Source organism: Paramormyrops kingsleyae, chromosome 24 (assembly GCF_048594095.1).
Source record: "Paramormyrops kingsleyae isolate MSU_618 chromosome 24, PKINGS_0.4, whole genome shotgun sequence".
Lineage (NCBI taxonomy): Eukaryota > Metazoa > Chordata > Actinopteri > Osteoglossiformes > Mormyridae > Paramormyrops > Paramormyrops kingsleyae.
Genome location: NC_132820.1, coordinates 3460582 through 3748939, shown reverse-complemented (window position 1 = coordinate 3748939; position 288358 = coordinate 3460582). Strand labels below are relative to the sequence as shown.

Genomic DNA, 288358 nt, shown 5'->3' with positions numbered 1-288358 from the left:
TTGTCCAGTATAGGGTTAAAGAAAACATTATTGTTATATATTTTGATTTGTTTTTAATGTTACCAATGAATCAGAAGAATTTTGTTCTGAATGGTTTTACTTAATGTTGTTTGTGGCGAGCCAGAAAAAGGGAAAATGTAAAATAATGGCAAAAAAAATGTAATTCATTTGTATGTTATATAAAATGAATCCATATATCTCCCAAATCACATGTAGCAGACAGGGTTACAGGACAGTTGGGGGTCTGTCCCAGGCAACACAAAGCACAAAACCTCAGTATAACCAGTATGGGATGCCAGTCCATCATCACGCACACACACAATGGGCAATTAAGAGATAAATCACTAAACTGTGGGGAAAACATCCATACAACAGTGGGAAGACATACATGCACTGAGGACAGAAAGGAGCAAGGGTTCAAACCAGGACAGGAGGCACCAGCTCACCCACTGAGTCACCAGTACAGCTGGCCAGCAACTGACAATGTAAATATATCTGTTTACTCTTTTTACACTTTTCCAACTGGTAAATCAGCTTCGCTTTACCTAAAGCCAACATGAAAAGCACAGAGGAGGTTTGCTCCATGTAAAGCATATTAAGCAGTAAATATTTTCTATTTGCTATTACATAATGAAATAAAACACATATGTTTTTTTCCCAGCACATTGTAAATGTTTAAATTTTTCCGTTCGGCTGCGGAGATTAAACAGACTGTTCGTGTGCGAAGGCTATTCTGCAAACTCAAATTGGACTTCAGTCAGATTTTCCTGTCCACAGTCTGGGCCTGAGGCTTTGCTTTCACACAGAAAGCGCCTCTTTCACACTATAAAGGGAAGCCAGTGCCTTACCAGTAACCTCTTGGATGAGTGAACACACCAGCGAGGCAGATCTAAACACAACAAGCTGAAAAAATAATCTCTTCAAATGAGAGCTTTGAATAGACAAAACATAAACAAACATGCATGTCACATGACTTAAAGCAGGGGTGGCCAATCTTACCCAGAAAGGGCCGGTGTGTGTGCGGGTTTTCGCTGCAACTCCCTAATTAGATTAGTAATTAGAGGACTGATTGGCTGAAGAGTCCTCACACCTGGATTTGAACAGCTGAACTAAAGGTTATTCCAGAAACCTGTAAATGGCCCTTTGTGGGTAAGATTGCCCACCCCTGTCTTAAAAGATGATGTGAAGTTTTATAAAATATGAGCATTAATGAACTTAAACTTCACAAACATGTTAAATGAGACAGTGCAGTCCTATCTGAATCCAGAAAACACATCTATTTTCTATAACCAGTTGTCCTATCGAGGGTCACCAGAGCCTATAGACACAAGGCAGGGAAGAACTCAGGATGGAACACTAATCACAGGGCACACTCACACATAATTCACACCGACGGGTGAATCAGTCACTCCAGTTAACCACAGCATGTTTTTGGGCTGTGGGGGATACTGGGTAACTGGAGGAAACCCCATGACAGCACAGGGAGAATATACAAACTCCACACAGACGGAGCCATGATGGAGACTGGGCACTGGTCCCAAAGTGGACACTGGAACACTGGTCCCAGACGTAGACACAGGAACACTGGTCCCAAAAGTGGACACTGGAACACTGGTCCCAAAAGTGTACACTGGAACACTGGTCCCAGAGGTGGACACTGGAACACTGGTCCCAGACGTAGACACAGGAACACTGGTCCCAAAAGTGGACACTGGAACACTGGTCCCAGAGGTGGACAGTGGAACACTGGTCCCAGACGTAGACACAGGAACACTGGTCCCAAAAGTGGACACTGGAACACTGGTCCCAGAGGTGGACACTGGAACACTGGTCCCGGACGTAGACACTGGAACACTGGTCCCAGAGGTGGACACTGGAACACTGGTCCCAAAAGTGGACACTGGAACACTGGTCCCAGAGGTGGACAGAGGAACACTGGTCCCAAAAGTGGACACTGGAACACTGGTCCCAAAAGTGGACACTGGAACACTGGTCCCAAAAGTGGACACTGGAACACTGGCCCCAGAGGTGGACAGAGGAACACTGGTCCCAGACGTAGCCACTGGAACACTGGTCCCAAAGGTGGACACTGGAACACTGGTCCCAGACGTAGACACAGGAACACTGGTCCCAGACGTAGACACGGGAACACTGGCCCCAAAGGTGGACGCAGGAACACTGGTACACAGCAAAAAATGCATTAACCATGAAAATGAACCTCAATTTCTGTTTAGTCAATTAGTCATTAGTGAATTAGTCATCCCTCTCTGCGGTCACCAACTCAAAATTGAATTTGCTTTTAAGATTATGCATTGACCTCTGAAGCCAAACCAGGAACAGATTGCTATGGGCTACAGAAACCCATCGATAACTTAATTTCAAGGTTATATTTACGTATACACACTCGCTGACCTCAGTTTTACATTCATTTCTAATCATCAGAATTTCTTCTGGGTTCCATTTCTGAGGCACAAACTTAAAACTTTAGTAACAGAACAAACACAATAGGGCTTAAATAACTGAAAGGTGCCTACATATTTATTTTTATTCACAATTAAATATGTTAAGCATAGTTTTCTGCCCTCATCTGTCTGCAAATAAAAACAACACAATGATTTTGAGGCTTGGAACACAAAGGGATACGTATTTTCAAAACAGCTGAAAAAAACAATGAAATGAAAAGTCTCACACACACACACATTCAAATTCTTAGAAGCATTTTGTACAATCTTCAGTTATTTTGGTTTAAGCACGAGAAAAGGCAAATTATTAAATTCCTATAATGGGCTCTAAAGGACGGCTTGCTTTGACGTGGGAGAACCTTACAAACAGATGGTGGAACCAGCCAGGTTCCATCTGCCAGCTCCGGTACGAGTGACACACTTCATGATGTGGCTGATTGAATAATGTTGCTCGTGTTTCCCTCCAAATCCAGGCCGAATGTTGCCCCCCCCCCCATTAGCTCCCCTACTGCCCATCATTCTGGTGTCGCTTCTGATGCCTTCCAGATCATTTGGGCAGTTCACCGTCAGCGAGTTTAGGCCACGGTAAAAACAAGAGACACCCCGCGAGTCGCATGCGTCACAGTCTGAAGAAATGCTTCCACGAGTGGATACAGGGGAGGCAATTTTAGCGTTTAGCCACTAGCAGGTTATGTTCTAAGTTGGTCTGCGAGTCGCTCGTAGGTGGCGTCTGCTTACAGGAATCTCTGATAAAAGCTTTAAAAAGGCATCTAGCAAGTGGAGGCGTCAGTCTTCATTTAGACCAAGCTGGAAGAAAAGAGAGGGGCTCTGATATGAATTGGAGCCAATTTTTATCTATAATATTCATTTACATCCTTATGAGTATCGTTATTAAGCATCAGAAGGTTACCAGTTCGAGTCCAGCGTTGGCGGAATTGTCTGTGAGAATTGACCCCCAGACCCACGGGCACCACTTGAGGGGGCTGCCCTTCGCTGCCAAGCTCGCTCTCACCCACATGTGTGTCATGGAGAGCAAGATGGGGTAGAAGAGGATTCCCCCACAAGGGACCAATAATGGCCATTACTCACATGGGTAGCCGAGTGGTTAAGTCGACTTGGAATCCATTGTTGTCACCCTGCCTAGGTCCGGTTTTTTTGTTATCATTTAAAGTATGTTAGGATGTTAAGGTATACTTAACTTCATTTGACTAACATGGTAGTGGAAATGTTTATTTACGTCTACAGCATGTGCTAAGTTTTAAGGTGCAAATACGCATCCTTGATTTCTATCAGGGGAAACAAATATATTAAGTTACTCTAACAAGTTCCTTAACCTTTCTCTGACAGAGCATTGCATACTACTGTATACTGTGTCACTTTCATTTGAGTTCTAGAGAACAATATAGTATTCACATACAAAATCCTGCCCAGTAAGGGTTTATATATACATACACAGATTTTTAAAAATGTGTTATTCAGGCACCTTATAAAATTTGGAGATATATTTGTAAGATAAATGTAATCTGTTTATCTCATTACACCAAAGGAACTGTAGTATAGTGACTCTAATTTGACAATATTTTATTACGCACCCCTAATAATAGGGCCATTAAAAATGATAAAGATTATAATACATGTATTGAAATAAAACCACAACAGCAACATCATCAACAACAACAATAAACTTATTGCAGACCAACTGACGTGAAAAATTATACTAAATGAAAAATCCTCCGGAGGAGGGTTAGCATATAGCTAACGCTCGCCTTGTCGTGCTAAAGCGACGATAGCATCAGTCCAGTGATGCTGAATAAATGGATTTTTACATTGTACCATGGAAAACCACTGAGCATCGAAGTGAAGAGACACCATAGCCGTAGGGCACAATTTTTTATATGCAATTGGCGGAAAACGGCGTGTTTTTCTTCGGGCTAATTAGATGGGGCTGATTTTATAGCTATTGTAGCAAAGTGAAACCATTTTGAACAAATCAGTTCTGGTCATCTAATGAACTATGCAAGGCTATACACTCAAAGTCTTTTTTGGCAGCTTTTAACACATTTGGGTCGATGCGGACCACAAGCCCTACATGACCTTCTCATGGTGGAATGAGTTTGGCTTAAGTAGATTGATCGCCTCCCGTAGCCTAAAGGCATGTTGGTGAGTAAACTGGTATCTCCATACTGCTGTTAGTGTGTGACTGGTGTATGATGCTGGTATCTCCATACTGCTGTTAGTGTGTGACTGGTGTATGATGCTGGTATCTCCATACTGCTGTTAGTGTGTGACTGGTGTATGATGCTGGTATCTCCATACTGCTGTTAGTGTGTGACTGGTGTATGATGCTGGTATCCCATACTGCTGTTAGTGTGTGACTGGTGTATGATGCTGGTATCCCATACTGCTGTTAGTGTGTGACTGGTGTATGATGCTGGTATCCCATACTGCTGTTAGTGTGTGACTGGTGTATGATGCTGGTATCTCCATACTGCTGTTAGTGTGTGACTGGTGTATGATGCTGGTATCCCATACTGCTGTTAGTGTGTGACTGGTGTATGATGCTGGTATCTCCATACTGCTGTTAGTGTGTGACTGGTGTATGATGCTGGTATCTCCATACTGCTGTTAGTGTGTGACTGGTGTATGATGCTGGTATCCCATACTGCTGTTAGTGTGTGACTGGTGTATGATGCTGGTATCTGCATACTGCTGTTAGTGTGTGACTGGTGTATGATGCTGGTATCCCATACTGCTGTTAGTGTGTGACTGGTGTATGATGCTGGTATCCCATACTGCTGTTAGTGTGTGACTGGTGTATGATGCTGGTATCCCATACTGCTGTTAGTGTGTGACTGGTGTATGATGCTGGTATCTCCATACTGCTGTTAGTGTGTGACTGGTGTATGATGCTGGTATCTCCATACTGCTGTTAGTGTGTGACTGGTGTATGATGCTGGTATCTCCATACTGCTGTTAGTGTGTGACTGGTGTATGATGCTGGTATCTCCATACTGCTGTTAGTGTGTGACTGGTGTATGATGCTGGTATCTCCATACTGCTGTTAGTGTGTGACTGGTGTATGATGCTGGTATCGCCATACTGCTGTTAGTGTGTGACTGGTGTATGATGCTGGTATCTCCATACTGCTGTTAGTGTGTGACTGGTGTATGATGCTGGTATCCCATACTGCTGTTAGTGTGTGACTGGTGTATGATGCTGGTATCCTGTCCAGGGTGGAGCCCCACCCTCTGGCTGTGCTTCAGGGGGTAAATTCAATGCTGGCTGAACCCCTGAACTGACTACGTGCTTTCAGAAAATGGCGGGATGGACAGATTTATGATAAGGGTGCAGGACAGATTTTGGTGTTGGGGGGCATCTTTTTGGAGGCGGGGGCTGGCTGTAAATGATGTTAATTAAATAGTAAGGGGTATACAACACCCCTACCCCCCTGGTTTCTGTGCCCCTGGTATACTGTATACTGTATATGTATATTTGTCTGGGGGGGGCTGGTCCATGGCTGAACCAGACCCACCCAGGTAGACAACTGCCCCCCCATTGAGATTAATGAAATAATACAATTTTTAATTTTCACCAATTACTCTGAATGTGAATTCTTTTGTCCTGTGAAATATAAGAATTACATAATAATAATAATAATAATAATAATATGAGACCTTCCTCTCTAATGTTTCTTGACTGACGTTGCGTTAACTCGCGCCTATAAATCTGTGTTTTGTTTCGTGCTGCTCAGCACCATAATGTAAATATCTAAGTATGTTTACAAAATCATATAATGCGATAATGAGCTTAATCCAGGTTCCCCTATCGGCCACTTTCTGTTTCCGCCAGTGTTTACTTACAGAAGAGCATTCAGGGGGAAAAAAGTGACCTGGCTTGAAAAAATACAGATTTAACAAGAAATAACAGCAGTGAAAAAAGACAGAATATTGGAGCCTTGCGATTAGTACGAGGCATTGAGTGACTGCTGGTATATTGAATTAGACAGGCTGTCACATTACCTAGTGGGCTGCCAATACTTTCTCTGCCCCGCAGAGCAAAGGAATTGTGTAGAGAAGTGTGTTTTATTTGGTAAATAGATGCTTCCAATCTCACGGTGCTGTTCGTTCACTGCAGGTCTTTCTTAACCCGTCCGCGGAATCAAACACGGCGTCACTCCTGCATTCACAGTTTTGTTTAAGTTTAACATGTCATCCGATCATGCCGTCTGCCGTAATTGAAGTAGGCACATGGAAAATATATGGATAAATAATGAATCGAGTCTGGTAAACAAATGGAAAATGAAGAAAATATTATGGCATATACAAAAAGCTACACAACGCGCCTGTCTCACGGTAGTGTGATCGTTTTAAAAATAGGACAGCCATTTAAATTACCAGAGTGCAAGAGAATGAATCCGACCCTTTCATAAATATGACTGTGCTGGTGATGGATTCCTTAGTAAGTTTTTATATCTACAAAGTCATATATTGCAGCTCAATCCGAAGTGACTTGCTAGCAATTCCATAACACTCCTGCATTCATATTAAAAAATAAAAACACAGACTCAATATGTGTGTTTTTTAACATACTGAAATTTAATTTGAGAACTATAGCAAGCTATCCTGTTGTAATCGGGAAATTTGATATACTTTGCTCCGGAAATGTCTTCCCTCCTTGTAGTATGTGTGTGTCTCTTCACTTCACGCCATCGACCATGATGGCAAACAGCTGTGCCAGCTCTGGTTAAACGGCTCGCGATGTCCGCGGGGGGGTGATGCTTTAATGATTTTTCCATTATGCAGATAATCAGTCTTCCTTCTCCCCCACATACAAATCTCCTGCCCGACGCAGAGCCTGTTTCCATACCCACTAACCCCTGCGCTGATATTCTCCATCCCCTCCCTCATAAGCTGGTCATCTGCTTCACCTCCCTCTACATTTCACCCTTCGCCTCATTAGTACTCCGCCTGGCAGCCTCCTCTCCCGTTCCCGACCTCACCGCGCCCCGGTCGGCCCCCACGCACCGCGCTACATCAACAACGGCTCTCCGCAACAAACGTCAAGATGATGTGATTCTTCCTCCCTGCCTCTCTGACCATCACTTCATCCCACTTTATCGCCAACGCTCATCACGGCTCTGTTGCTCGATTCTGGCCGCAACCTCACATCTGTCACACTGTCTATTTCTCTCTCGAAAACTTTGTTCTTTACAACCCCAGCCATCCTATCAGGGGCATAACTTTGGGTTCACTATTGGGGGGGGGCGGGTTGAGGTTTCCACCCATTTAAGGGGGTTCAGCGGGTTGCATTGGCTGGGGTCACAATCCCACCATCCAACCATCATTTATGCCCATGTATCCTTTTATACTCTTCTATTCTCTTTCCTTGGTCATTCATTGGCTACAGTTTCTTTTCAATACAAATCATACATCAATCCATCCATCCATCTATTCATCCATCCAAATCCAGAGTTGGGTAATTCAAGTCCAGACAGTAAAAGTCCAGACCAAGATTTTGTTTCAACCATGTAGTTGAGCATAGAGAGTCACAGTCACGGAGTACTCAACTGTTTGGGCGAAACAAAAATCCCAGTCTGGACTTTTAATCTCTGGGCCTGAATTACCCAACTCTATCCGAATCACACACTATGGACAATCCAGAGACACCAGTTCAGCTGAATATCTTTTTGGACTGTGACAGGAAATCAGCAGCTCAACCGCAGAGAGGACAGAAATCATGCAGTAAAAGTGAGAATCTACCCTCCATGACAGTGCTGAATCACACATCCTCCCCACCTTCCTAATGCCCAGCATTTATCTACGGAGGCTATGCATCTATTTCCTATAACGACGGTGGAGACCCAATCCGGACCGGCCTCCAGCTGTATTCCCTTGTACCTGTCAGCGGACTCTGACATTATCAACCTTGAGATGTTCGTAATGACATTTACCAAGCTGGGGTGCAGACTGGGTCTCGCACTACGCCGATCTGGTGTTAATTAATACCCCTCAGACAGGTGCTAGCTGGTGACCTGCGGTCTTGGTGACATCAGGGCTGTCTTCATTTCCTCCCTGCCGCCCTCCTTCTTCTCCATGCCCCTCGTCGTTCTCATCCCCACTGTCACTCTGCTGCTGTGATGACTCTCCACCCCTTCCTGTGCCGCGTCACGCCTTCCTGTCACATCCGCACGTTCGACTGAGCGACGCCTTCAGCTCAGGCCGTCCAGTCAGGACGGACACACTTCCCAGCAAGCAGCGCAGCGCAGGCAGGCCGTCTCGGCCCGTTAAAGACCTCAGCGCGTCTCTGCATGAGAGTGTCCGCCTTCCACACCACGCGGCGTTTTTCTACTCACGCGCTGTAGGTTGCCATTACACTATGTCCAAAGGATTCGCACTCACTGCGGGACACAGTGAGCCAAGCTGTTTGCTCGTACAACAGTCAAATATCACCTAGACTTCCACATCTTCATTAGTACTGTTGGACCTTACTGCATATTATGTATAATTATATAAGCTCTGCATGTTCTGTGCTTTATACACACATACGCATTGTGAGCTGGTGTGGAACGCCGGCTGGTTTTTGGCTCCTATTGTACATGCATATGGCTTTTTGCCACAGAACAGCGAGCCACCATTCAGCACCATGGAGATGCAGAAGACTGCACCTGCATCTCATCTGGTGATTACAGTCTACTGCCACGTTCGATGCACAGACTGGGCCGCGGGCCCACTGTGGAAGCTTCTAACCTCTGGGCAATCTTCCCTCCTCGGTCTTTACAGAGGAAAATCCAAACTTTGGCATCCTTGTTGAAAACCGCCTTCCACCTTCATTCAGGGAGCACAGGGTCCAATTCCTCAACCGCTGGGGGTGTCTGACACAGCGCCAGCCCCCCTCCCCCCCCAACATGGATGGACTGTATACTAGATAAAGTCTCCAGCACATTCCCCTTTAAAAGATGCAATGTAAATTTAAATATAAATGAAAAATACCGTTTACCACCTATACACACACACAGAAACGCAGTACACACACACACAGAAACACACATGATTGTATTCATATCTTTGTGGGGACCGTCCATTCATTTCCGTGGGCAGAACCCTAATGACGACCATAACCCCTACCCAGCCCTAACCTTAACCATTAGTTTTTTGATTGCAGTGACGGATTTTTATTAATTAAATTGAGTGTCTCTGACTGGGGGACCGGAAAAATGCTCCCCGCAACGACATTTGGTCCCCCCCCCCCCACACACACACACACACACGCACATATAACTGTTAGTGGAAAAAAAATTACAACTGCGTTACAAACTTCACATTTCTGAAAGAATTTTGATCCGCTGTGTTCAATCAAAGAAGATGTCAGTGGATCTGTGCAAACAAAACACCATAACAGCAGCAGGGGCAGGTAACCATAGCAACAGGCATTCGGCAGGAAGGCCTGCAGCTCGACATTAGGCCTGTGACGATATATAAACGCTATAGCAACAGAAATGCGTGTTTAACAAAGGATTCTGTTTCAGCTAATGCAAGCTTCATTTTTTTAATGTGATAAATATCTAAAAACCACCGAATGGTGTATTGCAAAATTTGTATTTGTTACCATCTGTCAGCCACTCATCTAAAATACATTTTTGTCTCCCATAAAATTAAGCTACAGCCACAAATGTGTTAGATGGTGGCCCAACTGGGTCAAACTGCACAAGCCAACAGTACATGCAATTCAGATTTCTTATGTTGAACTATAGCCAGGATCCACTGTACTTCACTAATATATATATAACAGAATTATTACTACAGACGCATTGAATTAAATTCAATAATTCAATTAGTGAACGGGTTTAAACCACATGAAGTATCAACAGATTGTATTTATAGTGGATTGAAACGTGATGAAAAACACAGAAGTGAAACAAGTGAAATGAAGGCTGTAATTTTGGCTTTATGTTGTCATGACAAATCGTTTCTGCATATCCAGAAACATTACGGCGAACGGTCACAGGATCCGACGGCGATATTTATCTGCTCCTAGTGCGGCCATGCAGTGATTATTTAAAAGCAAACAGGCCACTTCATCGCACTCCTGTCTATGCGAAATGCAGAATAACAGACCGCGTTAAGCAAAGCAGACGAGTGGGGTTAATAATAATAAAAAAAGATGTTCCCATGGAGGAAAATTGCGTTGGTGAATTTCTGTCCCGGAGGGGAGGATTGGCGACGGCAGTCAATGAAGGCAGCTTGCGGGATGACTCAAACGTGTGAGGGAGGTGTGCAAAAATACCCGTAAGCCGAGGAAAATGGATTCCCTTTTGGCTCAACAATGGTTTATGTAAGCAGACAGACAATAAATGGTGGGCAGAACTAACAGGGTAAGAAACTCTAACCCCTCAATGACAAAAAAAAAAACAATCCCCCCCCCACTTAACACCAAAATAATTCAGGAGCAGAGTGAATAAAAGTGGTGTACAGTCGCACGCGAGTCACCTCACCATACAGATTCTTTGAACCGAAATTTTAAGTAAAATTTTATTTACATAAAGTATCCTTTATTTTTTTTAGTTAAACAGGGCATTTGGCAGAGATTACCATGCATTGTTTCATAATTGTTCATTAACATTGACGGTGATCCTTATTCTTCACGATGTCATAAAACGACGCATCATAAACAGCTAATAATAATAATAGTCATTGCTATAACACCTACACCAGCTGTTATAACCTTTTTAACAATCGTGACATTTACGAAGGACCTCACCAGATATTCCTGCAAATTCCCACCAAAATGAGCATGCAATCGCATAATGCACAGCGTATATGCATTTGGCCGGAATATTTCACTTGTTGACTGCTTGTAAATTCCATGCAATGCTGTGAATTATTAATGCCCACAAAAGCAAATTTGGCAGCCATTTGTAACTGTTTGAAGCAACCTGTCCCCAAACCTCCAGATCTCTGCACTCATTAAGCTCTACCTTTGATCCTCTCCACCTTGCTTCGCTGGACCGGAGCTCGAACGCTCCGTGAAAAGCCCCCCCTCGGCGATACAGCGCAGCCCCCCGAGCCTGCGGCGCTTCAGCACGCTAAAGAAGCACGTGTGCACATGCTCGCTGCATGACCCCTGCCACCGTCCCTGGAGATCGAACCGAACCCAGAGAACTTTTCCGAATAATTACAGAACGACGTTCTCTTATGTGCCAAGCGAATGGGTGTTTTTTTTTTCTTTTTTTTACCCAGTACTTAAACAGCATTATTTTTCAGAAAAGACGGCAATGTTGCTGCCACTCAAAGGGGAGGATCATAACCCGGTTCAGCCCAATATAATTCTCACAGCACGGTGAGCTTCTGCTGCTTCACACTTTGAAATAATGGTCATTGTTTTATTGTTGTTTTATATGGATTTAAAGACAGTAGGGTAACACTTTACCCAAATACTAACTCAGTTACTACAGAAGTACAAATTATGAACAAATCATGGACATATGAGATCAGCAGTTCACAAAGGTTAACAGATATAGTAACAGATACTGTAACTGCTTGATAGAACATGCATCACAATTCATTAATGATGAATCAACATGAGATCAGTATGTAACTTAATCTCATTATACATGTGTATAATGACAACAAAAGGCATTCATTCATTCATTCATTCAACTAAGACTTAGTTATATACATAAGAGCGTAATACTTATACTATATCATTTGTTTTCCGTCGAGTAAAGTATTTAATTAGTTTTTTTTTTTCAAGTGTTTGGTGGCTTGAATAGCACAATATGGAAACTGGGTGGATGGATGACTGTTTGCATGGTGGCTTAAAACACATTTTTTATCCGGAAATCTGTAATTTTAACTACCCATTGGAGTGGAAAGATTGGAAAAAATGAACTGTTCGTGGGGTAATGACGGTCTGATTATTAATTACATTTCCTCCATGCTGAAGTGTGGAGCCGATATTCCTTTAGTACGGTAAGCTTTTCCCAGCAAGCCGCAGGGAGAGACGCCACATCACTTTGGTAAAAAAAAAAAAAATCTGCTTATGGTGATATTTTCCTTCCACTCGAACTTTTCTCATTTCTTTGTATTCCCCCTAGTCTCTCAGCCCCCCAGTCTCCCAGTTTTGATCAGAGGGAAACTGGGAGGGTAGGGGGCCAATCTGAAAGAGCATTAAAGTTTACTTATTCGATAAAATAAGCGTTTTTGCCGTGGGTACCAGCTGCGTCCTGCACGGCACCCTGCGGGCGCATGATAAGACAGTGACGGATGTCAGCCGCGCACGGCAGCTCGTCCCACTCCTCGCACGCGATTAGATGAATGGCGACGTTCCGCCGGATCTGCGCTTTAAACCGAACATATAATCGCCGGTATATTAACGAGAGGTCCCGATGAGATCAGGTTACCGCCGGAAGCCCCCGGAAGGCAGAGCACGCAGACTCCGAAGGAGGTGTCACACAGTGATGCACGCGGTTACCCTGCACTCCCCGGCAGCCAGAGCCTCTGCATTTCATCCTTAAAAATGACAAATGTGATCATATCCAAGTAATAATATTAAGATACCGTATGAAAACAAACTAGAAAGGAAACGATTTATCATAATAGTTATGCAGCTTACACTATCTATCTATAAATATTGATAAGATCTGTCTGCATAAACGGCATTATATGCAATATTGAAGCATGGAGGACTGATTGCCCTTCATGCATTGCTAACTTTTTCACCTCAGGCTGGTTAACTGAGTACTATGGTTAAAAGGCTGTTTCATGGATGCAAACGGACGGTACGTCTGCGGACTTCACCCATAACCCACTGGTGGATAGAAATTGGGTTATTAGTGGGGGGGGGTGGCTTCTATGTTAGCCGGGGGTGGCTTCCATCTAAGCGGCACCCGGGGGCGGCTGTCGCGGTGCCCGTCACCCCCTCCACGCTCCTCTGTCGTTTTGACAGAAACCTCAGAGCCTCAGCCCAGTCTGCCCCAGCGCCACATTCCCCACATTGCCAAAATGGCAGCTTTTCTTTAGGTTCTATTTAAAAAAAATAAATAATAAATAAAATAATAATAAAAATCTCAGGCTGCCACCCCTCCCCCCCCGCTCCTGGTGTCAGGTGATTCCACCCTCAACCCCTGCGGTTTTCCAGCGCCAGCAGTGACAGATTAATTCAGACGCTGTTTCTGTGCTGTGCTGTGCTGTCACATTCACGGCCATATCAACCTTTTATGGGGTCAGATCACAACAGAGTTTACACTGCCGCAAGTCAAGCAAGAAATGCTAAGACCCAGGAACATCTCTGCAAGGCTGATGCCCCTCCCTGCCCCCCCCGGATGCTGTTAATGTTGCAGATCTGAATGCCAGTCTTATTAGCTTCTCTCCCTGCTCGGAGTCGCTGTGTCTCCTGCTCCAATCCCCCTTACTCCTGTACCTGGCTGTTCACTGGAAGCTCACGCCCAGCCGAACCCCTGACAGCCATATGCCTGTCATGTGCTGCTTGTTTCACTTTGGACAATAGCAGCGGCTAAATAGATTGAATGTAAATGTTAATTTGACTGAATCAGGGCCTGAGTCAAAAATTAGTCAAAGAAAATGCCCCCCGCCACACCCCCTCCAATCTTTAAGCAGCCTGCAAGCTTGTAGCTGTGATAATTATGAGCTCCTTTAATAGGAATATAGCAGGCACAAATATTTAGGAATTTTTCCCACTAACTAATGCTGCAGTGTTTCTCCAGTTTCTGATGTCATCCTTCCAATCAGAATTGCTTATTTACTCCGCTAAGGTTTTCAGTTACTGATTAAATTATTATCTCTGTAATTGAGGGGCAAAACAGATTTGTTTTTTTTTTGTTTTTTTCACCAGGCCTAGTTTTAATTAAAACATTCCAGCTCCACAGAGCCAGCGTGCCGCCTGTCATTGTGACGGCCCGCTTCCCCGGCAAATAAAATGAAGTTGTACTGACGAAGCTCATTTGATTAATTGCAACGGCGGTGGAACGTCACAACCGCTCAGAGCGTTAGCGTACGATCCGGCGATTTTTCATGAACAATACTTAGCACCTTAGAGCGTAAAATGGCTCTAAAACATAATGAGAGTGAGCTTAACAGAGATGGTGTATTTACCGAATTAGGATGATAAGATGAGTTGCTACAGTCTACCAGGAGATAATAGATGAAAATAAAATTCTTTATTTCTTTAGGGAGGGTTTGCGTGAATTAGAATGATTTTTTCCCCCTTTTTAATGATTAGGTTAAACAAGAGAAGTAAGTTGTTTTGGTTTAACATTTTCAAATGGAAATTATTCAAATTATACTGAGGAAACCCAGCTTTCTACAAAGGCTGTTTTTTTTCCTAAAATTAAATATGCTTTTTGAATATGATTACATATATGCTAAACCATCTCTTCAGGTTCTGTTTTTTCTGAAATATTGTTTATGATAAGCAAAATCTAGCAATCAAGCTCACACTAATTTTTTACAATTTTTCATAAAAAAACAAAATCAGTTATCAATTTATGTACAACAATTCAATAAAAGCGGAACATAATATCCCAGGCGCTGGAGGGAACTTCCAGGACAGGATGCCAGTCCATCACAGGGTGCATATACACATGACTATACGGTACCTGCAGTTTTTACATGCCTAAGTGTTTGTCTTTGCGCTACGGGAGGATCTTACATGGTATGGGGGAGGATGAGGACTCTGCACACGCCACTGTAGTGGATGTGCGATTCAAACTGTCGGTCCTGTAGGTGTGAGACAACTATGCTCCCCACTGAGCCACTGTACTGCCCTGCAGACAACTTCACTGGGGAATCAAAAAACCCAGAATATGTGAGAGCGACGGGTCTGATTCTTGTCTTTTCGGCTCTTGCGTGTGACGCTGGACTGGTAGAAGTTGCAGGTATCACATTGCGGGATGTTTTTACTGACAGCCCACGCCAGGCTGTCTGGTCGCGGTGAGGAGAACCTGCTTAGAACCTGGATGTTTCCTCAGATCCTGGTGGCAGTGGAGACGAAGCTGCTTAGCTCAGACATCCGCGTCCGAAAGTGCCGAGATGGATCCTGCAGGCCGGGGAGCCAGTTAATCTTAACACTGGTGACCAAACGGTGACATCACTGTACGGTTTTCTCGACAAAAAAAAAAATGATTGGTCGCATGTATGATGGTGCTTAATTTGGCGTGGAGTCCTGGAGTCATTGTGCCAGATGATATTAAGCTGACGCTTATAAACCCCTTCGGTCGTCAAACCGGGCAAAAGCGGAGCTGACAGGAAGGACTATGCATGCTGGGAGGTCTAACCCAGAGTGTGGGAAGCATATTTATGGAAAGGTCCGGTAAACTCCACTGCCGACATCATACAGTCTTTCACAGGGCTGTGCTAAGTGTGTGTGTGTATGTGTGTGTGTTTATATTACATTGTGGGGTCTAGAAAAACCTGTTATTTTGATGTTGTGGGGACCATTTTTCAGGTCCCCACAAAGATCTGTAAATGCAATCAAAAAACTAAAAATGGCAAAATATTTTTAATAATTACAAACCTGTGTGTGTGTCTGTGTGTGTGTAGTAGGCTTACAGCATGGTCAATAGGGAAATCAACAAAACACACACACTTACTGAAACAAGTCACCAACAAAAACAAATCAAATAAATTATAGGTTATAACTTTCATCGTTCTGTCATCATTCGTTTTTTTCTTGCGCCTCCTATTCCAGGCCATTGGTTTCCCGCCGAACCTGAAGTGGTCACATATGGTTTATCATCCTTGATGTCTTGCTCAAGCCTCATTGACGCGTCATCATGAATTCCGGGCCTATTATGGGATTGCAGTGCCAATTACAACACAGCTTTTATTTCACCCTATAATTGAACTTGTCCAGGCTAATTACTGCTGGTGATTACCACGGTGACATATAGGGGGGGTAATTATCTAAATCAAGAAGAGTGATGGACGGCAGCCAGCTTGACACTTAATTCCAGTCCCAGACCAGTTAATATGCATATTACGGATCTTAAATAGGAAAAGCTGATTGGATCTGACATTGGAAAGAATACAGTGAATTCAGGTGGCAGTTTTTTTTTTCAAACAAATTATAACAAATGAACAATGTATTATACTTTTATGATATAAATTGTTTAGCATGTACCATTCATATGTAATGGCGTTTGTTGGGTAAGTGCAGGGAGGGAGCCAAGAGATGGTATAGATGGGAGGGAGATGGTACAGATGGGAGGGAGATGGTACAGATGGGAGGGAGATGGTATAGATGGGAGGGAGATGGTACAGATCATTGAAGTGACACTTCACTGACATATCTATTCTCTCGCAGTGTGGCGAAGGCAGGCTTTAGGGGACAGAGGACGCATCGAAAGCTCACCCTTTAAAAGCTCTCTCTCTCTCTCTCTTTTTGGTGTCTCCACACCGTGAGCTCAGCTACCATCAGCCCAGCGATGCAGAGCATCTAACCACAAGGGCCTTGTTTCTTTCCCTCTCTGAACTGTATATTTATGTGTATCAGCTGACAAATGTCACATGAAATTTTAATTTCCCACTTGCGACGCTGCGAAGTCATTTAATATCTAAGAGGGCACTGGTGGAAATATGTTAATCACAAATATTTCATATTCATGTAGGTTCGCCCGTCGGCTCTGCCCCGCGCCCATCTGTGCGCCTCCCTTAAGCTACGACACCCGTTCATCTCCTTTATTTCGCCGATGGTCCGTCCTTTATGATAACTCAAAAATCCCAGTGAATTAAGCCTCCCTCACACATGGGCCGTATCTCACTCTCAAACTCACACAGCTCTGCCCAAACTCACACTGCATTTATGGGGCACGGCCCTGCTTTCGTCACTGCGATACAAAACATATCTTAGGGATGCAGGAGCACTGCATGAAGGACCCAGTGTATTGCATCTCTTAATGAGGTACTTAAAATTAATTGCTCCTGTAAAATATCAGCTGTATAAATTGGTAAACAGTCGCATTTTACATCAGACAGGTAGTTAGATGTATGACATCATTCAGCAAACGCGACCACAGCTCCATGTACATGTCAGTTTGTTGCCATGATGAAGATATAAAATATAAATGGCACTAAACATAACAAAAAATTAACCTAAATGTTTGACGCGTTTAAACCCCAGACAACAGCACCATGCAGTGTGCTGCGTTTATATGACATTACTCCCATCCTCATCTTTCATACAACAAACAGGATACATTGAAGCTTGGTTCACATTTTCTTCGTTATTTTCTGTACAGCAGGACAAGCGCCGCGCATCATAAATCGAGTGCGGAGAGCGACGGGTTCGGCGGGGATGAGAGTCAGTGCCATCCCAGCCCCGGTCTGCGGGCCTCACAACCCATGGAGAGGAATAAGAGAGGCGACACACGACAGCAAGCGGGCGGAAGACAGCAAAACAAAAGAAATTAGGGAGCGACAAGTCAATAACACGAACTGGGGGGTGAGCTGGGGGGGCATTTTCCATTCTGAGAAAACAGTGATGTCACCCCCACTCTCTCTCACTCTGTTTACATGTATATACATAATAGATAGATAGATAGATAGATAGATAGATAGATAGATAGATAGATAGATAGATAGATCCATATGACTTATATTATTATTCGACTAGATAATGCTCGCGATTGTAAAGGACAAAACAACAACAAATTCATCACTATATCAAACCTGGCGCCGCAGATTCTACCCCGAGTTCTTGCTGAATGTGTTTGTATCTACTTTATATGTTAATGATCAGTCCTTTACTTGCTTGGAATGCTGCAGAAGCCGAACGCCGTCAACCTGAGGTCCGCTAGTCGCAATTCTCGTAACGGCATTATCTGTCGTAACGGCATTATCTGTCGTAACGGTATTATCCGTACTTGCTCCGGGTGCCCCCCCCCCCCTAAGCAATCACGCTGGTGCCATGGAAAAGTCATCAGCCAGCCCTCACAGGTGTTTCGCTTTAGCGTTCCGCTCGACGTCGGGATGATGCTGCAGTGTAAGGGATGGAATCTGGTTCATTAACTTGCAGCGGACGGACGGACGGAAACACCTGGGCCCAAGAGATACCTAAATACCCCATGGACTTCCAAAGGCTCTTTGGTGCGGAAGCACAAATCTGGAATAATTAACTGTATTAGTCATTCCACAGCCAGGGATTGTAAAGTGTTTCTGGGGTATTTGCAGGTAATAATCGGAACGCCCGCGTCCCCTGCAGGGGATGAGCATTTGGAAGATGGATGGATGAGCAACCTGCCAGATCATTTTTACCAGCCAGTAAAGTCCAGGTTTTCTGTGTCAACGTGGCTCCTCGTGGGCACGTGTAATAGGACAAATGTTCTCCATCTCGATTGTAAACAAGGTTTTGCTGGTGCGTCAGTTGTGACAGATTTCCGTAAGCCATGCTTTGGTCATACTCAAAGATTTTGATGGTTAAATAAAACCCTACAAGCCTCACAGATGGGTACCAACCAAAATGTATATGCGCTCCGTTGCGTGGAAAGCATTAGAATATTTCATTAAGAAATGCAAACAGGGCGTGGTTTGATGAGTGATCATCTCAGGCTCACGCCAGAGACCCAGGGATTGCATGAAACATCCCTCCCAGTGACAATCTGAGCCGCCTTATTACTCGTCCGTGGGGTTAATCGGACCACAGACACAGATGAGGATCTGTGTCTCCGGCTGCCAGCCGTCGCTGGGCTGACGGGCTTGTGAGCTGGAACAGGAGCGGCAGGGGAGCTGGAGGAACAGCCTTCCCAACTCAGATGAGCCGCTCCGGGGGCTAGTGAAGCAGATCAAAGTCTGCAGAAGCGGGAACCCGTTCAAAAACGTCAGATACGGGAAGCACAGTACCGGCAGAAAGACCCATCAAGCCTTTCATCCCCCCCCCCCCCCCAAGGCACCCAATCATGAAATCTAAGTCAGAGTTTCACAATTGCTGGGTCGCGACCCAAGAGTGTGTTGCAGGTCCATGTTCACGGTCCCCGTGGTTTAAAAACTACTTATAACCTCCCTCAAGTGAACAACTCTGACTGTCACCAATCATCCCCCATCAATGACTTTTTGGCGACATGATATAATGACCCAGGTAACCAGTTGAGAACCCATCCATCCATCCATCATTTTTTGTAACCACTTGTCCTATTCAGGGTGGCGGGGGGTCCGGAGCCTCTCCCAGACGCTACAGGCACAAGGCAGGGAAAAACCCAGGATGGGGCGCCAACCCATCACAGGGCACCAGTTCAGAACCATTGATCTACAGGGTATCCACACATTGCTGGTATAAACTGTAATAAGGATATCCATCTTCCTGGCCATCCAGGAGAAGACTACAGCACACTCATCCAAGGAAATATTGGGTATGAGACTGGGGAGCACCCAGGGCGGGATGACAGTCCATCGCAGGGCTCAAACTCATTATGGGCAATTTAGTAATAACAGCTTTCCTGTCTGTGGGATGAAGTCCCAAGTAGCCAGAGAAACCTACGCAACGAGGAACCTGCAAGCTCCGCAGACACAGAGCCAGAGGCTGGAATCAAACTCACTTGACGCGGGAGTCCTATTGCGGCCCGCTGAGTTGCCGTTCCCCTCCAGGGGTCCAGCAGACGTAGATAAAACAGTGAAACATTGTGTGAGGACAGGTCACAACAAGCACATTAATCAGCCCCTATCTCTAGGCCTGCCGGGGTGAATCCCCCAGACCGCCGTGCTGCTCCTTTCATTTATCGTGCAGAGTCTCCACGATAGAGTCCAGAGGCGTTCAAAGCCTGTCGTCACCTACGCAAACAGCAGTTACTCTCCAGGCAGAAAAATCTCTCGGCGCCCGGTTGTCGGCAGTTTATATTCCGGCTAATCAATCGACATGAGTCATCCGGTAAGTAGCAGCAGCCTCTGGCAGATGAAGCTTTGCGCTTCACGCGAAGTCGCCTGTCTGGGACGTAGGCTTCCGGCAAATAACCACTGGCCTTTTCGTTTAATTAAGTGATGCCGTATGATAAACAGAAAATTACAATCAAGGGCTACTGAAAATCCCCCCTGCGTTTATTTGGTTTGGAGTATCTATGCCCCTTAATATTCTCTATTCCACTATTTACCCAGTAGAGGTTGGCTGCTGTGGTTTTGTGGGGACATCAGCTGTCCACCCCCTGAGAGATTTGGGGCGTGTGTGGGGCAAACCTTCGGAAAGCAACGAAAGATCTAGCAGAGGAGGCAGAGGAGAGTAGCTTCTGGCTGTGGCTGAAGAGGAGGGACACACACTGGGGCACCACCTACCTCAAGGGCAGGCCGCAGGGGGGCGATTGGGAGACGTCCCTGTCGCTGCCCCGCCACCAGGAGACGTTCCGGGTTCAAAGGGGCGAAACGTCACAAAATGGTGGTACCCGGCTGATGACCCTGCAGCAACCCTGTAAGCACTGAAGGATGTGCGTCAGGCAGCAAGGCCTTAGCCTGTGTCGCCTATGGCTTACTCACTGGGGGCTTTGGGTGGGGATGCTGTAAAGCGCTTTGGGACGATGTAATGTTGTGATAATGCGCTATACAAAAATAAATTTGTTGTTGTTGTTGTTGTATATTCCAGCTTAAGTTAAAAATTAGCTTCTTTTTTTTATTAAAAAAAAATAGCTTTAAAACAATTTCTTGACGTGTTTGGAAAAGAATCTTGCACTGATAGCCCAGAATATTTGTAGGGAATTTCTTTTCATTTACTTAAAAAGAATGTGCTGGAGGTACAGTATTCCTGGTGGGTCTGTCATATTTGAGTTCTTCAAATTACTGTTTTTTTTTTCTTGAGATGTGTCCTTAAATACATGAATAGCTTTATAATGTGAGATGTCAAAAAAAATTCTTCTCTTGACTCCAGGGCAAAACCTTCCTGCGAGAAATGGAGATGAAAAACCAACTCGCATTATCCAAAGGGAACCTCGTGTGTTTCCTAATGGCCTTTCAAGCTGTGGGCTCCCATCACGCTGTTACTGTCGTACTTGTGACCGTGATCAGACGGGAGAATGTGCTTCATAAATCCTGAAAAACTTCTGGAAATCGACATTTAACCCTTTGCATGTAAGACAAACCTACTAGACTTCAGAAAGACTATTAGAGTCATTTCGACTTGTTTTGTCTATTTTAAATTAGTCCGGGCCATTTATACAAGCACACCACTATAGTCTTCACTGTGACTATTAACATTCGTGCTGTTGCTGCACTTCCTCAGTCTTTCTGTTCACATATATGTAGCCACTCGGGCGGCCAATCAGAGGAAAGGGGCGGGGTCATTCATTAGAAGGTAAACACCCGACTAAGATGCTACAGCCTTACGACCAACATAAGACTGGGAAAAGCAGACCAGGCTACTCCACATGAGTTTTGTTTCAACATTTGAGTGCCAGTTACAGGAAGTAAAGACACAAGTGTCTGCCCTTTTCAAAAGGGTGACTAAGTCATGTGCCTTGAACTTTGAAAATGCACCTGCCTCATTCTCCGGGACTGCAAGGTTCCGCCATCAGCTGGTACACTGTGAAAGCCGGGAAAGCACAGATGCAAAATGTCATCATTCGCAGCCCTGTGTGCGTGATACAGGCAGCTCCGCTACGACGGGGCCTAACTGAGCAGACAAAGGCAGTGACATTTAATTCAGGGGCGGGCTCCGATAATGTAGGAGAATTAAACCCCATCCAACCGCCTCAAGAGTACCAAGTCATTTTCAGACGCTACTTATCAGAATTATTAGACTTTTACATTTTTTTTAACCAACTTCTTCAATGCTAATGTGATATAAACGTTTCCTACATTTTAAAATAACTTTTGCCATTTCTGTTTAGTCGTTTTCTCAGTTAATCCATCATTAATGAATCATGACACATGTTTCATCGAGCATATTTGTTACATCTGTTATTTCTGTAAACCTTGGTAAACTACTGGTATAACTATTGAAAGAACAAGTAATGAATAAAGTGAAATATTGATCTCATGTTTGTTCTTCATTAATGAATCGTGATGCATCTTTTATCTCAAGTAGCGCCCACATTTGTTCATGATTTATTCATAATGTATACTTCAGTAGTAATTGAGTTTTTACTATGTATTTGTGCCTGGTCAAGTAAAGTGCTACCGTTTTCTCCTTTTCATATAATTATCCCCAAGCTGATCGTAAAAGACCTTAACGTGACAAATAAACAGGCCACTTCTGTCAGGTGGGTGAATCAGGTCCTTATAACGGTGCATTATTTCTGATGGCAGCAAGTGTTTTAGTTCCCAGGCATGCTGGGTAATGGCGGCTGCAGAAAGTGGGTCACGGTGCTCATTTGGCAGCCTCCCCCAGGGGACGTCTAGGGGTCGTTATTTAACTCCCCCCCTTTTTACACTTTGAAGAATAAGAGTAAATAGTAATGATGGTCGAAATAAGGGTTCATGAACCATTTGCTGTATTTTCTGACTCCACTAGATGGTGCTCTGTTCAAAAAAAGGACTCAAACATGCCCCATTAAATTAACCAACAGCACCATCTTGTGGAGTTAGAGGATACAGTAAATGGTTCATGAACCATCGTTTTGATCATCACTAGTAAAGAGCTTGATTCAGACACACTCAACATCATCAAGATTAAATGAATCACGGTGTGCGTGAGTGTGACAGCACACTAGCCTGTCACTAGCCCTATGAACTGTCATCCGTGCTGTGCCACCTGCAGTTGACCTCGACAGTGAGCTGTTGTCTCCTGAAAACAATTATGCTTGTTTAATGGTGAAGTGACAGTCACCTGTTTCAATTGTCCTTTTAGCATTAGCACAGCGACGTCATAATGGATCGCCACACAATCTTGTCGAGTACTTTGGGGTGACTCTGTTACGAAAGGCGCTACATTAAAATAAATTGAATTGCATTCAATTACACAAGTACTACTAACATCTCATCCAGGGTGTAGTTCTGCTTAGTGGGCTGTGCTGCCTGGGATTGGCTGCAACCCCCCCCCCCCCATTCCCCCAACCCTGACCCCAGATGGATGGATGGATTATTTGCCAATTTCCCAAATATATTTCAAGGGCAGCCGGGTCCTCCCTCACTGAGAGAATTAGCCGTACGTCACGGCAAACAACTAGAAATGGCACCAGAGGGGAGGGGTGGAGGGACGTCTTCCTTGACACAGCGAGTCATCACTCCCCAGCAAATGCTGCAGTTACAAGGTTGCTCCCAATATTCCAGCTGATATTTATGGATATTATCGCTTTGTGTGGAGCCATTCGTCTCACTGCTCACCCCCATGAGGGCCAGACCTCTGCACAGGCTCCGAATGGGGGGATCGAGGGGTCGGGAAGGGCTGGAATAAGGCCGATTCGCTACGCCACCGGTTTCAGCAGCCGGACACATCACACAAGTTAAGATCTTTCTTACACAAGCCAGTCGCAGAAGATTACTTCTCTCTCTCTCTGATTCCAGACTGGTATAGACCACCTGCCATTCACCAAGGTGAAATTCATATAGAAATATTGTGAAAATGCAACAAAAACTACGTACAGACCGTTCTCAACTGACATGTGAGGATTTGTGAAATGGATTATTTAAGTTGGGTTTTACATAAGTCGGATTCATCTTCCCCTTCAATAAACACTTTATGCAAAAAAACACCTAAGCCAAAAATATACTACTAATACTAATACGTACTAAAAACCTTGTTGCCTTGTTGTGTTAGTGCTTCTGTAACCTCTATGTATCTCGGACGTTTTTTGCATAAGTCGAGAGCTGCCTGTATGTATGTAAGTAACTTATGCATTGTAAGTAGAGTCCTGCCATGTAGTTAATAGCGTATGAGTCCCCAACCGTAAATGCATTATTAGTCCATACAGGGTGCACTCACGCACTCACAGGGGTGTTGCTAGAGATTTTGGGCCCCCAACTCGTATTATACTCCAAATCATCCTAATCCCCCTCCACCTCCCCCCCCCTCCCATCTTATGGTACCCCTGCGCACACACACACACACACACACACACACACACATGCATGCACACACAATCAGGGGAAAATTAGTGACCCCAGCTCATTTTACCACATGCGTTTCAGCTTACACATTCCAAGTATACAGATATCTGAAGGTTCATTGTAAAATTCTGGGAGGTGTCAGGTAGGAGCTTAACCCCTGAGCCACGGACTCCACATACCACTTAATATGATTTCATACAGCAGCGCTATGCATATTTCTAAGAACGCAGTGCAGCGGCAGGAGGGCTGAATCTGAACCGGTCTCAGATGAATTCAGGCCCGGCGAGTCACAGTCAGAAATGCTCAATCTGGGTGCCGCGCGAGACTCTGAGGCCAGGCAGTGCGAGGCGTCTATGCGAGACTCAGAGGCCAGGCAGTGCGAGGCGTCTATGCGAGACTCCGAGGCCAGGCAGTGCGAGGCGTCTATGCGAGACTCCGAGGCCAGGCAGTGCGAGGCGTCTATGCGAGACTCCGAGGCCAGGCAGTGCGAGGCGTCTATGCGAGACTCCGAGGCCAGGCAGTGCGAGGCGTCTATGCGAGACTCCGAGGCCAGGCAGTGCGAGGCGTCTATGCGAGACTCCGAGGCCAGGCAGTGCGAGGCGTCTATGCGAGACTCCGAGGCCAGGCAGTGCGAGGCGTCTGTGCGAGACTCCGAGGCCAGGCAGTGCGAGGCGTCTGTGCGAGACTCCGAGGCCAGGCAGTGCGAGGCGTCTATGCGAGACTCCGAGGTCAGGCAGTGCGAGGCGTCTATGCGAGACTCCGAGGCCAGGCAGTGCGAGGCGTCTGTGCGAGACTCCGAGGCCAGGCAGTGCGAGGCGTCTGTGCGAGACTCAGAGGCCAGGCAGTGCGAGGCGTCTATGCGAGACTCCGAGGCCAGGCAGTGCGAGGCGTCTATGCGAGACTCCGAGGCCAGGCAGTGCGAGGCGTCTATGCGCCGCACACAGGAAGTATGGACGGCTGAGCCGAGAGTTCATGACCCACAATTTATCTCGACTGGGCAGAAACACCCACAGGGATGGGGGGGGTAATCAGGCAGACAGCCAAATTTGACCCTATGGGGAAGGAAGAGACAAGAAATGAGACAGTTGAAGCCACCTGCAAGGGGAGCTGCTCAGTGGACCATCAGCAACAGGTAATAATGAACTGCACACCATGTAAACGAGTCCCCTGAGATGGGACACTGTGCATTTGGTGATCCTCCTATGGAACAAACATGGCGCAATATTCAACTTTCAAATCAAACTTTATTTGTAGAGCACATTTCTAGACATAAAGGTGATGCCAAAGTGCTTTACGGGAAAAAGAAAAGAGAGGAAAACACATGGAAACCAAAACAGATGGAGTATAAGATTACTTTGCAAAAAGCTACAGAGAGCAAGTAGGTTTTTAGCTTGGTGGAGGCAGTCCTGGCATGCAGTGGTACAGTGGCTTGTTCCATAGCCCTGGAGCTACTGGGATGGTGTGATCCCCTCTCATCTTACGCCCAGAGAAACTACAAGATTCTGGTCAGACGATCCAAGAGAGCATGATGGTGAATAGACACGACGAAGGTCTGTAAGGTATGATGGAGGCAGGAGCAACACGGTGAATGTGCTTCTGTGTGCCGCCCCAGCGCTGAAGCCAGACTGTCAGAACATTCCGGAAGGGAAAGACAGATTTCCCAATGAGCCGGGAAGTGTGTGTAGATATGATGGTGTCATGTGGAGAAAGCTGGGTATCTGTCTTGGTGGGAGTCCTTCCGATGGATGGATGGATGGCTGGATGGATATGGCAAAAATTAACCCAAATGTTTAACGTGTTTAAACCCCAGACAATAGCACCATGCAGTGTGCTGCGTTTATATGACATTACTCCCATCCTCATCTTTCATACATCAAACAGGATTTTCTGTACAGCAGGACAAGCGCCGCGCATCATAAATCAGACCATAAATCGAGTGCGGAGAGCGACGGGTTCGGCGGGGATGAGTGTCAGTGCCATCCCAGCCCCGGTCTGCGGGCCTCACAACCCATGGAGAGGAATAAGAGAGGCGACACACGACAGCAAGCGGGCGGAAGACAGCAAAACAAAAGGAATAAGGGAGCGACAAGTCAATAACACGAACTGGGGGGTGAGCTGGGGGGGCATTTTCCATTCTGAGAAAACAGTGATGTCACCCCCACTCTCTCTCACTCTGTTGACATGTAGATAGATAGATAGATAGATAGATAGATAGATAGATAGATAGATAGATAGATAGATAGATAGATAGATAGATAGATAGATAGATAGATAGATAGATAGATAGATAGATAGATAGATAGATAGATAGATAGATAGATAGATAGATAGATAAACAGTAGCAATGCAAAGAATGTCAGAGAAACTCTTGCATGGAAGTAACAGCTGAGAAATGAATAGGATTGGACAGTCCTTAGGTTACCTTCAACCCATTAAATTTAGGGACAATGGTATTCAGATTCAGGAGGCGGATGTGGAAGCCAGACCCTGTTTCTGAGGGAATGTAAAATATTTTGCATTTTGCAGGGTTAGCTTGGGAAAAAGGCTTTTTGGGAAATAATTAAACTCACCACATGCTTGGAAATGTCAGATAAAATAAAAAATGATAAATAAATTTCACGCAGCAATGGTTCACAATGTCCCCATTTAAACGCTCGTCTCTCAGTTATTTTTTTATTTATTTTTTGGTAGTTTCACTCGATTACGGAGAAAGTTAAGTGCTCACAGCATAACACTCTTCATGACCTTTCTTGTTACGCCGAGCTCATTTGCATGCTGCAACACATCATTTGTAAATTTTCAGGTCTGTTTGTAATTGCCTTGAAATTTGCTATTTATATGATTGCAGTACTAGTGAATGTCAGTTCAAGTAAATAGCACGTAAAATTTCACATCAAATGTCTGATTGCAAATTACAATGTATGTATGTAGACAGTAAACTGGCATTTATTTTAATACGCCGATAAGACAAGAGAATGTAACTCAATATTAAATTGTGCACGACGAATAGTACCGCTTAATTTGTACTGAAGGATGGAAAAAGCACATGTTCACTCATTTTCTGGACACTCAATTTGAATTTTAATTGAGTTTGTTTCCCCGGCACAACGATTCCTAAACTGTGTCATTTCAGAGATGGTTCCTGCTTGAAGCGTATTTGGGAAACCAGGAGAGTTCCAGATTAACAGTTATTTCTGAGCTGCAGAATAGGTAAGTTGGTAACCAAACAAACATCTACTTGTTTGTTTGTTTGTTTGTTTTCCTATATGTTCTTAAAGGGCTTCTTTGATACGTGGAAGATATGAACCTTTTTCTCAAAATGGTTACACCCAAATGAACCACAAGTTCTGTTTAAACCCTGGAAGTAAATCTGGAAATAAAAAAGCACTTGTCTTTAATTATACTGATTCTGAAGCTACATATGTCATATATTTCTGATTACCCTAGACTAAAACGATTATGGTACCTACGTTTCACTTTTGGCTGTTTTCACACATGCACTGTTTGGCCCAGTTAAATCGGACTCCGATTAGCTTTCCCCCTTAGCGTGATTCCTTTATGGCTGGCGTGAACATGCCGGACCGAAACAGCCACTGAGACCCGTGAGAGGAGCCGACCTCATTTTGGTCCCAAATGAACTCTAGAGCGGTTCGTTTGTAGCGGGAACGCGATCTGACCTCGATCAGACCTACCTAGCAGGTGCACTCCACCAGTTTGCGCTAATCGTCTCCCGTCGCCATGACTACAACTATGAACAAATGTTCCGTCTTTGCCGTTACTCCATGTTAAATTGCATAGAAATATGCAACAGTCCAGAACACAGGACCTTCTTCTTTATTAACTTTCACAAATGTTCTCATGTGATTTGCAGTGGCGCGTTGATAATTCGCTTGGATTTTTCTTCATGTGGAAGCAAACCAAACTGAGGGAAAACGCCACAAGTTTACAAAGTCATCAACTGATTCTGACCAAAGAAACTGAACTACAGGTGTGAAAAATGCCCTCAGTCTCAGAGATTATGAGGTAACCAGTAGGCCACACCACTAAAGAATCACCAACCCAATCCGGCCCGTTAAAATGTCTCCGTAAACACATGGCCACAGATTCCAGGGGGCAGAAGTAGTACCTATAGCTGGGGGGGGGGGTGATTATCTGATTACCTTATCCACAAAGGGCCAGTGCAGGTTTTTGGGGTGACCTTTAGGTCAGCTGTTCAAACCCAGGTGTGAGGACTCTTCAGCCAATCAGTCCTCTAATTAGTAATATAATTAAGGAGTTGCAGGGAAAACTCACATACCCGTCTGGATAACATTGTCCCCCCCCGACAGAGAGGAACCCCCAGTACCCGTTTATGTATTTTTAACCCTTCTAGGAAACACACCATATAGCTTCTGACAACCCACCAATGAAATCTGCTGTGATGAATACCATTCCATTGATGTTGAGGGTGAGGAAAGTTAGATGTAGAAGCAAAACAGGAGAGACACAGGGGATCCATCTTCCCCCGCTGGTACCCCTCACCAGTTTGGTTTCAGCTTCCTGTTTAATGACTATCCAGCGTGTTACAAATTACATTAAAGCACATCAAGTCTGCATGGACCGGATTTTGTGCCGACTCCCGTATTCCGGAAAATGTTGCATCTGAAGGAATATAAGATGTGGAATCTTTAGGTTTCAGTCATAAGCACATATTTTTAACGTGAATAATTTCTAAGCATGCTGCATTAAAGCCATTTAAGTCCACTGCCACTGCTCTTTATACTGAACTGGTTGGTTGAAACAAAATCCTGGTGTGGAGTTTTACTTTCTGGACCTGGACTTTCCACCTGTGGGTACCTCTGGAATAGCTCTGCTGACCTAATACCACTCCATGCTCCCTGAATGCTCTAGATGTTGCACCTTCTACTGATGTGATCAGTTGCCTTATTAGCCTCTTGCATTGTTTGGCAGATGTTGTGTAGCTCCTACTCCAGTCCTGCTCACTCCTGTACCTGGTTGTTCACTGGAAGCTCAGCCTAGCTGTACTTATGCCTAGTCGACTCCTTTTTAGCCGTACATGTGTTTTGTGCGTAAATAAAATTAAATAAATGTGAATGTAACCCCCCCTCCCCCCGGATGCTGCAGAGGAGGCCTGTCCAGCTGTGACCGTCACCCCCATTGCTCCTCGAAAGCCTCCTCCCGCCCGGGGCCACTCGTGACACCCCTCCTCCTCGGAGGGACTCTCCTTACCCATGTCTGTCCCATTTTATGCCACAAGCTGCACTTCTCCCCTTCGTTAAACCCCAACAAATCAGCCCCCTGGGGTGAATCCAGGATTTGTTGAGGTGGGCGGGGACAACAAAGGGGCCAACCTTATTACCCAATGATATGCTTTGATTCGGTGAGTGAAAGGGGAGGGGGAATTCCAGTGGCCAATCAGCTTCCATCTGGGGCCCCTGTGGCCCCGCCCATGCATCCACCCCTGACAGCGCCTAAGGGCTTCCATTCTCTCCCTACATTATTTGTTGACATTTTAAAATGTATGAAATTGTGGCCATTACCAGAAAAACTCAGACAAAAAAGAAATTATATTGCTGAAATTGCTGGTAGGCTATTGTTGAGTCGCAATTTCAAAAATGCTAATGATGCAGATAGTGACAGTGATGGTTTGGATTACGGGACGACGTGTGATTTCGAGCATTACCCTGCAGGCTGCTAAAAGCAGAATGATGCACCCCAGCTACTCAAAGAAGATGATTTACAAGGAGCAGAATGTCCTGCAGCGTTAGAAAGAATCTACGGCATTAACGACGGTTTAATGCCATTAATTTTGCTGAACCACTTTCATTCAACGACGTTACAGAAAATGTAAAAAAAAAAAAAGTGGAAATTCAAAAAAATTTAGAAATGTATTATAGCCAAACAGCCAATTTAGAAAAAAAATGCCTTCAACGACCCAGATAACGATGTCATATTCTCACATCTGATGATTGCCTCCATGCCTTCAATCCCCAGTCGCTAAGCGGCATCACGGCAGGATGTCAAACCTCCACGCTGCTCTGAAAGGAGCCTCACGCAGCCCGACTCATGGTGAGCTTTGAACCTTTTAGGGGATCCTTCTGATAATGAGATACGGCCGTATCCCACAATGCATCATCCCCTCTGGTCTTCAGATAAAGACATCTGTTACTCTCCGCGTGCCGAAGCAGTGTGATTACCCATTGAGGGGGGACACTTAGTCAGTTCCCTTTAAATCCCTGCTCTCCTTCACACCATCAGCGAGAAACTGTTGATCAAGACATCACTTACTGAGCATTTTCCCCATATCCTTTGTGCAGCCCTGACCTACTCTGCCTGCATGATCCCAGTCCTGCCTTGTGTCCTTCTCTCTCGATACCTCCTGCTGTTCTTTCCTCCTGTGTCCCATATCTGTGTAGGACAGATTACCCCGGAACCTGACCCTTCCGGCTTTGTGACCCCGACGATGAGTCGATTTCGGTTTTATCTGCCTGTTTCCAACAGTCCATGCACCACATTTGGGTTCCTGAAGTTCATATGCTACAATATCAATGGACACTACGCAGAGGAACAGACCCAATTAAATCATGGCCTTCATTGATTTGGTGGACATGACGAAGGCAACCTGCAATCCTTTTTATAGGGCTTATCTGCCATCTCAGGAGCTGAACAAGGAGAACATCTGACTGCTGTTTCAGTCGTTTTTGCTTCTTGAGGAGATGATGATCAAATATTTTGATACAATCAATTCCTAAAGGAAAACATTTTCAGTTTGGTTTTAAAGTCTGGAAGGTCTGTTTACCAAACAGAGCTACATAATGGAAGTCACACAGAACTGAGCGAGACAGGGCTGAGCCAAGGACCAAGGATCAAGTGAGCCAAGGATCAAGTGAGCCAAGGATCAAGTGTCCCCCACCACTGCCTGTTCATCACTCTGATCTTGGTGGATGACAAACCAAAGGGGGGCTTTGAATAGTGCGGAACCCTCTGTGAAAATAGACTGTTTGATGTCTCACCAATGCCAGTCTCTGACTTCAAGAAAAACTCGAGGGGCGACTCGGAATTTCTGCTCGAAAATGGGAAACTGATTATCAGAGGGAATGACGGTAGCGTGGCGACTGGACTTGGCACAGGGAGAATGTGTTTGCTGTGGTCTGTTTCCATGGTCTCCACGCCAAGATGGAACAAGCAGAGGTGTCAGAGCAAGTGAACGAGTCCCATTGGCGGCATTACAAAATACACCTGGGTTGGGATTCATTATACACATTGATTGTAGAGTTGATCTGTATGGTCAACATATCAAATACATATAGATTCAGATACAGGCATATGATCCAAGATAAGACGTCGGCTGACAGTGCTTTGGTCAGCAGCTTGTGATCTCCTGAACATTTCATGGAGCACAATATATCAAATAAGCATATCTCCTGAGCGACACAGGCAACTAAAATCTGGGCATTCAAAGAGATTTTTTTCTTTAAAAAAAGATCAGATAATATTTAAATGTGTCACGGTGCATAGACATACATAAAATCACAGGGGAACAGCTGGGTACAAATGGGCTTTGTATATATACCATGTAATGCCTCTGTTGATATGTATAAATCATAATGCCATGTATGATATATTTATTCACATTACTTTGCATTATAAATACACTGTACGGCTTTATGACATCATTTACGGTATTTTATTTAGAGGAAATGTATAGGTCTGATAGTGTTAACAAGACTACAGTATCATCATCATCAAGTTAACTATTTTCCCCGAAGTCTTTGGGACCGTGGTATCGTGGTTAGTAACCATATCTGACTGATTAGATCTTACATCTACCACATGCCACAGTGTGGTACTGCAAAGGATTCTGGGGCATTTTAGCCACCAGAGTGCAGCATATCTGACAGAATTTAGGCGGGATGAGATTTCTTCCATCCCTAAACCTTTGCAAACAACAGTATCGCCAAGCCTTGATTGCTAGACAAAATGACGGCCCAACGTGAGACTTACAGTACGAATCCTTCCTGGCTTCATCTGCAGCACAAACGACATCATTATAAAGCTCGGAACTCATGAAGGTCTTAAGGCATCTCATCTAGATTTGCTTTGCCTGTTTTCTGCACGGTCGTTGAGGTTCTAGTGCGCAGAACATTCCTGCTGGTTCTGCCGGACCTGCCACCGGACCTGAGGAAGTCACAGGAAAAATGGCAGAATCTTTAGAGCCATTGGACCTGCATTTCCGCTTTAAAGTTCTGTTAATCCCTCGCATTACAAGATGCAGCCCTTATACGTTTTATGGAAAGTACTGTAGAGGGTTTTTGCACACTAAGCAAGTATCTCCAGTTCTTTTTACACCATTTGATATTATTTATTTTTAGGCATTAGGCATCACTCAATGATCTGAATTCCGCATAGATGTGTGGTCTCCAGACCTGAAGTATCCTGCAGGAGCACATTGTCTACCGGTTTTCAAATTTCTTGTAATTTTTTCAGAAAAAATCTCCTGTTTCACATCTATGAGTGGAGCCCCAAAGGTTAACCATATGTGTGAATTCATAACAATTTTTATAAGGCACACAGCTGGAAAAGAAAAAAAAAAAAAATATATATTTTTTTTATTATATATAGATACACCAGATCCAATTAACGAATTAGACTTGTAAGATTTTCACCTTGGACCTTCACAGCCCGGCATTCATCCCCGGATTACCTGTGAGTGAGTCAGTTCTGCTCATGTTATTCCTCAGAAATTAACATGGTGCCGTGCGAGGACCAAAGTCTCACAAGAATGAGGTCACGACCTGCACACGGAACCCCAGAATGTCACGGAAGCAGAAGGTTTGCTGTGGGATCGCACCTATCAGATCACATGCCGGTGAGGAGCAAATATGCCACATAATGTCATTTGCGGACATAAAAAGGGTAGAATATAAATTTAACACAGAACCACAGCATCAGGCGAATTGTGCAGGAAGACAATAATAATAATAACACATTGTTGATCCCTTGTGGGGAAATTCTCTTCTCGCCTACCTCTTCCTGGCTCTCTGTGACAAACAGACATAGAGACGAGAGCAAGCTTGGCAGTGAAGGGCAACCACATGCAGTCGGGCCCATAGCGCTGAGGGTTAAAGGTCTTGGTTAAGGGCCCACAGACATGTGACTATTCTGTAGAGGCTGGGGCTAGAACCAGTAACCTTCTGATCACAAGTACAGCGACCCAGCCTGCTGAGCAACACACTGCTCCACAGCATCAAAATCGATTGCAACGAACGTGCAGCTACTACAGGAATATGTATAGACATCATCCATCTGTCTGTCATGCTGTTTGCAGTCCAGAGAAATAGCAAAAGAAAAGCAGCCAATCAGCATTATGACTTGATAGCTTTACTCCCTCGGAGAAACACTAAGTAACTTCATTGGGCTTTATTAAAAAGCTGAGACTCGCTGCAATGTGATCTCTAGATTCACGGGGGAGATATTAAAACAGCTCACTGCTGCAGAACAGTGCAATAAAAAAGCATATTAAAATCACACTAAAGACAATATAGCCGGGAATCACAGAGCCTCCTTCGATGCCACCTGGCTCTTGGGTAATGATGTTCATTTAAGTCTAATTCAATTGGTTATTTTGTTTGGTACTTTTTCCCGGAACAGTCTGTCCGCGTTCGTTTGTTACGGGATGTAGCGACAGTGGCGTCACCGGTCGACCAAACGAACCGATGTCACAATTCTGAAAAATGGAATCTGAGTGTGGAGGCAATTAAAAAAAAATAACTGTGTGTACCTTGGCTTTGCTTAGAGAGCACAATCCATCTCAAAGCGATCTCTGCCAAGGTATCCTGGCTAAAGAAACTGCAACACGCCGCTTTCTGATTGTGGTTCGACGCTGGTGCCATGAGCTCTTACATCTAATCAGTCAGCAGGATCTGGCCAGTCTTCTCACTCCTAGATATAACAGACTTAGGTACTGGGGAGCTGATAGAGGGATTAAAGTTATAACCAAAGTCACACAGTCGTCCCCTCGAAGAGAAACGAAAGGCAAAAGGCTGAGTTTGCATTGCACCTGCTTTCCCAAAAAACCGCATCCCACCTTCATTCAAAGACTGTAACACCATATCCAGGCTGTCCATGTTCCACTTTTCTGAAAAATGTCATTTATACCCCCATTACCTGGGGAGGGAACCTTTTGTCTAGGCCAGGGGTGCCCAACTCCAGTCCTGGGGGGCCAGAGCCCTGTGTAACTTAGTTCTTTCCCTGTTTCACCATAAATGATTCAGTTCAATAGCTGTGTGGTAATTAGCACAAGGAGTTGAATCAGGTGTGTTAAATGAGGGGAAACCCAAAAATGTGCAGGGCTCCGGCCCCCCAGGATTGGAGTTGGGCACCCCTGGTCTAGGCTGTCCAGAGGATCCATGTCATCCCAGACATTGAGCCAGGACAGGATTTGTTGAGTACCATCTGAATTAGAAGGACCTGGATTTCACTAAAACACCGAGTTCTTGCTGCGTGCCGACTGGTCAGTCTCCTATAATTATGCATGTGTCACTAATGTTAATGTGAAATGTTATGAAATTAAATGTTAATGGATCTTTCAACCAAGGACACAAACCAGTCAAAGCACAAGAAGAGCTGAACTATTTAGCCAAACACAGGAGCCTTTGGGGTTTAAGGTAGTTTGTAAAACCTGAAGCAGCTCAAAGTGTCCAGGATGACGTGGATTATCTGGTCACCCCACTTTGGCCTGACTTTTTGATTATTCCTCCTAAGGAAGCTGAGTCCCAGTAAACTCAGGCAAAACAGTAACATACAGTACGAGGGCTGAATGGAAAGGCAAGATGAAAGTCGCCATAATGGGTAGTAGCGTAGAAGCGGTGGGTTGGTGAGATTCGATCACCTGATTGCTTCTGTAGATGCTTGTGAAGAATCCTGTGACTTATTCATTCTCCAGAATTGAAAGACGACCTTTGTGGATGTCGCAATGCATTAGGCATGTAACCAATCACTTCATTCACGATTCAGTTCGATTCATGATGCTGGGTTTACGATTCGATCTTCCCATGATTTTTTTGAAAAAAAAAATGTATGAAAATTTTATTACCAAAAAAAAGCTACGTTTATTTTCCTATTGAGTGAAATAGGAATGAAGAGTTAATAATAAATAGACCTTTTCTTAATAACCATTTCGCCATTCCATTGTTTTACTTCTGCAGGTTACAGTAATTTGTTGCCGGTAAGGGGGTGGGCCAAGTTATTGCGCCTTCTGCTGTCTAAACGACGCAATTACAGCCAGAAAAAAAACGAAGCGATTAAGCAGCCTAATAATAATCTGATTTTATTTCTAAGATTTGAATTGTCATGGATTTGTACGGCGATTTATCATCACATGATAATGTTACATGCCTACTACCAAGGGCGTAACTATGGCTGGAACACTGGGGGGGCTTGAGGTCTCCACCCATTACGGGAAAAAAATATTATTGGGGGGGTTGTATTAGCTGGTTTTGATTTATCGGGGGGGCTACAATCCCCCCCATCCCCCACATAATTTACGCCCATGCCTACTACTCATCCAGTGAAGAAGTTGAGAAATAAAAATGTGGACTTCGTAACAACTTTACAAAATTGACAAAAAAAAAAGAGTATCTGGAGACCAGGTAAAAAATGGATATCTATCTCTTTCTGAAACTGCATGACCTATTCAGCGGCCCAGGGCTTATCCTGCAGGCTACAGGTGCAAGGCAAGGAACAACCCAGGATGGGGCGCCAACGCATCGCAGGGCACACCGACTCACACATGCACACCTACGGGCAATCTGGTAACTCCAAACCACCATAGCATGATTTTGCACTTTGGGAGGTACAGTAGCTGGAGCACCCAGAGGAAGCCCCCCATGATGAGACCATGCAAACTCCACCTGCTTCCAGAGATGTGAGGAAACAGCACAGGCGACTGTGCCCCCCCACAAAAGAATATAAGTAATTATTAAAATATTCTCCTCCATAAGCAACAGACATGGAGGCATTAATTTTTAATCAACCCTCGTAGACCGCTGGCACATTGTGGGCGATGAAGGGTTCAAAACGGCAAACGTAAACCACACGGAAGGTTTCTCCCACAAGCCCAGGAAATGTCACGCATCCTCTCACCCCCCCCCCCACCACCCTACAGGGAGTCCGTCCTCTTTGAATGACTCAGACTTTTGCTAGAGGCTGGTTTGCATCCAGGCCAAAGATCCTGGTTTTTGTCAGATAAGTAAATCTGTTCCCACAGTGTACATAAGGACGGCCTTGGTGTTCACGTTATCGAGAAGTTCTCTTCTGGAGTGATCAGGTTTGTGCAGAGCAGTACTGTTGCCACACACACACACACACACACACACACACACACACGACTCTCTGTTAGACGCCCACAGTTTCTTCAGTGCTGCCTTAGGGCTCTCACTGCCCGTGCTGAATAATTGCCCCTTGGTTTACGCATCCAGTTTGATGGAACAACAGGATCTTAGTAAAGTCTTTATGGTACCATATGCTGAGTTCTTAATAGCTGCCAACAAAACCTTCCAAAGGATATTTAAAGTCTTAAAAACCTTTTAATGCCCATTCCCTCCAAAACACACGTGAAAGCTCATTTTTGCCTTTTCTTAAAGGACACAGAACAGCCAGGAGTAGCTGCCTTTATTTTCAATTAATCACAATTAGTACAATTGAACCCAGGTGGAGGCTAATCAGCTTCTTACATCATCAGGAAGGCAATTGGTCATACTTGAGCTTATGAATTATTATTGAAGGCACTTATCCAATCAAGTGTTCTTTGCCTGTTGTTTCTAATTAATTGTTAAAATCTGTTGGGTTTTTAGCGTTCACGTAAATGTTGTGGAATATTGTATGTTAATACCTGAAAATGCAAGAAATATTTATGAAATTTATATACAAAATGAATGGTTTATTTGGGTTTCAGTAATGCCGCACAGATCTTATTAAATTACATTATTTTACCAGTGTAATGACTGTTCTGCGTATTTAGTTGGATTTCGCTCAAGTGACTTGACCTGTAGAGTCCTTTTCCATTAACTGTAAAGTGTTTCCTGGTTATTGGCTAGACCCCTCGTCGATATCAAGTAATTACCATAATTCACAATGAGAAATCATTTCATGTCTGATTAATGATTGGTCGTCACATGTTATGAAATACTAATGCCACTAACCTGCATAACCGTGATCAAGAAATAATGTGCCATCATGAATTATTCGTCTGAGTTAGCGTTCCAGTGGGATTCATTGCTGACAACTTGGTTTAATTTGAGTTTACAGTATATAACACCAAAGCTAAAGAAAATTCTAGCAGTCTTTATGTATGATTCATTACATGCACAATATACTGTTACAGCTCATTGCGTTCTGTGGATGTAATCACATAAGTTAGTGATTAGAATAAGCAAAAAAAAAAACAAACACACAGGTAAATAAGTTAACAATCAAGGTATCCAGACTGAGGATTTGAACATCTAACAAATGTTATTTGCAGTATAAGTGAATGGCTTTACATTTAATCCCAGTTAGCTTAGGCTATTTCTGTAAACCCCGTACATGAATTTTTGTTGTTCCTTTTAATCTTGATTTTAGTAAATGCTCGTCAGTAAACATTCACAAATACTTAAAACTTATTGTATTTCTTCTCTTTAGACTTATTAATTTTAGAACTGTTCCCAGTTGATCCAACCATGGTCACCCCAAGACTTTTCAATCAGCATCTTTCTTAAAGGCAATAAGGAATTAAATCTTACAGTTTGGACAAGCGACAGGTGTGGTTGAACAGAACAAATTTAGCTGCTGTATTCGAAATACGAAATGGATAGAAGTGATCGTGAGTGAGTACTTAAGAAAGATATATTAACATATTTCACCACTTTCCAAATGATGCATGCATGTTTCCTTGGTGATTTCAGTGTATCTCATTCACACATGAGTCCGTCACCTGTGTGATAGCTGATCCCAAACAAAACTGTGTCATAAGAAACATCGAGGAACAGAGGCCATAGCTAAAAATGACGGAACAATTGTACCTACGCTGCCAGTCAAATGTTTTCGCACACAATGACATTTTCCACATTTGCATATTACTCAGTTAATATTTACTAATAATACACTCAACATTCTTCGCTAACAAATAAATTACCATTATGATCACCATCTGAGTACCTTTATTAGCAAGAAAATGTCATATCTTTGATTTAGCAAAGTAACTTCGGCTAGCAGTTATAACAGAAGAGAAAATTCAGGCATCCTTTCTACAAGGGACATTAAATACTTCTGCTTCACGGGACAAAACAGGTAACTAGTGCGTTTAAAGATAAAGGACGGCCTAGAATCTGACTCTGCCATCACCACACAACCAGTTAATAGGATGTCAGACATGCACTGTTACACACTCTTTCCATTTTATAAAGATAACTTGTTTCATTTGACATATTTTCATTTCTTTTTCAGTCTACTTTACAATGCTTAACAACAAAGAATCTGCAGTTCATGAAATAAATTGAAAAGTGGTAAAAAAATCTGTGGTGTGGAAAACATTTGAGCGGTGGTGTATGTCCAAAGACCTACCCTCAAAAAAGACCATGAATTGACCATAAATCGCAATGATGTTTCCAATCTGCATACAGCCATGTCTCCGAACAGCCGAATAATAACTGGGAAGTCTGGCTTCAGATCCAAACAGAGCACCTTATCATCTTAATGGCTGTATCAGGATGTTAGAGCCGTGCGACTTGCCAAATACAGCTCTTTTAATGTAATTAATGTTTAACCAGCCCTAATTAGCTGAAGTAGGACTCTCTAATACAAGTCATTTAGTGGATTAATACCCCAGAAAGAGACTGTGAAATGGCACCCAACCAAGTGTTGGTCTTACTAAATCATCTCCCCAGTCCAGACTACACAGCACCAGTAATTCTGCTAATAATATTACGCTCAGCTAACCTTCAGTAACTTTGAGTCGTCTTGTTCGGAATAATCTTTCCAAGGGATCGGTGTAGCTATACGTGATGATGGTGACACTTGACGAGAACCAGACTGTAAGGCCGACTAATTAGCCAGTGTGTTTTTGTTACGCTTTAACAAAAATACCCAAGGCGTTAGCAACATGCTAACGACAGAACGGGGACACATGGGGGTGAGTCTCCGCATGCTTTATATCGCTGGCTCATGATTTAGCAAAACCATGACCATGTGGACCTCACTGGACGACTGGGCTGCTGCATTTCCAGCAGCGCAGGATTTCGTCGAACAGCTGAAGAGCAGATTTCTAAAACTCACTCGGTCCACAGGATACATTTCAGAAAATTTCTGTGGACTTAAGTGGGTTTTGGAAATTTAATGGAAGTTGGATTACATGAGGACTGAGTGAGTTTTGGACGTTGACATTTGTTCTTCGATTGTTCAATAATAACTGGCTAAAATATGTTTCTTTTCATTTAGAACATGCAATACAACTGTTCATGACCATTAGGCTTGCATGACCACTCATCTGTTACACTGATTGACAATTTTAGGGGGCCGTTATAGGCCTTTGTATTTGATTAAGTTTTAATCTCAATAGGCAAATGTGTCATAAACCAAACCCTTTCCTGAGACAGTAGCGTTTGCATCTGTTCTGAACACTTTGAAAATGTCAGGAGCCAAATTTACGACTGGAGAACAATATGTCAACAGGAAACTCGCGATCTTTACAGGTTCACATACCTATGGATGTCTGTAGAGAGAGAAGAAAAGGTTTTTACTGCAGATAAGATAGTCTTAGCGGGTTCTAGCCAAGTTCTTTCATATCCTGTGGCTGGTAAAAAATACGCAAAGCGAAGGATGTAGAATCGTATTTATTTCACCCAAAAATTGCAGGTAAACCTTTGCAACATTATCGCTTAAAACACCTGGGCTTACGAGCCTTGAAAAGCAGGGCTTGGATTATCTGCACATTTTAATGCTAAAAGCACTCAAACCCCGTAAGCACTTATTTATTTAATTTCATAGTTATTATGGTCTGGAGGAGAGGGTAAGAGATGAGTCTTTGATGTTAGTATCAAAATATACTTGGCTTATTACCTTTGAGGGGGGGGGGGGGCAGAAAATTGCAGAAATGAAGCACATTTCCCTCGTGCTCTCGCTCACAAACATGGCCGTCTTGCTCTGGCCCTCCTCGTCTCCGCGAAGCAGAAGCCGCTTTGCCCCGGGTCGTTGGTGCGGGGCAGAGTGCCGTTCGGAAGCGCAGCCGCGCCCACATGCCACGGGGGCCATGCGGCAGCTCGTCGGCGAGTTAAATCGCTCACGGGTGGAGCGTAATGGCCGATCCAGAAGGCTCCCATTTCCTCACACACCCTCAGAACCTGCAGCTGGGGTTCCGGAGAAAACCCACATCTCTCTCCCCTAAAAAGACGCAGGGGAGTATTTACCGAGCGCCTGAATCCTGATGAATAATTTCAGGTTTTCCCATCATTAAATTATTCTGTTCAACATTGACACCCTGTGGTATTTCAAAATATGGGAAGCAGTTTCCCGTCCACACTGACTCTGTGGGTTATTCCTATTAAACTCTGCGTCACGATGTTCATCATTAATACCGCTGTCATTCTGAGTTTAATTTATCCCAGGCCGGTTCTAAACATACAGCATCAAAATTACCAAGTAAATTATGAGAAACACACCTGTCTTTTTTCCTCACTCGGCAGCGACAAACTCCAAAAGACATTTATATTTATCCGAAAAGGATTCATTAATGAGACTAATTTGTTATTACTGATTTTTTTGTTTTCTCCATTTTCTCCCATGAATCATAATTTGCATAATGAAAATTATCTACCATTTTGATTCAATTTCCTACCTCATAAGCATAACTCATTTGAATAATCATATTTTACTTAAATTTTGTATTTTTTTAAGGGATTTCCGGTCCTATTTCACAGAGTATAGTTAGTTCAACTTTGGGTGTCAGTGTGTTGTGGTTAAAGCTTTGGGGATATGGCACAAGTCAGACCCGTGGTAAGAAATATATTTCACGGGGGGGGAGGGAGGGCATGCAACCCTCAGTATATACGTAGATTTTGCTGATTGGTGGGGGGGGGTCCCCATCCATGGATTTCGCTAACCAGAAGAATTTTTGAGAGGGGTGGTTCACACCTGTAATTTGACTATCCAGCTACGTTCCGGTTCCAAACCTGTGATTTTAACGTGCCGCTACAAGCTTGAGGAGAAGGCAGATTGTTCCCCACGAAGCTGCAAAGTCTCTCGTAGCAATATTTGTTTACAGCTAAATCAGTGATGTATTGTATTGACTTGTCAACTTTATTGCTTGATTATGTAACCAAAAGATAGATCAGCTTACGGATGAGTGGAAATAGCTTTCCAGTTGTGTCATCCGGGGTGCAGTAACAGGCTTCTTCACAGTTATAAATAACATCACATGACAGGATTAAATACCTTTATCCCTGCACTACACCTCTCACCATGGCTCTGACACATTTGTCTAATTGCATACAGATCCTAACAGCATTAAACTGAGAAAGGAATTTCTCCTCTGCATTTCTCACCTGCTTATCAGCTAAGTACAGTCTTATCAACTGAAAAAAGGATAGGCTTCTGCTGTATTGCTGTAGTCCATCCATCTGTGTGGAGGGGGGCTGGAGCCAATGCTGGACAAGCCGCTCGGCGACACCGGTGGCTGTTTAGGGCGCCATCTTTTGAGGAGACCCCGACTTAACCGGTCGATTTCACTCTGTCACAGACAGGGGGCGCCAGCGGTGCAGCTTGCCTAGGGCGCCACGTGGGCATTGACTGGCACCGCCCTTATACTGCATGAGCTCCCACTTTATGCTAGGGGCAAACAGGCATGTAGATAATAGGACCCCTGACAGCACTGGTCACATGTTCAGGGGCGGGACCACAGGGGCACTGGCCCCAGCGGAAAGCTGATTGGTCGCGGGAGTGCCGCCTCCCCTGTCACTCACAGATTTAAAACATATCATTGGCTAATGATATGGTTGGCCCCGTGGTAAAAAAAAATCCTAGAATCTCCCCTGCCTACATGTGCTATTAAATCATTAAAGGGTATGGACAGGTTGACAAGCACAATCTAAATGCATCATTTGCAGCAGGAGATATTTCTATATGAACAGCCCTGACGGTTGGACATTGATCCGAATCACATCCAGATGCAGACGCTGATTGGATGAGAGGGTCTGCGTGATGAACAGGTCCGAGGGACACGAGAGTTGGAGGATCCAAGGGGGGGGATTGGCACCCCCGCGATTGGCCAGGAAGGTGAATCAAGCAGCTTACAGAATAACCCATTCTGCTCTCGGACCACCTCTTTCCCAAATTTTCACAGCAAGCCAGTTTTATACCCTGTCCCGAGTCAACCACTCCCCCCCCCCTGCCCCCTATGGTGTGTCAAATGAACACGAGTGGCCAAAATTTCAGAAACACCCAGAATTTTTGGCGTTACGCTTTAAAAATTGCTACAGGTAATGATTATAAACAATCAAAGAATGTCACAGATATCATTCATTGGACGATTAAATAAGTAGCTGGATCAACAGTTGAATGAAGTTCTGCCGTCTCTAAAGATTGGAAGCGTTTCCACAGTATAAATAAATGTTAGTGGCAGGAAGGTACAAGTGGTGTCTGAAAAAGCCCCCCCCCCCCAGTTTATAAATTCATGGATAAATGTGACAAATTGAACGCGAAGCGGAACGACGGACGGTGGCGTCTCCATCATCCTGCTTCGTGTTCAGCCAATTTGTCCATCACATGATCACATGACGCCCAGCAGCAAAGCCCCAGAATGTCAATGAAGTCGCTGTTTCATTTCAATCAAGAAAATAAACTGAGAGTGACACGATCCATCCCTCTTATAACCGCTTATACAGTACTGGGTCACCGGGGGAGGTGCATATGCAGGGGCGGGGCCACAGGGGCTGAAAGCTGATTGGCCCCCGGGATGCCCCTTCACCTGTCACTCACCGATTCAAAACATATCATTGGCTAATTATAAAGGTTGCCCCAATGTATGAATTATGGCCCCTCTTTTGCCAACCCTACCTTAAAAAATATAAAAATATTAGAATTGCCACAGAGTCTCTCTCAAGCAGCTCAGAGGATATGGTCACAGGACATGTGCACTTAAACATTAATGCACATAATCATACGTTATGGGCAATTTAGAAGCACCAGTTTACCAGTTTCCATGTATTGTAGGGGTGAAATGATTACCCAGAGGAAAAATGTACATTAAGCGCAATTCTGGCCAATTTGTAACATTTTTTTAGTAGTTGAGGTGGGGGGGGAACAAGTCTGCGTATGGAAACTACATCGCAAATGACAGAACCACAATAATCAATTGTGAGTTTTCAAAAGGAGGAAACTCTTTAGGGTTTGTCAGCGAGCAAATAGCATCTCGCTGGAGTTTTAAAGCCACTTACGCAAGACGCCCACGCCGGCATCAGAGAGTTTATATAACACTCCACAGGAGAAGAGCACACCGTCTCAAGTCGTTGGGGGGGGGGGGGGGAGTCATGCGCAGACGAGCGGGCCGGCTCACACGGAAAGCCGACCTTCTCCCCGTATCAGCCAGAACCTGCAGCTCAAATGCGTCTAACCTAACGACGACTACGAGATTCAGACTCCCCCTCGCCAAAAGGGGATAGCGATTGACACAGAGGGAGATGAGATCTAAAAAAAAGTCAATGGCTCTTTCAGTTATCTGTCTCTGACCTTGCTTACTACCAACAGTCTGATGCTGGCACTGTTAGCCTGGCTACTGCCGTCACGGCGATAGAATCTTCAGCCCCGTGTCATGTGTTCCGTCAGGACATGGTTACCATGCCAACGGCTTCCTCCAGAATAGCAGCGTTCCTCCGTCTCCAAGTTTCCACGGCCCCCCGTCAGTCAGCAGTCAGAAGTCCACCCACGTGTCCGTTTAGGCTGCAAGTGAGCGGAGTGGGGGATGACTGTACACCGTTACATACGGCGACTGACGTGGGACCAGCTACACGCTTTCTCTTCTGGTCACTGTGCCATTCATTTCCTAGGTGAAATCCCACCCCCCCCCACCCCCTTCACTGTCTGCACTGCACCTCTGACAAGCACGAAGCACTTTCCCCTGCAATTCCAGCTGCAATCAAACTTCGCCCATTTATTTTGATACATTCTGTTATTTTTAATGACTTTTATAAAATAATCATATAATCCGACTATGTTTCTCCAGACAGTACGAAAGGGACCAGAAACACTACTCAGTTAATTATGGAACGTCCTGTATCCTCATTATACAGAGAGACAAGGGTGAAGTCTAGAAATGGGATGTCTGTTATACGTGTGTGGAGGTGGTGGGCGCTGGGGGGGGGGGGGCGGGGGGTTATTAGGACCCCGGCGTTTAGCACAGCTGCAAGACGCCAGACGAACACAGCTCCAAGAGGCACAAACAGAACATAAACAAATAGCATTTCCATCCATATACTAATCTTTATGCACATAGCATCTTCACATCACTGTCACATCTCCATTCTGGTTTCGTTCTTGATTCCTCACGATAGACGGGAGGTTCTGAAAGCGTCCGTTAACTCCGTGAGTTATGATGGTTACCTTTCGGTCACACCAGATGCCGCGTACAGTTTGCCGAGAGGCATTTGAACACGCAAGGAAAATTTAATGAGAACGATACGACTTTCACCACACAGCAATCTGTTGTACACGTTCAGTCTTTCAAATTTTACTCAGTTTAAAGACGTGGTTATAAAATCACGTAAAATGATTTTTATAGTCACTAAGCAGGCATTAAACGTACAGAAAAGTGTCAAATGATATGCATGGATTTTTCATGCAGCATTAAAGTTGGCTAACCCTGAGTTCTAACTTTAAACGCTGCTTTATAATGACAAATGGAATGAGGCTGAAATACTTGTGACAATAAAAGGCTGAATCCTGCTTTCTGAAAAAAAATCAAGAAACGTACAGAATGTGCAGTTACTCACATATTTCAGTGACATACACCTGAACGCACGTTCAGTCATTCGAACAAACCTGAACACGGAACCACGGACGAGCATGGATATTGATTTGGTGGATCCTGCACAAGTGAAATTCACAGGCAAACAAGTCAGGAGCAGGATCTTGAGAAGTAAAACGAGTAAAATCAGGCCTGGATGTCTCTGGATTTGGTCAACAAAACAAGCTCGTCACCTGATTTCCCCCCCACACCCGCACACACACTTACAAGGTCAAAATTGACATTTTGACAGCAGTGAGTCCTGGGGGCCTGCGGAGTCCCATTATTAGCGGCCTCGGCGGGGGCTGGTAGAACAGGCAGAGCTCTGGAAGCTCCGCCCACAGCTGCTCCTGAGCTTTGTGGTGTTACGTGAAGGACTCTGGTAGCTCAGAACCTCCGCGAGGCTCCGGGCACGATTTCTCAGCCAGATCGCAGACAGGATGTCCTAGTCTTAGTCTCTCCCTGTAAGAGTAGCGCCTCGTAAACGAGCCTTATGGACCACAGCTAGGTCCACACCCATTAGTATCTGAATCTATTGCATATATAATAATGATATTTCTTTCCATATTTCATACATATGACATTTTGACTGTTTTTACTGGAACAGCAAAGACTGTAAATGTCACCCCCATAAAAATTTATTCCGTTTTTTTTTCCCGCTAATCCCACAAGAGGCGCTTCTGAGAGTGCGAAGCCGTTTGACTCCATTCTTACTCATCGTCCACCAAACGGCCACAGAACCTCTTGGGAATGACAAATAAAACGTGGTCATCTAAAATGGTCTAAATAAAATACGTTTTTGAACGGTGATGTTCCGCCCTTCAGAGATGCTGCCGCTGAGGTTGCAGGTGACCTTCTTAGAGACGGGAACCCGGGAAAGACGGAGTGAGGCTACGTCAGCTGGTCCTGAGTATAATGTGACCAAACCCAGGAAAGACTGAAGCTCTTTGGCTGGTATTACAGGCTGAAACATCAAAGGAACAAAAGTTTATGTGCCCAAGAAGTTTAAATGTCTAAAATAATAATGACTTACCCACCCACCCACCCATCCATCCACCCACCCACCCATCTATCCACCCACCCACCCATCCATCCATCTATCCACCCACCCACCCATCCATCCATCCATCTATCCACCAACCCACCCATCCATCTATCCACCCACCCACCCATCCATCTATCCACCCACCCATCTATCCATTTTCTGTAGCCGCTTGTCATACTCAGGGTCGCTGGGGGTCCAGAGGGTACAGGTGCAAGGCAGGATGGGGTGCCAAACCATCACAGGGCACACTCACACACCATTCACTCACACTCACACACCATTCACTCACACTCACACACCATTCACTCACACACCATTCACTCACACTCACACACCATTCACTCACATACCATTCACTCACACTCACACACCATTCACTCACACCATTCACTCACACTCACACACCATTCACTCACACACCATTCACTCACACTCACACACCATTCACTCACACTCACACACCATTCACTCACACACCATTCACTCACACTCACACACCATTCACTCACACACCATTCACTCACACTCACACACCATTCACTCACACTCACACACCATTCACTCACACACCATTCACTCACACATGCACTCCAGTTAATGCCAGCAGGTTTGGGGGGGGGGGGGGAACCGGAGTACCCGGAGGAAATCCCACGATGACATGGGGAGAACGTGCAAACTCTACACACATGGAGCTATGGCAGAGACTCGAACCCTGGTCCCAGAGCAGTCAGTCACTGCGCTGCCCCATAATGGCTGGTGGTGAAAAATTATATACAACAAGAACTTATTCTTCCCAGTGTGAAAATTTAGTGATACTCACACGCGGTTCTGTAATAATTAACCACAGAATTGAATGCTGTGGTGGCTGTGATGTGACAATCATGAGACTCGTATCCTTTTTAATTATTATTGTTACATTGATTAGCTACTAAATGAAATAGTTGATTCTATTGCATTTGGTTTCCATTTTTTCCAGTGGAGCTTTTTGCCAAGACCAGTGCTGACTGTTAAGTGACTGCTGTAGAGGACAGTAAATTTTTAGTCCAAAGCAGGGAACAGGGAGACGGAAAACAAACGCAGCAGACGTGGTAACATTTGTAAGGCCCAATGAGTACATTATGTACGAAACATCTGTCCTGCAGAACCTAAAGTACACATACACTGCCCTCTTGTGTTCAGAGGTGAAAACAAAAACTTTAGAAAAATTATTTAAAAAAAAATATATATATATAACTATTTTCAAAAGAGTTATATAAAAGGTGCAAAATGCTAGTAAACAAAGCACAAAACATTTTTATTTAGAAACAAAAAGATAATAGTATGGATTTACCAAAATGACATCGTTTTCCGCTAATGATGCACATTTCATTTGACCTTTTCAGCCGCATCGTCACCTATGGAACCAACATTTCAGCATTTTAAAAGCAAAGGTTAACAACCGTTTAATTTGGAATAAAGGTCATGAACGCTGATCATACTTATTTTCCGTTTTGCTGAGAGTTGTAATCCTTATTTACACCTGCATTCCACGGGCTGAATCGATTTCCATAAAAAATACATTAAAACAAACATGTAGGACGGAATGTGTTTTTCTTTTATTAATGTTTCCCAAATGAAAAAGTATGCCATATTTTTTAAGTTAATATTTCCTTGATTTATTTACATTGCTACATTTGTAGTCATTAAATCACCCGCTTATTGCATGATGTTCTCAATAGCACCATCTAGTGACAATAGTGGACAATAGTGCCTTCGAAAGGTGTGCTTCGAGAGAACTAAATCTTGCTAACTCGTTTTAACGATTGGTTATTCACACACTTGACCGAGACAAAAAATGACCGAGAAAAATATGGATACTACACATTCTGCCTATAAGGAAGAACTTTCTTAATATTCTAGTATCTTTATGTGAGTATATCACAGCAAAAGTCGTGAGTTTCCGTAGTGTAGTGGTTATCACGTTCGCCTCACACGCGAAAGGTCCCCGGTTCGAAACCGGGCGGAAACATCGTTTATTAATATTGATTACAGCTACTGGACTTGTGCCAATGACGAAAAGTCAAAGGTCCAGATCCTGTGGCTGGCACAATAACGTTAGCGTTGTGGGCCCTTAGCTTCTCAGCTCTACGTCAATTTGGATTAGTGTCCCTGCTTAATAAATGCAAAGCTAAAAATTTTCATCCAGATCATTTTGATGCGATATGGCTACTTGCTTTGCTAATTGCGCCTAATGACGATTCTAAATGTAAGGCAGCACCCAAAATGTCTATATAGAGTTGCAGTGGAAACTCAAACTTGGAAATGATTACTTCAACTTAGTCCAGTCCTAAGATGCTCTTTACTAACGATGACCAGCTGCCTGCAATCCGAACAAGAAGCAATGTGACAGTTATGCCACAGAGCTGCTCAGGAAACTCGAGACGGACTGTGGCACAGAAGCTGACTGTGAAAGTGCTGTGCCACCTATTGGTCAATATCTAATATACAGCTTTGACTTGATTAAAATGAGGGGGGGGGGGGGTAATGAAGATTGTAATAGACTGATATGCGTACTTCTGTAACTGGGACTGAGGCTTTAGTAAAGACAGCGGAATGCCACTGTGTGGGAAGGAACATTTTTATTCAGAACTAAAAGTAGTTTCACTCTATTGAGTCCTGGCCAACTTCTCATTTTTTACATTAACAATATGTGTAGACCCTGTGTTCCGAGTAGAGAATATTGCCTCTTTCATAGTGGTTTTACTTTTCAGATAGTAGGAAGGACATCAAAAAAGAACAAAATCATGTCAAGAATTTCCACCTTGGATCAATAACTGATCTTATCAACCTGCAAGCAACCAAAAAACATTTTCAAGTCGATTTCATGATTCTCCGACACTGACACAAGCTTCAAAGTGAAGGCTTCAGCGAACACTGCCGGTCGTACGCGATACATGCCTCGGAGCCTCGACTTTGAAGGTAACATTGCTAATTTTAAGATACCGTATTTCTAATCGAGACTCTCCACAGGGATCAATAAAGCATCAATTATCATTATTAACTCCTGCTGTTTAGCGTGAGTTATATGTACCGAGGATATGGAGTAGCCTGTCTCACCTTCTGTTAAGTTCCCTTCTATCGTTTCTCGAGAGTGACACCTACTGCTGACTGCAGTGATGGACAAAATGACGCCATTTTTTAATGATCATTTTCATGTTCCATGAAAGCTACAAAAACAGACTTTAAATGCTCCCTTTTTAAAAAGACATACAGAAACCAATAGAAACAGTGCAATTATTTTGTGCAACCCTGTTATATTTAATCTGCCTTTAAGGTGCCAGGGGCATTTGAAGCCAGTTAATACCTTCCAGCGTTGTTATTGGTGTTTTAGTAGAACTTCTGAGAGAACATGTGTTCACTCTTTAAATTTTTCCTCAAAGAATTTTTGGGAAAACAAAAGACATCCAGAAAGGACCCCCCCTAACTAATGGCCACCCCCATTATAGAATTAACACTGCAGGATCCCTGTGCCTACTGAACCATCAAATTAAAAAGTTTTATCACCACAATCTGCCAAGCTAACCAGGTCGAGTATGCTGTCGTTTCTATGTAGTTAAGCACTGAGATAATGAGGAAATTCAGCAGGAAATGAAAGAGCTTTAATCAGGACAGCTGTGCCAGTATGAATTGCTGACATATTCAAGAGGGGAACTGTGCTTCGAACACCTGATAGACCAGCCAGTTGACGGTCATGCATGGAGGTGTCATGCATGGGGGGGGGGCACTGACATGCGACTACTCTGCCAAGGCCAGGACTCAAACCAGCAGCCTTCCGATCGCAGGACTAAGAGACTTAGCCACCTGCGGGATGGTGGACACTGCATCACTGCGCCCACTTGACCCTCAGTTCTTTCCAACACAACAGGCCCCAGTTTGAGAGTAAAGGGGATAATTGTAACCCTGGACTGCCGCACATTCATGACAATTTAGCAAAGATAGCTACCATTTAACCTCACGCACTTACCACTTCAGTGAATTGACCTGTTGATTTTTCTTCAGTATTTCCTTCCTTCAATCTTTATCTTCTCCTTCTCGATTTCTCTCTTTGCCCCTCTCGTGTAGCTTTCGCTCCCCACATGCAGCAATAAGCCTTGGGAGGCCATGACCCCATTGCCGGTTCACCAGTAGGCCTTCCCTGGCCCACTTTCAGTATACTGACTGCCTCATACTGGGAACACCCCATAAGACCTGCCCTTCTGGAGATGCTCTGACCCAGTTGTCTAGCCATCACAGTTTGGCCCAAGTCAAAGTCACTCGGATCCTTACACTTCCCCATTTTTCCTGCTCCCAACACATCAACTTCAAAAACTGATTGTTCTCTTGCCTAAAATACAATGGCACCCTTGACAGGTGCCACTCTAACGAGATAATCAGCGTTATCTGCTTCACCGGTCAGTGATTTTAATGTTATGGCTGATTGGTGTACTGCAAGGCACACTTCCCGAATATGTGAAGTGCCTGTTGTAGCAATTTCTCCTCACGGGAAATTTATAAACAAAATATATAAAGTAAACATTTGAATGTAAATATTTATTCCCATGAATGTGTTGCTTGTAATAGGCAGATTAGATAAGATTACTAAGGAATGAGCTTGGTTAGCCATCGTTACACTAAGGGAATGGGTTACGTCGGTCATCAATGACATACTCATCACAGCTGAAAACGAGGTGGCTGATTTGAAATCAGTTGGCCAAACACCATTTTTGACCATGTTAAGATCATGTGACATTGCTTTGATTGTTTTGATATTTTCGCTTTGTTGAAAGATCAGTCGAATTTACATTGTTTCATTCATGGTTTTGTTTGAAATCGCTTTCATAAAAATATCATCCGTTGCAAGTGCATACAAAAACAACCAGACAGTGTTTCTAAGAGTTTTGTTTGGATTAAAAGGCCAATACAGTGCCGTTAGGAGTAATGGTAAAGGTTTCTTGTATAAAACTCACAGAATGCACACCCAATCCAAATCAATATTTATATTCAACAGCTAATACAAGGAGCAGTCAAAACACACAGGAATCTTACAAGCAACCAGAATCCATTTCAAAATGCCAACGATTTAGGTAACTGCCAGAATCCATATCGATCAGAATTATTATAAGTTAATAATCAAACATCCACACAAATAATAAACCAAAAGTTTATTTCTAAGAATTTGCCAGGTCACTAGCGGAATTAAATTCCAGTGGAAGAGTAATGACTATACATTAGCAGGTGTGCATGTTATGGGTGTAATTACGCTATCAAAAGCCACTTAAAAATGCAGATAACTTTATAAAACAAACAAAAAGCTGGGTTGCCCATATCTACATGTCAAACACTCACAAAATAACTAGAAGAAAAGCTTACGATTAAATTTAATTCAATTCATTTGTTCTCGGAATCTTGCCTCAATGCCCCAGACAAGCCAGAAAGACGTACGAAAAAAAAAAAAAAAAAAAATCTAGAAACATGGGGGGGGGAAAAAAATAAGTCAAATTGTTTATTTCAAAAGTTCTGTCGTCTCTTGATTTCATCTCTCGCAGATTATCCAGGATACATGTAAAATACAACCATAGAATACATTAGATCCAAAAAAGGTACCAAAAAGTACAGTAAAAATAACACTTCCATCTCTGGAAATGTGTATGACAGAATAAACAAACAAAAATATATATATAAAACAAAGGAAAAGTGACATTTGTCTCCCCAGTTCCTCGACTGTACAAAATGGAGCACGAGTCTAATTCTGCAGACTCCCAAGGCAAGTTAGGCCCCATGTTTGCTGCTGCTGCCTTCGCCGCGGAGGGTCTTGCTCTGACTCACTTCATTCCTTAAAGGCAAAGCAAAAAAACAAAGTAAGTTCTACAGTTAGTCTTCAAAACAAGTGTCAACAAAACAGCAAAGACAGAAATGCAGAAAGACTACGTCCGAACATTCGTCTGGCAAAACCAAATCACGACAAATGAAGTACAGAGGCGGGGATTCTTAAAACAAAAATCTAGACCGAGGTCCCTATTGTGTGCTTCTTGAGGACAGCCCATCATACCTACATGAAGTTTAAGCCACCAAAAACCACGCTGAGGTCACATGGTCATTTCGCGTTACTGGTAAAGAGGTGGAAATTTCAGATCCAGAAAGTAAAAATCCAGACCATGATGTTTCAACCAGCCAGTATAAAAAGTGAGAGTACTCAGCTGGCTGGTTGAAACAAAATCTTGGTCTGGATTTTTACATTCTGGGCCTGAAATTCCCAACTCTGCCGGTAAACCACAGCGACCGATTCCTGCTTTAATCCAATCCCAAAAGATCCATTCCTCAATTACAATCCATCCCCCAAAACAAGGAGTTTGAAACCAGCCAGACGAGACGCGAGAGCTACGGGCCCGTACCTATGCCGCGCGCGATCAGTATGGCTTGTAGCTACTCTGGTGGCCTCCACGCCTCGGAGATTTTCCATAGCTTGTATTGCCCTGGTCTGGAAGGAGGAGAGATAGGCTGAGCACCACAATACTGAGGAAAGACGACTGAGCCAATCAGAGCGCTCACAGAGGTCCACACTTACTATAATCATATCCCCCTCCGTAGCCGTAGTAACCAGATGAGTAGTCGTAGTTGCCGTAAGTGCCGTAGCTTCCGTATCCCTGTTGGCCACCATATCCGTACCCCTGACCGCCATAACCTTGATTCCAGTAGCTGTTGTAGCCTTGGTTCCAGTTCTGGCCCTGACCTACAACGAGAACCCACTGAATCACCGGGCAACACAGAAACACAGTTTCGTCTCCGCCACCGAATGCTCTGCACCTCGCCCCCTACCTCGCCCCCTGCCACGTCCATAGCCACGGCCGCCGAACTGCTGCTGCTGGTAAACCTCCTTGGGTTGAGCGATTTTAATCTCACACTGAGGGAGGAGGAAGCATACAGTGAACGTTAAGGGGACATCGCAGTTTAGACATTGACAATTCCAATAACGCTCCTTAAAGCAACACTGCATGTTAATTCACCCATCACACACAGGCCCGTATCAAACACACCTTGCTTCCGCTAACATTATGGTATTTCTTTTCAAGCACTTTCTTAACAGATGCCTCTTCCTTGTACGTGATGAAGACGAATCCCCTCCTTTTATTTGTCTTTGGATCCACTGGAAGCTCTATGGTTTCAATCTGGGGGACAACACAAGAGTGAAAATCAGGAAAGCAGGAATTATATTTTTCTGAAGACATCTGGCTTGATTTAACGCAGCAGACCTCTCCGAAGGTCCCGAAGTACTCCCGGATCTTCTCCTCCGTCGTCTCTGGATTGAGACCACCAACAAATATTTTTTTAACTGGCTCTTTTTTCATCGCCATTGCTTTCTTTGGGTCAATCTGTCGCCCATCTAGTCTGTGTTCTTTCTGCTCAAGCACCTGGGGAGGAAAGGAAATGCTGGATTAACCAATTGCGGCGTTTTGAAGGCTATCATCTCTGAGACATCGCTAAGCATTACTACCCATCGCCTGTTTACAACACAATCACTCATTTATCTGACTCGTATCAAAAGCAACTTGCAATTTGTAGGTATTCCCTGGGATTTGATGTTGATACGGTGATGCTAGGTACATATTGCTGGGTTGGGAGACAATGGCTACTTTTTTATAGCAATGTCTTCTATTGTGGCACGAGAGTCTGGGAGAAACCACCTGAGCTGGAGATAACAGGTCCCGAAAGTGCTAATCCAGACCAAGATTTTGTTTTAACCAACCAGCTGAGTACTCTGTGCCTGTGACTCTTTATACTCAACTGGTTGGTTGAAACAAAATCTCGGTCTGGATTTGTACTCTCAGGACCTGAAATCCCCACCTCTGGAAATCACTCAAGGTTTACTGTTCCATGCATGCATGCCTAACTGAAGGTGCTAGGCTTGCCTTTTCCACACTCGTGGCGTCTTTGAACAGGATGAAGCCAAATCCTCGCGACCGTCCCGAGTTGGGGTCCATCTTGATCGTGCAGTCAGTCACCTCCCCGAACTTGGAGAAATAATCCTTGAGGTCTTTCTTGCTCGTGTCCCAACTAAGTCCGCCAACAAACATTTTGCTGGAAAACAAAGATGCTTTTTAGCAACCATTACAGAAGAAGCTAACTTTGGAAAGCTCTCTCAAATCACTTGAAACACCAGAGGTGGAAATTTCAGGTGACAGGCAGTAAAAATCCAGACAAAGATTTTGTTTCAACCGACCAGTTCAGTATAAAGATTCAGTCCTCAGTACTCAGCTGGTTGGCTGAAACATCATAGTCTGTATTTTTACTTTTTGTACCGGAAATTTCCACCTCTAATATGTTTCTGACTGAAATCAGGCAGGAGTCAACTATACTGCATATGAATCCCAATCAGAGTGCGGGGTTTGTAACGAACATCCGAACAAACGACAGAGCATCAATGCTGCCCTCCATCAAAGTGAGATGAAGGATGAAGCCAGGCCGCCACTGTCACCTTACTTCCGAGCCACCAGCCCCCGCATCGTGGCTCAGGAGGACCACGACAGCACCCCTAATCACTAAGCAAACCTTACAACGAATGGATAGTTTGGGTAAGAAAGCCACCCAAGACATGGACCAAGTTACTGCCCATCCCCCATAAGGCAGCATATGGCGCCAACAAAGCCGGCGGAACAAAGGGGCTTATCCCGAAAGCGTAGCATCGCTCGTCCCGCACCGGGATCCCCCGTCACCCGGCCCTCACCCCGCATCCTCCTCGCCCTTGCTGGCGTTGATCCGCCCGCCATCCTCGGCGCCATGCTGCGAGTCGCCTTCCTCCTCCTCCTCTTCCTCCTCCTCCACCGCCGCTTCCTCCTGATAGTCCGGCTGCTCGGCAGCCTCGGCCCCGTTCAGGTCGTCGCCCTCGTTGCCATTTTCCGAGGTCTCCATGAACTGCTGCTCAGTGTCGGACATCGCGGCTTATCTGCACCAGGGGAAAGCAGTTAGGTAACCGTGCAGCTTTCCCGATCTATCTGCTTTACACAGACACAGTAATTAATAAAAGCATGCGTGCATTTTGACTGATAAAACGGGACTCGTTAAACACCTAAACATCAACACCAATGGGACACAGTTACGATACAGTTCCGCGCCGCTTCTGTACACATCTGCAAACGTGTAACAACGACACACTGTTGCATTAATATTGATACAGTTAAATAGCGTTATTACATCATTCATGCGGCATAACGGGATATTTCCTTCTTACATAATTGCTTATTCGGCGAGGCCTCAGGCTTGCCATGCAAACCAGCGAGAGGCTCATAGCTAATATCTAAATACATTATCATCCATTGCACAAGGGAAAGTCAGCAACGGCGCAACATATTCAGTTGAGAGCGGACACGACAATGCCGGCATTAAAAGACCGGCTTGCGTGATCGTTTTTAATAATTTCATAGCTACTTACTGCTAAACTACACCGCGCCACAAATTTGCCTTCAAGATGGATTCTCCCTTACAATGCCAACTCGTGGCAATTTTTATAGGACCGGATAAATGACTCCCCTAATAACAGGTCGCACGATTCGTTAGACCGGTCTGTCGATCACGACCATCCTGTTTTTCTATTGGTCGGACTACATAAGCGCCTCTCAGTTCATATTACCATCGACTTCCGCTTACAGTATCTCAAAGCGGCGTGTGAGTTAGAACAGAAAGTATAATTTGACAGTATTCAAATTTAATGTTTCTAAAGGCAATAGAAGTTATACTGCAATACGTTTAGCCACATTGCCATGCAAAATTGTGTCCGACTCGTACTATTTAGCAAGCAACAAATGAGTGCAAGTTTGCAAACACAAAACTACAGGTCAGGTTCACTTTAGTGTTCGCAGTATCTGCTGCTTTCACGAGAAACAAAATGCAGATCATACCAAGCATCTCCAGCATTATAGTTCTCAGTGATGAACAGCCACTGAATTTTTGTTAGTATAGGGTACAAAATAAACGTCTGACCACGTCTGATACCGGTGTTAGAAAAACATTCATATTCCATATACGCAAAGCAATTAATGGATTGCTGGATGCGTGCCATTATAAGACAACATCTCGCCCTCGAAGCGATTAAAGAAACATCATCATTATGACCATGCTAAATGCGCATTGAATTATAAAATATGCATGGGCAGAGGGGAGAAAGTCTGTCAGTCACGGGTTAAGAAAGCAAAAGAAGTTAAACGGTGAGCAACGGATCAATGCTATATAATCCATCAAATGTTCAGCTTTCATAAGTACAGCTCCTAGAGTTCCTGGGGGTCATGCTAGTATATTTTTATTTCAGCTGTCTCCCATAATCAAGTTTCCTTATAGCAAATCCCTCTATTGAAAATGCTGAATATACATCTCCCAAAAGCAGCCGCCTTTTTAGCTATTATCTTTTGAAAGCGGATTTTGTAAGACCATATATCGAATTAAATTTACATACTGGCCGAGCACATTTTTAATGTTAGTGTGCTAAATGCGGGCTACTACCCTTCACATTAACATCAAGCAGTGTTGATGGCCAGCTAAATTTAATTACACAGAAACCTTTGACTCAGCAAAACTGCCTTCTTTGAGTTAAACTTGACATATAAATACAAAATACTGCACTCAATCTTAAAAGTTATTTGCTTACCCCATTCAAACAGGCCAGCCCGTAGATCCCTCTATATGCAGCATTCAGAGAAGGTGTCGCTCCTCTGAGACCCAGCGGTGCCCCGCACGTGTTTTAAATCAAACATCAGGAGCTCAAACGCCGACACTTCTGTTGTATCTGTTGCTGCACTGCATGTACGCTGCTCCTAGTGTACAGGACTGAATGCAATTCGCCGAACTGTGTCACAGGAAGAATAGCCAGTGCGTCCGTATATTAAATGAATATCAAAGTGCTAAGATTCAGGAATGCAGTATCTGCCTTTTGGAATCATGGGATCACATGAGCCACAGCTGAGCCTGCGCTGGAATTGCAGTACCTTCACTGCCCGCTGGATGCCAGGATGGGCAACGCAGCTCGCTGGGAGATTTGCCGGATTTAGCGCTAATGGTTTTATGTTGCTGCATCCAGAAGTCTCCTAGTCCAGCGTAATATATACAACGCTTCAGATACCATTCAATAAAAAATAGACATATTTACTCGAAAATGTCATTTAATTTCTTAAAATGTATATACATATAAATATGTTTGGGGAAAAATGGTAAATACATTATTCTACGGGTCTGACAGGATTTACTTTTAAGTGTGCATACAAATACCCCAGACAAAAACTGCAAATAACATAAAAAAAATCTGTTTAACAAATAAAATTCTTTATTTATTCCAGCTTGTTGTTTCATAGCAGATTTTGGCCCCCGAAAGCGGATGTCAGATTGGATTCCGATGGTAACTCACACTCAGTTTGTTAGTGTAGCCAGGAAACGGGGTCTGGAAAGGAGCTAAATTCAACATTTAGCTGGTTAAACAAATTACACTTTGGTAAATTGCTGTCAGCTAATATGGGTGGGTTAAACTGAGGAGGCACAGGCCCAAGGCCTGATTAAACAGTCAGTTGTTAGGTTAGATTAAACGTTTGCGAAACAGTGGCTGCTAATCCTGTAGCTATAACAGGTGGGCATAGACAGCAAAGGCATTTTTTTTTATTTAAACATTTAGCACCCAACCATACTGGACTTAACAACTAATGTACTTAAGTCTTCTACCACACTATAAATGTCTTATAAAAATAGAGCTAGCTCAACAAGTGGAGCGTTGAACTAACAACACATAATGTCATGGGAATAAGGGATAAAACAGAAGTCTAGTAAAAGTCAAGACAATGCAATGCAATGACAATACAATTCAAAATACAGAGAAATTTAGGAAGTTTAGTCACCCCAAGACACTTGGGGGGAGAGAGAGAGAGAGAACGATTGTTCTCACAAATCAATGAACAAATGTATGAAGAAATAAGAAAGCCAGCATCACCAATGTCTGATTGGTGGAAATGCTTGGCGATACTGGTGTATCTCCATATGCATGGATTATCTGAAGGAAAAAAAGGCATATTTTATATATTAATCATTATTTGTAGTATCGCACATCATGATGTATTGATGCATTCCCGACAACCTGGAACCCGGAAATTTCCAACCTCCTACTTGATGAAGTACTATAGAACAGCATCTGAACGGAATGAATTCATAATGTACATCAACGTAAGCAAATGCAAATTCCGCAAATGTTTGATGCTAACATAACGAGGCAAGACTTGCTAGCGGTAAATTAGCACTTAAATTAAATCATAATGTACACCACTGGATTTACATCACTGTCACTCTCCAAACCCAGTAACGCCTTTACTGAGCCGATCCTTCTGCAGTGGAAAACCGAAGCGAGCCGGAACCGCGCTGTAACTAGGCTTTCTTCGTGGTACGGCTTGGGTACGGCCTGGTTCCTGTATGCCGGTGGAAAAGCAACACGTGACTCTCTAACAATTGCATTGCTTAAAGTCAGAATACATGGCTGTGTCTCAGTTCCCAGCATTCCTTGCCACTGCAGTCATATGGAACCGTCAGGAGAGACGGCCCCTACTGCAGGAGACATGAACCTTTAGCTATGCAGGCTAATTTGGAGGCAGAGCTTCTAGAGAATCCTTTTCAGACGGCCACAGGGCACAATGATGGGGTTGATGCTGTTCGGGGAAAATTGCACAAAGGACACCCATTCGGAATGGCTGTCATCCTGGGGAGTCCAGCTTACCATGAAGAATTCCACCAGCCGTGCGTTTGTGTTCTCATAGCCCACACACAGCTGGATATTTTACCATAGTAAAGAAGGTTAGGTTCCTTCATCAGCGGCTCATTAGGGGGCCCAGGAACTTGAACTAGTAGGTTTAAGAGTCCATGTCATTAAGCATTGCGCCACCCACTGGCCACAGACAGATAAAACATCAGAATACATCTTAATATATCTCCCCAGTTCCCTAGTCAGACAATCAGTCACAGTTAAGACCCTTAAGGGACTAACCAGGCTTTCTAATAAATTGCATCATAGGATCGTTTATTATTGATTAGATCAGTCTGTAGGAGATCATTTTTGCAGGATGGGTAGGAGTGGGGGGGGGGGGGGTTTCATCCAGCGGACAAGCATGCGTTGCTGAATAAGTCTAAGAATAAATATTGGTTACCTGAAGAATTAATAAGGAACAATAAATTAAAGCTGTTAATCCAATACTACAAAACTGGTGAAGAGAGGAACCATCCCATTCAAATATTGAATATCTGATCTGATTATGAATGCGCAAACAATTCTTCAACAACAAAAAACAAGTGAACCAAATTTATACCAACAAACCAGACTTTGTTAATGTTGCATCCTTCCTGTCTATATGAATGGTACCTTCACAGACCACGAGACTCTGGTAACTCACCAACACAGTGTAATACAAATGGCTCCAAATCATAATTTCAGGTTTGGGAGTGTGTCACGCATTTTTATGTATGATAAATAAACCATATCTTTGAATACGCTGGGGCTCTTAGGTTTCATTTCGCATCTGGAAGGCAACGCACCCCAAGGTTATCACGATGGTGGCATGTTCCGTCAATTTTCAAATAACTGGCTGTCATGAGCACAAGGTCATAAGCACAAGTTGCATGAGAAAGCATCCCCTAGAAAGGACAGCAATGTTCGGGCGGGGCGGGGCGGGGCGGGGAGCAGCGTGTGGCTCAGTGGGCTAAGCCTGTGTTTCTGTACTCAGAAGGTTGCCAGCTCAAACCCAGCCTCAGCACATCTGTAGGTCCTTGAGCAAGGCCCTTAACCCCCGGCTCCCTGGGCACCCCAACAGGTGGCTGCCCTTTGAGGGGGGGGTCAATTATTATTATTATTAATACTCAAACACTGCTGAAGCTGTTGTGAGCTGCAAAAGTGGTAAATCATTGTTTTATGCAGTGGGGACATATCAACCCAACAATGCCCCACAGCAGACACAGACAACATGTCATCTTAAAAAAGTGATACTTTATTTTTTGAACGATTTATCTTAAAAAAAACCAACATAAAACACAAATCTGTATACAAATATAAAACAAACAAGATAAAATATAAAAAAGGAAAAATTACAGGATTTACTTGAAAGTAAATTTCCTTAAACATCCCACAAGCCAGAAATTTTTTTATCGTGATGGTTAAAATGAGGAAATGCATTCCAATCTTTAATGTAATTATATTATTATTACGATTATTTTACGAACATACTGTGAAAGACGCCTAGATGGTATATTTTATTCTGTCTCCCTCTCTCCATATTTTCCTGGCTCCTGAGTATTTGTCGGTCACGTTGTATCACAACAATGCATCTTCTCCTTCCCTGATCCTTAGCAAACACCACTGCATCCCTTGTGAAATATCACACAACAGTGTAAATGTAACTCTTGCTCTCCAGCATAGAAAATGTGCAGGTTTGGATCGTCTATTGAAACACATGCTTTTTACCTAACCGATAGTTTACCAGGGTTTGGTACGGTCATAAGGTGTATATGATACTCTCTGTATAGTGAATATATGAACTGTGCATTTACAATGTGTTTGGGGCGTCTAGATGGGTTCTAATCAGTGAATGAGGAAATAATGATTTGTTATAAAAAAAAATCACACTGCAGAAGGATGGGAACTATGTTTATATAAAAAATAAGGATTACACATCAATCCTGTTGACAGCAAATACCAGGAGCGTAGCTGAATATAAAATATAATTGAAAAAGTAATAAGATACTGCCACCAGGTGCATTTTGATAATTTTGTGAAGTAAAACACTCCCAGCCATACTGGTAGCTTGACTGCCAAAAACCACAGCAGGCCAAGGCAATCGAGATTATAAAATTACGATACATTCTACAGATACTTTTAATGACAGAGTATCTGATAACTGTTCAAACATTATTCTTTATCTTGTTAAGAAGGTTACAGCTGTTTTTACTGAAATGATGGCAAAAGCTAGATTCAGGAATAAACTGTTCATAAGCAAAATATTTGACTATGAGTAACGCAACTAAATCTGGATTGTTTACACGTATGAATGAAACTGAAAAAGGAAACCATTAGCGTAACAAATCTTCAGCAACTCCAAACTAAATATTTTGCATATGATGTTATAATAAACAAGTGATCATGCCTTTCTAGCACAATTATTTAGTAATACAATGTACAAACAAACAAAAAAAAAATACATAATTATATATGATGCCAGATATTTCACAATTGTTATCTAATTTTACAGGTGGTCAATCATTTCTTCATGTTCAGTTATAAAGAAACCTAAATATATACACGAATTCTCTTAAAAAAATAAAATTAAAATTTGACAATTTTTTTTGAAGAAATGTGGACAGCAGGTCCCTATTAAATTACCAATCTTAAGTCATTCATCGATATTCTTAACGTACTTTGTAGGTCTTGTCAAAATGGTGGGTTCTGCTAGCATGGCGGTGTAGTGAGCTGGGGTCCTGGTGACCTTCTCTCACTGCACTATCTGGCGACCAGCCAGTTACATTACAGTCACCAGCATCTTGTATGCTCTCGCTTCGGTTGCCATGGCTACATTGGAGCACCTGCGTCTCAGTCTGCTTCTATGAATCAGATTTCCATTTAATGAGGATTAACACTGGTAGATCTTTCACATCTATTACTTTCAGGCAATTTCACACTCTTCTACCAGGAAATAACATTAGGGCAGTTTATTACTATGGATCTTAGCAGCAACTTGTGTCTATTTAATTCAGTCTGAGTATGTTTACTAATACTACTAGTATACTACTTTTTCACATTTATTGTACATTTTCAGTACATTTCTCATTGTGTAGTACTTCAAAGATTTAAGCCTCTGACTTTTATTCTATAATACTACATCAAACGTCTTTTTTGACATATGACATTAAAAATTACCACTGGTAATAAGTTGAAAATAACATTCTACACATTTAATTTAAATAAAAAAAAAGACATTTTTCAGGAAAAAATTTCAATATTAAAAAAAAAAATGCATTTAGTTTACAAAGATTCATTGCCGGTATGTACAGGTGTGACTAGATGAGTGTGATTTTCCATCACTGTAAATAAACAAACAGAAGAGGTTACAGGACTGAAAAGGCTTGTGGAAACACATTTCACATAAACAAGGTTTTATTTTTATTCTGATAAATAACCATACAGTGTCCTCCAGAATCACTGACACCCTCAATTAATATCAGAAAAACATTGGATACATTTCAGAATATTTATTATTATGCCCCAAAGGTTACATTTTTCTCATATTTTGAGTGCAAGACCAAGCTGATCAACAAAGGCTTTAATACAGACTGTACTAGCATCTATTAATTCCATAAACATTTTTATTCACATATAGTTTGATATTTCAAATCTTTGACAAGTAGTGATGGCCAATTGAAGCTTCATGAACCATTTGCTGTATTTTCTGACACCACTAGATGGTGCTCTTTATTCAAAAAACGAGCACCAAATAGTGAGGTAAAAAAAATATAGAAAATGGTTCATGAAGTTTCACTACCATTAACGGCATAACCATGACGTGTCATGTAAATTAGTAAATGGACTTAATTAATAAAACACTGACCTTATGCCAGCAGCCTGGTACAGGTAGCCCGTCATGACCCTGTAATAAAAAACAACCGGCATCAAATGACAATTAATGCTCAATAGTTGTATCTGACCTTTTTAGTCATGAAGGTTACATTTACTGTGTTGATTTCTGACAACTAAATACATCACGAGCAACAATCTAGCTCTAGATCTGTAACTGGACCAATTAGTAGAGGTACGGTCGTATAGTATTATTAAAGTCTAGTACTTAATCCCATTCATTGAAGCGTTTGGTCTCTGACATCGGCCCCTACTGTGGAAAGCTAAGGGTCTACAAAGGGACGACTGACATCGAGGTCACGCACCACAGGACAGGGCTGGTCCAGACCGGGGGGTCCTTGCTCACCCTTCTGTCCCCTGGTGCCCTTCTTGCCCAAAGCTCCCCGGCCCCCCTGCCAGGAAAAACACTCATTAAGCAGAGATCCCTGCCATGGCACCCCAACGTCAGCTCAACCTCCATATCCCCTGAGCAGGCAGCAATACCCCCGAATAGGGATCAAGACAAGGCCGCTAACCGAGATATAAAGACAGTCAAAGCGACGACAGACTCACCTTCTCGCCTTTGTCACCCCTGTCACCCTTTTCTCCTATTAGGCCTGGAAACCCCTGCAGAAGGAGTCATTTGTGTAAAGGCTAGTTCATGCTGTATAGCTGCTCCTCATAACTACTACAACAGCTAATCTTCCGCTACCGTTTCGTCGATAACCTCTGCACCGTGAAAGTCGGTGCTGCCACCTAGTCAATAATCTCGCACATGATTTCCACCAGACAAAAAAATCTGGGCTACATGCGCACCGTCCACAGCGGTTTGGTGCAAATTCCTGATAACAAAATTCACATCACCCGCCCCTGTGTGCGGCTGAAAGACCAAACTAAATGATTATGGCCGGCTTGGAAGCAGAGGGAAAAAAAAAATCTGTACTCACATCAAATCCTGGCTCTCCTGGTTTTCCCTGCAAAACCAACATGTAAATAATCAAACCCATGGAGGTTTAAATAGACAGTTGAGTAACGTGGTCTTGAAGGCACGTACCTTATCTCCTTTAATACCCGGGAGTCCTATTAACCCCGCAGGCCCCGGAATACCCTGAAAACCCAAAAATAGAAGATTGTGGTGATCATTTCCATATCCGCCAGTCCAGCGTTTCTCAACCCAGTCCTCAGCGAACCCCAGCCAGTCCACGGTTTTGCTTCCTCTCAGCTCCTAGCGCACCTGTACCAGCTATTCAGTGTTCCTGATTGGCTGGGAGCTGGGAGGGAGCAAAAACGTGGACTGGCTGGGGTTCGCTGAGGACTGGGTTGAGAAACACTGCGGTAGTCATTTAAGCACTTCAGAAGGTGAGAAGTTGTGCATCTACGCTGCACAATAGAGACGATTCATTTGCGGGTGCATGGGGGGAGCTTCGACTCACCCTTATTCCTGGGGGGCCTCTATCCCCAGGGTCCCCCTTCTCTCCTCTCAGTCCCTGTCCTGGCTCCCCCTGTTTAATACCAAGAAACACCAAAAAATGCACCAAAGGTTACCTGAGTTCATCCAGAATCACTGTGGACTGTTTTTCAGATGTTGGAAGTTATTAAAGTTTGCGCAGCTCTTGACGGCAATAAAAGATCATGGACTCGTATCTCTCTCAGTCTTGGAAATGACGTTTCACTGTAAATATCACGGAAAGCCACATTGCTAGGCTTGCAAATTGTGTAATTCGCTGCTGATCAGGTCTACTTTGACGGTAGATGGTTATCAGGATTTTCTCAGAATGCCAGTCAGTAAACTCACCGTGGGACCAGGTAGGCCTGGGTATCCCTGGAACGTAAATAAATCCTTACAGTTAATTTTATTCATAGTTTAATGAATTTGCAGATTAAAGTTTAAAGGAGGAGGCCAGTTAGGATCAAACAAAGTCCCTATAAATAATTCCAATCAGCAATTAACAAAACGCAGGGGTGGACATTTCTGGTACAGAGAGTGAAAGTCCAGACCGGGATTTTGTTTCAACCACCCAGCTGAGTACTCTGTGACTGTGACTCTTTATACTCAACTGGCTGGTTGAAACAAAATCTAAAAAGTAAAAACTGGATTTTTTTTTTACCTTTGGCAATATGTGACATTTTCTGTTTTAGAACCACATTTGAAGACAAATTTAATATAGGTGACCCACCATTTTGCCTTAATTAAAGGATGATTAAAGTATGGCAGAAATGAGGGGTTTACCCACTGATATGTATACTTCATACAGCCACTTATGTGGCCCTCACCATGGGGCCTTGGGGTCCTGGAGATCCAGGTGGCCCTGGGGGGCCTGACTGAAAAATAATCTGAGCCTGAAAGGAGAGGAGAAAGTATCGATATACATATTACAAAACCCTTGACAGTCATCACAAAAAAGTTACTTCCCGATCAAATAAAGTTATCATTTATTCTGAAAAATACTGCAACGAACCAAATCGTCTTCCAAACTACGGTCTCCTTTCTGTCCTTTTTGTCCACTGGCTCCCTGATAACAGATAAGACACATTAGAGGATGGGAGGCAGGGGCCCAGCCAATCGTCAGGGAGGAGAGGCAGGTCACATGACTGCACCATGTGTAGGCACGCCTCCATTTGGCCACTTCATCAGAGGCTCAGAAACTGGGCACTTTATGCTAACAGAAATGATCAGGTTGTGTTCCCAGCTACCGTGCTTTTAAACCAAGCCACCACAGGAAGTAGGTCATGCAAGTAATCAAGGCGGCCACTGATCACACTCGGCAAATTCCTTCACCTTATCGCCATCAACCCCTGGTGGTCCAGGTAAGCCCAGATCTCCCTGTTTGAAGATAAAAAATAAACCTTCCCATGCCATCAAACTGTCACTGCTTGGCACTCGTTTAGTAATGTCTGGCAGCATTAAAGAACACTGCATTCTACAGCGTAAAATCTGAAATAAGCTAAGAATGAAAGCCAGTGACAAATTGAGGCAACCATTCAGTACCTTTGGTCCTTGTTCTCCTGGGGGCCCCGGTGGGCCTGGGGGCCCCTGAGGACAGACGGATAAACACATGAACATCAGAAAACCATTAGAGTCACTATTCATGTAATTACTCAAGTCATTTCAATTTTTTTTCCTATTGCAATTACTATTGATAACTAATTACAGGCCTCACCGTGCTAATTATAGTCGTGCCCTTGTAAGGTCTATAATTCTGCATTAGCAGCAGTAATGTCATTAGTGCCTCTTTCAGAACTTGGACCGCAAATGTTAAAATAACATGTTTTAGCTTCGCAAGACAGATCTTCCTTGAAAAACAAAAAACTTTCGTCCCGATAAAATCTTTTAATTTCAAAATAAAGGTGGAGCACAAATTAATCTGTAAGTAATTAGTGGAAGACGAAGCTTGTTTCATTTTCCAGAGAAACGAAAGTTGACTTTGGCAAAATTTCACTTTGACTAGGAACACAAGATATTTTTCTTCTGCAGACTGTAGTCCAGATACTGCTTTATATATCATGACTTCCAGCTGTTTTCCTTCTTGACAAATGCAAGGCTTTCTCACATGCAGTAAATTCAGGCAGCGACCTAGACCTCACCTGCAGGACTTTGTCCAGTTTGGCGTTAATGTCAGCCATTTCACTCTCCCCCGGCTCACCCTTCTGTCCCGGTAAACCCTAATCGGGAGAAACACCACGTTAACCTTTGTCTCGATTTCATCTGTGTAGTTAATAAGTACAGTGACAAGGTTTGTCAGCTCAAATCCTAGGAGGGGTCCAATCTTGATTAAGGTACCTTAACTGAGAACTGACCATGATGGACTTTGGCTTCGACCTTGACCACAGCTTACACCTTGCTTTTAGTAAGCAAGCCCACTGTTTCGGAAACATGCATAACATGTTAATCTGGCTTTCTGTCTTTCTTTCTTTTCCCTTTTCCCTGTTTTTGTATTATTCTGTCTTATTGATGTTGTAATGTGCCACAACACACCCATGTAAAGTGCCTGGGGGGGCTATATAAAAATAAATTGGCCCGAATTTAATATTATCAGCAAAAATATTTAGCTTTGACTAAAACATATGAAGCAGTGAGCACAAAGTTATCCAGTCATTTGTATATTTTATTTATATAGCAAACACTTTCACATGCACATGTGCTTTTAGAAAGCAGAAACAATCAACTCCTTGAGCAACTGGTGGTTAGGGGTCTTCAAAGCCCCAAAGGCAATGATGAGATGTGAACCAGCAACCTTCTGATTATGAGTACAGCACTCTAACTGGCAGAGCCACACGCCGGTTTACACACTACACGCATCCGCTGTGATATTCAGCTAACAGATGCATGACACTCGACATGGCTGACAACAATTTGCCATAATAAATAAAATTAAGCAAAACTAATTTGTTCCTTTCAATTGAACTACTTATCTCTGTCTTCTTATCTATTAGAGTAAAGCGAGCAGCTTGGTGGTATCTTGCCCCCCCGACATATCAGGAGTCCCAGATATCAGTGGAGTCTCACTCACTTTGTCTCCCCCAGGTCCTGCATGCCCAGTATCTCCTTTGTCTCCCTGAGGAAGGCGACAAGCAGAGAGATTCAGCTTCTCCCGGCGCAACCCAACCGTCTACTGAGAGCAGAGAGGGCCCTAACCAAAAGTATGGCACCAGTCTGAATCTCACGTATGGGTTCATTATTATTCACTGACATTGCATCGCACGTCTGTAGGATCCAACCCTGATCCTAATGTCCTAGATCCTTAGGAAATTCACAGCTGTTACCTTTAGTCCATCCAAGCCTTTCTCCCCCAGGTCCCCAGGAAGTCCCGGTTCTCCCTGTCAGAAAGCTTAAATAATGAGACTGATAAACCACATCATGTCGCGCATAATGATTTGTTTCCGTTAAATGCCTGAAACTAAACACACCTGTCTTATGAGACTTACATTTCAGCTGACTGTAATGATTGAAATATTAAATTATGCTTATTAATAAAGCCTTTTTTCCTAGCAGAAATCATTTTTTTGAAATTAGCTGACCTTTAACCCCGGAGGTCCTTGGGGTCCAGGCACCCCTCGCTCGCCATTCTCACCCTATGACATTCAGGTGAAGAATACCATCAGTAGAATGATTTTTCTGCAGCTTAAGGACACACTGATGTAAGAAGAGCTAAACTGGTTTAGGGAAAAACACAAGACAAGACCCTTTGAAAGTAAGACTTTCGTATACGAACAACAGTGCTGGCCTGCGGTGGTAATCATCATTTGTAGGGAACAATTCATGTATCACACAAATATCCACGTCTCCAATTACGGAGGACCTCTGTCTTCTACAGCCTCGTGAGTTAATGTGGCGTCTGGCTGAATCGATTCCCTGGAGGGCGGCCAGTTCATCGCAGAGCGAGTCCCGTCGGTTTAATGGATGCTGAAATGATCAATGTGCGTGTGACAGCAGAAGTCCCACCTGCATTCCGGGATGTCCCCTGGGTCCCTTGATGTAAACAAACACAATTAGTACAAGGTTAATTATTCACAGTTCGATACAATCAGGCAGAAAATCATGCCATCATAACAGTTTTATTGGAAATGGTCAGAAAGAACCAGTTACAGGTGCAACCCAGTACAAAGCAACATACAGAATCATCAGTAGCTAACTCTGAGTCCCACCTCAATGCCATCCTGTCCTGGTTTCCCCTGAAGTAAACATGAAAACAGGGTTAGGATTAAAACTAGGAGATATTTTCATAACGCTCACTAGGTGTCAGTATTCAACCAAATTTGCAAAATCAGGGTTCAAGATCTGGGCTGTGCTTCCATACTGGGACGAATTTATGGCTAACGAGAGTAATTTAATCAGAAGAGTCAACAATGAACAATGAACGCCCCCCTTTTAAAACTGAAAAAGGCTGCGTTTTTACCCAGCTTTGCTTGTTTTTGAAAGGTTTTGTTAGGATGTTAGTCACTGTCAAGAACCCAAAGATCATACACATATGGTAACTTCGGGGAAAACTCAGGAGGGAACAAGTAAACAGTATGTGCTGAAGTAGACGGGTCTGTGAGGAGAGTCAGGGCATCCACATGTCGCAGTGAATCCCGTCCGACTCGGGTATCTGGCAGATTGCAGATTATTGTAATATTAGACTTCAGATTACAGCAATGTTACTGCGTGCTGCATTTTACATTTATTTTTATTTATCAAATGCTTTTGTCCAAGAGACGTACAAGTAAATAGCACATTAGAACACAGTAATAATAGCAGTACCTAGTAAAATAATTTCATATAGGAAAACAGCAGAGTATGTGTTACTCATGTGTTACTCATGTGTTACTCGTCTTCACTATTATATTATACATCTAATTGTCTGTTGTCTATTCATTCTATTTATTTATTGTGTACTGTTGTGCACTTGTTGCACGCGCACAATAAAACATCTTGAATCTCTTGAGAGTTACTCTCACCAAAAACACTTTGCCTGAGTGTTTCAGTGTTTCGCAGACCACACAGGATGACGCTCTTTTCATGTTTTTGTTTAAAATGTGATTTACTCCGTTGCGGGCCTGTTATCTTCCATAAGCAAAGTGAGCCGTATTCACTGGGCCCCGTGGCAGCCAGATGGCTGCACTAAATGCCGTTATTCTTTCAGTTAAAAAGCTTCATCCGTGGCTGATCTGCACTTAAGTGCACATAAATCTCTCATATAGTTTGAAATTCATGATTTTGTTCACTGTTAAAGCTTTTCCTGAAGGCCATTCGTCAGGCGAAGAGCAGAAAGATCCCCCTTTGTTGTGTGTGGCCTACGCAGCCTGCCGTTAGCGTCAGTGTCGGGGAGCTATCGCACTGTGAGAACTGCTGCACTTTGTGCTGGAATTATGATGGTGACCTGGTCTCCTTCCTTTTACAAAAAAGAAGAAGAGAGCAAATGAATAAAGAGGTGCAAGTTTGGGGTCGTGGTCTGATAACGGTGATGGTAATGAGCTAACACACGTAATTATGTGTGTGTGTGGGTGTGCAGGTGCGTGTGTGTGTTTGGATCAGATATACATTACATTGTGGGGACCAAATGTCCCCACAATGTGATAAAAACCTATTATTTTGATGTTGTGGGGACCATATTTTCGGTACAGGTCTGTGTGTGTCTGTGTGTGTGTGAGAGAGAGAGAGAGAGAGAGAGAGAGAGCGGTCCTGTATCCGCCCTCACTGTGACCTGCATGTGTGTGACACGCGTGTGTGGCCCGCGTAATGTTTCCTTGGTCACGCTCTGGAGCTCTGTGAACCAGATTGGATACGCAGCATTTAAAGGCAGATAAACAGCCCAGTCAAAGCGCCAAGGGACACCTTATTTAGGGTAACATTGTGTATACCTGAGAATTGCTGGTGAAAAGTCTCATTTCATTCAGGTTATGGTTTATCTTTCTAATTATGTGAAGAATTAAAATCCCTGATTATGAATATTTTCAGTGCAAACAAAAGTCAAAATGCACTGTTCTCACAAAGTTTATCTCTGTAAAACACCCACACTAGGGCATTTGTTTTAAATGACCGGAATTATGAAATACAGACGCTCCCTGGGTTACGATGGGGTCACGTTCCGATAAGCAGTACACCTAACCTAATGAACGCCATGGCATAGCCTAGCCTACCTTAAACATGCGTAGACCACTACAGTCGGGCAAAATCATAAACACAAAGTCTATAAAACGTTCAAATATCTCATGCAATTTATCGAATTATCATGCCCATCATGAAGTCCGAAATATCGTAACACGGGAGCGTCTGAATGGTGGGTATAGAGGGCATCAGAACTGACGACGATACGAAATCTTGCATTGTGACACTGCAGACACAACTAGTGGAGACAAGAGGTCAAAGCTGAATGGAAAGGATGGCTAATGGATCTCGGCTTTTCTGTGGAGCGTCTTAGTTCGCTGCTGCCATGTATTTATAAACAGATGCTCTTCTTACATCATCCTTTGGAAGAAGTGATAGCGGGAGCCGGGGGGAGATGTCTTACTGGGTCTCCAGCTAGCCCTGGGGGCCCGTCCTTTCCCGGGTTTCCTGGGGGCCCTCTCAGACCGGGATATCCGGGGGGGCCTGGGGGGCCGGGGGGGCCGGCTTGTCCTTGGTCACCCTGAAGATCAGGCGGGAGGGTAGGGGAGATGAAAAGCAGTGTTGCGTTAGCGTTTAGCCAGCACCTGGTGAACAGCTCAGAGAAACTTTCAGACCGTTTGTGAAAGTCAACCTTTCTGATGACGTTACGCTGGAATTTAATTCCGATGGGTCATTTTAGTACGCTTTTTTGGGACGTTTTTAGAAAGCATTCATATATCGCTTTTAGCATGCTTGGAGGAACACGCTGTCAAGGACAAGCAGGACCTGAAGATGGTCTGCAGAATCTATTCCCATAGTGACAGGTTAGCACGTTTGACAGACCGGTGTGTTTCACTGTCCTCGGACGTGCTCGTCTGTATTTCACATCTGCTGGGAGAATTTGCACGTGTCGCTGGAACAGTTGGTATATGGAAACCGCTTTGTTTTTGTACTACAGGGACTGTCAAAAGATGTCTGCTTAGTTCTGCTTTCTCTGTGTCACACACATGTTCCTCCAGATCGATCCGAGAAACAAACACTTCAGTCAGGGGTGTGCGAGTTCCCGACATGATGCTTTTTCCATACTTTAGGTGTAAAAACATACGGACGACAATCGTATGTAAATGAGGTGTGAGAGACGGCCGGGGGATGGTGTGGCAGGTACAGGTGTGGCAGGTACATGTATAGCAGATACAGGTCTGGCAGGTAACTGGAGACAATACACTCATACTGGGGGAACCAGTTAAGCAAAAGCCGGGGGGGGGCAAAAACATAAAATTAAAAATGCGCAAAATATATATGATGAATTTTTTCAGTCGTATTCCCCAAACAAATTAAAAGTTGATAGAATCTCTGTTTATAAGCTTTAAACATTACAATTCCACACACGACTGGCTAACAATTTCCCATTTTCATTTACAATGAAGATGCTCGATATATCCGAAGGCCTCTGGCAAAGCTACCATGAGGATGTTATGAATGGTCGGCTAGTATCCAGAGGCAAAACCATGACCAGCGGAAGGATAAGATACCCCAGCTAATGGTAAACCAGAGGCATATTAAATACTGCTAATGGACAGAGGTTACTGCGCTTGTAACCGACGGAAACCCAGTGGGTAAAGGAGAGAAGAATGAGAGGAAATGAGACGTCAACGGAGACCAAGAGACGAATGGAACACTGCAGTAAATAGGTCTAATGTACCGGCGCTCAGTGCAAGACAATTCCTGTGTGAGGTCCAGGATAATGGGGAAAAAAGATACAGACCTTGATAGTGAGGATCTGATTGCTGAGTAGACCCGCAAAGGCACCGTTGGAGAAGCGTTCCTGGGGAGGGCGGGGGGGGGGGGGGGGATGGGGGGGGTGAGGAAGCAAAGAGGGCACAGAGAGGGGAAAGAACATCAGCGGTGGGGAATGCATCCAGCCACAGGTCTCTGCCTTAAAAACATTACATTCATTTATTTATTTATCAGACATTCTTCTCTATATATAGCAGAGTTAACCAAACCCTGGAGCAACTGGAGTTAAGAACGTTGCTCAAGGGCCCAATGGTGAAATCACTCTTCCAACAGTAGTACTTGAACCCATGTTCCACTCAAGCACACAGCATTCTGCCCCATTTGGCACCATAACAAACTCTATCGATGGATTTGCAACTATATCACTCATTTGTAACAATTTTTGTAACTATATCTAAACCAGGGGAGTCAAACTCCAGTCCTGGGGGGCCGGCGCCCTTCACAGTTTTTGGTTTCCCCTCATTTAACACACCTGATTCAGGTGCTTGTGCTAATTACCACACAGCTCATTTGTGGGGGATCAGGGAAAGAACTATGATTCAATGTCCAGCTGCTGTTTTTAGCAAATGCTTTTAACATGTTTTTTCCAGAAATTCCAGTTTTCCCAGTAAGCTTTTGTGTGGACTCACAATAAAGCCTTGAAACATTCCCTTTCACTGAAATGAAACCATCTATGCAGCCTTTAAATGGTTCCGACTGAGAGCCTGTGTCACTTTGGGGTTCAGCTGTGAGCTGAATGACAGGAGTGATCAAGTGCCAAAGTCAGGACCGTGACCTGCGTTCGCGGGACAGAGATGCGTCAAAGTCAGGACCGTGACCTGCGTTCGCGGGACAGAGACGTGTCAAAGTCAGGACCGTGACCTGCGTTCAAAGTATCAAAGTACGTCACATAACACTTCAGGGCTACAAAATATATTGCACAGGTGGCGTAAAATGACATCCTGATCGTGTTGTTCCGGTTTCATAATGACCTGTTGACGACTCCCACGTTGTTTAAACAGCACTGACAGATGACAAAGTGAACAGAAAGGCATAATGGCTAGAACAACTCAGTCAGCATGACACGTTCAATGAATTTCAATCTCCATCTGGAGCTTAGGAAACAAGATTCAAGATTCATAAAGGCTTTTCTCAGAGGTGGATAGTTCAGGTCCAGAAAGTAAAAATCCAGACCAAGATTTTGTTTCAACCAACCAGTTGAGTCACAGTCACAGTCACTCCGCTGGTTGATTGGTATAAATTTTTACTTTCTGGACCTGAACTGTCCACCTCTAGCTTTTCTTCTTTGTTAGACATTACTGGAAGTAGAAAACCCTTCAGTTACAGCTATTCTGTGACTTTAATGTCTGGGAAAACTAGAGAAGGACAAGCAGAGACTCACCACTGGCCAACCGTCTCCATGCTCCCCCTACAGATGAGAAAAAGGGACAGACAAAGACCTGTCAAACACAGGCTGCACAGACAAAGACCTGTCAAACACAGGCTGCACAGACAAAGACCTGTCAAACACAGGCTGCACAAACCTGGGCATTAAGCTGCATGCAGAAAAATACTGGTTAAAAATTGGTTAAAATTCCTTCAGTCTGGTCTAACTATTAGAGTACAGAGACCTACAACCTGGAACGATCTCCGACGCTTTGCAAATACTGTACCTTATCCCCTTTGAGTCCCGATGGTCCCTGGAGTAACAGGGAAAAAAGACAAAGATGCATCACCTGAGAAAAGCGTGTGTCTGATTTCCAGGTAAAACCTGGAAAACTGATAGGGCTTCGCCTTCCTGGATGCTCCCCGCTTCAGGCCAGGAGACCTTAATGTATGGTCATATAGCTAACATCCAGAACCATGGCATGTGTGAAACCAGAGTGGACGTTAACTTTTACTTGTTTTTACCCATCGATGACAGAAAAGCCCCTACGGGATTTACCATCGTATTTTATCGCAATTTAAGATGGTAATGAGAGCTGGAGGCAGGGGGTGTGTAGAGGGGCGGAGCTATAGTGGTACTGGCCCCAGCTGAAAGCTGATTGGCCCCTGGAATGCCCCTCCCCATCAATCACCAATTCAAAACATATCATTGGCTAATGGCAAGGTTGGGCCCTCTGTATGGAATGTGGCCCCTTTCCTACTTTCACAGAAGTTACGGGCGACGTGCTCATAAATGCCGACCTGGTTCACGCCCCCATGATTCCCTGCTTATTACCTTTCTTGGGCGTTAAATGAATGTGACACGGGCCCAGGTCCGTAAGCGGCAGCGGGCTGCTGAGGAATCCCACCGCGGCAAACTTACCCGACTCCCCTTAGATCCCGGAGGACCCCGAGAACAAACGAGAACCCGGTGACTCTGAGCTACCGTGTGACCGTGTGCAGATCACGCCAAAGGCGCAGGCCTCTATGCACCGTGCGTGACGGAAACTCACCGGCTGTCCATCCATGCCAACTGGTCCCTGAAACAGAAAACAACCTTCAAAATTATGCGCTTGATGTGTAGAACATCACAATGCCAATTTACAAAATACATAGGTACATAAATATGTGTTTAAAAGATAGATCTGGTTAAAAATGACCTATAACTGACTAAAATGTGTCTACCAAATTACGTACAATCAAACTCAATCGATGAATTTATTAATGTAGCAACACAAAAAAGTGGCTAATGGAGACATACACCAAGAAAACACCAACGTTAGTGTAAATCATACGTTTCTGTATTCATTTACAGTCAAAAAAATTTGCCCAATGTTTGTCTGTGCTTCTGTAAGGATTGCTTATGTCATTTAGTCAGGCTGAGAAGGTCGCTGTCCACACCAGCTCGGGTCCTGAAATCATTCTGAAAGCTTCTGTTCTCTCTGTCTCTCCACAGCTTTTAGGAAGGATGAGCACTGGGATTTATTAGTTCAGGGAAATTAGCCAAAGTATTACCATATTTCTTCACATAGATCTACAGCTTTTAAATGTACTAGACACTGGAAGTCGCAAGCCAGACATCAATATGAAGATCTCATAATTTCACAGTGCCAGGTCAAATTACTCCTGGTGAAATTATTCGAATGAGGAAATTCATGTTATATTAACAGCCCTCTGTGAAAATACCGAAAGCTTTAAATGTGGGGGGGGGGCAGGTTCTTTAGCCAAATCCCTTTAACACAACCCAGCTGTCGTTTACACTTCTCTGTAAATTTCAGCATGATTTTGACACTAAGCAGAGAACAAAAAGCCCTTTATATGACAGGCAGTGGTGTCTGGAAAGGTATTGCGCTTAAAACTGAAAAAAAACTACAACTATCTTTTCACACTATTACATTAACACTCAACAAAATGCATAAAAATTCTGTATTCAGACTCATATCTGGTATTACAGCGGTATTAGATCCAACAGCTTGTATTTGACTTCCATGGCTTATTTAAATATTCCAGCAGATAATGAGCGCGACATTGCAGGCAAACTCACGGTCTGCCGAGCAAAGCAGACTGACCCTCCGGCATCTGGGAAAGTTTAACTTCTCGCGGACAGGTGAGGAGAGAGTGAGAAGCTGGACGGGGAACGATAGCGAGGCGTAATTCTCTGAAGAACGTGATCTCCAGCCCTGGAATTATTCATACGTCTAAAGAATCACCAGCCAGATGCCACTCCTGTTTGCAGCACCTACATTATTAACAGCCAGTCTGACTGAGATTATGGGCTGGAGGATGGATGGATGGATAATTACTAACAGGCTGCACAGCAGAGAATAAGAAACAGCCTTTTGGCTAAGGTCAACAGCAGTAACTGTTTGGGGCAGCGTGTGTCTAAGGTCAACAGCAGTATCTGTTTGGGGCAGCGTGTGTCTAAGGTCAACAGCAGTAACTGTTTGGGGCAGCGTGTGTCTAAGGTCAACAGCAGTAACTGTTTGGGGCAGCGTGTGTCTAAGGTCAACAGCAGTATCTGTTTGGGGCAGCGTGTGTCTAAGGGCAACAGCACAATCTGTTTGGGGCAGCGTGTGTCTAAGGTCAACAGCAGTATCTTTTCGGGGCAGCGTGTGTCTAAGGTTAACAGCAGTATCTTTTCGGGGCAGCGTGTGTCTAAGGTTAACAGCAGTATCAGTTTTGGGCAGCGTGTGTCTAAGGGCAACAGCACTATCTGTTTGGGGCAGCGTGTGTCTAAGGGCAACAGCACTATCTGTTTGGGGCAGCGTGTGTCTAAGGGCAACAGCAGTATCTGTTCGGGGCAGCGTGTGTCTAAGGGCAACAGCACTATCTGTTTGGGGCAGCGTGTGTCTAAGGGCAACAGCACTATCTGTTTGGGGCAGCGTGTGTCTAAGGGCAACAGCACTATCTGTTTGGGGCAGCGTGTGTCTAAGGGCAACAGCACAATCTGTTTGGGGCAGCGTGTGTCTAAGGGCAACAGCACAATCTGTTTGGGGCAGCGTGTGTCTAAGGGCAACAGCAGTATCTGTTTGGGGCAGCGTGTGTCTAAGGGCAACAGCACAATCTGTTTGGGGCAGCGTATGTCTAAGGGCAATAGCACTATCTGTTTGGGGCAGTGTGTGTCTAAGGGCAACAGCAGTATCTGTTTGGGGCAGTGTGTGTCTAAGGGCAACAGCAGTATCTGTTTGGGGCAGTGTGTGTCTAAGGGCAACAGCAGTATCTGTTTGGGGCAGTGTGTGTCTAAGGGCAACAGCAGTATCTGTTTGGGGCAGTGTGTGTCTAAGGGCAACAGCAGTATCTGTTTGGGGCAGCGTGTGCCTAAGGGCAACAGTACTATCTGTTTGGGGCAGCGTGTGTCTAAGGGCAACAGCACAATCTGTTTGGGGCAGCGTGTGTCTAAGGGGAACAGCAGTATCTGTTTGGGGCAGCGTGTGTCTAAGGGCAACAGCACTATCTGTTTGGGGCAGCGTGTGTCTAAGGGCAACAGCACTATCTGTTTTGGGCAGCGTGAGTCTAAAGGCAACAGCACTATGTTTTGGGCAGCGTGAGTCTAAGGGCAATAGCACTATCTGTTTGGGGCAGCGTATGTCTAAGGGCAATAGCACTATCTGTTTGAGGCAGCGTGTGTCTAAGGGCAACAGCAGTATCTGTTTGGGGCAGCATGTGTCTAAGGGGAACAGCAGTATCTGTTTGGGGCAGCGTGTGTCTAAGGGCAACAGTAGTATCTGTTTGGGGCGTGTGTCTAAGGGCAACAGCAGTATCTGTTTGGGGCATGTGGCTCAGTGGGCTAAGCCTCTGGTTGTGTGACTGGAAGGTTATTGGTTCAAGTCCCAGCCTTGGTAGAGTAGTCACATGTCTGTGGGCCCTTGAGCAAGGCCCTTAACCCCCAGCTCCATGGGTGCTGCTGCACGTGGCTGCCCTTTGCTGCCAAGCTTATCCTCACCTACGTGTGTCTGTGTGCAACTGAGAAGCAAGATGGGGCAAAAAGAGAATTTCCCCACAGGGACCAATAAAGTATAATTATTAACTGCACTCGATTCCAAGTGTCACTAAAACAGATTTAAGCTTTTACTCATAACATCCACTAGATGCCACTGTTTAGCAGATCAGGAGGCACTGCAGTACAACATGACAAACTGACTCTTAAGACCATGTGAATTGGACATTATCAAAAACAAAATTCATCCATCCATCCATCTTCTCTGCCTGCTTGTCCTATTCACCTTGGTTTTTGGACGGTGGTGGGAAAGCCAGAGTACACAGAGGAAACTGCACAACAACATGGGAACAACATGCAAACTCCACATACATGGATCCTGCCAGATACTCGAACCCTGGATGAGAAGCAGCAATGCTAACCAGTGCACCACCATGCCACCCCCAGAAAAAGGCTAATTGTATTTGAAAGTAACCTGAATTTGCCTTATATATTTAAATGCAATATCTATTTAAACCATGACTATATAACTAAAAAAAACTGGCCAGTATTTGTATTCAGCCGAAAAGCAGGTGCCTGATCAGAACCTGGCGAGGACAGCATGACTTTCCCTGATAGAATTATCAGAGGTGCATCATGTAATACTGATAAATAGCAGAGGCGGGCTGCTGTCTTCTGGGGAAGGAGAAGCACGCACAGCCCCGGGAATCACTAATGCGCTACACGTGTGCAGAAACGCAGCAATGCAGGTATAAACATGGCTCTGCAAGGGACCCTGGGCTCAGGGAGCGTCCCGGGGGTCAGGTGTTGTGCAGGATCGGTGCACACATGCGGATCAGTTTAAGCGTCATTATACACACACGAATGCGCTCACACAGACGCAAAGGACCACGCGTTCATATCATCATGGGGACTCGCCATTAATTTCTATGGGCGTAATTCTAATCCCAAGGAGTCTTTTGCCATTTTTAGTTTTTTAATTATTCACAATGTTTTAAATAAAATTTAGTTTCCCCTTGTCTCCCCACAAGGGCAAAATATCAGGTTTATATGATATTGTGGGGACATTTGGTCATAATGTAATTGGCCCACAATGTAATATATACATGCCGAAAGACAGACAGACAGACGGAAAGACAGACAGATGAGTTTTTAAGGCTCCTTCCATTCCATATTATCACTCTGCTGTCATGACACCAATGCGTTTCAGTGATATTTGATTATTTCATTTTTGAAACACATTTATACCAAAAGCCTGAAGAACCCTGAAAATGAATTATTCTTAAGTCAGTCACGTCAGAATGTTAGAAACATCGAGAGTAGAAGACATACTTCATGGGAAAAAACTGGAAAAGCTGGAAAAGGAAAACATGAAAGAACAAACAATATATCAAGATGTATGCAAGACTGTCAGTCACATGACCAAGGAGAGAGAGAGCAGTAAACAGGAACAGGGAGTTTGAATAAATGGGATTAGTGAATGGAGAAATAACCTGTTAGCAGGGAAAGTAGACAGACTGTAGCCAGAGCACGGCAGTGAGAGACGAGAGGACAGAACGAGATTTACCGGATAGCCATCTCGTCCCGGAGCGCCCTGTTAGGGTGACAAGAGAGCACAGTGACGGCAGACGTTAAGGGCAAGGAGAACCAACTGCTCTGTATATACAGTATGTACTCAACACCGGAGCACAGCTCCTCAGGTCTGTCTCAGCCCCTATTTAAGCCCATTTTCCAGATTATAACACGGCAGAATCAGGGCTCAGTGTATCAGGCCAAGCAGAATCGCACGGCATTGTGGGAAATACGGACCCCTTTTAATATCGGTCTCTAAAGTAATAAAACCATCTTGTAAACAGCAGATTAAGTAAGAAAACTGGAGTGGAAAGGTAGTCTGATGAATTTCAATCTTCCGTAGGGACTGGTAATAAAGCACAGGTGAGGTGAATGAACGAAAAGATCACTGTGGAGGGGGGGTGTATGGCTGTGCTTAACACTCTGTGCATGTGATCAGAAGGTTGTTGGTTCAAATCATGTGGGTGATGGACCGGTTTCTCCCGAAGGCCCCTAAGACCAATTCCCCTAGGAAGTGTCTGATCCTACTTTCTCAATTGTATGTCATTCTGGATAAAACTGTTTGCTAAATAAATAAATATATAAATGAAAAATTCTCACATGAATTTCACACACCTCAGGATATGCCCAGCCCTCCCCACAAATTAAACCCCCAATGCATTATGATTTTGACATTGTCCTTCATCTTACCTGTACAATCAGCAAGTGGAACAGAACAAAACCAAGGTGAAATTAACCAGATCGGTCCTAACAAAAGTACACTGCTAGTTACATACCACCTGAAAACTTCAGGACTTACTGGAGAACCTGAAACACAAATAAAACAAACAGGAATCAAAGATTTCATAACTATTTCTAATAATTCATCTGGAAAGTAAAACAGCACTGCCCAATGATGCAAAACACAGAAGCAAATACATCTGTTCAATAAATACATCTGAGCCGAACATGTGATGTGCCAGACAGTGCTTCTGTGGCCAGAAACTGAATGTTGTTTTACATTCCATTATTAAAAAGGGAATGAAGGGTTGAGGCGTTCTGAGAAACGGCCAATGGAAGACGTTCTTTTAATGGAATCCTGATCAGCACGGCCAATAGAACAACAGGTTACATACATGGTGGTCTGTACATCTACAGCTGTTAACTGGTAAATTGTCAGTGTCACTCCGTTACACTGCTGTCAAAACAAGGCAACAGGAAAACGAGGCACTTACATCAGAACTCTCATCCATGTCTCAGTTACTCATGGTAAACAAATGTCATAAATGATCATCTTACATGCCGCCCCAGTTCACACAAATCTGACATATTGTAACACACTGGTATAAAATAAGCTTTTTCTCCCAGCGGCTGCACCATCCTGTCCACCCGAGATTCCGGAGACCTTAACTGACATCTGGTCTGGTATCGCCTGGAGCCAATCAGGCTTCAATTAAGCACGACAGTAACGGGAAAGTAACGGGGAAAGCTGATTTCTTTGTGGGAAGCCCTTTATGTCTCTAATGTTCAAAGCTCTAAGTTATGCTTTAATCAAAGTTTTTTTTTCCCGTAGTATTTTTGCACCATTTTTACTGGAAGGAAAGCGCAGGATTTTCCCACACTGAGCGTTTATCCTGGCCTGCCAGCGGTCCTGAGAGCTGTCTGTAATATATAGCATGTACGAGGCCCTCCCTGTCTTAGCCGTCCCCCCCCCCCCCCAACGAGGCGCCCCTTTCCCGGCATCTCTGCGAAGTGACCATGGGATGAGATCAGATGCTGCCCTGGGCAGCTTATAAATCCCAGGATATGACCGGATGGGGCGGCAGTTCGAGGCCCGCTCTCCTTCGCCTGCACGCACATTTAAAGAGAAGTTACTGGAGCTGACCCCCCACGCCTCCCCCAGCCCCCTGCCCTATCAGAATTAGCTGAGAGACTCGCAGACTGAATCCCACTGGGCCAGTGGGGGAGCTGTAGCCATGAACTGCGTTTTAGAGACTGCAGTATATAATGGGCCATGTAGCCTCAACTGACCCCATCTCTGCTGATGCTAAAGGGATAGAGAGGCACCGGCTTCCTCATCTTTGATTGGTCTCCCGCCACAGAAATGGGGGAGGAGCCTGCAGGTCACATGACCAAGGATATACCCAGGACATCCCACTCACGCAAGACCTGATTGGCTGTCCTCACTGACTCTCTTTCTCCAAAGTAATCTGTCGGGGGAGTATGCGTAGAAAATGAGTTAATTACTTAGCAAATATGTTCAGGTCCTTTGTATCGGAATGCTAAAAAAAAGGGGGGGGGGGGCCCAGCATGTTAGAACGTTGTGCTTGTGATCTGAGGGTTGTTGGTTCAAATCCCATGGTCGGTAGAATCATTTCACCGTTGGCTCCTTGAGCGAGACCCATAAACACCGATTGTTCCAGACACTAGCTGACCCTATTCTCTCAGTCGTGTGCCGCTTTAGATAAATGCATCTGCTATATAGATGGAAGAATAAAAGTCTGTAAACTACACAGCAAACAATAAGCCAGAATTACACAGAGACTTGCTCCTTGCCTTTGTACTTTGGACAGGTAGAAATAGGCACCATCACTCAGCTAAGGAGAGCATTTATAGTGGATGGTACAGCACATGTTTGGGCAGCAGAAACGGTGCTTACTAATAAGGTACTAATGGGTAGCATGTAGGTAAATTGGACAAGACGTGGTGAGGGAAATGCCTTTGTAATATGGGCACTGGGTCTATCTCTGCCCGAGGAGACAGACTCGGGGGGTAAATGAATCAGAATGTTGCATTTTACGGGACAGTTACTCTACTGGCGTCTAGACACTAGGAAGTGCCTCGCTACCACAAACCATGCAACGGCCCATTTCCCAGCATGCCCCGCACTCACAGTCTATCGGGCTATACACCGATAGCGTGCTTGTTGAGAAACAACGTCGGGGATTTAAAAAAAAAAAAAAAACGTGATTGTGTAACTGCATTTGGAGCGTTAGCGTGCGATATTTTGGCTCTCTCTGCCCAGACAGAAACACACAGGTCTTTATCTGGGAAACATCGACGTGTAGCATAATGCGGGGTGCCTCGTTAAAACTGAAAAAAACAGACAAAACCTAGCTACGGCGAAACCACGGTTACCAGACTGAGAGAGAGACCAGTCAGCAGATACCGCGTCCCGGCCTCCATAAACCGTCATCAAGCAGCATGACTCTGTCTCACTCCGGAGCTGCAGGGATCTATATGCGATATTTTTACGTGTTTTTCAGCCGAGGCGGATGACAAAACAGGCCAGCTGTCTGTTAATCTCTTCACGCTCTACTCATTTTTTGAAAATATAAATCGAGTGGAAAAGGGAGATTTGCCAGATGCCGTGTTTTTCCTAGAGAGTTTGTTTTCTGTTTTGTTTCATTAGTGGGCAAATAGGATCAAAAGCTCATTCTACCAAAGTTGGTGTTTTTTCTCTAGCCCATGAATTCCTCTGGAAGTTGATGTGTAAAATGGAAGTCATGGCTTTCTGAATGCTAAAGTAGTTTATGAATGGTTTATAATCAGTTTATTCATTCAGGTTGTAACATTTTGGAAATCAGTAACAGCCAATTATAAACATAGCACAGTTTTTCGTAACACATTATTTAAGGCAATGTTTTTAGTAATAAACACATTCATAACAAATAATAATGCATTCATAAAGCATTATAAAGGCATAACACATTATACCCATGTTTATTATGCATTATGAATGCTTTATGAAGCTCTCATCTATAATGCACTATAGATACCTTCATAATGCATAATAGTGGTCAGTATAAGCATTAAGGATGCTTTGTACTGCATTATGAAGGTATCTATAGTGCATTATATAGTTGAGAGAATGTATTCATAATGCATTATGAATGTGCTTATAAATTACTAAAAACATGGCCTTAAGTAAAGCATTGCCAAGTATTTTTATTACTCACTACCATTTATAAGTGGCAATAGGGACCCTTATTGTAAAATGATACCACTAAAAGTCTTAAGATTTATCTGATTATTTCCCCTCACAGTGTGATAGATTAGGTTGCCATTATGAAAACGGCATTATGTTTATTACCCAGACCCAGGTAATTCAGGTCCAGACAGTAAAAGTCCAGACCAAGGTTTTATTTCAACCAACCAGTTGAGCATAGAGACACACAGTCACAGTGTACTCAACTGGTTGGTAGAAACAAAATCCCGGTCTGGACTTTTACTCTCTGAATGACCCAACTCTGGGTAAGACTTTGAAGGTTTGTATGGGCATGTGGGAGAGATGCAGCTAACTGATCTGACTGAAGTGAGTGATACTGACAAGGGAAAGTGTCACTGAGAACTTAAGAGGAAGCTCTCACACAGTTTAATGCGGGGAGGGTATTTTGTTTACTCCTGTACTGCTTACTATTAGAAGATACACTGAGGAGACGAAGTTTTTTAGAGACTTACCGTGTTCCCCTTTCCGCCCCATCCTGCCCCGCTTTCCTGGCGGACCTGAAAGACAGTTTCGAGCAGATATTCATGCCATCTTTCATTAGACTCACCACGCAGAAGCCCGTGTGGCTTAAATCCATCCCTCTTCAAGTTTAAACGCTGCCCAACAAATACTCTCCAAACATCCACTAGCAGGTCATACGGGGAAATTGGAAATGTAACCAAAAAAGTCCCCACTGTATCCTAAATAGTTTTTTGCCAAACTGTATAAACAGGTAAATTGTAAAATCATACGCTCTTGTGGATAAAACAGCACCCTAACTGCAATACCCGGCCTCCTTTTGCCTACAGAGTTCCTACTCTGGTCCAGACATTCCTACTCTGTAGGCCAAACGAGTGTAAGTTTAATGTAATATAACACAGGATACAACAAAACAGGATGTTTTTCTTCAAGATGTACCTTGTCAAAGAGTGGGCAAACTGTTTGTCTTTTTTATGTCTCTGTAAATCACAAGGTTGTCTTGAATGTTCAAATAAAAAAGTTTTATAATCTTGTCCCTCCCTTGAATCATTTGAAAGTTTACCCAAAAGCTCACCCTGCTCTGATCAAAACTATAGAAAATGGATTCTTTTAATGTACTGTTAAGTGGTATCTTCCTTCACACTGTGATCAGAGCATTTGCACCTTAATGTCAGGGTCACTGAAACCTAATGCTGTATGCGGTATTCTGTATGCTGCATGCGGTATGCTGTATGCTGCATGCGGTATGCTGTATTCTGTATGCTGCATGCGGTATGCTGTATTCTGTATGCTGCATGCGGTATGCTGTATTCTGTATGCTGCATGCGGTATGCTGTATTCTGTATGCTGCATGCGGTATGCTGTATGCTGTATGCTGCATGCGGTATGCTGTATTCTGTATGCTGCATGCGGTATGCTGTATTCTGTATGCTGCATGCGGTATGCTGTATTCTGTATGCTGCATGCGGTATGCTGTATTCTGTATGCTGCATGCGGTATGCTGTATTCTGTATGCTGCATGCGGTATGCTGTATTCTGTATGCTGCATGCGGTATGCTGTATTCTGTATGCTGCATGCGGTATTCTGTGCACGCATGATGCAACATAAAGGCATGTTTAAGGGATTTTTCTCACCGCATCACATGTACTCATACTCGCATACGTCACGTACATAAGTGCGATTTAGAGATACCTGATGGAAGCTTTGCTGGCCGCAGGAGACCTGTGCAGACACAGGAAGAGCATGTAAACCTCGGAACCCCAAGTTTTTGTCTGGTAGGTGCATGACTGTTGCAGGAAATTGATACTTCGGAAACCTCAACGGATGTGCTTTTAGTGAGCCCTCCACGGTCTGTGCGCTTGCACACAATATTAATGCGTTTAATCGAGGCATGTTTTAAAAGGAACATGATGCATCGTGGGTATTACTGTAGGAAAGCATGATGCATCGTGGGTATTACTGTAGGAAAGCATGAAGCATCCTGCTGTATTTGACCTCTTGAGCTCGACCTCTGAGCCCCAGTAGCTGCTACATACTTCATGGTCACTTTTATTGATATTTTTCAGTGTCAGAGTTCTTCCCCACAATTCTTCTGTGGCAGATCGCAGGCCGACCTCTGACCTTTGTGACGTGTGTGAAAAGCTGCTGAGGAGCACAATGTGAGCAGGAAGGCGCGTGTTGAGTGCCATGCCTTTTTGATTAGCGCTGATGGGAATTACCGTGCGAGGCAATCCCGCCCCCTGCTGGACAGCCACCATTAAGGTGAAATGGAGATGTGGGCTGTGCATCCCGGACACGTGGAACTGCTTAAGCGCGTGCCGTGGGTTCCTCGATGGAAGCGCCCAACACTGTCTGCAGAGCAGAGTCAAAATAATGACGCCAGGCGGCCGATCATTCATCCGCTCTTAACAATCCGTGTCCTGTGTTATCGCTGACGATGCTGTCGGATGAAGGTCAGTGAGAATGTCACCCAACGAGGGCCTGAAGCACAGCCGCTCTTGATTGAGTGTAAGCAGGAGCGGGTTAATGCACAGGCTGTCCTAAGCTACAGCACAGGCTGCCTTAAGCTACAACACAGGCTGCCCTAAGCTACAGCACAGGCTGCCTTAAGCTACAACACAGGCTGCCTTAAGCTACAGCACAGGCTGCCCTAAGCTACAGCACAGGCGGCCCTAAGCTACAACACAGGCGGTCCTAAGCTACAGCACAGGCTGTCCTAAGATATAGCACAGGCGGCCCTAAGCTACAGCACAGGCGGTCCTAAGCTACAGCACAGGCGGCCCTAAGCTATAGCACAGGCTGTCCGAAGATATAGCACAGGCTGTCCTAAGATATAGCACAGGCGGCCCTAAGCTATAGCACAGGCGGCCCTAAGCTATAGCACAGGCGGCCCTAAGCTATAGCCAAAGGTCCCAGCCTTCCTGGGAACAGCTCGTTAGATGGGCGACACCCTAGTTTCCCTGATGATGTCTGCCAAGTGTCTGCAGATAAGTTAATAGGCCTCAACTGTGATCAAAATAATTTGATGACAATGACATGTGTGATGTGACCCTGTACTGCGTAACCAGCTGGAAGACATAAGGAATGAATGACCACGTCTGAGAAAAATAATATATGACAACTGCAAAACTTCAGTGTACAGCCTCTCCCCTGGTTACCATGGGGTTACGTTCCGATAAACCTACCGCAAGGTTAAAATATCGTAAGGCGAAAATGCTTTCTAATACAGTACACCTAACTTGACAACCGATATAGCCTGGCCTAGCCTACCTTGGAACACTTACAGTACATTAGCCTACAGTCGGGCAAAATCATTAGCACAAAGCCTATTTTATAATAAAGTGTTGAATATCTCATGCAGTTTAGTGAAAAACCTTTACCTACCGTAAAGCCGAAATACAGTAACATGGACCATCGTAACTCGGGGAGCGTCTGTATACATACTGTACACCAACTCTGAAAAGATTCAGTCAGTGTATATATTGTGTACACACACCCTGAAAAAAATTGTGTACATTTTGTAGGCACGTATTCTATAAGTTTTTGTTGAATATTTGAAACTGAAAGTCAACGAGGTAACAGGTAAAGTTCCAAACAAATTTGCAAGATTATTCTACTTTATACATGTGATAGTGACAGGAAACCAAATAGCCAAAAATACAACTGGGCCCAGTGTCTTTTTACGCCTTTTTTCTTACGCTTCGCAATCGGACTCGACTGGCAAGCAAAGGGTTCCTGATGGGTTCCTGATCTGCCTGGTACCGCGTGCGACTCCCAGAGAAGCGTCTGCTGCGGGTCACACTATCGTGCGATTCTCACCCAGGGTGCTGAAACGGACAGGAGTAGCGTGTCACATAAACAGAGCTCTGAGGGTGAACTCCCTCCCACAGGAAAGACGGCAACTGTGACCCCCCCCTCCCCCCCCGCCACACACACCCAGCCGTCACGCTCAGGCCTTGGAAAGAGGAAGCCCCGTCACTGTCTGCATTTCGCTCTTTGCACCCGAGCAGATCTAAACACTCAAACTGTCACGCTCAGAACACCTGGCTGCTCAGAAAATCACCATCATTAAGAAGGTCGGACTAAAATCACTGCGAGAGAAGCTGAGAAGGACCTACAGACCAGAGGAGAGCAACCAAATTCCTCTGCGGGTGTCAGCACAGCCTCTGCGGTCGTACCTGGGCGACGGCCAGTGTGAGCCTGACCTCAGCCACATCGTTAAGCTGGTTTATATATTAAGCTGTTAAACCCATTATTAAAGGCAAAGTAAGAGAATCTGAAGAGAATAAACATTAGCAACCTGACAGCTTAGTCAGATGATTCTTTGAATGTTTTAAATCGATGACAAAACTCGGGAAAGGGAATTAATTAGTAGGAGTGCCCTTTACAGGAGACTGTGGCCCTTTACAGGAAAGTGTGGCCCTTTACAGGAGACTGTGGCCCTTTACAGGAAAGTGTGGCCCTTTACAGGAGACTGTGGCCCTTTACAGGAGACTGTGGCCCTTTACAGGAAAGTGTGGCCCTTTACAGGAGACTGTGGCCCTTTACAGGAAAGTGTGGCCCTTTACAGGAAAGTGTGGCCCTTTACAGGAGACTGTGGCCCTTTACAGGAAAGTGTGGCCCTTTACAGGAGACTGTGGCCCTTTACAGGAAAGTGTGGCCCTTTACAGGAGACTGTGGCCCTTTACAGGAGACTGTGGCCCTTTACAGGAAAGTGTGGCCCTTTACAGGAGACTGTGGCCCTTTACAGGAAAGTGTGGCCCTTTACAGGAAAGTGTGGCCCTTTACAGGAGACTGTGGCCCTTTACAGGAAAGTGTGGCCCTTTACAGGAGACTGTGGCCCTTTACAGGAGACTGTGGCCCTTTACAGGAAAGTGTGGCCCTTTACAGGAGACTGTGGCCCTTTACAGGAAAGTGTGGCCCTTTACAGGAAAGTGTGGCCCTTTACAGGAGACTGTGGCCCTTTACAGGAAAGTGTGGCCCTTTACAGGAGACTGTGGCCCTTTACAGGAAAGTGTGGCCCTTTACAGGAGACTGTGGCCCTTTACAGGAAAGTGTGGCCCTTTACAGGAAAGTGTGGCCCTTTACAGGAAAGTGTGGCCCTTTACAGGAGACTGTGGCCCTTTACAGGAAAGTGTGGCCCTTTACAGGAGACTGTGGCCCTTTACAGGAGACTGTGGCCCTTTACAGGAAAGTGTGGCCCTTTACAGGAGACTGTGGCCCTTTACAGGAGACTGTGGCCCTTTACAGGAAAGTGTGGCCCTTTACAGGAGACTGTGGCCCTTTACAGGAAAGTGTGGCCCTTTACAGGAAAGTGTGGCCCTTTACAGGAGACTGTAGACCTGCAGTTTTATATCTATAATGCATTATACATGACTGCTTTAAGTAAAATGTTACCGAAAGTTTTCTGTTGGATTACATGAGGAGTGAGTGAGTTTTGGTTCCCAACACTAACATATTAGGAGGAAGCCTGACTTTAGTGGTCTCACAAAAATGACTGTAAACAAGTTGTGGAAATTTACTCTTCGAGTATAAGATGCGTCCCGATTTGCCACTGCAAGATCAGCTGAATTCAACCCGAACCCCAACGAGGACCACCTTAATGCAAGGCCATGTCGACCTTTCCATTTGTAAAAAAAAAGAAAAAAAAATACAGGCAGACATTTTGAAGAGATTTCACATGCCCTCAGGCAGAAGTTACTGCCTGCGCACACAGGACAGGAGGAAGCGGACTTGGACGAGTGTCATAAAACATTTGGAGGCAAGACACTTTGATCATTACACCAGAGGAGTATTTGGAAAATAAATCGCCCCCTTTCCTCACTCTGTACTGCTCTACCCGAGCGAGCAATCCGCTGACTAGATGATATACGAGAAAAGTGATGCAGGCCACTGCAATATTTTAAGCTTTTAAAAACTGATAAGAAAAAAATGTTGCATTTTTTCCAGAAGAACTTCCAAATACTAAGAAGGAGCAAAACACAAGCGTTGCACAACGTTCACTGACTCGGGACGACATTCAGACCAGAAAAGAATTAAAGATCTTGTAAAACTCCAAAAATATGAAAATTACAGTGGGTTTTGTTTGGCGTTGGCCACTTCCAGAGAGCCTAAATAACAGAATGTTACACCAGAGGCAAATTTAACCTCACTTGTTTTAGGAAGAGAATGTTCTGCTAAATCGTTTTTTTCTAGAACATTCACTCCTCTGAGATTTTCGCCTGTGAACCTCAATAGGGTGCGGTACCAGCGGAAGCGTTGTGAGAGGTATGTTACACTACCTGACGAGCAGAAATCAAATTCCATCCAAATCTCATGGCAGGCATGAACAGCATGCAAGCCATACGTTTCTAATTTACGATGTCTTAAGCAACTATAGTAGTCCGGGGGGGGGGGTACGATACAAAGCAGGGGTTAATCAGACATGCATGCAATCATACACTATGGGAAATTTAGACACCAACAGATTAATCTGCCCCGTCAAACCGGGACAGAAGACCTGCATAACGTGAAGAGAACAAGCAAACTCTGCGGATATGAGCAGATCGACCGCAGGACTCGGAACACCTAAACAAACATGCGGCCCTCTAAACCATAATGGCATCAAACAGCCAAGCAACCTGTCCACTTATTCTTAGAATATACACAGCAGCAGCTATGCAGACGTGGCTGCGTGTGTCAGAGCGTATACTGGAAAGGAGAGGCTGTCCGTACTGCTAATACCTTCCAAGCATTATCGCTCTCTGAGGGAACATCATACTTAAGGTGAAATGACACTGTAAATCTTAATGTGAGCCTTTGGTTCTGCTTGGCCATGATGCAGCTTGCATCTGGCCTATGGACGAGCAGAATCTCCCTTAGATCTATTTCAGCGGCTTGTGGACATGAAGCCTCAACATCGGAGGCGCTAATCTGGAACCATTACATTTCTATGGGTTAGCGTGCTTAGCGCAGTGTTGATGTCATCTTAATAAGCTGTTCCCTTCTTGACACTGGAAATCATTTTCCAGAGCATCTACACCACATTTCCCAAGCATTTCCTGTGACTATATATTTCATCAAATAAATATTCCATTAGAGTGCCATTACAGCTCTCTATATTACCATCTTCAGTGCAAGTTCCATACCCTTGTGTTATTGTCGATATACATGCAAGAGAAATATGCTTCAGGTTTATATGGTTTGGAAAATAACCTGTTTCTGTGTTTGGGAAGCTGTATTTGCATAACAACCACCAATGTAAGTCAATGTAAGTTTATTTTTCACATTAATATTACCCAAGTCTTGAACTCCACTTCCTCTCTTTGTAATTTTTTTTGACAATTATACATTTTCTTGTTGTGTGTGAATCTGAATCCTGAGCCTTTATTTCACGTTCAAACTAAGCATCAGAGTTACAATAATTTATTTTTATTCACTAAAAAGAAAAAAACTGACCTATTAACTGATAGCAGTGAAAACCTCTAATAAGCTCATTTAGATATTTGGAGATTCATCTATTCATATTAAAATCTAAGGGAAGAAAAGCCCGTCATTCTGTAAAAAGACTGTGTAGATATGATTCTCATTAACCTGAGCTTAGCAAAAGCGCCATTCAGTGAGATTCACAGATACAAACCCATATATCAACAGCGCCTGTGGCACAGTGACACTCCGCAGTGCGACTCCGCAGTGACACTCCGCAGTGAGACTCCGCAGTGAGTCACAGGTCTCAGCTTTTGAGTAACTTTCTACATATGAACTTCTATCCCTCTTCTGCATATTTTTATGAAGTGAACCTTTACCACGTCATACCCTTTTGATAGCCATGATTACCCTACCGAGCAGAGAGGAAAGTGGCAGGGTCTGTATTCACCGGCAGCCACTGAGCAGCCTAATCATGTGAAAACTGCCCGTCAAGCCGCACAATGAATATTTATTGCTTTGCTCCAGTAATGACATCCACATGGATACAAACCTTTAATAGCAGTTGGAAGAACAGCTCGCCGCTAGTACCTCTGTACGTGTACAAGGAGTTGCACTTAGTGAACCAGCGCTATAAAGAATCAGCTGAAAGTTGGGCAACTTCCAACTGCAATTAAAGTTGCAATGTCGCAATTAAAATGTAGACTGATGCTGGGGGAGGGGGGGATTTGGGGGTGTTAATTCTGTATTGTTGCTAGGACTGTAGTCCTGTCACCCCAGTTACACAAAGACAGATGACACCCGAAGACCTGTTACAATGCCGCAACCCCAAAAAAAGGGGCGTGGCTAAATGTGCCCCCCCCCATCAATGTCTAGTCCTGGCCCTCATTTACAGCCAGAAGCCCGCAGTCTACATCACCGGTATCTCACCCCCACCCGAGTCCCCTGTGCTCCAGTCTGACTGCTCTCTGACTCCAGGCCGCCGCCCCCTCCTACCACAGGCCGCCGCCCCCCCCTTCTCTAGGCTTCCACCGCCTCCTACCCCTGGCAGCTGCCCCCTCCTACTCCAGGCCACCGCCCCCTCCTACTCTAGGCTTCCACCGACTCCAACCCCAGGCCACCACCCCCTCCTACTCTAGGCTTCCGCTGCCCCCTCCTCCCCCAGGCCGCCGCCCCCTCCTCCCCCAGGCCGCCGCCCCCTCCTACTCTAGGCCTCCACCGCCTCCTACTCTAGGCTTCCACCACCTCCAACCCCAGGCCGCCGCCCCCTCCTACTCTAGGCTTCCGCCGCCCCCTCCTCCCCCAGGCCGCCGCCCCCTCCTCCCCCAGGCCGCCGCCCCCTCCTACTCTAGGCCTCCACCGCCTCCTACTCTAGGCTTCCACCACCTCCAACCCCAGGCCGCCGCCCCCTCCTACTCTAGGCTTCCGCCGCCCCCTCCTACTCCAGGCCGCCGCCCCCTCCTCCCACAGGCCGCCGCCCCCTCCTACTCTAGGCCTCCACCGCCTCCTACTCTAGGCCTCCACCGCCTCCAACCCCAGGCCGCTGCCCCCTCCTACTCTAGGCTTCCGCCGCCCCCTCCTACTCCAGGCCGCCGCCCCCTCCTACTCCAGGCCGCCGCCCCCTCCTACTCCAGGCTTCCGCCGCCCCCTCCTACTCCAGGCCGCCGCCCCCTCCTACTCCAGGCCGCCGCCCCCTCCTACTCTAGGCTTCCGCCGCCCCCTCCTACTCCAGGCCACCGCCCCCTCCTACTCCACAGCATCTTGAACGTATTTAGAAAGAAGACAGGATGTTTGAATATTTCAGAACACAAAGAAAGAAAACAGCATAACAATAGAAATCCTGCGCTTAAAAACCTTTTTTAAATTTTATGTAGAATTCCACAATAATATGTCCCTGCACCATAATTACCATGGTGTTTCCAGAAGGCTATCAAGAGCGCTAAAATGGTTCTTGTGGTCCAGCTACCCTCTGAGAGCAGTCGGATTCCGGTCGTCTGCGAACTTCTGCACGGGTGCATGAATTGTGTGGATACCATCGTGTTCAGGTCTCTGATTAGCTCACAATCAAAAGCGACACATTCAGCATTAGAAAATAGATCTTCAGAAGAATAAATCATGTTCTTGCAGTTTACGAGGTGGATCAAGCTTCAGGTCATATCTTCGATGCACAGTGGATTAATACCATGTATGTTATATGAATGCTAAGCATGGATATTAGCAAGAAAATATGTGCAGTGGTCAGCATGGCTGAGAGATATAATGTCAGGGGTGACCCCCCCCCCCCCCCCACTCAACGTTAAATTACTGTAGCTACTATTTCAGGGGTGACGTCCCAAATTAACATTAAATACTGTGGCACCTGACCTGGAGAATGATCAAAAACGTAAGAAATCTGTTTAATTTATTACGGGAAGCAAAAATCAATGACATAAGCGATCCAATAATAATAATGACAACACAAGATGTGTGTGTTTTATGCATGGGGGGGGGGTTGCATTTCAGATCCTGAGAGAAAAGTCCAGCAAGACGCCCTAACCAAGTCTCACATGCACAGTGGCCCTATTTATAACTGCAGGCACGTAAATGTCGCGGGTTTATAACGGACTGTTTTATTGCTCAAACAGCCTTGTGTCGCCGCAGGCCAGATCTGCTCCAGCTGTCATGGAATCTTATACAGGGCAAACAATCTGAGGCTCACACTTCACGCTACCAAACAAAATTCAGCTCACAAAACCAAGTATGCCGTAAATCTCGTTTAATGATTTTGGTTTTTCGCCTTCGGTTACGGCAGCCCGTAAATCGCAGATCTTTTAAACCTTAAGCAGTTTTCAAAATGACCATAAAATGTAGAAACGGGGCAGTTGTTTAAGGTTTGGATCAAACGAGTCATTTGACTCGGCAGAGATTGTCGTGGGTTTTGGTCAGTTGTTACGGGACTAAAAAGGTCTGGTTAAGGTCTAGTTTGCCTCGAGGCATTAGAGGCTGATGAGGCAGCTCTATGGATGAAGGCTAGAGCATCAAACTGGAAGAGCACACATTATATACAACAACTCACCCATTGTAGGCTGGTCGACAAAAGAGATGCCTGATTTGGCAAGATGCAATCATAATAGAGATACATATATAAAATTTCAAGATTTTATTTATCTCTAAATGTAAATTTAAAAACAGCTAAAGTGACACAGGAAAGGAGTGAAAGTCACGAAAATATTTTAAAAGATTACAATACTTACTTCGGTGCTTGGTCCCTAATTAAAAATTTACACTGAGTAATTTGGGTAACTGGAAGAAACAGACTAACATTTACAGAATAAAAGATTTCAGTTATTTGGGGATTTAAGGTAAAGCTGTCATGTCCTGCCTCCTGTCTGCTCCCTCACGTGGTTCTGATGGGCTGCACTTGGTGTTTGTTGCCTCATGTTAATCTATGTATTGTCTGCCTCGACGTCACTAGTCTGGTCATTGAGTCGAACCTTCTTGCTATTTGTGTCCTTTCATGTACCATTCCTCCTGTTTTGATCCCTCGCGATCCAGTTTGCTTCCCTTTTCTGCTCCATGGAGTTCAATAAAAACCCTTTTTGGTTTCACCACAACGCCTGCCCTTGAGTCATTCATCCTCCAAGTCATGACAAAAAAGCATATTTCAAGACGAAATTTCACTTGGAAAAATAATTAATCACTTAGCCGAAAAGATCGTCAAGATAATTTGATGTACTTAGAGGTCGGCCAGACCTTCTTCTGCCTCATGGAGGAATTTTCACATAGTTTTCAAAGGCTTCTAATGTTAACAAAATGTCAAAAGAGTTGATCTTAAGTTCATAATTACAAATGTCCACTGAGTAAACCCATAGAAGTCAGAGGAATGGAAGATATTAGATCACACAAGTGTTCAACATGCACTCACGACAGAAGCAACAACGACCCTTAAACTAAGGTAGATTAATGTCGCAAGTTATAAAACTGAAGATGCTTTGTTCCTGTAATGTTACTGCGCTATTATGAAATATCCGGAAAAAATCTATGTGGAGTAGAAAATAGCAGCTAAATAAATGGCAATGAAATTGATTTAGAGTGATTTAGGTTCAAAAGCTCACGACACAGCATGTGTGAGTCACAGACTCTTGGAAGAGTATTTGGTGGCCTGAGAGGAAATGATTAGTCAGTTTTCTTTATAAATGACTCCAAATATAGGGACAACCAGGTGTACAGCCACTCAGTACTGGAGATGCGGCCCATGTGCATGAGTTAGAGTCAATGTCAAATTATGTCAACATGCTAATGCCATTTACAAACAGCAGGGCCTGAGACACAAGCAGCCAAGGGACAGCTACAGTTTATCTATAGCGATGTTTCCCAATCCGGTCCTTGTGGACCCGCAGACAGTCCACGTTTTTGCTACCTGGAGCTGGGAGGGAGCAAAAACATGGACCGGCTGTGGGTCCCTGAGGACCGGACTGAGAAACACTGATCTAGACACTAGAGAAATTTCCCCATGAATCTCACATCAAGCAAAATCCACATGGAGGATTTTTCATGCTTGCGATTAGAGTTTGATGGAGTATTATAGACTAAGTGAACAATGAGATTGAAAACCCATTTCTCAAAAAAAGTCATGTTGCACATACCATTCTAAAGCGAATTATACACCTATAAACATACACACTATATCATTGTACATAATGTAGGAGTGATGTTATATAGAGCACTGCATGTGACACAAACAGACTCTATGCTCTTGGTGACAGTCTTTGAGACTGGATTTCATGTGTACTTTACCAGTGAAACTGGGTGTGGCCTAGCAGGCCAAGCTTCTATGCCTGTGATCGGAAAAGTCTCTGAATCGAGCCCGGCTCCACCATAACAGTCACATGGGCAAGGTGCGTGACCCCCAGCACCCAGGACAAACACGAACTTCACCGTGACCCTCAGCTTGCTCTCAACTGCATATTAATCTGTGTGTCTCGTGGAAGAGCAAGATGGGGTAGGTGTCACGTCATGTTGGGCAGGACGAAGGACTCGAGGCCAGGCGTGCTTGCAAAATAAAGGGGATTTATTGAAATCCGGGGACAGAGAGTGGAAATCAATGGGATCACAGGGGATCAAAAGAGGAAGACTGGAAATTAGGGAGGGCACAGGCAACTGGAAGGTGGGGAAGACAGGACTGGGAAGTGTGTATATATATATATATATATATTGGACTAACAAGGGAGCTAACAAGAGGCAGCTGGGAGTGATTAACGAGAGGCAGGACAAACAAATAACAGGCATGGTAGGGCCATGATAGGGAGGAACCAAGACGGTCAGGCAGACATGGCAGGCAGGACGTGACAGTAAGGTTAAAGAGAATTTTCCCACAGGGATTAATAATCACTCAACACTATAGTCATTGAGACACACTAAACATCTTTTCATCATCATCTTTTTTGCCGTGGTAGGTGTTGCTTTTCAATTAAGAAATACCTGTTGACGTAGTTTTAGGAAATGCATGAATTATTTGTATTGGAACAGCATGCCGTTGCAGCGAATAACACTACTACCTGCAGAGAGAACAAACTGATAGTCTCAGTAGTTGACGCACCATCGCGTCATCAAACTGATTGAAGCAATGTTTGAAAGGCCGCTGAAACATGCACTCATTTCAAACCATAAGACCGCATGTTTGGTCTCGGAGCAGCGGTGGTGGTTGTTACGCCTGAGCTCTGAATGTATACATGCAGGTACTGTTACCTCTGCCCTCTAACAGCATATTGAGGATTGTACGGTATGGTAATGCTGTTAAGTGGATCCAGAATACTCCCACATAGTAAATAAATTGAAGTCAGATATCTCCTAAATACACAGAATAAGGAAACTGTGTCATGCTGTATTTTCCCCCAATCATCTCTTCTGTTGCTGGTTTTGACTGAATTGGGTTAGATATGACAATAATAAGGATTGTCATCAAGTTTTGATGTAGCTGTTGACTATCCTAGGCCTCACGTTACGTTCTATCACACTGATGAAGGCCAGGTCCTGACGATAACAAAAGCAGAACGTAAGCCGCCCGAGGTCTGACCCGATAGTTGTTTATGTGATTGTGCTGCTTGGTCGATGAATCGATGGTACTAATCATCTGGGTAGGCAGAATGTGGCGTTTCCTTAAAATTTTCAAACGTAATTATTTTGTTTCCATGTCAACAGATACTTCATTCGATATTAATGTAACGTTTGGCGCAGGCATACGTCAGTTTAAATGTCCACCTTAATCTCCGTTTGTGATGTGGTTTCTTTCCACGCGCTCAGCAAGATCTTTGAACAGAGGGACAGTGAAGAACCTGGCTGGTTCCTGGCAAAAATTAAGTAATGAGGTGCATTGGATCAACCATGAACACACCTTCAGTAAACAACATTCATTCTTATAAAGCAGGCAGGGGTTAGACATGCCTAGGCAAACAAATTTACAATGAATATCCCTTACAATGAAGGGAGATTCCCAACCAAGTCTACAGGATAGACAGATACAGAGGAAGAGAGAAGAAAAAAAAGGAGCGGGAGACACTACCAGATGAACGTACGAATTCGCTTTGTGCGATATATCGTCAGCGAAGGCGACGTTCATTCAAACCTGTGCACTCTCCTCTTGATAAGACCACGTAACTGAGAAGATGAATCAATGATATTCAGGGACTCGATGTTGCATATGCACTAAAATACTCTGTGCCCCCCCCCCCCGGAGACGTTGCACGCAGACAAAATGGCGACCGCATACAAGCTTACATCTCACCAGGAGCCTTTCTTCAAAAACAATGAGCCCCTTTCGTTCTTATCTCTTTTTAAATCAGAACATGAGGATGATGCGCTACACTTGTGTGACTCAGTGAAAACAGATGGTGGTGTTTTGAAAAGAGCTTTATAACAAACTTGGCCAGCGAGGAATCTCTTTAATCATAAGTGTTTCATGCAATTAATCCCACTGAAACCACTGACGAATGTCTCTGCATGTCTCTTGATTCCATTGTTAGTATTTTTTTTTTACAAAGTCAGTTGTCTCTCTCCATTAAAGTCTGGAATATCTTTCATGAACAGTGTCTGTTTACACGCGCAATAAAACGCTGGTTATAAATGGCAAAATGTCTCGTCAGGAGCACTAAACAACCTCTAGTCAGAGAAAGGACTATGGTCAGATAGCAAAAGAAGAAAAGAGAATGAAAAAGTAAACGGTTCAGACATGCAAGACAAGGTCTTCATCTGCAGGGTTGCAGTAGGGGCATGGAGACCCTGGCAGATTCAGGGGGCCCAACGCTTTACAGTGAAAATGAAAAAATACCTAATTACAGTGCCGTCGACAAAGGACGATGACAGTGTCGCATCACATGACCTGGCCACCTGACCTAAACACAGTTAGAGATGGTATTGGAGGAGTTTGACCAGAGAGTGATGGAAAAGCAGCCAATGAGAGCTCAGCTTATATGTGGGACCTCTTTCAGGACATGAAACGGCGTAGAGGAGACAGTAGGGTCAGTCAGTCCCTGGAAAGGCTGAGCACGCATTTCATGCTAAATGGTGTCTGCAAACCAGTGTTTCACTGCATAGGGGATGTTTTATTTCAAATGTATTATTTCTGACGAAAGAAACATTTTAGAACGACAATAAAGCCATAAAATATACTTTGTATGGTGAAGCCACAGTCAGACACCAGACACAGGCGGGAAAGTTCTGGAACTTTCACCATGACAGCAAACAGATCGGCGACACGCACACATGTAAAATCATCTTTCAGCAGCTCTTTATTTCTCTATTTTGTCCTTGTGTTTCCCTGCTCGTGTGGTTAGAAAAGAGGAATCATTTGTTTTCTGGTACGTGTTATTATATTACAGCCACAATGAGCTGTGGCTCGTCCGCTCGGGGGGAATCTCGGCCACTCCAACGACAGAATCTAGTAGTAGCTGTTGATGAGTGAGTTTTTCTAAGTGATTCATTAATGGCAAACCCACAGGTGCTGAAGAGCGCCCCCCCCCCCCCCAAAAATACTTCACATGCCAGGCAACATATTGACAAGTTAGTCTGGCAGCCTCGGGCCCGAACATGCAGTTAATAGGTGGGAGGAAGATCAGCTGGATGGATAGATGGATGGATAGATGGATAGGCAGGCAGAAAAAGGACTTGGGTACAGGACTGGAGAGAGCCTCAACAAAAATGTCAGAGATACAAAAACAAACATTTTTCCATGCAGATGAAGGGAATGCAATGACGATCAGGCACCGGCCTGCTCTTGGGGGTCCCAGTCAGTCTTACACCCACCTTGGGATGGCGCTAACGAGCTGAGAGGCAAATTCAGACCCACGGAGAGGCTTCTGCTTTTGTACTGCTTAGTCTTAGCTGCAATGCTGCAAGCCTATTTTTATTAGCACTATATTAGCAGCTGCAGAATGCGCACAGACGCAGCCCAAGCAACTAAAAATCATGAATAATATTCGCTCAGTTTTTGGCGGCCGACAAACATGGAGCAACAGATCAAGTGGAATAAGAGGGAAAGGAATATGAGAAAAGGCCATTTCAAGAGGAACATGGTGGTCTGTTTCTTTTCATGCATGAGTTGTTTACATCGGAGTGGGGGGGGGGTCACGTTCAGCTATGAGGAAAATATACAAGTAATTTGCTCCCAGGTCATAAAAAGCGGGGAAGTGAACGTGGGACAGATGCAGAGAAGGTCAGAATCATCGCGCTGGGATGCTGCTCAGCTGACGTCTGCCGGCCAATGGAGACAGCCGTTATCCTGGCCAATCAAAGGCCAGATAGCGCCAAGGGCCCATGGGCAACGTGCATTTCACACAGGCATGTCGGCGTCAGCTGCCATGCCACGGGCACCGTGAGCGCCAAGCCAGCCCGCTGCAAATCAGGAGCAGACTAACCTTTCCTAAAAACAGCCATCACTCACGCTGCACCAACGCGACACTCTGACCCCGATCCTCCGACAGAATAACTCCCGCGTTCGTCTGATGGCAAATGCAACTGACATCTTGGCCTGGTGAAGACACGCGCGCGTGTGTGTGTGTGTGTGTGTGTGTGTGCGCGCGCATCACTGGGGACTGGTTCAGCATGATGAGCTGGAAAGTCATTAAAGTGCAGCTTTTTCTGGACAGACCTATGATGTCATGTCTTACCATGCGCGACGGTATACAGTACGAGCGGCAGTGTTTGGTAGGGGGGAGGGGCGCGGGTAGAGGGGGGGGCTTCCCTGGAACCAAAGCTGGGTATGTTCCAGACCAGTCCCCGCAGTGGGGGGGCCAAACCACGCAGCCAATGCGGCTCAGGAACAAAAGAAACACCGGCACGAAAATAAACAGCGGTTCTGCTTTCCAGCAGTGACACAAACCGCTAACATGCTGTTATTTTCTCTCCGCTTTCAAAACAGAACATTTACGGACCGGTCTGGACTCGGGCCCGAGCCAAAGGTGTGTGGCGTGTTCACACATGTACTCCTGCGTCTGTCTGTCTGCATGCGTCCATTCAACGAAAGACGGAGATATCTGTCCAGCTTCAAAGCATCACCTATCGCATCATTCTAAAAAGTAACGCTAAAACTATAAAACTATATTTTCAAAATACATATGGGATCCACTGCCAATAGAAAGTATAGCAAGTACAGAAATAGCTCTTTTTAAGGTGCCAGGAGATGATTTCAAGATGATTTCATCATGTTTAAAAGATGGACTACGCTTGCATTTAGAGCACTTGAACTGGGCAAAACACATTACAGAAAGAGAAACTTAGTGTCAATCAGAAGGCAGATAAGCTAAAATGTGAAACGGCTGTCCTGCTATAATTTTAGTCAAAATCTTTTTTCCTTTTTCCCGCCCAGCAGAGGGGTTCATGCTCATCCCACAGGACCGAGAAGCGGATGCCTCATTCCAGAACAAAGACTTAGACTTTAGTGGAAACCATTAAGTCTCCTTGAGCTACTGGGCTAGGGCTGATTGTTACAGTTAGCCCCTGTAAGGTGGGGTGACAAACCCTGTGTACCTACAGTCACTCCTACAGGTTATAAAACGTTCATCTTTCCTCTATCCCATCCCCAACACTCCTACCCCACAAATCCAGATCTTCTCTCTATCCTCCTCCAGCCCTGTGTTCCTAACCCCCCCCCCCCCCACACCATTCTCATCTGGTTCCCCCAGATAAAACCCACAACCCCAAATAATCTCCTTCCTCCAGCGTGTGTGTCTCTTTGAACTTCTTGACAAGCTTAGTGAGGAAAATCTCACAGACCTTTGCAGACTAAAATTAATGTCTTTTACATGGGTGAATTTATGACAGATCTTCTTGGCTGTTGCAGAGAGCCTGTACCTAATAAAGCTGGAAGATACGCGGCTGGACGGACAGACCAATGGATGTTCTTGTACGGAGTTCCTTCTCTATGCAGCATCATTCAAAAGGCTTTTCAATCCCAATATGGCCCTCCGGGGGGGGGGGGGGGGATTCAGCCAGACTGCAGCACCCATGGAGCACTTGAGGGTTAAGCCCCTTTTTTAAAGGCCTAACAGCAGTATCAGTCTGTAAGCCAGGGGGGATTCGAACCAATGACCTTCTGATCCTAAAGGCCTAAACTGCTGGGCCAATTGGTAGAACCCATACAAGATGCGTCATTATGTCCGGAATCGTCACCACTGTTATTAAATGACATAATGCTGTATAATCTGGAACTCAGTCCCGCTTGGTTGGATTTCTTCTTCGAAGCCACTCAGCTTCAGCCTTCGGTGACTCGAACCTACGCTGACTGGGGCCACCTGCTGGTGGAGCGGGCCCGGTGTCCCCACAGCACGTGGCCACCTGCACACTGTAATTAAGCCGGCGTCCCTCCGCAGGGTCGGCCTATGAACCAGGTCAGTGCCGTCATTCACCTCGCACTCACATCACGGCACGTAACACCCAGCCAAACCGTGACAGTGAGGACACTGTCTGTGGGTGTATGTTAACCTGGGAGAGAGGAAACAACTAACCATAACTAATAACTGAATCATAAATCCCATGAGCCTATGAGACATAAAGTAAAATATTTTACTTTACAACATCTGTGTAAGTTAAACAGAGAGGATTGAAAGACAGATATGATAAAAGATGTTTTAAAAAAATGACTGCGATATTTGTCAAGTGGTTGCCCGATCTGTGTTTAATGGTTTTAATGGTTTTAAAGCTCCATTTCAGGGCCATTATCCATGTGGTTTCTACATTCACATGCTGGATGTTTTTCCAGAATAATGGGTTTCATACGTCTGTTCTGCATCATCAACGTATTTTCTGGACAAAAATCTGAAGCATAACTGAAGCAAAATGATGAACTGGCCATAGCGCTGGACGGTTTGGGCTGGAGGGGGGAGAAGCTGCATCACTTTTTTCGTTTCGGATTTCATCACTGACGTTTCCTGGGGGGGGGGTGGGGGGGGGGGTGCTCTGCATGATCCAAAAATAAATAAATGATATCGATGATGGTCTATAAGATTCTAACAGGTTTGGATGCTGTTCAACCGAATAGTTACTTCAGCATTAGTTCAAATACAAGAACTCGTGGCCATAGGTGGAATTTAGCGGGAGAACATTTCAAACTGGATTTAAGGAAGCACTTCTTTACACAGCGTGTAGTCAGAGTATGGAATAGTCTTCCTGATAACGTAGTGCAAGCTGAATCCTTGGGTTCCTTTAAATCAGAGCTAGATAAGATTTTAACAACTCTGAGCTATTAGTTAAGTTCTCCCCAAACGAGCTCGATGGGCCGAATGGCCTCCTCTCGTTTGTATAGTTCTTATGTTCTTATGAAAATGAAGGAATTCCACGGAAAACATCTGAATGAGCTGTTTGGATGAAAGAGCGGTTCTTTTTGAAATTCTGATTTCAGAAGTTACGCATGAAACCGAAGCCCAACATGGGAAATTTAATACTAATTTGTGGTTGTGTTTGAGATGAGACCGCCAGTGACCTAAAGTCAGGCTTCCTCCTCATATCTTACAAGGATGGGCACCCAAACTCACTCAGTCCCAAGGCCGTACGTTTGGTTTCAGCACTGGTAGGGACCAAATCAGCCCCCAACTCCCCTAGACACAAACAATACTCCCACAATATAGGCACAGGCACGTCCCTATCTTCCATATCCAAATCTACACCCTTGTTCAGTCCACATGTAATCCAACTAAGAAATTTCCTTGAAAATGTATCCTGTGGACTGATTGAGTTTTGTAAATTTGCTCTTGCGTCGTCCGTTAACAGTTTGTTGCATGTATGGGCTCTAAAAGCACATCTCCACTAACCCACGCTCAAATCTCCAGCATTCCTAAATGGTACACCATGTTCCACACCGTCGTCACGCGAGCTCACAAAGCCCTGAAACGATGCAGTCGGTCGCTCAGAATTATTTACGACAAACTTCTCTGCTCCACAGCGATGAAATATAGCGATTCTTTACGTGCCCCTGGAATTTCAGGGCGGAGAAAGAGTGCGATCTGTCGCAAAGCGCTTTGCCATGGAGCAAAAACGTGCGTCATGGTGAGATTCCCCAGTCCGCTGCACACATCCATATCAGCTGGAGGTCAGGGATCAGCGTCTGTTTTCATCTGAGCATCGACCCCCTCACCTTCCGGCCCAGTTCCTCCCGAGCGGATGGCCGTCTCCCCGTCCTCCCACTAAATCGCCCAGACACGTAACATCTGACTGCGAGCCGAGGGGATTAAGTTACGCTTACTGGTCAGAGGTGCGCTGCTTCAGTGTGTGTGTGTGTGTGCGTGTGTGTGTGTTTGCAGCCCCCGTTCGGAGGACCTCGCTTCCGACTTCCCTCCTTATTGCCAGAGAGGAAGTATCTGTTCCTCAAAGTGGGGAGGGCAGGTCAATCTTCTGGTTCATTAACAGCATATCACTCTCCCCCCGGTTTACAGGGCGAACAGCTTTGTACTGGGCCATCTGGGCTAAGTAGTGGGGATCTACCCAACAACCTTCCGTGAAGACAAACAAACAAAAGTGGGACAAAGTCCCAAGGCCCAAACTGTGTCACACCAGGGGCTGATTGAGATCATACCAATGGCGCCGTAACCGGAGGGGGGGTTAGGATGATTCCAAGGGTCCCGGGAAAGACAGGAGCCATAAATAGTTTGGAACATAACTGGATTGGTTTGGGGGCCCGATATGACATACTTTCAGGGGCCCAAAAAAACTGTAGTGGCCATGCAGGGAGAATAGACCACTGTGTGGAAAGTCAGAACCTTTGTTTATGCCTGGAAATTAAAAGTCGCATCATTGATGTAATCTAGACACTTTTAGGCAACGCACAGTAAGAAGTACAAGACAGACCCTGAAGCAACGGGCCCCCCCACAGGAACCCAAGGGTTTGATCACTCTGCCGATACTGAGATTTGAACCAGCGACCTCCCGACCACAGGCAGGGCACCGCAACCCGCTGAGCCACAGAGCGCCCCCCATGATTGGGCGCGGGCTCCAGACGGCCCTGAAATGCGGCCGCAGGTAACCTGCGGTTTAAACGGAGCCGCCCGTGTTCTGCAGATGTGCCGTGTGCAGACTGGGCATGAGATCACCTTCTTAAAGCAGAAGCAGGAGAGCAGCTGGCCTGCGTTTCTCAAACGAAACCCCCGCCTGGCTCGTCCGGAGCCACACACGTCTTCATTCGTGTTTGACTTGTTCCACAATGGTGTGTCACAACAAGTTTAGACAACTGAGGCACTCTGGAGGGGGCCGTGTCTTTGGCTGGACTGAGTCTTCCAGGCCCTTGTGATGTGCGTAATGCCTGCAGGCTGAAAGCCAAAAAACCTCTCTCTCTCGTCTCCATTTGTTTAAAACAATATCCTTCAATGCTCGCTGTCCAGAACAAACTTAATACAAAAGACAAGGGCTTTTTTTGTGTCCTGACTAATAACACATCATGTATTGTCAGTGGTATAAGATGGGGACATTCAGAGAAAGAGCGGTAACTTGATCACACGGCGCATCTTCTGCAGGCCAAACTGCAGAGGATCCCAGCGCTATGGGACATGGACCCATCAGGCGTTAACGTTTCTTAACTGGCTTACAAACCCCCTGGCGCCTGCTCTCTGCCAAACTGTCAAATTCAGTCCCCTGTTCCGACTTACACTCTTTCCTTAACATTCAGATATCAACAATGTTATTACGCTGCCGCAGTTTTTGTTAGCTAAACCAAGATATTTTCAGTTAATACATTTTTGCTTCGACGCAGAACAAAGTGGTGAAGTCACCTGTTAAGTATTTACTCACAAGTATTTACTTAAGTATTTACTCAAGTATTTACTCATGCGGCAAACTCACTCCCCACTCCCTCTTTTATGACACAATGCAATTAATTATTATTATTATTATTATTATTATTATTTATTATTATTATTATTAATTACTCAGCATCTTTTCTCTGTTCAGCTAGTCTCCAAACGTCAGGCTGGATTATCGTCAGCCCTGGATGAGATAGAGTGAAGACACAGATGCGTTCTCAGCTCAGCCCCTAAACCTCCTGTCTTACCGGCGATCAATGAATCTCTATTTCTGTGCTTTACTGGACAATGCAGCAAATGACTGCTGGACGGAGAGCTAGGGGGCCATTGCGTCTCAGGGCCGTGTTTTGGCACTCAGTTACTGTAGCTGCTTCTGGAATTCAGAGGGAATAGTCCCGCTGTTTTTGTCTGGAAGGGCGCGGACTCTCCACAAATCTGCCGTATCAGCTGGAATATTTCATTGTCTTGTTGGCTGACCCGGTCGATACTTCTTAAGCCTTAACCAGGCTTCCACCGAACATAATATACAGGAAGGTCACAGTTCTTGACTCTACTATTGTCAAGCAGATGTGAGCGGGCCATCGCTGTTATGCATTAGCCTGTTAGCGTAGGACCCCTTCAATAGGGTACGTGAAAGCCTTGAAACATACGTGAGGCCAGTAATTCACAAACCCAGACTGTTACGGACTGGTGCCAATCAGATCCAGATCAAGATTGGCCCTTTTAACACTGTATCTTTTACATAAGTTACACAACCTTCTTTATAATGAAATCAATGCCCATGTCATCAATAAGAACGACTCATTTGATGCATGTAAATGTTAAGAGTCCATTCAGTACATTTTTCATGCATATGTGCTGTTATCACAAAGTGACTTCAGCGTTCTGGATAGAGCCTGTGGGCTGAATCACATGGCTCACGGCTGATTGCCCTGCAAGGTTCCAGTCCCGAATGCTGACTATACTTGCTCCCAGTTCATCCAAAGTGCTGATGTATGCCAGCTACCCAATATGTCGTCAATTTGCTGGCAAGGGAAACAACTGCATTCAAGCCCACCTGAATATCGTGAATGATCTGAAACATGTTTCTGTATTTTTACCCCTGAAGGAAAAGAAACAGTTCTGGATGGTTTTCAAAAGCAGTTTTCACACACTAGCGGGTGGGATATACCAACTAATATTTTGCATTTTTTTAAATCGCTCATAGTGGTGGGGCAGTGATTAGCACTACCGCCTCACACCTGTGGGACCCCCCCCCCCCCACAAGACAGGCGGGTATGGTAGATGGATGGATATTTTCGTCGATGATTATAAAACGTTAAAACGGATCAGAGAACTTCACAAAAAAACAAACACTTATGTGAAGACGGCGAAGGATGGAATAGCTTATTCTCAGAAAAGCACCAGCCCAGCTCGAGAATTCAAAACACATTCCGGTGCGACCATTTTACTGATCATAAGCACCACGAAAAATTCAAACGTACAGTTTTCATCACATACACACTGTAAGAGCCGCGTTTTAGTTACGCCGGATTTTATATTTCATTTTTATAAATGACTTCCATGCCGCAGCTGTGTTCTGTCAGCTATATTGTGAATTTCACATGAACTGCACTGGAAGGGTCAGAAAGACGCCGCGTGATTCTTTTTTAAACGACGTATTTCACAAGGAAACATACCTCGGCGTCTCTGTCTGGGACGTTGGGCAGGAATTTCACACATTTGTATAACGGCCCAGGAAATCAGCAAGTCCTCCGCCTGCTGTCACCAGGCCCCCCCCGTGTCAGCGAAATGTAACCCTCTGGTCAGCTTTGATACATTCCCATGCCAAAAGGTTCCATACAGACCCCCCCCCCCCCACGAAGACCCCCCATGTCCGCCACAAGGAGATTGGCCACTTGTCCTGTACATTACGGGATCCTCCTCTTACAAAACAAAAAATTAAATAGGATTCTGTGTCTTGTACTTTTCCAATAAGGGACACAACTAAAACGACACAGTCGCCCCCCCCCCCCCCGGGCTGCTTATGATGCGCTTCTCTGCCCCACAGAAATGACCGAGGAGCAGGTCTCCCCCCTCCGCCCTCAGGGCCGCAGACCCCGGCCCCAGGTCATGGCATGAGCTTCTCCCATCACGTCCTCGGTGTCCCAAGTGGCACCAAGTGGTGGCGTCATTCAGAGAGAGAAGGTGACACAGACCACGTTACGGCAGGACATTAAAGACAGACCCATGTGTGTCCATAAGACACACGCAGATAGGGAAGTAACGTCTGTTAGCCTTCAATAGAATGTCTGCGCTTCAAATAATTTCTTTCATTAATTCTATCCTGTGATCGAGGTCCATTATTAACAGCCATCAATAATGTTGTAAGTATTAGAGGATAAACTGTATATTTGCAGATGCAATAATATTTGAACCCTTGTCGATATTTCCATCTATCTTATAACTGTGCTTTCTTTATTTAGCAAACACTTTTATCCAAGTTTGATCTATAACTGAAAGCAGTGTCAGACAGACCCTGAAGGGTTAAGGGCCTCACTCAGGGGCCCGATGGTGACATCACTTTGTGGGGGTTAAGGGCCTCACTCAGGGGCCCGAAGGTGACATCACTCTGTGGGGGTTAAGGGCCTCACTCAGGGCCCCGACTATGACATCACTGCCAACTGGGATTATATCCGGTGATCTAACCCACTTGGCTGGCAGAAATGGTCTGTGAAAGTTTCCAGTTCCAGGCGGCCCCCAGGTTACGAATGAGACGCATCCCCCAAGTCTGTCTTTGTCGAATTTGTATGCAAGTCAGAAAAATAATAACACACAATGTTTTCATGAATGTTACAACGTAGCGTGTTCGTTATCATGAACCATTGTATTTAAGCCGAATTTTTAATATAATAGACTTCGTGAAAGTGCGTTCATAAGGTTGAGCTCTCTGTAAGCCGGATGCTCGTAACTTGGGAACTCGCTGTATCTTCTGAACTGAAATTCTTGTTTCGCAGTAGACATAACTGATTACTCTGAGGGGGGTGTAAATTCAGTCAGGGAGTGAGCACACTGATCTGGTTCTTTGGCCCGACTGAAGTTCAAATACCACTTATTGTAATCATACGATAATGAAAAAGAAACATAAAATGGCATCATTTTCCAGGTACAGGGCCCCAGAGCAGGATTTTACGGCTGTAGTGTTACCCCAGGACCAGCACCGTGCCCAGTGAATCACAGCAGGCCGAGCAGACGACTGACAGAAGTAATAACAGAAGCCTGTGGCTGGGAATGGCTGAGGGGGGGGGGGGCATAAACCTGAGGCACTGCACCCCAGGAGGTCAACGGACGTTCAGTTAAACTGGCCGACAGGAAGCGTCGCTGCTCCTTCCAATAAAAAACGACAAGCCGGCACAATGAAACCAGAGCCGATGGGACGCCTGATGTACGGCGAGGCTGACCTCCTGAAGGTCATGTGACCTGCAGTCTGCCGCGTCACAGCCAAGACCCGGCTCTTTTTCTGACACTCATGTAGACGTCTGACTCTTCCCGACGCACCTCCTTCATCAGGGCATCGGGACCCTCCAGCAAGGGCCCGCTCTACCTCTTCAGGGGCCCTAGGTGAAGGTTTAATGAGCCCCCCCCCCCCCCCCCCCTTTGCCAATTGATGATCATTTCACTTCCTCCTCAATGCAAGTCTGTCTGGGACCTCAGAAACCACCTCTCTGCCTTTAGCTAGTTGGCTCCGTCTCCTGCAATAAAACTCTGACCTGCTGCCCTTCATTCTGCAGTGAAGAGCACAGGAGCTTCTTAGAAATGACAAGGTGATAAAAAAAAATTTTTTAATGGTCATAATTATACAAAATAGCTGATATTTTCAGAATTAAAAGCAGGTTATTTTGTGCATGCTTGCTTTCAACTCAACTTTTGAAATGGAAAGGTTTTCTTTTTTTAAGCACAGCGACTAAGGGGGGGGGGGGCTTCACGGAAAGTGGAAAAACAGGCGGTGGAGCGCTGGCACTCAGAGGGATAAATAAAGGGAGCGTGTTTGTGAGGAGTCGTCCTTCGAGGGGGGGGGGGGGGGGGGGGGGGCCAGGCAGGGTCACTCGCCAGTGGTCAGCGGTCACCAGTAAACATCCACTTACTCTGAGCAAATATCCCAGCCTAAGTGATCATTGCAACACAAACCACCGATTCATACTGAAGTATCCCGTGAACTTTCAGGTTTCCATTCATTAAACACCAGCACGCAAACATGGAAAAACACACAAGTAAACACTGTAAACGAGTTCTGTAAAAGCCTGAGATCCACCAAGTGATTGTTGTCCTCTGCAGTGGACTTTTTTGGCCAGTTTCCCAGTCAAGGATTAAGCCTAAGCCTAGACTAGCTTTGAGTTTCAATGGTGAATCTCCATTGATACTGCAATTTAGTCCAAGACTAGGCTTAATCCTTGTTTGGGAAACTGGCCCATTATGTTTTAACTCATATCTCTCATAATACACAGTACATGCAGCTCTATTCGATACAGCTGTTCTTAAAGAGGACAGTTAGGACTCTGTAATGACATCACACGTTTCTGGAAGGTAAATCAAAAAGAGGATGAATGACTGCGTGGTTGAGCAATACTGTGGTCCTGATGGCCAACAGCAGTGAGGCGTAGGAGCCCAAGAATCTCCCATCTCCTGCAGTCTGAGGAGGTGTTGTGACATCATTAGTGATGTTCAGGTGAGGAGTGGGGAGCAGGAACGGCCAGCATCCCAGGAGCGATCGGGGAAGGAGCCCCTTGCCCAGCGATGACTCCTCTCCGCCAGCGGCGTGTCGATCATGGGACCCGACCTTCAGAGCCTGGTGCCTCATCCGCATCAGTATCCAGCATCAGACCCATCCAGATGTTCTCCCCGTCCAGCCCCCGCTTGGGAGAACACCTGGCCCCCTGGCTACACATTTCACAGGCCATGAAATTTACATGTAGCTGTTAAATGCCACGTTCACGGCATCCTTTTTGCTCTCAGCTCCGTCTGGAGATCTTGGCCAGGATGAACGGGTCCTAAATCAGTCATAAGATGAGTAAAGATGGACAAGATCAATAGTAAAAATCCCTTCAGTCCTCCTTCCTTTGGACTAGCGTTCCTCAAGCCAGTCCTGGAGGACAGTCCACATTTTCACTCCCTCCCAGCGCCTGACATGCCTGTACCAGGTATTCGCTATTCTTGATTGGCTGGGAGATGGGAAAACACAAAAGTGTGGGCTGGAGGGGGTCCTTGAGGACTGGGATGAGAAAGACTGCTGTAGACCAAACCATAAGCGGGTAAAGAAGACGACAGAGCTAACAGTCGGCGTTCTTGTTAAAGGGGTGGTGGCCCAGAGGCATGTTCAGCTTCTGGTACTGAACACACTGTGCCCACGACCCGGGCCCATGTGGAACACAGCCTGGTCAACAAATATAAAATCTTACCCCCGTCCATCTTATTAAACTTTCTAATTAACAGTATCATCTAAACTTGCATACATTGTGCATCTTGATTAAATAAAACACCCTATTTTGTGAAACTATTATATCATCACCTTATAAAACAAATGAATATTACAGCACACAGTCTAATGTCAGAGACTCCACTGTTGTTCATTAACAAAGTAAAGCTAATCCTATTCTTGATCAGTTATGCACACATCTGCAGAGAACAAAGCAAGAAACAATGTTTCATATATGAGGTATGGCTGCACTGCGTTTTATTACAACAATGCGCGCAAGTAATTATCCTAACAGTCACTGGAGATCAGAGATATTAATGATCTCAGTTTCTGCGTTGGACAAACAGCAGAACAGAGATCTGCTGTCAATCTTTGAGTTCCTTAAATCACTTACCACTGTCCCTGATCCCAGACCTGAACACATACGTGCAAACTGCAAATCGTGAGTCCAGCATGTAGATAAGTGTCCCATGACATATACTTAAAAGGCACTTTTATTCAAAGTGAGATACACAATCGTGAAAGAGGGTCAGACAGTCCCTGGGGGACTTGGGGGTTAAGGGCCCCACTTAGGGGCCCAATGGTGACATCAGTCTGCATTCCGCCTGATCACAGACACAGTGTCCTAACCCAGTGAGCCTCACAGCAGCCAGTCACGCGACATCTATATGTATAAAGACCAATACACCAGCATCACTGCCTGCTCTGTGTTTTGCTTATATGGCGTTTGTTTTAGTGGCTGCCTTTCCTATCAGTGTTGGGTGGGAGCCGTTTCGCTCCTAATCACAGTGGAAACAGGACCAAGAGCAAAGCCTACCCTGGATCTACGTCAACCAGCACTGGGAAACAAGCTAAACCCCAAATATAAAACCTCAATTTGTCACGGAGTGATTCTCGCCACCATACATTTGACAGCATTTACCCACTCGGAGTGCAGTAGGGGCACTTTCAAGGCACGGATCACTCCTAAGAGCGAAGGATCGCAGCTTTTTCATGTTTTACGTGTAGCTCAGCGCGAAGCGGGAACTCTGACCACACATCTCTCGGGTCCTTCTGAAGATCCCAGCATGGAGTAACATCTGGACGCCTACGGACATAAAATGCCCAGAAAGAATCCAGAGCACGTTCACATCAGGTATTAATAACGGCATCTGGCTGTGAGTGACACAGCTAGACACGGAACAACGCCAGCTCCACTGCGTCCTGCTGAGTTGCCAGTGCACTGCTCTCTCTCTCTGTCAGCCATTTCACTGGGAAAATGGCGGCTTGTTCGTATTAAATAGAGTGACCAGGTAATCCATGTCAGAAAGGATACTTAGAACTAGGACTGGATTTGTAAAACTACCGTTTCAATTGGAAGGATTTCTCAGTTAGCTGCGTAAACTTAAGCTAGAAGTCATGATTGTCCAATAGGAATGCTCCTTACCTAAACTCTTATTGGACGATGATGACTTCTAGCTTAAGTTAACGCAGCTAACTGAGAAATCCTCCTTTGTGGAACACCCCCCGCCCCGGTCTCTGATGAACCAGACCAGGGGCGTATTCCACAGAGAAGGATTTTTGAGTTAGCTAGTTAACTTAAGCCAAATGTGAAAGCTGTCCAATAGGAAGAGAGGAAAGTGACATTCCTGTTGGAGAATCCTTATATTTGGCTTAAGTTTTCTGGCTAATGAAGAAATCCTGCTTCATGGTATACCGCCCCTGTGTTCATAAAATCTAATTCCTGGAAAATTCAGTGATTTCATGTTTGCCACAATAAGGTGGTTAAATATGTCAGTGAAGTTATCACCAATGTTTAGGTTCAGAATCAATTCAAAGCTGGTTCGCTGCAGTTGCAGAATGGCTCATTCTCTGTTTAGGCTTCATCCGTCTGATTCACCTACTGATGTCATCTTCCTCACCTTACAGTCTTTCGTTCACTGCTAAATCAGGCCTTTCCTTTAAACAGCAAGCTTCACTCCCCCAGAAACTGGGTTTCAGATCCCGTTGTCTGCGTTTAACTTATTTTTAATATGCTTGTAGAGAAAGAAAAATCTGGGTCATTCCAAGGGGCTCTAAACCTGTAAAAACGGCAATGCATGTAGCGCCGCTAAAAGCCACATCGGTCTGAGATTCATTATTTATCTGAAAGCCCGTCATACAGCTCATTTTACTCCGCTGCTGGAAATCATCCATAACACCAAGTCAGCTCGCCTCACCTTCGCCTCCGGAGTGACCCCGGTCACACGGCCGCAGCCAAGATCAGCTTTTATCGCCACCATGAAAAATGTCAACCAGCTGTCTTCACAATGTAATACTCCCAACTACAGCCTGCTGGAAAAATGGGGTGTCATGCTCCTTGCAGAAGACCTCCGTGTTGTGACTGGGAGCGGGGAAATGATCGGCTCTCCTGGGTCAGCGAACGTCAGAGTCCTGGGGCGGCTGTCAGGCGCTAATGAAAGATGCCGACCCGCAAAGTCGAAGGTGCTGGTTCTGTATCAGAGGCCGGGGCCAGAACAGCCACACAGGACGGCACTGCTGTCTTTAATAAAAACAGATGACTATGAACAAAATGATAAACCACATGTAAGCGATAATTGCGTACAGAACACATCTCCTCTGATCCGAGTCTCAGTTACTTCCCTCAGGTAGAAGATACTGAAAAATTCTGACAAATTATACAAATCATTCATTCCTAAGCCAATAAATCTTATGAACATGCTGCAATAATGTAATATTACTTTATGAAACTGTTCATTTTTTATTGTTTATTATAGTATTTCTCCTTCTTATTAGATAAGAATAGTTTGTAAAAGTTCTTTATTTTTATACTTTACATTGTGACACCTAAGGCAAATTTGGTATGACCCCCAAGAGTCTGTTTTGTTGTCTGTGATGTGTTGTATTATGTTACGTGTTACGGGGGGGCGGAGTTTGCACCTTCTCCCCGAGTTGTCGTGGGATTCCCCCCCCAAGCCCAAAAACATGCTGAGCGCAGCTGGATCTGCCCCCCAATTGGTCAGCTTTAGCCTTCGCCGTCTGAATCTGCCGATCACGTTTATTTCATTCGTCCCATCAGATATTCTTAAGCAGAGCGTTTGTAGTCACCTGTGGAAGTGGACGAAGGATGTTACCTTATAATTACTGAAGCTCCTTCTTGTTAAAATCTACCGTTCGTTGCTGTAGTTTGCTATAATATTGTGTTTGATGTAACGTAAGGATCTTCGCTAGCAGTGGTTTAGTTAACTCTTAGTTAGCGAGTTAGCTAACAGTGAACTGGAACAGTACAGTTGCCCCCCCAGTATCGCTGATTTGGTAACCGCCGTCTCAGTGTAATTTATAAATTAAACTTCATCACAAGTACATGGAGAACAATTAATTTATAGTGTTCGCTACTATCCACGGTTTCGGAATTGCGCGGTAGGTCTCGGATCGCATCTACTACTACTGTATTTAACATGAGGGTGTGATGTCATCGCAGGGAGATAAGTCTGCACACACATGCACACGCCTTTGCATGTATATAACAAGTTTTATTACCTTAATAAATAATAATAAATAAGTCTGTAGGGTTTAATAATATATATTCGCCGTGTGAACTGGAAACCCTGTCAGCGCTCAGTATAAATAAAGTTACCTGGTTAGATATTTAAGTGAATTATGGCACGTAATCTGAGTCATACACAACCATAAATATGCACCGTTTTTTGGTTCCCAAATAAAAGCTTGGTACCAGCAGTTCAGGTACAGCTGCTATTCGCGTGAATAACCAAGCTTCATGACCGGTGCCGATCCGAACTGAGTGGGCGGCTACTGCGGGCGGTTCGGCCAGTAAAGCTACACCTTCCCTGCTCATTTCGCACCAAGGCGTGCAGGTCGCGTCCACCTTTGTTTGCAAAGTCAGTCTGTTTATGGTTTGGTAATGACCTTGTAATGTTTTTTTCTCTTTAAGGAGCATCCGTCCATTATATTACTGTTCATGTTACATGTTCTGGTCTTACGTTCTTACATACCAGATAATCCCAAGGTTGATTGGAGTTACCAAATTGCCCGTTGGTGCGTGTGTGAGTGAAGGGTTTGTCTGTGCGTGCGTGCGTGTGTGTGTGTGTGCGTGTGTGTGTGAGATAGAGAGAGAGAGAGCCCTGTCCAGACCCCTTGTGACCCTGAACAGGACGAGCAGTTACAGAAAATGGTTAGATGGATGTTAGGCTATGTTGTTATTTTACTCTTTTCTCTTCCATTATATACTTTCACAAGTTAAACTACAGTAAACAAACATTTTCAGGATTTCCTCTGTCCCACTCTAAAGACTTTTGTCAGGAGACTCTGTAAAGTGTTGTGGAACAATCACAAGTATTCCCTGTCCACAGCGTCACCAAAATATCCCTCTTTTCTGTTTACTCTTTACTAGATTTAGTTTTGCTTGGTTACCAAACCACCGCTACCCTGGGAATTAATCTGCGCTCTCTTCTGTGCATAAGTGCAGTCTGTTCTCTTTGAGCACAAAAGTTTAAATCCTATTCGCTTTGCATATCGGTCCATTTAGTACATTCATATAAAATGACTTTCTCTGATCCATCCATCTGAGTTCTGCCTGTCCAGGTTAGAGACAGCCCTGGACCTTCGGTTCCCTAGCGACAGCTTCCTCGGAACGTGCCGGGAACCGCCCTGTGGCTGTTGAATCAGGGGGATCCTTAAACGTGCCTAAAGCAGCCCATCTGGATCCTCTCAGGCTGGGGGCGGCACCTCGGTCACCCCCCCCCAGACGGCTGAACCTTTCACCCTGTCAGACAGTCCTGCAATCTTAAAGCTTTCAGATGCTTGTCACCCCGTCCTGCGAATCCCCCCCCCCCCCCCCCCCGGCTCAGGCCCTCAGGTGACTAAAGGCAGGTAGACTGACCAGCAAAGACAACCAACACACATAATCTGTCATGTTTCCTCTTCCATGCAGTGTAACCCACCGCCGTTAACCCTACGCCGTTAACCAATCGGCAATCAACCGCTAATGGTATGGTTTCACTGCATTTCAGAGAGAGATGCTGGGAGCGATGGTCCAGCTATTCTGGGTTTCCTGGTTTGTTTATTTTAGTTAGAGAGCAGAAAGGTTACTGTGAATATTCACTAGGGCTTACGGACCCCTTTCAAGCCAATCAGATCGCTCCATTCCATCCTCCACTTCCTATTGGTCAATTCACTGTCCCCGTCTTAACTAATTCCGAGGAAATCGTTGCTGCAATAAACATTTTAATCGCATGACTAATGAGACATCTAAAAATGATTTAAAGAGAGAAGGGCCTATTCTAGATGGGTCTGTTGCATTTGTCTCCGATTTGGTAAGAAAACCACAGTGCTAATCCCCCTCTGGTCGAACTGCGTTTGCTACACTGAAACGTGGCTGTTTGCAGCTTTTGTGGTTAGGTGGGGGGGCAGAGTATGTGGGGGGGCGAGCTGCAGATGGCCACATGTGTACATTTCTGCTTGGTTTCACACAGAGCGCAGAGGAAACATACGAGGACCGGTCTGTGTGTGTGTGAGCATGTGTGGCCAGATCATCTGCAACACTGCAGTCTGAAGGCGGCACTGCTGGGATTAAAGCTACATTTATATATATATATCGCATATGAATACATACCATACTGCTTCTTCGAAGACTGGAAATATAGTGCCTTGCAGTGTCCTGTCCTGTCAGCATTTCTACTGCAAACTCATAGTCTCTCAAGGTAAATGTTCAAAGTCAAAAATCAATTCTTTATCAGGAAGTCTTAAAGAAAAATCGAAAAACTGAAAAAGAGCGGCTCAAATAATCCCGACATTAATGTGTGGTAGAGCCACCGTTTGCTGCGATAACAGCTAAGGTTAAATGCTTCGAGCCGCCATGTATCAGGTCACTGCGACCATTACCCATTAGTGGTTTGAGCCATTTTTATTAATTTATTATTTTTAATGCACATTACAATGCTTCGCAATATTTCCACGCATCCATCGATCTTCCAACCACTTATTCTGTGCAGCTTCTTGGGGACCCTGCAATATCTTCACCACTAAAATATACACAAAATTATTTATTCCTTCAGCTGGCGGAACCTGGGGTTACAATAAAAAAACAACACACAGATTTCACCGGCTTTCATTAGGCTCACGTGCCTACACTCATTCCCCAACGTCCCACCTCTGAAGGAATTAGGAACACATGGAAGGACCAGGGAAAACAAAACAGACAAATAAAATATAGAGTGATGTTAGACTGAAGGTATAAAAACAGCAACAGATGTCATGGTCTGTTTCAGCTGGAGCAAGTGGAACTAAATGGTAACTTGCGTAATGACAACCAAATGGGAATAACAATCACACAGATTATCATCACGGATACAAGGGCCCGCCTGCTAGGCAAGAATCAGGCATGTCTGCACTCCGGTGCCCAAAAAAAGTCATTTTGCTCGATTGTGCCGAGATGATATGGGTCTAAATGGAGTCGAGAGTCAAAATTAGGAGGCAGGAAAACAAACCCAGGATGCATTGATGTAAATATTAACATAAAGTCTGAATGAAGACATTCACACTTCCTGGAAAAATCGGTGATTTCATGTTTGCTAAACCAAAGTGGTTAAATACGTCAGTGAAGTTATCACCGATGTTTAGTCTCAGAAATCAATTCAAAGCTGGTTCATGGCAGTTGCAGAATGAGAGAATGAGCCATTCTCCAGATAATCCCTCTCAGGGAAGACACCTTGAGATAGGACAGGATTTGTAAACTGCCATTTCAGTTAAAAGGACCTGGATTTCACTTTAGCACTGAGCTGCGCTGATTAATCAGTCTCCTATAATCATGCATGTGTCACTAATGCTAATGTGAAACAGCTGGATGAGTCTTTCAGTCAAGGAAACAAACCAGTCAAAGCACAAGAAGAGCTGAACTATTTAACACAGGAGCCTTTGGGGTTTAAGGTAGTTTGTAAAACCTGAAGCAGCTCAAGGTGTCCAGGATGAATTGGATTATCTGGTCACCCTCGACTTGCGGTGACTTTAGGGAGACGTCAGCCATCCAGAGATTCCTGAAGAGCACCTGCTGAGCGCAGGATCTCACCACACCTCATATCACAACATTAACCAGCTCCCTCTTCACCATTTGTGCTGGGAGATTCTGATACACGCTCAGGATGATGGTTTTGTGTATTTGGCCACAGATGAAAGATACGGTCCTTAGGAGAACAGACTGGAAAAGACTTCGGCTGTTTGTCTCATTACAACCACCCATAATTGTCCTCATTTCTTTTGTTTGTTTTGACTCATAAACACATTATTAAAGACACACAGATGTTGAACTCAGGTTTAACTCTTGTCAATAATGCGGTTACATGTTCTGGAAGAGGGTGGAATATACAAAAGGTCACTTGTTGTTTCTGTTAAAGTCAGTCACGGCTGGAGCAACTTTGTATCTATTTAATCCTGCATATTGTAATGTGTAGAGAGGAGATACGCATTTACTGCATGATGGGGCAACTTCATGCTATAAACATGGAAGATGGGACAACTGTAGACTTGCTTTGGCACAGTTTCAGGAAAATTCCTTTTCAACGCATCGCCTGCTCCGATATGCTGAGGATTAGCACAATTATTCAGCTTAAGCTGTGATTTCTCAGACGTCAGAGGTGAACAGGTGACATTTACAGCGATCCGTATGTCACCCAAGACTACGGTTAACATCACGGTCAAAACCCAAGAGAGGCAAACAGTGAGATGGTCACACTGGAGAGAACAAGAGGTAGAAAGTAATGCTCACTGCATAATGTGTTCCATCTGTGGGCCTGCTCTCGCCAGTGACAAGGGACAGTACTAATGGAGTTCAAATCCCACAAATCAATACCTCGTCTGAACTCAAAAGCGGGAGAACTGAATAATAGACATAAAATATACAGGTCCACAATCCAAAAAGCCTTAACCATTAAGGATTTCACAGACTGTATTTATTTATAGATTTCATTACATCATTTTAAATCCCTTTATCATCGCATTGCTACATTTCACAAAGTGGGCGACATCACTGCATTTAATTAAAGTGCAGATGGATGGGAGCTTCTCTTCCCCAATCAGGGGAGAGAGAGAGAGAGAGAGAGAGAGAGAGACCACGCCACTGAATGGCGATTCACTATCGGCAGGTCATGTGACCAGGTACTGGCCTTCTCAATCATATATATATATATATAAATAATCACACAGAGTATCAGAGTATACACACACCCCAACGTGCCATAACGTTAAAACTGACAGGTAAAGTGAATGACAATATCTTGGTATAGAGGCACCTGTCCAGTCCAGTGACCTCTATATTTGTGTGAATGACCCGTATACACCCCGTTGTTTTTACTCTACATTAATGTAGTTAATTTATTTATGATTGTAAGTTGTAATGTTGGGTGCGAGTAATCATGATTAATCTTTAATCGAGTCACAACCCAGATAAGATAGATGTATAGATAGATGGATATTTACTCTCCAAGTAATCTTAATACAATTATAATATTTCATATTATATCCACTTTTCTAATTAAATTTTCCTCAGACTTTTACTCCAGTAATCTTTAGTTTTATTTTGTGCTTGAAGCGCAGTTTATTTCTGATACATTTGACAATTTATTGCGTGCTTCTGCTGGGTAGATGTGATGTACGTGACCTTGCACAAACAATCGTGACCTCAGCGAGGGCCAGACGCATCCATCCTCCCGCTGCGGGAGAAAGACCAGCGGTGGCTGAACCATCTGTCAGATACAAGAGGTACTCAGGAAGAGCCGTTCCAGGGCCCTCTGTGAACCAAATTCGCGGGTAGGTACCATTTACAAGCCCCCTACAAGATATAAGATACATATACGCAACTAAAAATGTTCTTCAAACCTTATGTCACTATTATGCAGTCAAACATGTCCAACTACTGTAACCTCGTTTACTGCATCTGAAAAGAGATTTGTCAATGTCATGACATGATAACTCATTGATGTTTAGAATTATCAGTAGATGGTGAGAAGGATGGGGGAGGGGATTATGAGATGCAATCTGACGGAGGGAGCTCACTCATTGGCCAGATTACCCTGGGAATGATGGGGGATGGGGGAGGGGATTAAGAGATGCGATCTGACGGAGGGAGCTCACTCATTGGCCAGATTACCCTGGGAATGATGGGGGATGGGGGAGGGGATTAAGAGATGCGATTTGACGGAGGGAGCTCATTCATTGGCCAGATTACCCTGGGAATGATGGGGGAGGGGATTAAGAGATGCAATCTGACGGAGGGAGCTCACTCATTGGCCAGATTACCCTGACTGCAAGTTTACTGAAAGTTTCACAACGTGATATTCGCAGTCAGTTTAGGCATGTTACTGGTTGACTGTATAACTCATTTATACATCACACTTTTTCAGAACACTGGGTAGGCTCCTGCCTGCCTAAATTCACTGACACAACAGCACTGGGCCCTTGCTTGCTGGAATGCAGTTGTTATCTTCGGACTTGTTCGTTACATACTGCAGCAAACTTTTAGCCACAGTGGATTTACACATAATGAGTATTTAGTATTTTAAGGGCAAAGCAAAATTGTGTTTTGTCAGGATTTTGCCCGTTGGACTTTAAAATAAAGAGACTGCCGTTAAATGCATGTTGCTGGAGGCCAGCTTGCTGCGCATCGTACTCTGCAGGTTCGGGGCCAAACCACACAGGCATGGCAATGGAGCATGGGGACCGTTTACACCCTCCCTTTAAATTTAAAGGGAAAGGCACACAGGCATGGCAATGGAGCATGGGGACCGTTTACACCCTCCCTTTAAATTTAAAGGGAAAGGCCACCACTTGATGTTTCCCATTGCTTTTGAAGGTCACTTGTGGTCATCCTCTGGTTTATGAGGCACTGCCGGATACATTGACGGTCATCTCTGGCTTTAGAAAGTTGCTTCTGCCCTCTACCTGGCTGGTTTCTGGTTGTTCCCAGTGTCTCCTGCTTCACCTTGTTCTTGTTTACTGCTGTCTTAGAAACTATGAGCCTGGAATCAGCCTGACGCTCAGTGTAGCCTCTGCCAGCGGAACCGGGATTAAACCAGGATTTAAAAATGCAGAGATGTTTTTAAAGAATATAAAGTTTTCCAGAGCTGTGTGTGTATGTGTGTGTTTAGTAAATGACACACGCAGGGGTAGATTCGAGTACAGAAAGTGGGGACGTATATAAACCAAACCTACACCCTTGATTTTACAGAGAAACGTTCAGCAGCCTGATTATTATCCTTTATCAATGTAGCATGAGTACCTTTTCAAAACGAAATATCAATGAATAAATTGAGGAAGTCTACAGATCTATCAGCGGAACTCGCCAGCCGTCACGGAGCCGGGTCCCATTCGGCAGGCAGCGGCACGGCGAGGTCGCACAAAACGAGCGGCGATCCTGCTAATCTTCACCATCAGCTCCGGGTCGGCGGCCGGCCAACGACTACATTCTGCGGCAACCGTATCCTTTCACCACTGCCCTTTAATTTCCGCCCTTTTAGCTAATTCAGCCGGCAGAGCAGCGACGGCACAAACATCTGCGCAGCACCATTGATATCCGCACTCGGGACGCCCCGAGGCCAAGCGCCAAGGAGAGAGAGACTGCGCTCAGGGCGCATTAAGACGCGTAAAAATGTGCTTTCAAACACAGCTTGAGATGGGGCCACGGCAGAGGAAAGGGCACCCAGGGGCTGTAGATCATCCAGGCCGCGATCACATCTGCCTTTGAAGAGTACACTTATTTTTCCCGTCAACACTCTGCCCTGGTAATATAGTATATAATAAATATTACTATGTCACATTTCATATGTCTTCATACATGCAATTGCTGCTACATCCACATGCACTTAAAATGCTTGTATCTGTTTATATTATATATGCCGGTATTATATATCCATCCATCCATTTTCTGAAACTGCTTAATCTCAACTGGGGTGGCGGGGGGGGACCGGAGCCTATCCCGGGTACAATGGGTGCAGGCGGGAACCAACCCTGGGCAGGAGCCAACACACCGCAGGCCAATTTAGACTCACCAATCAACTTATCCCGCATGCTTTTGGACCGTGGGAGGGAAACAGAGCTGTGCAAAGCTAGTTTTCCAAAGTAGAGCACGGGACATGTGAAAGCTAGGTACCTGCACTTGTGCACGCGGGGTCACTCGCTTCGTGCACAGTTCACATGTGGACTTGGAAATCTGCCTACTTTTGAGGTCCACTACACGGTCTCGACACCAAACCGCACCAAACGACGCGATGCAAACCCCCGCATACCCTGGCAACATCTCTGCTGGACGTCCATTCAGAAGAGCAGATCACAGATAGCAAGACCTGGCCTTCTCCGTCTTGGATGGGAAAGCGACTTGAGGCTTGTTCCAGATATCATCTGTCACTTGGGGTTCATTTATTTATTTACTGCCCCCTGCAAAAGTACAGCCTGTACTTCAGCGGCCGTGTGAAAAGTGACACTTCACTACTTATGTGATGCCACTGACTGGGGACCCGTTAACAGACAATGGCATGATACAGATATTATAGAATAGGGCTTTTCTAGCTTCTGAAAGCCTCCCTCTACATTTTCCTGCTTGAAATATAGCTGAAATTGATTTCTTGGCCAGTTGAAAACAGCAGGAGATATTTAGTAAGTCTTAGACACTGAAAAAAAAACCCACAGCCCACCAGCAGTTGAAAGAATAGTCACTTGAAGATAAATCAGACAGTGCTTCTGCAGAAAGAACATTTCCTGCTATTATTTTCAGTAATACATTGTTATGACTCAGTTACTTGGCCAACAGTTTTATTGAAAACCTGCAATTTTACCCGTTTGCACACAGCTTGATATTTTACTGGAGTGAATTGGTTCAGTACTACCCAGGACATAACCCTCTGGCTTGTGAAATGCGTAACCTACATGTTTGCTTTGGGTTTAGGACCTATAAGTCCTCAGGGAATGTGTCAGGGATCTGAATGAGTTCAGGAACATCCACCCAACCATAATGTCCTGAATGCTTTGCCAATTCCCGTCTCAAAAACTGCATCCTCACCACTTCATATCCTGATAGTACCGAACAGCTAGAATTATGCTGTCCATCTGTCCTTCCATTTCCACCCTCCGTATTCAGTATAATACTATGGTACACCTGGAACCTATCCCAGGAAAAATAGGGTACGAGGCAAGATATACCTATGACACGATGCCAGCTATTTTGAAAATGGAAAAGAAACTATATCATGTATTTTATAGCTGTACGGGCAAGCGGTAGACAACCTGAAAATGATCACTTAGACCCTGAAACATAATAATGCCAGAGTCTGCATACACTGGGATGACGGACAGCATGCGTAGCGACAGAGCAGAGGGGGTATCTTACAGTAAGGAATCCAAGCCCAGTTACTTGCACACGTCACGTCGCTGGTAAACCAGAGAACTTAAAAAGTATACAGTATGATACAAAGGGGACCTATTTACAGAAATCGGGTATTTTACAAGAAGCTTTTTTAAGGTTTCTTAGCTTAGCAACAGTTTATTATCAAATATCTTGGTTTTGACCACAGAAACAATGAAAAAGGGAGACGATTGTGCAAAAGAGGCAAAAAGGCTTCCATTTTAATACCCTGATAATGACTCTTCAGACGGCGGTCAATGGTCAGGCATTTGTGTCATATGGCGTTTAACGGCTTACAGTGTCTAGTTATACCCTGCTGACAAGAGGAATTTTTACAGACGGCCAAACCATGGTCCTGCCACCAGGCGGAAATCCGAGCAATAGGGATTACCGAGCACTTAAAATAAGGGAACATCCACTTGGTACTGGAATAATCATAAACACAAACTACAAGCATGACGTTCTCTCCAGTTGGGATGCCAGTTGTGAACAGGCCAGACAATATGCCCTAATCACGCATCATTAATAACTTCAAGACATGAAGACCGCAGCACATGTTATGCAGAACCACTTCATTTGCACAAATTCAATGCACTTGCAACACAATTCAATGCTTTATCACAGAGGCTGATGACATTCTGGAACTTTCGACAACATTCCGAACACTGCTGATCTAGCTTGGCGTGACAGCAGGGATTGGATGTTGTTAACCGTCCTTCTGCTGTCATTGACCGGCACGAGAATAGGCTCCCGTAGAAAGCCAGCTGATATACTTGGTCTCCTCATTCCTTGCCAGGACTCCAGATCTGCAGAGCTGTAGACGGGGACCTGGAGCGAGTCCGACAGATCAGATATCCCCACGCAAACCAGAGAAGCATGAACTCACTGCTAGGGTACGCCTCATATCGGCGGAGCCAACTTTCATAAATAAATCACCGCGGGAGATGGTACAGTGCCCTCATGCCTTCTGGAGTTTAGATAAACATTGTAAAGTTGACAGTTTGACAGTGTGGGTCCACAAAGGCAGAGAGTTGTTTTGTGCAGATTGTTTCTTTTGTAATTAATTTTCCTTAAACTTGACGGAGTGAAACTGATTTCATTATTATCAATAAAAGTAATATTATTGAAATCGGCTCCCTCAAAATTAGGAAAAGCACAATGAACCCTTTGCATAAACTTCTCTAGTTTATCCCACATTTAAGGGCAGGCTTAGTTCATCTCCTCTCTAGCCTCTGGTATTGTCTTTTTTCGTTTTAAACATGTGCTTGTGTTTTATTGACTGTGTTGGTGCAGTTGGCTAGGTAGCACATTTCCCTAAGACCACAGCATAGTAAAAGGGGCCTTCTTTACATACCATAACTGTGTAGTCTAGCCTTGATTTAATTAGGGAAAATGTACAGGCTTGCTGCCAACAGTTTTCAGTGGTTCCTGAGTTTGTAAACTGGTTTAAAATGTAAAATGAAACTCTACTTAAAATTTCATATATTTTTTTTTTAAATAAAGGGAGATACAAACTATAAACACACTATCAAAATGATCTTTTTGTTAATTATGGAGATTCATGGTAATTGATACGGGCGGCCCGGTGCTGTAGCTGACAGCCAGGTGAACTCGCGCCTCCCAGACCGAAGGCCCGAACCCAACCCCGCCGCATGCCTGCAGTTTGCACGTCCTCCTCGCATTACATGCGCTTTCTCCAGGTACTGTGGCTTCCTCCTGCACTCAATACTCATGCAGTTTGGCAAATCAGTGCCCAGAGGTGGACTAACATCCTTGATAGATGGTCCTTTACCCCCCTCCCCCCCGACCCCCCAGTGATGATTCCCTGTACATTCAGAGGGATGATGAACGGATGGATGTATTGCATGTATATTTGTTACATTTATATAGCGCTTTTCAAGACACCCAAAGTGCTTTATATAACCAATGGGGAGCCACTTCAACCCCCACCACTGTGCAGCCCCCACCTGAATGACGTGATGGCAGCCATTCTGCACCAGTACGCTCACCACACAGTAGCTAAGGTGAAGGGGCAGGAGAGAATTCACCAGTTAGATACTGGGGATGATTAGGAGGCCAGATTTGAAAGGGCTACAGGGGGCAATTTTAGCCAGGGCATCGGGCTACCAGTCCTATTCTTTTGAAAGATGCCCTGGAATTTTTTATGACCTCAGAGAATCAGGACCTCGGTTTTACATCTCATCCAAAGAATGGTGCCATTTTTATAGCACAGTGTCCCCATCACTGCGTTGGGGCACTGGGACCCACACAGACCACAGGACGGGCTTCCCTGCAGGCCGCAGTGTCCCCGTCACTGCACTGGGGCACTGGGGCACTGGGACCCACACAGACAGCTTTACAGGTTATTTTCAAACTAAGACACATCAACAGTGTTGGTGGAATATGGCTCATTGTTACGTAGGCTTTACTTGAAGCCAATTAACGTCTACAGCAACTTGTTTAACCACAGCACTAAATGAATGCCGACAAGAGGGAATTTCGACGCACTCAAATGAAACAGATGCTCTTCTCGTCGATTCTCAGATCTGCGGAAGCTTATGGCCAAGGTGTCACCCACAGACCGAAAGCGACGAGGACTAAGACATTTTTATTATGTGATTACTGGTGAAAGCCATAATGACCATAATGTGGGTTATTTTCAGCTTCTCTACACCCTGGTTGTTAGAAAATAATCGCGTAGTTACTGCAGTGGCAATATGGGTTATACGGCACCAAGATTTTGGCCCGAGAGACATCTATTACACCCATTTTTCTGCCCTACAAGGGGCATTAAAAAAATTAATGGGTCACCGTTAAGATGGGACACTGCAGACTTTGCCTCACTGCACTTACAGTACAGTGCATGTGGTGGCTAGTTACTTTATGCTTTGTGCGCCACAAAATAATTGGCCATGTTCTTCCAGTCATTTAACACGTTCTCTAACCGTTTCCATATACCTTTGTTACAAAATAGTAAAAAAAAAAAAAAAAAAATTGTTGAAAGTGTTACATATTGCACAGAAATCTGGAAGAGAAGTTTAGAGCTGTTCTAAGCCAACATGCCTCTAAAGATCAAGGAAGGACAGGTGCTTTCAATAAGGGAGCATTTTCTCACTGCCAGTTTTATCGCTCGCTTTTCCTTCTCTGTTCAGCATTCAGCCCAGACAATGCAAGGGGCACTTTCATCTCCAAGCCTTCCAGGCAAAAGGGAAAAAATGCCTTCCTAAGCCTTTTATGAAGCACGTGTTGCCAAAATATCCAGTGAAAGTGTCTGGCAATGTTCATAGATCTCATGTCAACCTGCTGCCAGATAATGCCAACTGGGGAGGCTCCAAAAGTCAAAAGACGCTAAACCCCCCCCCCCCCCCATATCACCTTAAACCCAATTCTAAGAGAGAGACAACAGACTAATCGTTAAAAAAACAGGTAACGGAGAAACTCAAGCTGGAACTGTCTCCGGAACCTTAAACTCACAACTTAACACAAATTTCAAAAGTTCCATTTGCAATATTACACGATAAAATTCTGGAGCAGAATCAAACAAATGCAGACACACGTCACACGATAAACATCTCTTTCCTAAGCTCACTGGACTAGAGGAAGAGAAACTCGAGTTCTCGCAGGGAACAACCTTCAAGAACCTGACAGTAGGATGGCCGCCTAATCCATGTCAGGGAGGACACTGAGCCAGGACAGGATTTGTAAACTACCTTTTCAATGAAAAGAACCTGGATTTCACTTTAGCACAGAGTTCTTGCTGCGTGCTGATTTGTCAGTCTCCTATAATCATGCATGTGTCACTAATGTTAATGTGAAACAGCTGGATGAGTCTTTCAGTCAAGGAAACAAACCAGTCAAAGCACAACAAGAACTGAACTATTTAGCCAAACACAGGAGCCTTTGGGTTTTAAGGTAGTTTGTAAAACCTGAAGTAGCTCAAAGTGTCCAGGATGACGTGGATTATCTGGTCACCCAACCAGACAGGTCTGTAGTACAAGGCAGTATCTGTTGCAGTGCATGAGGACATGGAGGCTATCTGGGAAAGATAGTAGCCTTGGGGAAGGTCTGTTAAACAGCTTCTGTAAATTATTTATCCATATAACTGGCCAGAAACTGAAAGTTGCACTGAATAGGCAAGTACCATGGTTGACTTAAAGCATCTCCCTGTTACTGGTAGCAGAACAACAGCATACAACCACACCCCCCCCACCCCCCCATCCCTACCCCAAGGGACGTTCTGGCACAGCTCAAAATCTCTGGCAGTCTCCATGTCCGGATAGAAGGGTGTTTACCACTAACTGGGCTGCCAGATAGGAGGTCTCTGGAGGAAGTTCTCAACCCTTCAGGCAAGATATCAGGGTCCTGTTGTTCACACTCGAAAGAGATAAATGAAATTTCTAAAGAAATATGGAGTTTTTCTGACAATTGCCTGGTGAAACACGGCGATAACATTCCCCTGTGGATATTTGTGTGGAGTTAGAGATCACAGTGCCACTTACTAAGCTCAACCACTGCACTGAAAGCAACCACACCAAACAGCCATCCACAATATTCATTTCATCTATTAATTTGCACACAGACAAAGGTGGGTAGTTCAGGTCCAGAGAGTAAAAGTCCAGATCAAGATTTGGTTTCAACCAACCAGTTGAGTATAAAGAGTCACAGGCACAGAGTACTGTTTGGTTGACACAAAATCTTGGCCTGGACTTTTACTCTCTGGACCTGAACTACCCACCTCTGCACACTCTTAGTATATATTTTTTCAATGTCTATATAACCATGGTTGTGTTAAATCAAGATGGTTAAGCCTGTGCACACATGGCAGACTGTCGGCTCAGAGATACCTCCATACAACCAGAATCCGTCCAACTTCTAGTAATGGTCCACTTATCCTTTGTGTAGCTTTGAGTTTAGTCTCTACAGCAATTACACCCAACTAAAACATTTGAGGTTTAGTTCCATGTCAGAATTACTGCTCTGTGACTACAAGGATTGCAAACACAATGCAGATTTCGTCCCCCTAATTTGAATGACAGCACAGCTGCCAGAATATTCAGGAGGAAGCCTTAGAGGCAGGGAATACAGAATTGCGAGTGGTTGCCTTAAAACTACAACTCTGAGTCAATACAAAAAAAAAACAGCAAAAAAAAAAAAAAAAACACAATACATCCCATGACCACATTCGGAAAAGTCCTGAAGACATTAGAATGCTGTTGTGAGTCCAAATCTAAGCATCTATGCCGGATCAGAAGCCACAGGTGTCGGAGTGTGACCCAAAATGAGCCGGCGGGTATTTATTCCTCGTCATCTGGATGTGGTTGCTTACCACGTTTATGGTTTTTGGGGGTCGGCGGTTAAGTTTTGTGTAGTTTGTACTGTTCAGTCACTGGAGATCAATGAGCCACACTAATCTTTAATATCAGTCATTTTTCCCCACCTATTTTCCCCCAGCTGCCTTCAATCACTGGAGTGTGAATGGAGTGTGTGGGGGGGGGGGGGTTAATTGCTTCCAGATGCAATGTGAAACGCTGCAATGTGCAAAGCGGTGGAGTTTGTAAACATCTCTAAACAAGGAAAAAACGGTGATGCGGCATCAATGATCAGTCAGTCAATAAAGTAGTAAAACTCCCCTTAAAAAGTGCAATATTCAGCTGCACACATAAACACCAGTGTTTGTGCACCATCGTTTATCATCTACAAATGCATTTCATCTACTTATATTCTTTTTATTTTTTATTTTTTTTGCGATGGAAAATGTTTAATGACCCAGACGGTTCAAAACATAGACCTTTAACTGATGAATGTGACGTCCGCATGGTATAACTTTTAGCTGAAAGTACTGAACATTGTTTGGCTCCACTGAAGTCTTTGAAGCACCTGAAATTGCAAAGTGGTTCTTGTTTCCATTGAAAATTTACAGATACTCATTTAACAGACACTTTTATCCAAAGCGATGTACAACCGAGGAACCCTTGAGGTCGCAGCACAGGTTAGGTCAGCGCCCAGCACATCAGGAGCTGCTTGGGTTGCGGCACGGCCATTGCCAGGTCCCCCGAGTATTTTAAGCGGAGTATTGTAGCCCCGATGCCAATTATCCTCCTTCAAAAACAAAAAGTCAAGCCCCAGGTAAACTTGACTTAACCCCGGACCTTTTCAATAGCTAGGAGCTCCCCTGGGTTAAGGATCTTGCTCAAGGGCCCAGTGATTTTACAGCTACTGTCCCAGCCAAGGGATTCAGACCCATAACCTGTCACATATGGGCACAGAGCACTACTCCACTATATTTAAATTTCACCATTTCAACTCTAGTAAAAAAAAAACACAAATATCAGATCATTTCAAATGGACACCAGTTTTGAAAATGAGTTCAGTTAGTGAGAGGATGAAATAACTAATAGCCAGTGTCTGTCGAAGACGCCCCTAGGCAAGCTTCGCCCCCTGTCCGGGACACAGTAAAATTGGCTTGCTAAGTCGGCGCCCCCTCAGAAGATGGCGCTCTAGGCTGCCGCCTGTGTCACCCAATGGGATGACAGCACCGCTCATAGCCAGAAAGAGGATTAAAGTTCTGTCAGACGGGAAGACGCACCTGGCGGACAAGAACAGTCCTGCGACACATCCCTCGCTGAGCGGAGTTTAGGCATCAAGGCGTCGAGTCTCTGCGGGAGGATTATAGGAACCATAAATATATATTTCGCACATCAAAAGCAGAGATCGCACTATTTCTGGACAAAGCACAAAGAACGCTGTAACAACACTACCACAACATCTAAAATTAAGTTAATACCCAGCGCCTATAATCAGCCATATCTGATTCTTTACGTTAAAAACTAGTTTAACTCGCTAAAACGCATGTTTAATCGTATGGTGATAATATATATGCAATAATATTTAACGCACACTGATCAGAATTATTCGCTTGCATCCATTTACCATTTTAGGCTCAAGCCACCGATTCGCATACCCGACAATGACAGTCCATTTTTAATTCACCTTTTACATCATGTTGACAATATAAAACATTCTAGGTGCACACTGAGTACAACAAAGTTTCTTCATTACTGCATTATTCTGAGGCATCTTTGAGGATGTGGTTGCTCATATTTTATTTCTACTAATTGCATCTTCAAACGCATCCATCCCATCGAGCCGGAAAGGTAAAAGAATTAAGGCATTACCTCTTGCAGGAGCTTTTCAATCGCATCCCGGAGTGTAAGTACGGTTCCGTCTGTCCCTAACTCAGACCCTGCATCCAGGAATAGGGAGCTCTTCTGGGCTTCCAGTACCTTCACACGATGCTCCAGATGGGACGTTCTGGAGCTCAGCAGAAGTCCCAGAGATATGGAGCTCACAGACAGCACGAAGCAGGCGGCTGTCGGCAGAATCCCTGCAAAGCAACAGCTCTGCCAGGCAAGGGTATTCCGAGACTCGCTTTCCTCCTTAGACTTTGTCGCAGAACCCATCATACAACTTTTCAGCTTTGAAACTAACAAACGAACGTATTCGCCGACTTTTATAGAGCTGGTGAAAGAAACGTGTTGCGGTTTTCCTCCGTTATAACGCGCGCGCTTGACATTTATTGTAATAAAAATTCCGAGTCACGATCATTTGCAGCATGAGATTTTTTTTAAAGCCTTCAGAAAACCCACAGCTGTCAGCACTGGCCACTTTTCTATGGGCGGCTGCGGACGGTGCTGAACTAGTCTGAGCTGGGCGCGCGCTGCGACGATGATGATGATGATGATGCGTCAGAGCCCAAACCCACTTCTGCACGATGCAAAAAGTCTGCAATGTCAGTAACATATTTACATCTGAAACACTCACGAATCGGTCTATGCATTGCTGCCGACCGGCTAAATGAAAACACTTTGCGCAGCATAACCAGGATTAATTGCTTCTAGGCTACAGGTTTGTTCAGCTGCACTTAATTCATTAGTTTAGTCTGGAATAAGAGATTTGTTAATTATAGTGAAAGGAGACAGTATCTTATTTTGTCACTGCGGAATCTGATAAAAATTACCATGGAACTTAGTAAGTGATGTGCGCCTGGATTTAAAAATGAAATGTAGCCTATGAAAACAGAAAATAATGTAGTGAAGAACAAACGACGTGTTTTGAACACCTAGTGAAGACTGGATGTACTGAAATATATAATCAGTCTACAAATCAACATTATTATTATTATTAGCGGCAGCAGTAGTAATAGTATTAGTACTACAATAGCGCTGGTAGAATGTTACTCACCATGTATTTTCTGCGCCAAACTATGCAAACTTTCGCCAATCGTTTGTTTTAATTGCTGAGATTCACCAATGGCAGCAATCCAAGAAGTACGCTAATCCAAGACCTTCTGCCGGTAAGGATGTTACTCCCGCCTTTTCACAATACACTTTCACCATAGACTAGGGGCAAAATGCGTGCCAGCCGACACAGGAATAATCTCACTGATGTGCAATGCGGTCTCCAGGCTAATGGATACACAGGGTCTGTCTGCTCATCTTGTTCAAATTATATCTAGCCTGATTTCTATACATCTATCCAAATTTGGAGATCTGTGTGAGAAGAAAGTCCAGATAGCAAGGAATCAAGAGAATAAAAGAGATGTTAGTAAATGCAATAAAACCATCTATACATCAGCTTCTCACACCAGCCTTTCAGGTCACAAATGGCACATGCAACTTTGCTCTTACTCTTTAATGCATACTCTACATACACCAGTACTTTACTCCCTTATGCTTTAATGCATACTCTACATAGACCAGTACTTTACTCCCTTATGCTTTAATGCATACTCTACATACACCAGTAATTTACTCCCTTATGCTTTAATGCATACTCTACATAGACCAGTACTTTACTCCCTTATGCTTTAATGCATACTCTACATAGACCAGTACTTTACTCCCTTATGCTTTAATGCATACTCTACATAGACCAGTACTTTACTCCCTTATGCTTTAATGCATACTCTACATACACCAGTAATTTACTCCCTTATGCTTTAATGCATACTCTACATACACCAGTACTTTACTCCCTTATGCTTTAATGCATACTCTACATACACCAGTAATTTACTCCCTTATGCTTTAATGCATACTCTACATAGACCAGTACTTTACTCCCTTATGCTTTAATGCATACTCTACATAGACCAGTACTTTACTCCCTTATGCTTTAATGCATACTCTTCATAGATCAGTACTTTACTCCATGCCATACTCTGAGCTATGAGCAAAGAGTTTTCAGATTTTACTCAGTTATGTCCATTTTAAAGGCTGATTTACTCACTTTCACAAGTTTTACATGAATGTATGGTATTAGTGTGGTGAATTTTGAAAACTTTAAAGTGAGGAATCGTGTAATGCACATTTCACAATAGTAACTACCTCGCTGAATGTGTAAGAAAATCTTCACAGAAAATACACACACCACTTTCAAACATCGCTGTAATATATCAAGGACATCCATTTTTTTTCCCCCTCATTCCAGGAGAAGATAGCGATTTGGCCTCAAAGGAAATGTATGCACAGTACTCTGCTTCCACACAGAGCACCAACTGAGGCACTGCAAGCCAAAGATCGGTGGCCTGGAGTCCATGCTGCAGACTGACTGTTACAAAGTGAATCGGAGGTAAGCCGGCCCACAGTGGACGGTCTGCATGGGGCTTATGTGGCCGTCGCTGTCCCGGTCGATGCATGTTCAACAACTCCAGCCTAGAATTGCACAGGTCTCGAAACAGTGCAACTGATCTGTAGTCCACTGCTTTTAGACTGCAAACTAATCTCACTGATTCCAGCTTTACAGAAACAACATGCAGTAGTTTTATTGTCATAAACTGTTAACAATGTAGCGCCCGCAGTCTCCAGGACAGACCCTGTATTGGACAAGCAGTTTCAGGAAATGGACGGATGATAACGCAACGTCAAATTCTGGGTCCGAGAGGCACCTCAAAGTTCTGGATAGATGAAGCAAGCACAAACATTTACAAAAAAAGATTAACCTGGTTTTATTTCTGAAAAGACAACAGCAAAAGGTATCTCATTTATATTCATACAAATAACTTTAATACAGACGAAATAAGTCTCACAGCAGGCTGATGCAGCCTATAGAAGCCTCCCCGGGAGAGCAAATTAACAGCGAAATATAACTCATCATCACTTTTTCTTTCCTTTCAAAGGATCAAAAAAGGGGTGTCTGAGGGCTGCCTCCAGAGTGATCCTTTTGGATACGTCATACTCCAGCATCTTGTGCATGAGGTCAAAAAGCTGCTCATGCTCTGTACTCTTTGAGGACATGTATTGCTGTAATGAGAAGATGGAGGTAAACAAATCAGAACACAGTAAACCATCAGATACATAGCAAAGCCGTATTGCACATCACCTTCCCAAATCTGCACAAAACGAAACCAAAAACGAGACCCAAAACGAAAGCCAAATCGTACTTTAAGGGGCTTGCAGTGCTTCCTCACATATCTCCCGGAAGAGTTGTGCTCATCCCAGTCCAGCCGCCCATGACGAACGTATCTCCTTTTCCTACGACATGTTAGACACAACCGCCTTACTTATGCACGACATGCATCTAATACCAACAATTTATAAACACGCTTCTGAAAATTCAGAAAGCTGTCGGAGAGGAAGGAATAGGGTGTGGACTTCAGAAAACTACGTAAAGGCAAAAGCTCACTTGGTTTTCTGTAAGAGGGAGCTGGGTATTGGCCCAAGGACCCTTTCCATCATAGCCAAGTGCTCCTTGCTGTCGTGAGTCTGCAAAAGAGCATGAAGCATGCTTGGGTTTCAAGGGCACAAGGAAACCAGCTTGGGTACTCAGTCAGAGGTGAATGCTTTTGGTTACTGGTTTATTGTCAAGGGTCTCACCTGAAAGAGCGTCAATCCGAGGTAATACTCAATTAGTATGCAGCCCAGACTCCAAACATCACATGCCTGGTTCCATCCAAGTTCTGCAAGTATGCCAATGACAATAAGCTAGACAACCATCTGGACCAAATCTAGGCAGTTTTGTTCTTCGCCAGATCTTTGTAACACTCACCAAGAATGACCTCAGGTGCTCGATAATGCCTGGTGGACACCACAGAAGTATGGTGCTCGTGGTCATATATAGCATTTCCAAAATCCACCACCTTCACATCAGTATTCTTCAAGGTCCTCTCGTCCCTTTTCTGGATTAAAAAAAAAAAAAAAAAACTTCTGTACAAAGAGTTTTTGAAGAAAGCTTTTCAAACAACTGAACTTAATTCTAGGGTGAAAAAAAAGTTTGACATGTGCCCAAAAGATTTTATTCTGTATATAAATTTATACCCAGACATTTTCCTACAATATGGACAGTATCCATATCCATTTATGTCTTCGCCTCCCATTCATTAGGTGACTTGTAGCAATGCTTACCAATTTTACATTGTACTCCAAGCAGTAGTCAGAATCCACAAAGAGGATATTCTCTGGCTTCAGGTCAGTGTGAGTAAGCTTGTTTCGGTGTAGGACTTGTACACAAAGATAAACAAAAAGCTGTTAGTATAGTTTCAAAGGAAAACAACCCTACAATCACTAAATACAAATATGACTCCCATTATTTTCAAAATATCAGAATCTGCTAAGTAAATTAAACCTGTGGCTGCTCAGAATGACCATCATCCAATGTCACTGATAGTAATCAATTCATTTCATTGCATGTACTCACAGTGCACTGCTCTGAAGATCTGATTTGCCATAAGTCTGATCTGGTCCACAGTGAAAGGCATGAAGCCATTTTCCTTCAGGAAATCATAGGTGCTCAATCCCAGGAGCTCAAACACAATGCAGATGTGGCCGTGGTGATCAAACCAGTCCAGCATTCGCACACAAGCACTACAAAACAACCATAATTGCACAACTGAGAAATCTCGCTGTTTAAATGGAATTTTGCGACAATGACGTGCCTGGGTTACTCACTAATGCTCATCGCGATCGAGTGAGTTCATCTGCTGAAGGACATCGATCTCAGACATGGCGGCTTCTCGATAACGGTCAACATTTTTAATGATCTTCAGTGCCACTCGTGCACCACCACTGCAACAATTCAGATTGTCAGTTGTGGCAGAGGCTTCACACTTTGCTCTCCATTGCATGTTTATGTGTTTATTCAAGAAAGAAAAAAAAAAACATTGTAGCTAGCACAGACACCTACTTCGAATGATCAATGCAGTTCACAACTTTCCCAAAGGCTCCTTCTCCTAAAGTACTCACAATCTCATCTACAGGGAAAAAGGCATGCAATTAATACCTCAGGAAAGAGACACACAAGAATAAAGCAGGACAAGTGTAACTAATGTAGTTCTGACTGTCCATAAGACATTGTAGCAAAACAGTTAACATTACGCCACAATCACTGTAGAAAATCTTAAGAGTTTCAAACAGTAGTTGTGTAATCCACATAATATATGCCTTAGTTTTTTTTAATGTATAAAGAATTTTACAAATAAAATCCCCCCAATTAGACACTATAGTAGAACGGTCTTTCCACTTAACAAATAAAACAAAAAGTTACAGAAAGAGGTATAATTTCTGTACATCTTGCTCTTAGCATGTGTCCACTGTGATAGATCAGGTGACCCTCCTCATCATCCTCAAAACTTCTGGATCTTTTCCTGCGATGACTCCTCTGCGATTGGTCACCATCATAAACCCACGAGAATCAGGCCAGAATGCGCGATTCATTCATTCAGCGGGGGAAGATATTCAGGAATTCAGAAACCGCGCCAGGCCACCGCAGCAATTTCAAATTCATCGCAGAGAAATGCACAGGGGCCCCACATAGTGTGTGTTACAGAAGAAAAACAATGGCAAAATTTTCAGACAAAACACTTTCTCAAAATAAAAACGAAAAGAAACTTAAGTATACAAACATCACGGTATATGCATTAATAATTCACTTCCCCATTCCCACTTTCATAAAATGTACTCTCTAGAAGTAGGTTCATAACACAAATGGAAATAACCTTCTGCTCAGTCATCATCCCTGCAAGTACTAAAACCTAATATTATATCATAAATTTACCATCCCTGAGTATGACTGTTTATAAGAACTACATTACATCCTCTGCACTTAATCACAACAGGCATAGACATAATGACCAGCATGATTCTTACATAATCTGCCACAGAGCACTTTCTCAGAACCTTAGCATGTGGAAGAAGGCAGGTACCTACACACATATCTGCACTTAAGCAGACGGCTAACAAGCATAAGCAACAGCAAACTGGACACTGCACTGTCTAAACCCTTAAGCAAACTCACAGATGAGCACAGGGACAAAGAGAAAGCAGAGGAGAGCCGCCGTACCGAGTGAGCCTGACAAGACGAGCTCTTGCGTCGCCCGCGATGGTGAGCGGGGCTGCTGCGATGGCTATGTCCGCTACGTGCCGAGGATTTGCTATAGTGGTGCCAGTCTCTGTCACTGCCCAGCTCCTTGCGTGGGCCCTCATTGCCATACACTCCCGACTCCCGGCTCGGCTGCCTGGCCTGCCGCTCCTTACACTCCATCCTCCTGCTTATAGTCTTAGATTCCTGGTAATGCCTATGAACAGAGAGAGCAGAACAATCGCAGCATAAGAGGCAGGATGTTATATTCTCATCTGGAGCACAAATGAAGAATATTAATGACAGGAACTTAATGCAAAAAAAAATAAAAAATCATAACTTGTATTTCAAAACATGGACATATTTTGTTTTTGTTTTTTTAAATAGATCCATGAATGATCAGTGTTCTGCAGACGTAACTTGACAAGAAAACTCTTTGTAGCGACAAAAATATTCAGAGTATTAATAAACATTCATAAAATAATAGCAGCACTACTGAACAATAGCAATGTTTCCCTGATACACTGCATCCTGGTTTGACAGCCTTCTACATGAAAGTATTACTCCAGCAATGCTGAATACTAAATACGTTATTCAAGCAAACCAAAATTGCACCATGCATAAGACAACCATTTAAAAGGATAGATCTAGTTGAAACACTTCAAGCAGTTTACAATCTAGTGGTAATACCGCTGTCGAGATTTCACTGGAAGTCTCTCTACATAGACGCGTCTTGTATTCATCATATGCAATACAACACCAATATAAACCAACCAAAATACTATAAAAATGTGTTTATTGAGAACCTGATTACCTGAAAATGGCACAGCCCATGAGACAAGAAGCTTGCTGCAAACCACATACAAATAAAAACACATTTATTCATGCGGCAGCCTACACTGACAGGGTAATGTGCACCGAAGGCATCCTCGTGTAAGACGAAGAAGTGCCCACCAGCAGGGGTGCGAACGTTACGCCCAGTGCCAGCAACGTCAGGTTTCAGGTTCCTTCCAGAAAAAGTCAGCTCTTGGGCAGCTATTATTAGAAAGGGCCAGATAAACATTCAGATTTACTTTTGTGATACCTTTCAGAAACTTGTCAGAGGTGGTGGGGGGGGGGGGAGCGTTAGCCTGACTTGTCACTAACGATGTGACGATTCAAATAGTGGAGTGTCCACAACATTACATCCATTTATAAAAGTAACCCCTAACCTGACCTCAGAATATAAACCCATATAAGCCCCATTCCTATAAGACAATTAATACCAGGAATTTCTGCTAAATGGACCTACGCCTTGTGAAAGACCACCTTCACAAATTTTAGACATTAGTAGGAAACGTCGTTTAAAAAAAACAATGCACTTAAATGGATTATACATTTATTCATGTAGGTTTCAACACTACTAATAAACAAACTTGCTTGCATTTTTTCCTTTTCTTGTAATATTCTGGCATTCATAAAGCCAAATATGACTGTAGAAAACTATGTTTTGTATGTATGTCACAAGATGACAAAATAGCAGGCAGGCCAGACAGATTTAAAAGTATCTCAAATCTGTGTAACACTACTCATTCCGTTCCAGGCTCAAGGTGCTTTAAAATCGGGTGGCAAAGTTACCCTTCGTAGGTTTTCAAGTGATGATTGCGTCTCCGCGGTTTGCTGTCCCTCTCAGCGCTGCAGGAACTCTGCTTCTGCCGTTTGCTGAACTCGAGTTTCTCCTCCACGCTGTACTCGGAGATCCAACCCTCCCGGGATCGAGCTCGCTTTGAACGTCGCATCTGCCAAACACGGGGATGAAAAAGGCTGAAGTAATAAAAAATTACAACGGGGAAAGGCAATCCCCGGACTCTCCAGCGGTTGTTAAAATTCTAATTATAAAATAGCTTCTAGCAGCAACAAACACAAGCCAAGTAATATCAGCTACTAGGAGGGTACATCTCTTTAGTGGCTCCTGAAAGGGAGGGATGAGAAATAATAAACAAACTTCATGAACTTTACTGCAAATTTGGGATCATAAGGATAAATAAAAACCACAAATAACTGAGGAAGGCATGCAGCATTTTTCAAACCTGGACTACCATTTGTAATGAGGATACCAAAAGCTTAAGCTTGTCATCACACTGCCATAAGGCATGTAGCAATATTCTTAACAAATCAAGTCAAGTTAATATTAAGTTATACATGACACACTGTAAAACAAACAGGTCTTTTTATCCTCTCTGACACTGTCCAGATAACTAAGATAGAGGGGTTTTGATGTTCTAACTGAATCTGACCACTGAACCTATTTACACCCACTATCCTTGCACATAAAACTTTCCGTAACAATGAATTACACAAAAAGTATAAAAAATGAAAGACAGAGGGAGTGTCATTTATTTTTTTTGTAGGGAAGTTCTGACAAAAACTAAGATTAAGATTACGATTATTGACGCGGGGGGGGGGGGATCTGGCGCATACAGCAGCAACAACATAATACTGCTGAGTAGGCAACACGAACACGGCCCTTCAAAAGTGATGACAATATAATGAAAACAAGAATGGGACCCTCCCCTCGCTTTGACAGTTTTATAGGAGATATTTTAGAGAATTTAAAGCAATAAATGTAAAATAGGAACCGGGGTCATAGGGGGGCAATTTTTGCCGTTACTGTGAAGGTGCACATGTGGAACAGCCAGCATGAAGGTCTCCAGGCCGCCACATGAATGGCGCTTTCATTCCGTCATAGTATGCTTAAAATGGGACTTCAGTCAAACCGCCAGACTGTTTGTTTGTTTGTTTAAGAGGGAAGGACTTCAGTTATCTGTGGTAAATGTTTTACGTACCGGTTAAGACCTGAACAAAAAGGAGGCGCGTTCGATCTCCGTCGCCTCGCCCCCACCCCCAAACCGAAAGGCTTAAACAAAGGACTCCATTGATTATACCTGTATTTCGCCACGAGTTGAAGCGCAAGTTTTAGCTGGAAAACTTATCGAACTCGTACGTTTTAGTACTGGCTAGATAGCGACGTTATGGGTGAAATTGCTAAAAATTACAACCAGACAGTGCCATATTTATATACATACTAGAGCCCTAGGTATTTGTTTAGCTATATACTATGGTTTTAACTCACTAACTAGAAAAAACATCCCAAACGCAACTGTTCACCGGAAAATATATTTGTATTTTTATTCGCTCGGTTTAGACAAATCCCATTTTAATGAAACTAGAAATGAGATAGCTGGTTGTGCGCTGCACAACAGGGGAGCGACATAATAATTTATTCCAGTTAAACGAGCAGTAGGTAATTCTGTCAATTCTGCCCTAACGGGTTACTTAAGACATACTAAAAATGTTGCTTTGTCGCGGTTACCAAATTTAACTCGGGGTTACAGTCGCCCACACAGAGCCGGCTAAACTAGCAGCTCACGCGACTAGGTTCTTCCCCAAAATCTTTTCTATCAAACGCACAGTTTATTCGACTGCACGAATTTTTACATTAGGTGCACTTACCTCTGACACTAAATGTCTAAAAAGTCGTGAACCGCGGTCCCGCTGTACCTCAGCACGACAATAACAACAATCACAAGCAAAGGCGCCGCGCCAGCTAGCCGTCTTTCCGAGTAAAATATGAGCCAAGATGGCGCCCGCCCAGCGGGCGTCGCGCTGCGCGAGACGCGTCGCGCCAATTAGCACATGCGCGTCAAAAGCTCCGAACAAAAGCGCAAGCGCAACGGCTGGCAAGTTATGTGGCATCGTGTTGTACGGTACTACGATTAAACGACATAGAATGAATTTATTACATTTCTTCCGTAACTATTTTGACCGTAACGCTTTACCTAATAGAAGGTAACGCTGGTTGCATTTTCTAGGAAACCAGTCCTTCATACGACACAGACACCAGTCCATATGTATTTGAATTGTGGGAGGAAACCCACGTTAAAATATAAATAGCCCGCAACCACTGAGACGTGAGGCCATAGGCCAGCCCACTAAGCCTCTATGGCCTGTTATGCCATGTTAATTGACATGATGAAAAGCTTGTAAAGTTAGTATTTTTCTGTGTTAGAGGTACCTGCACATACTTTCCAATCCCCAACTTTTTTCAAATGATTCTCTGATTACATTTATTTGGCAGATGCTTTTATTAAAAGTAATTTACGTTCGAGATAGCAGGGTCAGTCAGTCCCTGGAGCAATTGGGGGTTATTGGTCCAATAGTGAAGTCACTTTGCCAACCAAAGGATTCGAACCAGTGACCTTCTGACCATAGATTATTAAAACACATAGCCATACATCACTCTTATACTACACTTGTGGTTTGTTTTCACTGGCTGAGAGTTGTCCATGGTTCCCCACAAAATGTGCTGTGGCAGGCATACAGAGTACAGGGTTATGGCAAGAATCAAGTCAGTGTCAGCTCAATATCACTCCCTTCCTGGTTTGTTAGGTCACGTCACATAGATAAAAGCACTGCACTGACCGGGTCAGCACTGCAGCTTAGAGAGGGAGTCCAGTTGTACCAAAAGCTTTCAGCCTGCTTAGTTCCTTCCTCCTGCTGAACTGAACAGTGGCTATTCTGTTCTATTCTATTCTATTCTATTCTATTCTGGGCTTCAAAATTTCACAATTTGTCTTTCAATTTACCTAATCTTTCAAGGATTCTCCATTCTTGTTTTTCTGGTGTATTGTCAGTTGCATATTTTTAAAAATCTGTGCAAATACAAGTGATATACACCGCTCTGTTGTACCACTGTTGTTTTGGAATATTTGGAGTCATCATTGGTCAGTTACAACAACATATACTTTCAATGATCCAAATCCAATGATTTAATGATTTAAAATCCGAATCCATCTTATATCCAAAATGGCATGATTGAGAAGCGTTCATTGTTGAAATAACAGTTCATTGTATGACAACAGGAGCTGTACTGTACTAACCTGAGGTTAGTGGTTACAAACACAGCATTCAGGGTTCATAGTGTGATGCATGCTAGCAAAGGCAAAGTTTTTGCTCCAGGTGAGGCTCGAACTCACAACCTCGGCATGGATATACACCGCTCTGTTGTACCACTGCTGTTTTGGAATATTTGGAGTCATCATTGGTCAGTTACAACAACATATACTTTCAATGATCCAAATCCAATGATTTAATGATTTAAAATCCGAATCCATCTTATATCCAAAATGGCACGATTGAGAAGCGTTCATTGTTGAAATAACAGTTCATTGTATGACAACAGGAGCTGTACTGTACTAACCTGAGGTTAGTGGTTACAAACACAGCATTCAGGCTTCATAGTGTGATGCATGCTAGCAAAGGCAAAGTTTTTGCTCCAGGTGAGGCTCGAACTCACAACCTCGGAGCTTACGTGTATACACAAATTTAACTATAGAAATGAATTAATGCCAGAATACTCACTCTGTTGTGGCATAACATTACAAATCCATTGGGTGATATACACCGCTCTGTTGTACCACTGTTGTTTTGGAATATTTGGAGTCATCATTGGTCAGTTACAACAACATATACTTTCAATGATCCAAATCCAATGATTTAATGATTTAAAATCCGAATCCATCTTATATCCAAAATGGCACGATTGAGAAGCGTTCATTGTTGAAATAACAGTTCATTGTATGACAACAGGAGCTGTACTGTACTAACCTGAGGTTAGTGGTTAGTGAGGTTAGTGCTCCAGGTGAGGCTCAAACTCACAACCTCGGTTACAAACACAGCATGCAGGGTTCATAGTGTGATGCATGCTAGCAAAGGCAAAGTTTTTGCTCCAGGTGAGACTCGAACTCACAACCTCGGCATGGCCCCGCTTGCACTGCTGTATAAGTACCGCGCGCTAACCGATTGCGCCACTGGAGCTTACGTATATACACAAATTTAACTATAGAAATGAATTAATGCCAGAATACTCACTCTGTTGTGGCATAACATTACAAATCCATTGGGTGATATACACCGCTCTGTTGTACCACTGTTGTTTTGGAATATTTGGAGTCATCATTGGTCAGTTACAACAAGATATACTTTCAATGATCCAAATCCAATGATTTAATGATTTAAAATCCGAATCCATCTTATATCCAAAATGGCATGATTGAGAAGCGTTCATTGTTGAAATAACAGTTCATTGTATGACAACAGGAGCTGTACTGTACTAACCTGAGGTTAGTGGTTACAAACACAGCATTCAGGGTTCATAGTGTGATGCATGCTAGCAAAGGCAAAGTTTTTGCTCCAGGTGAGGCTCGAACTCACAACCTCGGCATGGATATACACCGCTCTGTTGTACCACTGCTGTTTTGGAATATTTGGAGTCATCATTGGTCAGTTACAACAACATATACTTTCAATGATCCAAATCCAATGATTTAATGATTTAAAATCCGAATCCATCTTATATCCAAAATGGCACGATTGAGAAGCGTTCATTGTTGAAATAACAGTTCATTGTATGACAACAGGAGCTGTACTGTACTAACCTGAGGTTAGTGGTTACAAACACAGCATTCAGGCTTCATAGTGTGATGCATGCTAGCAAAGGCAAAGTTTTTGCTCCAGGTGAGGCTCGAACTCACAACCTCGGAGCTTACGTGTATACACAAATTTAACTATAGAAATGAATTAATGCCAGAATACTCACTCTGTTGTGGCATAACATTACAAATCCATTGGGTGATATACACCGCTCTGTTGTACCACTGTTGTTTTGGAATATTTGGAGTCATCATTGGTCAGTTACAACAACATATACTTTCAATGATCCAAATCCAATGATTTAATGATTTAAAATCCGAATCCATCTTATATCCAAAATGGCACGATTGAGAAGCGTTCATTGTTGAAATAACAGTTCATTGTATGACAACAGGAGCTGTACTGTACTAACCTGAGGTTAGTGGTTAGTGAGGTTAGTGCTCCAGGTGAGGCTCAAACTCACAACCTCGGTTACAAACACAGCATGCAGGGTTCATAGTGTGATGCATGCTAGCAAAGGCAAAGTTTTTGCTCCAGGTGAGACTCGAACTCACAACCTCGGCATGGCCCCGCTTGCACTGCTGTATAAGTACCGCGCGCTAACCGATTGCGCCACTGGAGCTTACGTATATACACAAATTTAACTATAGAAATGAATTAATGCCAGAATACTCACTCTGTTGTGGCATAACATTACAAATCCATTGGGTGATATACACCGCTCTGTTGTACCACTGTTGTTTTGGAATATTTGGAGTCATCATTGGTCAGTTACAACAAGATATACTTTCAATGATCCAAATCCAATGATTTAATGATTTAAAATCCGAATCCATCTTATATCCAAAATGGCATGATTGAGAAGCGTTCATTGTTGAAATAACAGTTCATTGTATGACAACAGGAGCTGTACTGTACTAACCTGAGGTTAGTGGTTACAAACACAGCATTCAGGCTTCATAGTGTGATGCATGCTAGCAAAGGCAAAGTTTTTGCTCCAGGTGAGGCTCGAACTCACAACCTCGGCATGGATATACACCGCTCTGTTGTACCACTGCTGTTTTGGAATATTTGGAGTCATCATTGGTCAGTTACAACAACATATACTTTCAATGATCCAAATCCAATGATTTAATGATTTAAAATCCGAATCCATCTTATATCCAAAATGGCACGATTGAGAAGCGTTCATTGTTGAAATAACAGTTCATTGTATGACAACAGGAGCTGTACTGTACTAACCTGAGGTTAGTGGTTACAAACACAGCATTCAGGCTTCATAGTGTGATGCATGCTAGCAAAGGCAAAGTTTTTGCTCCAGGTGAGGCTCGAACTCACAACCTCGGAGCTTACGTGTATACACAAATTTAACTATAGAAATGAATTAATGCCAGAATACTCACTCTGTTGTGGCATAACATTACAAATCCATTGGGTGATATACACCGCTCTGTTGTACCACTGTTGTTTTGGAATATTTGGAGTCATCATTGGTCAGTTACAACAACATATACTTTCAATGATCCAAATCCAATGATTTAATGATTTAAAATCCGAATCCATCTTATATCCAAAATGGCACGATTGAGAAGCGTTCATTGTTGAAATAACAGTTCATTGTATGACAACAGGAGCTGTACTGTACTAACCTGAGGTTAGTGGTTAGTGAGGTTAGTGCTCCAGGTGAGGCTCAAACTCACAACCTCGGTTACAAACACAGCATGCAGGGTTCATAGTGTGATGCATGCTAGCAAAGGCAAAGTTTTTGCTCCAGGTGAGACTCGAACTCACAACCTCGGCATGGCCCCGCTTGCACTGCTGTATAAGTACCGCGCGCTAACCGATTGCGCCACTGGAGCTTACGTATATACACAAATTTAACTATAGAAATGAATTAATGCCAGAATACTCACTCTGTTGTGGCATAACATTACAAATCCATTGGGTGATATACACCGCTCTGTTGTACCACTGTTGTTTTGGAATATTTGGAGTCATCATTGGTCAGTTACAACAAGATATACTTTCAATGATCCAAATCCAATGATTTAATGATTTAAAATCCGAATCCATCTTATATCCAAAATGGCATGATTGAGAAGCGTTCATTGTTGAAATAACAGTTCATTGTATGACAACAGGAGCTGTACTGTACTAACCTGAGGTTAGTGGTTACAAACACAGCATTCAGGCTTCATAGTGTGATGCATGCTAGCAAAGGCAAAGTTTTTGCTCCAGGTGAGGCTCGAACTCACAACCTCGGCATGGATATACACCGCTCTGTTGTACCACTGCTGTTTTGGAATATTTGGAGTCATCATTGGTCAGTTACAACAACATATACTTTCAATGATCCAAATCCAATGATTTAATGATTTAAAATCCGAATCCATCTTATATCCAAAATGGCACGATTGAGAAGCGTTCATTGTTGAAATAACAGTTCATTGTATGACAACAGGAGCTGTACTGTACTAACCTGAGGTTAGTGGTTACAAACACAGCATTCAGGCTTCATAGTGTGATGCATGCTAGCAAAGGCAAAGTTTTTGCTCCAGGTGAGGCTCGAACTCACAACCTCGGAGCTTACGTGTATACACAAATTTAACTATAGAAATGAATTAATGCCAGAATACTCACTCTGTTGTGGCATAACATTACAAATCCATTGGGTGATATACACCGCTCTGTTGTACCACTGTTGTTTTGGAATATTTGGAGTCATCATTGGTCAGTTACAACAACATATACTTTCAATGATCCAAATCCAATGATTTAATGATTTAAAATCCGAATCCATCTTATATCCAAAATGGCACGATTGAGAAGCGTTCATTGTTGAAATAACAGTTCATTGTATGACAACAGGAGCTGTACTGTACTAACCTGAGGTTAGTGGTTAGTGAGGTTAGTGCTCCAGGTGAGGCTCGAACTCACAACCTCGGTTACAAACACAGCATGCAGGGTTCATAGTGTGATGCATCTAGCAAAGGCAAAGTTTTTGCTCCAGGTGAGACTCGAACTCACAACCTCGGCATGGCCCCGCTTGCACTGCTGTATAAGTACCGCGCGCTAACCGATTGCGCCACTGGAGCTTACGTATATACACAAATTTAACTATAGAAATGAATTAATGCCAGAATACTCACTCTGTTGTGGCATAACATTACAAATCCATTGGGTGATATACACCGCTCTGTTGTACCACTGTTGTTTTGGAATATTTGGAGTCATCATTGGTCAGTTACAACAACATATACTTTCAATGATCCAAATCCAATGATTTAATGATTTAAAATCCGAATCCATCTTATATCCAAAATGGCACGATTGAGAAGCGTTCATTGTTGAAATAACAGTTCATTGTATGACAACAGGAGCTGTACTGTACTAACCTGAGGTTAGTGGTTAGTGAGGTTAGTGCTCCAGGTGAGGCTCAAACTCACAACCTCGGTTACAAACACAGCATGCAGGGTTCATAGTGTGATGCATGCTAGCAAAGGCAAAGTTTTTGCTCCAGGTGAGACTCGAACTCACAACCTCGGCATGGCCCCGCTTGCACTGCTGTATAAGTACCGCGCGCTAACCGATTGCGCCACTGGAGCTTACGTATATACACAAATTTAACTATAGAAATGAATTAATGCCAGAATACTCACTCTGTTGTGGCATAACATTACAAATCCATTGGGTGATATACACCGCTCTGTTGTACCACTGTTGTTTTGGAATATTTGGAGTCATCATTGGTCAGTTACAACAAGATATACTTTCAATGATCCAAATCCAATGATTTAATGATTTAAAATCCGAATCCATCTTATATCCAAAATGGCATGATTGAGAAGCGTTCATTGTTGAAATAACAGTTCATTGTATGACAACAGGAGCTGTACTGTACTAACCTGAGGTTAGTGGTTACAAACACAGCATTCAGGCTTCATAGTGTGATGCATGCTAGCAAAGGCAAAGTTTTTGCTCCAGGTGAGGCTCGAACTCACAACCTCGGCATGGATATACACCGCTCTGTTGTACCACTGCTGTTTTGGAATATTTGGAGTCATCATTGGTCAGTTACAACAACATATACTTTCAATGATCCAAATCCAATGATTTAATGATTTAAAATCCGAATCCATCTTATATCCAAAATGGCACGATTGAGAAGCGTTCATTGTTGAAATAACAGTTCATTGTATGACAACAGGAGCTGTACTGTACTAACCTGAGGTTAGTGGTTAGTGAGGTTAGTGCTCCAGGTGAGGCTCAAACTCACAACCTCGGTTACAAACACAGCATGCAGGGTTCATAGTGTGATGCATGCTAGCAAAGGCAAAGTTTTTGCTCCAGGTGAGACTCGAACTCACAACCTCGGCATGGCCCCGCTTGCACTGCTGTATAAGTACCGCGCGCTAACCGATTGCGCCACTGGAGCTTACGTATATACACAAATTTAACTATAGAAATGAATTAATGCCAGAATACTCACTCTGTTGTGGCATAACATTACAAATCCATTGGGTGATATACACCGCTCTGTTGTACCACTGTTGTTTTGGAATATTTGGAGTCATCATTGGTCAGTTACAACAAGATATACTTTCAATGATCCAAATCCAATGATTTAATGATTTAAAATCCGAATCCATCTTATGTCCAAAATGGCATGATTGAGAAGCGTTCATTGTTGAAATAACAGTTCATTGTATGACAACAGGAGCTGTACTGTACTAACCTGAGGTTAGTGGTTACAAACACAGCATTCAGGCTTCATAGTGTGATGCATGCTAGCAAAGGCAAAGTTTTTGCTCCAGGTGAGGCTCGAACTCACAACCTCGGCATGGATATACACCGCTCTGTTGTACCACTGCTGTTTTGGAATATTTGGAGTCATCATTGGTCAGTTACAACAACATATACTTTCAATGATCCAAATCCAATGATTTAATGATTTAAAATCCGAATCCATCTTATATCCAAAATGGCACGATTGAGAAGCGTTCATTGTTGAAATAACAGTTCATTGTATGACAACAGGAGCTGTACTGTACTAACCTGAGGTTAGTGGTTAGTGAGGTTAGTGCTCCAGGTGAGGCTCAAACTCACAACCTCGGTTACAAACACAGCATGCAGGGTTCATAGTGTGATGCATGCTAGCAAAGGCAAAGTTTTTGCTCCAGGTGAGACTCGAACTCACAACCTCGGCATGGCCCCGCTTGCACTGCTGTATAAGTACCGCGCGCTAACCGATTGCGCCACTGGAGCTTACGTATATACACAAATTTAACTATAGAAATGAATTAATGCCAGAATACTCACTCTGTTGTGGCATAACATTACAAATCCATTGGGTGATATACACCGCTCTGTTGTACCACTGCTGTTTTGGAATATTTGGAGTCATCATTGGTCAGTTACAACAACATACACTTTCAATGTTCCAAATCCAATGATTTAATGATTTAAAATCCGAATCCATCTTACTGTATATCCAAAATGGCACGATTGAGAAGCGTTCATTGTTGAAATAACAGTTCATTGTATGACAACAGGAGCTGTACTGTACTAACCTGAGGTTAGTGGTTACAAACACAGCATTCAGGCTTCATAGTGTGATGCATGCTAGCAAAGGCAAAGTTTTTGCTCCAGGTGAGGCTCGAACTCACAACCTCGGCATGGATATACACCGCTCTGTTGTACCACTGCTGTTTTGGAATATTTGGAGTCATCATTGGTCAGTTACAACAAGATATACTTTCAATGATCCAAATCCAATGATTTAATGATTTAAAATCCGAATCCATCTTATATCCAAAATGGCACGATTGAGAAGCGTTCATTGTTGAAATAACAGTTCATTGTATGACAACAGGAGCTGTACTGTACTAACCTGAGGTTAGTGGTTAGTGAGGTTAGTGCTCCAGGTGAGGCTCAAACTCACAACCTCGGTTACAAACACAGCATGCAGGGTTCATAGTGTGATGCATGCTAGCAAAGGCAAAGTTTTTGCTCCAGGTGAGACTCGAACTCACAACCTCGGCATGGCCCCGCTTGCACTGCTGTATAAGTACCGCGCGCTAACTGATTGCGCCACTGGAGCTTACGTATATACACAAATTTAACTATAGAAATGAATTAATGCCAGAATACTCACTCTGTTGTGGCATAACATTACAAATCCATTGGGTGATATACACCGCTCTGTTGTACCACTGTTGTTTTGGAATATTTGGAGTCATCATTGGTCAGTTACAACAAGATATACTTTCAATGATCCAAATCCAATGATTTAATGATTTAAAATCCGAATCCATCTTATATCCAAAATGGCATGATTGAGAAGCGTTCATTGTTGAAATAACAGTTCATTGTATGACAACAGGAGCTGTACTGTACTAACCTGAGGTTAGTGGTTACAAACACAGCATTCAGGGTTCATAGTGTGATGCATGCTAGCAAAGGCAAAGTTTTTGCTCCAGGTGAGGCTCGAACTCACAACCTCGGCATGGATATACACCGCTCTGTTGTACCACTGCTGTTTTGGAATATTTGGAGTCATCATTGGTCAGTTACAACAACATATACTTTCAATGATCCAAATCCAATGATTTAATGATTTAAAATCCGAATCCATCTTATATCCAAAATGGCACGATTGAGAAGCGTTCATTGTTGAAATAACAGTTCATTGTATGACAACAGGAGCTGTACTGTACTAACCTGAGGTTAGTGGTTAGTGAGGTTAGTGCTCCAGGTGAGGCTCAAACTCACAACCTCGGTTACAAACACAGCATGCAGGGTTCATAGTGTGATGCATGCTAGCAAAGGCAAAGTTTTTGCTCCAGGTGAGACTCGAACTCACAACCTCGGCATGGCCCCGCTTGCACTGCTGTATAAGTACCGCGCGCTAACCGATTGCGCCACTGGAGCTTACGTATATACACAAATTTAACTATAGAAATGAATTAATGCCAGAATACTCACTCTGTTGTGGCATAACATTACAAATCCATTGGGTGATATACACCGCTCTGTTGTACCACTGCTGTTTTGGAATATTTGGAGTCATCATTGGTCAGTTACAACAACATACACTTTCAATGTTCCAAATCCAATGATTTAATGATTTAAAATCCGAATCCATCTTACTGTATATCCAAAATGGCACGATTGAGAAGCGTTCATTGTTGAAATAACAGTTCATTGTATGACAACAGGAGCTGTACTGTACTAACCTGAGGTTAGTGGTTACAAACACAGCATTCAGGGTTCATAGTGTGATGCATGCTAGCAAAGGCAAAGTTTTTGCTCCAGGTGAGACTCGAACTCACAACCTCGGCATGGCCCCGCTTGCACTGCTGTATAAGTACCGCGCGCTAACCGATTGCGCCACTGGAGCTTACGTATATACAGAAATTTAACTATAGAAATGAATTAATGCCAGAATACTCACTCTGTTGTGGCATAACATTACAAATCCATTGGGTGATATACACCGCTCTGTTGTACCACTGTTGTTTTGGAATATTTGGAGTCATCATTGGTCAGTTACAACAAGATATACTTTCAATGATCCAAATCCAATGATTTAATGATTTAAAATCCGAATCCATCTTATATCCAAAATGGCATGATTGAGAAGCGTTCATTGTTGAAATAACAGTTCATTGTATGACAACAGGAGCTGTACTGTACTAACCTGAGGTTAGTGGTTACAAACACAGCATTCAGGCTTCATAGTGTGATGCATGCTAGCAAAGGCAAAGTTTTTGCTCCAGGTGAGGCTCGAACTCACAACCTCGGCATGGATATACACCGCTCTGTTGTACCACTGCTGTTTTGGAATATTTGGAGTCATCATTGGTCAGTTACAACAACATATACTTTCAATGATCCAAATCCAATGATTTAATGATTTAAAATCCGAATCCATCTTATATCCAAAATGGCACGATTGAGAAGCGTTCATTGTTGAAATAACAGTTCATTGTATGACAACAGGAGCTGTACTGTACTAACCTGAGGTTAGTGGTTACAAACACAGCATTCAGGCTTCATAGTGTGATGCATGCTAGCAAAGGCAAAGTTTTTGCTCCAGGTGAGGCTCGAACTCACAACCTCGGAGCTTACGTGTATACACAAATTTAACTATAGAAATGAATTAATGCCAGAATACTCACTCTGTTGTGGCATAACATTACAAATCCATTGGGTGATATACACCGCTCTGTTGTACCACTGTTGTTTTGGAATATTTGGAGTCATCATTGGTCAGTTACAACAACATATACTTTCAATGATCCAAATCCAATGATTTAATGATTTAAAATCCGAATCCATCTTATATCCAAAATGGCACGATTGAGAAGCGTTCATTGTTGAAATAACAGTTCATTGTATGACAACAGGAGCTGTACTGTACTAACCTGAGGTTAGTGGTTAGTGAGGTTAGTGCTCCAGGTGAGGCTCAAACTCACAACCTCGGTTACAAACACAGCATGCAGGGTTCATAGTGTGATGCATGCTAGCAAAGGCAAAGTTTTTGCTCCAGGTGAGACTCGAACTCACAACCTCGGCACTGCTGTATAAGTACCGCGCGCTAACTGATTGCGCCACTGGAGCTTACGTATATACACAAATTTAACTATAGAAATGAATTAATGCCAGAATACTCACTCTGTTGTGGCATAACATTACAAATCCATTGGGGACACACATCTATTGTACGTATGTCCACTAAACTTCTTTAATCCCTTTTGGAAAAGGCCGAAAGTCACCGCACTATCATCCAGTGACGCCATCGGTTACATTCGAACACTGGGAGAACATCGCCCTCTAGTGTCCAGCGTGATTGATCCAGCATTTATCATTGCGATGGATTGTTTCTGATCACTGCGAATAAAGTAAACGTATAACCGCTTAAATAATCCAGTTTATTTAAATAACGAATCTGTTGGACTGAAATTGTACATTCTATATGTATTATATCGGGGAGTAAGTAAAATACAAAAGAAAGTAAACAAACACAAGACATTTACTGTAGTGCTTCACCTTTTCACGTATTTTTCATAATATTTGCCTGATTGACCATTAATATAGTCTAATGTGGTGCTAAACTAATTGAAATGTTTGCAAAATGTAACCAAAACGAGGCAAGTGTTGTCAAACACTACAGAAGACAGTAGGAGGTGCTATGTGTACAGTATATCAATTGAGATACCATTGCCGCCTTGTGCTGTTGGACTCGGATCCACAAAGTCAAATCAATAACCACTACTGATATCACAAAACTTACAAAGGAGGCTGGTCTTTTCCCGCACCTTGTCATGCTATATTTAAACGTTTAAAATATTTCTCTTCCTTATCATGCTTTTTCAAAGCGTGTTCATTCGCCAACTTCACTTGACTGCAAACACACGTTGTCCGGCAAAGGGCCGGTGAAAAGCATTTAATCAACATCTTTATTGAAATGAAAACATGTATAGCAAGGGAGAGTAATGGCTAACCTTGGATTAAACGTGACTTTCTTTTCATTTTCTTGAGTCCCTCTCTGTACTGGTTGCAAATGGAGTTGTGTGTATTGACACAGAGAGAATTAAAAGCTTTCAGCAATAATTAGGCGACTGTGAATTGTGGTCATGCCAGGGAAGTAAACTCAGCCATTACCGTAGTGACATTAATAACACTTTGCATCGGGAAAATGAGCCCGCGTTTGTGAACAGATAAATCCTATTCGGTTTAAATTCTGTCCGCTTTTGTAAATGATATATTCGTCATAGGAATGGACTCTGCTGTCAGAATTAGGACCCTTCGAAACGCTGACAGTGCAGGGAGCAGATTAAACGTTTTCACTTGACACGACAGACAGCTTAAAATAAGCAACGCATACCCCCCCCCCCCCCCCCCCAAAACCAGCTCATTAAATACATCACATCATATTCTATCCTTCGTGTGTTACAATAAGGCTGTCTGCCTGTACATAAATAAAACTTTGGAATACCTCATTTCTCCATAGTCACAACCCTTCTTTGAATATATGTGTGTTTTTTGTTCACGTACTAAGAGCAACGCTTTGCCTCCCCACACAGAAACATCTACAATTACACACATAAATGGACGCATAGATTTTCAGTCTTAAATCAGTCTTAAACTCGATGATTATAAAACCTCTGCTTACTGCCATTAACCCTGATGGTTCGCTCTAAGAGATCAGAGATGTCTTCCTGTACGTCTCTTCAACATGCCTGATTTATTACCACATGCATTGTGACGAATTGGATTTGCGCGAATTATATTGACTGATTCTGTTCATAGATACAGGAATTATAACTTGTTTATGCATGATACAGTCAGTATGTCTATGTCAAATAATATTAGAATTAATAGTAATTAAAGATACATCCATCCATTTTCTGACACCACTTGTCCTATTTAAGGTTGCAGGGGGTCCGGAGCCTATCCTGGAGGCTACAGGTGTACGAGGCCGGGAACAACCCAGGATGGGGCGCCAACCCATCGCAGGGCACAGTCACACACCATTCCAATTAACCTCAGTGTGTTTTTGGATTGTGGGGAGTTCCCGGAGGAAACCCCGTGATGATACATGGAGAACATGCAAACTCCACACACTCGGAACCATGGCAGAGACTCAAACCCAGGTCCCAGAGGTGTGAAGCAACAGTGCTATGCACTGCACTGCAGTGCCACCCCAATTTAAATGACATATAATAATAATTATAAATACATTACACTGGCTGTAAAGTGCTATAGAAAAATTTGCATGTTAAGGATGGCTTGACAGTGGATATCAAATTCCATATAGATCTTTATTAAATAGACAGAGTACAGAGATGGAGACACTAATAAAGGGATAAAGGGCACAGCAGCCAAATGAAAGCACTGTAATGGCGTTCTATCCTGCATGACCCTTCTAGTTCAATATCAAGATCTATATTTGTGCTGCCCGTCCCCCCGGATCAGAGCAGGATAAATGGCACGTTCACTCGCAGCCGACAGATAAATGTTGCTTGGCGCACCCTCCCCGAGCAGGGAGTACTGTAAAGCAACTTCCATGCCCGTCCGAGCGGCCAGACAGATTTTATGGACGCGGTAAACTCTGAAGTGGGCACCGTTTTTCCTGGCAAATTAAATGGGGCCCTTCGTCAGGATCGATATATCGCGCAAAAAAAAATAAATTCTGCCAGAACGGCGAGCATAAATCTATGGGCGGGGAAGGCAGGCTGGAGGGGGGGACCGGCTCCTCTTAGCGTAATGGATGCCAGTTCAAAAGTTTAACACATCAGGCGCACACGCGCTCTATTTATTACCTTTTGCTTTGTGTCTGTGTTAGGGCACACACGTTGGCCGTCATCAAAGCAAACACTGAACTGGGCAGATGCATTAGGGAGATTGGCTGGACCCCTGTACTATAATAATTACGGCGCTTGGATGCTGAGATTGTGGTTTCTGCTACTTGTGCGCGCGTGTGTGTGTGTGTGTGTGTGTGTGAGTGGGGTTGGGGCTGACTGTGGTACAGAGCTCTCCCTGCTTCTCCCGCTCCCTCCCCCGGTACTCTCAATGGGACGGGACTATCTGATTATTGATAAGTGGGGGGGGGGTTGATGAGGGAGACACGCAGGGAGATGGTGGGCGGCTTTCCAGACCATGGCCAGGACCAGAACGTTCCCTGCAGACGGCGTGTCAGTGCTCCGGTTGCACGTTCCAGGAGGGATGTCTCAGCCCTGCACCTAAGGAAGTATGAGGCTACTCAGATACACATCTGGAGGTCTGGATTCGGGGCTCCACGGTGATTGAATGCTTCACGAGTGAATGAAGACGCCCCGAATCATGGGACTCACCTGCTTCAAGTCCTGGAAGTACGACTGCGCGGCAGGAAAAGGTAAGCTCATTTCGGGAGCTCCGGCCGACCCCACCTACCGTTCACGCATGGGAGCGGCGATCCGTCTTCTGGGCGAGTACAGAGTATTCATCAATAGCTACAGCTCATTGCTATACGTGCCAGCCTCCCTTCAAAACCATCCCACTGCTCATTTTCTGTGGATCTTCATTCTGGTGCCAAACCAGCAGAGTCGGGAAGATTATAGACTGAGCAACCATAGAGTCAGGTGATGTCTATCTACAGAAGTGCGTCACTAAGCCCACGGCACCATGGGAAGTCCTTTTTATCTACGATCCACTCCGACTGTGTATCTCGTCTCCTCTTGGGGACCCATCGCCCAGGCGCTGCCTTAGAAGATGCTTCCAGGCTTAGTTATCGCAGGAGATGTCAAAGATTATGCGCCTCTGCGTTTTCTAATCAGATTTACCACAGTCCATTAACAGGCAGACTTCTGTGAGCTGTTTCCCACACTCACGAGGTAAGACATGCTGGATCACTGGGCAGCCAGGAGGGGAATGCAGCAAATCAAAAAGTCGGACTTTGATACTCATGTTATACTTTGTTTCAAGGCCCAGTCAACAAAGAAGGCTGGACCTGAATTTAGAGAAGAAGCAGTGAGACAGAGGTGGTGGCCTGCAGCACGTTCACTGTGAATGCAGTTCCTGCATCCAGGGGATTGACCATCGGGGGGGGGTTTGGTTTTCTTTTAAGATCAATAGGTCAGTGCAGGAACCTTTATGTTATGTTTCTGTGACGGCGCCATAACAGTAACCCAGTATATACACAAGACATTTGATTGGTATAATCCATAGAGGAAAAACACACCAGCCGTCTCCTTTAACGGAGAAAGCTGTTAATCTACTGGGAGACGCTAAGCTTAGGTTACCCGCTTACAAGATCCTCGGGTTCTGTTTGTCTGGGTTAAGCGTCTCAATGTCCTTTTAATGCATCAGCTGCACCCAGCAGACGGCATGTTTGCTTCGTGCATTTTGCCTCCCTGTCCCACACTTTGGACAAAAGTATCTGCAAAATCAGTGAAATGTAAGAGTCTTTATACCAGGGATGCCAACTTTGGTCGGCTGGCCGTCGTGAGATTTTCAATTCGAGACAAGCCTGCACACGCATTTACATGTATGTAAGAGTTTTATTACCTTGTAAATGTAGGGTTTGCAGACTGCCCCAACGCTTCTCATGTAGCTAATTGTACATTTATAAAGGAATAATATAGGTTTGACGTAACATTTCTTGCGTGACAGTCTGAAAGCATGAGTGTCAGATGCGTGAGATTTGGCAACCCTCTATATGTGGGTCTAGGGCTGGTCAACCCAATGGGGGGGGGGGGGGTGCTAAAGCTCGCCTAGGCTACCCCGTGAGCTTCGACCAGCACTGGGGGGGTCATTAAGGACAACTGACAAAATGGCGTACACACAGCTAAGCAATCACACCGCTTTCCTAGTCAGCGCTGTAACCTGTTACTTCAGAACAACAGTCACACACACATTTCAGTAAAGATAATGAAATAGGCCTACATGACCGTACTTTTCCACACCCTTTCCTGCGGTCGCATCTTTACATGCGACGAGTGACTCCCGTAAATGTTTACACCGGAGTAGCCAGACGCTGCGGCGCATTGTGCGACGAGACATCATAGCTGGCTACGCGAGCCGGCCGGGGAGAATACAATTGACTGTATATTGATCAGGCACTTTAGATGGGCGTTTTATGGCTCCTGCCTCGTTAGGATGGGAGACTGCTCTGGAATGAATCACCGGGCTTCCTCCGAATGCGAGCGGAATTTGAAGTGGCCGTTAATCGGTGCCGGTACCCACATAATAATTAATAACTCCGGGGGGAGATGGAGGAACGAGCACTATAACTTTTAATTAAATTGGGATATTCAATTATCCTCCCCCCCCCCCCCGCTGAACCCCCCAACTACTTAAAGATAAATGAGCCTGTCCAATATATTCTGAGTGAGCATCCCGTTATCACAATTATCAGGAGGATAGTTACGGTCCAAGACTAAAATCAGGACAAGCTCCTTAAAGTACTTCTTTCACGGGTCGTCCGTTAGATTCATAAAGTTAATAGCAATAAGACAAGACATTTCATAAAAAAAAAATCAATTCGGTGAAACGTCCAGCTCAATGGAAGCTTGGAGGTTATTTGGTTCAGACAACCTGAAGGCCATTTCAATAGAGCAGGACAGGAAGTCAAAGGCAGACATTGTGATGTGTTAAAAACCTGATAATGAAATACGGCATTTTTACAGCGGCGGGGAATCACTATAGAGTCCGTGCTGTGTTATGTCATACCTTGTCACCTGGTCACGGATTGGATTTCCCGGTTGTGAGTAGCACAGAAGCTTACACATTATTGGCAGAGATTCAGAAAACTTCCAGTAGCGACACTGAACGTGTTTGCACAGGTAATTGTGTGTATTAAACCGAAGAAGAAAGACTGGAATAGACCATACATTATTTGATGGCAAATCAGAAACTATTAAACAAACCAATAAAAAATTCCATTTACCATCTAGGGATGAATGCATGTGGTTTGGATAAAGAGACACAAAAATGAACGGCATCCTTACATGCTATTATGTATCACAAAGTATAGTTAGCTAAACATGTTTTATTGTTCATGATCCTTATCACTATGCAAAGACGTAGCTGAACTATAATATTCACTAGTACACAACTGTATAAAACTGAATTTATATATCCTCAGAACTACTTTATATGACAAACAATATCCATACAGACACTGCAGTTTTTTTTACATTATTTCTACAATTTTAACCATACCTGCAGACCACACAAGGATAATGATGTTTTTTTTTATGTTATTAGGTGAGAGTGACGTTACTTTATCCTTGGCGATCGCAAACTCAAACCAGTCACCACATCCTTCAGTTTCATTTTTTGCCACCTTTGACATTCATGCATTAAAGTTGGACATTCAGTTAGTCTCAGCACTTTGGTTATTTATTTGACTGCGAGAAACATTTACTCGCTTTGCATTAAAAACTGATTTACACAGACAGATCAAGACGGACGACACAGAGACGTGTACAGGCCTACATCAGAGGAAGGTTCATTTGTGATTCTGCACATTGCGTTTCTGCAAAAACATTAAAAGATAATCTAAAAAGCTTTGAGTCTGGTTCTGAAATGTGAAAGTGGGCTTATTGTACTCATTAATCATCAACCAACAGTGTAATTTCATTATTTTTAGAAAGAAAAACACAATGACGCATAATTTGACAGGCTTGTAATCTGCAGTTACCAATTGTCCTGCTTGATGTCTTGTAATGTTTCTCAGTTAACAAAGATTAAATAAAACTTTCTGCTTAACATGTTTGTATTACTCATTTATGTCATTTTTTTTACATTCCCGTCAAGGCGGAAACAGGGATGTCTTGGTCAGCCCAGGATCCTACTTCTTCTTGTCCAACAGCTGTGGCCAGGGGGAAGAGTGGCTCAAAACCCTGAATAAGGGCGTCTGGATCCCCTTCACAGGTACAGTCTGAGCCTTTTATATAGCGCCTTTCAAGACACCCGAAGTGCTGTACAGAACCAATGGGGAGCCACTTCCACCCCCACCACTGTGCAGCCCCCACCTGGATGACGTGACAGCAGCCATTCTGCACCAGTACGCTCACCACACAGTAGCTAAGGTGGTGAAGGGGCAGGAGAGAATTCGCCAGTTAGATACTGGGGATGATTAGGAGGCCAGATTTGAAAGAGCCACAGTGGGCAATTTTAGCCAGAACATCGGGGTACCACCTCTACTCTTTTGAAAGGGATCTAACCTCAGATATTCAGGATCTCGGTTCTACGTCTCATCCAAAGGACGGCGCCACTTTTACAGCACAGTGTTACTGCACAGGGCCACTGGGACCCACACAGACCACAAGGCAGGCTAACCTGTTGGCCACAGTGTCCCCATCACTGCACTGGGACCCACACAGACCACAAGGCAGGCTAACCTGTTGGCCACAGTGTCCCCATCACTGCACTGGGACCCACACAGACCACAAGGCAGGCTAACCTGTTGGCTACAGTGTCCCCATCACTGCTACAGTGTCCCCATCACTGCACTGGGACCCACACAGACCACAAGGTAGGCTAACCTGTTGGCTACAGTGTCCCCATCACTGCACTGGGACCCACACAGACCACAAGGCAGGCTAACCTGTTGGCCACAGTGTCCCCATCACTGCACTGGGTTATTGGGACCCACACAGACCACAAGGCAGGCTAACCTGTTGGCCACAGTGTCCCCATCACTGCACTGGGACCCACACAGACCACAAGGCAGGCTAACCTGTTGGCTACAGTGTCCCCATCACTGCTACAGTGTCCCCATCACTGCACTGGGACCCACACAGACCACAAGGTAGGCTAACCTGTTGGCCACAGTGTCCCCATCACTGCACTGGGACCCACACAGACCACAAGGCAGGCTAACCTGTTGGCCACAGTGTCCCCATCACTGCACTGGGTTATTGGGACCCACACAGACCACAAGGCAGGCTAACCTGTTGGCCACAGTGTCCCCATCACTGCACTGGGACCCACACAGACCACAAGGCAGGCTAACCTGTTGGCCACAGTGTCCCCATCACTGCACTGGGTTATTGGGACCCACACAGACCCAGACCACAGGAAGGGCTCACCCACTGACCACACCACAGACCTCTTCCAGCAGCAACCCAGCTTTCCTAGTTGGTCTCCCATCCAAATGCTGACCAGGCCCAGACCTGCTTAGTTTTAGGTGGATTACCTGGGCTGAACTGCAGCTGTTACAGCTGCGGGCTGCAGCCTCTATAAACACTTACATATGACAGAATGTCAAAAGTTGTTTTGGTGATTCTTCTGCTCAGCTTCTCCGAACTGCAGACCCTGCGTGTCAGGGTTACCATGGAAATGCGTTTCTCCGGCACTTGGAAATAACCTGGGAATCACAGACCAGCACTGCATGTGTCCGTGCAGCCATAACATTGCTCAGAGTCATCTTCCAGCTTACTATGTATATCCAATCGTCTCTTAGGCTGGGGAAATTCCAGCGCCACCCACTCCAATCTAGTGTCAACAAGTTCAATAGTTTCCAAATAGTTCCAGACTCACGTTTTGGAACGAGAAATTCTCCGAAAACTGTAGAAAAAAGCTAATTTTTATTACCGTCTGAAAGCTACTGTAGGTCACCATGTTCGGCATACAGCCGGAAATCACATGAGGTAATAAACCATAAACGCGATCGGCGATGATGTCAGTCCCAGACCACGCGCATTCGACCCAGTACTCTGAAGAAGGCTGTGAGAGAACAGCTGCTTGTTACGGTTTGAGGACGTCTGGCCACAACAATGAGCTATCAGACTGGCTTGGAATGCATGCGGTCTGCATTTTGGAGGTCATCAGTTTGAGATCGTGCTACTGCGGTCAGAGGATATAGATTACACTCCCTCGTATGCCTAGTGAGAGATCGGGGGGGAGGGGAGCTCACAAATTAAACTCAGAGACGTTCCCGTGGTTCTCACTGCATTCATTTGGAAGGACGGTCAAAGCAACGTGGCTTAAATCGCCGAAACCAGCTTTGGTAACCCTCTGGCTAAAAGAGGGAGGCGTATATGCGGGGTTGCCTTTAAGAGTCTGTGACTTACTCCTCCGCATTAACCTGACGCGTTAATAAGTGGACACCCCAGATCTATCCCTCAGTCTGGCAACCGAAACCTACAACACATGACAAAGACCTTTGTGCGCTGCCCATCTTTGGGAGTGACACAGTTCCACGCTACATGCAGGGCAAGAAGGCACCCTTTTAATGCATCATACACCTCATCAGGGAGATCGAGGCCCAGACAAAGCATGGATCCCATTACATGTAACGCAATCAATGTCTTTTCATTGACTTTACATGTACGTCTCTTATTTAGCCATGACATGTATGCTAAGCTAATTTCTATTTGTAATAATATGCCGGGGAAGTACACTGTAACTCTGTTAGCCGGAAAGCTGATTGAACGCTAAATGCTAATAGCCAATGAACCAGGAGCCGAGAGCCGCGACGCGTCGGCAAACTCGATCCAGAAGTTATATGTCTGGGCAGCTTATCAGAGAGGGAGAATGGGGGTCGTGGGGGGCGTCAGACCCATGGGTAAAATAAATTAGCCAGCCAGCCAGCCAGCAACGCGGGGGGGGGGGGGGGGGGGGGCACGGAATGGTGCTTATTTTTAGTAAACCTGTAATATTATTCCATCACGTTCATTTATTAATAACCTCAGGAGGAGAGAGAGAGGGAATCTGGCGTGTTAGCTGGCTGCGTGCTGGTCTTGCTGTCCGGAGGTGAGCACTGTGTTTTGCTGGGGGTGTGAGGAAGGGGCCTGGGGGGGGGGGGGGGATTGATAAGAAGGAAACGGCAGAGGACTCCCGCCATCCCAGAAATCCAGAGCGCGTCAGAGGCAAAAAAAAAAAGAAAAAAGGGTAATTAAACTCCATCCACCAGCCAGAATGACAAAAAAGCGCATTCCTGAGAAACATGGCAGGCACAGCGGACACTCAGGAATTAGGAATGACTGCTCCCTACTGGACTTCCTGCAAGACGTGGGAGTAGATTCCCGTTACAGGAGGGTTGAGTCAGGATAACATGGTTCCTCTCAGAAACCAGACAAAGGTGGGGGGGTTATTCCGTGAGGGGATTCCAGTTCATTTGGCACATATGGGCTGGAGGTGGAAAAAGGGAAGGCAGCGACCGAGGAAACGAGGGACGTGGGAAAGAGAGGAGCTGAAGGAGCATTTAAGCTGCAGAGAAGGTTCACCGAGGAGGAGAAGATCTCCAGTCCTGCTACCGAGGGCGGAAAGTGCCGGAACGTGGTGGCCTTTCGCTTCTTATTTGATTAGACTAATGGTGCCCATCGCCTACTCAGCAGTCGCCCTATGAGGCTCAGCAGTCATAAATTCCTTAGATATTTTCAGCTGAGAAGAACTGAAGAGCAAGTCTACCTAAACGAGGTGAAGATCCTTACTTGGACTTTGATACAAAGAGGTTTAATTTAATCCAGGTTCTTAGCGATACTTTGGCTAAATCTGGATGCACTTCTTGAGGACTTGTTTGTTTTATACATAGAGTACAACGCCGGTGGGAGTATTTTTGGGCTGGACTCGCGGAGAGACTAAAAAAGGGATGCAGCTGGGCTAGTGGAAGAGAGAAGAACCTTATCCGTACACCTGAAAGAGAAGCAGTGTGAGGGAGGCTGGAGCAGAAGATGTTTACTAAACAAGAGCTGTAGGAGCAGATAAAGGAGGAGGGGCGAAGGCACGCAGGGACACGTCAAGGCCGGGACGCTACCCACTGGCACCCGCAGACAGGGTTCTGTCAGAGCGCCGCGGCGGATTTCCCTGGCGTATGGCGTGAGCGCGGCAGGCAGGCGGGGGGCCAGAGCGGGGTGAGAAAAGCCAGCGAGGCGACAGCTGAGAGATGCCCGAGGGCACCCGAACCCGAACCGGCGGCCGGAGCGGCGCGCATCTCTCCCACGCCGTCTACAGGAAGATCAAGAGGGCACTCAGCTTCCGCAGACGTGAGTGCAGCCGATCCCCCCCCCCCCCACAGCCGGCTCCGGTCGATGGACAGTCAGCGGGTCCAAGCGGGCCGGGTCACGGGCTCTCAGATCAGAGCTGCGGTTCTGGGCTTATCAAACTTCATTTAGATGTGAATGAAATAAGGTACGATTCAGATTTAAAGGATTGATATAAGTACTGGTCATTTTAAAACTATTTCCTTAACATATAAGCTCTGAAAAATGAACAAGACAAAAGATATTTCTGGGGTAATGGCTATTTTAAGGACAAAATGAAGGTTGGTTATGCCTGAATTCTTTCCTGGATGGTGATGTCTGTCTCATTGCTTTTTATATAATTCTTCCTCTTTCTTACACAAGACCAGGAGTGTCACTAGAGATTTATGAAAAGCGGGTGTTAAGCATATACTGGGGGCGTCTGATGCAAATGGTGTTCATATTTTAACTAATTAGCTGAAGCACCAGGAAAGCGCCCCCTAGTGGTGGCCCTGAGTAAGATGGGGCTCGCAATGTCATGCTGTCCACGGAGTCCAGCCCCCCACCAGTATTGCCTGACTTGCAGGTGTGTTCGGGCAGCGCCTGGAGGAGACTGTCGTGTATGAGCAGCGGTACGGCGAGCGCGTGGTGCCCCTAGTGGTGGAGCAGTGCGTGGCATTCATCCGCCAGCGAGGCCTCCGGGAGGTGGGGCTATTCCGGCAGCCTGGACAGGCAACGCTGGTCAAGGAGCTGCAGGAGGCCTTCGACAGCGGAGAGAAGCCCTCTTTCGACAGGTAGCCACTCCTCCCCCACACCTGGATATGAGCGTGAGCGGACCGATCTGGCTTAACCAGCTGATCTTCAGCTAACTAGTACTTGTGCCTGGTAGAAAGTCACTGTTTCGTGCCTCCTGGTAGGTCCAGTGAGCCCAAGAGCTGGATTTTTGAGCGAGCAAGATAACTCCTCAAATTTAAAGTGTCAGTTCACACTATAACTGAAAAAGGTGTTTTTGATGGGCTCTGGTGCTATCTATCCATCTAGGCTGTTCTGCTGTGAGTTGCCTCATTTTGGAGATACCGGCCATAGAAATGTGGGTCTTCTCTCAAAAATAATGAGACTGAATGAGTGACATCACTGGACAAAACATACGAGCAGGAGCAGCCAACGGTATCTTCTCTGGAGTCATACGATTGGTGTGTGGAATTCGGTAGAGGGAAATAGTTCCTGCATTAAACTGCTCACTACAAAGTCTACGGATTATCGTGAGGAACCGGGTCATGATTTCTGGTAAGAGATGTTGCTGTTGAATTTATCAAATTCATTTTCTTGGTACTTTAATCACCACAGAAAGAACGCCATACAGTCCCATTATATTCCAGAGAAGACCGATATTTTTACAGGCGATATATCCCAGCAGTACAACCTTGATGGATAGATAGCACTAAAGCTTCTCCAAAACGTATCTTTTATTTCAGTTTTGGGGTAAACTGCCCGTTAAGGTGCCAGGGCCAAATGTGAGCGAACAAAGATCCTTTTAAGTCCTTTTAAACTGGGCTACCTTAAATCCGACAAATTATCGAGCTAACCAACAAGTCTCGCGTCAGGATACAGGCCCCAAATGTCTTAATCCACCGGTGATTCACACCGACTTGTGCGTTACTCTCGTGTGACACACGTGTGCGTCCCGTGTTCCCCAGCAGCACGGACGTGCACACGGTGGCCTCGCTGCTGAAGCTGTACCTGAGGGAGCTGCCGGAGCCCGTCGTGCCCTTTTCCCGATACCAGGACTCCCTTTTCTGCGGCAAGATGATTCAGGCTGACAGAAAGCAGGTATGTGGCCTGTAAACAGCCTCGGCCGCCATGTTTGGCCGTGAGAAAAACCTCAAATGGGTGAAATCTTCTGTGAAATGATAAAACGGGACACAACCCCCTCCACTGGTGGTTTTTTTTCTTCCTCAGGGTTTGGAGGAGCTAAGGAGGCTTTTACAGGAGCTGCCTGTGGTCAACTTCAACTTGCTGCAGTACATCTGCCAGTAAGCGTGCGGTCGGCCATTTTCTGCTCCTGGTTGTGATTGCTCCAGTACAAATATTTCTTTTAAAATGTTTACCCACCTGTATAAATTACACTTCAACAGCAAGAGCAACAAGAGATGTGGGCCAACGTGGCTGCATGTTTGTGTTCTTCAGGTTTTTATACGAAGTTCAGTCCTTTTCTGACTGCAACAAGATGAGCACCCAGAATTTGGCAACCGTGTTCGGGCCCAACATCCTACGACCCAAAGCTGAAGATCCTGAGAGCATCATGGAAGGTATGCCTAGGGAAGAGCGTGCAGGAATTTGCATGTGAGTCTCATATTCTGTTTCACTGTCTGTAACTAAAACATCACATGATCACTATCCCTCTGTTTATGTAACAGAGAAGAATGAATGAGGCGTTCGGTACAGATACAGCTTCAGCAATCAAACACAAACACTCACTAGAGACCCATTAGCGTGATCTAGCTTTAGGATGTAAGTCATACAAGTGATGTGTGTTCTGTAAACTCGTCCTGAGTCCCCCTCAACCTGATCTGACACCCATAGGGCGGACAGGTTTGGTTGAAATTCCCTCTCCCTGCCTACGGGGGGCGCTCACTCAGGCAACTCGTCCTCCGTATCAACTCTCACATTCACCCATCTGTCACTGAGCCATGTCAATGGCTTCCGTGGCCTGGTTTTGCGAGTGCGAAGTTTCTGCGTCTGTCGCCCCCCCCAGGGACGGCGGCGGTACAGCAGCTGACGGCGGAGCTGATCAGTGAGCATGCAGTCCTGTTTGTCAGAGACGGGGACGCCGAGAGCAGAGCCACTTCCGGATCCGGTGGCTTCCGTTCTCATGGACGCATTGGGGAGGGTGTAGCAGAACCAGCTGCACGGTTACACCGCTCTTACCTAGAACCTTCCGAAAAAGCACTCCCCGTTCACCAGCTGGGCTCTCGGCCGCCCCTGTCTCCTGTCACTAAAGAGCTCTCCCAAAGCCCATCGGGCTCGACCGTACCCGCAAGCCAGTACCCCCCCCCGGGTCCCAGTGACCCGGCACGTGATGACACACGTCCGACCTTCTCCGACTCCTCCAAAACGGGAGCCACTCCCCCCACAGCTGCGGCTCCCCCGGCCTCCTCAGAGGTTCCCACGCCTACGTCGGTGTCGGATGGCTGTGGTCCAAGAGCAGCTCCAGTGAGGATGCAAGACGGCGGACGTGGCGGCTTGCGGGACCGGCACAGGAGCGCCGGCGCGTACGACAGCACCCTGTCCGTCTACGACAACATCGACGCGGGTTTCGCGGCCCGTGCCAGCAGCGCGCCGCCCCTGGATGCCACGGAGAACGGGCCAACAAGCTCCAGCAGCAGTCCCTGGTCCTCCTGCGAGATCCTCCTCCAGGACGAGGGCACCGCCAAGGGACCGGGCCCCAGCCCCTCCCCCTCCCTGAGGGCCGAGCCCGAGGAGCCCCGGGTGAACTCAGCGGCCTCCTCGGCGCTGACGGAGACCATCCTAAGCAGCGGCAGCAGCGACGTCTTCCTGCCACCCCTGTCGCCCACACCCTCCAGCGCCATGCAGTTCCTGTTGGCCGGTCTCCAGCAGCAGATGGCCAGGCAAAAGGCAGAGTACGAGGCGCGCATCAAAAGGTAAGCCGGCCCTGCGCCTGCACACGGCCACTGCAGAAATCACCAGTGTTACTATGGCGACCCTCAATAGGACAAGCAGAAAATGGATGGACCGACTATAGCTTTCATTTTTGATTTTAATTCGGAATCCAGTTTGGTTTTCAGCGTGGTTTTATTCGCTTTTATTACTATTTATCGGTGGTGGGTCGGCGCCCCATCCTGGGTTGTTCCCAGCCTTTGCGCCCATAGCCTCCAGGACAGGTTCTGGACCCCCGCGACCCTGAATAGGACAAGCAGGTATAGAAAATTGACGGACGGATGGATGGAAGGATTGATGGATGATATATTTTAGTTTCAGTTTAAGTTGAACAGCTATTTTATACGGCTGATATATAGGATATATATGTCCAAGAACACACAGTTCATTTTATATACTAATGTCCTTAAAATGGGCAAAACATGTTCCAGGTGTTATAATAGATCATTATAACAATAAATCATTACTAGCTAAACGGTATTAAAAATGGTAAAGTATTTGATGTTTATTTTATTTGTTAGATTCGGAAGCAGTATTTATAATTTTCGTTTAGTTGTAGTTTTTCATTTTCATGTCACTTTTATTTCTGGTTACATTTTTTTTTCCTTATCTTGTCCTCATTAAGAATAATAACCCAGGAAATTACCCTGCTTTTTAAAACGGTAAACTATTTAAATTGTTTCATATCCTTGTGATATGTCTTCTACATCCTAAACACATTAATCGAAGAGCAAAATTCCAAAACTCACTCAGTCCGTTTGTTGTTGTGTGAGAGATGTGAGATGAGAGATGTGAGATGTGAAATGTGAGATGACACCGTCAGTGACCTAAAGTCAGGCTTCAAGTGTTGGGAACCAAAACTCAGTCCTCATGTAAACGAAGAACTGTCAATAAAGTTTTCAAAACTTAGTCAACAAAAATGTTCTCAAAAACATATCCCGTGGACTGAGTGAATTCTCGCTTGTTCTTCAGTTAGAAATCAGAAGAATTTTATTTTAGGCTCCATGTTTGCTTGGATTTCATCCCGCAAAGTAGCAAAAAAGCAGGAAAGAATTTTGGCAATTTTCAATTCTCAACCCAAATTTGGATCAGATTCGATCAGATTTCCCAGCCCCAAGAATTAACCTATATAAACCGGTCTTGGGTCTGCAAATGCTTAGTGCGAAACTAGTGAACAGTCAACCAATCCAAGAAGCCAAACTGCAGATGCTAAATTTTAAATTCAGTCACATCCAATCAGATTTGTGCGATAGGCATTGATTGGCATAAACTGCACTTGATATAGGGTCACGACTGAGCAGCCATGGTAAAGATAGGGTCGCGCTGCAAAAAAGGTCGAGATCCCCTATGCCATGCCGTCACTCGATTAGCCTGTCAATCAATTTTTTAAAATGTAAAGGTTGTTAACCAACAACAAAAAAAAAAAGCTTACAGTGAGGTTTTTAGATATAATTTAAGTGATTTCTGTAATATGAATGACAAACCCCTGTAGAAACACATTTTACCATATGAATTTCATTTGCATAACATATCCATGTATTGCTTACATTGCCATAGTGATTTGATAAATCGCTGATCTGCCTTTTATACAGATTAGAACTGGGGACAGCACTTTACCAGAGTTTTAATATAATCAAGTAATCAAATCTCCCATCGTTGCTGCCCTCATCAAAAAAAAAAAGAAAAAAAGTTTGGTCTTAAAAAAATACCCTGTGACCACAGAACTCGATTGCACACCGTGTCACATGGGTTTGTCATATTAGCAAATGGTACAATACTGTGCCACAGTACTATGCAAAGACCTTCACACAGGGCGTGCAATTGTCAAGACCCCCGTTCCGTCCACAGCCTGGAGCAGCGTAACCAGGCCCTGCAGGACGAGGTGGCAGGACTGCAGGGCAGCCTGGATCAGCAGCGGCAGCGCCTCAGTGTGGCCGAGATGAAGACGCGCAACGCGGAGCGCGGCCGCGACGACGCCGACCGCCGCAACGCCGCGCTGCAGCACGAGATGGAGCAGTTCTTCGACACCTTCGGCGAACTCGACTTCGAGGCCAAGAAGACGGAGCGCATCCTGAAGAGCTTCTGACCTCCGGGGTGGGGGCGTCACGGACCAGCGCCGGGCTCCGCGGCTCGCAGCCAGAATTAAGCAGTCAATCAGGCCATTGCTATTAGAATGTCTGGATGTCTTCTCAGGATTTTGAATGACTTTTTTAAATAACCAGACAGGGTTTTATTGGCAGGGAGAGTAAGGATTCTCAATGCCCGACCACCAATGCCCTTCTGTGCTTTTTACGGCCGACCAGACAGATACATGCATTCTCGCTTCTTCGTCCCAACTCTCCAGGGGAATACGGCTAAATGATTAGTCCTAACTTGGTCACCAGGAATTGGTTAAGATGACTGCAGAGTCTGAATCATTCCAGTTTCTAACTATCCATCATTAAATCTCTACAAGTGCAGGGCTAAACCTACAAGTGCTATTATCCAGCATTGCAGTGCAGAGTAGATACAAATATCATTTTCACATTTAATTCATCCATTCACTTTACAAGCTCTTACCGGGTTGAGGGGCCTGGAGCCTATAACAGGCTGGGCAGGAGGCTAGGGTGGGTTTCTAGTCCATCACAGGGCATTTACAACCACACAATAACTAGAGGCAATTTAGAGACAACAGTAAGTTTGATGAAGTGCAACTCCAAGTCAGGAAGAACAAACGTCACACACATCGGGTGGAGATGGGGTCCAAACCCCCAACACTAGAGATGTGAGGTGACAGCGCCACCTGCTGAGCCATCACGTTACTCCACAGTGGAACTGATAGATATAAATATCAATAAAACAATATTCACGTTCCAGTTCTCACTTTTAAAAAATTTTTATTTAGCAGTTTTGTTTAACCCAACATTCCTATGCACATTTTTATTTTTTTTTTCTGCTTCACTGTAGTTGATTATCACTTTTGTTCACGTATATCGATATGAGAGGGCAACAAACACAATGAGAAATAGTGTTCCAGTCCCGGAACTCTGTCGGGTTGACAGTGTTGGGCGACACCCCAGAAACAAGCAAAAAATAATATTAATTAAAAATAGCCTGTAAGAAAAAGGAGTGCAAGAACTGCTCAAGAAGAGAATAGTTCCTCAGGATTTTATCTCAAATTAATAAAATAAAAATGTTTCTTCGCTCTGATTACTGGTACACAGAGGAGCCGTGCAGAGCTCCCCTCCAAAACATTTCTAGAAATTTTGCTGCCTATCATGTCCTGAAAAAATATTAACATGGGGGGGGGGGGGTTAGTCCTCTGAGGAACGACTGCGGATATAAAGTTCAAAAGGGTACGATCCATTTCCTTTGGAATGTTTTTGAGTGAGAGTGTTTGGAAGAGACCTTAAGCACCAGCTGCTGAAGGCAGGAAAGTTGTGAGAATAACATGAACCAGTGAAATGAGGAGTATGTTTGTGTTAAATGCCTTATTGAAGATTAAAATGATTGGTTAACAGTATGCAGATCTGGACTGTTACAGCATGCAGAGGAACCGGGGAACCCATCAGCAACCCATCAACCCCCCCCACATTACAGCAGACGATGGAATATTTCAAATGGATGCAAATTCCTTTAAATACAGCTCTACCCACACATGTTGAGTTGCAGGCATTGAGACATGGTGTCAGTTAAGGCAAGATTGAAAAATGCGAAGTTCTCGGACCATCTAGAACCTGTACTTTAGGTTACGGTCTTCCTGTGATCGCAGGTCATAATCTGGTCTTCCGTCTCCAACAAGTAACGTGACAATAGAAATATACTCTAGAGCAGCGTTTCCCAATATTCCTGGTAGGGAGCAAAAATGTGGACAGCCTGGCAGGGACCGGGGGGGAAGCAAAAATGTGGGTCCCTATGGACAGGATTGGGAAACACAGCTCTAGTCAGAAACAGTCAGACACAATACAAATAATGACAAACACAGGAACAACACACTAAAGATAAAACTTTCTATTTACAGATCATGTTGGGAAAAAAAAAAATCAAAAAGAGCACAGTGGGTAACTATAAAACGAACCACTTGGAGGCACTGTGAATCTCAGACAGTCAGATCAAGTCTCCTGGAGTCTCGGCCAGCAGACATTTACAGTTACGAAGCCGACATCCAGGTCACCAGAACTCCCAACACACCCAGCGGAACTGAGCCGCGCTCCCATCACATGCCAAGGATGAGTAACGGAAGTGAACCATCTCATCCAGGAGGCTGATAGACCCAACACCCTCCCGGAAAGACTTCAACAAGCATTAAGTCTCACCCCCAGTCATCACATCGGCCTGCAGTTTGTAAAGTGTACTTAGAGTAGAAGAGGTGTTAAGGTGATGCTGATACAAGGAAGCTCTTTGAGCAGTGCTGCTCGTGCAGTTTCCCATTGATATTGGCCAACAGATTTCTGCTAACTTTCATCGACAACGAGCAACTTTCCACGATCACACAGATCCAGATAAGTTGCCCTTTCTCTGTACGACAGTTGCCCAGGATCATTGCTCGGGAAGCCATCCTGTTTATCATCACCTTTAGTGTGAAATGGATTAAACACCCAACAGCTCTTCGTAGTTACTTACAGTAAAAACAAGAAAGTGTTACTCGAAAAGCATTCATCCATCTAAAAAAAAAAATCAACATAAAAAAACTACCCCGTACCGTGAAACAAAGATTATCAAATGAGTATCCCACTGTTTGCATATGTATGACCTTTGGGATCCATTAAATGCTTTCTGCACGGTACTTCCGCACTGCAGGTACCCAGAGGACCAGCATCGGACACCGATAAGAAGCAACTTTTAAACGACCTGCCTCGCTTAATTCTTCATTGTTGGAAATAACGAAAACAACCGCAACAATAATTATCACGATTGTCCACAATTATCGTTATCATCATATTAGTTAATAGCAGTAGTCTAACAGCAGTGTAGCATTTCATATTGGTCTGTATTAGTTATTATTAATACAACAAAAATAGTAAGCTGGGCCCTTACCAAACTTCATACATTTATTAGCTGTAGTATGCTGGGCTACTAATACATCGTTTTATTGACAGCGCAAGATATAAATACCACTCACGGTGCTCTTTAGCACAAATATCAAAGGCTAAAGTCACGTTAAGATGATGCGCATATAAATGAATACACATCTCAAGCCAAAGTCCCATTTCAAACCACTGATTCAGGGCAGCGCGACGTCACGTTGCGGTTATACGATTATAATCACCTGGGCTTCAGATGATGGTGGTGAACATTTGTCCGCATGCCGGTGTTTTGTCGATATATGCTGCCTTGTCGAAAAATGCTACGGTAGTGCTAATCGATAGCCCTAACCCTAACTCTTACCTTAACCCTAACCCCCCAAAACCCTTACCTTAACCCTAACCCCTGAAACCTAACCCTAATCCCAAACCGGTGGAACTGCACATGCGCAGATAGGCTCGATAGCACGTCTCCATAGGTAGTATTTTATGACAGAACACCGGCTTTTCGGTACTATACGGACGCTTTGTCCAATTGCTGGAATATGCAGACGTTTACTTACGCCCACAATATGTTTAGCAGATTATCAGTGCGCCTAAAATATTAGCGATCTGTGTAAATTCAGCGTATCCTTATGTTTAATAAACGTCGGACATTAAACTGCTAAAAGTACCGCCACAACGCTGATGTCTTTTTGCCTTGTTTATCCTCAATATCTCATCTTTTCAATTTTTTATTTTGTGCCTGCTGATCTGTCCCTTTCTTCACCACTTCAGTGCTTATCGCTTCCATGATTTACTAAAACAGTAGCGTGTGGCGCTCCGCTAATTAAATTTAATAAACATAAGGTGTACTACTAATCTGCTTACCAAATTGTGGGCGTAAGTAAACGTCTGCATATTCCAGCAATCGGACAAATGTTTAGGCCTGAAAACCTGAAGCCCATCTGATTAATGCACATACGCCAAATAATCATATTACGTCATGATTACGTCACTACGCGATATCACGCAGCCCTACGCTGATACCGGCGCAACTCCCAACGTTTTCAGTTTACGCCGTCTTTCATCCTTTATGACACACAGGATTGAGTTCTGTAGGCGAACTGGAATCCATTTACATTTGTTTATCTAGCAGACGCTCTTACCCAAAACCACATGCAAGCAGGGTCAGCCCGTTCCTGGAGTGACTGGGCCTTCCGGAAGGGTCTAAAACGACCGCCGTCTCTCGCTACGAATAACGTGCGAGAACGTCAAACGATATTTTGCTGATCAAATAGATTTGCATGACGAGACTATGTGACTTAACGGTCCACTGCTTACCGGGCTTTGAGTGCTAGGTCCCTCCCCATGCTGATCGGGGTGAGGGAAGCGGTACAATCAGGGTGACCACAGACATTAGCACTCAAGTAGCATTAATCACAGAGGTAACAATAGCCGCTGAAAAATAGCTTCATGCATGCTACACACATATCAGTCCCATTTATATCTTTCCTTTAAACATTCTTTTATAATCCACTTGGATTGACTCGGATGAAACAGGCAACGGTGAAACCGTCCAAGTGAAAGGGGTGGCTGGGTATTTGGCCCAGTATAAATGATGACTAAAACAAATGGACAGTGTTTCCTGCTGTCTGACCAAGCCTCAGAAGATTCATAAGCTAAAAAGCAGATTCTGCCCACTGATTATCAGGACTGGATCTGCTTCACGTACCTCCATTACATTAAAAAAAAAAAAGTAAAATTAAGGATTTGGTTAAAAAGTAAGAAAATATGCATTTAAAATAGAAATATGCAAATGTGATTCCCCTCATACTAAAATCAATTCACTCTACAACAGTCAGGGGACTGCAAGGCTGTTCCAGCACCAGTCGTCGGATCAGACAAACCCGACAAAACAGAGACGTGGTACGATGCATGAATAGAGTCTGACTCAATGACATCATCTGAAATATAAAACATAGGACCAAAAAAAAAAAAAAAGGTGTCTCTTGTTCAGGTGGGACCTTAAAGTGTGCTACACACAGTGAGCTTGTGTACAGAAAGTGCGACAGACAGATGAGGAGAAGCGCGACGAAGGGAAGGCGTTCACTGGCACTCCTCCGTCAGCACGTCGATGCCGCTGCTCTCCGTGTCCGACGCCACCGTCTGCTCCGTGGACATGGAAGAGATGTCGTTGGTGGATGACGACTGGGATGCCGTGGCGCTGCTGTTCACCGCTGAGTCTGCAGGGGGCGACAGAGGCTTCACTCAGAGGCAGAACATTGCATTTGTGGGGTGGAGGGCGGCTTGTCACAGGCTTACACCCCGAGATTTGCGGGTTTGATCTCCACAAGGACGACTGCAGCCACACCCGTGCAAAATATGTAGTTAAAAATGTCAGCTAATCCATAATAACATAAAAACAGGTTATTTATTCAAAACCGGTTATTTATTTTATTGCAGTACTGTTTGTCCAGCTCTATCTTGTCCTGCATTGCACTCCTGTTTGTCCTCGTCCCCCATGCTCTACCCTGCAACTCTGCAATAAGCATTTCACTGCATTCCTCAGACTATAAAACCTGAAACTTGCAAAATTATAGGAGAACTCACCCAACTCCTCCTTCGCTACTCCATTCTTGCTCCTCTCCTGCCAATCCATCACTTCTTTATAGATCAGCTCTGGAAGAGAACAGCCCAAAGCAATATGGCCGGCTTGTTAGTGCATAGGTCCAGAGATCTGACACGCCACTGACTAGACCCACGCAAAAGGTTACCATCCACGATAAAACCGAATTATACCTTTCCACTGTTCGATGCTGTGCTCTCTCTCTTCCAGCTGCTTGTCTGAGATCTGAGGAGGGGGCTAAAAATAGAAGAATAAAGAAAACATGCCTTATTTGCTTTTTATATCCAAAAGACAAATGTTTGGTAAGGCTACTGAACACCCCTACTAGTGAGACGGTCTACCTACCGCATCAGCCTCAGCCGGGTCATACCACATGTGAATGTAGGGGTGGTTCAGGGCTTCCTGCACAGAGATTCGTCTCTCAGGATCAATCACCAGCATCTTGGACAGCAGGTCCCGGGCCTGACTAGCTGTGGTGATGGAGACATAAACAAACAAACTATTCTTGAGCCATTTCGCTTTTCTCTGACAGGGAAGCGAGATCTCCTAAAGAAAAATCAATACTGAGGAACCGAACAAGACAGAAAGGGCGCGATCTTACTCTTCAGCCGGTCGTCCTCCGACTCCGAGGGGAAAGCCCAGTCGGGGAAGAGCTCCGTGAAGCTGATACCGGGGTACTGAGGCTTGTTCATCACGTAGTTCCTCACAGTCTCCATCAGACGGTTCATAAACTCCAGCGAGGGCGTGCCCAAAACCTCGATGACTTTATTCCACTGATCGATGTCTGGGGTGAAGCACATTAAGGAGAGCAGCACAGACACGGCGCGGGCAAAGCGACAGTGTCACGGACATAAAACACTGAAAACAAAAACTCATGATCTGAATCTGGACCGTGATGCAGCTACATGACCTCACACTTCGTGAGTCATGCTCACACGGCAGAGGCAAACGCGCATATGGCCTGATGATGTAATGCACGTTAAAACATTACACGCTGCACTCCTAGAACCAAAACGAAAACCACACATCAGAGTCGATGGATTTTAAGTCCAAAAGTGAATCTCACCTCCTCTTTCTAGGTCTTCCCGGATGGGGCAGCTTCTCAACACACTTTTAATGCAGCTGTGACTCCAAGATATCGGACCAGAGGACATTTCAAGTTGAGTATCAAGAGTCACAGTCACAGAGTATTCAACTGGCTGGTTAAAACAAAATCTTAGTCTGGATTTTTGCTTTCTGAACCTGAAATGTCCACTTCTGATTCAGAGACATGTTTTATGTCTGTGCTGCAGAACACATTTAACCTTAGAAGCAAAACAGTTAAAGGAGATGTACAGGAAGTCACACGGCAGTCTTTCACTGCCCCGGGATACGCACAGAAGATGCGCTCCGTCTGGTGGAAGGATACGATCTGTTCCCTGGAAAATAACGTTGCCCTTCACCATCTCGCCCATGATGCATCCCACAGACCAGATGTCCACTGCGAAGGAGGCAGGGGAGATATGGAACACGGCCTTCAGATAAAGGGCCACACAGGCAGCCGACAGACAGACGGACGGACAGACGGACTCGCCGACACTCGCCCGGCAGGAGGAACGTCGGTTTGAAAAAATGCACAAATAATTTTATTTACAGTCTTAAAGAAAGAAAATGTTTAAAGCTACTTATCTGGGTAGTAAGTATATTTGCTCAGAAAAAAATATATAATTTAACATTAGAACAAATGCAAAATTAAGAATAACACAATAAAAACTAACAGGAACTACTTCTGTCCTCCGAAAAGGTTACTGATATCTTTTTGGGCGACTAGAAAAACGTCGCTTCAGTTCCCAAACCAACAAGCTTCTGGTCATAAGCACAGAATCCTACCCCGCTGAGCCACACACTAATGTAAAGAGATCTCACCCCTTCAGGAACCTCACCAAAGCTGCGGCCTGGATTATACCCTATTTTTCATTTCATTATATTTCCCTTTTAAATCCATCACCACGTATTGCTCAGCCACGCAAACTTTTTATTCTTCAAAACAATTTATGACTCGTTCATAATTCTCTTTGGGAAAAAAGCCCATATTTCAAATAGTACTAACATCTTTAAAACACTTCTCAGGTGATTAATGCCATCGGTTCGTCCACAATGCAACACGATCAAACAAACGACAATTGGGTCCGAACTCACATAGCTTATGTTTGTTTTAGTTGATGATATATATAGTAGCAGCGACCAAACGTTTGTTTATTTAGCAGATGCTGTTATTCAAAGTGACAAAGTCCCTGGAGCAATTAGGGTTAAGAGCCTTGCTAATGTGCCCGGTGGTGGGATCGGTCTGCTGACCGTGGGATTTGAACCAATGACCTGCCGATTTACAGTGATCTTGGAACTGCCCTCATATTTCCACTATGCCTTTGATCGTGGAATGAGGTCAATCCCAGAAGGCACCCGAGCAAATGACAGCCCCCCAGCATAAATCTCAGCCGCCTGTGTTTACATGCCGCACCTCCCTCCGGCGCAGACACAGAGCACCACCTCTCCACCCGGCTCTGTTCACTGGCAGGAGCCAAAGCCAATGCGGATCATGCAGGTCTTAGCTGAAAGAATCATGCAGGTCTTAGCTGAACGAAACACCATTTCTAGTAAATGCAGAAGCGATTAAGGCAGCTGTGTATAGGAGCAACAATCAGGCGTCTGATGGACGTGAGGCGGGGAAGCCTGCTCTTATGGGGGCTTTTGGTTCTATTACAGCCAATACAAAAATCAGCTTTTAGTCTAAATGCTTTTTGGTTACTTCACCTTTTAGAAACCAAAGGCTATTTGATAAAATTGGAAAAGAAAATGCTACTTTTGTACCCGGAGTGCTTTGTAAATGTGTATTAATAAAAAGCCTCTATCCTGACAGTTATAATTCATTTTTGAAGAAAATTGTGTTGTAAAATTTATAAGCCATTAACGTGCGTCACCCCTGAGACACAAGGGGGCAGCATCCCAAGGACATTTGAAAGGGGGAGGGCCCAGCACACGGCAGGACATTTATAAAGGGTTTGCCCCCCGTTGGCCACAAACAGTTACTACACTGGTGTGGAAAACTGCGCCACTCAAACATGTCAAAATACAACGGGCAACTACTGCTGGCATCACAGGGTACCTCGCTGTGGGTGAACCTTACCGTTCTCCTTGTACCTCATGCCAAGGATGACCTCGGGGGCTCTGTAGTACCTCGTCACCACATAGGGGGTCATCATGAAGTTGGTGCAAGCTGTTCTGGCCAGACCGAAGTCCAGGATCTTCAAAGTGCAATCAGACTTTACCACGATGTTGCTGGGCTTGAGGTCCTGATGGGAGCAGGGGAACGATAGTAAAGGCACGGGTGGAGGGGGGGGTGGGGGGGGGGGGGGGGGTGGGGGGGGGGGGGGGTGCGTGGACAGGGGTGATGCTAGAATGTACTGAAGTGCAGAAGCCAGCAGGGCCAACCTTAACATTAGCCAATGATATGTTTTTAATCGTTGAGTGACAGGGGAGGGGGCACTCCAGGGCCAATCAGCATTCAGTTGGGGTGAGTGTGCCTAGAGCTCCGCCCCTGTGTGTGGCCCTGGTCATGGCGGAAGGTGCCTAGGAACCCACTCCACAGTGTAGGAAATGTCCTAATGTTACTCTCACCGTGTCAGAGGGACGTCTGACTCACCCTGTGGATGATGCCAGCGGAGTGGAGGTGTCGGATCCCACAGAGGATCTGGTACAGGAGGTAGGACATCCTCTCGTGGTCCAGGTCCATGTGGATCACCTGACACAAACTGGCATCCATAAGCTCCATGACGAGGTACCTGGGGAGGCGGGAAAACTCCCCTAGACGTCACCCTCTTTTTGGGGAGTGCAGAGTTCAAAGTGTGAACGCTGGTCTGTAAAGTTCCGCAGCCATGACTGACATCCCATGATGATAAACTGCCTCATATCATATATGACATACTAATTAAAGAACTGATTGGCTGAAGAGTCCTCACACCAGGTCTTGAATAGCTGACCCAAAATTTATCCCAAAAAACCTGCATACAAACTGTCCTTTTGCAGATAAGATTGGCAACCTTGGATTCAGCCAACGCTTCTGTCCAAAATACAATACATTTGGAGCCAGAAAACAGGCTCCAAATGTCCCTGGAGCAACTGTGGTTAAGGGTGCTGCTCAAGGGCCCAATGGTGACATTATTTTTCAAACGGCAAAGGGATTTGAACCCATAACCTTCCGGGCTTGGCTACAGATTCCTAACCCCTGGCGCTACACAATTCCCCAGGCTGATACAGAGGTAGACAATTAAAAGTCAGACAGAAACATATCACTACCTTGACAGAGACACAACAGTGAGACTGTGACTTAAATGGCACTTAAAAGTGAATTAGGAGCTCAACACCTGCAGGGCAATACAAGTCCAAATGGAGTCTCGGATTCTTATAAGAACCAGCAGTGAATGCTGTTCAGGGGGAGTAGCTGCGCTGTCAGAGAGAGGCCGACAGGCAGACCACACCCGCCCGGAGGATAGCTGGCCCAGTCAGCCATTTTCAAAGGCATCCAAGCGTTCGGAACAGCTAATCTGTCACAGCAGATTAAAAGGTTTGAGCTGCTGTATGGTGAAGCCGTAAGCGAGGCTCTGGTTTCTCGCCCCGAGTCAGTGCCGTGCCAGACAGGCCTGGGCGTGTCGCGCACAGCGAGCATCAAAAGGCAAGTGCACGGATTTTCAGAGCAAACCAGCTACAGACGGCGACTCGCGGGACGGGAGGCCAAAAGGCTACACACCGCAGCTGTTCACCTTATTTATTTAGCAGCTCCTTTTATCCGAAGTGATGTGGATTTTTCCAAAAGCAGGGTCACACAGTCCCTGCAGTAATTAAGGGCCTTGCTGAAGGGCACAGCGATGGGATTCGAACCAACAACCTTTTCGATCACTGGCACAAATGTCCTAACCCTGCGAGTCACATACTGCCCCCTACTGACAGTACACTGACAATTTACAACTACTCCGCTACATTAGATGCAATAAAGTATAACCATCTGGTCTTTTTCACCATCAAGGGCCATGTGTGTGTGGGGGGGGGGGGGGGCTTCACGGAGCCATGTGACACAAGAGGGACCTTGATGGCAGAAAGCAGACGAGGGATTGCTTACAGGTCCTGGAAGTCCTCCAGTGACTTCTGCGGGGTGAAGACATTGAGCAGCCTAATGATCTGCGGGGAGACGAGGCAAAGGAAACACGGTGTTTGTTACTGTGGCCCAGGACCCTGGGGGGACCCCTAGGGGGGCCCCAGGGGGGTGCTTGACGGCAGCGGCGGTGGGTACCAACGTTTTTGTGGTTGACACATTTGAGCAGCACGAGTTCCCTGTAGGCCCGCTTGGCGTGGGTCTGGTTCTGAAAGGGCCGGCTCAGCTTCTTCACCGCCACGGGGATGCCCAGCACCGAGTCCAGCGCTGAGCTGTGAAGGCCAGTAGGGGGCGACAGAGGATATAACCTTTCAGCATACATCCTGGGCTGGCTCTGCCCTTTCAGGACCCTAAGCAAAGCTTTACCTGGAAGCATCCCACCCCACCCCCACCCCCACCCCAAGACAACTGATGATCATTTCACTTCGTAATTCGGGGCCGTGGGCCACTGCCTATCTGCCGACAGCTGGCCATGTTGTGGTCTGCACCTAAACCTTTTCATTTGACGTATACGTTTTTCCATCCATCCATCCATCGCTGTTTTCTATACTCAGCCTCTGCACTCTCTTTGCAGAGGACATCCCCAAAGCTCACCAGACCGGACTCACCAGACGATGCCCTGCGCCCCGGATCCGATGGGCCTGAGCTGCTGGTACCGTTTCAGCACCGTGAAGGTTGAGTCCCCCACTTGGACGCTGTAAAAGTTCTCCTCCTCCTCACTCATCGCTCCTGGACGCCGCGGCCCACCTCAGGCAAGTCTGAACCTGCGGCCAAAAACAAACACACAGCTCGTTAAGTTCTCCGGGCGCCTTCCGGGGCTTGGATCAGGACCAGTGACGCAAGGCCCTAATAAATCAGGCCACCTGCACCTCACGTTCTGCTGTTCTGCCGGGTCCGTCAGCCCAGGGTGCGGCAACAGAACCAGGATCGGGAACCACATCCTGCCCGCATAGTAACGAGAGCAACGCAACCCATCCTTCATCCAGTGTACCGCAGTGTGACAACTTTATTATGAGGCTGCATGGTCAAACGCAGGCAGCTCTCAGTGAGGAAGCTTGAACTGGTATCTTTCAGCGAACAACTAGCAAACAAAGTACAGCTACTTAGTCAAGCAACTAGTGCTATATTCATGGCGAGAGCAGATAGATATTAAACTGAACAACCAAAGGGGCAAAAATGTCATAAATAAGAATATTATAAGACAAATGAAACAATCTAAATATGATTCTTAAGACTAGCTTTCTATGAAAAAAAATCTATCAAAGCCTCTGGCTTCTCATTACCAAAAACCTCTTTAAAAGGCCAGTAAACAGTAACCACGCCTAGGGGAGTTCAAGGCAGGACAGGGGGATCCACAGAAGCATAAATCAGCACCCGCACAGCGGCAAGGCATCCTGGCAGGAAGAAATAATACCCTCCCCCCATCTCGCCCCCATCGGAAACAAAGCACTTAAAAAGCAAGAATAATTTCTTTCAATAACTGCCATTATCCACGGATTTTACACAGTGCCTTGGGACATAAAGTGGGCAAATGTTTGCACGGTAATAGCCGTTATTGTAAACTGAACGTCACTCATCATCCTAAGTGTCCGAATTCCCCCACCACGACGCCCACGTGTGCTTTGATCATCTTCCGCTGATGCCACTCGATTAAAACTCAGATGTAAATATCACGTTAGCTGCGGGTGAAAGTGAAAATGCTCTCAGTTAATAATTCAGAAACTACTGCCAGGTGCATGATGAAAAATTAAGGAGGTAATACGCATTTAAGTGAGTCACACTAAGTGGCCCTTCAATTAAAAAAAAAATAAAACACAGGATATCAAAGTTGTCACTCAAGCATCCTGTCAGTTCCTTCATCCCAAACAGCTCCTTAGGGTACCTACGCAACAAGCATAGCCGTCATTTCCAAGCTTATCCATAGCTGACATGCCAGCATCTGCTCGCTCGATTGGCTTAAAACCAACAATCCTTATCTTCATTGGATAAAAATATCTGTACCTTATTGGCACAGGGAAGCATTCTGCTCTAACATGTGTTAATCTGCCCTCCGGTCACCTGAAGACAAATACTCAGTAAATGTTTGGAAACTTTTTCTCTAATTTCCATCTTACTGTAGCAATCATCACAGCTGTGGCTCGACTCCCCAGGCTGAAGATTATAAAGCTGGAGTCTTTCTACAAAGAATTCATTATTGGCACCAAACTCATTATGCAAATTAAAACAATTGCTTTAATTCTTCTACAGGACATTTGTCCAATTAACCCGAGAGGATCAGGATGACAGACTTCCCTCCTCATAAGCTGTCCTGCTGTTGGCTGATGCTCAGAGTCTGTATCTTCACTGGTTGGCAATTCACTCCCAGTCAATGGTGCCCAAAGAATCACTGGAAAACTACCATTTAAAAAAAAGAGAAAAATGAAATGGTGACACAAATTCCAGTTGGTCAATGATCTTCCCTCTCAAAAACACACAGGAATTTAGTAATGGGGATAAAGATTATCAGGGAGCAAAAGTGTGAAGGAGAACACAAACATACAGAAAGAGGCAGAACATTAAAGTGCATGAAACGCTGACATAAGATGCTCGCTAAATCACTCCGCTAAATCGCTCTGTCTGCATCAGATTTACCTCCCCGGAGTCAGTACGTTACGTGTGAGTAAACCGTGATTCTGCTCGTCTGCCTGCTCATGAGCACGGATGGCTACTGACCTTGAACGTTAAGAGAAATAAAGAATAACATTTAAAAAAGACGCCGACTCCAAACGATCACTAATCTGAGCTGAATATTCTCTCACCGCTGGCCGCTGGAACAGGACCAGATGTGACAAGGGACTTAACAGTGTGAGGACTGAACGCGACAATAAAAGCGGACGACGTGGGTATTATAGAGGGGGAGGGGGACACTACAGACCTGCACCCCCAGTTACCTGCCCTCAAACCCAACACCAGTTCCGTTTCCCCAACACTGGCGATGAGAGGCTGATTTTCCCAGTTAATTCCATCCTCCCGTCCCACTGCCCCATCTGGACCTGCCCAGTGGGTTTGGTTACAGGATGTATGCTGATGTCACGCTATCACCACCAGTAACCCCGCAGCAAACTGGGAGCAGACTGGGAGCACAGCCTTCCCAAAGCCCATATATAACCACCACGTGTACGGTGGGAATTTGCACCACATATTCCGATATTCATATAGGCCAAGTTAAAGGTAAAATTATTACTGGACTGTAAAATAGGATTGATGTTGACTTAGTCTAAGGGGAGACATCACTGGACATAATGGCCCAAGGGCTGTAGATGTAAAAGAGTGAGTTAATGTATCACCACGTGTGGATCATTCAGTCCTGAAACAGTTAAAGACTGAGAAAGGCAGAGAAAAGGTTAAAGGGCCATAATTTATGCCCCTGGCTGGATGCATGGATGGATGGATGGATGGATGGATGGATAAAGTGTGACCGTCATCACAAAGCAGGAGAGCGGTAAACTTACTATGGCTGATTAAACACAGAAAGGCTCTTTTAGACAAGCTGCATACTGTAATGCAGGATAGGTGCACAATTACCATGACATTACAGACAGACAGAGATAAAAAAAATAATGGTGAATGGTAAATGATGAAAAGCATCCAAATTATAACAAGACACGGCTCAGATATAAATGCTTTACAGACAAATATGCTTCTTATCAAGGGCTTAAGACTGATACACCTTAAACAGGTCGACAAGTACGCCTACCCATCATAGTATGTCAAGCTATTTTTTTTTATTTTTTTTTTTTAAAGTATTGCGTTTTGATTATTCTGTCCAATCGGGCACTTGCAGAGAGCACTGACATAGTGTGTGAAAATGAAGCGGAATTGTTCACAATAAAGTCTGCGTGTTCTCTCTGTGCTTGCGTGGATTTCCGCCTGCACTCCAAAAACACTCACTTATGACGAATTGACATCTTTAAACGAGTACGTCTGCTCGTGCGTACCCTGTGAGGGCCTGGCATCCCCCCTCTTCTATGCTGTGCTTCCGGGGACAAGCTCGAAATTCACTGTCGCCCTCTAGTGGACAGGCAGTATGAAAAACAGAAGGGTACGTGGTTTCCTATTGTCGTTCGTGTATATTGTGGGTTAATTAAGCACAGTCATCTATACAGGCGCTGTAAACGGCCATCATATCATAAATATATTAAGCGATTTTTTTTGCGTGTTAACGAGTAAGCAATAGCAGTCAGGGCAAAATAATCATCACACGCAGCAAACGCGCCAAAGCACACAACAAAAAACATTTTCCCTCTGCATTCTAACACATAAAACATAAATGATTCATTTCAAATCAGAGAAGGAAAATCCTAAAACTTAAGCTAGGCTATATTAAATACAAATGCAGTTTGGTGGAAGATTTTAAGATCAGACTTTCATAAACTCTTTTACAGACAGACATAATTATACCTCAGGAAAGGCAAATGAAAAGCATCTGGACACGTTTGATTTGTGGGAAAAAGTCCTATGTAATATGCAATAATTTTGCTGAAAATGTTTGATATCTAATTTTTTTAAAAATTTTAATCTAATGTGAATTTAGTATCAACCAGCATTTCAACAACTAACAAATACTTAATTGTAGGGGAGAGATACAGCTTCCATTAAAGAGGAGTTAAACCAACATTGCATCAAATATTGTTCCACTACTCCGTCATGCAGAGAGCCGTTTCATTCTAAGCATTTCCCCCACCCTAATAAATGACTTTGACAAACTGCATATGACATTTCCTTTTCCAGCCCTATAGCTGTGGACAGCGCAGATTTCGATTCTTGGTTTTCCGTCTTTTCCCAAAATGTGCTTCAAAAATATTAAAATGGGCAAAAATCTAAAGAAAAACAATTTAAAAAAAAAAAGCAATCATATTAAACGGGATTATTCCTCTTCCTCTCTGTTCCTGGCAGCAACATGTGCCCGTTTTTTTAGTGTTAAAACAGTTAACGCTGAAAGCTGGGCGTGTCTCCAGCCTCAAACAGAAAGAAACGCCGCACCGGGTACAATGATCTCAGATGTTATTGCGAATTTTTGCACGGTATAGTGGAAGCACATGTAGGTTCATTGTAACTTAATAACGAAGAATAACAATCACGACAATTATAACAAAGTCTTTAACTCCGACTGCTGCGATTTCTTTCTAACATTTTCCCTTTAAAGCGTTACGAGTCTCGCCTCCACGCAACTCCCCCCTTCTCAATCTGTTTACATGTCCGACCGGGATAAATGTTACTTTTAATACCAGCTTTTGTCCTTCCACGGCGATCGGTGCAAAAACAGACCCGGAGTGACTAACCACGGCCGCCCCGGACCCGCGCAGCCCCAGCCGGTAAAGCATGAGTCACGGCGGCGGAGTTAAACCCATCACACCGCCGCCCTGTGATAAAAAGCTGCAGGCCAGCACACATGTCCGTGATTATTAAACCCAACACGTTAATAACATCTGCCTTAACTCCTCCTTGGGTTCACGGCAGCGCGATGCCGGAACTGGTTTTCCGAGCGGGGCGCGATCCCCCCCTGCCTGTCCCCCTTTCGGCTCCGGCCGCCGTCAGGACCGCGGGCTTCGCTCGCACGCTGGGGCGGCCGCCCGGGGCTGCTTCGCCCCTCCGCACCTACCTTCAGCCGTGAATCCTCCGGGGACACGCTGCCGAGGGCCGCCGCCTCCGTCTCTGCTCAGCCGGAGCGGGAGGCTCGCCGAGTCCGACTCGAAACTTGTGTCAATGCCATGATAAGGGGCGGAGGTTCGGGGTCGGCACGGGGACGGCGGGCTGACGTCAGCACGCAACCGCCGGCCGCATCGCCAAGTTTCCCTGCGAAGCAGAAAGTTGACGCGCAGGGACAGGCTGCTCTTAAAGCCCATCCTTTAATAAAAACTCCGTTATTTAACGCGCACGGGACGGCTGAAACAAAAACGCATGCTTTCGAATGCTTTTCGGCAGTACCGGTCCCGGCCGATGTGGCGCCCTAGGCGAGCATCACCGCCGGCGCCCTGCATCCGAGGCAAAGTGAAATTGGCTGGCGAGTCGGCGCCCGCTAAGAATTCGGCGCCCTAGGCGTCCGCCAATGTCACCAGTAGGATTGACCGACCCTGGTTATCGGTGACATGTAACCAAAGGACTGGACTTCGGATCCCTATAATGGGGAATGGCTGTTCCAAGCATAAGAGTCATCAGATGGAAATTGGTTTAAAAAAATGCAAACTGCCTGTACGGGTGAGTCACTGTGGTGCTGCTTTCGTTCCTCTGAGACATTATTGTCACCTTGCAGTCCACGCTGAGTACAGTGGAGCCTCGAGTTACGAACTCAATTCGTTCACAAGGGCTGGTCGTAACTCAAGACTATTTTCCCCATAAGAAATTATGGAAATACCCATAGTGCGAACCTGCCAAAGCACCCCTTACCTAACCTTTTCGTGATAAAAAGGGTTGTATAATGTGCGTAGTTTACCAGAAACACCATTTTCCTAGCGTATTCACCAAAACGTTATAAAATGTGCCTTAGCCTACCAGAAACACCCATTTCATACTGCACTCACCGTTTCTGTGTCATTGTTTCGAAGTGGTGTGTGTCATTTTCAGAAGCCCTTTTATCCACACCGGCTGCTTTACCATCTCGGCTCTTTGTTTACAGCCACAACAGGTGGATACACGGCATTCGGGTCATAACTCAAGACTTTGGTCAAAACTCAGATTTTGGTCGCAACCCAAGTTGATCGTGTCAGGCCGGTCGTAACTCGAGGGTCCAATGTATTATCCTTTACAGATCCGAATAATATTATTACAATTTAAGACAATTAGGGCTAATATAATGTAATACCAATAGTACTGTAAATAGCCACAGCCAATAGCGTCACGGCTAATGAACTGGAGTGTGATGTAAAGCTCCATTAAAACTACCATTAAACATCAGGGCCAGATTCCTCCGTAAGCTGTACTTCATCACAAAAAGGTGTGAAAGCACAGCAAAGTGGCCCCAGTGGCCTAAGGGAGAAGGTATTGGCCTCCTAAGCCGGGGATTGTGGGTTCGAGTCCCATCTGGGGTGTCATTGTTTTAAATGAATTCCCCTTGGAATCAATAAAGGATTTGACATAATTATCTAAGTGCATGAATATGCTTAAGTATCCAGAGACTTGAAATGTTAATGAGTAGTTGGTAAAAACGGAAGGAAAATCCCTCCCCAGGAGCGAGACTGCTGACTTCTTGGGGGAACATTCCGGAATAACATGGTCCATCATACAGAGATTTCTGTGATTTATTTGTTGACCTGACAGCAAATTCCAGACAGCAATGTTTCCTTACAGTTGAACAGCACAAATATAAAAATGCCTTTTCATCCTTTGATTATAGCCTGATAGCATGTTAGAATAAGTTTAAAAATGAAAACCAAACTTCTGTAACAGTGCACGCTGTATCTTTGTTAATACAGAAAACCTGATACATCAGAATTCATAAAAAAAAAAAAAGAAATTTAACACGTTATGTTTGGCTGTGTCACAGCTAATAATAAATATTTACATACATATATAAAAAATGAATTTACTAGAAGTTTGATGCAAGGTACACATATTCATACACACAATATGGAACAATGTACAGCCATGACAAAGGACTGATTACACTGATGACAGAAATCAGATCTCTGGTTATTGAAATAACAGGACTACACAGCAAGGGATATTCTTCTTAAATCACAGAGCTACTTTGGTATTGTCTCTTGAGCACAACTACGAGTGCGGGAGAACAGCCAAACATTAGGCAGATTTTGATATGTATTTTCATCATCAAACAAATTAGTAATTAACAGAAAACTCCATTAAGGGACAAAAAAAAAAAAAACAGGACAACTGAGAAAAGTAGCCCATATATGCATCTCTAATTTTTAACCTTTATTTCATCCATCACCCATCTATCCATCCATTTTCTATACCTCCTTGTCCTACGCCGGATCACGGGGGTCCCGAGCCTATCCCAGAAGCTATGGCCGCAAGGCGGGGAATAACCAAGGATGGGGTGCCGGTCCATTTTTTCTATTATAGTGCCATAAATTCTGGTTGAGGGAATACAGCTTTATTTACATTTTGGGTGTATTTCAGGGTTCGATCCAGCTGGGGGCGCAAGAGAGACAGGATGTCTGGGACGACTGGGATCAGCCTTTATTTCGTGAGCACGAATCAGACATGTCAGGCGCTATGGCGACGCGACGCTACGCTACGCTAACCGGCGGCGGAGGGGCGCGGAATGCTCAGAAGCCGGAGGGCGTGAGCACGTTCAAGTCGCGCGGCTTGAGGTTATGCGAGCGGGGGGGCTGCCTCCTGGCCTCCGTGCCGGGGATGTCCAGCTTGGGGGGCTGCAGGTTGGCGGGGTCCTCGACCAGGCGGGTGGCCTGGGCCTTCATCACCTCCATGGCTGTGGGCTTCTGGGCTCCTCGGTAAGCCTGGAGCGCAAAGCCACCTGCGGATGATGGAGGGACGGAGGGAGGGAGAACGGCCGTCAGGGGGCAGGGATCAAAATGCTGTTTTCAGTGGGTATTACCCAGAACCCGAGTATTTGTTTTACAAAACTATTTCACTGCAGGAGGTTCAGCTATATGCAGCCTGGGGCTGTGTGTGGCTCAGCGAGTTAAAAGTCCGTGCCCATGAGCTGAAGGTTGTGGGTTCGAGTCCCGTGGACTCCATTAGACTTTTAAGCAAAGCCCAAATTGCTCCGATCCTGCAATGTAACCCCCAAACATGCTCTTACCTGTGTATGCGGTTGGCTCATAGTGAGCAAGATGGGACAAGCGAAAAGAATTTCCCCACCGGGATGAAAAAAGTATCACTATTTGACTTCTTACGCCTAAATATGGACCATTTGTGAGTGAGTTCTTACCTGGGTCAGTGGTGGACTTGTGGACCGCAGGCCGCGGCCCGAAGACACTCCATCGGTCGACGGCTCCTCCCTCGCTGCCGCTGCCACCTACGGTGGTGGAATTAGTGCTGACAAATTCTGGCGGAATGGAACCCTGGCTGAACCAGCCCCTGCAATTCATAGCAAGACCAGAAGGGGGCGTGACTGTTAATGGTGAGGACTAATAACGCCCCGTCGTTTCATTAAGGCAGTTCTTTGGTAAAACGCAGAATCGGATTGGCTGTCAATGGGGGGGGGGGGGCATTCGCACCTGCGCTTTGGCTTGGGGGACGACTGTGGGCTGGTGTTCGGCGTGGACTGCGCAGAGCTCGTCTGCCTCTCCTCCTTGGACTCCTGAATCTTCAGCTTCTGCAAGAGAGGTCAGCGTGACGCTGATTCCCTGGGGACGGCTGAACACGAGGACCGGTTGAGGAACCACGGAGAGCGGAATCTGTAACTGACCTTCTGTGCTCCCGGTACAGAAGACAGATCAATTTTAAAGTTTCACTGCCTGTACAGAGTCTTCCAATAGTTATTATTAGAACATAATTATACATGTAAATTATATATAATAAACATCATGTAAATCAAAATTATCTACATACATACTTCCACATACCAACTATTCTGCAAAGTCAACTCTTTCATTCACAACGAATAAATTCGATGCCAATGTGAATACATCTGTCTTCCGTTTCATAATGAACATTATTTGTATTCCTCTGCCTCCACTAAAACCAAGAAAACGCTGACCGAAAAGGATAACTGATTTAAGCAAAAACCAGAATAATGTGGAGTAAAATTAGCCACGGGCCGCATTAAGCTTTTACTTGGAACAAAACGTCCAGCAAATCCCCCTGCGAAAACGATGGTCCTAAAAATACAATACAGCGTTCACAGAAAGACTCGGGACGCTGGCTTAATTCTGTAAATATGTCACACATTTACTGGTTTCATAACAAAAGTCCATCGACAAGCGACGTTTAACACATTGGCACACAAGTTCTACACAAACTTTTTCGTTTTAATGAGCGTCTTAATTTTTTTGACTGACCCATTCAGGTCCATTCTTGCCACTCTGCTATTAATTGCAGTTGTAGTCTCTATCTCCCGAAGGGGCACTAAACACAAATGTTTGGTGTTTTATGTTATTGCAAAGGTGTTACTAATTTAAAAGCCCCCAATGAGATTCAATGGACTTTATAACTCAGAACAGCTCTTCCAATTTGAGATGAACGTTTTACGAAAAATCACTGGTTGTTTCTAATGTGATTAGTCATTTGTTGAGAAAAAAAAATAAATTTGCAATATTTTTACAGAATTAAGCAGGCAGCCCAACACTTTCTCTGAGCACTGAATATATTGATTGGGGGGTTTCAGCAATACTAAATAATTTGGTTTCAGTGCTGTGAGTGGCTGTTTAAAAAACAGCACAAACCCCCCCCCCCCCCCCCCCGATCTCACCACTGACAGTGAGCATCAGACATGGAGGGGGGGGGGGCGGGGAATGAAGGGCCTTCCTTCTTGCTGCTGGGACGCTGGCAGGCCGGGGTAGGCGTGTCCCGTCACTCTCGCCGGGCACTTAAGCGCGCGGCAGAGCTGCCCCAGTTTAGCCTGCGCGCTCCACACCCAGCTGCTCCCTCCACACCCAGGCTGACATCAGTCGAAAGAGACAGAAAAACTGACGACTGAAGCCACCGTGGAACAGGACCGGGGAGCCGCACTCACATGTAGACTCTCCGCCATGCGGAGGTATCGGGCCTCCTCGGCCGCCAGCCCCTTGTGGGGTGTGTACCCGGCGTCCGTGAGGCCGGCCTGCATCTCGAACCTCTGCATGCTCTCCTGGGTTTGCTCTAGAAAAGGAGGGGGGGGGGGGGGTTAAACCGGACAGCGGAATGCTGTAGCTGAGCACATTACATGCTATCGCTCTGAATGAGTGAATGAAACCCGATCTCCAAGTGGGCACAACTGTAGCCCAACACCGGCAGGTTGTGAGTTCGATTCCCAGGATCTTTTTGCGTTTATTTCTTAACCTTAATTCGATGTCAGTTTCTTTTAGGTTTCATTCAATTACAAGTGTCTGCGTGTAGCATGTAATGTACTGGCTTCATCTCCTGTGCTTTATGAGATAAGCTACAGGCTCATATAAGCCACACCGAATAAGCAGTTACGCAAAACGTGACTACACGGCTTCCGACGGCTGCGAAAATAAACACCACAACCGCCGGCCCTACATGCACCATGAACTGAACTTCACTACTCACTGGTCATGAGGGAGTTCATGATGATGGAGGACGCTTTGGCCTTGACCACCGGAGGCTGGGAGGCGACGCCAGAGGCGACAGAGTCCGAGCAGGAGCCCTGAGTGAGGGACCCTCCAGGTTCGTCTTCCTGAGGTTACACACATCGAGGGATAAGGTTTGATCTGCCCTTAACCTACACAGCACTTACACCATCCTCTTGGAATGGCGTGTGGAGTATTAGAGATACGAGCACAGAATGGTATGTATAGTATGAGAGATATGAGCAGGGACACAACGCCCTCGACCGATTGCTGGATCTTAAGAGGAAACAGGACAATTGCAAGGGCCCCTGAGTTACAGGAGGCGTAAAAAATTCTGAGCATAAATGGATACCTGGGTACCACTGGGAGGATGTACAACTTATCATACAGATCATAACAATAACAACAACAACAAAACAAAAACAACAACAAAAACAAACATCAGGATCCATTCGTCTCTCCCTCTCTTAATCACTTATCCCAAACAGGACTGATATTATAATTATCATCAGAATTATAATTAGCATCTTTATCAGTAATATAAGGGTCGCTCCCCCCAGCCCAGCTCAGAGAGCGACGAGGAGAGCCGCAGCACCTCTGCCAAACGCTGGAACTTCCTCTCTGGAATGACGGGCCGCTTCCACAGGATGTTGACGTTGATGTCAGGCGGTGGGGGCGACATGGGGGCTTCCAAGGCGTCGTCGTAGCTCAGGCCCCGGCGGGTCATTCCCAGCGGCAGCGACATGCCCCCCAGCAAGCCCTCTGGTGCGTCCGACTCGAGCGCTGCCAGAAAAACAAAAGAGACGACACGTGCGGGCGTCTATAAACAGCAAGGGTGGAGCCCGGTCCGGATTAAGGAGCACGTCACAAACCGGTTCCTCGATTAACCGTGAAACCTCTGACTAACCATACAGGCCTCCGTGTTACGACACCAAAGAGTGAATCTTACACACCTCCAGCCCAATTAGAACTACAACACAACAGCAACACTATTGAGACATAATATATACTGAAAATGTTATGCACAGACTCATTTTTCCCTTCTATTCGCTCTGTTAAAGCACAAAATCAGTTATGCAGAAAACAACACACATCTGCGAATCGGTTGACACTCGAGGAAACGGGCCACAAAAGAACCGTGCAGCCGTGAGTAATGCTTGACGCTGGGCGTAACTTTCCACAGTGGCAGAACCTCTGCTATACACACGTGTAGATGCGGAACTTTCTAGAGTCTTTGATGAGCATGCCAAATACGAATATGCAATCCAATACGTGTATGAATGGACCTACACCCTCAGCAAAAGACGAGCAGGTGTGACACAGACTGCCCCGGCCCGTTGGCTTACCTTGCATCTCACCCGATCTGGAGACCATTGTCACGAGAAGCAGCCCAAATTATCGCAGGCTGTGAGCAGCACGATAAGTCGACCCGGTCGGCTGACAGATCGGAACTCCGCCTGCGGACATGTTGGACACAAAGGAGAGCGAGGTCACAGGCGTCGTCTGTAAGAACACCAAGGAAATAACGCTGTGATGGACCTGATAGCCTCACAGTCCTGATAACCTCACAGTTACATTTCAGGTGCTTCACTTCCTTCAGGTAGCAGCTCTGATCTTACAAAGCAGAATAAACTCTCAGTCAGTATTCCAGTGGTTCTCAAACTACGGTACAAGCAGCACCTCTCGAGTGGTACCACCGGCGGTACACAGGGACGCCCCCTAGTGGTATGCGAAGGTATCAGTGTATTATTTCACACAGCGGGGGTGTGACAGCTTAAGTTTTACCATTGCCATCCTCGTTCAACAAGTTCTATAATACTCTATTAATAATCTATTCTATAATACTTTCATGATGTAATATTATGTGTGTGTGTGTGTGTGTGTGTTCAGTTTGCATTCCCTGTAATGTACTGACATCTCATCCAGGCTGCACCCCTGCCTTCTGCCCCCTGGGATAGATTCCAGGCCCCCCCTACGACTCTGCATTGGACAAGTGGTTGAAAGAGCGATGGATGGATGGATGGATTTTACTGCCACATTCGTGGTGACGTGCACACTGTCCCTTGTTGCCACTCCGCGTCAAAACTGGATTGTATGTCAGAGCAGCGACGCAGGAATCTGACCTCGCTGGAGAAGCAGGCAGAGGTTATAACTGCAGGCTGTATTCAGAGTGTCGATTCATCCACCGCGGGGCCTGCTGACAGCGGCAGAACATGGTGCGAGAACCGGAGGTGGACAGGTGCGAGACCTGGAAGGAATAAACCAAGTTAACCATCGACGGGGGTGACGGACACATGGACAGGGACGGAGACACACACGCAAAACCAGACAAACCAGACAAATCCGGTCGTACCCTGTTCACAATGAACTGGCTAATTGAGCCCAGGAACCAAACGTGCTATAAATACATATAATATAGGTCTCTATTCTTTTGTGAGAAAGGCAGGAGAAAAGAAGAATCTGATCTGTCAAATAACTGGGTTTTATTTAGGATTAATCGTAGATATAGAAAGACTGAAGTGACGGATTTCAGTTCAAGGGGAAGCTGATACTGACAGTTAGTTGGATGTCAGTGACCTAAATTTCAGGATGAATACATATGAGAAGCAGTATAAATAAATGTAATACCGGTTTCATTTGACGGCATTCAGTGCTGCTCTCACCTCGTCCGACCCGAACCCGTTTACATCCCCTGGGAATATGACACTCAGCTCGAATGTGACCTTTGGAAGTCCCGCAGAAAACAAAGGCCTAGTTTGTATCTCTGATATATTAGCTTTGACTTAACAGAGAGCTAGTCAAAAATGGAGGATTTTAACCAAATACGGTCACGCGCCGGCGTCTGTTTATATCTTAATTGTAAAAGTTTAAGTTAGCATTTGCATGTATGGTTTCGTGATTCGGTAAACACCATTTATTTGTTTGTTTGTTTTCATGGCAACCAATTGAAGCTTAAAACAAAGATATCTATTTTGTATCCAGATGACCCATTTCATTACTGAAAGCGAAACATTTTAAAACATGACCTTAAACGATTATAACGGGGGATTTCAAAATATTCACGCGTTTTTCCTGCACTTGCATTCATTATTATTATTATCATTATAATAATTATTATTATCATTATTAGCCATGCTAGCTGACTGCACAGCCCGCTTCCCCTCGCTGTCAGGTGCTGGCCAGGGCTAGCGGCTCCCGGTGCAGCATTTCACGGAGGCCGGTGGATCGAACAGAAACGTTACCTCGGCAAACATCAGGTGGCCGGATAGATAGATCCCTGCCAATCTCGGCCCGATGATAATAAATGCAAACCGCTAACGGCGGCCCCACCGCCTGCTTTGCTTACGCAACACAATACGTTAAAATGGCACTGAGCGATTACATTTAATTACAACGATGCTGAAGCGATGGACTCACTCAGCTAAACGTGGCACGAACGCCGTCCCTTCCGCATTGGCTGGCTAACAGCGCGGCATCGCCAGCCGGGCAAGCAGTAACGGTATACCAGCAGTATAATTCCGGATGCTTTCGGAAGAGCCACACCGATCATCAGCCATGACTTCCAGTTTCGACACGGGCGGGGTAACGTGACGCGCGGTGTGGCCGCCGCCCGAACTATCGCGAGATTTACCGCGAGATTCACGCTTTACCTTAAACGCCCGCGTGTTACCGGAAGGGGCCCCTAGTGCCGTCGGTGACTTTAGTTTTTCATGCTCTGCGCTGCAGATGTTGCTTGTGATACAGCTATTCGTACTGCTGTAATTTTATTCCCGAGTAGTATGTAGCTTATTATTATTTTTTATTAAAGGTCAACATTAATTATCAGATTGCTGAGTGCAACGTTCTGCAGCGACTTCGTATTAATAATATCGAGGTATCGATTGTTTATAGTTAATAATATAACTGTTGTTTTTCGTTTAAAAATGGAATTTAAATTTGATATTTGTAAAGTTCACATTTTATTTATAATATTCTGTACACAAAGATTCAGAGTGGTCGCAGAATTTGTACCTGATTATGTAATCTATCTAGGCAATAATTACTATTAAAATCATGTAGGTTATAGTTATAATTGGAAGTGTAATTTTCCCTTCCACCCCGCTTGAGCCTGGGTGAACCTGGAGCCTATAAGGAGAAGCACAGGGCATCCTAAATGCATTCGCAGTCCACCAGAGGGCTCACACTCATTCAAAGACACCAACCGATTTGAACTGAAATCAGCCATACCTTACCTTATCAATCGATCCCCATGTCATATACACACACAAACCAAATCCTGCCCATTAAACCATATTCGTGGCTGTGCGTTCATTTTCCGGGTGTTCCTCAATCCATCTTCTAACCCTTCATTCTGGACAGGGTAATGGATATTATTTCTTTAAACGTTTATCCAGAGATAGGTATCGGTGGGTTGGAGCCTATCGCAGGACAGGGGACACCATGGGTCATCAATAATCAATAACACAGTATTACCTGTAAATTATTAAGAACACTCTCTGTGGAGCACACAATACGAGGACCTGGAGCAGATAACATAGTTCTCTGGATCACAAGACAAGGAACACCTCCCAGAAATCAAACCCATGCTTGCGTGAGCTGCATCTATGTCAAAAACGTGCTGAAGTATGTTACAAATTTAAATATGTGTGTGATATATCATAGTTCTATGTTTCCTGTGTCCGTATTGCTCCGTGCCCCCTAGTGGACATTGAGGACATGACACTAGTCTGCAATGACCTCTGTTCAGTGAGTCTGTAACTCATTATTTTATCCCATTTAATAGTCTAGTTTCAGTCTTGCCCTTATCATCTGCATGGGATGACAGTGTCTGCTTTTAAAGAGGAAAAAGGCACTCAAAATATAAAAACTCGGTTTATTCATTTAAAATGCGCTGACCAGCAAATTAAATATAAAGGGCGAGTCACAGCGACAGCTGACTTCTGTTAAAGTTAACACGTTAGTTTATATAACAAATATTTAGTACTTATCAGCATGTAAAAAGTTATATACCATATGTCACCGTGTTTGACTTTAAATGTAATCTGCGTGAAGTGCGTCGTAATAGTCTTCATCATACAACATACCAATAATTTCAATAACTTCCAACCAACTATCAATTCGAGAATGTAACAGAACCGCTTCCCCCCCCACCGCCCACTGTTGACATGATCACACGGGGATCAGTCTCCCGTTTTACTGTAAATAAATTGCTGTCCAGTTATTTTTCCATGCAATTCGCATGTCGTCTCACTGGAGCTCCAGCCGCCCTCTGATCGCCCCCATGTGGAGCGAAACAGTACTGCAGACCTCTTAGTCGTCGGGTCCCTGTCAGTATCAGATCTTTCTGTTTTACCTTTGTACGTATTTGTTGCCATTCCCATCATTCTCCGGCAGATGTGATGACCAGGTTCATTAAAACTGCAAGTGATGTGACCTCAGTAGCCTTTGTCTACGAGCTCCTGATGGAGAAGCTCATTAATCATCTCACGCACGGCAAGTCTGATGACATCTCCACTTTCTGTCGCTGCTGGCTGCTGCTTAATTAGCTGCTGTGAAATTAACAGCTCAGTGTAATTAAATATCTTTAATCCATCTTTAATAGTCACTTCAGTCGGGGCCCCAGTGATTTAGGGTTAGTCACAGAAGGCATGGGGTTCACCGGTACAGGCGAGTGGGACGCGACCCCAACTGATGGCGTTGACTAAGTGAATATACGCTACTTAGCAGAAAACATGAAAGCTGTCTGAGTGTTCTGCAGTGTGTACTTGTCACCAGTTTCACTGGGTTTTCAGCTGTGATTAAGGAGGCAGTGCGTGACTCAGCAGGTTAGGCTGCTGTGCCTGTGATCCAGTGGGTGGCAATTCAAACGCCCCAGTCCGCAGAATGATGTCACTGCTGGGCCCTTCACTGTGGCCCTTAAAGGACAGTTCACCCCAAAACTGAAAAGGAGATGTTTTAGAGGGGCTTTACTGCTGTCTATCCATTAAGGTTGTTGTGCTGCAAATTCCACACTCCAGTTATATCACTGCACAGACGATATCGGTGGGGAGTTCAAAGCAGAACCGCCTAGATTGACAGATAGCATTAAAGCCCCTCGAAAACACATCTTTTTGCAGTTTTGGGGTGAATTGCTCCTTTAACCCCCAGTCTGATCCTCCTCTCCCAATTGTAGGTTTCTGTGGCTAAAAGTTCTCACTAAATAAATGTATTTATGGGTGAATACTGAGAGAAAATGGCATGGCTGCCTTCTTTTCCTCATATTTCTGCAATGGCAGGCAGCATCCTGGCCTGGAGCCTCGCTTCCTTCCATGCAGTGCGGCAGTCGGCAATCCTTGCAGTGCGGCAGTCGGTGATCCATGCAGTGCGGCAGTCGGCGATCCAGTGGAAGATGATTGAGTCGTCGTCCACGCGGGCGACGGCTCTGTCCCTCTGGAGGGCCATGGGGCTTCCTGTGTCATTCAGGGCCCCCTGGGGGAGCCGCCTACTTCTCTGGGACTTCAGCTCCTTTCGTGGAAATGCGAGGGCTTTGGCGACGGCGGCCCGTCCAGGACGGAGAGCCGGATGGCTGTTTCTGAGGCAGGTATCGCTCAGGGGGGGTGGAGGGGGCAGAGAGCCAGGTTTACGAATGCCCCCTTCATTCAGGTATTCCCTCCCGTTGCTTAGACACCCACCCATCTCCATGGTGACTGTGAAGCGGCCTTCACTGCAGCTGGATCGGTGTCTGGGGGGGTCGACAGTGTCCTGCCCTTGTTTTCCTAAATCCTTGGTATTAGGTGAGCAGAAGACAGGGCGTGCCAGCTGACTGATGGACCACAGGTAGTCGTCGGGGGAGTCGGCCCGCGAGGGGGCGGAGCTTAGGCCGCTGAGAGAGTCCTGCTGGTTCGTGTCCGGTGCGTGATCCTCGTGCCCCTCCTTTATAGTGGGCAGGCCCCACACAGATAGGTGTGCCGATCGGGGACGCATGTCTGTTGGTGGAAATCAGAGAAACGTATTACTTGTAATATGCGTGCATACCAAAATACGGGGGTGACCTTTTCGCTGTGTTTTCTCTGAAGCACACCTGCAGACCAGGAATTTGTCCAAAAAGCTTTGCGTGAAATCCATCTGCTGGGCAGCTTCTCGCACCAGATGCGGCCCCTTCTCCGCTAAGTGTCGAGACGAGACGTAAATGCCGCCCCGAGGAGAGTGGACACGCTGGAAGCCCAGAAGCCCGGTTCTGTCTGCACTACCTGTAACTGTCTGCTTTGATGTTAGCCATGCTGGTTTTTGGTTTGCTGCATGCCACCTGCTGCTGGCATTTCCACCTAATCCCTGTCAGGGTGGACACTCTGAGCTCGGGCAGGATTTGTGAAGTACCATTTCAATTAAAAAGACCTGGATTTCATTTAAGTGTCGAGTTCTTGCTGTGTGCTGATTGGTCAGTCTCCAATAATCATGCATGTGTCACTGATGTTAATGTGAAACAGCTGGATGCGTCTTTCAATCAAGGAAAGTAACCAATCAAAGTACGAGAAGAACTGAACGGGAGCCTTTTAGTTTCAGGGTAGTTTGTAGAAGCTGAAGTAGCTGAAAGTGTCCTCCCTGACGTGGATGAGGTCGTTCCCCTACCTGCCGCCATCTTAGCCATGTCGCTGTCTGCCGTCCGCCATGCGTCGTACGGGACGGTCGCTCACCTTTCTCAGCAAAAACCTGTCCTGTGCTGCTCTTAGGAGGCCTTTCCTGTCCTGATGATGCCCTACGTCAGGGTCCCCTGACCGCCAGCCCGTCGGAAACATGGAGCTGAGGTAGGGTCACAGTCAGGCGAAATCAGGGGAAAACAGTACCCCCCCCCTCCCACACACACACACACACACACACGCTCACACTAATTTGCATAAGAAAGAACTTAAATGGGCAGTGGCCTGTGGTTTTTTGCTGTTGATGGAATTTGGCCCCTATATAACAGCCCTGTTGGAGAAAGACCACAAGAGGAGAGTGTGTGACAGGTGGAGAGAGACGTGTGAGAGTGTGTGTGTGTGTGTGTGTGTGTGAGCGGGTTTACCTATCCTTATGGGGACATAATGTCCCCATAACGTGATAAATATCTGTTTTTTTTTCCCTTATGGGGACCGGTTTCCTGGTCCCCATAAGGGAAAACTCTATTTCATAAAAATCGGTGACTGCTATGAAAAAACTAAAAATGCAAAAACTGTTTTATTTTGTCAGGTTAATTATGGTTATGGTTAGGGCTGGGTAGGGGTTAAGGTTGTCATAGTTAGCGTTAGCATTTTTCCCATTGAAATGAATGAGCGGTCCCCATAAGGATATGTATACCCTACGTGTGTGTGTGTGTGTGTGTAATCAGTATTAAATGCCTGTAATTTTTACTCTCTTAGCAGACACTTTTATCCAATGCCACACGCTCAGTGAGTCCCTGGAGCTTCAGAGCCTCGTTCGAGAGCTCAATAGTAAAAGCACTCTTCTGACCAAAGGATGAGAACCAAAGACCTTCTGATCCCAGGCTCAGCAGCCTACCCCCCTAAGCCAGACACCCCCCACCCCCTGGCCAGCACATGGTGAGGGTACAGTGGGCATCTGTGCTCTTCTCGCTCTCATGGCTCTTTCAGTTTGTCACAGACACCAAAAAGGACCAAATGACATTAGAGACAGGAACGTGCCCCAGGCGGGCCAGGGATACCGTCTCTCGGACACCATCACCCAAACGCCGGCTGCACCGGTTAGATAATCGCATCCCAGTTAATGCGATTCCTGGACCCCCCCCCCCCCCCCCCCCCGTTCCTGGAAAGTCCTCATTTTCGCTAAGGGTGCGATATAGAACTCAAGACGGATGCCACGTCCTTTCTGCTCAACTTTTCAATTTATTGCGCCACCGGACGCCAGTAAGGACGCTGACGGTGCATCTGTGTCTCAGAGTCCGCGTTCCCCGGACCGGCCCGCCTGCCAAGTGTTTATTTAATAAAATAAAATGGAAATAAGGGCAGCGGCTCCTACCGGCAGGCAGGCACGGTCGTCCTCTCAGGGGTCCTCGAGATGCAGAGAGCAGAGCTGAGCGCGGCTCCTTGTCTGGGGCTGTCGGAGAGCTGGCCGGGGGCAGCCAGGCGCGGACTGTCAGCTCAGGCTGTGACTTCACAGAGTCTGTGCGAGAGGGGCAGCGCTGCCACTTATACTCTCCAGCGGGGAACAGGAGCATCCGCCAGGGAGGGGGGGGGGGGGGGGGTAGAGGGAGAAAGGGGAGGGAGGATAATGGGGGGGGGGGGGCAGCTGGTGACACATCAGCACAAAGTGGCAGCTTTTAAGCTTTGCCTCATCATCATTATCCCTGTAATTCATAAGGAGGAAATCATTTTTTATCTATCTATCTATCTATCTATCTATCTATCTATCTATCTATCTATAATGTCATGGTAATTGTGCACTTATTCTGCCTTACAGTATGCAGCTTGTCTAAAAGAGCTTTTCTTTTCATTAAAAAATGCATTTAATCAACTATCTACCATCCGTCTTTCTGTCTGCCTGTATGTCTATATGTTATATTTTCCATTTTTTCACTGTAGGAACCATTGAAACCATTTCACCATTGAAATAGTATCACTGTCATACTAGGCCTCAAGACAACCTTTTATGTGCTCTTATAAATTAAAAATGCATTGCCTTATATACTGCTAAAATGTGTTTTATTTGATGGAAACAAAAGGCTAGTCTCTTTTCATTTTAGTTGGTCTTTTCAGTCTGCGAGCTTTCCAGTGTGTTATTGTCTTGTTCTCTCTTAAAAACATTGCATGAAATCCTTTGCCCATATGCACAAGACAGAAACATTTATAAATAAATACAACAGCATCCATATTTCCTGGTGCCACCAAAGGGACATTAAACTCGACTGTCTTTAATAGCTGAAGAGAGCGCTGCTCGCAGTCAAGTCAATAAGCGGGAGCTAATGATTTGTGACAGCCAATTGCTGCGAAACACGAATCGCTAAAAACACAAACATCACTCAGAGCTTGGGAATCATTGTAATAGCTTGAGTAGCTGAGAAGACTCAGTGCCAGATGTGCTGACGGAGTAAGGGGTCTCATATGTCCAGGCCTAAACCGGTTCTGGCCCAGTTTGCCATTCCATGCCACATACCAGCTGCACTTCTCCAGACGTTTCAATTTAGCCCAAAGTGCGGGTCTTTGCAGTTAAATATCACCCCTTTCCCAGAGGCTGAATGCAAGCCAGTCTGCTCCTCTGTAGTCTCCCTCCCTGCTTCTCAACGGGAAAAGGCACATTTAACGATTGTCTGGCCAAGAAATGTGCTCCCCCCATCCCCACCCCCACGTCACGCTGCCTCTTCAGCCTTTAGTTATTGGTTTAATTAAATCAAAACGGGCAAGTTCCCTACTCCAGGGAAACCACCCTTCAGTTTCTGTCGTATTCTTAAAGAAAATGTTAAAAGCATCCCATCCCATCCTGTCATAGTCACTCCGAAAAGGTTAAGAGTTTATAAGGTCATAAACCAAATCACTTTAAATACACCCAAGGTATTAATAATGTATAGATATATGCTGGAGATGTCTAATGCAACACCCACACACATAGGTAAATGCGTATATTTTATAATGTGCCACACAAATCACATTTTAAATGCGTAAAAAGGTGTATTTTATCCCTGTCAGAGCAAAAGGCAACAGTGTGTCAGTTGCTCAGGAAACTCATTATGTTTGGTGGAAATGCTCCTCTCTGTGAGCTACAAGGGATTTCTTAGTGCATTTGAATTACATACAAGTCATAGGAGCGTCAGACATCAAATAAAGTTATTGTGACCTGACCCTCACTTCAGATACACTCCAGCCAAATACCACGAGGCCAAATGGATAATACAATTAGTGACTGGCACCGGCCGCATTAGAACCGCTGGCTGACCCACGTTACATAAGAGTGTATGACTCAGTGGTCAGAGAACAAGGTTCATTACAGGGACAAGGAACGCGTATCAAATAATATTCATGCAGGATATTTTTATGCGATGTATTTGCTTCCAAAAGTTCACATAAACACAAGTCACTCTAAATCACTTTTATATTTTATGGGGTGTGATAAACGTTGAATTATCTTATAGGACCTATAAGATATATTTACCACACGGCAGAAAACCTCACCAAGATAATAGAAACCATTTTCTCTATGCAAACTATAGATACGAGGTTTGACCTTTATGTGATATTAAAAGGAATTGAATTTTACTGCATGGTACAATGTGTGTGCGCATGTGTGTGTGTAGAGAGATGATCTTAAAAAGAGGTTTGTGTTTCTATATAACCTTTAATTAACATTAAAATCCTGAGGCACCAGTAGCCAGGGATCCAGGACATGTATCACAAAGCTGGATTTTTGGATTAGCAAGAGAACTTCGGATTTAAGGTAATCTGGGATAAATGTACGTGAACAAAGACAGAGTCAGTTTAAAGTGAGTACCATAATTCTGATAAGTTACTTAGCTAACCAACAAACCTCGCTTTGTGATACAGGTCTAGGGTAAAGGTTTCTATTTCTGGAGAGCAGGGCAGTTATGGACTTTAAACAGCTAACTCTAACCTTCTTGTAACAACAACAAAAGCAATAATAAAAGAAAGAGCAACAACGACAAATGAAACAACAAAAACCACAAATGAAACAATAACAAAAAGCAACAATGAATGAAACAACAAAAACAACAAATGAAACAACAAAAACAACAGTAACAGCAACAACAAATGAATCAATAACAAAAAGCAACAACGAATGAAACAACAAAACAACAAATGGAACAACAACCACAACAATAACAGCACCAACAACAAATGAAACAACAACAACAAATGAAACAGCAACAACAATAATAACAGGAATATGGAATTAAATTAAATCCTTCTGTGGTGTTTTCTTTCCTGATGTTGTTCTATGGATTCATGTTACATGGTTTGTAAAGACACACTGTGAAACCATGAAAAATTTCAGAAACACTCCACAGGGGCACTTAAAAATGTAAAATGAATCCTCACATGATAGGTTTATAAGTTCTTTAGCAGCACGAGTAGGAGAGTCCGCTGTTAGATCGACAGTAAACCATGGGTAGGTACTCGCAGATTAGCCAGTGGAGTCCACAGCTGGAGTTAATGGTGGATATTTTATAACCGCCTGAAATAGTAGCAGGAATCTCACAGCAGCCGATTCAGGTCTGTATATAACCTCGACGTGATGCCGTAAATTTGGTTAGCAGGATTATTTGTCTTGCATAACAGCTAACTCCCTTCAGCAAACAAATGGCCACAGTCATAGCTTATTTATATGGGTATATGACTGTTGGCACGAAAGGAAATGTAATGTGCTTTACCAGATTTAGAAAGTGTTAGAATTTTAATGACTAAACAACTCTCTTGTGAGCACCGTTCTTGGTAGAGGTGTCCTGTGCCGTTCTTTAAAGGGGAAACGCAGAAAACGGGTAATGTGAACTGGGAAAAGTCACAATGGTCTCAGCATGGACACCAGATACACAGTTACATGAGAACTTTAAAGGTCAACAGCACATTTGAGAAAGGTTGCATTTCATGTGCTGTAGAACGTTGCTTGATTTACTTAAAATTATGCACACAAATGAGATGGACCGGGGTCTCATCTGTGGTACACCTCGCTGTATGCCGTGAAATATTCTGGATCGGCTTGACCATGATTGAATGTTACCGAAAACGTATCCTCCCTGGAGTGTTCGCACACCGGTTTTCCATTAAAGACTGACTGTAAATTGCGCTGAGCTTTTTGCACTGGTATTCTGTACAGGGACTTGCCTTGTGCCCAGTGTTTCAGGTCCACCACAACCCTATGGCGGATCAGCAGTGTAGAGATTCAAGAACTATTTTGCATGGATGGATGGATGGATGGATGCTCTAATGCAACTCAACATTCCCTGGTTCACTTTAGTGACAAAAAGGAATGTAATAAGTGGCAACATATAATATAATGTTTGGAGAGAACTGAGTGTTTTCAGTATAAAAATGTCATAAAGCCGCCAGAGGCAAACCCAGGAGATCCGTGTGCGGCAGCTTTTCACTCTACAATACATTGAAGCAGAAATAATATTATCAGAAAGCCCTACCTTCGAAATAAAAATGTGTTATACTTGGAATAATATTTTCAGCATTGTGCAGCCAAGCAGCAGGAGAGCAGAGACCTTTCGATAAGTACGGGGTGCTCAGGACCTCAAAGGGCCACTTTCAATCGTTCTTGCAAAACAGTCAGGCGATCGGGCCCCCCAAACAGTCAGGCGATCGGGCCCCCCAAACAGTCAGGTGATCGGGCCCCCCAAACAGTCAGGTGATCAGCCCCCCCCCCCCCCCGCACGTCCATTTTCTTCTGCCAAAACCATGTTGAGATCTTTATGTTTTACATGCTGTTATGCAATTCAACCAATAATCATCAATTATGTATTACTAATAAGCATCTGTTGGTTTATACTTTGAGGCGGCACGGTGGTGCAGTGGGTATCACTGTTCCGTCACACCTCTGGGACCAGCGTTTGAGTCTCCTCTATGGCTCCATGTGTGTGCAGTTTGCATGCTCTCCTTCTGTCATCATGGGGTTTCTTTCAGGTACTCCCCCCCCCCCCAGTCCTAAAAGATGCTGATGTTAATCAGAGTTTCCAAATTGCCCATGTGTGTCCTGTGATGGGTTGGTGCCCCATCCTAGGTTGTTCCCTGCTTTGCACCTATAGCCCCCCCTCATGAGACTGCATATTGAGCAGCTGTATGATTGTTGTACAGATGGAGCAATACAAAGTAATTTGCTGCCATCAGTAACGTAACTATTTACTAAGATTAAAGCGAGTGATAAATGATCGGAGACCCTGCGGTCTCTCCGGTTTCCTGCTTGGCGCTCAGGCTGACGAGTTGAGAGGGCGAGTAGATGTGCCTGGTATCAGACGTAATCAAACGAAACCACATTCTCAGAATGTGAGTCATCGGCTGTAACCGCAACAGCAAACGTGTTACAGGCTTGTCTGTTTCGCTTACTTAACACCATATATAATCATAGCCCTTTCATTTTGACAAATATTATCTAAATACTATCTAAATTTGACAAATATTATTACAAGCACAAGGGTTTTCTGTCATGAAGATCTTTGACTGTGTATTGAAATCCTTTGGAGGTTACAGTGACAAGTACTCACAGCTGTAAAAACGACCTTCCCTGCAATAGTCATGGAGAGTGTTAACATTGTTAATTGTATAATGATAAAATCTGAATCTCATTGTATGGGTCCCGAGGACTGGTCTTAAAGTATTTAAAGGCATTCCTCTGAGCCCCTGCTACTAAGAGGGGCGGCTAAGCTGAACTCCCGCCACTGCAAGGGGCAGCTGCTTATCCCTCATTAAATTCATCTCTGCGGAGCCTAAAGGCGACGACATGGGCTTGAAGAAAGGGAAACTCAATAAATTAAAGCTGGGAACTCATCCCACAGGGGTTTGGTGATATGTTACGGGAAAAGGGCTGAAACTGATTCCAGGTCATAGATAATGGCAGATATTAATTATACATTATTAATGCAAATATTAGCCAGAGCGAGAGAGGGAAGAGAACTGTTAGGATTGAATGGACCTTTATGAAACAATTATGGGATACAGGAAGGAAAATTGAGACCCGCTAAGATCCTTCGTGCTGATGGGTAAGATCCAGTGGTCCGGCAGTCTCTGATAGGTCTGGATATAGATCAGTGTTTACCAACCCAGTCCTTGAGGACCTGCAGACGGTCCACATTTTTGCTCCCTCCCAGACAGTCCACATATATGCTCCCAACTCTCGGTAGGAGCAAAAATCTGGACCGTCTGTGGGTCCCCGGGGAACGGATTGTGAAACGCTGATCTAGAATGTTTAGCTGATGAGACTGATAGTTCCATGACTTTATATATAACTTACTTGACTGATTTAATGAGAGCAAACTGTGTGCTATCAAGCCTTATGAGCACGAATATACTCAGACAATGGGCTGCAGTCGATTAAGGTCTCAACCTTTAAGGCAGGCAGAGGGGGAAAGAGGCAGCCATGTGTGACACTACAAGGACAGGCCGTTCCAAGTGTTTGGCAGGTGGGGGGAACAAGAGTTGTCAAGAGTCCCCTTCAAGCAAGCCATGGGAGATCTGCCTGACGATGTGCCTGATTACGGTACACATATGAGATGGGCTATGACACAGCGCACATCTGGAAGTCCTATAATGTATTAAATGGCAGTTCCAGACCACAGGATATATTTCTGCCATCCTTAGATCTTGGTATTTCCGTTTGGGACGTTTATATAGAGGCTGCCATCACAATGTCAGGGACACCGTCCTCTGCTATGGGACGGCTTTACCATCCTGAGGCTCTGCTATGGGACGGCTTTACCATCCTGAGGCTCTGCTATGGGACGGCTTTACCATCCTGAGGCTCTGCTATGGGACGGCTTTACCATCCTGAGGCTCTGCTATGGGACGGCTTTACCATCCTGAGGCTCTGCTATGGGACGGCTTTACCATCCTGAGGCTCTGCTATGGGACGGCTTTACCATCCTGAGGCTCTGCTATGGGACGGCTTTACCATCCTGAGGCTCTGATATGGGACGGCTTTACCATCCTGAGGCTCTGCTATGGGACGGCTTTACCATGCTGAGGCTCTGCTATGGGACGGCTTTACCATCCTGAGGCTCTGATATGGGACGGCTTTACCATCCTGAGGCTCTGCTATGGGACGGCTTTACCATCCTGAGGCTCTGCTATGGGACGGCTTTACCATCCTGAGGCTCTGCTATGGGACGGCTTTACCATCCTGAGGCTCTGCTATGGGACGGCTTTACCATCCTGAGTGGACACAAGTAAAGCTTTGGTTGTTGCATTTCACCAGAGCCAAGGAGGTTTTAAGTAGAAAAAAAATATATCTCCTGGATTCCTCCTAAAAAGGGAACAGTGGAGAAAGAAATGAAAAAGACAGAATACAGAACTGCTGCATCACAGACAGCTCTCAAACCACACATTTGCATTTGGAGGCCCTCAACAAACAGTAAACTGGGTGGGGCGGTTACAGTGACTTTCTGAGTGGAGCACTGAAAATAACAACCCACCCCCGATCATAGCCCACAATATTGGGTCGGACGCCAGGTGACCTGGTGGGTTAGATGATAAAACCATAAGTCAATAAAAAAAAAAACAAGGCAGATGACAGAATAGACATCCTGGATACACATCAGAGGCAACAGCAACCGTCAACAGCACAGACAAAGCCAGAGGTTAGGCAGTGAGGGCAGGCTGGGGCTATCAACGCAGGAAGACTATGCATTGCCCCAGTGATGCTAATATTTCAGGATGGCAGAGATATGAGGAATCGGGCCCTCAAGGACGCTGGATATGTAATAAGGTGCTGCTGAATGTTTCCGCGGTAACAGCGGGCTCTCCTCGGGGACATCAATCAATAAACCCTTTGAACAGGTAGCAGACGCAGTTTACAGAAACTCCCGTGTTGCAGTGACAATTTTTAGAAAGCGCTGCGTGTGTTGGATTCCTGTGTGGAAGTGGCTGTGGTAAAAATGGATAGTGTGTGAAGACAGTGGATGGAAAGCAGAATCATACAGCGGGGGCCACGGGAACAGCAGTGATTCATACGGCAGGGGCCACGGGAACAGCAGTGATTCATACGGCGGGGGCAAAGGGAACAGCAGTGATTCATACGGCGGGGGCCACGGGAACAGCAGTGATTCATACGGCGGGGGCCACGGGAACAGCAGTGATTCATACGGTGGGGGCCACGGGAACAGCAGTGATTCATATGGCGGGGGCCACGGGAACAGCAGTGATTCATACGGCGGGGGCAAAGGGAACAACCGTGATTCATACGGCGGGGGCCACGGGAACAGCAGTGATTCATACGGCGGGGGCATCGGGAACAGCAGTGATTCATACGGCGGGGGCCACGGGAACAGCAGTGATTCATACGGCGGGGGCAAAGGGAACAGCAGTGATTCATACGGCGGGGGCCACGGGAAAAGCAGTGATTCATATGGCGGGGGCAAAGGGAACAGCAGTGATTCATACGGCGGGGGCCACGGGAAAAGCAGTGATTCATATGGCGGGGGCCATGGGAAAAGCAGTGATTCATACGGCGGGGGCCACGGGAACAGCAGTGATTCATACGGCGGGGGCAAAGGGAACAGCAGTGATTCATACGGCGGGGGCCACGGGAACAGCAGTGATTCATACGGCGGGGGCATCGGGAACAGCAGTGATTCATACGGCGGGGGCCACGGGAACAGCAGTGATTCATACGGCGGGGGCAAAGGGAACAGCAGTGATTCATACGGCGGGGGCCACGGGAAAAGCAGTGATTCATATGGCAGGGGCCATGGGAAAAGCAGTGATTCATACGCCGGGTGCCACGGGAACAGCAGTGATTCATACGGCGGGGGCAAAGGGAACAGCAGTGATTCATACGGCGGGGGCCACGGGAACAGCAGTGATTCATACGGCGGGGGCCACGGGAACAGCAGTGATTCATACGGCGGGGGCCACGGGAACATTGAGGCGACACCTGGGAAGGTGCGCAGGGCTTTTCTCTGAAGGACACGTCAGGGATTCTCCCTGTGAGTCTGCTCTCCTGCCTCCTCATTCATAAAACAAAAGGTGAGGATTGGCGAGAACAGTGTGCCCTACTTCGTGAAGCACACTTTCCTGATAAAGGAGAGAAGAATTTGACTCAGATTGTTCATAAACATTGGATCGTATTGCGATCATTTTTAGATCAGGTAGGGTTTCTGAAGATGGAACTGAGATTTTTTCCATCATAAAAAGAGCATCCACTGAACTGTCAAACAATCCCAACCGAACAGGTCAACAACTCAAGAGCCTCTTGGACCAAGGAAGACTTATGAAAAATGACAGCCCATAAATTCATCCCTATACATGGTTCCCAGAGCAGATACAGGTGGAGAAAGGTGACTGCTTAGCTAGGAATGCAGTATACACACTAAATAAATGTACTCACACTGCAAATCTCTCGCTAACAATCACTAGGAACCTCCACAGAGGCTTGACAGGTTCAGCAAACCGTCTTCTCCTCCACTGGGTTTATGCAGAAACAGCATTTATCTTTCAAGGACGAATTTCATTTATTTGGAAATGATCCTGCAAGCTGGTGTCACCGGATGCAGGAAACATTCAACATCATGAACAAAGCGGCGTCATCCAAGGACCTTCAGAGCACAGATGTTGCCAAGCGTGACAGTGAAAGGATATTGAAGTATTACCTAGACATCGATGAGACTTGTTAGATCTTAAAAGAGAAGTATTACTAAGGAGATCATAAGCAGGTACTTGATTGTCTTACAGAAGATTGTAATCCCCCACACGAAGTCTCCTGGTGTTACAGGAACATGGGACTATTTGGTAAAGATCTAACACCTAAAACCCCGTTGTTATATGCAGGTTGGTGTTGTGGATCCTGCAGACTCCAGTCCTGAATACAATTAAATTCGAACCGCGTGATCGATTGTAGTTTTACTGTTTGGAGCCCCACCCCCGGGTGGAACATCAGATGCAGTGGACCTTGGTGTTGCTGATGATAGTCAGGGATCCCTGTTCTAATCCCAGTTAGTACCAGGAAAATATTACTGAATAATGTACATAATTCTATATGTTCAAATAGGGAGTGTTACATTAGAGTGTTACATTACTGAGGAGGCACATCCACTTTCACTGTTCGCACTTCCACACTGTATAATCCACACTGGTGGATTCCCACCTTGATTTGGAATCTAACTTAAAAAACAAAATGGCAGATCAAAAATGAGAGACTAAACAATCGCTAGACTTCATTTGGAACTGGAACAGCACAGGGATAAATGTTTGATGATCTAGTGAACATAAGCAGCACATAAGCAGCACCTTGACATGCTGAGTGTGAAACATGACAGTCAAAACAGAAAAATAAATGTTAGGTTTGCAAGAAAGTCACTCTTCCGATGAGAAGAATCATTTAGGCATGAAGAGGTTTCGGAGACCAAATACGGGGACTATTACCAGCGAACGTGGGTATACAGTGTATAACTTATTTGAGAGATTCAAGTGTAGGGCACACCAGAAAGGCAGGCAGCTATTCAGTGTGGGAAGAATACCACAGGAATCAAAGGCAACAATGATACAATTAGCATGTTACAGCAAGCAGTTAGTCAAGCTATAGGATTGATGTTTTACAAGCCTCAGGGGAGAAAATGAAGAAATCCAGGCATTTTGTGACACACCACAGACAGAACAATGCTCCCTTGTCTTCCAGAACCAAATAACAAAAGGCATTGACTTAGCTATGAAAAACATTATCCTCCTAGATGAATGCATTAGGGTTAAGGAGGTAATTGATACCATAATACACAGACTAGACAAGTCAAGACAAAGCAAGGCTAGTCCATCCTTCTTGTTTTTACAAAGTTATCAGAACAATATAAAAGAGACCTCATAGGAAATGGGTCCATATTACAAATATTTGCACCACATAAAATGAATTTGAGAATTTCTCATTGTAATTTGGGGGTTAAGACCTCGAAATACATGCCATTCATCTCGATTCGCACACTGCGCACACGCGGGATATTATACTGACACTCGCTGGAGACATTCTGACCAGAATGCAGATTAAAACTCCCATTTCGGTATCTGGCAGCTGATAATAGGATGCCGTTCTACAGTCTTGACAGGTGTAGGAAAGATAATGTTATTTGGCGCGATACCTGACGATTAGCGGAGATATGGAGACAGAAGCGAACTGTGAGACTGGGTTCTTCTGGGGGCCTGATGCCGTTTTAATGTCTCCGTAGCAGCTCCAGTGAGCTGGCTGAGAGCACTGGCAGGTGAGGCTGTACGATCACGACGTACAACTTACTTTCACTACAATGGGAGTGCAGGGAGCGATTCGGAACGGGTCACTCCGACCAATGAATGGCTGTGTCCTTCATGAGTCACCTGGCGCCATCGGACACGCCGCCATGCTCGTCCTCCACCTGCACCAAAGACAGCACACGAAGCAGATGATTCATACCCGCTCCCCAGGGCTACCCTCACCCTGCTTTGGCTTTATGCGTACCTGTGGCTGGGGCTGTATTGACCGTATGCGGGGGTGCCATACAGACACCTACAGTCTCGAGTTCACACAGAACCTGTAGCTTCGTGAGGATTAAGCAGAAGCAGGCATCAGGGCTCCCAACTCAGAACCACAAGGGAACCCCCACAATGACAAGGACACCCCTCCCCCCACGGCAACCCCCCCAGATACCCGTCCGTTGCCCCCCTATCACGCATCTGATATTTTTACGTTTGTATCTAAAAGTATTTCCAGCCATTACTATAATGCCTCCATAAGTCAATCCCACACTCTATTGAAGGAAAGCTATTCCAACCACCATCATCTCTGAGGACTTCATACAGAGGTAATTAGCAATGTTACAATGTGAGTAATAAGTGCCCCCATACAACTAGCAAAGCAAATTCTAAATGTTTCCCATTTAAACTAAATTACCGTGAGACAGAGAACAGTCATGTGACGTGCTTCATCATTCATCTTCACAGCTAGTGTAAAACAAATTTACTTTTTGCAGTCGTGGTCGGGTGGTTAGGACGATGGACTAGAAATTCACTGGGGTCTCTCCGCACAAGTTCGAAGCATGCTGACTACGAAGTATTTTCCAGAATTTCCCCCCTGGACCAATGAAGTTAATCTTAACCTTTTTGCCTCTCCGACAACTTTTGCTGTTTTATACCATAAATTTACATATTTACAGGATAAATTAAGGATTCGAATCCAGTACATTTCCTTGATAGATTTTATTTATAATTCATTTATACAAACACAAGGCAGATACCTGTACAACTCCTTTGTTCTGTAAATATAAAGCTGAATCTTTCATGTTTTATCTCTTTGCAATTATTTTTCAGTATCTGACAGACAATCAATGAAGATATTGGACGATACAAAGCACCGGTGAGTGAAAAGCGATTTCTCTGTCACACACGCATTTTCCTTTTAGCCGGAGGATTTTGCCTCCGTCTTTCTGCTAAGAGTTCCAGAATATATTTATTGCGTGTCCTTCTGCGATTGAGGTAGTTCGGGGAGACGTTATGGTCCAAACCTGGTTTCCAATAAGGCACGTCGATGAAGTTTGTTTCACTCAAGTCGCCTGTAGCCTTCTCTTTGGGGGGGGCGGTGGATGAAAAGGGGGCAGATGAGGTCGTAACCTGACCATCACCAATATCCCCAAGGGTCACCATGGTGTCAGTGTACTCAAAGGGCATGCTGGGAAATGTAGTACTGTACAACACGGTCGTGGGACTGACTGTTGTGGGGTGCTCGTCTGTAGGATCGGAGAAGGAGAACAGGTCCAGCCAGGTTGAACTGCTACTGTACTTCATAAACGTGTTCATAGAAGGGCTGGGGTCTGTGGACGTTAAGCCCGCATCCGTGACGTCCGTCGGGGTGACGTCCATCGGGGTGACGTCCATCGGGGTGACGTCCATCGGGGTGACATCCGTAGGGTCGGGGTCCGTGGAGCCGTCGCAGGACCTGCAGCACATTTGCTTGTAGCCCGGAATGGTGCAGTACCTGCTCAGCACCTCCATGCGACAGAACGGCGACTTGTCCCCCCGACAGCGCCGATCTGCAAGAGCGGGAAAGCAGAGAGCTGAGAGGAGGCGTGACATCATCGCCGGCGAATGGGAGGGCCCGGAAGAAGCCCTGGACGACTCGCAGCAGTCGGTAAAGAGGACAGCAAGGACAGACAACAGGAAATAAGGAGATGATTGTGTTAATTCTGCAACTTGTGCTCTTTTTTCAGACAGATGACAGTATTGCGAAACTGCCACAAGTAGCGCAAGTCAAACATTTCAGGTTTTGACAGCGAATGCTGAGCTCAGCAGCTTCTATAAATAAACACATTAGCGTGATGCGTGTCACAGGAACAGCACTGCAGAGAGAGACTGAAGAGACGGCAGAAACAAACAAACAGCAAAATGAGTCGCTATTTAATCAGGCACGGGCGTCCTCCTCGCTCTTCCTTTAGACATGCAATCCTTTTAAATCCATCAAATGGTTCTTTAATTAAGGATGTTTTCGATTTCTGGGTGTCGACGACTTCAATTTGTATATCCTGCACATTCATCTACCCCGCAGGTGTAGCCAGATGCCATTCACCTACAGGGTATCCTGGCCATCAATGGCAGAATAAGACTGTTATCCCTGTACAATGTAATTGAACTTCGTTAGTCTATGTCCAAATATATAGGTGATTCCAAACCCTATTCAAGTGGGTGTCAACCTTCCGAATTTTTGTGTCAATGCCCCTGAAAAAAAGGTAACACTTTACTTGAGGGGGCACAAGCAACTTAGTAACTCAGTTACTACTCGATGAGCAAATACAGCACCTGCATGAAATACATGAATCGTCATGATTTATTAATGATGAACGAACATGGGATCAGTATGCAACTAACACTTAGTTACTGGTTAATTAATGCATTAAGTAAGAGTGTACTACTACATTATTTGGGTCCCCTAAAGTAAAGTTTTGCTAAAATTCCCTTCTAAATCCATTTAGCGGTTTGTCATATTCATACACATTTCGTACAAATTCACAACCTACCCCCTACAAACACAGACTGAAATTTAATTGTAGGCATTTCTTCAGATAAGGGTGAAATCCTACAATCACCCCCTGTCCTAATATATATATCCCAAATTAGCATGAGAAACTTATTTCATTAACACTCACGTACTGTGCAGTATTAATTGCAGATGCTGAACATGTCCTTTCTTGTATACATAATTTCCTGTACTGGTTATCATAATAAATTGTTCGTGCAACATTATTCAAAATAGCCATTCAGATTTTGCGAAGTTGGCATAATTAAAATGAAACAAAAAAAGGTTAATTACACCTGTATTATGATTTTAAGTATTCTTATATATAAAATGAACAATATTAAAAGACAAGAAATTATTTCACCTCAACATAATAAAACACTTCAAATTATTTGGAGTCCAGCCCTAAAATTGACCAGTACTGACATAGCAAATTTAATAATTCCATGTCACTGTAAACATTGAATTTGCACATGAGGAGACACATTAAAGATTTGGGGAAAAAAAAAAACATTAACGGAATCTCCCTGAAAAAATAAAGTGCGTCCGCAGTGCGTTTAAGTCCATCTGAACAGCGTTAACCAGTCCAACAGGAAGGCAGTGAATCTTCAGCGTTTATCCACAGTACAGTGTGGTTCTTATATCGCTAAATTTCATATAAAGACCCAAGGAGAGAACAATGATGGACATTATTAGATTAGATCTTGAATATTCAATACAGGAAACACCCAGTTATATACAGTATAATGTAGCTCCCCAACAACTCTTCTAAAGAAACACAAACTTTTACAATGCACAATATACATCTCTTACAAAGCAATATATGACAGAGACTAAGTAACGGCTGAAATGCCCCTGGTTTGCATCCAGGCCCTGCTCTCTCTATATTTTATTTCTGAAAATCTCCTCCGTAATCTGTACACCTTGGAAAAGCCTTCTGGTTTTATTTTAACCTCCGGAGACTGAGGCCACCACGTTCATGTAAGGCCATGTACTTCAGCGGACGATCACAGCAAAACAGCGGCTTCTTTGTTTTAGCACGAGGAAATCACGTCCAGTGGCATTCCGTAGCACTTCCTGACTTTTCGATGCACTAAAGAGACGGATATTTCAGGGTCACACGAACGCACACATACCATCGCACACACGAGAGCAGAGGACAGCGCTGACATAAATCTTCTGGAATATTCATACCAAAGCATTATCTTATGTCCCAAATAAACCACCATCCCTTCTCTATGCAGATGCAATGACCCTGAACATTACTTTTCTACTCGGGACAAACATTTGGCTTCTTAAATTTCAGTACTACATCTAAAATGCTATTATACTGGTGAAAAATAAATACAAAACACACACATACTGTAACAGTCAAAGATAGTGGCGATTAGCAGGTTAGCATAATTAGTTAATAAAAGTAATTCAGGTAGAGTTTAGATTTCATTTAGCGACGTTAGATTTTAACAGTCACAACAAGAGTATCAAGTAGATTAATGAAGCAGAAAAATGAGGAACCATAGCCTGAATGTAACACCCCATTTGGGCCGATGTTAACATAACATTTAGAAAGCAGAATGTTCTCTGTTTTTCCACTCGGCGAGTTCGCACACTCTGAGATTCCCCCAGCTGAGTATACAGCTTCAGTTTCCGAGAATGACAATTTGCACAAGAGGTCAACGAATCAGATCGCACAGAAAAGCGCTCGGACCCCGAGGCGTCCAACCAAGCGCCGGTCTGTCCTCCCACTTAAAAGCTGCCGGCTCGCTTAAAAGCTTTTTCGGGCAGTGAAGAGGACGGCTTCTTTTCTTTTTTTTTTTGGACACAAAGCTCCGGACAGTGAGTACGCGAAGGAGGACAATCGCCTGGAGCCACGGAGTCGTCCTTGCGTGGAAACGATTGGACGTTTGGGAAAAAAAAGGTGTAGAGAAGCAGAACTGTGGCAGTCAGGGAAGACGGCCCCACAAGCTGAAGGAGAGGGAGAAGAGCAAGGTCCATACAGGTAAAGGCATGCACTGCAGGCCAAGGTCACAATTATAAAGCGGAGGCCGTTTACTCGAGATCTTCTGCTTGGGGACTTTGAGCTCGGGTCGAGACTGCCATTGGAGGTTGCCTTTATTATTGTGCTCAGCCGAGTTACCTGAAAAGCAGAGAAAAAACGGGCTTTCAGACAGCAAGCACATCTGGTACGTCTTCAATCAACATCATAAATGGATGAAGTAGGAGCTATATATGAGGTTCATAATAATTAAATAAACCAAACCTTTATTTTACAACATTCTACCACAGACATATATTTCCATCCATTTTCTGTATGCATTTATCTTAAGCTGGATCATGGGCCGTCCAGAGCTTAAGCAGGGAATTTACCCAGGATGGGGTAGCGACCTATCATGGGGCACACACACCATTCACACCTACGGGCAATTTGGTGGAAATTTCATGTGTAAAGAGTAAAAGTCCAGATCAAGATTTTGAGTACTCTATGAGTGGGACTATTTACACTCAACTGATGGGTTGAAACAAAATCTTGGTCTGGATTTTCACTTTATGGACCTGAAATTTCCACCTCCGCAATTTGGCAACGGCAATTCACCTTAGCGTGTGTGTGTGTGTGTGTGTGTGTGTGTGTGTGTGTGTGTGTGTGTGTGTGTGTGTGTGTGTGTGTGTGTGTGTGTGTGTGTGTGTGTGTGTGTGTGTGTGTGTGTGTGTGTGTGTGTGTGTGTGTGTGTGTGTGTGTGTGGGGTAACCAGAGCACCTGGAGGAAAACCCTACAATGGCATGGAGAGAACATGCAGACCTCACACACATGGAACCATGGTGGAGGCTCGAACCCTGTTCCCAGAGGTATCAGGCATTGGTGCCAACCAGTGATGCACCTATAAAGACATTTCTGCCAGATATCGGTAGCCGATTATCTTGAAAACTGATACCGATACAGATTGTTTGGCAGGTTCTGCTTAAATAACTTTAAAGGGACACTCCACTCAAATCAATGAAAACATAAATTAATTACACTGCAAACGTATGAAAAAGTATTTATTTTTTCGCACACAGCAACAGTTCCAGGGCACTGTATTTAATAACTTTATACGCCTTATATACTTGTAACATTTATAACTGGGAAGGGCTGATCATCAAGTCAAAATCACACCGTGATTTTCCAAGTAATATATTTTGATTTCACACTGTCTGAGCTGAATTTTCTTTTGCTATCAAACGCTCGCGTTACTGACGGAGAAGCATTATTCGGCAGCACTGCAGCCGCCTTTACTGGAACAGATTTGTTTCTCAGAAACTCTTCATATCCTTTACGGTCTCATCTTAAGGTGAGCAATCAAATTTGTTGTGTGCAAATATTTATGAATGGATCCTCCTCGTGAAATTGCAGCAGAGCAATGTTTGCGAAATGCATTTCTAACGTAATTTTCGCTAACGTTAAAATGATTCCACACGGCAGACATTTTTCTTATTGGTTAATATGCAGGTGTGCAAAGCAGTATGGGTCACTATTTTGAAGGGAATTATCGGTGATAAATATCGGCTCATTTTTAACCATCGGTTGATGGCCAAATGTTGCTGTATTGACCGATACCGATAGTTGCCCGATACAATCGGTGCATCTCTAACTCTAACCACTGCGTCACCATACCAGAGGATCCATATTTTAGGTGAAAATATCTGGATTAAAACAGCAGACCTATTTAGACTTCATTTGTGAAGTGACACCCTTATAACAGTATTGATAACAGAGTGTAGAGGAGAGGCGTATCGCTTAAGGGACTCGCGGTCCGTGGCCATGGGCTTGACTGGGGGGGCGGGTGGTGCTGACCTGGACATGGCAGCAGCTGGCAGGGTCGCATGCTTGCCGGCTTGACCCCCAGGCAGAAGCCGATGGTGTTCTCGTCAGTGCCGCAGCGGACGTCGCGCTGCTGGGTGCCTCTGCCGCAGGTTTCCGAACACTGCGGCGGACAGGGAAGGGCGTCACGTGGGAACTGTGGCTCATGGCCGGGGGGGACCGGGAAGGGGGGTGGGGGGGTTAGCGCATAAACTCACACCCACCTGTCTGTTTGCTTTCGAGAAACTCAGATATAACCTTTCCGTGATACCCGCTCATCTCACGAGCCGTGCGATTCGGCTTAATGCTGTCGATAGCCTCGCATAAAATACACAGGCTAAAAACACAGCTGATTGGTAGATATCACATGCTACAGAACTGTGGGCCCCTTCTGAGTATCACACAAAAGAAGAAAAAAACACACAGTAACGAGCAGTGGATTCTGGGCAATAGCGACCCGGGGTCACCAAACTGCCCCCTTCACAAGTCGAGAACTTTTAGCATTACCCCCCTCCCCCTACTCCCCCCCCCCCCCCCAGTGATCAGCGGTAACCATCAGCATCCCCCAGATTCAGGCTGTTATTGAACGAGTTTTATTGGTTTACATTAAATTATCTATAATATAAATCAGTGTTTCCCAACCTGGGCCTCGGGGAACCCCCCAGACGGTCCGCGTTCTTGCTATGGACTGTTACAGCGTGCAAAGGAACCGGGGAAGCTTCTGGGTCAGCTACCCATCAGCACCCCCCCACCCCACATATTACAGCATACAATGCAAACATTTTGAGTTGCAGATACAGAGACGCTCATGGTGTCAGTTAAGGCAAGATGGAAAAATGTGACGTTCTCGGAGTATCTAGAACCTGTGCTTTGGGCTAAGGTCTTCCTGTGATCGCAGGTCATAATCTGGTCTTCCATCTCCAACAGGTAACTGGGCAACAGAAATATACTCTAGAGCAGTATTTCCCAGTGTTCCCAGTAGGCAGCTGGGCAAGAGCAATAGTGTGGACTGGGTTGGGAAACACTGATATAAATGAATAAATGATTTATTTTTTTGTGATTGTTTATCACCGCCATATTGTTAATGATGCTGAAAAATGACCCCCCCCTCACCCCCCTTTCTAATGGCCCCCGCTACGTCCTCACCTTCGACCAGGACCCGACAGTCCACTGGGCCGGGCAGAGGTAGCGGTTACAGGCCCGCCGGGCTTCGGGTCGCTCCTGCTCGCAGTACTTGCTGTGGATGGAGTGGCTGGTGCCGTCTGCCAGCGGCTGCACGCAGCGGACAGAGCGCAGCTGGAAGCCGGTTTTGCCGCAGGAAGAGCTGCACGGCTCCCAGTCACCGGTCAGCCAGCTGTGGAAACAGAGAGAGGAGCGGCCAGCCGGCAAGCGGACAGGCAGGCAGCCAAGGGATCGGAACGGAGGCACACAGCTGCGTCTTCACGACCCTCGGCGATGACGACCTGTTAGCTCTCCGCAGACACGGCGGACGCAGAACCGGGTGGTCCGAGCAGGGAAATGACTCGCCGGATAGGGTTACAAGTCTCCGCTGTCTGTTATTAAATCCCGAAACGCCGCCTTGTTTCAGCTCAGCTTTACGTTTGTTTCAGTGTTTGTTTCCTAAAAACCCAGGAATTTAACATTCGCTTTTTTAATTAAAAAAAGGTTTCCGTATTTCCAGGCAGATCCGACAAAACGCAAACTTAAACACGGTTTAAGAAGGGCTCGTCGGTTTCCAGGAACGTCTCTGCAAGCCTGATGCCCCTCCCTGCCCCCCCCGGATGCTGTTAATGTTGCAGATCTGAATGCCAGTCTTATTAGCTTCTCTCCCTGCTCGGAGTCTCTGTGTCTCCTGCTCCAATCCCCCTTACTCCTGTACCTGGCTGTTCACTGGAAGCTCAGCCTAGTCGACTCCTTGACAGCATGCATGTTTGTAATGGGCTATTTGCCTCACTAGTACACGAGTACACGCCAAACTTTGGCCAGCTAGCTTGAGTGAGGTTTTCAAATCCAACACACGCATGCACATGCATTTACATGTATGTAAGAGTTTTATTACCTTGTAAATAGACTGCAGGGTTTGCAAACTACTCCAACGCTTCTGATGTAGCTAATTTTAGGTTTATAATGGAATAATATAGATTTGCCATAAAATTTCTTGCGTGAGAGTGTGAAAGCGTGAGCGTCAGGCCAGATGTGTGAGAGCTGGCAACCCGACCGGTACGTTGCTTTGGATGAAAGTATCTGGTAAATTTAAATGAATGATAATGAAAATCTCCTGCCAGGGAGAGCTGGGTGAGCGTAGGCAGACATACACAGGCGGGAAGCACTCGATCTGGTTGCAACCTCTGCTGATGGCTCGTGGCTTCTTGATGTCCTCGCAGTAGGCACGGTCCACCAGCTTACTGTCGGACTTTCTCCTGCACCCGTACCGCGTGTACTGCTTACCTGTCAAGGGCAAATCCACACATAAAAAAGCGCCACCTTCAACATGGCTGGCACATTCTGTACATTTGAAGAAGCTCATGGGAGTTCTACTTACACAAAACTGTTCTGAGGGCACAAGGAAAAATGGATGGTTCAGAGAGAGAACCAATTAGATTACAGAGGACGTGAGTCCATGCAACTAGGACCAAGACATCAGATGGGTTGGTCCAGCCTCCTCTAGTTGTTTGGACCCACCTCCTCTACAATCTGATTGGTTATCTCTCTCAACCAATCATTTTTTGTTTTGAATCGGTGATTGACAGGGGAGGGCCACTCTGGGAGCCAATCAGCTTTCAGACGGGGCCCCTGTATACGTCCCTATTCACTTCTTAATTTTTAAACACCCAAAAAATGTCAGTCCAGGAAAATGAAGGAAGGACCATCAACTAGACTGTCCTGCTGGATAGTCAAAGGACAGACTGATGGCAGAGATATTTCCTATGGTTCTGTACTCCTCAATGTCCAGGGAATGTGAGCCTACCTCCCCCACAGGGCTTGGAGCAGTGAGACCACTTCTTCAGCGCCCACTCGAAATACAGCGAGTCCTCTGATATCACATCATTCTCCACGGAAGCCTCTTGCTCCTCTTGGACATAATACTTGTACGACAGAGTGACCTTGGAGTCCCCAAAAGTTCGCACCTGGGGACGAAAACATAATACAGACCTCCATGTTGGTACATTCTAACCTCATCAACCATTTGGGGGATAATCTGTGATCGTTTGCTCTGGCCTTCCCCTATGAGCTCAAATGGACGGTGAATCAGATCGTGTCCTAAATATTCAAAGGAAATGGTCTGATTTTGGTGGAATATCTTAGTTTAGAATTTAAATTCCTCAAACTTATTGTTCTCTGATTGTATTCCAAAATCCGATTGCCTTTCACGATTTTTGATATTCACTGAAGCATCTGTGTCCCCCCCCACCCCCAAAAATCATTCCGGTGCTATAAGAAGGTGAATAGCGTGGATGGAACTTGATGACAGTTGTATGAAATGATTGTATAAACCTGGCTGGAATCTGCATGCCACGAAGGTTAAGTACTGAATATGTTTCATTGATTTGATTCAGATGAGTTTAAGTTGTGCGCCAGATTGGGATCTCGGCTGTCCAGCATTAGCTGTCTGCAATGCAATGTGCCAGACAGACACAGATTGGCTGGCATTTGGTCAGGTGGGTGAGGAGGCAGAGACTCTACAGCGACATCTAGTGTCAGCCGGGGTGCTGGTGAAGCCAAGCTGGGGGCTCCCTCTTCCTGGCCGGCCATGAACCCCAGAGAGCGCAAATATGCAGGATGGTGATGACACACATCGAATGAGGTGTTTGTGAGCCGGGGGCTGGTTCGCGGTTTCTGGTGCTCCATTCAAAAAGTTCATTCAGGTCCCCTAACTCCTCCTTCACATGTTTCAAAAACTAAATAAACAGCTGAGGAGTAAAGTCAGAAGAATGTAGCTAACTAGCTGGTGAGTAGAATATGCGGCTTCAACGTCTTCAAAATATGGATCGTGTAGTGACTGTCTGAGGCCAACAGGGGGCCCCCAAACCTCACGGGGGGCCCATGCAAATGGAGCTTTAAGTGGTGGTAACATTGCCAGACATTAGCCTTCACTGCTCCCTTGCTGGTGTGATTGTGCTGCCTTGAGATGGACAATTGAGCACGCCTGATGAACAAGAGACAACGGGGAAGAGAAAAGGAACCTCGACTGAATTTACTGGTGTTTCTCAACACCATGTATGCAAAGATCAGACTTGGGGTCTTGGTGAGACCAGTCTGGCTAACTTGCCTCCTGAGAACGAACGTGGGGCACAATGAGTCATGGGACTGGTGTCATTTGGCGAGGATGCAAATCATGGGACTGGTGTCACTTGGCGAGGATGCAACTGATGTATCCTTGATATTTGCGGCGGGACAAGAGCGACAGCCGGGGATGTTTACCATCCTCTCTACTTGTGTTCTTAGTATTGGAACTGGTCTTCAGAAATGGAATAGAACGGGAACACGAGAACGTAAGGACAATCAAGTACGCATATTGAGAAACACCCAAGGTTACCTGACAGCTGAAGCCAGTCCCTAAGAATATATTAAAATCAGCATAAAATCAGGACAAAGAAATGCCTTAATAGAGACACATGAGTTACCATAATAAGTATCCCATAATTCAGTGGTCCGCTGGCTTGGACTGTCTCTTTGTCATCGTCATTCTGGTACTCCCATTCCACACCCTTCTCGATAACCGTCCGGGACTCCGGGAACTCGTCATGGTCATTCAGGAAGAGGCGTCCAGTGGCCAGGTTCTTCAACGCTGCAGACGACAATAGCAGACATCCGTCATCAAGTCACAGCCTCCTCGACGGTCTGCGGCGTATTGTTGCCGAGGATGAGAGTGTGTGTGACGTGCACTGGAGAAACACTCAGGAAACACTGCGATGGCGTTAGGGAGGTGGCCACAAGTCAAAACCAGGGCTGGGTCTCCCAGAACACGACCTGCATCCATGCACTCATGGTAGTTTTACTTACACCAAAAGGAAAAATAATTGGTTCCGAGAGATAAATAACCAATCAGGTTGCAGAGGAGGCAGATCCAAGCAACTACAGGCGGCTGGACCAACCAATCAGATGTCTTGGTCCCACCTCTTCTAGGTGCTTGGACCCACCGCCTCTACACTGTGGTTATATCTCTGAACCAATCATTCTTCCTTCTGCCCTCAGAACATTTTTGTATAAGTAAAAGTGCCATGAGCCATCCATGCACCTCCTCTACTGCAGAAGTAACAATGGTTCATGTCCAGGTTATGAAATAGGTGGTGAGATTTATTTCCACAAACTCCGGAAGCCTACCAACGATGTGCGGCGTTCCCTTAAATTCCTGGATGAGGATGTGCCGTGCTCCAGCTGGGATTTCCAAAATCTCAAGGAAACCTGAAAGTGAAGAGCAACAGATGTACGGAATTCTGTGGTTAATTAACTGAATCTCATGTAGCTCTGTTATGCAAAAATGACCTAAGCTCTGCTCTTTAAACCGAGAAAATCTCTGACTTGCATGACAATGCAATCATAAATGTTCCCAAAAATACTGAAAAGAATTTTTCTTTTGTTAGGAATATTTTTTTTTCAGGCATAATAAAAATATCTAGACAAAGTCCATGCAGAAAACTATTGAAAATCTTAATTGAAGGTCATGAATGAATTTAATGAATTTAATATTTATAGGCTGTCATTTATTATTATTATTATTATTATTATTATTATTATTTATTATTATTATTATTATTATTATTATACTATCGGTTCACAATATAAGTACAAATCACCTGAAGAACAGTGTAACCAGGGCCAACACTAACTAATAGAGCACTGAATGGAAAGTCGCCGGTTCGAGCCCCAGCATTGGCTGAATAGTCATGTGTCTGTGGCCCTTGAGCAAGGCCCCTAACCCCCAGCTCCAGGGGCGCTGCAAGTTGGCTGACCTTGCGTAGTAACCCCCAAGTTATGGACAGCAAGATGGGGTAGGCAGCAAGAAGAATTCCGGTGTACTTGTGCAAATGGCAAATAAGCGATTATGCAGAATGAGGCCCTGAATTTGGTGCAGAAGTGAAGTGAAACGATCAATAATTGGGGTTGGGGACATCACCAGTGAAACTTTACCTCGGGCCCCAAGTGTAACTGACTATTCGTAAAACAGACACCTGACCCGAAATGGGGACGTTCGGACCGGCCGCACGGCTCAGACCGGAAAGTGAGACCTGGTTTCTTGACGCTGCGCGTGAAGGTGCCCTTGACGATCTTGCAGCTGGAGTTGTCGCCGCCGCAGACGCCGCATTTGTCTTCCAGCAGACTCGACCCGATGACAAGGTCACAGCCAACTTTCTGCAGAGGCACGACGCTAAGGTGAGCTCCACGGGACTTGCAAGACGGCCGTGCTAGAAAATCCTGGGACTCTCGAGGCTTACCACACAGTCCCCCCGCACGCAGATGCTGTAGGGGTCCCGGTAAGAGCAACGTGTGCCGTCGTGCACCATCCTCTTCATGTAGACGGCATCGCCGCTCTCCTGTGACTGGCAGTACAGCTGGCATCGCTCGTCGGCTGCAAAGAAACAGACATTTCTTACTGGTATCAGTGTGGGGGTCAGTCAAAGTAGGAGTCACCAGAGGTGAGTAGCTCAGGTCTATGAGAGTAAAAGTCTAGACCAAGATTTTTTTTTCAACCAACCAGTTGAGAATTTAGAGTCACAGTCACAGAGAACTCAACATTGACAGTCCCCGGGGTGCGAATCAATGACCTTCTGATCACAGACAGAGAGACCTAACCTGCTGAGATACACACCACCCACCAAGAACAGCTGAAGACTCATTCTTTAACCCTGGCAAAGTCGCTTGTCATTCTGTCTGCGCGGCCCAGAGGCACCAGGGCTTGCTGGTAATGTAGGGAGCCGCAAACAGAAGATAAGCAGAGACAAACAACCAGTGACTGGATGGCATTCTGCATTCGGGACTTTGTACAGCATGTATTACATGGATAAACCTCACATTATACCAGCGGAGAATTGCAGGGCCCCAGCAAACAGCCACATGAGAAGCGACCCACTCAGCACCTCCGTGTGACTGATGGACTTCCAAAGAAACTGGGCAAGAAGGAAGGGGGACGTTTTTATGGTAGGACAGAGAGCCAGATGGAAAAGTCGGACGAGGGTCACTGAATGTACATGAGGCAAAGGCACTGATCTCATTCTCTTAAAAAAAAAAAAACAAAATACAGTCACTTCCCCACCCTGTGCATGTCGTGGGAAGAAAAAAATCCCCATTAATCCCAGTCTCATATTTACTGGATCTGCTGTTAATTTTAGCAGAAAGTCTTAATTCTCCCCCTTGCACAATTGGTAACTGCGAGACAGACAGGAAGACGTCTACATTATATTAGAGAAATTTAGCTTCTGAGGGGTATAGCTGCAAAGACGAACGGCTAAATGAGCTACCCAAAGGCAGCAGGTTATAACTAACGCTGTCAAAGATGCCTAGGCATAGTCAGCTGCATAAATGAAACGGACTAAGTGGGGAACAAAAAAGAGCAAGTAAAGGTGTTAATTTTGCTTGCAAAGTTTGTTTAATTTTAATACCTCAGTACAAAGACACTACCTACAGGGAGATGTACTATACCTACAGGGAGATGTACTATACCTACAGGGAGATGTACTATACCTACAGGGAGATGTACTATACCTACAGGGAGATTACAATTCCATGTGTTCATCTCCAAAAGAAATGGCTCGCATTCCTCTGGTAGTTTAGAAAATTAGTGTTTCCAAACTCCAACGGAATTTTCCGACCTTTTAAAAAATGTACACAGTCTGATGCAAAATTCCAGTGCATTCAGGCCAATATGAAAAACAATTAGCCAGCAGATTTCTTGCTGTACTCGACTGAAGAGTAAAGGCAGATGTGCATGAAAAGGCCGTCTTGTTCTTGCAGGAAAAAGACACAGCATTTCTAAGTGGCAGCACACGATCTGTGTATTTACGTTAAAGCGCAGGAGGCTTGGATGTGATGAATATCCTGTGACAAGTGAGGACACTCGCTGGCCCAGATCTTCATCTGAGAATCATCTGGCCGTGAGGTGCCAAGCAGCCAAGTGCCAGCGAGTTAGCGGAAAGGCGGTATGTGGGGATCGGGCGGCAGTTCATGCTTTTCACGGCGTTCAGGTTTGGAAAGTTTCTGGATGACGGAGCCCAGCTGGCTCCAATTAAGAAGAAGGGATTAAAAAAACACTGGAAAGGAAGCCAGATGATTCGATAGGGCCGTGAGACGGGAGGGAATAGCCTCGGCCATTGTAAATACTTAAGCCTGTACGCTTGGCTCTGTTTACTGCATTTCAGCTCTCTTTTTAGTTTCTCATTCTCTCACCTGCGCTGTACTCTCCTTGAAGTCTGTGCTTTCTTAAAGGGCAAGAGACCTATTTTTAGAGCAGAGGCCTCAAACTGCTTGCCCGTCGACCACGTTTTTAATTCATTATTAAATGCGGCCTGCAGGCCGAGCTTTCGCATTCCACTTTGTAGTTCGCCATCGAAGCGATCTGCATAGATTTAGCTATCTTATATGTCAGCGTAAAACAGACGCTACGTCGCGTTTTTCGTCTCGTTTCGTTAATAGCGCGCCTGGCCCCCCTCGGAAGAACGGCTCCTTGGCGGTGGCCCCCGGGTAATTTGAGTTTGAGGCCCCTGCTTTAGAGTTCAGTGTAATCCGCGCTTTCAGGCCCCCGTGTTACCCCTCTGCCAGAAAACTCACGGTCGGGGTGCTCGTACGGAAGCCAGTGGTGCTTCCTGTTTTGGTATTCGAAGAAGGGGTCCCACAACCGGCACTGTTCCTCCCGGAAGTCCGCCAGAGGCTTGCCGCACTCCTCCGTGCTGCAGAGGCGCAGCTCATAGTTCCTGCCGAAGCAAGTGCGGCCGCCGTTTGTCGGGCTGCAGAGGCGAGAGGAGGGTGAGGACGAGGGCGTGGGACAGAAGGTGCCGGAGGGCTATCAGGCTAGGCAGGCGCGTCACTAGTAAGAGAACGCTGAAGGAGAGGGAGAGTGCCCTGGGGCACCGCGAGACACTCAGGCAGCAAGTGCATTTTCACATGCAAACAAACCTTTCTCCTCCATCTTGATTTTCAGTGTTAAATTTCCACTAAAGCTCCTGAACTTTTGGTATTGTATTTTATCATCATATAAAGAATCAAAAAATCAAAATAGGTAGGAAAAGTAAACCTTAATCCAAGGTTCCTTGTATCCGACATTTTAAGTATATAATACTACTACTATTACTACTACTAATACTAATACTACTACTAATAATAATAAAAATAATAATAATAATGATAATCAGGATGTGGGGCACCAAAACAAGTTTTGTGCTGGTAGTGATGGAAGCTCTTCGCACAATCAAGAAAGAATTTGGCAAGAACCTTTAAGCACTACCTGGTCACCAGACAACCCAAGAAGTACAGAAGATCACACTGATGGGAACTGCTCACATCTTGCATTAAGTACTGGTCCCTACTCAGCATCTCATGGGAGTTTTACTTGCATAATAATGTTCTGGGAGCAGAAGGAAAAATTATTGGTTCAGATAACTAATCAGATTGTAGAGGAGGGGTCCAACCAATTAGAGGAGGCAGGCGGAACCAATCAGATGTCTTGGTCCCGCCTCCTCTAGTTACTTGGACACACCTCCTCTACAATCTGACTGGTTATCTCTCTGAACCAATCATTTTTCCTTTTGGCCTCAAAACATTTTTATGTAAGTAAAACTTCCAAGAGCTGCCCGGGACACAGACTACCCAGTGACCTCTGGGAAAAGCTGAGAGCAGGAGAATAATAATAATAAATAATAATAATAATAATATATTTTATTTAAAGTCACCTTTAAGGACACACAAGGTCACAAGAATCATCCACAAGAAACAAAGCCATGACAGCGATAAAATCAGACATGACAAAGCAATAAGTCACAAGCTTTCAAGTGGATGGACTCAAAGCGAACATGTCAGCCTAAAGAAATGAGTCTTACTGGCAGCTTTAAACTGCGTTACAGTGTCCAGGTGACGGATGTGAGAGGGCGCAGTGTTTCAGAGTTTGGCTGCAGTGTGGGAAACGGCTCTAGCACCCGTGGTGCGGAGTTTACTAATAATTAAAAATGTGCCGCGGTCATGTGACGCGGGACCGAACAGAGACCGGCGAAGTAAACAATGGCAGAGCCGCCAGGCCCGGCTGGGCCTCACACTCACGCGGGGTTGTCGCACTGCCGGGTCCGAAACTGCACACCGCCCCCGCAGCTCCGAGAGCACGATCCAAACTGGCTCCACGCCCCCCAGTGTCCATCCTGCTTCAGGATCTCCGGAGTCAGCCACATGCAGTGGCCTTTGTAGCAATGCTGTGGTGGGGCGAGATTTCAGGATTGTGCGGCCGGACGTGGTGTATGTGTCGCGGATGGTGGCGGGGATCCCCCCCCCCCCCCGCCGACTACCCTACCTTCCCAGGCTCGCATGTTGTACCATCAAGTGGGGGCCCCTTTTTGGTTTTGCAGAAGAAGGGGTTCTCTGGGTGACTGCACCAGAGCTGCTGACAGGGGTCGAGGGTGCTGTACTACAACAAACAGAGTCCTCATTCTCACCCTGCCAGACACCAACCCCCCCCCCCCAACCAGCACACAGACAAACAAACATTATTCCCACATACTTAATTCTGAAATGCTCAGTGAACCGAAAAACATCAACATGCAACTTCACTTTTGCCCCTAGATCAACATCATCATTCATTCTGTTGGAAACCTCAGCTTTTAACTAATGTATGACCTCAAGAGCCACTCGACGTGCTAAATTTTTCATGTGCGCCGGTCTAGCGACACCCTCATCTTGGGTCTCCTTGCAAGAGGGAACCCGAAAGCGGAGGCGTCTCTTGGAGAACCGAGGGGTTGCCCGGAGAACCTAGGGCACTCACCGCGGTGCACATCATGTAGCCGATGCCAAACTCGAAGCGGCACTGCTCATTCATGGAGTAATGGAGCCCCGGCAGCCGCGGTAGAGAGGGCCAGTCATGGTTGAAAGGGTCGTCCCCAAGACAATCGTAGGAGCTGCAGGATGAAAGCGGTGTCACTCACCTGCCAGCTCTTATTGCTGTTGTAGAGAAATTTGCCTCCCCTGTGGAATTCTCCCATGGTTTTGTTTTCTGCTTGCTAATGTTTGTTTTCTGCTTTATGATGTTTGTTGTCTGCTTGCTAATGTTTGTTTTCTGCTTGCTAATGTTTGATCTGTGTTTGCTAATGTTTGTTTTGTGCTTGATGATGTTTGATCTGTGTCGGCTAATGTTTGTTTTGTGCTTGATGATGTTTGATCTGTGTCGGCTAATGTTTGTTTTGTGCTTGATGATGTTTGATCTGTGTTTGCTAATGTTTGTTTTGTGCTTGATGATGTTTGATCTGTGTCGGCTAATGTTTGTTTTGTGCTTGATGTTTGATCTGTGTTTGCTAATGTTTGTTTTGTGCTTGATGATGTTTGATGTGTTCGCTAATGTTTGTTGTGACCGTGATCATGTTTTTTCGGTGCTGGATAGTGTTTGCTGTGTGCTTGCTGATGTTTGTTCTGTGTTTGCGACCATTTGATCTGTGCTTGTAACTGATTTTTCTAAGTATGCCAGTTTAACATAACTTTGTTTAAAAGCATTTCATATTAAAGACTCCACCCTTAAAAACATTTTAAATGAGCACTTTTTGTTGACAAACCTACTATATTGTCAGCAAGAATAAAAAAATAAAATAAAATTGACAAACACCTCTGGCATAATAATAACTGGACTACTTGCAATCAAATATGCACAATAAGGGGAAAACAAAAATTCTATCTTTGACACAAGATAAATATTATGAATATATAAATATTAATATTAAAAATATAAACGGTAAATATAACATGTAAAAAGTAGCTCAATGCCTCATACAGGAAAATGTAATATAAAAATGTACTAATATAGTACTAAGATCATTGGTCAAACTCATTAATTAATATTCTGACATTAATTAATGATGACTAATGTTCTGACTGTATGAAGAACAGCAGCCATTAATGTCACCTAAAACCCAGAATTATCTTCATGAATAGCTGAGTGATTTCTGCATCTTTTGTTGGTGTCACCTGAAATAACATCCGGATGCTGACCCAGAGTTCAGTGGGGAGGAATGTGGGGCGGGGGTATAACTGTCCTTCGGGGATAACAGAGGTCAGGTGGGGGGGGGGGCATGGGGAGGGGGGGGGCACTCACTGGAGGTAGCGGCTGAGCTCCTGCTGGCTGCAGCGTGACCAGTGGAAGCGGTGGAAGGCGGCCTGCACCAGCGGCGCCATGATGCTCCCCATGGGCACCTCGTCCCCGCAGATGTTGCCCTGTCCGTCGTGCTCCATGCCCAGCCTGCCCGTGGGTACACGACCATCATTCCGGAAACTTCCGTCCACGCGAGAGCAGTGCATATCTGCGCGTGACTGAACGTCAACCAGGACGGGGCGAGACGGAAACACGCCATTCTGGACTAACACCGGATGTGGAACTTAACGAATCAGTCAGTCAGCTGGAAGACGTGACGCCTAAAATCTAAGGCCCTCCAGCACAAATGGCATAAAGGAGGGTAACTGCTGCTTTTACCCAATCGGGGCTTTTCGTGGCCTGCAAAAGATGTTGATTCTTAAATTATACATGATCATGGGGTGGCAGTGTGGGGCTCAAGGATTGAGCGAGGCCCCTAACCCCCAAAAATGCTCCAAATAGCCAGACCCTGTGCTCAGACGCCAAGTTTCTCTCTCAACTCTATATATGTGTGTGTGCATGTGCTCGTCTCGAAGCAGTGCATGATGGGATATGCGAAAAGAAGCGTTCCATTGTATCTGTACTTGCAAATGACAAATAAAGCATCATTTATATGAACAGCAGCATATTCTATAAATAAGGCATACAGACAAAATAAGCAGGTGAATTACAACCCGTTGTTTGGACTGCAGGACCATTCGGCCTCGGGCGTGTGTGTGTGTGTGTGTGTGTGTACAGGCTTACTCACACGTGCCCGGTCTCGTGTGCCACCACGAAGGCGGAGGAGAAGCCGTCCTCGTGGTTGAGGGTGCAGCTCCGTACCGGGTGACACATGCCCGTCACCGGTGCGTAACCTTGGCGACAGACGGTCACACGAAGAAAAACACAGAGACAAAGGACAGTGACTGAGAGGAGGTTCGGATAAAAGTGGAGGACAAAAAGTGTCAAAATAAGATAGTGGTGAATAAGGACTGCTGGGTAAGAGTGTGGGGGGGGTGTGACCCCCAGCTGTCTTTAGAGGCCAGGTAACGGGAGTTACGCATGACCTGTCTGTTATTCTCACAAAATGTATAAATCACTGTTTTCGCTCCTTCTTTGTTCCCTAGCAACCCTGACCACAGTCTAAATACGGGTCCCGAAAGTGGTTTCTGTCATTCTTTTGTTCCCCGTTCGAGTTTTGTTTTTCTGCGACTGTTTTTCGCATTTTTCTTAGGGCTCAGTTCAATCTAGAAAACAGAGCTCAGGGGCGGACTTGGAGAAGTCTCGGATCTGAAATTAAAATGATCACAGGACATTTTACTGACATTACTGTAAGATCCCAAATATATTTCTGGAAAAAAACACTCCAAACTGAGAAAACTGTATCTAATGCTGCCCCTGCTGATTTCACGGTGATATGCAAAAACATACAAAAGAATACTTTCATTCTGTGATCATGTGAACATACAGGGAATATTAAAGACATGCTGTGTGTTTCTGTTTCTCACATGCCGTGTGTGTGTGTATGTGGTCCAGGTATACATTGCATTGTGGGGACCAAATGTCCCCACAATGTGATAAACACCAGTTATTTTGAGGGACCATTTTTTCGGTAACTCAATTTGATAAAAATCTGTGACTGCAATAAAAAAACTAAAAATGCCAAAATTGTTACTTATGGTTACAGTTAGGGCTGGGTGGGGGTTAAGGTTGTCATTGCCAGGATTAGAGATTTCTCCATAGAACTGAATGGAGAGTCCCCAGAAAGATAGGAGTACAGGTGTGTGCGTGTGTCTGTATGTGTGTCCGTGGCTGTCTGTTTGTGTGCATGTGTGTGTGTGCGGCTGTCTGTGTGTGTGTGTGCATGCGAACGTGCATGTGTGTGTGCATGTTTGTCTGTGTGTGTGTGCATGTCTGTCTGTGTGTATGTGCATGTCTGTCTGTGTGTGTGTGCATGCAAGCGTGCATGTGTGTGTGCATGTCTGTCTGTGTATGTGCATGTCTGTCTGTGTGTGTGTGCATGTCTGTCTGTGTGTGTATGTGCATGCGAGGCGTGCATGTGTGTGTGCATGTCTGTCTGTGTGTGTGTGCATGCGAGCGTGCATGTGTGTGTGCATGTCTGTCTGTGTGTATGTGCATGTCTGTGTGTGTGTGCATGTCTGTGTGTGTGTGCATGCGAGCGTGCATGTGTGTGTGCATGTCTGTCTGTGTGTATGTGCATGTCTGTCTGTGTGTGTGCATGCGAGCGTGCATGTGTGTGTCTGTCTGTGTGTGTGTGCATGTCTGTCTGTGTGTATGTGCATGTCTGTGTGTGTGTGCATGCGAGCGTGCATGTGTGTGTGCATGTCTGTCTGTGTGTATGTGCATGTCTGTCTGTGTGTGTGTGCATGCGAGCGTGCATGTGTGTGTGCATGTCTGTCTGTGTGTATGTGCATGTCTGTCTGTGTGTATGTGCATGGCTGTCTGTGTGTGTGTGCATGCGAGCGTGCATGTGTGTGTGCATGTCTGTCTGTGTGTATGTGCATGTCTGTCTGTGTGTATGTGCATGTCTGTCTGTGTGTATGTGCATGGCTGTCTGTGTGTGTGTGCATGTGAGCGTGCATGTGAGCTTACCCTGCATGCCACTGGGGCCGAACTCCTGGCGAGTGAGGAAGATGGCGTGGTCGTGGTGCTCCGCGTCGCCCGTGTCCTGCTTCTGCTGCAGGAATGCCCAGCGGCAGACGTTTTCCAGGCTCTGGGACGGGTTCCCGAGCTCGATCAAGCTCATGGACTGGGCAGAGGCAGACAGAAAAGGGCTGTGTGTGGCTCAGCAAGTTAGGACACGAAATCAGAAGGGTGCTGGTTCAAACCCCAGGGTTAAAAGTGTCTGCTGAATAAATAAGTTGTAATGAAAGGCCACCTTTATTCATTCATCTTGCTGACACACATCATTAGCAAGCAGTGGTAATAATTATACAACATTATTATAATAATTATAGTAATGATAGAAGTTATGGAATTTGGTCTATAATTTCAGTTATGGTTTAATATGGTTTTGCACCACTAAATAATTTTTAGTTATCGTTAGTACTGGCGGGGGCTCCGTAAACAGGGGAAAGTCAGGATGATTCCCAGGGCCCCTCAGTCACAGGGGCCCCAAAAATTTGGAGCATAACTAAATTGATCTGAGTTGAGAGCCCAATACGATCTGCTTCCATAGGGCCCAAAATCTATAGCAGCCCCCAAGTACTGGTCAAACTGCACCTCGTGCCAAGCTTAGGTGTTATTTAGTGTTTACATTGCTTCTCTTTAGGTGGCGCTCTTTCTGTTATAAACGTCCACAGACCTTCGAAACCCATGTCTCTGATTTAAAGGCAGCGTGTGGCTCAGCGGGATAATCCTCTGTGCCTGGGATCGGAAGGTCTGTGTGTGTCTCGGCAGAATAGTCACGTCTGCTGCATAAGGCCATTAACCCCCAGCTCCATGGGTGCGGCTGCAGGTGGCTGCCCTTCGCTGCCAAGCTTATCCTCACCTACGTGTGTCTGTGCGCCATGGAGAGTGAGGTGGGGTAAGCGAAAGGAGAATTTCCCCACAGGGATCAATAAAGTGTTACTATTATTAAAGGTGTGGATGCAAACAAACCCACACTTCAATATCTGACCCCGGAATGCCTCTTCTGGCAGAAACCACTCCATGATCCCTTAGCACATTATTTCCCAATCTGATCCTTAGGGACACACAGCCAGTCCACATTTTTGCTCCCTGCTAGATAGTCCACATTTTTGCTACCTACCAGTACCTGGTTTGTGGGTCCCCAAGGACCGGATTGGGCCTCTGCAGACTCTTAGTGTTCCACTTTGTCTTCTGGATTTGAATAGTCACCTTAGGTTCTTTGAAAGGTCTTGTATAGCTCTTGCTCTAATGCTACTTACATTCATTGTCATTTCAACCTAGCCACACTTCTGCTTAGCTGGCTCTATTTTTCTGATGTAATCTGCCTCGCTTGCACGTTGCTTTGGACAAAAGCTAAATAAATGCAAATGTAATGTAAATTTATTGCACATTTGTCCAAGCTCTCCGGTCGCTGTGGTACGGCATGGGCTAGCTTTCTCCCGACGCTGATATAAGACACCTTTATTGTCAATATAAAAACATCCAATGCAAGTGCGAGCGGCAACGCTCATGCAGAAAAGCAGCAATCTGTGCGAGATCCAGCATTGCGGAGATGATTATTAAAAAGGCACAGCGGGTAGGAATATATAAATAAAGGGAATAAAGAATGCGTAAATAACCCTGAGTAGAATGCGACGGCAAAGCTTCACCCCAAAGGCGCATTAAACACGTGACGTGCTGCGAACATTCAGCATGAAAGAGATGCGGAAGCTGTTTAGCCGCCACACCTGACGGGAAGACGCCCCCCCTCCCCGCTGCGATGCGCGCGCCGCCAGGCGAGCGAGAGGAAACGGGCTCCCCTGAGAGTGTCATCACACGCTGGAGCAGATTCCTGTCCCCCCCCCCGGCTCTCCATGCTAGCCTGCCCCCCCCCCCCCCGGCAGCTGTCTGCTCGCTTACCGCCCCCGGCGCGTCCTTGGCACGGGTACCTGCACCCTTCCGCTTCGCCGATTAATGGGGCTTCCAGCCCTATTGTATGCGTCCCGAAAGTTTAAAAATGCTCACCTGACAATATGAGACATTCATCCATCCATCTTCTGTAAACACTTCATGGGGGTCTGGAGCCAATACCAAAGGCTACAGGAAATAACCCAGGAGGGACACCAACCCATTGCAGGGCACAGTCACGTACCATTCATACACACAAGCACACCAATGGTGTATTCTGGTAACTCTAGTTACCCTCAGCATGTTTTCGCACTCTGGGGGGGAAACCGGAGTACCCGGAGGAAACCCCACGACGACACAGGGAGAGCATGCAAACTCCACACACACGGAGCCACAGCGGACACACAAACCCTCATGGAGACTCCAACTCCGGTCCCAGAGGTGTGAGACAACAGCACAAACCACTGCATCACTACATGTCGTCCCCCAGAATGACACAATGAATCACTAATCTGGGGCAGATCTGAAACCACGTGTTCTGGAGCAATGAAGAAGCTGAACCTACACTCTTGGTCTGCTAAGTATGTGAAATATAAATGACGATGAAGATGATGATCACAATGCCAAGGATCAAAATGGCAAGGAACTGCAACAAACCCTTCTTTAAGGTCCAACAGGCGCACCAACCTTCAGGTTATGTATCTTTAACCACCACCTACCTACCCCCTACCTCTAATATATCTTGTGCTTGTTGCAAGTTTTTGTATATAATAGCAATGATACAAACACCTACCCGTAACTGAATAGCAAATACAGGGTCCAACCCAATTCCGGTTCTGTTTCTCTAGAGTGAGGCAGCAATTCCAAGGTCACCTCCAATTCCAGGAAGGCAACTGGAATTTACTACTGTAAGTATTCTCAGTTCAATTCAATTAAAGGCACATGGACACGGGCCCTCGTCTCCCACACCCAGTGGCCCTGTGCTTTGATGCAGCAGCGGTGTTTAGCACCATTCAAACCACACATTTGCTTAGGGCCGAGGTTTGAGGGCCCCCTGTAGGTCACAAACAGTCGCCAAATGTTACATAAACAGGTTCCCCATGTAGGAGATGCAGAAGCACCGTGTTCTGCTGACCAGTTATTTTTTTTGAGTGAGGCCCCAAAAACAACAAAACCATGTGCTCCCTGACCCCAAGCAGTGCTCTCACCTGTATGTGTGTGTATGTAATATAGGAGTGTTTCCCAATTCCACCTCGGGGACCCACAGACGGTCCATGTGTTTACCGGGAGCTGGGAGGGAGCAAAAACATGGACTGTCTGGCAGGGAGCTCGGAGGAAGCAAAGATATGGACTGTCTGGCAGGGAGCTCGGAGGGAGCAAGAACATGGACTGTCTGGCAGGGAGCTCGGAGGGAGCAAAAACATGGACTGTCTGGCAGGGAGCTCAGAGGGAGCAAAGATATGGACTGTCTGGCAGGGAGCTGGGAGGGAGCAAAAACATGGACTATCTGGCAGGGAGCTCGGAGGGAGCAAAAACATGGACTTGACTGGAAAACACTGCAATATAGGATATGTGAAAAGTAGCAAATGTACCTGTACTCATTTCAAAATACACACACACACACACATTTGTTTTCATATCTTTGTGGGGACCGTCCCTTCATTTCTATGGGTATAACCCTAATCCCAACGATGACAACCGTCACCCCTACCCAGCCCCAACCTTAACCATGAGTAACCAAGGAAAATACTTTTTGATATTTGTAGTTTTTTGATTGCAGTTACGGATTTAAAAAAAATAGATTTTCCCCTTGCGATGACCCCGCAATGTGATCCACAATGTAATACAAACATACCCCCCCCACACACACACACACACACACACACACACACACACACACACACACACACACACCAGCGACACGACCCTGGAGGTGTGCAGCTAAAATGCTGCCCACTGAGCCACCCTGCTGCCCGAATATAAAATATAAGACATAAGAGCAGAGAAAAACTAAATATTAGAATAAAAACAATCTTGTATGTTCACTGTTCTGGAGATGACTTTCCCAGAAGAACAATAACCATGATAACAATTGAGACAAGTGTGGAAACATAAAGTCATCATAAGTCAGAAGAAATGACTGGAAATGTGCAGAAGCATCAGCCACACTAGTTATTCTTCGTGTTTCTAAAGACTCAGCAACTTTCGCAGTGTTCACGCTTTGCATGCAGTGCGATTCACCCACCTTCTCATAGGACAGAACGATCATCCGCACCAGAACCACATTGATCCGAGCGCCCAAGGAATTGTCATGGTAGATGTCGTTCACCTGTCGAGACAGCCAGAGGGTTTCCTCCATCGGCGTGGTTTATTGTCCTCATGCACGTGATGCATAAAGCAGGTGATGGCACTCATAACACCGCTTTATGGCTCAGCCAATAGCAGGGCATCTTTAGTATATGTATGGACCAATTAAAATGAAGGGGCGGGACAATTACAAAAAATTACAGGGGTCACCTGATCATGAGTAAAATGACACCCTAAGTCAAGTATCAACAGCAGGGATAAACTGAAGACTTAAAAGCTAAGATGAGCCCCAAACTTTAAGGCAGATTTGACCAAAATCCCAGCACAAGGCGGAATCTTCTCCATACCCTAAACTTCGTCTGCTTCACCAGATAATACTCCCCACATCAATTCTGTCCAAAGACAAAAATCTTCTCGGGTTTTAATCTCTCGGCCAGCAAATTACTTCATCACTCCAACATATTGTAACCGATTTGTATTCATATGGGGAAAATTAATTCATCACGGCAAACTGAAACGGCATTATTTATTTATGGGTTCCTATTTAAAATAATTTCTGAGAAAAATTAGACCTCACATGAAGGAAAATAAGACCAGCGATGTGCAGATTTGCTGCTCGTGGTTAAATGGATTCGACGATTAGTCATCGTTTTTTAAAAATGCCACAATAGTACATTTTAATTTGGCGCCTACATATTTTTGCCTTGAGATCTCGATTTGTCACAAGAACTAAGACTGACCAAAAGAAACAGCTTTTTCTTGGCCGTTTGAGTTCATTGGGCAATAAAACATGCACTTTTGTTTTACTCTTTCTGTTGAATCCATTAAAGGGAAGCAGTCACAGCAAAGCCAGAAGACTCAGTAGAAGTATCACTGCTTTACGGCATTGTTTCCCACCACTCAGTGAACTTTACTTTCCCTGCATTTCAAACGGCCGTATGGACAATAACACAATAAAACAGCATAATGCTAAAACAATGCCTATGCAAATACCCACATTTAAGCAGAAAGAAAATCACTAGAACCCACTGGGGAATGAAGATCGACGTATCAGACACTGACACTGATAGGAAAGGCCCGAACGGGTAGACATGTGTCACAGTAATCGTTTGGGTTTGGAGCAGCTAGTCGTCAGACGCTTGTAGGTGCTGTGGCACAATGGATAGCCTCCTGGACTTTGACTGTGTGTGGTCATTTAAAGGTTGTGGGTTCAAGTCCCACTGGAAACATTTGGCTTTTGAAGGCAGCAAGTGACTCAGTGAGTTATGATGCTGATTCTGCTGCTGGATGGTCGTCGGTGCAGATCCAAAAGTTGGCAGAATGATTTCGACATTGGCCCCTACAGCAAGGCCCTAACCCCCCAGCTGCTCCAGGGACTGACGCTGCCAGGTGCTGTCAGATACACAGCGTGTAGCTCACCCACTGTAGCATTGTGCTAAAAACACCAACGGTCATGGATTCAAATCCCAGAGAACACAGATAAATTATAACCCTTTTCCTCTACTGTAAATTGCATTGGACAAAAGCATCGCCTTTTGGGTAAAGGTGTCTGCTAAAGCAATAGTTTGAAACGCAGATACTCACGATATTCATCAGGGTCAGTAGATACTTCTGCACGTGCTCCTTGCCATGGAATTGGGATACGGAGTAGTCCACCCCGAGCAGGACCTCAATGTTGTAGACGCTCTCCGTTGCCTGCCGTCTGTGTCGCCTCGCCTCATGCACCCCCTCCTCCACTCTCGTATATAATGTCCTCCAGTCTGTCAAACCACCCATATCTACAAAGACACGGATGGTGTATTTGCTTAGTAGACAATACGTTCAGATATTTAGCAGATGCTTTCGTCCAAAGTGACGTACAAGCAAGGAAAATAGAACATTACAAACACACGTGCTGTCAAGGAGTCCACTAGGCATAAGAGCAGTAAAAGGAGACATTTTACAAAAGAGTAAAACTCCTTCATACAATAGTTTTAGTTCTGAATGCGTAATTCATCCGAACTCCAAGTATATATTTCAATTCTTAATATAGTAAGGAAATTTTAACGTCTATCTCTGCGAGTCTCGACCGTATCAACGGTATCAAAAAAAAATGACCATGTTCGTCCTTTCTGTGATTTTTCAGTTAAACCAGCATTTCCACTGACGTTCACAGGAAAACGTATCATTCATCAGGAAAATTCCCATGCAGACTGGACGCACTGCACCAAACATCTGAGATAAAAGCAGAACGTTGCGATGGACAATAACAAAAATGACACATAAAATATAGTTTGCATGCCCCGTGTGTGTGTGTGTGTGTGTATTATGTTTGTATTACATTGTGTACCACATGGGCCCCACAATGTGATAAAAACCTGTTATTTTTTTCAGGTCCCCACAAAGATCTGTGAATGCAATGAAAAAAGTAAAAATGCCAAAAGTCTTGTGTGGTTACTTATGGTTAAGGTTAAGGCTGGGTAGGGGTTAATTCACCATTCATCATTTCCCCATAGAAATGAATGGAGTCCCCACAAAAATATAATTACAAACCTGTGTGTGTGTGTGTGTGTGTGCGTGTGTGCGAAAGCATCTCGAGTAAAAGTCCAAGGTGCACCTGCATTTGCTGAAAGATTTAACACATCCAAAGGTCACAGGAACCTGCGGCACATCCATCACACTTATTTATGCAGAAGGCACAGAAATCTCAGGCATTCACTGAATGCTGTAATTTTTATAGCTCTAGCTAACAAAAAAGAAACAGACAACAGCTAAGGAAGATCTATATAACAGCTATATCACAATACAGCTGGGAGGCGGCTAGAACGCACCCTCCCCCGCAGCCGCTCCTCTGCCGGGTTCTGCTGCAGCTGGGTCAGCATTTCAGTCCCGTTAGACCGGTGCCAGGCCGACCTCGGCTAAACCCTGGTCCCGGGGCTGTCAGAGTGACTCCTTCATGGGTGAGAGGTCGCCAGAGTCTTTGGGGACTGCGCTAATGCACAGGGCTGCCCTTGCGTGCCTATTCCTCTCTGACAGAGCTTCAACATTTCCTAACCCACGCAGTCGGCGTCGCCTCCGCTCCCGTTCCTGCACAGGGACGCCTCGAGCGATATGCCGAAAGGACGGGGAGACGCGGCTCCTCCTGTCTCCGTCTGTCTGCAGAAATCGAACGGAGGAAAAAAAAAAAAATCCGACACGAGCTCCAAGTTAATACTAGTTAAATAAAACTGAAAGGCGGTGGCATCATATGCCCAGGGAGCTTCAGATGGTGCCCGGGAGGACTCGGATTTCTGAACACTGCCAGCGTAACGAAAAAACAAACAAACAGAAAAATGCGTGTGTGCCTGCGTCGACTCAAGAAATAAAGCAGAGGAGGAATTCTGGGATTTGCCTTGTGATCTAAGTTAGCACGGTTAGCCTAAGAAGAACGAAGAGATATAAGACACCGACCGATTTCCCACCGGGGTGTCAAATGACAGCCCTCTGCTCTTTGACGTCGCCCGTTTTATCCGATGTGACATCGCAGCATAGCAATTACAGAACGTGAAATTACACACCTAGATGCATCGTTAATACAGGGACGAACAATTCGGCTGTGTTAACTCAGAGTTTGGAAAATCAACAGCCACTTATTTTCATAGAAAAGAGATGCAAAGGGATTGTAAGCCAATAAAATACTTCAGTTTAATGATTTTGGTTGCATCATTACCAAAGCTTTGACAGGAAGCGGTTAGCATACAAAGGCCTTGCAAAGTCTTTATAGCATTATATAAAAACGACTCCGATGCTAGTGTTTCGTTAATGGGTCGGTTGCACATTCTCTTGTGAACTTATGTAGTATTAGCACCTACCTCATGAAAAAAGAAAAAAACCTAACTGGATAACTGGAAAATAAGACCCACCGGGAGGCAAAGAGAACCAAATATTTATGGTGTGAACAAAACAGGGATCAACTGGATCAATCAGCACAATACCAGGGGTAGTCTACTTCCCAAAACAACAGCTACCCCCAAAGGTGTCCACACCCTCTCCCCCATCTTTGATCTATTAATTTTCGAATGAATAATCCATCGGCCATAAAGCTAACCCTTTTAGGCATCGACACATTTAGAGATAGGGTGCCTCACACTCGGTCCACAGCCTGTTTCCTCCGATCGGCCAGACCTCATACAGATGTGTCCGCTAGGCTGGAAGCCAGCTCCGACATGAGAAGTTTATTATTGAGTCGATGGCTGATGGAGTCGAGGGAATAATGAGTCTAAACTGTGAACAACAACAGGAAAGTCAATTGATCTGGAACCGCAAGCGTTTGAGGTTCACAGCTTCTGATCCATGCGGAAAAATTATAAAAACAGACTTTGTTTGAAACAGACTGTCCAAATAACGGAGTATTATTTAGCACTGTATAATGACAGTTGATTTCCAGAGAGAAAAACAAATGGTATAGCTAGGACTTCCTCCATCTGGAAACCTCATGGAGACTCGTGAGGAAGACAGTGACACCCTACAGCAGACCGGGACCAGGAGGAGGTTCTCCGGCGGCGGTCTGATGTGCCGCTCTCTATTCGGCCGTGCATCATCGTCGCAGACCAGAAGCAAGCCCTGGAGAACCCAGACTGGAAAGGTCTGTCTAGACGCTGGTTGACTGGAAGAAACACAGCTGCTGCAGATGTTGGTGTGCCGGCAACCGTGTCATGTGACGAGGTCAAGGAAATCCAGCCAATGAGGCGACGACAGCGGGCGGTCAGTCTTTATGCACCAAAGAGGAACGAAAGCCCAGATCATCGCCACTGGAATGGGATCCAGAGCAGAACCGCAATATGCACGCCTAAGTTGGTTTGTTTTATTTTAAAGGTGCCATTTTTAAATACAGGGCTGACCAGGAAAATCTAAAAACCAAAAAAGAATAAATACATGATGTCATAAGACTATGATCTGTATGAACTGTATGATCTCCTGGTTGGCCACAAAGACAGCACCTGATCTATGGATGGGGGAGGGGCAGGGTGGTCATGTGACTCCAGGTGGTCATGTGACCACTATTGTAGGTAGTTCACCTCATCTGCCTTCATTCATGATAATAATAGGTATGACATGCACGAGTCATTTTTCACCACTGTCAGAACAGCACCTCCATTGTTTATGTGTGTCATTGACACTAATGACTCAGGTCCCAACATGCTCCAGAATTCCCTACAAAGCCTCCATTCACAGCCAACACCCAGAGTCCTATACATGAGGCTACCAGAGTCACACATTCTTATTTTCAATTAGGTTATCGCTTATAATTTACGTGCTATCCATCTTCCAAGTAATTATCCCAGTCAGGACCGGGCCCTGGAGCTCGTCGCAGGCAGCAAAGGGCACGTGGCTGGGGTACGCTTCGGATGGGATGGCGGGTTATTGTAGGACAAATAGGCAGGGCCACATGCTATGGGCCGATTCGCCTGAATGCATGCCTTTGGGCTACAAGAGAACACCCACCTGACAAAAGGAGGACAAATAAACGGCACCGACGCAGAGCGGGGGCAGGACCCAAAACCCCCAAACCCCCAACCCTGTAGGCGTCAGGAAACTCTGCTGCCCCCTCAAGCCCCCAGACATCCCACCGACTGCCGTTTGTCCACTTATACACCAAAATTTGCCCGTTCCTTTGCCATGTATTTAGATACCATTGCCTTCATGAAATAGAGCATTTATAAAATATTCAGAAGTGGGTAGTTCAGGTCCAGAGAGCAAAAACCCAGACCAAGGTTTTGTTTCAACCAACCAGTTGAGCACTTCGTGACCGTGACTCTTTATACTCAACTGGTTGGTTGAAACAAAATCTTGGTCTGGACTTTTACTCTCCGAACCTGAACTACCCACCTCTAAAAATATTTATATTAGTGTATTAAATATACTAATAATTTTTACCAGTGTAATTAATAGTTAAATATTTATGATAGATTAGGAAAAACAATTGCTTGGAAATAGGTATCAAAATGAATAAGACCTTTCACAAGAATACTTTTAAATTAAATTCCTACTTACGCCAGACCTGCCCTCCCCAAACCAGGCAAAAAGAACAAACTCAATGGCAAACCCAGTATTAATTTCCTGCACTCAACAGTCCTGAACGCTGCCGACTGCAGTAATTGGATGAGTGCATTCTGGAGGGTGCCATGCTGGGCGTAGCTGGACTCGGTCAAACAGGCGCAGGCTGTTGCTATATTCAGCTACCCCCTGTACCTGCAAGGTCTCAGAAACAACTGGTCTTCGCACCTGTAAGCTTGCTCTCCACCTGCCTGGAAATTAAAGGGCACACATTCATTCTGGCTATTACATTCTAATGGTAAGTACAAAGCAAGATAATAAGATCATGAAGGAAAATGTTCAGGCTACAATTGTCATTTCATAGGGCTTAACAACAGGTTGTGTGTGGATTTTTAATGAGAGTGCTGGGATTCTGCTTCTTTTAATTTATATTAAGCTTCCATGACCCGAGTTCCACATGCAGTCGCACTGTAAGACTCCGCGTCCGCAGAGTTAGATGCATTCTCTTTCAATCCCCCTGACTAATCGACTCGCTGTCATGATACAGGGGTGAAGGACTCAGGGACCTCTTGAAACATTCCTCCTAGTCATTCAAGGTCCCGGCAGCGACGAGAAGTTAACCCATCTCGCACATATGCTTAATTAAAATCTCGTAGTTAATGAAGCATGACTCATATACTGTAAAAGCCAGAAAGGACTCCAAAGCCGTGACAGCTTGCTTTTCAGGTCCAGTTTTTTTTTTAAATAATAATAATAATAATTAAAAGTCAGCAACACAGATGCCGATATTACAATTCAATATATACAACTGTGAGCAGGTCGGTCTGACCTTGCAGATGGAAGTCGGCCGTGTGATTTGCGGCCGGCCTCTTGATGTCCGAGGAGCGATACACGACGTGAGGGCGCCCACCGCCTCTCCACTCCTCCAGCGTCACGCGGTCACCCTGCTCCAGGGGCTCGATGTAGAACTCCTCGTTCTCTGTCCGGATCATTCCGGCCTGGGGGGGGGGGGGGGGACAGAAAACAAAGCAGCAGACACACAGTACAGTCAGCACGATTAGCTCGTCGCTCTGCGAAGGCTTTTCCCCAAAGGTGTTTACCAAACTGACAATGTCACCCATCTATAAATCTGTATATCAGACTCTTTATTGCCGCGTGATCAAAGCCGATGGAATTTTTTGTGGGCACATCTTGCGACTGTTGGAGACACCATGACGATGGACTAAACTCACAGTTAAGACGCAACACAGACAGAAAAGAAATACAAGACTCGAGAAACGCGACAGAGACAAGTAAATGTGATATATAGTAGTTTGTCTAAATATTTACTCAAAAAAGTTCCTTGCAAAAAAAAATAATAGCAGGGCTGAGCATATCTATGGAGAAAGTCACCGTAAATAACATAATAGGTTGTCTAAATGCTTTTGAAGGTGCTGTACTGATGGATTAACATTAACATCATGTCCTCCGGGAAAATAAATTGCCCGGCATTTCAGTACAATGCTGCTGAGCTCGGAGTAAGCTATTCGGTTATACAGCCTCTTTGTCTTCACGGTAGGAGGCCAAGGCCGAGCCAAACGCTGATCCGGATTCAGACATTACTAAGCGCGCACACATTCTGACACTGCCTCCTTACTCAGCATCTTTGCTCTTTGGGGACTCGAGTTCTCGGCGAGTCCTCGGAGGAAGTGGCCTTTGTGGAGCTACGCAGAAAGACAGCAGCCATTAAAGACGCAGCAATGAACCATTAATGGTAAGACATTTAATGGGGAATGTGTCAGACTGATCGCAAAACAGCCATGGAGTTTGCAAAATAATAAAAAGGACAGCGTGAGGATCTGGGTGCATCAATTAGCAAGTGAATATGAACAAACTGTTTGTTGTGTGTGAGTTGAGACCGCCAATGACCTAAAGCCAAGCTTCCTCAACATACGTTACAGTGTTCGGAACCCAAACTCATTCGGTCCTCATGGAATCCAACAAAGAACTTTCGTTAATCTTCCCAAAGTCACGACGTCCGCAGAAACATTCTTGAGAATGAATCCCGTGGACTGAGTGAGTTTTGGAAATCTGCTCTCCACACGCCTTAAGGCTGGAATCCACGTCACCTGATTCACCCTCCTCATATACCGAGGCCACACTCGTGTAACACAGCTAATATCTCTTGGTTTAGAGCCCGCACTGTAATGTTTCACTTCCGTCTCTTATTAATTTTCAACTTACGCAAACACTTCCAGGCGTACGCAATCCCGTCTGGGAAATGAGGCTATAACAGGACACACTACGCCCACCACCAGCCACAGGAAGAAGGGACTTTTATGTTCTGTTACCACCAAACCCTACTGCAAAGTGACCATTGTCATTTTGCAAGCAGACCTTGCATGACTAGTTTGGCTTATACAACAAAGACACAGTTAACTGCCGACGATTCCTACAGAGCCGTTAAAGTGACAGTGTGGATGGTCCTTAGTGGAGTCTGACATTACGGATGGTTTGCCTGCTGGTCCAGGCACAGGCCTTACCCTCCTACCTGACAGATCGCTCGCGTTGGCTCCAACAGACAGGCCCCGCCTCTGGCCTGCTGTGGAAGCGTGTGCGGCAGGAGCTATTAGCATGGCACTACGGCAGAGCCAGACGTCGTCATCTCTGGCTCGCTCACGCCACAACGCAACGAGGGCAAAAAAAAATCTAATACCCGAATCAACAAGAGCAATGAAACGGGATTCCTCACGAGGATCAGCATTAATGAGAATGAGCTGGAAGGCTTCGAGAATGATCTCGGTACTGAATGTTCCAAGCCAAATGTTCTGCGTCGCTCTCATCTTCAAAAGACTGAGAATCAAAAGCAGCTGCTGTTGTTCACATACAAACATATTTGCTTCTGCGGTCACAGTTTTATTTTGACTTCGAGTGATTATTGACTGGAAGGGCACCATTGTGACTCATCCCTGTATATAAGATGTCAAAGTCACAGGGAGCATTCAGGCCTCATGTTAGGCATGGATTATTGCACAGGCAATAATATCGCTTGGACAAACAGCAGGGCCTTGCCGTGCCTCAGGGGAAAGTGCAATGGCTAGTTACATTGGCAACTCCCAAATGTGGATAATTCAGGTCCGGAAAATAAAGATTTCGTTTCAACCAACCAGTTGAGCATAAGGAGTCACAGTGACAGAGTACTCAACTGGTTGGCTGAAACGAAATCCTGGTCTGGATTTTTATTGTCTGGAGAATTGTCCACCTCTGGCAACACCTGCTGCGTCCATGCTGATGTCAGCCAGGGGCCTCCAGATAAGTTAATCCACCCCTGGCTCATATATAAAGATGTGAAATTGTATGCAGACTACATCCATCATGTTAGATGGCTATAATTTTCATTCCCTTTATAGCCAGAGTATGCGTACAATCAGTATGACCTGAGCATCTCAAAACTGTCCTGCTTGCTTCTGATTGTGAGTTCAAACTAAAGCGCCTCGATTTACCGTGCAGGTTACAAACAGGACTGCATTTCCCCACGTGTGCGCCCTGTCAGTCCGTCAAATCAACTAAAGGCATCTTCAACAGGGATGAACCGCTCATATTTTCCATGCCAAATATCCACGCAGATTCTTTATTCCTTTGTTGGCACGGTGCTAAGACTCAAAATGCGCCCATCCGCCCCCCCCCCTGTGCCTGACATCGTGCCCTAATCCCCTGGTGATGGTCTCGCATCTACCCAGGTGCGCCAAGCACAGTGGATACAGGGACATTTTAAAGCGATGAAGAACCGAACACCTTTTTCTAATTACGGGTTCTGCAGAAAACACTCATTATGCAAGCACATATGATACCACCGCAAGCTGGGTGCTGGGGGGGCACCAGAACAAGGTTTTATGAGCATTATAAGCACGGTCGAGTTATTATTAACTGACAAGTAGTGCTGATTTTACTGCTACAACAACAAGCCAAAATTTATGAAGTGCAGCCAGCTGAATTTGCCACCGTGAATATAGTGTCGGTGTTGAGGAACGTGTTTGCCAAGCATCGGCCCCCACCCCCATTCCTCAGCTCCGCACCCCCCTGGCTGACAGCTTTGTTTCATGTTGAGATAACATATGCAATCCACTGCCTGTTTGAAAACCACACACACGCGTGAAATCGAGGTGAACGTGTTTTTCTTTTTTTTTCATGACTTACTGAGGCAGAGAGCTGACTAAGGACTTTGGAGAGCAAACAAAGACTTGGAAGGTGCCTCGGGAGTCGTGATTAGTCACAGATATGACAAATGGGGGGGGGGGGATTCCTAACGATCGGGTTAATTGTGAGGATGTGGCACAATGGAAGCCTTCAAATATACGAGAGGATATCTTTACAGCAATTTAGCTGGCAACAAGTACCAGCAATGATCGAATGACGGTTTGCAACCTGAAAATCTATTGTTCGATTGGCAAATGACTGGCTCATGGAAGTTTTACTTACACAAAAAACGTTCTGAGGGCAGAATGAAAAACGACTAGTTTAGAGAGATAACCAGTGAGATAAAGAGGAGGTGGGTCCAAGCAACTAGAGGAGGTCGGACCAACCAATCAGATGTCTTGGTCCCGCCTCATCTAGTTGCTTAGACCCACCACCTCTACAATCTGATTGGTTATCTCTCTGAACCAACCATTTTTTTCTTATGCCCTCAGAACATTTTTGTGTAAGCAAAACTCCCACGAGCAAATGACTGGCAAACAACAGGTCTGCAGCATGTCAGATAAACAGCATCTTTTCGGGCAGGTAGAAGGCAAGGAGCTTCACACCCCCAAGTGTACAGTGTTGTGTCTTGTGTGCCCTGCATGTACTTCCTATGTTCACACGGGTTTCCAAAAAGCAAGCGAAACACATCGTGTAGGTGGACGAGTGTCGGTGTATCAGGGATCGCCAACCTTATTTAAAGTAAGAGCTGCTTCTACAAATAAAAAGGTCTCCTTAGCTATGTGTTTGAGACAAGGTGATATCAAGTGTTATGCAAGTCACTCATTGGCTTCCTGTGAGCTTCTGGTATCTCTCAGGAAACCACTGCTCCGCCAGTCCATGTAGAGCAGTCGTTTCCAACATATTGCCTGAGAGATACCAGTAGCTCACAGGAAGCCCATGAGTGACAATGACTGACGGCGTGACATCCCATCCAAGGTGGCCCCGTCCGAATGCCACAAGCTCCTGGGCTCCACTCCAGGCTCTCTCTGATCCTGTGCTGGATCGGCAGTTATCCAAAGCGAATAGATGTTAAGCAAAGCTTTATGTGCAATGACTCCTGATGCTGTTTAAAAAATGCCGCAATCGTTTTATGAAGTATGGTTTAATCGAAACCTATCCAGAACGTTTTACATACAGTAAACAAATCATTTGTTATTTAGAGAAAATGGTTCGTGCAATATGCTAAAATGGGCACATGCAGTATGAAGAAATACAGTACAGAATCCTAGGATCTTAGGACCACGTTTAAGGACTGGTAGGTCTGGGCTGCGGAAACTGCAAATGAACTGAATTTCCACGGGACGTTAGCCAGGTGTACAGAACATTCCTGGATCGCCCTGCAGACCTTTGACAGCAGGTTTTTATAAAAATTGATCTCACTGGTCAAAACCGAAAACTCACATTTGACATCAAGTAATATTGCAAGTAGCTTATTGCTCCTTTTCAGCCAGTGGACCTGGGCACCTCCCCATCTTTGAGAGCCAAAATGTTCTGTTCTGGGGGTAGTTGGGCCTCCACCCTTGAGCTAAAGTTAGCCAACGCAACAACGAGTCATGACACAGGAGGAAACTTTGTGTTTTTGGAATAGCCAAGTCAACATCCAGAACTCAATCCAGAGAAAGGATCTGGCAAGTTCCTCGAGCAGTTCTGCAAGAACTGGGCTTAAGGGCTGTATTACATGCATTTTTCATGCAAATTGAATAAGACTGTATTTCCTTGTTCATTTGGGTACTCTGGGTACTCTGGTAATCAGAAATAGTGATGGAACAAAGTATCCATGCTCGCAAATGTTTAGTATATATTCAATATATTCTATATTTAAGATGTCTGTTATATTTCTCGATGCATGTCACCATTTCCTTCCCTCCCTATGCACATAAACAATGCGACATAATGCATAACAGGCCCAGCTGCATGCAACGGCTCTCTCTGTTAAAAGGGAAATTGCCCAATACCAGAATATTCCGGTATGGAATTTAAGCGCAAACTCCATCGCTGTTAACTGCATTGCAGAAGACGGCAATATCTTCCCCCTCTATTAGGCTCCAGTTTCTAATAAACCGTTAACTCTGAGGTAAAAACCTTTCCCTCTGACAAGCGAACATAAAAAAGGAAACACTTCCTAAGAGTTTGCTGCTATGAAAATATTCCTACCAAAGGAAGCTGGCTGCCAGAGCAGAAACCCGAGACGTGGTGGAGGAGCCCCCAGACGGAGAAGGAGGCCGCCGTCCCCAAAGAGAGGCCTCTGGAATGAGAGCTGCTGCTACTGTCCCTCAGAAAAGCTTAGCGTGTCGGGAAACGATGAGCCCTCATCAGCGCAAGAGCCGACTCCTGCGGCCAGGATAGGCAGCTTCGAGGGAGTGCGGATCGCAGACTGTCTAATCGCTTCCTCATTCGAGATAAAACAGCAGCGTTTAGCCGCTTATCATTTCCTCTGAACGCCTGTTATACCACCAGACACTCCTGCTATATTCTACATTGAATGCTGGAGTGTTTTTAGAAAACCTAAAGTACTACAGTCTCATAAATCTAACAATGAAAACAAAACAAAACGCACCAGCGCTACTATAAAGGGAAGTGATTATTGGAAGCATTAAATCCACAAGAGGAATCTTGCTTTGTGGGCACAGGTGATTCATGAATTATTGCTTTCACTTGCAGATCTATCAATTATATAAGCTGGGAGTTATTTCATTGTCCATCCATCCATTTTCTGTAACTGCCTGCTTGTCCTATTCAGGGTCATGGGGGGTCTGGAGTCCATCCCAAGGGTTACGGGCGCATGGCAGGGAATAACCTGGCAAGACACACTCACACATGCACACCAACCAGCAATTTGGTAACTCTAGTTAACCTAAGCATGTTTTTGGACTGTGGGGGGAAACCAGAGTTACATAACTATGCATAACATTAAGTAACCCGCTTAAACCATGGTTACCACACATTTGGCGCTGAAGACATTTGATATTTTGATGCTTACCAGCACTTATTAGTACTGTAGAATGCCAATGGTTGGACATTTTGCTTAGACCCAAGCCAACGTTGTTAACTCGAAAATTATTGCTTATGGGCTCATGGACGATTTTCGAATAGTGCGATGATTTAATACTGTGATCTGCTTGGCTGGCACTACCTCAGCACCATTCTGACCAATCCGAGTTGAGAATTCAACAGCAGCGTGGTAAAATAAATATTAATAAGCCAATGACAGTAATACAGGTTTACTTCCAGTTATTTTACAGTGACTGGGCAGGATAAGCAGCTTGAGGACGCCTGGATGGCTGCATCGCGGACGTACACAGCCGCACGTGGGGCAGGTGGCCGCGATCCTCGCCGACGAGCGTGAGCCGCTTGCCAAGCGGAGCAGCCCCCCCGCCGGCTGGCTGCTGTGCGCTTAATCACTCCTGCAGACGGATGAAGCTCCTCGGAATAAACACCACAGACCTTTCAGCCGTCCCCTCTTCTGCATACCAAACATCTCCATGCCTCCTTCTCCTCATTGTTTTTTTTCTTGCCACGGTTCAATCCTGCAATTTCGGACCCCGCTTTTGAACTCCACATCTGCTAAGCTGATTTTTTCACCCATGTTGTATGACTCCGCCCAAGACACCTGCCCTCACAGTGAGGTCACTCCAGTTCCTTCCAGATCCGGACCCTCACCCTTCACCACTACGCCACACACCACATTTCCTCGGTGAAATTTCTGAGACATCAGTGCAGTAGATTTCACTCCGTCCACACAGCTTGCGGGAGCTTCACTTATACAAACATATTCTGAGGACAGGACGAAAAATGATTGGTTCAGGGAGATAACCAATCAGATTGTAGAGGAGGCGGGTCCAAGCGGGACCAAGACATCTGATTGTTTGCTGGTTCAAATCCCAGGGTCAGCAAAATGATCTCACCCTTGGGTCCCTGAGCAAGGCCCATAAGCCCCAACAACTCCAGAGACGGTCTGACCCACAGTTGCAACAAAATATATATATAAAAAATACATGTACCTGTCATGTAAACCTACAACTACACAACTGAGGCAATGAGGGCCTATGAAAAAAGCCCTCAGAGCGAAGTCTCAGCCCCATCAAAGCATCCTGTACTGAGATGGACATGCTTAACGTTCTAACAGCACTGCAGATCTTTCGGCCAGCTCCTCCTCTCCCTGGAGAGATGGCCGCCATGTCTTCCCCCCTGAGTATCCTGCAGGATGAAAGGCAATCTGCTCATGCATGCAGCAGACATCCGAGGTCCGCAGAGACCAGCGTCTGACATAAATGTCACATCCTCCGTTTTAACAAGTTCCCCACCGCCGCTTCCTCGTTAGCTGACGAGCGTCACGGTGACAGCACATTTTTTTATTATTATTATTTTACATGGTAACGGCTTTTCTCCATTATTAACCTCCCATTAAGCTCGGATTATGTACAATGGTTTGATCCTCAGCTTCCGAGGATGAATAGAATCGCGCTGCTAACATCTTGCACTCAGCCAAAGCGACGACAGGAATAGGATGTGCGGTTTGGCTCTTTAAAACCAAACAGCGGCGCCATTTCTGGGCGGAACCGCTACCAGACGCCCTCACGCGCCGCACGTAAGCTAGACGTAAACACTGGGGAAAACGTGAGAGCGGTCCGGCACTTTTTCGCATGGATGGCCGGGTTTGTGACAGAAATAATATGGGTAAGGAGGCACCTAAGGGTTTAAGAGTAAGTAGCGCATTATTCAGGAGGATAGCGCAGCCTGAGGTTAGCCATTTCACCTCAGACTGAAGGGTTCTAGCTCTTAGGGAACAAAGTGTCTGCCACAATATTACTGGTTTGTCTTGGAAGGTAAAAACATATGGTTACGGTAATTTCAGCGCGGTCTGGAGCATCCTATAGCCTGTGCGGCCCACGTGGGATGAAAGAACAAAACCCACATTAGGGCGGAAGAAACTGCATTGGTTTTCACTTTACATTTTCAACTCAATCTTTCCAAAGCGGCAAACTTCATCATCTGACTATAGATCTAGAAAACCTTGTTGTAAAGGTCCAATCGTTGGCTCAATCTATCATTATTTTTACACTGCACTGACAGCTCAATGCAACACGCCACCCCCCCCCCCCCACACATAAGCAAGAAGACAAACACAGCAGGGCTGCCTGGCAATCGAGAGCCTTTCCAAGCCGCTCGCTGCAAGGCTTCCTAGGTATTTATTCCATCCATATCATGCTGACCCAATCACTGCCAAGGCGGCGGGAGAGACCAGCAGATTTAAGAGTGAGAACAGAGAGACGGAAAACAAAGGAAAATGTAGGAAAATACTTGGTTTACTTTCCTACAAACTCTGGCGGGAGGCAATGTGGCAGCTGATCCTTGGAAATACCGCTGCCAATGCATATAAAAATTGTCCAGCTTTCCTTCTCTGCTGTCTTCTTTCTCCTCGTGTTCTGGTGCATCACCCTTAACTGCCCCGATAGCTTCACCACAGTGTGGGTCATTCATATATCCAAGGCCAAGACGGAACGAGAAAAGGCAAGTGAAGAAATCAGATTTTGTCGAGACGAATCTAATTTTTTGACTATGCCATCTTGTGAATGCCTTTTGGAACACTTTAAATGGGAAAGACTAACAAACGTTTGACCGCAGGGTACGTTCCATGACTCCACAGTGAGACGAAAACACTGACAGTAGCACTAGGGGGAATCGGTGGGCCCCAGAAGACCGACACCGATGCTGAAGCACTTGAAGGAAAATGGCGGCGGTAGTGGAATCGTAGAAGTCTGGCTCGAGTTACACTCAAAGCACTGAAGGTTCACAGCTGTGATCTAAGCACCAAAGAGAGCAGGAGAATTTACACAGAGGTATTCTGATACAGCGAGGCAATAATCCGGTACACAAACACCTTCTCGCCAGGCCTGAAATGCAGCACCGCGGTTAGAAAAGCACAGAAAAGAGGGCATCTGATATAACATGCCAGGATCGCAGGCTTAATTTATTTTTCAGTCACTGCTGGACCGTGGGGACCCTCCTAGACTGAGACAGACCTCCTCTCCTTCTACTCTCTGAATTTCCCTTTCAGTCCCTCACACTTAGGTAGATTATCCAAGAGAGTGAATCCTGAGACCAGACTGGGACTGGCAAACATCAAAATATCGGTAACGCTTTTCTTAAAGCAGTCGTGTATAATGCATTACAGATACCTTCAAAATGCAGTACAAAGCATCAATTCTTGTACTGACCATTATAATGCACAATTAAGGTATCTATAGTATATGTAGTATATAGTATATATCAGGGGTCTCCAACTCCGGTCCTACTGGATAGTAGCTCTCCAGGACCGCAGTTGGAGACCCCTGGTCTACATTATAGATGAGAGCTTCATAGAGCATTCATAATGCATTCATAATGCATAATAAACATGGCTATAATGTATTATGCATTTTTAAAAAGTTATAGTCGTGTTTATAATACTTTATGAATGCATTATAATGCACTGCTTTAAATGATGTGTTACTAAAATGGGTAACTAGATTGTGACCCCCAGCCAAAGGCAGAAACAAAATTGGACAAATTGATACACACGCGTATCAAAGACGTGTCATGACCCCTGGGGGTGGGGGGAGCATGGACACCCTGGCAATTTAAGGAGGCCCATCACTTTATAGGTACCCCAAAAATGACAAAATGTACTAAGGGGGACCACCCACTCCCAGTGAGCATGCAGCATCTACAGCTGTCCCGTGGTTCAGACAATCTAGATAGGAACCAGAGAAAAACTGGATACGCACATATATTACAAAAAATAGATAAATTAACTGATATACAAAAATGGGTAAATAAATATCAAGATAACTAGCAAACTTGAAAAGATAAAAAAAAATGAAACACAAACATTTCAAAAGAATAAAATACATGATGAGCTTCAAAGGCATGCATGAAATGTATTTGTGCTAAAAATTCTAATAGCCTACAGGGTAACACATTATTAAAACCACCTTGCGGTGTAGCATTGGGGATGATATGCTGGCTATTGCTGCACTAGGTAGAACAGTTTAATAAAATATACTTTATTGTCAGGGGGCCCAGCATTTCTAGGCACACCCCTGACCTTCATAACAGTTAAGTAGTGTTTTTACCCCAATCCGCTATACTGTGTTCTTTTGAAAACAATTCACCCGCAATGCTTGGCTGAAGAGCAGATGAAGGAGAGAGAGAAAGGACTCAGACGAATGCAGTGAAAGTGGGACTTTTCCAGAACTGCATCGTCTTGTCCCGGTGTGATCATCTCTTCCGTTTTGCTACTCCGCCCCCACAACAGGTCTAGCAGAAGAATCCTCAAGTGTGAAGCGGGCACTAGACCACTTCCGCTCCACTTTCATTAATCTTCGCTTCTCTCACTCCGCCGCTCTGCCCTCCGAGACCCCCGGCGTAGCTGCCAGGAGCTATCAGCGTAGAGAAGTGCGCCGTCCTCTAATTCACACTCATCAGCCAGGAGATTTTTTTTTTTCTCACAAAGCTCTGCATGGGAAAGTTAGGTGCGATAGCAGAAGTGTCAGGCCTCTTCCTTCAGGCAACCAGCAACTCAGAGATTGCCTGGGAGTTCCGTGTAGAAGAGCATACTACACCCTCCCAAAAGGGTGTAGTATCTCCGCCATAGCAAGGTAGTTATTTTGTCACCCTCTCTGCACTTCATGGCAGGGCATTAGCGAAAATGCTAATATGACTGGCCGCCTATGTTACGTAACCAGAATCAGAATCAGATTTATTGGCCAAGTACAGTGTGTCAACTCACACAAGGAACTTGGTTCCGGCTCAAGTTCGACAGACAATAAATATACAGACAATGAACATGTAATTTACGGGCAATGCACGTTATGCAAGCCACATACAGATTATGTACAAGACAAGTGATTTACTTATAGTGCCAACAATAATAATGAGCGTCATGTACAGGAATGAGATTGTACAACACAATCCATCAATTAATCAATCAGTTTATTTGTACAGCACGTTTGCGAAGTTAAGCAGGCTGACAGACCAAAGTGCTGCACAACGGGAGGAAGATCAAGACGTGGAAATACAGTATTTGGAGATGTGAGGCAGAGTGTAAAGACACGAGTAGCTGCGGCCTGGCAGATTATACCAGGCACCTATTTACGAGGGTAATGGAACGAGGAAAAAAAACAGCTCCTGCGTGGAGTAGTTTTGGTGTACAGAGATCGGCAGCATCTGGCGGAGGAGAGCAGTGGCTCTGTCCGGGGTGTGAGGAATCTGTAACGATTTCACCGGTAATTGGTTGACCAAGTTGAATCTATAGGTGGAAAAATGTACAGGATATTAGCGATTTTCAGGCCATTATTTCAGGCGCTTAGATATGGATGGATTCTTCTAAAATGTGTTGAGTTCGGCCTTCCTAGAGGCCAGATGCTGAAAGTACCAAAGAAGGCAAATCTAATGGAGGAGCTTCGTCCGCACCTAACGGCGGAATACGACGGGACTGTATGGCGTTCGCATTCTGTTCTTATTACAGGGGAAATCTGGAGCTCGGTAACTGCCACGCTAGAAGTCGTTTAATGCAGCCAACAACGCAAGAACAAATGAGTAATTTCACAGAGCAGATATTTGGCAGAAAAGACTAATATTAAACGACGCAGTCATTTTGTTTTATTGCTAAATCTAAATTAAATAAGTTTAAAGGACGCAAACTAAATATTGACATTTGTAGTTCCAATTCCAATTCCAAATTTATCAAAAGCCACGTCAGCGTGCAGTCAGTGTATGGGCCAGCATTGCAGAGCTCATAACAGCCCTCCTGGCCTGATTATGCAAACACATGCTTGCTGGATGTTACCAATTTCAGACAAACACGTCCTCATAGCGTTGCTTGTCAGATCTCAAAATCTGCTGGCAGCCATTGCTCCCAAGCAACGTTTTGTCCACTGCCATGAGTGATCTCACAATTCATAATGATCTGGTTAGTAATCTTCTACATCACTCTCATTGCCATAATTCTTGTTTTAAGCTGTTTGTGTTTTTGAACGAAAAATAAATGAATGATAACCATCGTAGACAACACTCCATTAAAAATGGAGGGTGGCGTTCCACAAGGCTCTGTGTTAGGACACATATTATTCTATGTATGCTACAATGGGTGAAGAACATATATAAGCAGATCTGTAGACATAAGTATAAAATCCATGTTGTCTGGCTCAATAAATTATGGATCTGTTCCAGTGTCCGAAAGACTGTTAGTTGTAAAGTGCAACAGTGAATACAGTGTTTGGTAATGGTCGGTATAAGAATTAATAAAGTATTACAGTATATTCTATTGCCAGTCATAAAGCATTATACTGTTAATTATAATACTTCATAAGCTCCAATGACGCTCTCATCTATAATGCACTATAGATACCTTCATAATGGATTATAATGGTCGGTATAAGAATTAATGATGCTTTGTATTGCATTATAAAGGCATCTACAGAGCATTATAGATGAGAGCTTCATAAAGCATTTATAATGCATAATAAACATAAGCTATAATGTGTTATGCCTTATTATTAAAATGTATAGGCATGTTTATAATGCTTCGTGGATGCATTATAATGTGCTACGAACATGTTCATAGATTCTTCATATGAAGTGTTACTATTTATAGATACAGAATCAGAAATGTTTTGATATACTGCAGGTTAGTTGATTGCAGTACCAGCCTTTGCAGAGCCCATAAGGGCACCTTAAGTGACCTCATTAACACAAACCAGAGCTGGCTTTCTCTTTGCAGGACAGATAGAAACTCATTAAGAACAAAAGGATCCTCACCTTCAAAACACATGGAGATCTATAAACATAAGTCAGTGTGGATTAGCCCGTCTTCGGTACACATTCCCTCTCCTGTGATGTCATAATTCTGCAAGGCTGCGATCATCAATAAGTTCAAGGAAGGTAACGTAGAGCTTAACAAAACAGCAGACCAAAAATAAGGCGAATATACGCTTCAAATGGACACAAAATGAAATTTCAAAAAGACAGAATACACTTTGGTAAATCTAAAATAGTGAAACAGTAAAATACCCTAAAAATATGTGTCTTTCATAATTGTTAAGAAAACCTAGTCCATACTGGTAAAGATCTGAGTTACTAACTAGAGTAGATGATATGGCAGAAAGGGTATTTTAACATGTGATCTCATTTATCAGGCAGGGGCTTTTACATTATTTGTAAAAAGACTTCAGGCAGATGACCCAACTTTCCCCACATCTTACAGCCCGTACACCAAGTGTGTCACATGATAAAATTCCTTATGAATACTTTATCACAATGCTACAATAGTGACAGTGAAATGATAATGCACTCGCTCTATAGCTGCGTGCATCCAGGGTGAGGAGATCTGTGTCGTTTATAGCAGGCGATTAAACTTGGTGATATGGTTAATGCAGTCTTCATAAACGATTACAGAGGAGCTGTAGAGTTTTGAAAAAAAATCTTTGTTGGCACTGTGACATAGAACCAGTTTTGTTGCTGGATGTTTATTGGACACCTTGACCGAACAGTGGATAAGAGGTCATAGAAGACAGATGGATAGATGATGTTTATCGAATGTCCTGAGGTACCTAAAATAAAGTTACATATATTGCAGGGTCAGCTCCACAGAAGCAGGTGTGGGGAGATTATCGGCCCAAAATGTTGCTTTGTCCTTCATAGACACGATTGAGGACAAGGGCTGTTAGTCAATGTCAGAAGTCTTACAAGAAGAAGATACATACCAAAATGCTGAACAGAGAAGGGCCATCAAAAACTAGACTTGAATATGGGATGTGGCTAGAAATTCTGGACCCCTGACAAAATGTTCATTTGGGGGGGGGGGGTGTGCTTCAGTTGGCACTTTCAATCTGTATAAATACGGGGCCCCTACAAAGTGTCATGCCCCCAGAATCTGCCAGGATAGCCATGCCTCTCCGACACCCCCTACGTTAACCACAGACATCACTTGTGATTCCTGCAATAAATTTAGAAAAATCTGTAGTTGGTAGAGCTTCCAATCATACGGGATCTCGGAATTCGGAGCTCTATATCGGCCAGAGTGAGGGATGTCCCTTCCGTGCCTGAACTGTAGGCTGACTAAACCCCAGTTAATTTTTTTTAGGCTTTAGCTAACCCAAGTCAGAAGTGTAGGTTTAGCTGACCGAGTCGGTCCCTAAGCCTTCATCTCCTTCCCAAGTCCGCCTTGAGCACAGGCTTTCTATGCGTTTCCTCTGCTCCCAGTTTCGTCGGGCACCTACATCAAACGCAGAGAAGCCCCCACCCTGCCAGGAACCAGCCACACCCCTCCAGAGTCATAACACAACAAAAATACGTCTGTAAAAAAAATTATAATAATAAAACAGATCCAGAAGTCCAGGCAGCAGCCTCGGAAATCCACATAGGAATATTTATTTCCGTTTCTCCAACATTGCCTTTATTCTTTCCACACTCATATTTAAATCTGTACAGCAATAATTGCTTCACAGTCCATTTGCTCTGATTCAGCAAGGAATTTATGCACTTTGGGTCGACTATGCCAGAAAGCGCTGAACTCAGAACTTGACAACAATAATAAAATTGGTACTCAGTAACTATATTTTTAAAATGTATATATTTAAAGTATAATAATATAAATAATGGACCGTGGCATTTCTTGGAGCTGCTTATGCAACATCCTACAAGTATATGGATGACAGGTATCCTGTTCCGTTCACTGTTAAGAAAAATACACAATATAATGTGTGTTGATTACTCCTGGCATCCATTTACACGGTAACAGAGGTTTCTACTGAAAATAACCACATTTTCTTCCTACTCAGAGAGGCCAACAGATCAACACAAACAGGGGAAAAGGACGACTAACTGGCTACCCTCACAGAGGTCCAGGGGCTGAATTTTGTCTCTGATTAGCTCTGCATCTTTCCTTCAACACGTTTAATGAGCAAGCAATAAATCACTCATTCCAAGCCGGCACACGGTTCGCTAACATCTGGAACGCTTCTCTTTCGCTTATCGTAACGGCATGTCCTTAGGAAAGCGATGTCCTCACCCGTTTTCCCAAAAACATTTGAACACTAAGCCTGATCTTAAAATAAGCACTGAGAAAAATTAAACGCCATAAATTACCCAGTATAAACACCGCATTAAAGTGAATTTGGAAAGGGCTGAAATATACTTCAAATTTAATTGTGAGTATCACTCTGTCTGCCCTCTGCGTGAAACTTTTGCTGGTTTCTGAATCATATAAATCCACACACTCTCAGGACAGTGGCGACAGCCAATCAGAACGATGCCCGCCCTCTCTGCTCCCTCCTTTATAGCTTTTCTTATATAAATCTGCATTACGGCATCAGGATGCCGGTGTCCTTGGAAGCCACAGTAATAATGTACTTCCCTCTCGCGCTGTATGCCTTTCCCATTATGAACGTGCAAAAGAAAAGCACCGAAGACTGTCACGACACGAACAACTAGGAGCGGGGCGGCTTTGAAACCGTCAGCGCATGCAAGAGAGTGAGAGTCGGTTCGACCTTGAGGAAGGAAAAAAATTCACAAAGCCAAAGCTCTTGTGTGACTTAGCAGATACTTTCGTCCAAAGCAACGTATGAGTGGGGAAAGCTGAGGGTCAGAGAGAACGATCAGCCACCATCCAGCACTCCTGAAGCAGTCTGGGTTAAGGGCCTTGCTCAAGGGCCCAATTATGATATGATTCCTCTGTCAGTCATGGGACTCGAACCCACAGCCTACTGGACACTAACTGAGCTACACACTATCGATCTTATACCCAGTCTCCGCACCTGTGACACACATCATGTTTCATATAAATTTAAATTGAATTTCATACATTCTGGATGAAATACAAATATTATTCTGAACTCACATCCCATTCAGGTTGTGTCTCCCAGCCTGGGATAGGCTCCTGGACCCCCAGTACTGCCAGTATGAACGGATCGACGGATTATTACCTCAAGTCAATAATGAAATTTCACACAAACAAAAAAGAAAAGAAAAAAAACACCTTGTTAATCAAAGAGGTCAGAGGGAAATGGCCAGATTCATTAACGCTAACAGGAAGGCCACAAGTGAAATAGACAGTGGAGTGTGGGATGGCTTCTCTGAATGTACACCTCATCTTCCCTTAAAGCACGCAAGGGGGCCGTGACCTTTAACGTTGTCAGATACTTCAGACGAAATCGACGGAATCAACGTCATTTTAGCAATAGGAGTTGTCCCCGAGGGGAACTCATTCTGACCCCACCCGCTGTCTGCGATTGGATGACATAAACGTGATGCCGCGGGATTGGTCAGCAGGACTGATTATCGAGCTACCAGTATACTTTGCACCATCATATCGCATATCTTTAAACAATGTAAATTAATATGTGCATTCGTGTATTTCTGTTGATAGCTAACGTCGTAACCGCGTAACGTTCACCTTAGACTGTATGCGTTTAGTCAGTGTGTCATTTAAATTGCTGGCTTCCCTGTCTGTGCCACTGTTGGTATGAAACCACCAGCGGTGGTTAATAAAGAAAGCAGCTTCTATTTTAGAAGAGCTGTCATCTCCTTTATTAAAATGACTCACGCACTCGCAGCAATACGTTCGTCTGCACTCTGCATGTGGGTCTTCTACCTCGGAAACAATCGGCGCCCTCTAGGCGTTGTGGTGAGAAATACGATGAATAAAGTGACGCTGCCATGTTGTTCTCACCAGCGTGGTCACGTTCGTTTCGCCCGTTTGTTTAGTTTGTTTCGCCCGTTTGTTTTGTTTGTTTCGCCGTTTGACGTATACGACCACTCTCAGACATTCAGTGCTCTTGTGAGCTGGGAGGGAGCAAAAACGTGGACTGTCTGGGGGGGGGTTGGGTTGAGAAACACTGACCTATACGACACTAGAGGACATTGGGTTGAATATATACTGCTCAAAATAGTTAATCGATGCCTTTTTGGCTACACAAATGCGATCCAGACATCTAAACTAAACAAAGGTGGGTAGTTCAGGTCCAGAGAGTAAAAATCTAGACCAAGTATTTTTTTCAACTACCCAGTTAAGTACTCTGTGCGACAATTATTACTCAAGTGGCTGGTTGAAACAAATGACTACCTCGGAAACTAATGCTACAGTATATGAACCAGGCCTGCAAATATCAGATTTAATCTACCACTTTTCATCAGAAGAAAACTCAAGCAGACATCAGAAGGCAGCAAGATTCCTCCAAAAAAAATCACAAATGCCGTTAAAACTAAGCCGGAGACCCGGCCAGGAGAAGTTTAGATCTTCCCGGCTGGTGTGAGTACAATCCTCCCCGAACCAACATCACGCGCCACGTTTCCACTACTAACAGACTTTTATAGGCGACACAGAAATGGCAGCCTTCTGCTCAGCTCAGTTACTACCCTCTAACCCTTCCATTCTTCCAAGGATGCATTACAGTTTACAAACAATTATAAAACCGAAACTGTAAGTGTATTTACAGAATTTTCCACCAGTGACCAATGTGCAGATGCTTTTTGGGTAACACTACATGTTTTTTGTACTTGTCAAGTTGAAATGCAAAGGAGTAGCTGAAAACTGAGCATTTCTGTAACCATCTGATGTATCTGTGCAGAGCAGCCCGCCTCAAAAAGATCTGATTTATTATTCCGGATAACGTAGGTCTGTCCGCCGTATGCCAACAATCTCAAACAGCTGACGCTTCCAAGTGAACAGATGACAGTAGAGGTCATAGGGGTGCAAGTTCGAGCCCCGGTGTGGATGGCACAGTGCACTCAGCTGACATTCGCACAAGTGGTAACCACATGCAAAGGTCACCGAAAGGTCACCGCAACTGCGCCAGTGAGGTAAGACCGCAGTTGCCCCTATCCTCCTGTCCCGGCCAGGATGACTCGCTCTGCTGCAAATCCTGACAAAGGTGTCAGTGACAGTTTGCAACAGAACCAACTGTGGAGCTTCCACGTCTACTGGACCATCAACAAAATGGGGGCGATGAAGAGAAAACGAGAGAGAGAGAAAGAGAGAGAGAGAGAGAGAGGAAACTGCAGACAGCTGCCCCTGACAGCCAACCCCCCCCACCCCTTTACTCTCCTGGGAACAGAGACGGAAAGATGGAATGACAGCCAACAACCTCATTAAAGTCATACAGAAGCTGGGTTTGAGTGAGAAACAGCACCATGCACAACTGTGCTCATTTTATGCTGCTGCATTATCATGAGCGGAATACACAAGTGCTATATATATACACACACAGACATATTCTCTATATAGCTGGATACCATTAGCAACCAGGTAAACTGAACAGGTGACATTTTTAATAGCAGCGGCTATTATGAAGACGAATTCTATCGATTCCTTTTTAAAGAGAAATCTCATAACTGCTTATCCACCGCAAGGGTATGGTGGGCTGGGGAACACCCTGAACTGGATGCTGGGTCATCGCAGGATATGCAGCCGATCTAGAGACACCGGTCCACCCAAAACCGCGAACGTTTGGCCGTGCAGGGAGAAGGCAGGGCCCACCCACTCCACATGTACCGAGCTGGGCCAAGAGCCGGGCTTAGCTCACATTCCTGGAGGCGTGAGGCAACAACAGCTATCATCGCACGGAAGGACATCTGCGGAAAACTTTTAATGGACCTGCTTGGATTCTAGGGTGGAAAGCTCTACAGTGTAAACACATTAATCAATACTAGATATAATTTTACTCATCTATATTTCAAAGCAGAAAAATATGCTGTTGGACACTTTTATTTGGCAAAATTTTTCAAGCCCAGGTCCAGCTTTGGGGGGCCACAGGATTATCGAAGGGGCGGGGGGGGGGGGCAGGCACCTTCATGGAGCCAAAGCTGATATTTCCCATTACAAGTGCGGAGGATGGTAAAAATCCCCCCCGTCCCAAGCATCAAACAAACATACATCAGTTGCATCCGCACCAAGCAAGACCAATCCCATGATTCATTCTTCATTTCATTATTTGGGAGTTAGAGATACCGGTCATGCAATCTTTGCGTTCTTGATACTGAGAACTACCCTCAGTCTCTTTCTGAAAGCCAGATGACCACTAATTCCATAATCCCTCAGGAGTGGCCTCAGCGCTGTGTCGTTTATGGGGGAGTGACACCAGATGAGGTCTCACCGAGAATCCGGCTCCATCATTCCCACTTCCCCCTGAAGTGTCTCTCTGTTCTTTTAAAGTCGAGTCAACACCTTCATCTAACTAGCAAAGGACATGTAGCGGTGAGGCTAACCCAATGAAAATGATACTGATTCCCAAAGAAGTAAATTAGCAGTGAGAAAAGTCATAAAAGTGAGTAAAGCAGCATTTGGGTCTGAGAGTAGCTTCCACTGAAGTTCACACATGGTAGTAGTTCTGATATGAATCCTCAGTTCTGTCTGCTATAAGGCGGAGCTGTTCTGGAAAAAAACTGTAACTCTGGTATTCAGTTCTTCAGCTGGGGACATCACAGAAAACCAAGGCCAAGGACCGTAACTCAGCAGGGGTGGAAACCCAGAACTTTCAGGGCATAAATCCAATGCTTCTCTACTGATAAACCTTGCTGGTTCCCATGGACGCGGCTCACTGAAAACCAGGCGCTGAAAAGTTTTCCTTATTACCGGAGTGTAATAAGGGCAGTGTTTTCATGGACCGGACCTACAACCCCCGCCCCCGCCCCCCCCACCCCAGCCCATGAGGCGAAAGTCGGCCGCCCACTGCAGCCGTGGTATCGAGTGAGTGATAAAATGACAGAGGAGCCGGTCGCCACGGCGTTGCTGGAGGATTCGCCGCATCTCAAGCTGAGCCTCCGTAGCTACATTTTTTACAGTATGGAGTACAGAAATCCACCTGACAATATCTTTCTATGACAAACTAAAGAAAAGGAGTGGGCGACAGGACAGGAAATCATCCTTCTGCCTAATGTATGTGAAAAATGGCTCTCTTTACGGCAGCACATTTAGGAACAAAATGTCAGGAGCTATAACAGAAAAAAACTGAAAAACTAAATTAGAGCTACGAGGACCCTGCACTGATTTCCTGTTATTTCTGATGCTTTATTCCAGGTGATTGACGATACATCCGCACACAGGACTCCTCCAGAGTGAAATGCTTTTTTTAAAATTGCCTAATTTCTTTTTCGTTCCTCTAATACAAGCGCAGTTTTGGCTTCAGGCGAGGGCACGAGTCCCCCCGTATGTGTGAAGAAGGCGCACAGCGTTTCAGGCTGGAGGAGGCCCAGTGCGTTACGTCTCTCGACACTGGCGGGGAAACACACTCAGCTGGCGTCCAGGAGGTTTATCTGGGCTAAAAGGGCACGGTGTAAATTAAAAGAACGCCCGTAACATTAGTAACAGCTGATGCACTTTCGCAACATGACTACCAAGACGAGTCGGACTTAAGTAACGCCCGAACGGTGCCAAGTATTTCGTTTAAAGTGGCAGACGATTTAGGTCTGGAATTTATAAGATAGGAGAGCTGCATGGCACGATTCCTACAGTCTGCTGGCCGATGGCACGCGGAGCTTAACGTAAATGTCATAAGGTGGTTTTATTCCAGCCATTCAAATGATGAATGTTAGTTTCAGGCTACCGTGCCTGTGGATTAACTCTTCAACTCCCCAGAACCCCGACGATTTAAGACAACCCAGAAAAGGAGCACTCTACTACGTAAGTGCAGAACACATTGGACCCATGTTTCCCCGCAGCCTCTTCACCCAGGTCGAAGTCCTACATAAACTGTTCCCTGTACTTCTCGTCTGCTTGAAAGAGGACGGCCTTTCGGGGGTCTTGTATTGTAAAGCGTTTGACTGTCTTTGTGCAGAGAAGATCAGAAAAATTCACAAAGTGTAACATGGGAAAACAAATATAAACTCTTCATTTAAATGATTTCATTATTTAAAAAGACAAATTCGGTTACGCTCTTAAATGATGTGTATGTCCATGTGAACAGGTTGCATTTTCATTTTAATATGCGCCTATACAGACCATTAAGAAAGTTTATGTTCACCAAGGGTTTTTTCTGCATTTTGCCACCAAACCTGCCAACTGAATGAATAAAGCTTTCTGATGCCCATCTAAGGGATGTGATCGCTATGGTAACACCGACTCCGCTGCCGCATTTTTAATTGGACCGTTGTGCAGAATCCCTCCGCTTGCATTACCCCCATAAAAACTCCCAAATATCCTTGCCTGTGTGCCAGTTACTCAGTACTCTAGAGTAAGTAATAATAAATCACCGAAGGAATGGTATGACGAACAAAGTAAAATGATAGATAGAATCCCATCCTTTTGCCAGTATTCATCATATAAAATATCAAAGGACATTAAAATGTCTGAACTCTACACTAATTTCACAATAAATCTTCACTGGACAAATTATGACAGAAAATCAGTCAGCTAGTAAGTCAGTGATCTTCCAAAATCACTTCTATTGGACTTTTAGCATGGAAAAGATTTTCTATAATTATTATTTTTAATATTATTATTATTATTTTGTTGTGCTTAAAATCGTACAACTGGTAAGGGAAATAGCCAACACATGAATACTAAACATGTGTATGCATGCATGCTGTGTGACATTTACACACTATTCATGATGGGTTTGCTTCTAAATTATATTTAAGCAGTTTTCAAGCAGGGCACCATTATGGAGAGGTTTGGAATACAATCTGAGAAGGCCACAGACAGATATCGCTTTGTGTTGTGTTTTCTTTCTTTACAAGGTAGATATTGATTGTATAAAAGCACAAGACATTTTGTTTTTGACTAACATTACTGCTGAAAACATCAGATTAATGGCCTGATGGTATGTTTGCATGTAACCCTGGACCCTAGCTGATGTGATAAATGATCAAAATGTTACTGGGCTTTTTGGCTGTCCTCCAAACACAATTCCTTATAGATGGCTCTACAAGCTGACAGGGTTAACCCAGTGAATTTAAAAAGCAGGGAAAAACAGCAACACTTCCAAAACTATTCCAGTCTGCATTCTTTCATGTTACCACTGAGTTTTCCCAAAATCTTAGTTTAGCTAAGAGGATGTATCGGAAAAGTTACAACATGAGTAATCAGGTAGAGCGCAGAAACATACCAGACCATCGCAATTGCTGATGGCGACAGATGCACCTTGCATGTCGGAGACGTCGCCCACGTAGAGGCAGTTTGCCAGCAAAGGCTGCACCCGCGTGGTGCTGTTCTCGCGCCACTCCACCTTGGCTCCAGGGGCCACTAGGCGCGAGTTTCGCCGCAGACGCAGGTGCAGTTCCCGGCCGAAGGCGGTGATGTTGTAGAAGACCAGCTCTCTGCTGCTGCCAACATGCTCCGGCCGCGACGCCTCTCGGCTGCAGCGGCTCCGGCACGGCTGCCGCGGCCGCTCGGTTGATACGGCGTGCGACAGGAACCTGCCCTGGGCATCCGTGCTCACCGGCGTCACCAGCTGGTACTGCCTCACCGCATGCCTCAGGGAGTCTGTGCAAAAATCAGCAATATGCACACGATCGGGCAAAGGATCCACATGCAGGCACAAAACCCACACCGGACAGGTACATAGGGACAGACCAGGTGCGGAAACACACGCCGGTAGGGGTATCGCTTCACGTGCAGTAAGTATGGCATTGCATCTGGACTTTACCGTAAATCTGCCTGCAGTCTAACCGTAATGGGCACGCACCTCTTCAAGCTGTCCACTTCGGCGGTACAACACTGAGGACATCTGCAACCTAGCATGCACTATATCGGAATATTGCCGATGCATGGTAGGGAAATATATGGTTTGTTTTACCATTGAATCGTTAGTACGTCTGAAAATACGACCAACTTCCAGTCACAATTTTCTTAGTCTTACCAAATATGCGTTTACTTTCTACTCTTTAGAAAACAATTGCTTTCGGGCCAAAAAAGACAAATATGACCTAAAGACTGGAAAAGCATTTGCACGAATTAATTTATTAACGCTATATGCCTTATAGATAGTCCCTTAAAATGCATTTTTAATTTTTCATTTCAGCATGCGATTTCTGGTTTTGTGATTAAATAACAAGCTTCGTGTATTCAACCAACCTTAGACGATCACTAACTTATTATAACCACGATTTCTTCCACTGATCTACTAATGTCGTTTGCACATCGGTTTATTCCTGACACTTTTATGAATATGCAGGTTTCTTAACACAAGCAACAGCATACACTTATATTTTTTTGCTACTTAAATGTTCCGGTACCGTCCAGTTTGGGACCACAGGACCGCAAAATAAAGGTTCTATAATTCGGACTCGATCTGCTGTCAGAACCGAAACAGCAAGTCCAGAGCACTTAATTGCCGTCTTAAGCAGACAGTACCACCCAGCCTTAACGCGAAAAAACTGATGACATGGCACGCCAGATACTTCCTAAGATCATTAAAATCAGATAAAAGAAAGGCTGATTTTTTAAGTGAGGAACGGTACAAAATAACGGTATTGCTGCATGAATAAAGGGGCGCTTCACCCGATCGCACTGCATGTCAAAGTTGCTATCACTAAACGTACAGTAAGGTACACGCAGGATAAACAGTAACACGTACCTATACTACTGGAGATGTAAAGGCCATTCGAGTGGAGAAGTAAACGTATAAAAATAACCAATGCAAATCCAGGCGCAACATCCATAGCAGTCTCCAACTGCGCAGGAGACGAAATTAATTTTATAGTGAGTTTTAGATGCCCGAGACCCAGCACAGCGAAGCGCACAACTCCGTAAAGTGACCGGGATCTCTCTCTCCTGCGCTCAGTCGCCTTCGCTCTCTGCCGTCTCTCGCTCCCTCTCTCCCCTCTCTCTCTCTCTCTCTCTCCCCCTCTTTCTCTCTCTTCTTTTCCGACTCGCAGTCAGCCAAGTATTACTTCACAGAGATAAGGGAAAGATAATGTTTGCAGCGAAAACTGCCCAGATGCTCCGTGATGAACGTTAAATGGACATGAATTATAGGCTATTTTGAAATTAACCAGATTCAAGTTTCCCTTTCAAATTAAAAGTCACGAAACGAAAAAAAAAACGTTTTTCTAATGTGTAATAGATCTAAAGCTAATATGCACTGACGACATGCGCGCAAAACTGTCATCTGCTGTCAGTTTTTTGTTCAGTTAAATTGCCGTGAACCCTCACCAGGAAAATCGGCTTGAAGGTGAATGGATGGATGGATGCTTTCTGAAACTGGCCTATCTAAAAACGTGAGCGGTAACTACATCACCCGTTAGTGAGGAGTAGCGCTAAGTAATAATATCGTGAGCCTTTGCCAGACAACTGCAGAAAGTGTCATTTTATCCAGTATGGATGTTGCTGTTGGGAAATGAGACACGCCAGGCAGACCTCACACTGATCTGCTTGACAGTAATTGAGCGCTTGAATGTAATCGCAATGTTTTCTGCATTAGAAACAACCTGCGCAAAAGGTTCTGCTATCAGGACCTTGCCCCCGTACCTCCAGCTCAGTCTCCATTTGAACAGGCACAGCTCCTATTGCAGGACACCTCCAGAGGTCCAAGGTTCCAGCAGCTCATTCCTGTCCTTGAGCCTGGAAACTACAAGTCACTGAAGGCAGCCAGGGCTGGTGGCATCTTGCCCCTCCATATTGTGGGATGGGTTTAAGGCCTGGAGCGTCACCATCAGGAAGGGCCTTCGCTTAACACCGCGGCTTGGGACTGTGGGAGGATACTATCGTACCCAACGGAAACCTGCAGGAACTGAAGGGGGGGGCAAAGTCCTCACATACAGAGTGGGGGGGCAGGAACCTCACCCAAAACCCAGGTGGTGTGAGATTACAGCCCTACCCACTGAGCTACCCTGCCATCATTAATTATTATCATCACTGGGAGACTCTCACTGGGGGACTCTGTTCTTAATAGTATTTATTTAGATTTACATTTATCTAACATATATTCTAAGCAACTTATAGTAGATGGAAGGGTTAAAATATTTTTTGGGACTTGAACCAACGCCCTTCATATTGTTAGTGTAACACTCTACTTGTTCAGGTACATTTGAAGGTGTATGAGATTATATTTTGCACATTTCCACAGTTCCCTACATACATCTCTTTGCACATTTCCACAGTTCCCTACACACATCTCTTTGCACATTTCCAGTTCCCTACATACATCTCTTTGCACATTTCCAGTTCCCTACATACATCTCTTTGCACATTTCAACAGTTCCCTACACACATCTCTTTGCACATTTCCACAGTTCCCTACACACATCTCTTTGCACATTTCCACAGTTCCCTACACACATCTCTTTGCACATTTCCACAGTTCCCTACTCACATCTCTTTGCACATTAGCACACGCCAATTTTACTTACCTTATACGTCTCATCTTTTTTTCCCTTTTTCGCTGTTTTACTTGTAATCTTTATTTTACATTATTACGCTCTGCTGTTGTAATCTTGCACGGTGTCTTGACACAGTCATTTCCCTCAGGATGAATAAAGCTTTACATTATGTCATTATTAATAACTGTCATTATTATTTTTCATTCATATTATTGTTGCATCTTGTATTGTAGACGTTTATGAGATCTTGCTAGCCCAGAAACACCGCACAGAATGGGATCACCAGGTATAACGAACAAATAACGAAATCCACCTCGCTTGCAGCAAGCTGTGGGGGGGAGGGCAAGAACAAAGCCAGCATTTAAAAAGCAGTGCTGAAACACGGCCGGGTACAATAAAAGCAAGCCCCCGGGAAAGTGTGTGACGGCAGTGACCCCCTCGCGGCGGATCTGTAATAAACACCATGTGTTTTTAAAACCCAGTTACAAAGTTACAGGCGATTCTAGTGTGTGAGAAGCAAGTGAATCTGCAGTCAGCCTCCATCCTATCAATCTGCAATAAGCCAAATAAACAACATCAATTCCACTCAACTCTCAATTCGAAACTACTCTGTGCGGATTGTAAGAGAAAATCATTATACATGGTTCTGGGCTTGTTGTTGTATTTAATAATATTATATTTATATTTGCCTTTCGATGGGTCTGAGAAACACGGAACACGCGTAAAAGTCAAGGAAACATCGCTCTCCTGAAAGGCTAGGAGTCAAGTATAAATTTAAAAGGCTCATAGTACAATAGAGAGTATTGTAGGGACTTCTGATCAGAGCATTTCATCGAGAACTCAGCTTCTTAAACACTGTTTCTTTCTTATACCCAAGTTGACGGTGACATGCTGCCTTGAAAGGAATTCACTATTGTGAAAGGGGTAGGGGGGTCAGTGGGGGGGGGGGGGGGCTGAAGGACCCCACAAGTGAAAAGCACCATCAGGTCTCGGTCAGAAGCAGAGGAGGGAAGTGGGGGACATAAAAGAATCTGACGGCTCTGCCAGGCCAGTCAGACCAGATGCATTCTGGCCATAGGGGGTGCTGCCCCCCCCCCCCCTTCATGTCTGGGGACTGGGACCATGCACCATAACAACCTCTTCACTCGCACGCTTCTCTCGGGCACATAGCTGGCAGAAAATTACCCACCAAAGACTAAGGGGAGGTTCTGCTTAAGGAAGCAAACAGGGTGCATTGTGGGTAATGTGCATGGAATGGCTGAAAAATCCCACTGGAACTTCCATTGAGTCAAGAAAGCGGGACATGATGGTTAAAAGGTCACTGGAGTGGTTCTGCTACAAAAAAATGCTTAAAATTTAAACAGGAATTATACCAATACAATACAATCCAGATTTCAATGAATGCTATTCAAATTGAAAACAATTTCTAACAATACAAATGAAAATCTTACATTAGGCTACATTTCAGAGTAATCTCATAGCAACAAAACAAAATATTCCTTCAACTGACACACAAATTTTCCTCTCAAAAGATGCATTTTATCATTTGTTTACAGCCACTCAGACATTTTTCTGTCATAGTCATTTCATGTCATAGTCGATTTAAATTATTTTTGCGGAAATAAACCAGTATATTCATATAATGCTCCAGAAAGCAAAAAAAAATGTTTGAAAGCCAAGTAAAAACTAAAAACTGATATAACGCTCTCCAATCTTCTAGAAATCCTTACACAAATAATGTCACGCATCATTCACAAATACTAAGCTGTGTATTCACATCGGCAAGGCCATTTTTCAGAATTGAAAGGATTCACTACGGCAACAATATTACAAAAAAAAAAACCTTTTTAAAAAAAAAGTCTATGAACACGAGCATTCCTTCATTGGTTGATTGCTTTTTTTCTTTTCTTCTCATCCCTTTTTCATTAAAATGAGGATGGTGGATTCTGCCCACTGACTCATCAGCATCGCTGTCATTTCTGTGGATCCCTCCCACGGACCCAAGGGTATCTGGGCAGGACTCTCTATCTACAGCTATCCTTCTAACCCTCTGGACACTCGATTACCCACTGAGCTTGTTATCTAGGGTTTTCGAGATCCCTCTGCCAGATGGCATATGGCCTGGAAGACACACACACACACACACACAGAATAACAGCACGCATCGAAGCTATCATGCCTTTTCACACACACTCCTTCAACTCCAAGGCTTTTCATCCTCCTAGAGATAGTCTCTCAATTTCTAATAGAATTTTTGGCAGTCAGTGTGGCTCCATTATTTTCCACACCACAACAAGATCAAGTTTTGTATGCTACAAAACCAGACATGTGTTCGTTTTAAATATATAAATATATATATAAATGTGTGTATGTGTGTGTGTGTGTATATATATTTTTTTGGCATAAAGTAGAAAAACTATGAGCAGGATGGCGGCTCAGTGGTTAGCACAGAAACCTCATATGTCCAGGATTCGGGTTCGATTCGCACCCCTAGCTCTGCATGTCTGGAGTTCGCACTGGTCCAAAAACATGCGGTTAGGTAACAGGTCTCTCTAAATTGCCCATAATCCGTGAGAGTGTGTGCGCGGGTGCGTACACCCGGCGATGGACTGGAATCCAGTCCAGGGTGCCTGCTGGCTCATGTGCCATGCTTCCTGGGACACGTTCCAGCATTATAGTGGCCTTATAGCGAATACTCACCGAGAAGATTAATGGATAGAGAACTAGCATTTTTCATATATCAGACCTTTTTAACCTATGGGTGACATGCTCTGATAGTAACACGGGGAAAGAATTTAATAATAGAACACAGACCCTCGCACGGAATGTTCCGGCCATTAATCGCATATCTCTGATGGGAACGGACATTAATTCTAAAACCAGGCTGAAACAATATTACGATACTTATTATTGCTCTAATAATGCAATCCATGTATTAGGGGTATTTATTTGTGCAGAAACTTTTATAAAAAGCACGTTGTTGTGTCTTTCATTACTAACAGGATAAGGCAAAACTGAATTGACATACAGCTTTTTCTTACTAAATTAGAAAGCGAAAATTCTGACTAAATTATGAATGTCCAATAAAAGACTACGCAGCCTATAAAAGACTACAAATTGCCGAATGTTTTGCAGAATACATTTACTTTCAAAATCAGACATTCCTTAATTAATGTGTCAATTACATACATTTTAATGTCCCTTTCATTTCCTAAAAATGTAACTACATTCAAAATCACACATGTTTTTTTTTGTTTTTTTTGCACAATTATGGTGCACTATGTAGGATAAAAAAGCAGGACATAGCTTATATATTTAAATAAACAAGGTTAATCAACTGAATTTACCACACGCACAAATACATACACACATACATCTTTCCAGGTTTGTTTCTAACATTGATGTAATAGAAAGAGTGTTAAGCATGCAGGGTTAAGTATTACCCTGGATAAATGACAGCAGGTATGTGGAAGGTCTAAGCAATATAAAGCAGAGTGTACATCAAGGAGACCATAAAGGTAGGAGAAAACCTTAGGGAGACTAGAGAAACTGATGGACTGTTGAGTAGGAGATGGGAAATATGAGATGTCAGGAAAACTGACTAGAAAGAGCAGGGTCACAGCTGGAAGCCGGAGTGGAAACTTCCGGTCAGTGAGCTCGCAAACCTTTGCCAGGGACAGATCCTTCAGCTACATCTGAGAAGGACGTCTGCTGTGATCTTTCTACAGGGAAAGCATCGACGTAAATGCAGCATCACCTAGTATTTTTTTCAGCAGACTGCAGCAAGGTAAATTCCACCTCGCCTTTCTCGCATTTCTGACGTTATCTCATTAAAAGGAAGCGTTTCGGCCAGGCCTGACCGCAGCAGACGCAGGAACGGCTGCACTTCGGCAACGCGGCAACAACGGCGGCTTCCGGCGAGAGCAACGCCACCGCGCTGCTTGCTATCTCACCCACAATCTGAACAGGTAGCTGTTTAAGTGCCTTAAAGCTGTGACATTTCCTTTGGATGACGGAAAAAAAGAAATCGGGAGCAAGTAATATATGTGAGAGTGTGGCTTTCTTACGAGCACATTCCCGGAGTCGCTTTAAAACTGTCATCAGACATCACGCTTTGTCCCACGCCTGGAAGGCAACAGTGCGCAGCTTAAATTCAGCTGAGATTCATCAGGCGCTCTATAGACACTTTTCTGGTGAATCTGGGCCCAGAGTTAGCGTTACTGTAAGAACACGCGTCTGGCAGCGCCCAGCCCTGTCCCGTGTAAACCTGACCATACATGTATCCGGTTTTTCATCACGGTAATTCTTAGACGGGCGGTTCTCGACTGACGCGAGCGAACAGTTCCAAAAACCCTTACGCAAGTCGGATTTCGCGTAAGTCGGATTTACCTTCCCATGCCATTCAAGACGTCTTATAGCAAAAAAAAAAAAAAAACACATATGCAAATAATATACTAGTAATACATGCTCAAGGACGCATGTCCAAAAAATGAAAAGTGTTAATTTACTTACAGGCCAGTAGCGGAGCCGGAAATAATAGCGTGGGTGAGCCGGCAGAAAATCTGGTGGACCAGTCCCTTAACAATTTCTTGGCAACAAAATCACACTACAGATTCAACTACATATTTTTAAGTAGTTTTCAAATGACCCATAGCATTACTAAGAGCAAATGAACAGAGAGAAAGAAAAATCTATTTATGTAGGCTACTTACAGACTTGTCGCCTTTTTGCATTAGCGCTTCCGTTAAACGCGGCGTATCCATCTATATTTTTTGTAAACCCGGACCTAATTAAATTGATTTCATGTAAGCTGAGCGCTGCCTGTATTTGAGATTTTAAAAAGGCAGCAATTATTGTTTAAAAAAAAGTATGTTTGCCTGCTATTGTTAATAAATGAGACAGGAATAAACTTCAGCACCTCAAAACAGACCACAGCAGTAAAACGAAACCTTTCATACAAAAAAAACAACAGTATATGTAATATATGCAGGTATCACTGTTCACAGAGATTCACACATAGCTCTCCATAATGGATTTTGCTCCAATTACCCTTTACATGGAAACTTAAAGCGTCTTTTCAAGAAAAGAAAAGACAGTTAATCGAAGCAGACACGGTACAGGCAGACGAGGAGAGAAAGGTTGGTCATCTTTTTAAATTACATTAAATGTCGTGGAGTGATAAAAATCTGTTTAGATTAATGAAGGAATGGACCCCAATAGAGGCTAAATGAAAGATCTCTGCCTTCCTTCAAATCACGTTCCAGCAAAGATGTTCGTCTCTTACCGAAACCGCCACAGAGGAGGAAAGGGGCAGATCAGCCCTGGGTTCAAAGGTGCTCATATTGGGTGTTATTATTAGGCAAATAATGAACAAATATTGCCATCTCCCGTTTCTCTATTAAACAGAATGTCCAGGCATGGATACGGTTACCGCTGGTTACAGTATTGACAGCTTGAAGCAAATTGGCTTTTCTTTCAGACTTTCGGGCAGATGGGCTGACAGGGCACCGGCGCGAGCGTGACTTCGGTAACAAGCCGCGTGGCTGTCTGCGCGCTGCTCGCGCGCGCGAGGGGCCGAGACACCGCGCGCGCGACAGAACCTCGTGGAATCGCTGGGAATGTCACATGACGCAGCGCAAGCCACCGCTCTGCTGCTAATGATATACCTTGTCGGGGGGCCCATTGACCAACAAGTATCTCAGCCTCCAGTAAAATCCAGCTTTGAACAGAAGCATCTGACTGGCAAGGTAATAGTACTAATTACAGGTAAAATTCAAAGCTTATCAACGTCATCTCCAAAAAGACACATGCGACTCTCCAGGGTTACTTATCTAATTACATATTTACATTCCATGTACTTAATCTGTATCCAGTGTGTACTGATGTACTGAGTATGGTATTAACAGAGAGGAGGTCCAGCCTTTTATAAGACCCATAATGTTAGTCTATAAGACTCACAAATCTGATCAACAGACTAAACAAGGCATTCAGACTGTCAAGCCCTAAATACACCAGGGTTGAAATACCGTAATACCATACCATAGATTCCTAAATGATAATAAGAAAAGAATCACGAAGAACTACATACTGCAGCCACATAAGTGTTTGTTGTCTGAAAGGTTTTCCAGGTTAAACACACTTCAGATTTATAAGCAATAACAGCTCATTAAGCAAATCCACATCCTCATATTCATGTTTTGCTGAAAACATACCCAAAACCCTCCTTGAAGGTGATGCCCTGACTTAGTTTTCATGCCGCATGGTTCCTGAAAATCAGCTATGTCTGATCGCCGCCTGATCATCTTCGAAATGAAAGCGAAACACTTCCAATAGAAAATGGAATCACTGTGTAAATCGCAGGTCTCAGACTTATCGAGGAACATCGCCACCTTTCATTTAAAACTTGATCAGCACCTTTTTCCAGATGACAGCCAAGCTCGTCTTCCCCCTTCATGTCAAAGTGCTACCCGTCAGTGTTAATTTCAGTCTCTCCTTGTCTCCCCTTCTTTGCAATTATTCATAGATCTTCGCTGGATTCACTCGGCGTGCTAAAATATCCCCGCTTCCCTAAGATTGCACAGGGCCACACGGAAGACGAGAGGTTTCACAGAGACGTAGCGGGCGGAGGAGTCAGGGGCGAAAGGAACTGGGGGGTTAAAAAAGCTTCGGTTTCAGAATCCAGTTCACTTCTGATGAATAAATGAATCCCATTACTCTGGATGAGGGGCAGGAGGGTTCAGCAGCGGGAAGCCAGGCCTGTCAAAAATGGATGCACGTCAACTCAAGGAGGGCTGGTAAGAGTGAGCTTAATGGGCAGAGGCAGGGGTTGCTGTGCATGGCGGACCTGCTGCGGGTGGCCTGTGCTGCGGGTGCCCTGTGCTGTGGAGATGCCCTAATGGACGAGGGAACAGAGGGGCCTCTCAGACCGAATCGGGAAAAGCATGCAACAAAATCTCAACGATATTTACCATAGTGGCAGACTGTTGGCACCGTTTTTAATTTTCTTTCTAAGTTTAATTAGTTTTTTCTTTAGATATTGACATTTTATTTATATAGCAGAAGCTGTTATTCAAGGTGACAGATTTTTCTTTTTTTGTGAAAACAGGGTCAATTGGAGCAATTGGGCTTTAGGGCCTTGTTCAGAGGGACCAATGGTGAAATCACTCTGCCGACCGGGGATTTGAATCGATAACCTTCAGATCGCAGGCGGAGCCTGAGTCAATGCACTGAGTCATATATGATTATGGGAGTATGTGTTGAATTTATTGCTGCCTAAACTATCATTCATTGTATTTATCTCTTCTGCAATACTGGGCACAGAAATTTACCCTCATAGGGATTGCCGAATTTCTGTCTTACCAAAAGTGTCACCGGATGTGCATGGGTTCGAAGGCCGTGCTTTAATTACACTGTATGTAGTTCTGCTCTTCACTAATAGTGGCACATGCATGTTGCACTATTAAACATCTGATATTTTTTAAATAGTTTCTCTATGGAAAATATCTGGCAAGGACACTAGAACATTTTGTATTTTTAAAAACAGACTGGGAAATGTGTTGAACCAATAAATTTTAGACAAACAGGGTCTCTCCAAAAACACCAGCAAAATTCATGAGATGACTAGTGGCTGCTTTGAGTGGAAACCTTGCTTAATGTTTACATGTGTAAGAAAACACTGAGCCAATGCACGCTAGCCTGTCAGTCTGAAACTGCCCTTCTGTTTATGAAAGGTCACTGGCATGAGATGCAAAGACCAGAGGGTCTGCAAAAACAACTGCGTATTTAGAAGTACAATATACCAATACTTATATCATGCAGCATTGCAGGGATGAAACAAGCATGGCTTTACACACCAGAAGATGATCATCCATCCATCCACTTTCTGAAACCCCTCATCCTCTTCAGGGTCACAGGGGGTCTGAAGCCTATGGGCACAAGGCAGGGAACAGCCCAGGATGGGGCACCAACCCATCACAGGGCGCGATCTCACACACACTGGCATCTATGGCGCAATTTGGTAACTCCAGTTAACCTCAGCATGTATTTGGTTTGTGGGGGTAAACCAGAGCACCAGGAGGAAAACCCACCATGACGCGGGGAGAACATGCAACTCCACACACATGGAGTTGTGGCGGAGACTAGAATCCTGGTCTCAGAGGTGTGAGGGAACAGCGTGTTGAACAGAGACAAAGCTGTATATATAAAAATGCATGGACCAATACACCTGTACCTATTAAAAGATAAATATAAAAAATGTAACATTTAGCAGATAAGTTACAATTAAATTATACTAGTCGCGGCTCGGAGAGTGGCATTCCAGTATAAATCCTGCTCCGTGCACTGTGCTTCATGGAATAGGCTCCAGAGTTTCCACAATCCTGGATAAGAGGTGCAAATGGATGGATGGATGGATGGATGGATAGATGAGGTTAGTGTATTGCACATTTAAACAACGCTAAATGCTTTGTTGCAATTTTAAGGTAAAAAGGAGACTTCAGATGTATTGGTGCACTGACAGTGCATGGAGTTTAATACTAAAAGGTAAAATTGAATCATAAATGAATATTTCTGTTTTCACTATACTTTGTTGGGGGGGAAAGGGGCACTCAACATAATTAAAACATCTATTAAGAAGATAATAATTAACCTGGAATATACATAATACTGTCAAAATGATCAGCATAAAACATTTATCCTCCAGTAATGCACAGCTGATTACAGAAGTAAAAATGCATAACTTTCACTACAAATAATACATCGGGTTACTAATGAAGCCTATTCCCACACAATTTCGAGATACAAGTGAAATAAAGTCAGGAAGCGACGATGACGGCTGGACTGCATTGCCGTAAGTGAATGACTCCCTCAAAGGGCCGTGCGGCGTGGCGACAGTAACACTGACTTGTGGCGGACGCTCCTTCACAGCTTCTCTCTTTTCATGGCGGTGTCAATGACGGGGAAATGGCCCAATTCGGGGACCAGCCGGGATTAAAAGGACACAGAGTGTAAATCAAGCCGGAGGGGAAATGTGTAGTTTCAGTTACAAATAAGGTATATGATTTCAAAAGTTAGGTCTGTGAAACGATTATATTTTTTCAATATATTTAGACTTGACCAAGATGCTAGACTGACCTAAACCCTTCAAGAGATACGTGCTTGATATGCTTATAAATCAAGAACACATATATTCTATATTTATTCAGATACGAACGTTAAGCCAAATATCAAACAATATATCATGACACTGTGGTTGTAAACAAATCCATTGTAAATGGGAGACGGACGCGGATTGAGCTTCGCTGCCCTTAGGCGAGGTTTTGGATATGCTGTTCATGCAGTGCCACCTATCGGCCAGACAGCGGGCTTACATTCAGCAGAAATACCTTCCTCGCTGCAACCGATTAAAAAAGTATTTATACGTAAAAGCCTACCCAATACCTTTTCCTTTTTATCGCAAACGCATTTTCATAAAACTGGCGTAACTTCAAGCAGAACGAAGTAAATCGTTCAACTGAGATTTTGTGAGCTCGTATATAGTGCACGGACACATTAATTAGGCCTACATATGTGCATTACATGTGTAAACCTATGTAAGTTTACATGACCACTGCAACATTTCACTGCATTTGCAGTACACTAGCAATTTACAGTCTATATGGAGTTCTAACCAAATCTGATTTCCATCAACTGTTTCGTGTATGTAAACAAAGCATTTAAAATACTTCAGGTCTTTGCATTTTGTGACTGTTCTAGATAAGCATGCCTGTAAATTAAAGCATATTACATACATAACGTTGGAGACCTGCACTGGGGAACAGCGTAGTTTTCTGCGACTTCCATTCCTCCGGCCGCTTTTATTTCTCTCGCACAATAATCTTTTGGCAATTAACGTTGCGGCATCTCCACCACCTTTACTTTTAACAACGAAATACCGACAAATCTCTTCAGTGAGGACGAGTCAGTGAAACGACTACAGCACAACTTGACTGAAACAGATATAGAATTTATTTTCAACCATAAGTAGGAAAAATACATAGGTGTAAAGGAAACAAGCAGACCCTGTTAAAAACAAACTAATCGAAAAGGTAACCAAGACATAAGGACAACAGTAAAATTGAAAAATCCTTGTTTACCATTAGGCATTTTTAATAGTTCCTAGTAATGATTTAAAAACAGCTGCCTATGTCTATATTAACATTCGTAAAACATTGTGCAAGTGTTTTGCTGGTATTTAATGAATGGTAAACAAGAGTTGGTCCAGTGCATTCACATATGACAGTCAATATATTTATATATATATATATTTATATATATTTATACACACGCATACGGGCAGCTACAGTCCTGTTTGCTGCACAACTACTACATGAAAGTTATAACCAAGCGGATGAGGAAATGGGACAGAAGATGAGTTCAGCGGAAACTGCTGTAAGATAGTAGGGTCTAAAAAACGTCGTTTTCAACTTTAGCTTCTTCCAAAATTGACATCATATTACCAGACCGCAATGACCCTTAAAGATTACAATAACCCAATACCAACAAGGAGATCCGCATTGTTTTCCCCCACTGACATTAAAACGGCAGAATATTTTTCCCGCTATTACTTTTAAGCAGCAGCTAGAAACCTGAACACGCACGTAACACGGATGCAACTGGCCAATGAGCGACGAGCAAAAGTAGGATGGGGGCGGGGCTACCCAAACAAAATAGTCGAGCCTTAAAACAGCCTCACTGATGATCAGAGTGCAAATACAGACTAGGAAAGTACCACAAATATAAAACATCGAGTTCAGAGGGGAAGGTAGTCTTATGTGTACGTGCAAGCGGTTGATCGTAACTAGAATGTCCACCATGACTGACTTGCCCTTTGCACCTACAGCCATAGCTGGAGACCTACAAGATTGGATTTGTTTGGGGGTGGGGCGAAAGCATGGACCGACACACCTCAGAAGTGACAGGAGACCCAAATTCCAATGCAGCCATTACAAGCTGTGCTTTCAAAAAAAAAAAACGTCACATCACTTTACAAGGGATCCATTCACTAAAGCGTTTACCAAAACAGTGAAAGCGGCTCTGTGCCTATGCTACATGGGGGAGGGCGGGGGCAGTACAGTCTAATGCCTTCAGATTGACAAGCGGAGATGACATTTCCTATGTGGTGGCAATCACTCATGTGTCCGACTGCATTTTCAATGGTAACATGGAAACAAGGACTCCGATTCTCAGATAAGAAACCATAAACCCATAATTCATTGCATTTATGAAACTTTTATAAAAGAATTTGGTCTGTGCATCATGGAAAACGATGGGTTAAAGAAAAGATGAAATCATTCAACCACAGGATAATCATGATATACACACTGAACAACAAGATTCATTTCAAAGAAAGAAAATGAGATACAACGTTTATTCACACTTTACAAAAACAAAAAAAAAGGCTGTTTTAATCAACTACAATAGTCAGCAATTCAATATAATCAACTGGACACTTTGTTCAACAGAAACAAGTGAAAAGGAAATTTTAAATAGATAAGAGCAGGCTCTGGGTAAAGAGGACATCTCAGACCTATCACTTCACTGTATCTCTTCCTTTGGAAAGTTAAAATCTATTAAATTAAAATTGGTTTGTACAACAGCACATATTTAAAAGCTGTAATAGTCGATTTTAGGTAGTAGCTGCACTCGTTACCAGCTTTAAGTGCTTGTCAATCAATTTCCAATTAAAAACCTTGGGAATTATTTCCCCTTTTTCCAACGACATGGCCAATTGTACCAGAACTCAGTGGTATTGGAAATCGACAAGCTAGGCTGTGCTCTTTTCTTAAAGCCCACAAAAAAAAAAACAAACAACAAAAAGCTAAGTTACAGTAACAGATTAGCTTACATCTTGGCTTCATAACAGTATGCAACAGATGGCACTGTAGGCAGGAAGAGAAAATAAAATATATACCCATGGTCTAGCGCTTGGGAAAGACCTAAAACAAAGATGAGAGAACTGCCTGAGTTAAGGAAGAGGAAGTGGCCCTATACAGCTAAACTGGTTATTAATGAGACCAAGGAAGGATGATTCTCTGGGAGGCAGAGCAGCATGCAAATGCAAGGGCACTGATAGTATGATTTGATAGAAATCAGACAGATCCCAACGATTAATGAGTCACTGATTACTACAGAACTCCGTAAACCCACAAGGAGACCAGAAACAACAATATTAACTTCCACAGCAGATATTGAACTGGACAGAATCCTAAAAAAAACTAATAATTCTGAAGAGCTGCACAGCTGTCAGACGATTGCACAACCGATGTGACCAACAGAATCGTTGAGGCACAATGCATTTTTTTTTTTTTTTTTAAAGAAAAAAACTCTCCCTTCAGCGTCCGGTCTCCTCCACACATCTTTCCCAAGACCTACAGGGGGGGTCCGTTCTCCAGAGAGCCGAAAGCATGGGGGGCGGGGTACTTCCCTCGCTATTTCATACGCCCCGAGGGGGGGGGGGGGGGGGGTGACTCGGGGCATGTTGGCGGAAGCTGCCTGAACGAGCAGATGGACTCCTGAAGTGCTGTCAGAATCTGCCTAGAGTGCAACATTTTGGAAATAAACACCACTGTAGTACATCTAAGGAACGGAACCCATGGGAGTGCAAACGGTAGCAGCGATTACAGGAACAATTTTTTTCTTTGATTTTTTTTTTTCTTTTCTTAAAAAGTCTTTTGTACAAGCTGGTCGTGTCTTTAAACACGTTAAAACTGATATAAATTTAGTTCACAATACAATCTTTTTTTCCCCAAATCTGATTATTAGAATTCCAAGTACAAAAATGCAATAAATCAGGTCGTTTGCAGTTCATATACAATCATGTAAACGCTAATTCCAAATTTCAATATTATAAATACTTGTATGAAAAACCCCTACAATGAAACATGAAGGTATGGTTGTGAAGGTCACTACTGGCAGCTAAGTCTAAGTGTGTGTGTGTGTGTGTGTGTGTGTGTGTGTGTGTGTGTGTGTGTGTGTGTGTGTGTGTGTACGCTGGTGCCGATGGCAGCTGTAATGCCACACTAAGACCTCCAAGAGTCGACAGTCAATCACCCCCTTGGTCCCTGCAAAGGGCACTGGAGAGCTACTGCAGCAGAGAGGGCCGTCGGGCTTGGCCGGGACATCATTCGCGCCCTTAGGAGGGAACCTTCCCTTGTCTTGTGCCCTCAGTCGACTCCCTCCACCCCAGTCCACAAGGTGGCGCTACAGCCCAATTGCTTAAATCGACCGACGATTAAAAAAAAAAATATAAAAAAAAAAACTCTGTAAAGGAGAGGGGCTACAGAGCGGCCAACTTCATTCCCACCGTTTGAAGAGAGAAGAAAACAACGCTGTAAAACAAAAGACTGAAATATTTGAAAGACATTAAATTCAGCTGAATAAATTAAGCTGCAGAGCTCCTAGAAGTCAGAATTAAGGGGTTTTTGTGATTACAATCACCACAAAAAAAACAAGCAGTATGGCTTTAAGAGCCAGTAGACGTATAACATACTACTGCTATACAATGGCAATATGAGGTTTAAAATTAAAAAGGGGGCGGGACTTGTAGCAACAGGAGGGTTGGTTGGTTTCAGCACCATAGAGTGTAAAGCAAGTTTGGCCGGCTCTCTCCTTCGCTAACAAGTCCGCCTCTTAAAACGAACAATGCGTGACACAGGAGGGTATTACTGTGCGCAAAAAAAAGGGGGGGGTTCATGGCAAATAAAGGCAAAACGAAAAGGTGAGGATTTTTAACACAGCCGGAAAACTAGCTTGGATTTGGATAGCTATGGATGGTGCACTCTCTTCCCTGTGTGTGTTATGATGCCTGTGTGGTCCTGAGTTCTTCCACCTGTGAAATCACTGCATTCATCAATAGAGAATTTTAACTGTGGACCGCTGATAGAGAACGTAAATATTAACTTCGATGGGTATCGTCGCAGTAACAGTGGGGAGAGTGTAAAAAGTATCTACGAGTCCAGATCATTACATTGCGCCTGAAAATGGTAAAAGTATTACCAGCATTGACTTTAGCGTCAATTAAAATCTATTAAAAACCATTACAAAAAGAGAAAAATCCCTGTTGGCCATACCTCACTTCTCTGATCATATTATTATACAGATTATGTATTTCTTCAAAAATTTACAGAAAAGCGCTTGGGGAGAATTAGCTCCCTCCAGTGGCTCGGAAGACTACCTGCGGCCTTGCAGGTGGATTCCATTGACTGGTGGCGTATAGGGCAGAACTAGCTCCAGCTGTGCAAATAGGGAGAAGTGATCAGAGGGGATATGAGAATGTGGGCAACCGCTGACATTGTTCTCAAGCCAGTTTGGATCCACTGGCCCCAAGACTCCCAACACATTGAGCAGAGGCTGAGAGTAGAAGATGTAATCAATGACACCCTGAAAGAGAAAAGGAAAGAGCTTTTTAAACCTCTCGTGCTTCACTATCCTGCAGACCAGCATCGACCAGGAAAATCTTTAGCTAGCTTGGGGTCATTTTATCCGCATTTAAAGTTCTCGTTACACAAAGTGCACTAAAGTCAGGATTAGGTCCACGATATTTAGTCATGCTTCAGAACTATTTAATGTCAATGTCTGCAGACATTTCAATTTAGCATTGCACGAGTCAAAAGATAACCAGATGGGTCAAGCAGAAATACTTGTATTTCCAAGCTATGCTCATTTGGCAAGTTCTTAAAAAGAACCCAACGGAACCTAATTGACAGGTCACATAAAACTCTACGACCATCAAGATTGGGAGAGTCTGTAAACTGGCCATAGAAAGATAAGCTCTGATACTGTTTAACGGGAAACGCGTAGCTCCGCACATAGCTCAAAGCAGTCTCGCTCATTTTATTAATGTGCTTTGACTTGAGGGAATCGGCTCAAGCTAGAAGACAACTGATGCTTTAGAGACTCCTCTGACAGAAGCAACCAGAAAATCCCAGCACCCAGAGAAAGAGAAGGGACTGTACCTTGAAGTCGAAGGTGTAGTTGGTGTAAGGCATGAGGCCGTTCTCGTAGGCGCTCTTCAGCTTGAAGCCGTGCGTGATTCTGCCGTTGGGTGTGCCCTTCTTTCCGTTGCAGTTGAAGTTGGTCAGGCTGTCAACGTAGCGAAGCTCTTTGAAGTCCTTGTGCGTGCTGTCCACCCCTCCCGTGCTCAGGTACTCCACCACACCTGTACACGTTACAGACGTGCGTCACACCATTTGTCACTCAGGAAGCCACACCCATGGTCTCTCTAGCACCATCCACTGGTCACGCAAAACCAAGTCTCCTCCAAGCTCCAATCAGATCCTCACACTCTTTGGAAATACCTAGTGCACATTTGGCTAATACATTTGGCAAAGAACTTACCAGAATCGGGCAATGAGTTGAGGTCAGCGCACAACACGAGGGGGATGGCGTTGGTCTCACCGGAGATGGAGTTCAACTTGAGGCTTCTCGTGGTGTTGTCAATGATGTTCTTGATCTCCGACAGGAACATCATGGTCTGGACTAACTTCACGTCGGAGTACTCCGGGTCCCAGTGCATGTGAGCATTAGCCACCAGGAGGAGTTGTTTCTCCATCCCATGCAGTTTGCCAGCTGGAAAGCAAGAGTAGCTTAAGCCGGGGTCACCACAGTACACGACTCCAAGAGTGCGGCATAAGCCTGGAGACCCACCCGTCTGCTCCATCATCTCCTTGCGAATCTCGAGCAGCACCGCAACCCCAATGTTGTCCTTGGTCATAACCCGGTTCAGCATGGCTTCCGAACCCTCCGAATTAGCCATGGCCAGCTGGTTAAACTCCACAGTATGTTTCTGCACCAAGACAAACCTGTAGGCGACACGAGCGAGATTTAACGGGGTGGCACAGCTGATACGGCACGGAACGCCGAAAGAAGCGGGTCTTGGGGGGGCAGGCTCACTTTTCAGTTTTGAAGAATATTGCACACCCATCCACATGCTTACGGTCCGATTCGGACATGGTCCTGGCTCTGGACTTCGGGCTGAAGAAGCCCTCGTATCCGTGCTCTTTCAGCTCTACCAGAAAGTAGTTATAGTACTGTTCCGTTTCAACTTCCTGTAAAGACAACACAGGGCAGATGTAACCAGTCAACCTTACACAAAGCCAGCCAGCTGCTTTTACACCATCTCATATCAATCATTCCCTACATCGATGCAAGCAAATATTAAACGTTTAAGTTTTTCGCGCAGTCTATCCACGCCTTTTACCAGGAGCACGAGCAGCCCGGCGCGAACGTCTGCGCAATGATATGGTTGGCGTGTGGAGTTTGGCAGAAAGAAAATCGCTACACAAAACTGTCTGTGAATTATCTTGAGTAACCGGGTCAAGATTTCTGCTAGGAGACCATGCCGTTGAATTTTTCAAATATACGCTTCGGTGGTGTAATCATCACCGAAAAAATGCCGTTCAGTCCCAAAATATTCTAAAGACAACTGACATTTCTACATCCAATTTCTCTAAAACTAGGCAACTCCCAGCAGAACGATCTGGATGGATAAATAGCACTATAGCATATTTGATTTTTTTTTTGATTTTGAGGTGAACTGCGCCTTTAACATCTGTTTACATATCAAATTAATAATACAAATTACAATTCCATGCAGTAAGCCCCTACAGGGAAAACATTGTAAGTTCAAGAGCAAGACGATACGTATGCCATGAGATCACTTAAATATAACTGCTCAGCTCTAAAGCCAATCAGATGCGGTCGCAGCGCCAGCCCCACCTGCAGGCTGATGATGTCAGCGCAGCAGCTCAGGATTTCCTGCATGATGGCCTTCTTCCTGTACTCCCAGTTGAGCGCCCACGACGGGCAGTAGCCGTAAAGCTGACGCGTGGCGTACTTGTCGCAGAGCACGTTGTAGCACATGACAGAAAACAGCGCTGCGGAGCGAAAGGTCGGGAACGGTTAAAGCGGCATGACTCGGAGATCGCGCCAAAAACAGGGGCACGGCGCGGACGGGGCGGCAGGTCTTACCTGCGGGGCGCGTCCTGTCCGGCTCCTGCAGCATGATCCAGGACCTGGGCGGAGGCTGCTCTGTGGAGACTGCAGCCAGAGAAAAGCAGGATCAGCGCACCTGGGCTCTCTGTTACAGCCTATTCAGGTTCGTCGGTTCATCAATTAGTCATCTAGATAATCAAATCGTCCCGTTTTCTAGAGGAGGGGTCACATTTCAGCTCTGGCACTGGGATTGGCTGCGAGAGCTGGGAAGGTGCTCAAAATGCCTAAAAGGGCAAGGCAATGACATCTGCCATTTAACAACAGGGCACAAATAAATCAATTTATACTGAACTGAATAACATTTACATGAATACCCTGAGTCAGCATCCCAGATCACAGAACATCCTGTTTTCAACCTCCTCTTGATTAGGCAGAACACGAACGCAGCACGCAATGCAGGGAAAAACCTGCTCATCCGACGCGGTTTTGACATCACGTCAAATCTGACATCTGCAGAGACGGCCGCCATTTACACATTTTATGAGTTACACCCGTCCCGGTCTGCGACGTTAACTTTAAGCAGCTAAAAATCCCACACGCTCTTCGTTTGTCATTTCAATTTGCCTGGAGCAATGTGATCAAGGAAACGTCACGTGAAATACACACCACCAATATCCTGAGTTTACTAAGCACATCTTAGGCAACAGTAGAGCAGAGAGTGGGAAACAAATCAGCTACGTTTAAAATGACATTTTAGCTCTAAATTGAAGATACAACTACAACAGCAGCACAGCTGCTAGTAACAGACCACAGCACTATGCAACACCTCTCCACCAAGTCCGTTTTCCTATCGCAGTCATACGTTCAGCTGAACAGTCTTTACGCCAATACAAAGGTGGAATTTGATTTGACAAAAACATAGTTCCTGGCAACATCCATTAACATCTATCAGATAAGGACAATAAAATCTGGTTTTTTACAGGCTGCACTTAGGACAAATCTCAAGACTGTTAAAACAGCTCCCACACTGAATTCGTTTGATTAGCTGTAGCACAACAGGCCTCTGGACAAGGGACGGCGAGCCAAACGATTCAGGATCAACACAGAAGTATGTTAAGCTGAGGAGGCGGGGCAGCGGTTAGTAAAGAACACCTCCCAGCATGACTGACACATATCAAACCACAAACTGACCAATCAGCACAATCAAGTTACCGGGCCAATGAGAAAGGAGCACTCACTGCGTTTGGTGGTGCCAGCAAGGTTATCCAGCAGGTAGTTTAGTAACCGACGAGTCCCATCTGGTTCCTGATAGAGGCTCATGATTTCTTGTGCAAGTGGGTTTCCTACAGGGAGCGGCGAGAGAACGGATGAGGAATGTTTAGTCTTCTCAAAGACTTTCACTTAATACACACTATTACGGCCTTAAATGCAATCCAGCACAAGTAATAACTTTACAAAACACAACTTTACAAAATTACACAGAAGTGCATGAGAAAGCATGCGCTAATTTTATCATTAACTAAACTTAATCTGCCTTACAGCCTACACCTCTTGGAATAAAATATTTTGGTGGTTTCCCAGACTGGACAGAGTCCTGACCCTGAAAATGAGAGACTCACCTTTCAAGCCAAGTGTTTGTAACTGAAACAGCTTCCCAAGTTCGAAAGGTAGAACCCGCAACTGGTTGTTATTTAAAAGCAGTTCCCTGAAAAAGGACAAGAAGCGCTGGCTTTAGTGACGAGAGCCCCGGCGATGATTCGCTGGAGATGCGCTCCAAACTCGTTAATACCGAGGGCACGGTGCATCGAAATGGGCAATTAGCAGAGCTGGCATAGGAAGTAGGCGGAGTGGAGAGGACAGAACAGCAATCGAAACCTAGAGAGACTGACAGGGCACACCAATGCCAGTGAAGTTCAATCTAGACATTGTGCCCATGTACTGGAAGCCAAGCACTTGCTGTTCCATCTGCCCTATGACTGCAGACCTCAGGGCTCGCTATCTAAACAGAGCAGCCCTTGTCGAAGCATTCAGGTTTGTCAGAATAAACCTACATATTTATATGAAACAGAAACCATAGCTGGGTGAAGACTGCATTTCCTTGAGTCAAACTGTACCGTGCGGCTCTTCAGATTAATGGACACCAACAATCCCTCTTTTCAGCTCTTTAATTACATGCTTCAGACAGAAAGAATATTCTCTAAACAGCAAACAACAAAGACACAAGGTCTTTTGTTCAAGAGAGCAAGACAAGGCTCTCCCCCCCCCCCCCATTTAACACATCATCCCCATTTCTCGAAAACAAGTGACACCTTACGACACCACTGCTCTATCCAGCTCAGGAGGTGGACAACAGCCAGAGGAAAGTTCAGGATAATTATCACAGTTGAAGAGTTTATTTTAGGAAGCCCAAGTCCTTAGAATCGTTTGTTTTTCTTTTTTTTTTTGCAGATGTTTCAGGGAGTATGTTAGCTGGGGTAACTTAAGCTAGAAGTCATGACTGTCCGGTAGGGATGCTCCATACCTAAACTCTTATCGGACGATCGTGACTTCTAGCTTAAGTTACAGCAGCCAGCTGAGAAATCCTGCTTCATGGAACGGTTTCGGGGATTACTTGGCCGTGGGAGGGGCAGGAGCCGAGCGCAAGGGCGGGGGCAGCTCACCTGAGAGATACCATGTTGCCGAGTTCAGCTGGCAGGCTCCTGATCTTGTTGGATGAAAGGTCCAAGTATACCAAGTTATGGAGTTTGGCAATGTCAGGTGGGATGCGTGACAGAGAGTTGTCACTGATGTGCAGGGCAGTGAGATGTGTAAGGGACCAGAGCGCAGAGCTCAGGCTGCGCACTCTACCTGCACGTGGCAAAGACAAGTGCAGACATATTACACACGGCAACATACGCACGCACTTGCACATCACTGGATGCATCACTGCTGTGAATCAGGCTTAGTATCTGACTCAAGGCCACTAGACAAGAGTCTCACCTGAGATATGAAGCACAACATTCAGACTACTACACTATAACATTACTCACTAGGCAAGTAACAAGACTTTAGAAGTATGTGTGCATATGCTGCTTAAACACAGGGTCATTCTCAGCTTCAAAGCTAGCCAGAGGAATTAAACAGGTCGATGTTTTTGTTACTTAAACCGAAATATGCATTGCGAGAAGCTGAATACACAGAACATTCTGGATTTCGGCCTTTTTAAATAAGATCTGCGCGCATTCTCCATCCAAGTGAAACAACTGCCTGACCGGACGCAGAAAGACTGAGAATGTGCCCGATTTAAAAATCCTTGCTCAATACTCCAAGAATAGGACCACGAAGAGTGTCAACAGCAGCAGATCTGAACAGCCAGTGGTGACCATAGAGCCATGCCCCGCCGCGTAAAAAAAAAAAAAATCCTCCTTACCGCTG

General features: G+C 44.8%; 9 protein-coding genes and 12 non-coding genes across 40 annotated transcripts in view; 2 read left to right on the top strand and 19 right to left on the bottom strand.

The window, feature by feature from the left end:
- The first annotated feature begins 48447 nt into the window (after positions 1-48447).
- On the top strand, positions 48448-48520 carry trnav-cac (transfer RNA valine (anticodon CAC)). Its single transcript has one exon. It is a non-coding gene; the product is annotated as a tRNA-Val (tRNA).
- Positions 48521-51512: 2992 nt separating this feature from the next.
- Positions 51513-57459, bottom strand: LOC111850876 (heterogeneous nuclear ribonucleoprotein A/B-like). Of its 4 annotated transcripts, XM_023825249.2 has the most exons (9): positions 55958-56044; positions 55253-55471; positions 54438-54606; positions 53781-53939; positions 53565-53696; positions 53347-53431; positions 53096-53260; positions 52923-53008; positions 51513-52363 (listed from the first exon to the last, which is right to left on the bottom strand). In XM_023825249.2, exons 2-8 carry the CDS (start codon positions 55459-55461, stop codon positions 52938-52940), a joined length of 990 nt encoding a protein of 329 aa, XP_023681017.1. In that variant the 5' UTR covers positions 55462-55471; positions 55958-56044; the 3' UTR covers positions 51513-52363; positions 52923-52937. The 4 variants fall into 4 exon arrangements, with proteins under 4 accessions (XP_023681017.1, XP_023681008.1, XP_023680998.1 ...); XM_023825240.2 differs by lacking the exon at positions 55958-56044 and adding an exon at positions 57167-57459 and having other exon boundaries at positions 53565-53939; XM_023825230.2 differs by having other exon boundaries at positions 53565-53939.
- A 3047-nt stretch (positions 57460-60506) lies between these two features.
- On the bottom strand, positions 60507-80093 carry col23a1b (collagen type XXIII alpha 1 chain b). Its single transcript, XM_023824889.2, has 24 exons — positions 79415-80093; positions 74924-74950; positions 74159-74185; positions 73888-73914; positions 72475-72534; positions 71134-71250; positions 68789-68815; positions 68586-68612; positions 68162-68215; positions 67907-67960; positions 67654-67698; positions 66728-66805; positions 66132-66176; positions 65922-65966; positions 65602-65655; positions 65417-65482; positions 64938-64964; positions 64576-64644; positions 64197-64250; positions 64090-64116; positions 63716-63769; positions 63469-63555; positions 63138-63176; positions 60507-62613 (listed from the first exon to the last, which is right to left on the bottom strand). The coding sequence occupies exons 2-24, from the start codon at positions 74936-74938 to the stop codon at positions 62611-62613; spliced, it is 1101 nt and encodes a 366-aa protein (XP_023680657.2). The 5' UTR covers positions 74939-74950; positions 79415-80093; the 3' UTR covers positions 60507-62610.
- Positions 80094-132849: 52756 nt separating this feature from the next.
- Positions 132850-139874, bottom strand: clk4b (CDC-like kinase 4b). 3 transcript variants are annotated; one of them, XM_072706520.1, is made up of 13 exons: positions 139714-139874; positions 137839-137999; positions 136204-136438; positions 135432-135522; positions 135049-135115; positions 134814-134930; positions 134563-134729; positions 134271-134365; positions 133915-134044; positions 133743-133825; positions 133552-133631; positions 133310-133400; positions 132850-133169 (listed from the first exon to the last, which is right to left on the bottom strand). In XM_072706520.1, the coding sequence occupies exons 2-13, from the start codon at positions 137997-137999 to the stop codon at positions 133023-133025; spliced, it is 1464 nt and encodes a 487-aa protein (XP_072562621.1). In that variant the 5' UTR covers positions 139714-139874; the 3' UTR covers positions 132850-133022. The 3 variants fall into 3 exon arrangements, with proteins under 3 accessions (XP_072562621.1, XP_072562620.1, XP_072562622.1); XM_072706519.1 differs by lacking the exons at positions 137839-137999; positions 139714-139874 and adding an exon at positions 137036-137167; XM_072706521.1 differs by lacking the exons at positions 135432-135522; positions 137839-137999; positions 139714-139874 and having other exon boundaries at positions 136204-136267.
- Positions 139875-141984: 2110 nt separating this feature from the next.
- trnai-uau (transfer RNA isoleucine (anticodon UAU)) lies at positions 141985-142077 on the bottom strand. The gene is given in 2 exon segments: positions 141985-142020; positions 142040-142077. It is a non-coding gene; the product is annotated as a tRNA-Ile (tRNA).
- Positions 142078-143221: 1144 nt separating this feature from the next.
- Positions 143222-143314, bottom strand: trnai-uau (transfer RNA isoleucine (anticodon UAU)). The gene is given in 2 exon segments: positions 143222-143257; positions 143277-143314. It is a non-coding gene; the product is annotated as a tRNA-Ile (tRNA).
- Positions 143315-144458: 1144 nt separating this feature from the next.
- trnai-uau (transfer RNA isoleucine (anticodon UAU)) lies at positions 144459-144551 on the bottom strand. Its single transcript is given in 2 exon segments — positions 144459-144494; positions 144514-144551. It is a non-coding gene; the product is annotated as a tRNA-Ile (tRNA).
- Positions 144552-145694: 1143 nt separating this feature from the next.
- trnai-uau (transfer RNA isoleucine (anticodon UAU)) lies at positions 145695-145787 on the bottom strand. The gene is given in 2 exon segments: positions 145695-145730; positions 145750-145787. It is a non-coding gene; the product is annotated as a tRNA-Ile (tRNA).
- A 417-nt stretch (positions 145788-146204) lies between these two features.
- Positions 146205-146297, bottom strand: trnai-uau (transfer RNA isoleucine (anticodon UAU)). Its single transcript is given in 2 exon segments — positions 146205-146240; positions 146260-146297. It is a non-coding gene; the product is annotated as a tRNA-Ile (tRNA).
- A 737-nt stretch (positions 146298-147034) lies between these two features.
- On the bottom strand, positions 147035-147127 carry trnai-uau (transfer RNA isoleucine (anticodon UAU)). The gene is given in 2 exon segments: positions 147035-147070; positions 147090-147127. It is a non-coding gene; the product is annotated as a tRNA-Ile (tRNA).
- Positions 147128-147864: 737 nt separating this feature from the next.
- On the bottom strand, positions 147865-147957 carry trnai-uau (transfer RNA isoleucine (anticodon UAU)). Its single transcript is given in 2 exon segments — positions 147865-147900; positions 147920-147957. It is a non-coding gene; the product is annotated as a tRNA-Ile (tRNA).
- Positions 147958-148699: 742 nt separating this feature from the next.
- Positions 148700-148792, bottom strand: trnai-uau (transfer RNA isoleucine (anticodon UAU)). The gene is given in 2 exon segments: positions 148700-148735; positions 148755-148792. It is a non-coding gene; the product is annotated as a tRNA-Ile (tRNA).
- Positions 148793-149529: 737 nt separating this feature from the next.
- On the bottom strand, positions 149530-149622 carry trnai-uau (transfer RNA isoleucine (anticodon UAU)). The gene is given in 2 exon segments: positions 149530-149565; positions 149585-149622. It is a non-coding gene; the product is annotated as a tRNA-Ile (tRNA).
- Positions 149623-149998: 376 nt separating this feature from the next.
- On the bottom strand, positions 149999-150091 carry trnai-uau (transfer RNA isoleucine (anticodon UAU)). Its single transcript is given in 2 exon segments — positions 149999-150034; positions 150054-150091. It is a non-coding gene; the product is annotated as a tRNA-Ile (tRNA).
- Positions 150092-151235: 1144 nt separating this feature from the next.
- On the bottom strand, positions 151236-151314 carry trnai-uau (transfer RNA isoleucine (anticodon UAU)). Its single transcript is given in 2 exon segments — positions 151236-151271; positions 151277-151314. It is a non-coding gene; the product is annotated as a tRNA-Ile (tRNA).
- A 2987-nt stretch (positions 151315-154301) lies between these two features.
- Positions 154302-169853, top strand: LOC111850745 (rho GTPase-activating protein 24). 3 transcript variants are annotated; one of them, XM_023824967.2, is made up of 8 exons: positions 154302-154591; positions 157996-158112; positions 162733-162940; positions 163844-163976; positions 164106-164179; positions 164334-164455; positions 164902-165808; positions 167673-169853. In XM_023824967.2, exons 1-8 carry the CDS (start codon positions 154522-154524, stop codon positions 167908-167910), a joined length of 1869 nt encoding a protein of 622 aa, XP_023680735.2. In that variant the 5' UTR covers positions 154302-154521; the 3' UTR covers positions 167911-169853. The 3 variants fall into 3 exon arrangements, with proteins under 3 accessions (XP_023680735.2, XP_072562619.1, XP_023680720.2); XM_072706518.1 differs by having other exon boundaries at positions 154304-154591; positions 163847-163976; XM_023824952.2 differs by lacking the exons at positions 154302-154591; positions 157996-158112 and adding an exon at positions 160996-162170.
- Positions 168681-184419, bottom strand: mapk9 (mitogen-activated protein kinase 9). 5 transcript variants are annotated; one of them, XM_072706522.1, is made up of 13 exons: positions 184262-184413; positions 179490-181014; positions 179229-179384; positions 178763-178892; positions 178588-178646; positions 177115-177253; positions 176599-176764; positions 174844-174915; positions 174037-174219; positions 173781-173905; positions 173609-173672; positions 173420-173488; positions 168681-173052 (listed from the first exon to the last, which is right to left on the bottom strand). In XM_072706522.1, the coding sequence occupies exons 3-13, from the start codon at positions 179342-179344 to the stop codon at positions 172916-172918; spliced, it is 1260 nt and encodes a 419-aa protein (XP_072562623.1). In that variant the 5' UTR covers positions 179345-179384; positions 179490-181014; positions 184262-184413; the 3' UTR covers positions 168681-172915. The 5 variants fall into 5 exon arrangements, 2 of the variants coding, with proteins under 2 accessions (XP_072562623.1, XP_023680748.1); XM_023824980.2 differs by lacking the exon at positions 179490-181014 and having other exon boundaries at positions 184262-184412; XR_002839877.2 differs by lacking the exons at positions 168681-173052; positions 173420-173488; positions 179490-181014 and having other exon boundaries at positions 173781-173901; positions 184262-184416.
- A 1460-nt stretch (positions 184420-185879) lies between these two features.
- Positions 185880-193405, bottom strand: kiaa1191 (KIAA1191 ortholog). 2 transcript variants are annotated; one of them, XM_023825023.2, is made up of 9 exons: positions 193233-193405; positions 191939-192063; positions 191162-191272; positions 190411-190598; positions 189796-189922; positions 189260-189384; positions 187803-187900; positions 187514-187662; positions 185880-187096 (listed from the first exon to the last, which is right to left on the bottom strand). In XM_023825023.2, the coding sequence occupies exons 3-9, from the start codon at positions 191187-191189 to the stop codon at positions 186888-186890; spliced, it is 924 nt and encodes a 307-aa protein (XP_023680791.1). In that variant the 5' UTR covers positions 191190-191272; positions 191939-192063; positions 193233-193405; the 3' UTR covers positions 185880-186887. The 2 variants fall into 2 exon arrangements, with proteins under 2 accessions (XP_023680791.1, XP_023680800.1); XM_023825032.2 differs by lacking the exon at positions 193233-193405 and adding an exon at positions 193058-193218.
- Positions 193406-194674: 1269 nt separating this feature from the next.
- Positions 194675-198942, bottom strand: LOC111850216 (uncharacterized). 3 transcript variants are annotated; one of them, XM_023823897.2, is made up of 4 exons: positions 198807-198942; positions 197489-197594; positions 196876-197054; positions 194675-196780 (listed from the first exon to the last, which is right to left on the bottom strand). In XM_023823897.2, the coding sequence occupies exon 4, from the start codon at positions 196776-196778 to the stop codon at positions 196071-196073; it is 708 nt and encodes a 235-aa protein (XP_023679665.1). In that variant the 5' UTR covers positions 196779-196780; positions 196876-197054; positions 197489-197594; positions 198807-198942; the 3' UTR covers positions 194675-196070. The 3 variants fall into 3 exon arrangements, with proteins under 3 accessions (XP_023679665.1, XP_023679660.1, XP_023679656.1); XM_023823892.2 differs by having other exon boundaries at positions 196876-197594; XM_023823888.2 differs by lacking the exons at positions 196876-197054; positions 197489-197594.
- An 11704-nt stretch (positions 198943-210646) lies between these two features.
- LOC111850411 (A disintegrin and metalloproteinase with thrombospondin motifs 2-like) lies at positions 210647-266460 on the bottom strand. 6 transcript variants are annotated; one of them, XM_072706513.1, is made up of 23 exons: positions 266230-266460; positions 264760-265136; positions 242289-242457; positions 237029-237222; positions 235383-235466; positions 231212-231368; positions 229368-229473; positions 228584-228727; positions 227267-227399; positions 226799-226912; positions 226555-226700; positions 225073-225248; positions 222744-222877; positions 222537-222660; positions 221632-221712; positions 220932-221095; positions 219275-219434; positions 218622-218754; positions 217453-217660; positions 216301-216430; positions 214525-214608; positions 211365-211491; positions 210647-211334 (listed from the first exon to the last, which is right to left on the bottom strand). In XM_072706513.1, exons 1-23 carry the CDS (start codon positions 266312-266314, stop codon positions 210842-210844), a joined length of 3723 nt encoding a protein of 1240 aa, XP_072562614.1. In that variant the 5' UTR covers positions 266315-266460; the 3' UTR covers positions 210647-210841. The 6 variants fall into 6 exon arrangements, with proteins under 6 accessions (XP_072562614.1, XP_072562613.1, XP_072562616.1 ...); XM_072706512.1 differs by having other exon boundaries at positions 210647-211491; positions 266230-266459; XM_072706515.1 differs by lacking the exon at positions 266230-266460 and having other exon boundaries at positions 210647-211491; positions 264795-264929.
- A 15086-nt stretch (positions 266461-281546) lies between these two features.
- The window catches only part of LOC111850626 (CCR4-NOT transcription complex subunit 6-like), a 9437-nt gene continuing 2625 nt past the window's right edge, over positions 281547-288358 (bottom strand). The window contains exons 2-12 of the mRNA XM_023824710.2: positions 288354-288358; positions 287605-287791; positions 286564-286649; positions 286183-286287; positions 284981-285049; positions 284729-284886; positions 283904-284058; positions 283658-283812; positions 283349-283579; positions 282967-283169; positions 281547-282391 (exon numbers count right to left, since the gene is read on the bottom strand). The exon at positions 288354-288358 is cut by the window's right edge and continues 118 nt beyond it. Of these exons, the coding sequence (XP_023680478.2) occupies positions 282182-282391; positions 282967-283169; positions 283349-283579; positions 283658-283812; positions 283904-284058; positions 284729-284886; positions 284981-285049; positions 286183-286287; positions 286564-286649; positions 287605-287791; positions 288354-288358 (1564 nt within the window). The 3' untranslated portion in view covers positions 281547-282181. The remainder of the gene's footprint in view (positions 282392-282966; positions 283170-283348; positions 283580-283657; positions 283813-283903; positions 284059-284728; positions 284887-284980; positions 285050-286182; positions 286288-286563; positions 286650-287604; positions 287792-288353) is intronic.

Excerpts from the sequence above, each read along its gene's own strand:
- clk4b (XM_072706520.1), bottom strand. The coding sequence starts at position 137,999 with ATGCGACGTTCAAAGCGAGCTCGATCCCGGGAGGGTTGGATCTCCGAG. Across the intron at positions 135,116-135,431 it reads ACACATGCTAAGAGCAAGAT|ATGAGATTGTGAGTACTTTA; the intron begins GTACAGAAATTA and ends TTTTCCCTGTAG. Across the intron at positions 134,366-134,562 it reads GATCTTCAGAGCAGTGCACT|TCCTACACCGAAACAAGCTT; the intron begins GTGAGTACATGC and ends TTTGTGTACAAG.
- LOC111850216 (XM_023823892.2), bottom strand. The coding sequence starts at position 196,778 with ATGCGTCCCCGATCGGCACACCTATCTGTGTGGGGCCTGCCCACTATA.
- mapk9 (XM_072706522.1), bottom strand. The coding sequence starts at position 179,344 with ATGAGTGAGGAGGAGGAGAACTTTTACAGCGTCCAAGTGGGGGACTCA. Across the intron at positions 178,647-178,762 it reads AATGTGTCAACCACAAAAAC|ATCATTAGGCTGCTCAATGT; the intron begins GTTGGTACCCAC and ends GTCTCCCCGCAG. Across the intron at positions 173,489-173,608 it reads CAGCATCGAACAGTGGAAAG|AGCTGATCTATAAAGAAGTG; the intron begins GTATAATTCGGT and ends GTTCTCTTCCAG.
- LOC111850745 (XM_023824967.2), top strand. The coding sequence starts at position 154,522 with ATGAAGACGCCCCGAATCATGGGACTCACCTGCTTCAAGTCCTGGAAG. Across the intron at positions 164,180-164,333 it reads TTGCTGCAGTACATCTGCCA|GTTTTTATACGAAGTTCAGT; the intron begins GTAAGCGTGCGG and ends TGTGTTCTTCAG. Across the intron at positions 165,809-167,672 it reads TACGAGGCGCGCATCAAAAG|CCTGGAGCAGCGTAACCAGG; the intron begins GTAAGCCGGCCC and ends TTCCGTCCACAG.
- col23a1b (XM_023824889.2), bottom strand. Across the intron at positions 68,613-68,788 it reads CAGGACAGGATGGCATTGAG|GGACCCAGGGGACATCCCGG; the intron begins GTGGGACTCAGA and ends GTTTACATCAAG. Across the intron at positions 67,699-67,906 it reads AAGGCTTGGATGGACTAAAG|GGAGACAAAGGAGATACTGG; the intron begins GTAACAGCTGTG and ends CGCCTTCCTCAG.
- kiaa1191 (XM_023825023.2), bottom strand. The coding sequence starts at position 191,189 with ATGGTCTCCAGATCGGGTGAGATGCAAG. Across the intron at positions 189,385-189,795 it reads CATGAACTCCCTCATGACCA|AGCAAACCCAGGAGAGCATG; the intron begins GTGAGTAGTGAA and ends CTCCTTTTCTAG. Across the intron at positions 187,097-187,513 it reads CAAGTCCACCACTGACCCAG|GTGGCTTTGCGCTCCAGGCT; the intron begins GTAAGAACTCAC and ends CATCATCCGCAG.
- LOC111850876 (XM_023825240.2), bottom strand. The coding sequence starts at position 55,461 with ATGTCCGACACTGAGCAGCAGTTCATGGAGACCTCGGAAAATGGCAAC. Across the intron at positions 53,940-54,437 it reads ACGCCACGAGTGTGGAAAAG|GTGCTTGAGCAGAAAGAACA; the intron begins GCAAGCCTAGCA and ends TTTCCTCCCCAG. Across the intron at positions 53,261-53,346 it reads TGGACGTGGCAGGGGGCGAG|GTCAGGGCCAGAACTGGAAC; the intron begins GTAGGGGGCGAG and ends TTCTCGTTGTAG.
- LOC111850411 (XM_072706512.1), bottom strand. The coding sequence starts at position 266,314 with ATGGATGTTGCGCCTGGATTTGCATTGGTTATTTTTATACGTTTACTT. Across the intron at positions 235,467-237,028 it reads TACTGACCCTGATGAATATC|GTGAACGACATCTACCATGA; the intron begins GTGAGTATCTGC and ends CTGTCTCGACAG. Across the intron at positions 229,474-231,211 it reads CGGCCCCAGTGGCATGCAGG|GTTACGCACCGGTGACGGGC; the intron begins GTAAGCTCACAT and ends TCTGTCGCCAAG.